This window comes from Oncorhynchus nerka, linkage group LG12 (assembly GCF_034236695.1).
Source record: "Oncorhynchus nerka isolate Pitt River linkage group LG12, Oner_Uvic_2.0, whole genome shotgun sequence".
In the NCBI taxonomy this organism is placed as follows: Eukaryota; Metazoa; Chordata; class Actinopteri; order Salmoniformes; family Salmonidae; genus Oncorhynchus; species Oncorhynchus nerka.
This window is the reverse complement of record NC_088407.1, coordinates 48,954,709-49,243,066: the sequence shown is the minus strand read 5'-3', so window position 1 is coordinate 49,243,066 and position 288,358 is coordinate 48,954,709. Positions and strand designations below refer to the sequence as shown.

At 42.0% G+C, this 288,358-nt stretch overlaps 5 protein-coding genes and 1 long non-coding RNA gene across 11 annotated transcripts; 2 read left to right on the top strand and 4 right to left on the bottom strand.

The window, feature by feature from the left end:
• Positions 1–89,339: 89,339 nt before the first annotated feature.
• On the bottom strand, positions 89,340–93,680 carry colec11 (collectin sub-family member 11). Of its 2 annotated transcripts, XM_065025629.1 has the most exons (7): positions 93,415–93,680; positions 92,120–92,250; positions 91,886–91,957; positions 90,732–90,803; positions 90,584–90,637; positions 90,407–90,502; positions 89,340–90,203 (listed from the first exon to the last, which is right to left on the bottom strand). In XM_065025629.1, the coding sequence occupies exons 2-7, from the start codon at positions 92,247–92,249 to the stop codon at positions 89,794–89,796; spliced, it is 834 nt and encodes a 277-aa protein (XP_064881701.1). In that variant the 5' UTR covers position 92,250; positions 93,415–93,680; the 3' UTR covers positions 89,340–89,793. The 2 variants fall into 2 exon arrangements, with proteins under 2 accessions (XP_064881701.1, XP_029531978.1); XM_029676118.2 differs by lacking the exons at positions 92,120–92,250; positions 93,415–93,680 and having other exon boundaries at positions 89,340–90,185; positions 91,886–92,043.
• A 4,387-nt stretch (positions 93,681–98,067) lies between these two features.
• LOC115138934 (sentrin-specific protease 6-like) lies at positions 98,068–104,615 on the top strand. Of its 2 annotated transcripts, none has more exons than XM_029676115.2 (19): positions 98,068–98,434; positions 98,603–98,719; positions 98,837–98,989; positions 99,063–99,133; positions 99,239–99,417; positions 99,647–99,820; positions 99,951–99,984; positions 100,338–100,499; positions 100,664–100,851; positions 101,027–101,469; positions 101,562–101,678; positions 101,823–101,945; positions 102,040–102,132; positions 102,322–102,674; positions 102,787–102,854; positions 103,027–103,094; positions 103,353–103,421; positions 103,520–103,670; positions 103,896–104,615. In XM_029676115.2, exons 2-19 carry the CDS (start codon positions 98,628–98,630, stop codon positions 104,031–104,033), a joined length of 2,676 nt encoding a protein of 891 aa, XP_029531975.2. In that variant the 5' UTR covers positions 98,068–98,434; positions 98,603–98,627; the 3' UTR covers positions 104,034–104,615. The 2 variants fall into 2 exon arrangements, with proteins under 2 accessions (XP_029531975.2, XP_029531974.2); XM_029676114.2 differs by having other exon boundaries at positions 98,068–98,440.
• Positions 104,616–106,461: 1,846 nt separating this feature from the next.
• On the top strand, positions 106,462–200,670 carry myo6b (myosin VIb). Of its 4 annotated transcripts, XM_029675038.2 has the most exons (35): positions 106,462–106,630; positions 117,126–117,268; positions 130,547–130,616; positions 132,443–132,516; positions 132,896–133,025; positions 133,228–133,333; positions 135,304–135,359; positions 135,461–135,558; positions 135,706–135,870; positions 145,554–145,634; positions 150,429–150,609; positions 151,963–152,107; positions 153,357–153,514; positions 153,806–153,897; positions 158,984–159,056; positions 161,739–161,866; positions 165,557–165,652; positions 171,475–171,639; positions 172,909–172,947; positions 173,064–173,157; positions 173,469–173,599; positions 173,703–173,780; positions 174,071–174,200; positions 174,793–174,883; positions 175,662–175,812; positions 177,919–178,127; positions 178,556–178,634; positions 180,770–180,930; positions 181,269–181,313; positions 181,754–181,789; positions 182,419–182,457; positions 183,638–183,738; positions 197,101–197,232; positions 198,927–199,145; positions 199,368–200,670. In XM_029675038.2, exons 2-35 carry the CDS (start codon positions 117,152–117,154, stop codon positions 199,565–199,567), a joined length of 3,870 nt encoding a protein of 1,289 aa, XP_029530898.1. In that variant the 5' UTR covers positions 106,462–106,630; positions 117,126–117,151; the 3' UTR covers positions 199,568–200,670. The 4 variants fall into 4 exon arrangements, with proteins under 4 accessions (XP_029530898.1, XP_064881700.1, XP_029530900.1 ...); XM_065025628.1 differs by lacking the exon at positions 181,754–181,789; XM_029675040.2 differs by lacking the exons at positions 181,754–181,789; positions 182,419–182,457.
• Positions 110,036–112,624, bottom strand: LOC135574342 (uncharacterized). Its single transcript, XR_010465369.1, has 2 exons — positions 112,481–112,624; positions 110,036–111,760 (listed from the first exon to the last, which is right to left on the bottom strand). It is a non-coding gene; the product is annotated as an uncharacterized LOC135574342 (long non-coding RNA).
• Positions 200,671–200,992: 322 nt separating the features above from the next.
• impg1b (interphotoreceptor matrix proteoglycan 1b) lies at positions 200,993–237,127 on the bottom strand. The gene is made up of 16 exons (XM_029675036.2): positions 236,745–237,127; positions 230,009–230,230; positions 226,558–226,724; positions 226,382–226,416; positions 224,872–224,912; positions 224,738–224,787; positions 224,468–224,626; positions 217,371–217,444; positions 216,903–217,111; positions 216,096–216,824; positions 215,411–215,970; positions 206,030–206,249; positions 205,410–205,620; positions 204,825–205,010; positions 203,071–203,154; positions 200,993–201,715 (listed from the first exon to the last, which is right to left on the bottom strand). Exons 1-15 carry the CDS (start codon positions 236,809–236,811, stop codon positions 203,115–203,117), a joined length of 2,970 nt encoding a protein of 989 aa, XP_029530896.2. The 5' UTR covers positions 236,812–237,127; the 3' UTR covers positions 200,993–201,715; positions 203,071–203,114.
• Positions 237,128–277,666: 40,539 nt separating this feature from the next.
• Positions 277,667–282,552, bottom strand: LOC115138933 (5-hydroxytryptamine receptor 1B-like; the record flags this gene model as incomplete). The annotated part of the gene is made up of 2 exons (XM_029676113.2): positions 277,667–278,658; positions 282,519–282,552. Coding segments are annotated over 2 exons (1,026 nt in total), but the record flags the coding sequence as incomplete, so codon positions are not given.
• Positions 282,553–288,358: the final 5,806 nt, after the last annotated feature.

The window sequence follows — 288,358 nt, the reverse complement described above, 5'->3', positions numbered from 1 at the left end:
ATTGCCTTTTTCCACCATCTATATTAGACATGATAGACACCTTAAAGGAGATGCAAAAAATCGTAATCATAAAGGGAACTGAAATGAATGATAATGTGTTATAGCTCTTCGTAATTCTTCCTCCTATCCCAGCTGTCTGTAACCCCTTGGTGGGCTGTTTTGTCTGGCCTTGGTCCGTCCTCTGTGCAGCTACTCCCCTCTTGTGGCCACTCTCCAAACCATACTGTGGTGGGTTCCACATTTTCTGCTTAGGTCAACATGTTAAATGTTGGTCATGCACTTTGTAAAGCATTCAGAATGAAGTCTTAACGTTTATATTGCATAAGCTCTGCAACTCACAAGAGACACAGAGACCTCTAACCCGGTCTCTGGTCTTCCTCTTCCCCTCTTTCTATATAATGCAGAGCACCAGGGAGCTCTAACCCTCCTCACCATTAACATATAGAGTCTTTATTTAAATTCTGTTTCCCGTCCATTCAGAGGAGTGATGGCGGCAGGCTGCAGAGATGGCGTGGCGCTTGAGCCTCTGATTGAGATTCAATTTGATTGTTAGATCTGATTGTAAACAATGGCGTGATGGATAAGATCTCATTGCATTAGAAAAGTGAGGGTTTCATTGCCTGTACATGTTCCATCTTTGTTAACGTCAGGGACAGCAGGTCGCCAATTGCATTAAGGGCCTTCGACTCCCTGGCGATGCATTTGGTGACATAAACAAAGGCTTTGGCTCACTGGGCGAACGGGATTAGGCTTGGCACAATTCTGGAGCCAGTTTGGGGGCATTAATAGAGTAAGTGGGCCTCGCCATTGTAAATGTAAAATGACTTAAAGGGATGTCATGTAGATTGGAATGGGGCAGGGGTTCCGACGCATCTAGCTAACTATTAACATGATTCACTTATTTTCTCACATCGTTATCGAAATAAATGATCCCACTAGGAAAACTCGTCAAATGATTCACAGAATAGCACTGCAGATGTTTTGCGCTGTGTGTCAGTAAGCATCAGGCATGAAACATGTCAAAACACTGAGGCTTCAATGTTCTGACGACATATCCATCCGTTCTAAAGAACCGAAAAATAATTAAATTAAAATGTAAAAAACTGTTTACACACACACACACACACACACACACACACACACTGAGTGATAGTCATCACCCCAGTCCCTCTCCTCAGAGACCGCATCTCATCTATCTGTCACTCACACACACACACACAACCCTCGATGCGTTCACTCTGTTTGTCTCATTTACATCCTTAACACACTCTAATGTCCCCCTGCTGCCTTCCCTAGGTCTAAGGAGGAACACGCACTCACAGGCACTTCCACTTACAAACTATGCTCTCTAAACAGCCTCTTTTGACTGTGTGTATCCTTGTCGTAATCCTCAGTAGAGGCCCATAGTGTTCCCTCTGAGCCTGTGGGGAGCGTGTAGTTTACTATCGCAGCAGCAGGAGGGGAAGAGGCAGGGCACTGGAGAGTTATACCTCCATTGCACGATCATTACCATGCTACATTTATATTGATTGCTGTAGTTTAATAGCTAAACGTCAGTTATTCCCCTGGCGCAATGGCTGTGTATGTATGATACCGTGGTGGAGCTGTTAATCCAGCTTCAACATGTGCACTGTGTTTGGTGTAGAAATGGTCGTATTATACAGTACCGGTATATGAACATATTAATGACTTAATATATGAATGGACAAAGCCATCGATCACGTGACCGCATTCATTCCTATGTGAAGACTCAATAACGCATTGTCGCCAAAATAAGTCAGTTACGATGGCGTCTCATGGAGACATAACATGCCATGTTTGAGGCTAGCTCAGTGCTGCCCCCTCTCATTGAGTGCTCAAGTTGAAGTTCGCCCGGGATAATGCAGGCTGCCATGAGAAACTAAATTATCCTTATAACTTATTCTGTGTGCGATTTTTAAATAATCGGTTCAAGGACATACATCTGATGTATTAGAAGCAATTATTGGTACCATGATTGTCTTTTAATTTACACAAAGATTGACATTTTCCCATTCATTATAATGGGGGATCCTGTTTTCTGCTAACAATGCCTGCAGTACCACAGTTGGCCTTGGACTTCAATGGCTTTAAAAAAATATATATTTAACTAGAGAAGTCAGTTAAGAACAAATTCTTACAATGACGGCCTACACCGGCCAAACCTGGGCCAATTGTGCGCTGCCCTATGGGACTCCCAATCACGGCCGGTTGTGATACAGCCTGGAGTTGAACCAGGGTGTCTGTAGTGACACCTCAAGTGCTGCGGTGCAGCGCCTTAGACTGCTATGCCACTCGGGAGCCCTCAATGAGAGGGGGCAGTAGTTCTCCCCTGGAACCTGTTCCCCTCACCCATCCCCCACTTTGGCCTTTCAGCAGTGATTGTAAGTGGATGATTTGTAGAGCTCGAGGATGTCGTAGTACATCATCCTCGCACGTGAGAGTGGAGGAAGAATTCGATTTGATTTGATTTTGAGTGGAAAAGGGGTGGAGAAGGTAGAAGTGGAAGTCGTGGAGCTAGTACAAGATGTTTCCAAGCTTTTTCCTGCATGTGCTCGCCGGGCTAGCTAAAGTTGCCTCCTCTACACTCCCGCAGGCAACTCTCATCCCATTTATGCATATGTGCTTGCCCTTGACATTATCATCAGCAGATGTGCTGAGGCCCCGAGGTAAGGTTGAAATACTGCTGAGGCTTTCGAGAACGAGTGACCTGCTTCAGAGTGTCCGAGGGCTAAATACGCGCCGAGAGACTGAGGAGATGAGGAGAGGGAAGAGAGGAAGAAGGAAAAGCTCAGTAACCGAACCCAGCAGAACGACCCCTCCGGGGACGGCAGTAATTAAACAGTGATTAAATTAAGGGGCGATGCAGGCAAAACGCTGGCTGATTGACAGGCAGCCTGTATGGCTGTTCCTCTACTCTACTCTCTGTAGGGTTAGGTTCTGTAGAGGTGGCGGAGCAACTTACCAATGACTATTTAAGCATTTGTTTCCATTGACCTCCAATTACTATTTCAAAAATCTTTTCTCAAACAGTTTCTTTAACTGTGTCGGGTCAACAGATTAGTGTATGTATATCTGCTGAGACTGCTGTGTTGTAGAGAACTGAGAGTACATTGAAAACAAAATATTCACTCAAATAGACTGTATACAGGCGTTACGTCTGCAATGCGATCAGTGCTCTTTCAGATAAACTCACAAACTACATAGAACAATCACTTGGAAGAATGCCTTTATAGACTTTGCCCAGAGAATACAATTAGTGTTTACTTCAGATAAACTCACAAAGTACAATCCCAAGCCACCAGTGCACTCACTCCACCAGTCTACTTGCTTTCTCTGCAGTCTGGAGTAGGTCAGCTTTAGAAACACCTTATAAACACTCTCCTCCAAGGAGTAAATGCCATAAATTACCTTTGTCAACCGAAAGCAAATACATACAGGAGCTGGAGAAAAACACTAATAAAAAACAATTTTACAAAACAATCAGAAAAATCTAAACACTGAAATTGCCTTTGGGTGGGAGAACTAGATGGGAAAACTAGGATTCTCCACACGTCCTCTTTCACCTGTTACCAGGCCGCCTCAGGACCTCAGGCTGTATTGTATAGATTTTAATAAAGCAGGTCTTGTGCTTATGAAACTGCGTACTGAAGGTCCTTAAAACAATCCTTTAAGTCACCTTACGGTAAAAGAAGATCCTCTTAGCGTCTAATGCAAATCCAAATAACCCTATGGTGATGGATTATGGGGCAGACTCAGAATGGTGGGCTACTTTGGAGGATGACTTGGGAGATGACGGCTATTGATGAAGTGCTCAATGAGATGTGCGCGTGCGAGAGGCCAGCCAGCACACAGCTCATGAAAGAATCATACACACACAAGGCTCAGCAAACAGACAGAGAGCCTGGCTGTAGCAGCTCCCTTATGTAATGTTGCGAAGGCATGTTTACTGTCTTGTATGTGCCATAGTGAGGTCAAACACGTCTTGTTCTTATTTTCCTGTGTCCTTTCTTTGAAGTAACTTGTCCTTTTATGCTTGCTTGACCGCACAAGTTGAAGTTGCACAATATTGTAGGCTACTCTAGGCCCTTTAGTGAATTTTTAGAAGACAATACCATACTGCCATACAAAGAACGTGTTTTCTGAATGTGTTTTGTCGACTTAGTTTCAGAAGTACTCATCTAACCACAAAGTAAAAAGTTTTCAACAACATTCCAAATCCTAAGTCCTTTGCTCATTGATTTAACAACAGCACAGTGGGGCACCTGGCCCTTACCTACTCCCGACGCTGGCAGCAGGGCGATGAAGGAGGATGTTCTCAAAGATAACATGTGTATCTAATTTCCCGGTGAAACACAGCGGGGTTCGGAGGAGCAAGTCTCTAAAGCATGCGTTACTGGGTCTTACTGCGTTTTGTCAGAGTTTGTGATGATGCCATGCGAAGACGACTGCTGCCGTAATGGCAACAGCGCTGCCAGCCTGACCGACCTCATCATCCTTGACATTTACCACAGCGCTGAGCTGCACTCCCTCAGTCTCTCTCTGTCTCTCCCTCTCTGTCTCGCTCTCTTTTTTTCTCAGTAAACAAACGCTGATTTACCACAGCGGTGAGCTGCACGCTCTCTCTGTCTCTCGCTGTCTCTCCTCGCTCATCACAGTAAACAAACGCTTTTACCCTGATTCGTATCAGTTGTGTAACAGGGCCCCAGAAGTAGAACCTAAGAGCCGAGGAGGACTTTCTTTCAGGGAGGAGGGGAAACAGCGGGAAAACTGATCTGTGCAGACTGCCATCTAACAAGGGTATCGGAGACTAATCTCAAAGGAAAGCTGTCTGATGAAACCAAGCTGTAAATGCTTGATAAAGCTTTCATAAATGTGCAATTGCTGGGGCTAATAGCCATTGCTAAAACCTGGCTCAGCCCTCATTATCCGTAGGCTCCGCTGAGAGGCTGTTGCTGCAAAGGGTGAAGGGGAATAAGTAAAATCCCTACAATAGCTTTCGAAGACTACAGCCCTCTTTGATCAGGTGCTCGTGAATCAGTCAGATTTTCAAAACAAAACATGGGTTGAGCTACTGTGTTGTGCTGAGTAAATCTTTAAGTAAAGAGATGTTCATCTCATTTCATCTAAAATGTTCATCTCGTGTTTAGCTCAAGCATAATGATCTACACAGACTAGCTATGACGATAACGGATAGTGAAGATGTAGGATTATTTGCATAGCAAAGTTGAGCAAAACTTGCAAGGATCTGGAACATTTGTCCAAAGTGGGAAAGAAGGGGAAAATGCTTTCAATATGCAATTTCTCGTACAGGAATAGCATTGATAAAGGCGCTATGTGACTTGATTACCTCTTGACATTTCTATTCATGAGTAAAGGCGGTGCTAGATAAGGCAATCATCACGTTGACACAATGTAAATATATAAATATGTATAAATATGCTTATTTATCCCTGGGCTCCAGATAAAAGCAAGGGAAATGCCTGAATGGACAATGTCTCCACATCTCTGCACAGGGGTTTGCCTGCTGGTAAGAACCTGACAGCAACATCAACGTAACCTTCATTATCACCGAGTAATGTTCATTGCAACGGCTGTATTTATCCATAAACCCAAAGTCTCACACACAATGAAGAAATGGGGGAGATAAGGTGCGGGAGACCATTTCTCTTGACATTCACGACAGAAAACTCATCAGTCATGTTGTCAGAGGCAGTGGTCTGGACTAGTTTGGGATTTATGAGGAATAATGAGGGGTAGGAAATAGCTGTAAGGCTGTGCCTTTACTTTGGTACAGAGCTGTTGGGAGTGTTGTGTATTGAAGCACACGCTCTGCATAAAAACCTATTTCTTTTGTCAGTGACCCTTGCACTGATTTCTCATCCAATCTTTCTCCATGTTTTGGGGTTTGGGTGTTCTCTGTTGGAGTTGTGGCTGTAAAAAAAAAAGAAGAAATTTCCGCCTCACATGATAAAGTAGTTGAGTGCTTCTGATATTTATATTTCAAATAGAAGGGGGAGAAAATTGCATACTTTATGCTTTCCTTTGATGTATTTTGTGTATTTTTATCTTCCATTTATTGTCTATCAAATAGATGCTTGATGTTGGTAACCATTGACACATTTTCCATTTTTGTGACAGAAACACCGACAGGATCTCACGCATTCTGATAACAGCTTTTGTCAAGTTGTCAAATTCTTCCTTCAAGAACGTGAACGTCAATGACAGACGGCCCCAGTGAAATTGTAAACGTTGGACAAACTAAAACTACCGTCTATGTAACAATTAGCCATTGTGATAATATGAATATGGTCCAAATACAATATTTACTGCAATGACATTTGAAAGTGGATTTCAGTATTGTTGTGAGAGGGATAATATGGCCAAACTGTACAAATGGCACAACTATAGAAACGTAAAATATTTTATTGAAGAGGCCCTTAATGGGGTCCCTATGGAACCCTACAGCGGGGATGTCCTCCAGCACCACATTATTAGTCCATTTCAAGATACTCTGAATTATCAGGTTTGTTAATTACTATTCTTAATATATCTTCCAAGTGTGCCAGAAGATATAGCCCAACTACCTATTACATCCTAATGAAGTGTTCGACATACATTTGTATCCTATATATAACTGGTTTACTGGATTGCCTGAAAGCAGGTCTGAGGTTTTTATGTGGTATTTTACAGTGGCTACATTAGTGGGCAGAGAGGTTGGGGCCATTTCAAATTGAGTGCATTAGTGAGGCCCCTTGAAGCTCTGCGGCGCTTTGATTAGAGGGGAAATTAAGCCAAATGTTTTGTCACAGAGGAGAAGAGATGGTGGATAGACGGTGACATTATTACCTTACAACGCAGGTGAACACTTGATCACTTCTCGTGCAGCTCTGGGAGATAGAAAGGCAGTAATAGCAAGTAACGCATTAAGGATCAGAGGGAAAGGCAGAGTAATTGTCAAGCATGGGCTACTATATGAAGATACTTTTGAGATAGGGTTTAGTCAAATAGAAATAAGTGCTTCTGTAGGGTTTTGGTTCATGGAGAGCTATTCAAACCAAAGTCACATTTAAGACGCTGAGCATATTAATATTTGTTTGAAGCCTTATTTTTCCATGTCAATTATAATCTTTTTTCAAAGACTGCCTCATTGTTATGTTTTGTCTGCATTTACCCTCATACTTTGACTAACTCATATATGCATATTACTCTCTGTGCTGTACATGTAAATGTTTGAGCAATTTTTATACAATAACAGGCATGGCATTTTCCTTCAATTCATTGTTGACGATACACCGGTAAAATGTACCTGAATGCACTGCTGTAAGAACCCTCTAAAAGCCCATATGTTTTGTTTTTCCTGTTGCTTTCCTACAGTTGTTTAGCGCCCGGGTTCAGCGACACCATATTGCTTTGTCACAGTGCTAACATTAATGTAGACAAAGCCACGTCGGACAAATCTCAGCGCTGCGAGCGCACACACACAACCAACCCGTTGCTTTTTTCAGCAGGAAGTACACAGGAGAGCAAGGCATTTTTCCAATGCATTTAGATGAGACCTTTTAACAAAGGTCTCTAATGCAGATATCAATGATCCTGGAGAGAAGCTATCGGAGCGAAATTGGCTGTCGGGTAGACGTCACCCTGTGCATGAAAAATGACGGATCCCATTTGTAAAGCCGTGCTCTTCCAGCCCCCATCGTTGGGCTTTCAACAGAGGTCTGCCAGTGGTCATTAAAACAGGAAGTGGCCCAATGACTTTGCCGGAAAAATAAGAAGTGAACCGGTTAAATTGGCACTTTAGCCCTGCCATTCCATCTGGTTGTCAGGGAATTCACAGAGGACTTGGAGAATTCAATGATGAATTCAACACAGATTAATATCATGCCCTTTGTTTTTCATCTACCATTCATTTGTTGTATTCCCCAAAGGAGAAAAAAAAACAATATGCATCAGCACCAAAGGCAGACAAGACTGCAGCCTTTCAAGGATCCTTGACAAGATGGTGTGTTTAGATTTTGACGGTTTAGGGGTGCCATTGACACTACTGTAGTGTTTGTCCTTTGTTATGATGACTGTAATAGAGCAAACATCCTAAACCAACACACTACATAAATACAATACTACACGATCCATAGGGCCAGAAGACATTTGTATTACAGTACAGAACATACTGTCCTTCAGAATATCAAACTAGCCAAAGCTCCAACTAGTAGTGCAGTTATTTTATGTTTGTTATTGGTTATTTGGTTGACATAACACATTTATCATAGAGTTAAGCCATTGGGAATTGAGAGTCAAACTCATTAGTGCTACTGTAGCCACACGTCCAAAACAATATTGCTGAGACCTTGGAAATGTTCCTCAAACTTCAGTTCCAATGTCCAACGGCAGCTCTTCTACACATGCTGACACTGTGGTTTGTATGATGGAGACTTTGGGAAGCCTCTTGGTCTGCTACTGTTAAACGCTGTGCCCTTGAGGGGAAGAGGTACATTTGCTAAGTTAATCACATAATGAGGCCAATTAAACATTGGAGAACTCAGGTGAAATGAGAGCCACCTCAGAGCCTGCAGCTAAATGAGCCTGATTTCCCCCCTCTGGCCAGGGGGTGGAGTAGACTGCCCAATCTCAGCTGCTACAACCTCCACTAATCACAGCTAAACTAAAACGATCGAATATGCCGACACGGATACTGACATACTGTTGATCTTAATAATAACGCATGTATCCTGGATTATATTTGCTGTTGCCATGGTTTACAGGCATAAATGTAAACATTATTATTGTGGCTGATACAGATTATCGGCCCCCAATATTTAAGAGCTGTCATACAAAACCTTGACCCCTTCTTGACCTTTGTCAGAACAAACGCTTAAATCCATAATCGTTATCGGCACTTTATCGAGACGTGTCATAAACAACCACTTGGTTAAATCCTTATCCAGAGAGACACTATTTACTCCTTCTAATGTATACCCTCCCTAATATAATTTGGGGTGTGTGCTGACAAGAGTGTCTCTCTGCTGGAGTGCACTTGGATAGCCTACAGGTGCATAAATCTTTTCAGCTTCATTTATGGTCTTAAGTGGTCTCATACCTGCAGGTACAGTGAGTGATCTCAGCACATACCTTTGACGAGAAGGAGTCTGGAATAGCCGATGGGAGAGATGGTCAGGGTTATAAACTGAAGGAGATATATATCCCATATATCACCTATTTATATTCTCCTGCTGACAGCCACTCCTCTTGGATAGAGGAGCACTAAAACAAACTGGAAACTGGAGTGGATGAAGAGGGAGACAGCCATTTTGAATCCACTTCTGCCCTGTCCCTATCATTTTGACAACACCTCCATAAGAGGCAATTAAGGAAGTGAGGACAGCATTACATTAAAATATGAATACACCAAAGAGATATAGGGCTATAATGAAAGGATATTTCATCACCATTATCAGAGCTTTATAAAATACCTACTGCCCAGTCTGTCTACCAGTAATCTGGATAGTAGAGTAAGATGGACAAGGAAAATGACACCGGATACATTTTACCAGATCATATTGCAATGATTTGTTAATCAAATGCACAATGACAACGGGAAATGTAATGCAGGGACTAAACCATTGCCTTGATTTAAACTTAATCCGTCATTATCCCGCCTTTGAAGTAACCTCGCCGGGCATGTTCCCATGGTGACCCAGAAGCACTCTCACCGTTTGCTCATTAACCAGGATGAAATAGTGCCGGTGCGTGGCGTGCTGCACAACTTTGATGCCTACACACGTCCAGCATTCAGCCCAGGCGAAAAACATGATGGTTTTTAATCAATTATGGCACTCACCTTTGTGGCAGTACCTTTATTAGATCTGATAGGAAGAGCTAAGGAACGACATTCCGATCGCGTGCTGATATTGAAATGAAGGTTGTGGTGGTTGGGGTTAAGCATTCTAGACAAAGATGTCAATATCACAGAGCATAGCATATTGTAAAAATCCTGACTTTAAGAGCCAGGTATTAATTCCCACCAAGTGGATTAACCCTATTGGCGCGATGCGTAGGATGTTCGCCTTTCACCCCGGAGACCCGTGTTGGCTTCCCTGCTCCGCCTTTCACAATAATATGGCCGCCTGGGCCTGACTGAATTTACAGTTGAAGTCGAAAGTTTACATACACTTAGGTTGGAGTCAATAACATTTGTTTTTGATCAATTTCTTGATAACAAACTATAGTTTTGGCAAGTCGGTTAGGACATTACTTTGTGCATGACATAAGTAATTTTTCCAACACACTTAATTCATTGTATCACAATTCCAGTGGGTCAGAAGTTTACATACACTAAGGTGACTGTGCCTTTAAACAGCCTGGACAATTCCAGAAAATTATATAATAGCTTTAGATGCTTCTGATAGGCTAATTGACATCATTTGAGTCAATTGGGTGTGTACCTGTGGATGAATTTCAAGGCCTAGCTTCAAACTAAGTGCCTCTTTAGTTGACATCATGGGAAAATCTAAAGACATCAGCCAAGACCTCAGAAAACAAATTGTAAACCTCCACAAGTCTGGTTCATCATTGGGAGAAATTGCCAAACGCCTGAAGGTACCATGTTCATCTGTACAAACAATAGTACGCTAGTATAAACACCATGGGACCACGCAGCCATCATACCGCTCAGGAAGGAGACGTGTTCTGTCTCCTAGAGATGAACGTACTTTGGTGCGAAAAGTGCAAATCAAACCCAGAACAACAGCAAAGGACCTTGTGAAGATGCTGGAGGAAACAGGTAGAAAAGTATCTATATCCACAGGAAAACGAGTCCTATATCGACATAACCTGAAAGGCCGCTCAGCAAGGAAGAAGTCACTGCTCCAAAACCGCCATAAAAAAGGCAGACTATGGTTTGCAACTGCACATGGAGACAAAGATCGTACTTTTTGGAGAAATGTCCTCTGGTCTGATGAAACAAAAATAGAACTGTTTGGCCATAATGATCATCGTTACGTTTGGAGGAAAAAGGGGGAGGCTTGCAAGCCGAAGAACACCATCCCAACCGTGAAGCACTGGGGTGGCAGCATCATGTTATGGGGTGCTTTGCTGCAGGAGGGACTGGTGCACTTCACAAAAAAGATGCCATCATGAGGTTGGAAAATTATGTGGATATATTGAAGCAAAATCTCAAGTTGGGTGAGTCAGGAAGTTAAAGCCTGGTTGCAAATGGGTCTTCCAAATGGACAATGACCCCAAGCATACCTCCAAAGTTGTGGAAAAATGGCTTAAGGACAACATAGTCAAGGTATTGGAGTGGCCATCACAAAGCCCTGAACTGACAGAACTGAAAAAGCGTGCGTGAGCAAGGAGGCCTACAAACCTGACTCAGGTACACCAGCTCTGTCAGGAGGAATGGGCCAAAATTCACCAACTTATTCTGGGAAGTTTGTGGAAGGCTACCCAAAACGTTTGACTAAATTTAAGCAATTTAAAGACAATGCTACCAAATACTAATTGAGTGTATGTAAACTTCTGACCCACTGGGAATAAAAGCTTTGATTTATTTAATACTATTCCATTTACTCCACTCCAGCTATTATTATGAGCCATCCTCAGCAGCCTCCATTGGAACACACATAACGCATGACAAAATGTGTAGAATTGCATGTAATTAGCTTAAAACTGCAACAGTGTCTCTCCACCCCATGTGAAAATGTGTAGAGTTGTAGGAAAAGATCCTAGTTAACGGCAACATTTTCTTTACGCCAACAAGAGGGGTGTGAACAGTTTGGGGTCGCATGTGACGGTTTGTTACTATGCCGATCAATGAAAAATATCCATCCGGACCTTTCCCACCTCGGAAATCCTTCTCAAATAGTAGAGTCCCTGCTGTACAGTACCAACTCTACTATCTTGCCATATCACTTACTGAACCACTAGGAGTTTGAGAACAGGATTACCCCCCAAAAGGAGTGATCACTCTTGCAGTTAGTAACAATACACAGATGCAATGATGTGGTAGACTAAGGTTACTGTACTCTCCCCAGGCTCAGCAATGTAATCAGCTCTGAGAAGCAGGCATAATTTGAATATGGTTGCGTTTACACAGGTAGCCCAATTCAGATTGTTTTCTTCACTAATTGGCCTTTTGACCAATCACATCAGCTCTTTTCACATCAGATCTTTTTCAGAGCTGATCTGAAGATCAGAATTGGGCTACCTGTGTAAATGCAGCCTATGAGTTTTTTCCCCCATTTTTGATGGTATGGCAGTATTTGACGGTATTTTACATGTTTGCCCTCAGAAAATCCTCAATTCGTCGGGGCATGGACTGTACAAGGTGTTGAGTGTTCCAAAGTGATGTTGACTCCAATGCTTCACACAGTTGTGTCCAGTTGGCTAGATGACGTTACACCAATAAACACTTTACCTTGATGAAAGCCCCCAACCTAAAGATGTTAGAAGTGTATTTCTTCTGGAACCAAGTTACATATTCCTCAGTATACAAACACGCACACAACAAAAACAAGCCATACGGACGGTGCTGGGCCCAGTCAGGTCTTTGACACATTCACCCATTCCCCCACTGAAAGATTAGCCACAAAATATTGGCACCATTGTAACAGGTTGTAATCAAGCCCTGGTCTCCAGCATGGGAACAAAAGAGGAATACCTGGTACTCCAAATCATCTTGGCTCTGACAGACACACAAGCTTCACAGGTACATAAACCCATTTAAATACCTCTCACACCCTACAGTGGATCATGAGAGAACCTTCATAAATCAGCAGAACATTAATAACCTATTTATTGACATTTTATGTAGTGTCCTGTAATAGATTGTTTGAAGTAAGACACCTTCGGCCATTCATAACACAGCGATAAAGACTCTATATTGCATGACGCATTACTTAATTTTTAAGTCAGATACCGTTGGTCAATCATAACACATGCATAAATGCCTTATATAATATGACGCTGTACTTACTATAAAGTAAGTCACCTTTAGTCATTCATAACACATACACTACTGTTCAAAAGTTTGGGGTCACTTAGAAATGTCCTTGTTTTGAAAGAAAAGCACATTTTTTTGTCCATTAAAATAACATCATATTGATGGGAAATACAGTGTAGACACTGTTAATGTTGTAAATGACTATTGTAGCTGGAAACGGCAGATTTTTTATGGAATATCAACATAGGCGTACAGAGGCCCATTATCAGCAACCGTCACTCCTGTGTTCCAATGGCACATTGTGTTAGCTAATCCAAGGTTATAATTTTAAAAGGCAAATTGATCATTAAAAAACTCTTTTGCAATTATGTTTGCACAGCTGAAAACTGTTTTACTGATTAAAGAAGCAATAAAACTGTCCTTTAGAATAGTTGAGTATCAGCATTTGTGAGTACTTCTGGGTCATGGAATTTCGAAACTTTTCAAAATAAAAGTCCCCCACGTAATAGTATAAAAGTATCAACAACCTGTATTTATTAATTATATATGAAAAATAATTGTCTAAACATTAACATTCATTCCATATTTTGTTGTGACATTTGCGTTAACTGTGGGTTGTAAAACAAATCCAAGGTCATATAAATGGCCCCATTGCTAATCACTGCTACCAATGCCATATATTGGCTTATAGAGCAAAAACTATTCTGGGTGCCCCAGTAAAATTATTGAAGGAGTACTCCATAGGGTCTGTAGAAGGTATATATGGTGTCACTTCATGGGGCTCTGAATAATACGGAGTGGCTTTTTACTCCACCCAATCCATTGGCTGCCACAATGTGAATCACTGTATGGAACACATAATCATCAAATGTGCAATTACTGCGCTACAGAAAACCCTCTAACCAAACAACAGTGCAGGGCATGCTTACTGAATTAAAGGGCAACTACACTCAAAAATATATATATATATTTAGAATATATAGAAAAACATTCACAGACCTCGAAAGTCATCCCCTGATGTGGTTTAAGCATGATTGTGAACACAGAAAATCTATCTAAATCTATTTTCTATCAGAAAAAGTGTGAGACAAAAAATACAATTATCCGCCATGTTGGAGTCAACAGAAATCAGAAATAAAATTATAAATATTCCCTTACCTTTGATGATCTTCATCAGAATGCACTCCCAGGAATCCTAGTTCCACAATAAATGTTTGATTTGTTTGATAATGTCCACTATTTATGTCCAAGTAGCTACTTTTGTTAGGGCGTTTGGTACACAAATCCAAACACCCGTGCAGGTCCAGCCGAACGTCGGACGAAAAGATAAAAAAGTTATATTACAGGTTGTAGAAACATTTCAAACTAAGTATAGAATCAATCTTTAGGATGTTTTTATCATAAATCTTCATTAACGTTCCAACTGGAAAATTCCATTGTCTGTAGAAAAGCCATGGAGCTCAGGTCGCTCTCATGTGAAATGCGCGTGACCAGGACCTGACTCTCTGCCAGACCACTGCCTCAAAGAGCTCTCATCTGGCCCCACATCACAGTAGAAGCCTCATTCAATTTTCTAAAGACGGTTGACATCTAGTGGAAGCCCTAGGAAGTGTAACTTGAACCATATCCCACTGTGTATTTGATAGGGCTAAGTTCAAAAACTACAAACCTCAGATTTCCCACTTCCTGTTTGGATTTTTTCTCCGGTTTTTGCCTGCCATATGAGTTCTGTTATACTCACAGACATCATTCAACCAGTTCTAGAAACTTCAGAGTGTTTTCTATCCAAATGTACTTATAATATGCATATATTAGCAACTGAGGAGCAGGCCATTTACTCTGGGCACCTCTGGGCACCTTATTCATCCAAGCTACTCAATACTGCCCCTGCAGCCATAAGAAGTGTTAAACAAAACTATAAACACCTATACAGTACAACAATTACATATTACATTAAAAACATGAAAGTCTTAACTAAAAACAGCTGTCCTAAAGATAATTACACTCTTCTATGATATATATACATCGATCAATTGTTTAAACTCCACCAACGAAACTAGATCATCAAATTTGTAAATGTTCAGGAGAGAATTCCAGGACCACGGAGCTAAGTAACTAAAACTATTTCTACCATGACCTGTTCTAATTTTTGGTACTGTTAGAACATCTGAGAATGGGACCGTAATTGATATTTATTTACCGACATGACTAAAAAAAGAACAGAGAAAATTGAATTTTACCCAATATGGCCTTGTAAATCAGTGTAGGTCAATGACGCAAGGTCAATGACGACCAGCCAACAGCGCTGTAATGTAACGTACACCGTACCAGCTTTTTGCTGGCCTCCAAAGAAAACCAATCCTTATGCCGGTAATAAAAACCTATTCTCAGCTTGAGCTTCCTTATCAAGTTCTCTACATGCACAGTGAAGCTCAGCTTATCATCAGCCCACACACCCAAATATTTGTACACTTTAACTTGCTCTATAGTACGTCCAGTCAATGTAGCAATGACATGATTAGTAACATGCCTACCATTTGAAAATACCATGCATTTTGTTTTACCCCGAATTTAGAACCAGCTTTAAATCATACAGATTCTGTTGTATGACGTTAAATGCTCTTTGGGCATTTTCAAAAGCTAAAGATAAACTACTACCACTTGAATAAAGAACAGTATAATCTGCATAAAAATGAACATTCACACAAAATGAACAACAGTGGGCCCAAAACAGAACCTTGTGGAACACCCGCCATTACACATTGTGTATGATTTGATAGGTAATTTATAAACCAATCTAAAGCATGACCAGTAATTCCACAACATGTTAGACATTGCACTAACACAGCATGGTCCACAGCCTTTGACAAATCAATAAAGACAGACACACAAGGAGACTTCTTATCAAGAGCATAGTGGATCACAATCATGGTTTCATCAGACCAGAGAATCCAAGATTCTCATGGCCTGAGAGTCTTTAGGAGCCTTTTGGCAAACTCGAAGCAAGCTGTCATGTGCCTTTTATTGAGGAGTGGCTTCCGTCTGGCCAATCTACCTGATTGATGGAGTGCTGCAGAGATGGTTGTCCTTCTGAAAGGTTCACCAATCTCCACAGAGGAACTCTAGAGCTCTGTCAGAGTGACCATCGAGTTATTGGTCATGTCTGACCAAGGCCCTTCTCCCCCAATTGCTCAGTTTGGCTGGGTGGCCAGCTCTAGGAAGAGTCTTTGTGGTTCCTAACTTCTTCCATTTTAGAATGATGGCCACTGTGTTCTTTAGGATGTTCAATAATGCAGAAATGTTTTGGTACCCTTCCCCAGATCTGTGCCTCGACACAATCCTATCTCAGAGCTCTACGGACAATTCCTTCAACTTCATGGATTGGTTTTTACTCTTACATGCATTGTCAACTTTGAGACCTTATATAGACGTGTGTGTGCCTTTCCAAATCATGTTGAATCTATTGAATTTACCACAGGTGGACTTCAATCAAGTTGTAGAAACATCTCAAGGATAATCAACCTAAACAAGATGCACCTGAGCTCAAATTCGAGTCTCATAGCAAAGGGTCTGAATACGTAGGTAAATAACATATTTATTATTTGCACACATTTCTAAAAAATGGTTTTCGCTTTGTCATTATGGGGTATTGTGTGTATATTGCTGAGGATAGTTTTTTTTAAATCCATTTTAGGTTAAGGCTGTAATGTAACAAAATGTGGAAAAAGTCAAGGGGTCTGAATACTTTCCGAATACACTGTATATCTTGATTTGTCTCTATTGTTGCTATTGTCCTGGCTGGAAGAAGGTTCAGTGAATGGGGAGGTGCAGCGTGAGGTCACATAGTAGGGGGAGAGCTTCTCTAATGTAATGTTTTATGCATTGTCTACACTCTCGGCCTCGCAAAAATGTACTCAAAAGAATGTCCTCTGAGCATGAGAGTGTGAAGCACGGTAGTATGGATTAGAGGTCGACCAATTAATCGGAATGGCCGATTAATTAGAGCACTTTCGTGCGTTTTGCCAGCAGCTCTTCGTTGTGCGTCACGCATTGCGTTGTTTATGACTTCAAGCCTATCAACTCCCTAGATGAGGCTGGTGTAACCGAAGTGAAATGGCTAGCTAGTTAGCGCACGCTAATAGCGTTTCAAACGTCAGTTGCTCCCCTTGCTCTGCATGGGTAACGCTGCTTTTATGGTGGCTGTTATTGTTGGGTAGCATTCCAGAGGGACATCAGAGATTGTAACGTTCTTTGCTTCACGGAAACATGGCTCACTCGAGAGACGCTAACGGAATCGGTGCAGCCAGCTGGTTTCTTCACGCATCGCGCCGACAGAAACAAACATCTTTCTGGTAAGAAGAGGGGCGGGGGCGTATGCCTGCATTAACGAGACATGGTGTGACCACAACAACATACAGGAACTCAAGTCCTTCTGTTCACCTGACTTAGAATTCCTCACAATAAAATGTCGTCCGCATTATCTACCAAGGGAATTCTCTTCAATTATAATCACAGCCGTATATATTCCCCCCCAAGCAGACACATCGATGGCCCTGAACAAACTTTATTTGACTCTTTGCAAACTGGAAACCACATATCCTGAGGCTGCATTCATTGTAGCTGGGGATTTTAACAAGGCTAATCTGAAAACAAGACTCCCTAAATTGTATAAGCGTATCGATTGCGCAACCAGGGCTGGTAAAACCTTGGATCATTGCTATTCTAACTTCCGCGATGCATACAAGGCCCCCACCCTCCTTTCAGAAAAGCTGACCACGACTCAATTTTGTTGCTTCCTGCCTACAGACAGAAACTAAAACAAGAAGCTCCAGGTCTGTTCAACGCTGGTCCGACCAATCTGATTCCAAGCTTCAAGACTGCTTCAATCACGCGGACTGGGATATGTTCCACATTGCGTCCAACAACAACATTGACGAATACGCTGATTCGGTGAGCGAGTTCATTAGAAAGTGCATTGATGATGTCGTTCCCATAGCAACGATTAAAACATTCCCAAACCAGAAACCATGGATTGATGGCAGCATTCGAGTGAAACTGAAAGCTCGAACCACTGCTTTTAACCAGGGAAAGGTGACCGGAAACATGACCGAATACAAACAGTGTAGCTATTCCCTCCTCAAGGCAATCAAACAAGCTAAGCGTCAGTATAGAGACAAAGTAGAGTCACAATTCAACGGCTCAGACACAAGAGGTATGTGGCAGGGTCTACAGTCAATCACGGATTACAAAAAGAAAACCAGCCCCGTCACGGACCAGGATGTCTTGCTCCAAGGCAGACTAAATCAATTTTTTGCCCGCTTTGAGGACAATACAGTGCCACTGACACGGCCCACAACCAAAACCTGCGGACTCTCCTTCACTGCAGCCAAAGTGAGGAAAACATTTAAACGTGTTAACCCTCGCAAGGCTGCAGGCCCAGACGGCATCCCCAGCCGTGTCCTCAGAGCATGCGCAGACCAGCTGGCTGGTGTGTTTACGGACATATTCAATCAATCCTTATCCCAGTCTGCTGTTCCCACATGCTTCAAGAGGGCCACCATTGTCCCTGTTCCCAAGAAAGCTAAGGTAACTGAGCTAAACGAATACCGCCCCGTAGCACTCACTTCCGTCATCATGAAGTGATTGGAGAGACTAGTCAAGGACCATATCACCTCCACCCTACCTGACACCCTAGACCCACTCCAATTTGCTTATCGCCCAAATAGGTCCTCAGACGATGCAATCTCAACCACACTTCATACTGCCCTAACCCATCTGGACAAGAGGAATACCTATGTGAGAATGTGGTTCATCGACTACAGCTCAGCATTTAACACCATAGTACCCTCCAAACTCGTCATCAAGCTCGAGACCCTGGGTCTCGACCCCGCCCTGTGCAACTGGGTAATGGACTTCCTGACGGGCCGCCCCCAGGTGGTGAGGGTAGGTAACAACATCTCCACCCCGCTGATCCTCAACACTTGGGCCCTACAATGGTGCGTTCTGAGCCCTCTCCTGTACTCCCTGTTCACCCATGACTGCGTGGCCATGCACGCCTCTAACTCAATCATCAAGTTTGCGGACGACACTACAGTGGTAGGCTTGATTACCAACAACGACGAGACGGCCTACAGGGAGGAGGTGAGGGCCCTCGGAGTGTGGTGTCAGGAAAATAACCTCACACTCAACGTCAACAAAACAAAGGAGATGATTGTGGACTTCAGGAAACAGCAGAGGGAGCACCCCCCTATCCACATTGATGGGACAGTAGTGGAGAGGGTAGTAAGTTTTAAGTTCCTCGGCGTACACATCACGGACAAACTGAATTGGTCCACCCACACAGACAGCGTCGTGAAGAAGGCGCAGCAGCGCAGGAGGCAGGAGGCTGAAGAAGGCTGAAGAAATTTGGCTTGTCACCAAAAGCACTCACAAACTTCTACAGATGCACAATCGAGAGCATCCTGTCGGGCTGTATCACCGTCTAGTACGGCAACTGCTCCGCCCACAACCGTAAGGCTCTCCAGAGGGTAGTGAGGTCTGCACCAACGCATCACTGGGGGCAAACTACCTGCCCTCCAGGACACCTACACCACCCGATGTCACAGGAAGGCCATAAAGATCATCAAGGACAACAACCACCCGAGCCACTGCCTGTTCACCCCGCTATCATCCAGAAGGCAAGGTCAGTACAGGTGCATCAAAGCAGGGACCGAGAGACTGAAAAACAGCTTCTATCTCAAGGCTATCCGACTGTTAAACAGCCACCACTAACATTGAGTGGCTGCTGCCAACACACTGACTCAACTCCAGCCACTTTAATAATGGGAATTGATGGGAAATGATGTAAAATATATCACTAGCCACATTAAACAATGCTACATAATATAATGTTTACATACCCTACATTACTCATCTCATGTGTATATATATATACTGTACCCTATATCATCTACTGCATCTTTATGTAATACATGTATCACTAGCCACTTTAAACTATGCCACTTTGTTTACATACCCTAAATTACTCATCTCATATGTACGTTTATACTGTACTCGATACCATCTACTGCATCTTGCCTATGCCGTTCTGTACCATCACTCATTCATATATCTTTATGTACATATTCTTTATCCCTTTACACTTGTGTGTATAAGGTAGTAGTTTTGGAATTGTTAGGTTAGATTACTCGTTGGTTATTACTGCATTGTCGGAACTAGAAGGACAAGCATTTCGCTACACTCACATTAACATCTGCTAACCATGTGTATGTGACAAAAGAGCGAGGAGAGGGACGGAAGCTATACTGTTACACTGGCAATACTAAAGTGCCTATAAGAACATCCAATAGTCAAAGGTTAATGAAATATAAATGGTATAGAGGGAAATAGTCCTATAATTCCTATAATAACTACAACCTAAAACTTCTTACCTGCGTATATTGAAGACTCATGTTAAAAGGAACCACCAGCTTTCATATGTTCTCATGTTCTGAGCAAGGAACTGAAATGTTAGCTTTCTGACATAGCACATATTGCACTTTTACTTTCTTCTCCAACACTTTGTTTTTGCATTATTTAAACCAAATTGAACATGTTTCATTATTTACTTGAGGCTAAATTGATTTTATTGATGTATTATATTAAGTTAAAATATGTGTTCATTCAGTATTGTTGTAATTGTCATTATTACAAATAAATAAATAAAAAACGTCCGATTAATCGGTATCGTTTTTTTTGGTCCTCCAATAATCGGTATCGGCGTTGAAAAATCATAATCGGACGACCTCTAGTATGGATATTGAGAAACACCCTGTGTGTATATGGTGAGTATATGTTCTCTAGTGAGTGTGCATAGGGTCAGTGCAAGATAGTCAGGTAAGCTAGTTTGGGACCCATTAATTGACTATTTAGCAGTCTGGCTATTTAACAGTCTTATGGCTTGGGGGTGGAAGCTGTCTCGGAAGCCTGTTGGTCCGAGAGCCGATGCTCCAGTACCGTTTTCTGGATGATAGCAGCAGGGATGCAACTTTCATGTCCCCCCCCCCCCCCCCCACATTCTGAAATTGCATTTTTGTCCCCCCCAGTTTTATCATTGGAATGTGATACAAAATGAAGCAACGGTGTGCTTTAGGACCATGCGGACGCCTCTGAGCGGTCGGGTAGGCTGTTTGGAGAGTTTATCCGACTGGACGAAATAAATATTATATTTCTGCCTCTTCCCCCCCACTTCTAAAACCAAAGTTGCGCCCCTGGGTATCAGAGTGAACAGTCTATGTTTTGGGTGGCTGGAGTCTACGGCAAAGTTTGGGAACCGTCCTCTGACACCGCCTGAAATAGAGGTCCTGGATGGCAGGGAGCTCAGCCGGGCGATTTTTAAACAATAGTTGTGGCTGGTGCTTTAAAAGTTGGTTATATTATATATAATTTGAAAGATAATATCATGACCTTTCATAACCACTTGTCAAACAAAGTTTAAAATGTATCAGGGTTTCCTTTAAAGCAATGTATACATTTAATTGTGGTATATACCCTATAGGTCGATGTTCTGCTGACCTGAACATCCCCAAAATGTGTCTGACGGATAGCTGTGAATCTAAGCTTTCCAATTATGTATGATTTAAAGGGTATGGAAAAATGTATAGGATGTAGGGAGATTCATATTTTCCCAAAAATCTACCGTTTCAATACAGGGAATAATTCATATCTCCAGAGTCCCTGGGAATACTGCAGAAATCAGAAGCTAAGATTTGATAGCAAATTAAACGTATATTTAGTAATGATAGAGTGACTGTTTTTGTTCACCAAAGACATTGCTGTGAATTGTGAAACAGGCCGTTCATAAATTCTGAGCCTTATCATGTTCCTTAATTAATTCAGTGCATTTCAACCACGGGCATAGGCATGGGTGGGCCTGAGTGGACACAGGCCCACCCACTTGTGGGCCAGGCAGGCCCTGCCAGGCCCACCCAATCGGATTGAGCAAAAATAACACAATTCTACATTATTATTTTAAAAATGACTCGTCAAACACCCCCTCATTGGCCCATCCAAATTGCTGCTGGCTAACCCACCTACGAATTTCTGGCTACACAGTAGTCTCCCACTGGGCACACCACATAATTTCAACACGGAGATGTGGGTCATATTTGGTTGAGACCTTGACCAATGACATTTCAACCTTTATTCAGCCACTCAAAAAGACAGCCAAAAGTGTGTTGAATTTCCAATGTGTTATCACTATGCTTTCGACCATCTAAAAGCACAACCAAATTCCAATGGGAAAACAATGTCAGGAAACATATTGTATCACTGTGCTTCAACTAATAGCACAACCAAAGGACCTGGATTGCAGTTGAGATTACATTAAAAGTGCATAGTGTAAGTGATCAATGCTGTTCGAGATTCTGCACAGATTATTATAGCAATTGTGAAGATCTCCACAGACCTTTGTCTGTGACCTTAGCATGCTATCATGATTACATAAGAAGAAATGTATAGTTACAGTAACCTCAAAATGTGGCCATGGATGTGTTACTCAATTTAAGGTTGAATGTTACATTGGTTTGTAAAATAGCTTTAACTTTAGGCTATTTACTGTATTACAAAATTCATATTGATTTGTGTTTAGTTTACCAAGCAATCAAATATCAAGATTCAACACTCAGTGGAGATGTACACCGTTCACAAAACAATGGTTCACTCCTACAGACAGTGAGACACATGGCTTTGTATATAAAGCAGGCAGACAGGCATAAAGGTGTTCAGTTACTGTTTGATTAAACATTCGAATGGGCAAAACAAGTGACTTAAGTAACTTTGAACGTAATATGTTCGTCGGTGCCAGGCACACTGGTTCCAGTATCAAAGAAATGGCCGGCCTCCTGGGCTTTTCACGCACGACATTGTCTAAGGTTTGCAGAGAATGACACACGTTAGGTCCCTTGATACCAATTGAGCAACATTTGAACACCACACCTTGTAGAATCCATGCCCCGAATAATTCAGGTTGTTCTGGAGGCAAAGGGGATGTCTGACCCAGTACTACTGTAGATGGATGTACCTAATACATTCTGTTTATCTACTGCTTGAATAGGTCCATCTGAGCCACTGGTTGAATCCCATTTAACTTTTATTTTTTGTTGAGTGGAAGAATCGAACATAAAAACCTGTGCCTTAGTCTTGCTTTAATTCCAGTTTGTCTACCTACAAATTAATAATTGGTAGGTTGGATTCACGTCAACATCTCAACCAAAAATGTAAGTTAAAGAATATTGTGTCAGTCCTGCACACTATCTGTGGATGGGTGGCCTCTCCTCATGCTATTAACTAGCCTTACTAGCACCAGTTTAATCTTCTACCATATTTCTCTAAGGTCAAGTCATTTAAAGAGGCAGAGAAGTTGCCATCCCCCACACTCTCCTCCCTCCAATTGCTCTACAGTCGCCATTGTCAGCAATCTGGGGATGATATCATCTAGCCTTTTCCAGTTCCTCATCACAGAGTAATCAGTACATAAGGGCTTGTAAGTAAGCATTTCACGGTAAGGGGAATACCTGTTGTATTCGGCGCATGTGACAAATACATTTGTTGATTTCTTGATTTGATTTGACATACAGTTAAAGTCAGAAGTTTAGCCAAATACATTTAAACTAAATTCCTGACATTTAATCCCAGTACAAAATCCCTGTTTTAGGTCAGTTAGGATCTCCACTTTATTTTAAGAATGTGAAATGTAATAGTAGAGAATAATAGTAGAGAGAATGATTTATTTCAGCTTTAATTTCTTTCATCACATTCCCAGTGGGTCAGAAGTTTACATACACTCAATTAGTATTTGGGAGCATTGCCGTTAAATTGTTTAACTTGGGTCAAATGTTTCGGGTAGCGTTCCACAAGCTTCCCATAATAACTTGGGTGAATATTGGCCCATTCCTCCTGACAGAGCTGGTGTAACTAAGTCAGGTTTGTAGGCCTCCTTGCTCGCACACGCCTTTTCAGTTCTGCCCACAAATGTTCTATGGGATTGAGGTCAGGGCATTGTGATTGCCGCTCCAATACCTTGACTTTGTTGTCCTTAAGCCATTTTGCCACAACTTTGGAAGTATGCTTGGGGTCATTGTCCATTTGGAAGACCCTTTTGTGACCAATCTTTAACGTCCTGACGGATGTCTTGAGATTTTGCTTCAATATATCCACATAATTTTCCTACATCATGATGGCATCTATTTTGTGATTTGCACCAGTCCCTCCTGCAACAAATCACCCCCACAACATGATGCTCCCACCCCGTGCTTCACATTTGGTCATTATGGCCAAACAGTTCTATTTTTGTTTCATCAGACCAGAGGACATTTCTCCAAAAAGTACGATCTTTGTCCCCATGTGCAGTTGCAGACCATAGTCTGGCATTTTTATAATTTTTGGAACAGTGGCTTCTTCCTTGCTGAGCGGTCAGGTTATGTCGATATAGGACTCGTTTTATTGTGGATATAGATACTTTTGTACCTGTTTCCTCCAGCATCTTCACAAGGTCCTTTGCTGTTGTTCTGGGATTGATTTGCACTTTTCGCACCAAAGTAGGTTCATCTCTAGGACACAGACGCTTCTCCTTCCTGAGCGGTGTGACGGCTGCGTGGTCCCATGGTGTTTATTCTTGCGTTCTGTTGTTTGTACAGATGAAAGTGGTACCTTCAGGCATTTGGAAATTGCTCCCATGGATGAACCAGTGGTGGTTCATCCTGTGGAGGTGTACAATTTATTTTCTGAGGCCTTGGCTGATTTCTTTTGATTTTCCCATGATGTCAAGCAAAGAGGCACTGAGCTTGAAGGTAGACCTTGAAATACATCCACAGGTACACATCCAATCGACTCAAAAAATGTCAATTAGCCCATCAGAAGCTTCTCAAGCCTTGACATCATCAAGTGAAATATTCTGTCTGAAAACAATTGTTGGAAAAATTACTTAGTAGATGTCCTAACCGACTTGCCAAAACTATAGTTTGTTAACAAGAAATGTGTGGAGTGTATGTAAACTTCCGACTTCAACTGTATCTGGCCCAATGATACAGTCTCCCTCTCGCTCTGTCTTTGACTCACATCTATTCACACTGGGGGCTTTTAGCTGAGCCTCCAGCCATTAGCAGTAGCTCGCCGACCGGAAGAGAGCGAGGGGGAAAAAATAAGTGGCTCCTGGTGGCTCTGGATGATGTCAGTGTTGACCGGGATTGTAAGACTGCCTGCTAGGAGGACCACTTTAGGCCTTTCAGAGAGCTGCTGGTACATAGGCAGCATACCGGTTCACATACACTCTCTCACAAATACACACACACACACACACACACACACACACACACACACACTACAACTATATCTTGATCCATCATTTATGAAAATCTTGATGCTGGTTGCTTTCTAAAATGTCGCCGCGGCTAGTGGACCTAAGCATTGACTGAAGCCAGAGAAAGTAAGATATTGAGGAGGACATTTAGTCAATCAGTCACCCAGTGGTCTGTTTAAGTAAAAGCCTTGGTTATGTGTTGACTTTTACCAATTTGTGATCCTTTGCTTTCTTTCACTATTGTATTTATTTTTAACCTGTTCCAGAATCTCTTTCAATGTTCGACAATATTCTGTCAGGATATCTTCAAACTTTCAAAGCGTAGCTGGTTGTTCAAAAACACACAAACGAAGTGGATAGCTAGGTGATATCTTGCATGTCTAAATGTCTTGCATGTCTGTAGGCTATAAGACCACTGACACATCATTGACAGACTGGGTATAGGAGAGTAAGCCAGACCAAACACTGCTGGACACACTCAAGTCCCATTGATCCTGATCAATTATTCAGCTATTTGTGCTGGTCTTGCAAAAAGCAGCTGGACTGGATTTCGTAAGTGCGAGACTGCAATGCATTTTGCAGGAGCCATTTGATCCATTACTCTGAGTTTGAACCTATTGTCGTGCCAAGCTACTGTTCACACTGCAATATCTTGTCTTGGGTAGACTGCATGGCACTGAGTATTACAGGTCAGCTGTCAACATGATTATTGTTGTAGTTATAGAAGATAGCCTTTAAAGTTGCACTTATGTCGCAACATGAGCTAACTGTGGAAAGGGGCTCCAAAAACAGCTATTGACCTCCATTATAGGCCAAAGTGGCTTCCATTTTTTTTCACACAATGACATGCTAATGGGTGTTAAAGGAGACGTTGGGTGGCCTCTCCCATGCAGTTCACCAAAAAATAGAAAAATAGCTAATGTCTTACAACCATTGTGGAACAGTGGAAGTAGGTAATGGAGCAACCACTGTACAGTAGATAGGCCATTATTCATTTGTGGGGAGGAAATCGTTTTTGGGTAAAACAATCACTGTCAATGAGTCAATTTAGCAATCAGAGAGCCTCCACTGGAGGCTTCATTTCACAGATATATAGATATAATCTACAGCTTTCGCCGCATTCGTGTTGGAGGAAAAAGTGAATAGTTGGTTTCCTTTCTCTCTCCTTGATTGCTAAGTATCTCCCAGGATTGTGTCAGGAAATATATGGTATTTACAACTAAGAGCAACTGCTTTTCTAGGGAGTTTTTCCTAGCCACCATGCTTCTACACGTGCATTGCTTGCTGTTTGGGGTTTTAGGCTGGGTTTCTGTACAGCACTTTGTGACATCAGCTGATGTAAGAAGGGCTTTATAAATACATTTGATTGATTGATTGGTTCTGAACCTTTTTTGGTTACTGTGCAACCAACTGAATTTTTCTCTACCCAGAGAGTACCCTGAAGTACCCCCTCGTGTGCATTTTACCAGTAGGCCAATGGTCTCATGAGTCTTCTCAAGTACCCCTTGTGAATTTTTATTTTATTTTTTTATTTAACCAGGTAGGCAAGTTGAGAACAAGTTCTCATTTACAATTGCGACCTGGCAATAGGAATAGGCCAAGTACCCCCAGGGGTCCTAGTACCCCTGGTTGGGAACCACTGACATAGAGTCCTCTGCGCTCAGGCAAACAACAGAAGGTCAATGCCAACAGATCTTATTCTTCCCATCACAGCGCCTCTGTGTTTTAATAGCATTGACTGTGAGAGGAGTGAATAATTTGTTTGATCCACTCCAATATCATTTTGTTATTTGTTGATTCCACCGAATTTGAATCAGCATAGTAATTCCTCTTCCCGGGAGGATAAGTCTCTCTCAGCAGTGGTTACACTGTCCACTATGCCCGCTGATGAGGTACCAGCCCCAAAATAATTCATCAGGAAAACCTCCAAATATAATTTATCAAAAGTGCTTCTGTGAAACCCACCCAGGAACTTTGCTTCTTAATAATTAAACTCTGCAATTAGGCATCTTACCATGCGCTCAGTGTGAGGCACCATGCAATATTCATAGCCATACATAATTATGCAATATAGTCCCTGGAATAAGAGGCCATATATCTTCGGTGGGGCTGCCAAGACGAAGACATTTTTATTTGGTTTATAACACGTTTAATCCCGTACATGGGGGTCTCACAAAGGAGAAGGGTGCATTGTCCTCAACTGTTTATGCTACTATAGGACTCCCTGGCTCTGGTTCTTTCTGTGTAGAGAAAGAGAGAACAGAGATGCTAATGCATTCGGAACCACAGGGTCCACCCATGTCAAAGTGCATCCAACAACACAACAACGCCATACCTCGTTGCAATAGGTTGAGCACACAGTCTGTCAATGGGAGAAATAAAAAATGGCATTCAATTAAAATGAAGGAACAGAGATGTCACTGCTGTCATAGATGCATGGTATGATAAATTATACATAATGCTCATCGCAGCATGCCCTTGATGGTGCAAAGAGCAAACAAAGAACTGGAGGAGTATTCACAACGGATGGACACACTGGACAAGGACGGCTTTCATCTCGAGATGCAGTCCAAAGCGGACCGCGGCCAGTGCGACTGGCAATCAAAGCTAATGTGCAACTGGCCAGTGGTGCACTTCACAGGGGCCCGTCATCACAATGGCAGCTGAGATCACACGCAGTACAACCCCTCTCTTCTCCTCACATCACAATGGCAAATTATTTTGGAACTTATTATTTTTCCATGGCGAAAACATATTGCTAGTGGAGTTGCTTTGAAAGGCTCTTTCATGCCATGTAACTGATGAATGAGAAGAATACATGTTCACCCATAGTTAATCAAATGGGTTTTTTTCCCCCTCAAGTGTTCAATTCCATAGGGGTATTATTTGCTCTGAGCATAAACCAGTACTCAACTTGAGTATGAAAAGGCGTATCATGAAATGAACTGTGTGCTCAAATATCCATGGAACATGCAATTACCAATGTGAAAAATATCATGACATTCCCCTTTTATAAATATCAAGAGTGGGAGATTATGTTAAACCATGGGTGCATTTCAAATTAGGGAGGTGTTAAGCAATGGAAGTGTTCATGAATTTACCTGAAAAAAAGCAGAGAACCATTAACACAGACCCAATACCTGTATTTTGGTTACAGGGTCTGTGAAAATGCAGGAATCATAATTAGATCTTTAGGTGGCTTTTAATTTGCAATGTTTTTTTACCCTCTACCCCGCACAACCTACCTCTGACTGAATAAATGGTATATTGGTCTAGAAGCTGGTCACTTTTAGCTTTTCTCTGTAAAAAAAAATTAATAAAAAAGACTCGGTTACAAACATTGGAGCATTGCAACGCCAGGGTTGGGGGACCAGTATGGGGGGGGGGGGGGGTATGAAAATGTATGCACTTAAGTCCCTCTGGACAAAAGCGTCTGATAAATTACTTCTTCTTTTTTTACTGTAAATAATTTAACAGAAGACTTATGGTAAAATGAAAAACAAAATGTTTTTGACTTAAACAGTACCATCATGACCTTTGATAAATATGACAACCTGTACATCAGAACAATCAGTCATGATGCTTTACAACTTCTGTCAGCAGCCCTATCATTCACTGTAAATTACCAGACCATTGTTCATGTTGCCAATAACTTTTGATGGAGAATCTCCAGCAAACAAACTGAACACTATATTGTCTACTGTTATACAAGGAAATCCAGGACAGAATGCCCTAGTATAGAGGCCATACCTAATCCAACCTGAACGCAAATATGAAGAAATAGCTCTTTGAAGGTAGATTTACATTTGCTGGCATATACACCAAGTCATTAAGTCTCGTTGACAAATAATGACAATTAACAGCAATGTGCATACAAATAGAAAGGACAAGTCTAGAGTTCACAATGCCAATGATGAGAAGTCAGGATTCCCTAATGGGAATATCTTTATTCCACACAAAGAGAAGGACTTAACAGACAATATTTCTATCCATTCGCTAAAATTCCCATCTCTGTCATCATGCCAGAGCTCCAGTCCAGTCAATATAAAGCAAATGTGAATATAAAGAAAATATGGGTGAGACATGGAGATGAGACGGCTTCTGTAAATTGCCTACTGTTAGCAACACAGGATGTAGTTATTATGCTGCGCCACCTCAGATCAGGGACAGTAAATAACCACATGGAAGGCCCCGGCCTGTCATTATTCACTAATGGAATTCTCACGGGACAATGGGAAATGCTGGAACACCTCAGGATCACTGAATGGCCTTGCTCCTACAGACTATGATTTGTGGCCAATTAGAGAAAATTGTTTGAGCTTAGGTGTGAGGCACATCCTCCGACATAGAAGAGTCTCTTTCTGTCATGGTATATCATTCTAATCATTGTGCTCATCTACACATGATTTGAAGTCATATTCAAGAATCTGCCATTTACATTTTTGATAGTCATACATACTATTCAACCCATTTTAAAATACTGTATCCAAAATGAAATACTTTAGAAGATACAGGCAATCTAAACTAAGACCATATACAATATCCAAGGTTCTCCCCAAATAATCTAAGAGATGTGTTATCATATGAACACATTTTTTGCTCTAGATTGAAGGAAATTGCAGATACAGGTGTTCGAAAATCTCTGAGTCCTAAGGGGGGGCAATGCCCCCCTCCGGGACTCTCCCCTAGCCATACTCAGCAGCACCACCATGATTACATGGGGAAAATAAAGGTGAATAACCCACAGTACAGGACATACTGTATGGGGCATTTTGTGAAGTGCAGGTGTGTTTAATACTAAATAATAAGTCATTTGAGATCAGGGAATGTGACTTCAACCTCTCGACCAGATGGTAAACATAAAGTACATTAGCTCTCCCAGATGTGTGGAGCTGCGGTTGGGGATCCGGTGACATGCGAAGGGGGAAACCGGGTAACGCTGAGTGTATTAGCGGTCTCTTTATGGTCTGTTATGGGCGCATTATGTTCAATTGTGTTGTGGAGGAAACGCGGGGCTACTAGCTTGCGGTGCTACTATGCTTTGATGAAACTAGCCTTGAAGAACTTGGAGATCCGTGACCTTTATTCCGCACAGCTTTGAGGACGACACCGCCTCCACCTCCTCTTTAGTCTCCTGGAACGAAGGCACATAAATCATATCTCATATCATCATCCAGCCAGATTCAATGCATATGGGCCCGATTCACAAAATCTGTCTCCTCCAAATGATCTATTTGATTCCTAATACTGCGGTGCATATGCGATAAATCTCTAGCTCGCTCTGTTTCTTAATCTGGCATTCCAAGACTTGTGGAGGAGACGTAAAAAACAGAGACATATCAGTGGGAATCCCAGAGTGTCTTCTTTGTACTCCTACAGTATCTCAAAACAGGAAACCAGGATAAACAGCATGTGTTTTTCCTCCCTGGTCCAATGGCCCTTTGAGGAATAGCAGAACATCTCAGTCTGATGAATGGCTGTACACTGTCTAATGAACAGTAATTGAATGGTACAATGCAGTAGGCCCTCCAAGCCCCAGAGGAATCGCCTGGTTGCTGCAGAAGCCAGTGACATTGTCTGGGGTTGATTATAGTTGACCTTGCACGAGAGGAGAAGCTTTAGAAACAGCGAACCTAAGCTAGGGAATAGTAGCCAGGAAAACAGGACAAGACAAATGAAAAGGAATTGCATTGGCAAAGAATAGGGGAGGTCGATGGCACAAACGATAACTCTTTGATTTCTTATCACAAAATTCTGAGGAAGAAGATTGATAAAACGCCTAGTCCTTATTGGCATTTCTAGTGATATTAATGAAGATAAATGACAAATCATCTGATATCATTAACACAACAAACGATTGTTAAAAACAGAAAATTACAACTCTACCCTTGTTTAACATCCAGGAACATTCAGCTAACCGTTGCCATTTCTACATTGTTTCTAGGCTAAAGGAAAACAGTATATTGCTGAGTTAGGGGGAACGTAACTAAAGGTGTGACGTTCCAAAAGACCCATCTGGAAACAACTACTGTCAATTCAACTCAATGGTCATGTTTGAGACCGGCTGCATTGCAGTCGGCATCTGCACAATGACTGATCGACTAATCACCTTGCATTCTAAATTACTACTCACTATTATTTGTAGGTCAGTCTGTGATCAGGTCGAACTCTCAAACAAGGCTAAAATGGACCAACTCTTTAGATGATTGCCCTGTACCAGCCACCTTTGCATCAGTCTATTGCAGTCATATGCTGTCATACCTATGAAGGATACCCACCAGACATTGTGTGTCCCCATTTGGCAGACATACATGCTGAATGTAATAACTCTTTATGTTGTTTAGTGGAACTATTCACTATTTGAATTCACTGCAATGTATCATTTAAGCTGAAGGGAAGAGGGTTTGGCTGAGAATGCAATCATGTAATTGAATTTGGTCATCAATATTTACGGCATGAGGGGTATTTCACAAGCGTGGCCAGACTGGGATGCAATCTATTTCGAACTCAGCTCACCTAGGGGTAATAGACATAGTCTCGTATTATCATTTACACTAGATGATGAAGATGGAAATATTTTGCTCATCTTCATATACTGTAGGAGACTGGGAAAGAGTTGGTGAGAGAATTGACTAATTGTAATAGATTGTTTAGCCAGAATATTAGCTTCAAGTTTTACCTGCCATCAAAGCTACAATAAATAATATTAATATTATCATCTCCAATAAAAATGTCAGCTCATAAAATGTAGCAAAACAAAACACATTAAATATATTCACTTGGGATGACTTTAATATGCTTCAGGTATTCTCTAATTACGACAATAAACTTCAGGAAGTCAAACTTTGCTGTTAAAGCAGCAATTCCCTGTTCTAACACTAATAAATAGTCATTTTTGTACACATAAAGTTAATTTCATCAACCCTATTTCACCAACCGTACTTCAAACCACTTAAATGTAGATACAGTGGGGCAAAAAAGTATTTAGTCAGCCACCAATTGTGCAAGTTCTCCCACTTTAAAAGATGAGAGAGGCCTGTAATTTTCATCATAGGAACACTTCTATGACAGACAAAATTAGAAGAAAAAAAATCCAGAAAATCACATTGTAGGATTTTTAATGAATTTATTTGCAAATTATGGTGGAAAATAAGTATTTGGTCACCTACAAACAAGCAAGATTTCTGTCTCTCACAGACCTGTAACTTCTTCTTTAAGAGGCTCCTCTGTCCTCCACTCGTTACCTGTATTAATGGCACCTGTTTGAACTTGTTATCAGTATAAAAGACACCTGTCCACAACCTCAAACAGTCACACTCCAAACTCCACTATGGCCAAGACCAAAGAGCTGTCAAAGGACACCAGAAACAAAATTGTACACCTGTACCAGGCTGGGAAGACTGAATCTGCAATAGGTAAGCAGCTTGGTTTGAAGAAATCAACTGTGGGAGCAATTATTTGGAAATGGAAGACATACAAAGACCACTGATAATCTCCCTCGATCTGGGGCTCCACGCAAAATCTACCCCGTGGGGTCAAACTGATCACAAGTACGGTGAGCAGAAATCCCAGATCCACACGGGAGGACTTAGTGAATGACCTGCAGAGAGCTGGGACCAAAGTAACAAAGCCTACCATCAGTAACACACTACGCCGCCAGGGACTCAAATCCTGCAGTGCCAGACGTGTCCCCCTGCTTAAGTCAGTACATGTCCAGGCCCGTCTGAAGTTTGCTAGAGAGCATTTGGATGATCCAGAAGAAGTTTGGGAGAATGTCATATGGTCAGATGAAACCAAAATATAACTTTTTGGTAAAAACTCAACTCGTCGTGTTTGAAGGACAAAGAATGCTGAGTTGTATCCAAAGAACACCATACCTACTGTGAAGCATGGGGGTGGAAACATCATGCTTTGGGGCTGTTTTTCTGCAAAGGGACCAGGACGACTGATTGGTGTAAAGGAAAGAATGAATGGGGCCATGTATCATGAGATTTTGAGTGAAAACCTCCTTCCATCACCAAGGGCATTGAAGATGAAACGTGGCTGTGTCTTTCAGCATGACAATGATCCCAAACACACCGCCCGGGCAACGAAGGAGTGGCTTCGGAAGAAGCATTTCAAGGTCCTGGAGTGACCTAGCCAGTCTCCAGATCTCAACCCCATAGAAAATCTTTGGAGGGAGTTGAAAGTCCGTATTGCCCAGCAACAGTCCCAAAACATCACTGCTCTAGAGGAGATCTGCATGGAGGAATGGGCCAAAATACCAGCAAAAGTGTGTGAAAACCTTGTGAAGACTTACAGAAAACGTTTGACCTCTGTCATTGCCAACAAAGGGTCTATAACAAAGTATTGAGATAATCTTTTGTTATTGACCAAATACCTATTTTCCACCATCATTTGCAAATAAATTCATTAAAAATCCTACAATGTGATTTTCGGGATTTTTTTTTTCATTTTATCTGTCATAGTTGAAGTGTACCTATGATGAAAATGACAGGCCTCTCTCATCTTTTTAAGTGGGAGAACTTGCACAATTGGTGGCTGACTAAATACTTTTTTGCCCCACTGTATCTGTATATGTTATGACTTCCGCCGAAGTCGGTCCCTCTCCTTGTTTGGGCGGCGTTCGGCGGTCGACGTCACCGGTCTTCTAGCCATCGTCAATCCACCTTTCGTTTTCCATTTGTTTTGTCTGGTTTTCCCACACACCTGGTATTCATTCCTTCATTACATGCAGTGTATTTAACCCCCATGTCTGTGTAATTGTTTATTGTTGAGGTGGGCACACTCCCGGCTGGTTTGCGCCGGGTTTATTTCATTACCGTGCTTTGTGGCAGCCTGTACTTTGTACTTGTGTGTTTTGTACTTTGTGCTGCCTTACTGGTTCGTTGGGCATTTGTTTTGTGACGTAGTTGCGTTCTGTGCAAATGATTGCCATAGTAAAGTGCTTTGTCCACTCATCTCTGCTCTCCTGCGCCTGACTTCGATGCACCAGCTACACTCACCTCTTGACAGTACAGGACAGAAGTGTGAATAACACAATTACAATTGCACTACTTCTTGTTAGCTGCTGCAAATCAAACATTGTTTGGTGCATTGGTGGTGAGATGATTCCACAAATTAGCTGAGTCAGGATTGTGGAATATCATTATTCCCAATTATCTCCTGGTCATTGACGGAATCTATAGCCATTCTGACTCAGCAATATTAATTTCTGAGTAAATGCGATAAGTAATAAATAAAGCTATTGATGAGGTCCTTAGCAGGGTCATAACTACCCCCTGAAGTCAATAATGATTTAGATAAGAAAATAAGAACATCTTTATTACAAAAGTGCATACCACACCAAAACATCTCCCTATGCCATAATTGCCATTGGCTGAAATTATAGTTTTCATTAAACAAAATGTTCACTTGTTATTGATTGCTTAAATAAGACTATATCTTCTAATTTGCAAAGCTGGCTTCAATTACATGGAATAGTAATATCGCCCAACTATTGTGTACGTTCATCACTGTTATGAAGCTCCCCATCTAACTCCTTTGAGAATTATTATACCAGAATAAGTGTATTTAAATGAGTGCAATTTCTAGAAACCACACATCCATGCAGAAACATCTGTATACACAGCGCTCTAACCATTCTTCATGACATACATAATAACTAGAATAAGGGAGAGATGGGGATCTAGCACAAGTAAATGTGGTGGTTACGGTATTCTACACTAATAAGATGGGTCCATGGTGTATTTCCCCAGTCTAGTAGCCATCACTCTGTTCATTCTGCTAGCTGGAGATAAACTGTGTGTGTGTGTGTGTGTGTGTGTGTGTGTGTGTGTGTGTGTGTGTGTGTGTGTGTGTGTGTGTGTGTGTGTGTGTGTGTGTGTGTGTGTGTGTGTGTGTGTGTGTGTGTGTGTGTGTGTGGTGTGTGTGGCTCAGGTTCCAAAGGTGCCTGTAGTCCTCCGTCTCTGGGGCTGGTCAGACCAGTGCCTCTACCTGACTCTCCGAAACCTGACAAGGGGGCCGAGGACAGGAACACGCACACAGGCACACATACCAGGGGTTGGAACTGAAATTACTGTATTTTCCAACCATTTAATTCTGAAACAAAAACAAAAAAAATTTGTTCTGTTCCGACCAGCTTTTGGAAACCAAACAAAGTATTGGTTTATATCGTTCCTTTCTGTTCCTTTTCAAACCTCTGAAACATATATTTTTTTACATTTAGCAACATTAAATTACTTCACAAATCAGTGCAGATAGAGCAGATTGCGATTCAATCATTTAATCTGTATAGGAATGTCGTTAAGAGCAAATTGTATTTTGCCATAACAGCATGGTTTAATCATAATGAAAGACAAACACACACACACTGTGCTGCCAGTACAGTGTAGGGAGCGAGATGCAACATAAATGTTGAGGGTGAGGAGAGAGCGAGAGAGGATGGAGGCAATGTGTGGCCATTATACATTTCAGAGGAGCCAGCAAGAATAGTGCACTCTATATGTGCTTTGGGTCATTAGACACCATTAGACATGCACGTGTCTGGGGAGTGGACATGACTGTTTATTTCTGTAACAGTGCTATGGCCTAATATTTACTGTTGCTATGGTTACGCCAATTGAGAATATTCCAGAACATGTGTGTTCATTTCAGAGGAGTTAGCAGGATGACATGTCTGTTTATTTTTGAACTATTGGTATGGCTCTCATGTTTCCATGCCCTAATATGAAGCCAAACTAAAATTAGTGCAAGGCAAAAAGATAACGGTAGCTAAATGTCAGAGGGGATGAATTATTAACATAAAAAGGAGTTACTATGTGTGTGATGTAAGGAGGAAAAATGTATTAGAAGTGTGTGCCAAGGTTGAAAAGGCAGTTTTCATGAACCAGCTCGGCTTTTATTATAGTGTAATAAAAGTCTTTTTGAACTCACAGGCTCCGGTATTTGAGAAATATTATTGACTGAATATTTCCACGACACCGAACTTCAAGCACAATTTCCCCTCTAACGGATCAATGCAGTATCATTCAATTAAATGTATCCATCCATTCATTCATTCATTCACAAATGCACTGCACTGTCCACATGGCAGTCCAGCCTAATGACTTTCCTGAAGCCTGCAGACACAGGTCTCTGGACAACATTAGATGCATCAGAAAGCTTTGTAAGGACTGCTCGGCCAAGAATACCCCTGGTCATACTGCTCCTCCTCATCTACTACATTTACATTTAAGTCATTTAGCAGACGCTCTTATCCAGAGCAACTTACAAATTGGTGCGTTCACCTTAAGACATCCAGTGGAACAGCCACTTTACAATAGTGCATCTAAATCTTTTAAGGGGGTTGAGAAGGATTACTTTATCCTATCCTAGGTATTCCTGAAAGAGGTGGGGTTTCAGGTGTCTCCGGAAGGTGGTGATTGACTCCGCTGTCCTGGCGTCGTGAGGGAGTTTGTTCCACCATTGGGGGGCCAGAGCAGCGAACAGTTTTGACTGGGCTGTGCGGGAACTGTACTTCCTCAGTGGTAGGGAGGCGAGCAGGCCAGAGGTGGATGAACGCAGTGCCCTTGTTTGGGTGTAGGGCCTGATCAGAGCCTGGAGGTACTGAGGTGCCGTTCCCCTCACAGCTCCGTAGGCAAGCACCATGGTCTTGTAGCGGATGCGAGCTTCAACTGGAAGCCAGTGGAGAGAGCGGAGGAGCGGGGTGACGTGAGAGAACTTGGGAAGGTTGAACACCAGACGGGCTGCGGCGTTCTGGATGAGTTGTAGGGGTTTAATGGCACAGGCAGGGAGCCCAGCCAACAGCGAGTTGCAGTAATCCAGACGGGAGATGACAAGTGCCTGGATTAGGACCTGCGCCGCTTCCTGTGTGAGGCAGGGTCATACTCTGCGGATGTTGTAGAGCATGAACCTACAAGAACGGGCCACCGCCTTGATGTTAGTTGAGAACGACAGGGTGTTGTCCAGGATCACGCCAAGGTTCTTAGCGCTCTGGGAGGAGGACACAATGGAGTTGTCAACCGTGATGGCGAGATCATGGAACGGGCAGTCCTTCCCCGGGAGGAAGAGCAGCTCCGTCTTACCATGGTCTCAACCTGGGGAGAAAGAAAGGGAAACCCTCTGAGTTTATTACCGGTCAGCATACAGTAGCCCTGCATAATTTGTCTTGTACACATGTTTGTTGATGGTCAGTTACAGCTAGCCTGGTTCCAGATGTCTGTTTGACCATAGAAGTTGGCAAGACAGCATCAACAGATCTGGGACAAGGCTACAGCACAACCACTTTGGGTAGTCCTTTCATATGTTTTATGACCATGTAGTGGAGATCATCAAGGCCTAACAGAGTTGATTTTTATCTTGTCAATTGGCAAGTTCACCTCACTCTGCAATCCTCTTGGACCTCATTCGCTCCCACTGTTTCCCTTTTGTCTTCGGCTCAGAACACACTGCCTTCTGTTAAAGTGATTGATCACAATTCTCGCTACTCTCTCTCCCGCTCTTTCTTTCTTGCTCTCTCTTTTTCCTCCTTAACTTCAGAAGTGATCAATGTTCATGTCAAACTATTCATTTATTTAGAGTGCACACAAAGACCTAAAGGTTACTGTAAGCCAAGACTTCTCTGCCACCCTGCGTGAGGATATGTTCCGATGTTAGTTTCTGACAGTGACAGTTTACTCTTGATGCATTTCAGAAATGCACATCACTCTGTTCTTTGACAAAAATCCTCAAAATCTAATCAAAGTTTATTGATTGCGTACACAGTTTAACAGATGTTAGGGTGAGTACCGCGAAATGCTTATGTTACTAATGAAGATGGCGCCGTACTGGATGGCTGGCATTTTGGAAGCTCTGACACTACTTTGCTATTTTGTGATTTATTTTGTATTTATTTAGTTTATTTTCACAAAATGTATCCTCTAACATTTCTTAAAACCAACAAGAATTTTGAACATCAGATCGGCAGTTACTTACTTCAATTCCAGATTCAACTTCGACTTCGTGTCATGTGATTTGGGTGGGCATTCTATGTCCTTTATTTCTATGATTTGTGTTTCTATGTGTTGGCCGGGTATGTTTCTCAATCAGGGACAACTGTCTATCGTTGTCTCTGATTGGGAATCATACTTAGGTAGCCCTTTTTCCCTCCTTCAGTGTGGGTAGTTAATTTTGTTTGTGGCACTTAGTCCTGTAAGCTTCACGGTCGTTTTGTATTGTTTATTGTTTTAGTGACATTTATCTAATAAAAAGAAAATGTACGCTCACCACGCTGCACTTTGGTCTACTTCCAACGACACCCGTGACACTTCGACATCTTTCCTGGGCTCTTTCTGTAATTCGTACCCAATTTTTGGGCTACCCAAGAGGAAACGACAACGAGAGGGGGGAATCTTGGCGAGATTAAGGAGAAGGGCAAACCGGCCACCTCTGCCCTCCATTCTACAGGCCAATCACTTGATAATAAAATTGATTATCTCTGTTCGCAGATTTGTTACCAATGGGACTCTTGAAACTGCATTCTCTGCTTTTCTGAGACTAGATACCGACCATGGCTGTCTAACTCAATGTATTCTCCATTCACCGTGCATACAGGACAGTGGAGTCGGGGAAATCGAGAGGGGGAGGGGTTTGCCGCCTCATCAACAACAACTGGTGTGCTGGCTCGAGTGTGTATGGAAGTGTCGAGCCAATGTTCCCCCGTCTTTGAATACCTGATGGGAAAATGCTGACCTTTCTTCCTCCCGAGGGAGTTTCCAGCTGCTATCGTGACTGTTGTGTACATTCCCCCTCAGGACAAGAAAAATAAGCTGGCACTTAACGAACTGTACGAGGCTAAAAACAAGCAGGAACACTTACATCCATATGCGATTTGAATTCTGCTTCATTAAGACATTTGATGTCCAGCTTCCATCAACATGTCTTTGTCACGGACGTCCTCCTCTTCATCTGAAGAGGAGAGGCGAGAAGGATCGGAGGACCAAAATGCAACGTGGTATGTGTTCATCTTGAATTTTAATAAAGAAAACACTGAACACTGAAACACACTATACAAAAACAATAAACAAAATAACGACTGTGAAGCTAATGAAAACTGGGCTGACACAAGCAATCAACATAGACACGGAAACAAACACCCACAAACAAACAGTGAAACCCAGGCTACCTAAGTATGATTCTCAATCAGAGACAACTAATGACACCTGCCTCTGATTGAGAACCATACTAGGCCGAAACATACAAATCCCCAAATCATAGAAAAACAAACAGACTGCCCACCCCAACTCACGCCCTGACCATACTACATAAATACAAAACAAAGGAAATAAAGGTCAGAACGTGACAGTACCCCCTCCCCCCCCAAAGGTGCAGACTCCGGCCGCTAAACCTTAACCTATAGGGGAGGGTCTGGGTGGGCGTCTGTCCGCGGTAGCGGCTCTGGCGCGGGACGTGACAGTCTTCCTCGCCACGAGGGGCGATAAAGTCCTAGACCACTGTAATTCTCCCCACAAGCAAGCATACAAGGGCCTATAAGTGCCACAAACAAAGTTAACTACCCACACTGAAGGAGGGAAAAAGGGCTACCATAGAATGCCCACCCATCCCCCATTCGGCAAATCAGAACAGGAATCCGTACTCCTGTTTACAAGCAGAAGTACCCGTGGAGAGATGTTCACCAGAATCAGAGATTATGCCACAGGACTGCTTTGCTAGTGCTGATTTTAATATGTTTTGGGACTCCACCGATAACATCGACGAGCTAATCACCTCCGTCACTTGCTTCGTTAGGAATATGCATAGGCGACATTGTCCCCACAGTGAAGGATCACTGCTTCCCCAATCAAAAACCCTGAATTAACACTGAGGTTTGTGCTAAACTAAAGCATTGGGCTACCGCACACAGGGCTGTTGCAGACAGCCCATTATGGAATACAAAGGAAGACCCAGCTGTGATCTGCCCAATGATGCCTCTATACCAGACGAATGCAATGCATTTTATGCACACTTTGACAATAACAATATTGTACCAGGTGTGAGGGCCGCCACTGACCCAGACGATTAGGTAATCTCGTTCTTCGAGGCCGAAGTGAGTAAAGTCTTTAATCAGGTGAACACCCGCAAGGCCGCGGAGCCCGATGGTATTCCAGGGCGCGTTCTCAGAGCATGCTAAGAACAGCTGGCAGGCATATTCATGGTAACTTTCTACCTCGTTTTGTCCCAGTCTGTTATCCCCACATGTATTATTATTTTGTATTTATTTTACCCCCGTTTTCTCCCCAATTTCAATCTTGTCTCGTCACTGCAACTCCCCAACGGGATCGGGAGAGGCGAAGGTCGAGTCATGCATCCTCTGAAATATGACCCGCCAAGCTGTGCTTCTTAACACCCACTCGCTTAACCCGGAAGCCAGCAGCACCAATGTGTCGGTGCTGCTCCCATAACCCAGACGATGCTGGGCCAATTGTAACACACTCTGGAATCAAACACCAGGCTGTAGTTACGCCACAACACTGCGATGCAGTGCCTTAGACTGCTGTGCCACTCGGGAGACCCATCCACACATGTTTTAAGATGACCACCATCATTCCTGTTGCCAACTCGAAAGCTTCATGCCACAATGACTACTGCCCTGTAGCACTCACATATGTAATCATGAAGTGCTTTGAGAGGCTGGTTATGGCATCAACTCCATCAACTCCATCATCCCAGACACCCTAGATCCACTCCAATTTGCATACCGCCCCAACAGATCCATAGACGACACAATCTCAATTGCACTCCACACTGCCCTCACCCACCTAGATAAGAGGAATACCTATGTGAGAATGCTGTTCATTGGCTACAGCTCAGCGTTCAACACCAATTTCACCTCCAAGCTCATCACCAAGCTTAGGACCCTGGGACTGAACACCTCCCTTTGCAACTGGATCCTGGACTTCCTGATGGGCCGACCCCAGGTGGTGAGGGTAGACAGCATCACCTCAACCACACTGACCCTCAACATGGGGGCACCACAGGGGTGTGTGCTTAGTACCCTTCTGTACTCCCTGTTCATCCATGACTGTGTGGCCAAACACGACTCCAACCCCATCATCAACTTTGCTGACGACACGACGGTGGTAGGCCTCATCCCTGGCAAAGATAAGACTGCCTACAGGGGTGAGGTCGGTGACCTGGCGTGCGTTGCCAGAACAACAACCTCTACCTCAAAGTCAGTAAGATCAAGGAGCTGATCGTGGACCACAGGAAACAAGGTGCTGCAGTGGAGTTGGTTGAGGGCTTCAAGTTCCTCGTGTCCAAATCACTAAGGACTTAACATGGTCCACACACACGCAGTCGTGAAGAAACCCCTCAGGAGGTTGAAAAGGTTTGGTATGGGCCCTCCAATCCTCAAAACGTTATACAGCTGTACCATTGAGAGCATCTTGACTGGCTGCATCACTGCTTAGTATGGCAATAGCACCGCCCTCAATCGCATGGCGCTACAGAGGGTAGTGTGGACAGCCCAGCGAAGCTCCCTGCCACCCAGGACGTCTATATTAGGCGGTGTGAAAGGAAGGCCAAGAAAATTGTTAAAGGCTCCAACCACTTATGACATAGACTGTTCTCTCTGCCTCCGCATGGCAAGCGGTACTGGTGCATCAAGTCTGGCACCAACAGGCTTCTGAACAGTTTCTATCCCCAATGCCATAAGACAGCTAAATAGCTAACATTGACTATCTGAGTTGTCTCTATGCACACTCACAGGGCCCTACACACGCATGCTGACACTCCAACACACACTAGCACTCACTTCATAATTTGCTCACACAGACATAATATGTACATACATTTATGCTGACTCTACACATGCACACCCACTTACTTAGAATCATCATATATGCTGCTACTTTGTTATTTATATCCTGATGCCTTACCCCTATACATACACTATCTACCTCTATCTGTCCTGTAAATATGGTACTGGAAATGACCCTGTATATAGCATGCTTACTTACTTTATTGTGTTCTTATTTGTTTTTTTGTGCTTTTTTTCTCATGATAGGGCTGTGAAGACCGGATGAAGTAGATAGGGCTGTGAAGACCAGATGAAGTAAATAGGGCTGTGAAGACCGGATGAAGTAGATAGGGATGTGAAGACCGGATGAAGTAGATAGGGCTGTGAAGACCAGATGAAGTAGATAGGGATGTGAAGACCAGATGAAGTAGATAGGGCTGTGAAGACCAGATGAAGGAGATAGGGCTGTGAAGACCAGATGAAGTAGATAGGGCTGTGAAGACCAGATGAAGTAGATAGGGCTGTGAAGACCGGATGATGAAGAAGACCAGATGAAGTAGATAGGGATGTGAAGACCAGATGAAGTAGATAGGGATGTGAAGACCAGATGAAGTAGATAGGGATGTGAAGACCGGATGAAGTAGATAGGGCTGTGAAGACCGGATGAAGTAGATAGGGCTGTGAAGACCAGATGAAGTAGATAGGGATGTGAAGACCAGATGAAGTAGATAGGGCTGTGAAGACCAGATGAAGTAGATAGGGATGTGAAGACCAGATGAAGTAGATAGGGCTGTGAAGACCAGATGAAGTAGATAGGGATGTGAAGACCAGATGAAGTAGATAGGGCTATGAAGACCGGATGAAGTAGATAGGGATGTGAAGACCAGATGAAGTAGATAGGGCTGTGAAGACCGGATGAAGTAGATAGGGATGTGAAGACCGGATGAAGTAGATAGGGATGTGAAGACCGGATGAAGTAGATAGGGACCGGATGAAGTAGATAAGAAGACCGGATGAATAGATAGGGCTGTGAAGAGGGTAGATAGGGCTATGAAGACCGGATGAAGTAGATAGGGCTGTGAAGACCAGATGAAGTAGATAGGGCTGTGAAGACCAGATGAAGTAGATAGGGCTGTGAAGACCAGATGAAGTAGATAGGGCTGTGAAGACCAGATGAAGTAGATAGGGATGTGAAGACCAGATGAAGTAGATAGGGCTGTGAAGACCAGATGAAGTAGATAGGGCTGTGAAGACCAGATGAAGTAGATAGGGATGTGAAGACCAGATGAAGTAGATAGGGCTGTGAAGACCAGATGAAGTAGATAGGGATGTGAAGACCAGATGAAGTAGATAGGGCTGTGAAGACCAGATGAAGTAGATAGGGCTGTGAGTAGATAGGGATGTGAAGACCAGATGAAGTAGATAGGGCTGTGAAGACCAGATGAAGTAGATAGGGCTATGAAGACCAGATTAAGTAGATAGGGCTATGAAGACCGGATGAAGTAGATAGGGCTGTGAAGACCAGATGAAGTAGATAGGGCTGTGAAGACCAGATGAAGTAGATAGGGCTGTGAAGACCAGATTAAGTAGATAGGGCTGTGAAGACCAGATGAAGTAGATAGGGCTGTGAAGACCAGATGAAGTAGATAGGGCTGTGAAGACCAGATGAAGTAGATAGGGCTATGAAGACCAGATGAAGTAGATAGGGCTGTGAAGACCAGATGAAGTAGATAGGGCTGTGAAGACCAGATGAAGTAGATAGGGATGTGAAGACCAGATGAAGTAGATAGGGCTATGAAGACCAGATGAAGTAGATAGGGCTGTGAAGACCAGATGAAGTAGATAGGGCTGTGAAGACCAGATGAAGTAGATAGGGCTGTGAAGACCAGATGAAGTAGATAGGGCTGTGAAGACCAGATGAAGTAGATAGGGCTGTGAAGACCGGACGAAGACAGCCATGAAAATAAAATAACTGTCAAAGCCGTTGAAATAGTCCTACATTCATTTTGATTCATTCTTTATTTTTATTAACTTCATTTTCATGTCGATAAACTATACCAAATAGCAGGAGTGTTTATTAATGATTATAAGCAATTGTTTTGCTAACAGTCTGTCTACATCTCCTCCTCTTTCCGACTGTCATTTGATACTCGAGCAGCTAACGTTAATCTGCTAGCCTATAGGCCTATAGGTTATGGCACTTCAGTAAAAACATTGATGCGTGGACTTTCTTTTATATAAATCGGTCTTCTTTTAAAACAGGTTGGATGTGTCTGACGATTCATTAATTATTCAAAAGCAGTTGACAAGGTTGTTCTGGCTCTAATATTGAGTCAAATGGACGCTATCCAGCCTGGCATGGTATAATTTGATATGGAATCTTTTCTTAATTTAAAGACTACCAATAAACACTGATAAATAGGCTATGGACATGTTGCGTGTATTTGTTTCTATTTGAATGATTGTCAGTTTCATCATCATGCTATAGCATAGCTGTCTCTCTCCCATTCATAATTGTCTTGTCAATTCATTGTCTTATAGCCTACTTTCGGAAAGGTGAGCCTAGATTTTTAAATACATTTTAAGGAAAGGATAAATATTTGCTTGTGTCTGACATACGCTGGCGGCTTTGATTCACGTGTCTTTTTATGCTGTGTGTGTGAGTTCGCTGATTATCTCAATGGGCCTATGTCCAGTTTCCTAAAGTATCCTATCTGGAATTTTATTTCAATAATAAGTATCAAAAGCCCTTGTCAAGATTTAATCTTGTTAAAGGCCTATTTTCAGTAAAGGCCCTTTCTCACCAAGTCAGTTATTTTCATCGGCATAATATGACTACGTCTTGTTTATGACTCCATTCACACCAGTTGTGAAATATAGTACTGCCACAATCCGTCAATGATTTATTCAGAACCGATTCGATTCGTTCATCTTCTCGCATGCAATGGCTGACATTTTACATGCGTCTAACCAACTGAGCTATTTAAAAATATATATATTGATGACCTGCAATCAAGATTATCCTACCAACGAGACATTAAAAACTGTAATATCTTATGTTTCACCGAGTCGTGGCTGAAAAACGACATGGATAATATAGAGCTGGCAGGATTTTCCATGCACCGGCAGAACAGAGAAGCTACGTCTGTCTATTTGTCAATAACAGCTGTCTAATGTTAACACTAATAGATGTCTAATATTAAAGAAGTCTCGAGCTATTGCTCGCCTGAGGTAGAGTACCTTATGATAAGCTGTAGACCACACTACAGTATCTACCAAGAGAGTTCTCATCTATCTTATTTGTAGCCGTCTATTTACCACCACAGACCAATGCTGGCATTAAGATCGCACTCAACCAATTCTATAAGGCCATAAGCAAACTAGAAAATGCTCATCCAGAAGCGGCGCTCCTAATGGCCGGGAACTTTAATGCAGGCAAACTTAAATCCGTTTTACCTCATTTCTACCAGCATGTCACATGTGCAACCAGGTGGGAAAAAACTCTAGACCACCTTTACTCCACACACAGAGATGCATGCAAAGCTCTCCCTCTCCCTCCATTTGGCAAATCTGACCATAATTCTATGCTCCTGATTCCTGCTTACAAGCAAAAACTAAAGCAGGAAGTACCAGTGACTCGTTCAATACGGAAGTGGTCAGAAGACGCGGATGCTACGCTACAGGACTGTGATGCGGATGCTACGCTACAGGACTGTTTTGCTAGCACAGACTGGAATATGTTCTGAGATTCATCCAATGTCAATGAGGAGTATACCACCTCAGTCATCAGCTTCATCAATAAGTGCATCGACGGCATCGTCCTCTCAGTGACCGTACGTACATATCCCAACCAAAGCCATGGATTACATGCACCATCCGCATCGAGCTAAAGGCTAGAGCTGCCGCTTTCAAGGAGCAGGACACTAATCTGGACGCTTATAATAAATCCCGCTATGCCATCAGACGACCCATCAAACAAGCAAGTGTCAATACAAGATTAAGATCGAATCCTAATACACCGGCTCTGCTTGCTGGATGTGGCAGGGCTTGAAAACTATTACGGACTACAAAGGGAAACCCAGACGAGAGCTGCCCAGTGACGCGAGCCTACCAGATGAGCGAAATGCCTTTCATGATCGCTTCGAGGCAAGCAACACTGAAGCATACATGAGAGCACCAGCTGTTCTTCACGACTGTATGATAACGCTCTCGGTAGCCGATGTGAGCAAGACCTTTAAACAGGTCAACATTTACAAAGCCGCGGGGCCATACGAATTAACAGGACATGTACACAAAGCATGCGCGGACCAACTGGCAAGTGTCTTCACTGACATTTTCAACCTCTCCCTGACCGAGTCTGTAATACCTACATGTTTCAAGCAGACCACCATAGTCCCTGTGCCCAAGGAAGCGAAGGTAACCTGCCTAAATGATTACCACCCCGTAGCACTCACATCAGCAGCCATGAAGTGCTTTGAAAGGCTGGTCATGGCTCACATCAACAGCATCCTCCCGGATACCCTAGACCAGGTATTCCCAAACTGGGTTACGGGGGTACGCCAAATACAAATGTGATTCATATTTTCAAAAACAGTACATTTATATTTTTCAAAGGAGCTACACATTTGGGTGAGGTTTCTTTCGCGCCTGAGTAGCCTCGTTTCACTGCCAAAAATAAAATGAAACCATCTAGTGTTCAGCGAAATAACAACACAATGTCAAATACAGGAAGCCTAGTCAAATAATTAACATCCAAACACATTAATTAACAGTTACTCTCTCGCGGGAAACCTTCACAAATTTTGCTCTGTTTCGGAAATGGCAAATAAAACGTCTAAACTGCTTGACACATTAATGTTACTTACCTTACAGATCAAAAGGTCAACTAATTTCCACGCCATTCATATGCAAATGAATTTGATTGATGCACTAGCTTGTCTGGCTGGCATGTTATTTCAGTAGTACTCTAAAATGACTGTTTGTTTTCTATCTCGCATAGCTCATGAGTACACCCATGTGGTTGAATATACACTACTGGTCAAAAGTTTGGGGTCACTTAGAAATGTCCTCTGTCCATTACAAATGTCCTTTGTCCATTAAAATAACATCAAATTGATCAGAAAAACAGTGTAGACATTGTTAATGTTGTAAATGACTATTGGAGCTGGAAATGGCTGATTTGTAATGGAATACAGATGCCTATTTTCAGCAACCATCATTCCTGTGTTCCAATGGCATACTCTAATGTACTTGTCCTCTTGCTCAGTTGTGCACCGGGGCCTTACGCTCCTCTTTCTATTCTGGTTAGGGCCAGTTTGCTCTGTTCTGTGACGGGAGTAGTACACAGCGTTGTACGAGATCTTCAGTTTCTTGACAATTTCTCACATGGAATAGCCTTCATTTCTCAGAACAAGAATAGACTGACGAGTTTCAGAAGAAAGTGATTTGTTTCTGGCCATTTTGAGCCTGTAATGCTCCAGATACTCAACGTGTCTAAAGAATGCCAATTTCATTGCTTCTTTAATCAGAACAACAGTTTTCAGCTGTGCTAACATAATTGCAAAAGGGTTTTCGAATGATCAATTAGCCTTTTAAAATGATAAACTTGGAATAGCTATCACAATGTGCCATTGGAACACAGGAGTGATGGTTGCTAATAATGGGCATCTGTACGCCTATGTAGATATTTCATTAAATAATGTGTGGAACTAACAAATACCATCAAGGGATACCTTACAATGAACACCTTGTGAAACAGCTGTGAAACCCAACCTGGCGATATTTAAGATTGAAATATATAAACTTTGATTTGGTACAGTTTTATCATTCATTTATTTTCACCGTTTTTTGTACACTCACTTGGCAATCATATACTGAATTTTGGTGTGTGGAATAGTGAGTAGGTGGTTGCTGTGTAGGTGGGAGGTTCTGCCTGTCACTTGTTCTCAACAGGCAGCCAGTCTCAGAAGGGGGACTTGAAGAGGGAGACTACAAAGTCCAGGCACTGCTGCTCTCTTTGTTCTGAGTGTTTGCAGAGCTAGTGTTTTTAGTTCATCTGTGTATATCACATATTATGTGCCCAGTATGATAGGGCAAGAAAACTTTCTTAGCAGATAATGACAACATGACATTAACAGTAGCTGTAGATGATGTAATGAAAAGTTGGAGGGTGGTTGGTAATGGAGGACATCAGGTGGATCCACATCTGCGTCTTTGTATTTATTATGGATCCCCAATAGCCAAGGCAGCAGCTAATCTTCCTGGGGTCCAGCTAAATTAAGGCAGTTATACAATTGTAAAAACATTACAATACATTCACAACAGATTTCACAACACATTCATGTGAACCCCTAGGTACTGGAGAACAGGAGCAGAGTTAAAGTGAGCAGGGTGTGGGGATAGAGACGTAAACAAGCAAACGCACAGGTTACACTTTACTGTGAGAAAATCGGACGGATTATTGCAATGTTATAAATGGAAGATATGTACTTTTCCACAGTTTTTGAAGGTATAGCTTACCTCAAGCTGGTCCCCCTTCAACTTCACTTCACTGGCTCTAGTGAATAGGATACCTCCTGGATGACTCAGACAGTCAATGGTCCTAAAGTCATCTGGAGAGGTCAATTGAAGAAGTACATTTTTATTAACTCAGCATAACTACCATTTTTTACTTTCTCAAATGTCAACCAAAGCTTAACATACTTTGTCTATTGTGCTTCACTGAAGTGTAAGGGCCTCGGGGCTTTCAGTGGTCGACCGTATAACTGCTCCAACTGGAGAAGTTTCTTGTTTTCTCCGAAGTAACCATAGACAAAGATTTCTTTTTTTAACTAAAACTAGCTTCAGGTTATTTTGTGTGCAAATGCAAGTAGTTATTATCTGAGATTTTTGGGGGGGTTCTGCTCTAGACAACTTCCACCTCATCAGGTGGGACTTCAGTGATCTGAAAGTATGTAATACAAAAATAGCAATAGACAAACAACAACACAAAGTCAATCACAAATGTTAAAGACTACATTATATGCAATAATTGTATATACAATTGCATTGTTTACCTCAGTCAACAGCTGCGGCTGCCGTCCTTGCAGCAGGTGATAGGGCGAGAGAATGCCACCGTTCCTGGTACCCATCAAGGGACTTTCCCAAGTCAGTCTTGAGGGTCTGGTTGGTCCGTTCATCCAAACCTGGAGGAGGGGGTAGGAAAGGGATATCTATTGACAATGTAAGATATTGAAATATGTCTGATTATGTACTATGGAACAGTAAAAAAAAAAGAAGAAAGAAATACATTGGTGACAGAATATAACCTATAACATCCGTACCTTGTTCCAGAGTTCATGACCTCAGGAGAACCGTGGGTGTTGAAGATGTCCATCATCGCCTTGGAGGTGGCCTCGCCAGTCTCATCTCTAATGGGTATCGCCAGTTTCATCCTTGATTGGTTTCATACAACACAAGTATAAATGTTTGGTTCCAAGCACACTTTTTAATGAGTTACAGAAGGGAATTTAGAGTTAAGCACTTTCTCTTTCTTTACTGACCTTAATGGGTATTGATTGCCTCCAGCCACTTGGTAAAGTAATCGTTCGCTGTCAGACACCAGCTGTTGCCATTCCTGGATTTCGTGAAGGGTCTGAGGTTATAATATTGAACACTACTGTAGTCAAATAAAGCAACCATTACAAAACAAGTTATCAGTGCAACATTTTTATTGTGACACTTAGCAATCATGTGAAACAACTGATGGGCTTCAACTCCGGTGACAGTCTTCACACTCTCAAACTTCTGGCAGGCTAGACAGGTACTGACCTTTAAGTACAAAGTTACACATTGAAACATTGTGTGCTCTCTGAAATGACATTCATTGAAATCATAATCATTTCAGATATAATAGAATGTGATTGATTAACAAAAGGTTATTCCACTTTCCCAGCTGCCCACATCCTTGACAATCCCACGGCAGAAGAAGCTTAGGTTGATGTTGGCAATCATGTGCTTCACTCCGAAATGGCCAGCGTGCATCTCGGTCAGCACGGCATCCTTCTCCTCAGTGAAAATCACCCTCCTATGTGGCTTCCACCGTAGGTACATGTGATTGCCTAACAATTTGGAGGAGAAGAGTTGTTGAAATACTCAAGTCTAAGTGCATTTGCACGGCTCTCTGGCTCTCTCTCTCTCTCTCTCTCTCTCTCTCTCTCTCCTCTCTCTCTCTCTCTCTCTCTCTCTCGAAGACACCTAGTTAAGTGCAGTTGTAATTACCATAATTGCTTACACCTTTCCATTTGATTGATCATGTTTAACTTATAGCTATATACCTCATTATGACAGACATATATGTATATGTATAGCTATCAACATGTAGATGACAAACTAGCTAGATGGAAAATAGTTGTTGAAAAATGGTTGTACATAGCTAAATCCTTCCAGTTATCTAATATAAGTTAACTGCTTAACGTTACACTGATTTGGGAAAACCTCTGCCCCATACAAATGTTGTGCCTCTTGTCAAGATCAGTGGTGCCTTCATAGTACTTCGTCTGGTTGGAAAAAGAAGAAAATGTCCTCGAAGGATGCCATTGAAGTGCAAGCTACATACAAATAGAAAGACACAAAACAGTTAGCCAGCTAGCTAACATTAGCTAAATAAAGCTATGGCTGGCTATCTAGCTAACTAGGCAGGCTGAGGTAAATAAGTACAGTAGCTAGCAATGTCTATCTAAAAACAGCTGCAATTATTTATTCCTATTTAACAACATTTTCTTATATAATGACAAATACAATATAGGGTAAAGAAAGAGCATTCTCGTTACAGTCTTTTCGGTCCTCTGAAGCAGTAAGTAGTCAGTAGGGTCAAAAAAATCATCCTTGGAGAGCAATTCTGAGGTAATAATTTCGCACGGACTGAGCGTACACTTATGAGGTGAAATAGAACTAAAACTGCCCACATCCTCCGTCCTCCGCGAAAGCTACAGGTAAAATAGAGCCAAGCAACCAGCATAGCAATAAACACTTTGGTTCATTAGGTAGGGCGGTCAGAATTTTGGAAGTTTTAGCAACAGCCCTAGCAACAGAAGCCAGAACTCATTGAATCCTATTGTGACGCAGGGGGGACACTTTTTGGCATGACAGGCCCATCCTGGTTGCCATTGCAGAGTCGTACTCTCCTCCCAGTGGGGATCCCCTACTAGTTGTGCCCGGGGTTCGACTGTCTGCTGCCCTGGAACATTCAACCACGAAGTCTCCACCTGCCTCGCCTGCTCCTGGCCCGGAGCCAAAGCCGGCGGGGGATTCTTCATCTGCTCCTAGGATGGAGCCTGCAGCTACTGCAAATGTCAAGTGCAGCCAGGACGTTGGAGCCTCTCCAGTCCCACCTGCCAGTACCGTGCTAGTTCCAGCCCCGAGGGTCCTGATACCTCTAGACCTTCCAGACATTGCCTTAGGGGACCCGCCAGACATCACCCTGTGTGACCCACCAGAAGTCACCTCTGATGTCCCCCTTGGCATAGATGTTGAGTTCCCTTCCTTCTCGGTAGGGTCAGAGTTTCAGTTTCAAGTTGGTAGGCAGTTGCCTAGACCGCCAGGCTGAGAGCATCCTGCCCTGCTAGTCCACAAGTTGCCTCTGCTAGGTTCTGCCATCAGTCCCTATCAATAGGTCCTCAGTCTCCAGCTGTAATAGGTAGCCTAGCGGTTAGAGCATTGGGCCAGTAACCGAAAAGGTGAAAAATATGTCGATGTGCCCTTGAGCAAGGTACTTAAACCCTAATTTGCTGCAGGGGTGCCAAACTTCTATGGTTGACTATGTAAAACAACACATTTTACTGCACCTATCTGGTGTATGTGACAATAAAACATCATTATAAATAGTTTTACTAGGTCTGCAGCACTAGTCAGACCTCAGTCCCTAACCCAGGTAGGATATTTTTAGAAACGCAATCCTTTACCGTTGCTAGTTAGTTATCTGTCCAAAATTGTAATCAGTAACGTAACTTTTGGATTACCAACTAATCTGATTAATTTCAATTACTTTTAGATTACTTTCCCTTTAAGAGGTGCAGGTTAATAGCTGGCGAAGCGACAAAGTCATAAAATCTGATTTTAAACCTAACCTTAACTGTAACCTTAACCACACTGATAACCCTAATCCCTAACTTTAAATAACCCTAACCTTAATCATACTTCTAACCCTAATGCCTAAGACCAACATTTTTGTTCTCATTTATTTTTTACAATATAGCACATTTTGAGTTTGCATCTGGCCTATTTAGAGGAAATCATTCACTTCTACCTCAAGAACAATACTCATCCCAATAAACGTCAACCTGGTTAAGAGGCATTAGAAGAGGACAAAAATGGATATTACCAAATGAACATCCATTGCACGATAAATCAATGTCAGAGTTTACATAGCTGGCCATAAATGGATGTTGTATTTTCCAATTGGCTAATTTAAGACAACTAAGTCCCCCGTCCTCTCTCCTGTAACTATTCCCCAGGTCGTTGCTGTAAATGAGAAGGAGTTCTCAGTCAACTTACCTGGTAAAATAAAATACAAATACAATAAAAATGTACTTTACGGGTTGGTTATGAAGACTTCTTTTAACCCATTGCTTTCTACTACAGGTAATAGGGTACTAGGAGTAACTAACCCCTCCTAAGAACAATGTCTAATTGCTGAGACAAAAAAGCAACATTTAGGAAAAAAAATAGTATGTGGATGAAGGTCATGCTTAGGCGAATATACTATCAAGGGAAATAAATGGCTACAGTTTACACTTTTTTAGTTATTTCATGGAAAGTTGTTTTTAGAAAAGTTTTTTTTTTAAGTCCCAGGGTAACTGTCCCCCTCATGGCCCCTGTGAAGATTTTGGCATAGGGTTTCAGTGTGTTAAAATTAATTTAATCAGTTTTATTTAGTAAGTAATACTTTAAAGCTAAGTCTTAGTTGTCTTATTTGAATTATTTAAATAAATATGGGGGGGAAATGGTGTTGCACATGTCGCCATTAATATCCACACTATGAGGAGACTTGATGTAAAGTCCCTCACCTGCACATTACTTTTCTTTGTTCTTTCTTTGTTGTTCCTTTTCCATTATGTACAATTGCAATAAATATGATTTAAATAATGCAAGAGTTTAATTCCCGGCAGTCTTTAAAATTACATTCAGGAGGAAAAGGTTTTCAATAGTTTAAATTCATTAAAACATTATTCATTGGTAAATAATATTGGAATGGAATATGAATATAACATTTAATAACAATAACTTAACTAATTAACTCAGTGTAACATTGATGTGGCAACTCTCTTATGCTCTGCTATTGAACGATCTAATTTGTACCTGTAGGTCACAGTAAAATTGGAGCCCACATCCTGCTCACACCTAATCCAGTCCGCACCTGTGGCTGAAAACAGGGGGAAAGATGCCAATTGAAAGCACTCTCTTAAAAACGTAGATAACTATCTAGCTATATGACATAAAATGCTGTGTAAAATAGCTAAAAGTCAGTTGCACTCACTAGTGATTAAAACTGAAATTAGGTTACATTACTTTTTTAAATGTATTTTACCTCAGACGATCTGCTAGTAAGGTTGCTAGCTAGTACTCCTTTTTTATTTATTACCTTTATTTAACTAGGCAAGTCAGTTAAGAATAAATTCTTATTTTCAATGACAGCCTAGAAACAGTGGGTTAACTGCACTGTTCAGGGGCAGAACAGATTTTTACCTTAGCAGCTCAGGGATTTGATCTTGCAACCTTTTGGTTACAAGTCTGACACTCTAACCACTAGGTTACCTGCCACCCACAGAGGTAGCCTAGTGGTTAGAATGTTGGACTTGTAACCAAAAGGTTGCCAGATCGAATCCCTGAGTTGACAAGGTAAAAATCTGTGGTTAGGCTACCTGCTGCCCCCCTGCCACAGCCCATGCCAACCAGCTAGCATAAACTAGTGCTAACTGGGATAGTCTTTGTATAAATAGGTAGAAAAATATTCATAAATTACCCTCTAGTGGGGGGAGGGGTAACTTTACACAAAAAATCTAACATTTTCTCTCAAAACAAGTGGATTATTTCATAATTTGGTGACATCTTGTGGTCTTTATGTTAATTAAGGGGGGGGGTAGTTACCCCAGGGGGATAGTTACCCCCTACTACCCTAAAATCAAGATATATCCTTCCATTTAAAAAAATCTGAGCCTGTCAGATTTTCAGTAATTCCAATTTATTTATACCTCTTGATCTATAAAAATAGGATTTTGAGATATGGAAGTATAGATTAGCCAAATTGTTTGACCTGAGCATAACCCAAAAACAAAGGATTTATTAGCTTACTCTGTTGTTTAGAATTTTGTTGTCATTGAAGATTGATTGGGCTCACTGCTTCAAATTGAAAATTAAATGCTGCTCCTGGAATGGCATGCTTTGAGACAAACCGAAAAGTACTATTTGCATGTGAAAAATGTATGCCATACGCTGCATTTGCTATAGGCCTATTGTTTATGTTTTTGTTGGTGACACTTTAATATCGCGATAATTTGCAGCTGTTTAAGTTTATCAAAAGTGTACGAGTTCGATCATTGGTCCGTTAGGCCTATGGACATTGTTTTGGATCAGCACCAATTAGATTGAGCAATAAAAACCCCACTCGTCTTCTTAAATTGAACTCGGTTTTCAGACTATGGAGCAAAATACTATGGGGGAGTTTAGAAAAGAGGAACTCAAACTTTCATTCCAAAGGCTGGGATCCGCACTATCACTTTTTTCACTGGCTGTCCACTGAGGCGTATTCATTATGCAGATTCTGTAGCAAAACGGCTGTAAAATGGAAGCAAGTGAAAAAAAACAGGGAGAGACCTACCTGAATTTGTCCAATAGAAACTGTCATTTTGCTCTATTTGCTTCTGTTTGGTTCTTAAATGGTAAATGGTTTCCGTAATGAATACACCCCTGGTCGCAAAAACAATGATTGATAGGCACCTTAAACTTCTTCAATTCAACCATTATTGGGTTAATATACACATATACATGTGTGAACAGCCATCCACCTCAACCACAATCTGTAAGCTGCAAATAGCAGCCACTGCCAGCTAGCCTACTTCAGCAGTACTGTATCATTTTAATCATTTTAGTCAATAAGATTCTTGCTACGTAAGCTTAACTTTCTGAACATTCGAGACGTGTAGTCCACTTGTCATTCCAATCTCCTTTGCATTAGCGTAGCCTCTTCTGTAGCCTGTCAACTATGTGTCTGTCTATCCCTGTTCTCTCCTCTCTGCACAGACCATACAAACGCTCCACACCGCGTGGCCGCGGCCACCCTAATCTGGTGGTCCCAGCGCGCACGACCCACGTGGAGTTCCAGGTCTCCGGTAGCCTCTGGAACTGCCGATCTGCGGCCAACAAGGCAGAGTTCATCTCAGCCTATGCCTCCCTCCAGTCCCTCGACTTCTTGGCACTGACGGAAACATGGATCACCACAGATAACACTGCTACTCCTACTGCTCTCTCTTCGTCCGCCCACGTGTTCTCGCACACCCCGAGAGCTTCTGGTCAGCGGGGTGGTGGCACCGGGATCCTCATCTCTCCCAAGTGGTCATTCTCTCTTTCTCCCCTTACCCATCTGTCTATCGCCTCCTTTGAATTCCATGCTGTCACAGTTACCAGCCCTTTCAAGCTTAACATCCTTATCATTTATCGCCCTCCAGGTTCCCTCGGAGAGTTCATCAATGAGCTTGATGCCTTGATAAGCTCCTTTCCTGAGGACGGCTCACCTCTCACAGTTCTGGGCGACTTTAACCTCCCCACGTCTACCTTTGACTCATTCCTCTCTGCCTCCTTCTTTCCACTCCTCTCCTCTTTTGACCTCACCCTCTCACCTTCCCCCTACTCACAAGGCAGGCAATACGCTCGACCTCATCTTTACTAGATGCTGTTCTTCCACTAACCTCACTGCAACTCCCCTCCAAGTCTCCGACCACTACCTTGTATCCTTTTCCCTCTCGCTCTCATCCAACACTTCCCACACTGCCCCTACTCGGATGGTATCGCGCCGTCCCAACCTTCGCTCTCTCTCCCCGCTACTCTCTCCTCTTCCATCCTATCATATCTTCCCTCTGCTCAAACCTTCTCCAACCTATCTCCTGATTCTGCCTCCTCAACCCTCCTCTCCTCCCTTTCTGCATCCTTTGACTCTCTATGTCCCCTATCCTCCAGGCCGGCTCGGTCCTCCCCTCCCGCTCCGTGGCTCGACGACTCATTGCGAGCTCACAGAACATGGCTCCGGGCAGCCGAGCGGAAATGGAGGAAAACTCGCCTCCCTGCGGACCTGGCATCCTTTCACTCCCTCCTCTCTACATTTTCCTCTTCTGTCTCTGCTGCTAAAGCCACTTTCTACCACTCTAAATTCCAAGCATCTGCCTCTAACCCTAGGAAGCTCTTTGCCACCTTCTCCTCCCTCCTGAATCCTCCTCCCCTCCCCCTCCTCCCTCTCTGCAGATGACTTCATCAACCACTTTGAAAAGAAGGTCGACGACATCCGATCCTCGTTTGCTAAGTCAAACGACACCGCTGGTTCTGCTCACACTGCCCTACCCTGTGCTCTGACCTCTTTCTCCCCTCTCTCTCCAGATGAAATCTCGCGTCTTGTGACGGCCGGCCGCCCAACAACCTGCCCGCTTGACCCTATCCCCTCCTCTCTTCTCCAGACCATTTCCGGAGACCTTCTCCCTTACCTCACCTCGCTCATCAACTCATCCCTGACCGCTGGCTACGTCCCTTCCGTCTTCAAGAGAGCGAGAGTTGCACCCTTCTGAAAAAACCTACACTCGATCCCTCCGATGTCAACAACTACAGACCAGTATCCCTTCTTTCTTTTCTCTCCAAAACTCTTGAACGTGCCGTCCTTGGCCAGCTCTCCCGCTATCTCTCTCAGAATGACCTTCTTGATCCAAATCAGTCAGGTTTCAAGACTAGTCATTCAACTGAGACTGCTCTTCTCTGTATCACGGAGGCGCTCCGCACTGCTAAAGCTAACTCTCTCTCCTCTGCTCTCATCCTTCTAGACCTATCGGCTGCCTTCGATACTGTGAACCATCAGATCCTCCTCTCCACCCTCTCCGAGTTGGGCATCTCCGGCGCGGCCCACGCTTGGATTGCGTCCTACCTGACAGGTCGCTCCTACCAGGTGGCGTGGCGAGAATCTGTCTCCTCACCACGCGCTCTCACCACTGGCGTCCCCCAGGGCTCTGTTCTAGGCCCTCTCCTATTCTCGCTATACACCAAGTCACTTGGTGTAACCTCACATGGTCTCTCCTATCATTGCTATGCAGACGACACACAATTAATCTTCTCCTTTCCCCCTTCTGATGACCAGGTGGCGAATCGCATCTCTGCATGTCTGGCAGACATATCAGTGTGGATGACGGATCACCACCTCAAGCTGAACCTCGGCAAGACGGAGCTGCTCTTCCTCCCGGGGAAGGACTGCCCGTTCCATGATCTCGCCATCACGGTTGACAACTCCATTGTGTCCTCCTCCCAGAGCGCTAAGAACCTTGACGTGATCCTGGACAACACCCTGTCGTTCTCAACTAACATCAAGGCGGTGGCCCGTTCCTGTAGGTTCATGCTCTACAACATCCGCAGAGTACGACCCTGCCTCACACAGGAAGCGGCGCAGGTCCTAATCCAGGCACTTGTCATCTCCCGTCTGGATTACTGCAACTCGCTGTTGGCTGGGCTCCCTGCCTGTGCCATTAAACCCCTACAACTCATCCAGAACGCCACAGCCCATCTGGTGTTCAACCTTCCCAAGTTCTCTCACGTCACCCCGCTCCTCCGCTCTCTCCACTGGCTTCCAGTTGAAGCTCGCATCCGCTACAAGACCATGGTGCTTGCCTACGGAGCTGTGAGGGGAACGGCACCTCAGTACCTCCAGGCTCTGATCAGGCCCTACACCCAAACAAGGGCACTGCGTTCATCCACCTCTGGCCTGCTCGCCTCCCTACCACTGAGGAAGTACAGTTCCCACGCAGCCCAGTCAAAACTGTCCAATGGTGGAACAAACTCCCTCACGACGCCAGGACAGCGGAGTCAATCACCACCTTCCGGAGACACCTGAAACCCCACCTCTTTCAGGAATACCTAGGATAGGATAAAGTAATCCTTCTCACCCCCCCTTAAAAGATTTAGATGCACTATTGTAAAGTGGCTGTTCCACTGGATGTCTTAAGGTGAACGCACCAATTTGTAAGTCGCTCTGGATAAGAGCGTCTGCTAAATGACTTAAATGTAAATGTTAAATGAGAGAGCAGCAGTGTGCTATGTAGCAAATAATAGGCCTAAGTGATATCTGCATTGCCTGTAGGCTACACCACTGCTGTCATCCTTAACTCCAAGCATTTATTCAAGTTAGATCATCTTTGGATGCCGACAGCAGTCGCACCATTGGAAGACATAGCTTGGACTGTATCCTACAAAAGCCTATTCCTGTTCTTTTGGTGTATCATCATAGTGACTCTCTGACTAACAAACTTAAACTTGCACCTTTTTACAATATTTTTAGCTGGTAACTTAACATATTTTTTAAACATTTAACAAAAAGATCTGTTACATGTAATCCGTTACTACTCAGCCCTGCCCAGGTGGGTCATCAGGCTCCTTTCCGGCTCAGAGTTATCAGTTCCTTCGGTATGCCCAGAGGTTCAGAGTTGTTCTCCCTGTCAAGTCCGGAGTCAGAGCCCATGTCAGGCTAAGAATCCGTTTTCTTGTCAAGTCCAGAGTCAGTCTCCCTGTCAGGTGCAGAGTCAGTTTCCCTGTCAGGTCCTGAGTCGTTCTCCCTCTTAGGTCTAGAGTGACTTTCCCTGTCAGACCCAACGTTATCAGCACTAGGCTCCCAGCCCTCAGCTGTTCTAGTTTCTCTGTCTCCAGCTCTAGTTGGCCCTCAGTCCACTGCTCCGCCAGGCTATAGGTTATCTCTAGATGTGCAGTCCCTGCCGCTAGCCAGTTCGCAGCCTGCGCCCAGTTGCCTATACTAGTGTTAGGCTACGAGCCTGCTGTCTCCAGTTCTACAGGGCTGCACACCTTCTAAACTGAACGACCCTCTGTCCCTCGTACCTGGGAGACCACCCGACTTCGTCTTCAGGGCCCAGCCTGCCTCAGCCTCCGGATCACTGATGGGAACCATCGCCTCCAGCAGGTGAGTGAGCTGCCAAAGACAGTTGCGGCCGGCGTACCACATTCCTCCACCGTAGTAGGCGAGCCACCCCCTCCAGCCGTGGCCAGTCTCCGGCACAATACATAGCATCCAAGGATGGGCCCCAGCTGCCCTGTACCAGCTGAGTCAAAGGATCCTCCGCCCACCCATGGCCCAGGACTGTCCCTGCGTCTCCGTGCATCTCCCTCATGGGGCGGCCCCTCAGCCCCTTGCGTGCACCGGAGCTGGCACCCTACTGGCCCCCATGGTTCTCTAAAGTTTTCAGTAATCAGCTGCCCCTCTAGTTCAGCCAGATGGACACTAGGACTGGACCCCACCTTGTTTGGTCCCTTCTCTGCTCTGCCCGTCCTGCCGAATAGGACTAGGCCCTTTCAGGACTTCCAATTGAGGTCTTTTAAGATGTGTGGATTTCGAACAGAAATCCAGGGGCGGCTGTAGAAAAGGTTGGCCCTCTTAATCTGATTGGCCTTCAGATCTGTGAATCACCCACCTATTCCAACCAATAGGATGCTTGGATGCACTCCAGGGCCCTGCCCCTGACATCTCACATTAGTGCATGTGTGCGTTCATTGAACTAAGATTGGGTATAATAATACTGAGTGATGGTTAGCTTACCGTGTAATGTAACTTTGTAGAGTAATACGTTGCTAGCTCTGAGCTAATGCTAGCACTGCCTGGTTCTATGTACCCTGAGCATGTTACCTCGTCCAGTTTATATTGTTTATTCATTGCTACAAGCATGTTAATTGAGTACAACTAGCCTATTCATGATTAAGTGTATTAGCAATGGTTATATGCTACCGCTGAATAGTATAGCCTCTCTCGTGTGCCCACTCAGGCACAGTTACTAATTGCTTCTGTTGCCAGGCTAGAGGGCCATGAATCTTAAAGGAATGCCCTTTATCTACTTCCCCAACGTCAGATGAACTTATGGATACCATTTCTGTCTCTGTGTCCAGTATGAAGGAAGTTAAGAGGTAGTTTTGCGAGCCAATGCTAACTAGCATTAGCGCAATGACTGGAAGCAAGCTAGTAGATACCAATAGACTTCCATTCATTGCATTAATGCTAGTTGGCATTGGCTCCCTCTCAATATGTTTACATGACTGATGTATGAATGTATATCCCTGTGTTAGCCTGTATTATTATTGCAATCGTTAATGTGCTTCTATCAGGGCATGTGTTTACACATCCTGGTGTCCATTTATAGTTTGCATGTCTATTTTTCTTAGTATCTTGTAAATTGATCCTAATGGTTATATTTTTCCCCCTTTTAGAACCACAACAATATAAATAACTTCTAATGGAATCAGCTGCACCATAATGGGCAGATCTTAGTGAATCAGTTCAAGTTTACTAGCGGGTGAAGGCATTCACAGCCGAACACTCAGACGAGCTCCAGCTAGACGTTTTTTCCTGGTCCTAGTTCTCGCCGGATTTAGCAACCCCATAAGATTCCTTCAATGACCACTGATCTAATATCCCAAAGTTATTTTCATCTGTAGATAATTATACTAGAGAAGTTCTGAGCAAATAGTGTAAGAAATAACACAAATACTGCAAAGTTGGCTAGGAGCTAGAAAGAGGGTGACCGTTTCTGTCGGCGCCATCTTGAATTGTTGGTAGTAAATAAATATAATTGGTCTGTGGTTAAAGTAACATATGGACCTAGAACCATTTAAACTGTGTTCAGTTACTGTGTGTTTGTAATAGACAATCACACTGTATGTGAGCAATCTCAGTTAACCCAGAACTAAAGTCTTGCGTACTTGGTCAGATGCTTGTTAAGTTCAGGTCCATATATGTTAAGAGAAGACATAGAATGAGGATCGGAACCAGAACGAAGAGCTTCACCCTCTCTCTTTGTAAGTTACGGGCAAGTCTATGGGCCAAATGTCCCCTCACCTTCCGAAATTTAAAAGATGCTAACAACTGCGAAGTTGTGATTTATCCAAATAACCAGTGACGAAAAACCCAAGCACCGGAACTAATGCTTCTCGTTATCTCACGCATCCCATTGTATCATGACAGATCTATAGTACCATTTATGTTCAAGTAGTCTGTCCACGAGAGATTAATGTGTGAGCAAGTAGTGAAACGAAAGGTCAGACATTGCCACCAAATTTAAGTATGTCACATGGTTTGCAGTGCGGATCAATCCTTCGATATCAAGTTCTGAAGAAAAATCTGTGATGAAAATCTGCTGCCAAAACCTTTGCCTCCTCTCCTGCGATAGATAGCGGATGCTTGCCAACAGCACTGCGAGTCACTACATGCCTGATAGGACCTGATTGTCCCTACGCGGCTAGAGTGATGTGTGTGTGTGCGCAGTCAGATTGATGTAGTTCAGAGAAAGCCTAGGTATTTTTCCTGTTTTTCTCCTAAACCATTAGTAATGACTTTATGAGGAGTGGGGTTCTTGCCACCAGTGTCATCACCAGATGATCAAGTGGCCAAAAAGTGGCCAGAGACTTGGGAGAGAAGCACTCTCATAACCGGGACCGCAGGGGCTGTAGACAGCCAGTTTGGCGCTACTGCACTGTCCCAATGTGAGTGGATGAAAGGATTCAACTCCATGACATAGGATGCTGCTGGGTCAGCTGCAATGGGTGATGTGAAATTATGGAAGGGTGCTCAAACGGTGTCATGGTATATCTCAGGTCCGGAAGCATTTAAGTAATCATTTTTCAGGTCCAGAAGCATTTAAGTAATAATTTCGCAGGTCCAGAAGCATTTAAGTAATAATTTCTCAGGTCCGGAATCATGTAAGTAATAATTTCTCAGGTCCGGAATCATTTAAGTAATAATTTCTCAGGTCCGGAATCATTTAAGTAATAATTTCTCAGGTCCGGAATCATGTAAGTAATCACTTCACTGTTTGTCTACATACAAAGCATGTGATGAATAAAAAAACTTGACCCGGAGGTCAATTTGTTTGGGGAGCGGCATTATGTTTGTCTGTGTGTATGCGTACACACTAAAGAGACACAGGCGTAATAACTATTGGATGGTTGAGCATCTACGGCCATCGTTGCAGTTACTATGTATTGTATAGGATATATATACCACGATCAAAATGTGTAATTGCTGCAATGCTAAATACCATTAATCTAACAGACGATTGTGTCAGCATTATGATCTCTCCCCTACATTATTGTGATGAATAACTCATGATCATTTTGAGTCCCCCATTAGGAGAAAATTAGCATTTTGTTTTCCTGACACAGTTATCCAGGCTTTTCTGGATACATATGAAACAAAATGGCCTGATTGAATTCATCTATGATTTAGAGCGCTGGATGGTGTTTGAAGTATTGTACTGTATATATTCACGGTGTAAAGAGATAATTCTTTCTGAGGCTGCAAACCTATTCTGTTCCCCTGACATATGAAAGTCGAGTGGAGAGCAGGGTGAGAATTCAAAGGAAGCGCTTCAGACTTCGACATGCCTCTGCTGTCTCCATACACACATGCACAAACCGAGTGCTAAGAGAACCTTCCCTTTAACAAAAGCAAAAGGGCCAATTCATTTTGCAGAGAGCGGGGAAAAGAGAGGGGGGTGTAGCAAAACAGTGAAACGCATGAAACATCGGAAGACATTTCAATAGGAATTACTCCACTTACTGCCTGTTGTGTAAAGAAGTGGGATTCTGGACACCTGCTTCTGTTGATGGGCTTTATCTTTCCCTCTCACTAGCTTGGCGGAGAAGAAAAACTCTGTGGACTTCTTGGGATGGCCCCTGGCTGTGTGCTCAAGGTCCTCTCCAAAGCCTGTGTGCGCAAGCTAAACAAAATGAAGACCATGGATCGAATCTGAACTGAAGTGTTTTTTTAAATTGAGAAGTATCTATTTCTTGTTGTTTTCAAAGACTCAAAGATGTTGGATTATATCTAATATGCTTTAAAAACGTGTTCCTCCTTTCTTTCTTCCCCTTGTTTTTTTTTTTTAAACATTTTCCATTGACCTACATTTTTTCATCAGTTGATATGCTTTGTGGCTCCCCAGTGACTCCCACTGTATTGAATTCATCTGGTTCCAATACATCCTGTGCAGAACCTATCAATCACTGGGGAGCACAGAAAACTAATAATTTATTGATGAAACGAGGCAGCCATGAATTTCTAACTGCTTTCCTCATATTTATCAAGCCAGATCAAACAATGAAACAAGCCAAACAAGCTTAAAGGGAAAGGGAGTTGCAGGGAATAACTTATTCTTAGAGCAGTCGGAAGAAGGGGCTGGGGAGCTGGGATGGGGGAGAGAGAGAGACAGAGCAGTGGGAAGATGAGTTCAGAGTGATGCTTGAGACAGCACGGTACACATCTGAATGAATGCTTCCACAAAAGGCAATTTTATCCTCGCAGGCTGCTCAGGCTCACTGTATGTAGCAAGGTGAGCTCTGTCTCCCTCTGAGGAGAAGGAAGAGCACTTAAATGTTGTTTTTCTCTTCAGCCTGGATCCCAAGGCTGACTAGAGGGCCAGTATACTGATCTCAAGCTTCCACACAAGAACACACTCCGGGCAATGGTGTTTGCGAGCCCGCTAACATGGGGTCTGGGGAATAGTGTGTCTGTGTTTCTTCTACTTGTTTGCTTTCTTTAATGCAAAGGCAGAGTTTGTGTTGATGTTCTTTTGAATTTATACAGCCGTTGGAGGACTGGAGAGGAAAATAAAACAACAAGAAAAGACTGAAGTTTGCCTTGGATATTCAGTTAGGGAAAGTTCAATTTGAGTTCACATGCTGGTATCCACATAACAAGATCAAAGATAAAAGTACTGTACACACTGTAACAACACTTTGTTGTTATCATATAATTGTGTGATTTAATGTATAATGTTTTGATATAATTTGGTGTGATTTAATGTATAATGTTTTGAAATGAAATCGTACAACCCATCTGAAATATCAAAAGAGTAAACGCATCTTTAAAGTCTTGTGGCGAAACTGCTCATTCTTAAAATCAACAGAAAAACGTCCCTTCTCAGAGAGCGAGAGAAAGAGGAGAGACAGTTAGAGCTCTGGGAGCGCAGTACAGTACAACTGCAAAATACAGCAATGGAAAAAGATGAAGTCATTGCTGCTGCTTCTCGTTCTGCTGGCATTACACATCTGCTATGTCCTGTGGGGCGGCAGTGTCTACCGGCCCCGCCGAGACCAGAGTCGTCTGGAATCAGTGTGAGAAGGAGCGGCTCGTAATCTCTTGCCCTCTCAAGTGGCAGAGTGGAGGAGTCAACCAGAGGACTGTGCGATATAATAGCTGGACCGGCTGAGAAAGAGCCAGCAGCAGCCAACCTCCAACCACTGTGCAATATCACAGAGACACTCCCAGTGCCTGGTCCTCAGTGGGCAGACAGATAGATGGCGACTAGGGTGTAGTGCTTTCCACTGGGCATCAACACTTCCTATGAATGAGGTCACATGGTATGGGAACAGTCTAGTCGGAAAGGGGTGATGTCAAGATGATGGAAGCATTCTGGTTCCTTGCTCCCCGAGTCGTTCGTTGAGTTCTTCTCATATGACCAGGTGACTGCGCCTACTGGTGCCTGTGTGGTGCCACATGCTACCGTGCTCAATGGAGCTCAAATGCAGGAGATGAATCACTCTGACCAATCCCCTCATTCACACATAGACACATAGCTAAGCATCTAGACTGCCAACAGCAATGTACTGTACTCTCAATACCACATGCTGCAAGCAAAGCCTTCTGTGCAGACTTCGGTGACTACTCAGTGCTCCAGCTGCCCCTATACAGTACTAAGTGATCGATACGCTTTGTTGGGGAATACAGACACCATGCTCCATGCTCACACAGCAAGGTTGCAGAGCCCAAAGAAGGTTACATTTTACACCAGCCCACAAAAGGGATGTTACAGAGATTTTACAGGCATTTTACATCAGATCGTTTTTCGCTTTGTGAGGTCAAACCAAAATTAATGAGGGATACGGCCCTATAAACATTTGTGTAATTAGTAAGCTAAACAGCTGACAGATCTAACTACAATGGACAATTTCCCTGCCTTGTTTATGAAATGTCCTCAATAGCTGGTCAAATCGTATTTAGGAATTCATGATCGGTAAGGCGAGGAGAAAGCCTGAAAGTATGGCAGCGTTTCCAGTCAATGAGTAATAGTGGATCAGTTTACCGAGGGAGAGTACATAACACTGTCTCTGTCTCCCCCTTCTGGCGACAAATAAAATGACACTCCCTCTGTGCAGGTCAATGTAATGTGTTCAGTAGAAACACATACTAAAAAACAATAATACACACAGTAAGAGCGCTTGTTGGTGGAATTACGACTACATAAACCATGCAAACTGCTCTTTGTGGATTTGATCCTGCATTGTAAAACTTGCATAATCAAGCATGAGCAATTCTGCTATTTCAAAAACAAAAATGCACAAAAGTGCTTTTGTAACTGAATTCACATATCTGCTGATACTGTACGTTTTTTTTCTTGCCATTTCCATCATGTTGATAAAGCATAATCAAATAGTTTGAAGACAAGACAGCACTTCAAGTGTTAAAGAAAGAAGAGCTTGTTCTTTATCAGAAAAAAACGGACAAGTCATGATGTGACTGTCGTCTTTCATGGTTAGAAAAAAAAGCGTCTGTCAGATATCTCACAATACGTCCGCTGAGTGTGCGTGTTCATTCTTCTTCACTTGTTTGTATGTACGTGGTGCTCATCTTGGGCCCTGTGCAATTATCATACGACTGCAATGCATTTCACTGTCTACTTAATCACAATACAAATTGCCCCGGTTCTGGAGGAATGAGAGTTTTTTTTTTTCATTCAGCACGGCCCCCTGGTGAATCTGCTCACTCTATGAGACTCGCTGCTACTTGATCAAGCGGGCCAGGCTCGTTCCATTGGGATTACCTATCAAAGTGGAAGGCAATGGTAACTCAATGCCTCACCCAGACAGTGATTGATGATAGGACTGTCTCGTAACAAATCGCAGACGGAAAGGCTCACGCACAACACGTGCTGGAAATGTTAATTGAAATGCAGTAAGCAAAGGCATACTTTTACAGTGTTCACTGTTCTAGGTGTGAAGACAATGTACATTACAAACTGTAAAGTATCTCCTTGAAAGAAAATGATTGAAGGATCAAACTCTGATCACAGCTGTTTCCTACTACGGGGTTGTAAAACATTATCTTATATAAATGGGAAGCTTTAAAAAGGTCTTTGTTTCTTGCTTTTCCTGGAACGAGAATAATGCTTTCATGGGGGGGAAATCACCACGCACCAGGCTTCCTGTGCGCCTCCAGAGCCCAGTACGCCCTGCTCCTCCTCCCCGCACTCGCCCTGAGGTGTGTGTCCCCAGCGGCCTCCAGTGCGCCTCCACAGTCCAGTACGCCCTGTTCCTCTTCCCCGCACTCACCCTGAGGTGCGTGTCCCCAGCCCGTTACCACCAGTACCGGCACCACTCATCAGGCCTCCATTGCGCCTCCAGGGTCCAGTACGCCCTGTTCCTGCTCCTCGCACTTGCCCTGATGTGCGTGTCCCCAGCCCGGTACCACCAGTGCCCGCACCAGGCCTACAATGCACCTCCAGGGTCCAGTACGCCCTGTTCCTGCTCCTCACACTCGCCATGAGGTGCGTGTCCCCAGCCCGGTACCACCAGTGCCAGCACCACGCACCAGGCCTACTGTGCGTGCGTATGTCAGGTTCGTCATAACGAGGAGACCAAGGCGCAGCGTGAGATGAATACATTCTTCTTTATTTAAACGAAGAACACATAGACAATAACCCACAAAAGGCTCTGGACTGCGGATCCTCGCCGTAGGCCCCGGGCTGGGAACCCTCGCTGCGTGGATCATCGCTGGATGTTCTGGACTGTGGCCCGTCGCTGGATGCCCCGGACTGTGGCCCGTCGCTGTGGCCCGTCGCTGGATGCCCCGGGCTGTGGCCCGTTGCTGGATGCCCCGGGCTGTGGCCCGTTGCTGGATGCCCCGGGCTGTGGCCCGTCGCTGGAGGCCCCGGACTGTGAACCGTCGCCGGTCGTTCCGGACTGTGAACTGTCGCCGGTCGCTCCGGACTGGGTACTGTCGCCGGACGTTCCGGACTGCGTACTGTCGCCGGACGCTCTGGACTGCCGAGGTGCACAGTAGGCCTGGTGCGTGGTGCTGGCACTGGTGGTACCGGGCTGGGGACACGCACCTCAGTGCGAGTGTGAGGAGCAGGAACAGGGCGTACTGGACCATGGAGGCGCACTGTAGGCCTGGTGCGGGCACTGGTGGTACCGGGCTGGGGACACGCACATCAGGGCGAGTGCGAGGAGCAGGAACAGGGCGTACTGGACCCTGGAGGCGCAATGGAGGCCTGATGCGTGGTGCCGGTACTGGTGGTAACGGGCTGGGGACACGCACCTCAGGGTGAGTGCGGGGAAGAGGAACAGGGCGTACTGGACCGTGGAGGCGCACTGGAGGCCTGGTGCGTGGTGCCGGAACTGGTGGTACCGGGCTGTGGCCCGTCGCTGGAGGCCCCGGACTGTGAACTGTCGCCGGTCGTTCCGGACTGTGAACTGTCGCCGGTCGCTCCGGACTGGGTACTGTCGCCGGACGATCCGGACTGGTACTGTCACCGGACGCTCCGGACTGGGTACTGTCGCCGGACGATCCGGACTGGGTACTGTCGCCGGACGTTCCGGACTGCGTACTGTCGCCGGACGCTCTGGACTGCCGAGGTGCACAGTAGGCCTGGTGCGTGGTGCTGGCACTGGTGGTACCGGGCTGGGGACACGCACCTCAGTGCGAGTGTGAGGAGCAGGAACAGGGCGTACTGGACCATGGAGGCGCACTGTAGGCCTGGTGCGGGCACTGGTGGTACCGGGCTGGGGACACGCACATCAGGGCGAGTGCGAGGAGCAGGAACAGGGCGTACTGGACCGTGGAGGCGCACTGGAGGCCTGGTGCGTGGTGCCGGAACTGGTGGTACCGGGCTGGGGACACACACCTCAGGGCGAGTGCGGGGAGGAGGAGCAGGGCGTACTGGGCTCTGGAGGCGCACAGGAAGCCTGGTGCGTGGTGTTGGCACTGGTGGTGCTGGGCTGGTGACACACACCTCAGGGTGAGTGCGGGGAGGAGGCACAGGATACACTGAACCGTGGTGACGCATTGGAGATCCAGAACATAGAGCTCGCTCAATACGTCCTGGCTGGATGCCCATTCTAGCCCGGCAAATGCCAGGAGCTGGAGACACCGTGCACATCTCTGCATAACATGGTGCCTGACCAGTTACATGCTCCCAACGGTAAGCACGAGGAGTTGGCTCTGGTCTCCTACCTGACTCATGCAATCTTCTCGTGTGCCCCCCCAAAGAAAATGTCTTGGGGCTGCCTCTCGAACTTCCGTGCTAGCCGTGTCCCTTCATTTCGTCGCTGTTCCTCTATTCTCCGGTATTTATCCTCGTAGTATCGCCGTTCCGCTTTCGCTGCCTCCAACTCCTCCTTAGGACGGCGATACTCCCCTGGCTGTGTCCAGGGTCCTGCTCTATCTAATATCTCCTCCCAGGTCCATTTCCCCATTAAGTGCTGTTCCTTCTTTTCACGCTGCTTGGTCCTGGTTTGGTGGGTTATTCTGTCACGTTCGTCATAACGAGGAGACCAAGGTGCAGCGTGAGATGAATACATGGTTCTTTATTTAAACAAAGAACACTAAACAAAATAACAACACGAATGTGAAGCTATAAATACAAGTGCTGACATGCAACTAGACAATAACCCACAAAACCAAAATGGAAAATGGCAACCTAAATAGGATCCCCAATCAGAGACAACGATAAACAGCTGTCTCTGATTGGGAACCAATTCAGGCCACCATAGACCTACATTTACCTAGATAATCCCAAACCCCATAGATATACAAAAAAAACCTAGACAAGACCAAAACACACATACCACCCTCGTCACACCCTGACCTAACCAAAATCATAAAGATAACTAAGGTCAGGGCGTAACAAAGTAGCAGAGGCCGATTTCTTAAGTCTTTCCACAGATTTTTTATGGGATTCAAGTCTGGGCTTTGTCTGAGCCACTCAATGACTTTCACGTTATTGTTCTAAAGCCATTCCAGCATTACTTTGACTATATGGTTGGGGTCATTGTGCTAGAACGTACATTTTTGTCCCAGTCTAAACTTTTAGAAAAAAAAGGGTTTTTTGGCTGTCTCCATAGGAGAACCCTTTTTGGCATGTGTCTTTTTCTCAGGAATGGCTTCAGTCTGGAGTCTCTCCCATAAAACCCAGATTGATGAAGTGCTGTAGAGAATGTTTTCCTTCTAGCAGGTTCTTCCATCTCAGCCAAGGAACTCTATAGTTTTGTCAGAGTGGTCATTGGGTTCTTGGTCACCTACCTGACCAAGGTCCTTCCAGCCTGGTTGCTCAGTTTGGTCGGACGACCAGCACCAGGCACCAGAGTCTGGGTAGTTCCATATTTTTTCATTTCCCAATGATGGAGACCACTATGTTCTAGGAAACGTTCAACACTAGAAATTATTTTATACCCTTCCTCAGATATATGCCTCATCACAATTCCATCTCGGAAATCTACTGACAGTTCCTTGGATTTCATGGTATGGTGATGCCGAAACGTTGGTAAATACACATTCAATTTCTGGAAGATTATACATGGGGTGTGCGACTTTCTTTATTTTGATAGTTTATAGTTTATTCGCCGTTGGACAGCACCCACCTCCACACAAACTATTCTGGGTGTGCGCCAGCTCATGTTTTTTTTATGGTTTCTGCCCTGACATGCATTGTCAACTGTGGAACCTTATATAGAAAGGTGTCTTTCTTTGTAAATCATGTCCAAATAATTGAATTGGCCACAGGTGGACTCCAATCAAGTTGTAGTCACATCTTAAGGATGATTACATTTACATTTACATTTAAGTCATTTAGCAGACGCTCTTATCCAGAGCGACTTACAAATTGGTGCTTTCACCTTATGACATCCAGTGGAACAGCCACTTTACAATAGTGCATCTAGGTCTTTTAAGGGGGGGAGAAGGATTACTTTATCCTATCCTAGGTATTCCTTAAAGAGGTGGGGTTTCAGGTGTCTCCGGAAGGTGGTGATTGACTCCGCTGTCCTGGCGTCGTGAGGGAGTTTGTTCCACCATTGGGGGGCCAGAGCAGCGAACAGTTTTGACTGGGCTGAGCGGGAACTGTACTTCCTCAGTGGTAGGGAGGCGAGCAGGCCAGAGGTGGATGAACGCAGTGCCCTTGTTTGGGTGTAGGGCCTGATCAGAGCCTGGAGGTAGTGAGGTGCCGTTCCCCTCACAGCTCCGTAGGCAAGCACCATGATCAAAGGAAATTTGGTGCAACTGAACTCAATTTGAAGTGGGGATGTGAATACTTGCAGTTGAAGTCAGAAGTTTACATACACTAAGGTTGGAGTCATTAAAACCTTTCAACCACTCCACAAATTTCTTGTTTAACAAACTATCGTTTTGGCAAGTCGGTTAGGATATCTACTTTGTGCATGACAAGTCATTTTCCCCACAATTGTTTACTATCTCACTGTATCACAATTCCAGTGGGTCAGATGTTTACATACACTAAGTTGACTGTGCCTTTAAACAGCTTTGAAAATTCCAGAAAATTATGTCATGGCTTTAGAAGCTTCTGATAGGCTAATTGACATCATTTGAGTCAATTGGAGGTGTACCTGTGGATGTATTTCAAGGCCTACCTTCAAACTCAATGCCTCTTTGCTTGACATCATGGGAAAAGACCTCAGAAAAAAGAATTGTAGATCTCCACAAGTCTGGTTCATCCTTGGGAGCAATTTCCAAACACCTGAAGATTCCACGTTCATCTGTACAAACAATAGTACACAAGTATAAACACCATGGAATAACGCAGTCGTCATACCGCTCAGGAAGGAGACACATTCTGTCTCCTAGAGGTAAATGTACTTTGGTGCGAAAAGTGCAAATCAATCCCAGAACAACAGCAAAGGACCTTGTGAAGATGCTGGAGGAAACGGGTACAAAATTATCTAAATCCACAGGAAAACGAGTCCTATATCAACATAACCTGAAAGGCCGCTCAGCAAGGAAGAAGCCACTGCTCCAAAACCGCTATAAAAAATCCAGACTACGGTATGCAACTGCACATGGGGACAAAGATCGTACTTTTTGGAGAAATGTCTTCTGGTCTGATGAAACAAAAATAGAACTGTTTGGCCATAATTACCATTGTTATGTTTGGAGGAAAAAAGGGGAGGCTTGCAAGCTGAAGAACACCATCTCAACCATGAAGCACGGGGTGGCCGCTTCATGATGTCTGCTTTGCTGCAGGAGGGACTGGTGCACTTCACAACATAGATGGCATCATGAGGTAGGAAAATTATATGGATATATTGAACCAACATCTCAAGACATCAGTCAGGAAGTTAAAGCTTGGTCGCAAATGAGTCTTCCAAATGGACAATGACCCCAAAAACACTTCCAAAGTTGTGGCAAAATGGCTTAAGGACAACAAAGTCAAGGTATTGGAGTGGCCATCACAAAGCCCTGACCTCAATCCTATAGAAAATCTGTGGGCAGAACTGAAAAAGCGTGTGCGAGCAAGGAGGCCTACAAACCTGACTCAGTCACATCAGCTCTGTCAGGAGGAATGGGCCAAAATTCACCCAACTTATTGTGGGAAGGTTGTGGAAGGCTACCCGAAACATTTGACCGGAGTTAAACAATTTAAAGGCAATGCTACCAAATACTAATTGAGTGTATGTAAACTTCTGACCCACTGGGAATGTGATGAAAGAAATAAAAGCTGAAATAAATCATTCTCTCTACTGTTATTCTGACAGTTCACATTCTTAAAATAAAGTGGTGATCCTAACTGACCTAATAGAGGGAATTTTTACTAGGATTAAATGTCAGGAATTGTGAAAAACTGAGTTTAAATGTATTTGGCTAAGGTGTATGTAAACCTCCGAATTCAACTGCATGTAAATTAGATATTTCTGTATTTCATTTTCAATACATTTGCAAAAATGTTTAAAAACATGTTTTCACTTTGTCATTATGGAGTATTGTGTGTGGATGGGTGAAAAATAATAATATTTAATACATTTTGAATTCAGGCAGTAGCAACAAAATGTGGATTAATGTTGGGGCAAGGCATTCCCCTCAGGGAACTCCACGCAGCCATTTTTTCCAGCCAAAGATAAAATCACAAAAGCAGGATTAGAAATCAAATCTATCACTAACCTCTTGAAAATCTTCATCAGGTGACATGTTACACAGTACATTTATGTTTTGTTCGATAATATGCATTTTTATATCCAGAAATTCCTCCAAAATATCCGGAGGAATTATAGAAAGCTACGCCAGATAACAGAAATACTCATCATAAACTTTGACTAAATATACATGTTCTACATATAATTAAAGATACACTGGTTCTTAATGCAACCGCTATGTCAGATTTTTTTTAAACGTTACGGAAAAAGCCTAATATTGCAATAATCTGAGACGGCGCTCAGACTTAACAATATTTCTCCGCCATGTTGGAGTCAACAGAAATACGAAATTACAACATAAATATTCCCTTTCCTTTGATGATCTTTCATCAGAATGTAGTGCAAGGAGTCCTAGTTCCACAATACATCGTTGTTTTGTTCCATAATGTCCAATACTGGTGTCCAAGTAACTGCATTTGCTATCACTTTCAGCTCACGTGCCCAAAAACTGACTGCTGGTCCAAGATAACTTGCATGAAAACTTCCAAAAGATATATTCCAGGTCGAATAAACTGGTCAAACTAAGTACAGAATCAATCTTCAGGATATTATAATCATATATATCCAATAACGTTCTAACCGGATCATTCGTTTTCATCTGGGGCTGATTGGAACAGCCGTAGCACTCACAGAGAAATGCGCCACAGCAAAATGGCATTCTGTTGCGACACCGACTATTTTCCCTCCCATTAGGTCAAAGTTCACAGCAAATGCTCCATTACACTTTCTACTGAATGAGGACATCTAGTGGAAGGCGTAGGAAGTGCTTCCAGATCCAGATCTTGTTGCGAAAGGAGGGGGCGATGACGTCAAAGTTGCCCCAAATTTCAGAATTTCAAAACTTGTTTGGAAGATTGCCTGCCATATGAGTTCTGTTATATTCAAAGACATAATTCAAACAGTTTTCTGTCCAATAGTAATAATAATATGCATATATTAGCAATCTAGGACAGAGTTTGATGCAGTTCACTATGGGCACGCAATTCATAGTGAAAATACTGCCCCCTATCCCCAACAAGTTTTAAGTCAAAGGGTATGAATACTTTCTGAAGGCACTGTACTGTATGTTGTACATACTGGTAGGCTTTTGCCGCACAGTAGGTCTACTTACCGTATCCTTAACATATTTGCCAGTTTGTGAGAGTGTACTTCGGTATCAGTATGCGAGCTGGAAGAACGAACACATCTCCATTGGTAAAAATGCTACAAAATACAACTCATGAAACTCCGTACCTTTTTAAGGGCTTGCAGTTTCAACATGGTTATGATCATTGACATTTTCAACATCAGAAATTTAGTAGGCTTGGCCTAGCCTAGCTAAATCGATCAAATCGAACAAACTATTCTGCTGTGAACTACAGGTGGGATCTGTGATTTAAAACAACATAAATAAAAATGATTACAGTATGGTTATTACCAAGAACCTTACAATCTTGGAAGATTATTGTGTAAATGTAACATTGATAGCCTAGGCCAAGGGTTGTCATCCAGGGGTCCGTGATACTGCAGGGGGTCCATGGAAATATTTGTAAAAAATGATTATAAAAAATAATACGTTTTTTATTTCAAAGTTTTTAGGAATATTACTTAAAACAAATGTTTAAAAAATGTTTAATTACATACCGCCAGTAGAAAAGAGGAGAATAAATTATTTGTAATGATGTCACCTTTATTTCCCAACTCCTAATATTGAAGAAATTACACTCACTGGAGTACCTAGCATAGGCTTTGAAAAAGCACCCGCAAATAGGCTACCAGCGCAGTAAGTGGCTGTTGCTGCTAGTAAGCTTTCTTGACTTGGACATATATTTTTGCCAACACATGGCTAACCTTTGTTTTACCAGCTAAATAGCTGCTCTTAGCGAAAATGTGTTTGAAGTTAACTTTCTAGCTAATAGTGTCACGCCTTGGTCATAGTGTTTTTGTGCTTTCGTTATATATTTGGTCAGGCCAGGGTGTGACATGGGTTTATGTGTTGTGTTTCGTATTGGGGTTTTATAGGATTTGGGATTGCGGCTGATTAGGGGTGTAGCATAGGTTTGGCTGCCTGAGGCGGTTCTCAATCAGAGTCAGGTGATTCGCGTTGTCTCTGATTGGGAACCGTATTTAGGTAGCCGGGGTTTCACTGTGTATTTCGTGGGTGATTGTTCCTGTCTCTGTGTTTGTTTGCACCAGATTAGGCTCAGTCACTTTGGTTTTTTTCTTTTCACTTGTTTTGGAAGAGAAGAGAACGAGCGCCATTCTCCTTGCGGAGATGGTGCTAAATACATCAACACGGTCGGTCCCTGGGATTGGGCTGGCCAACACGATTCGGTTTGCGTGGAAGGAAAAGGAGTTTGAGCCTTTAGGACGGGAATCCTTTGGAAGGATAATATTGATGGGGATTCTAAAGCTGACGGTGAAGGACGTGTTTTGTTTCCAAGGCAACTCGTTGGAGGGAGCATACGACGTTGCACTATATACAGAGGAAAAACACGATGATATCCTGAGAAGGGCAAGAGCAGTGGGAGGTGAGAGGCCGATGTGCCACTACGAAATAACAAGCCTGGCGAAGAATAACTTTAGGGTTGTAACTGTAAACATTTACAACCCTTACGTTAAGGACGAAGAGGTGAGGGCTTTTCTGGGGAGATACATGGATAACGTCTCCTCAGCAAGGCACCTCAAAGACTCCCTTGGGTTTTGGAATGGGAGGAGAGGCTTCCAGGCCCTCCTCAGAGAGGACCCAAGGGGACATGGTTACCTCCATCCTCCTGCTATGTTCTCCTAGGGGCTGACAGGGGACGTTGTATTATGCACGTCAGCCCCCATTTTGCAGACGCTGTATGGCCTATGGTCAATATTCGCCTCATGCAGTGCAAGAAAATGCAGATTTTGTGCATCTGAGGATCACGAGGCGAGGGATTGTGACAAGCCTAACATGGGTGTGGCTTCCAGCACACCTGTGGAGCAGAGGTCATATGCGTCTGCTGCTGGGGGGCAGGAGCGGGGGATGGGGAAGAAGAGGAGGGGAAGGAAGCACGCCTCATGACCAGAGATCAGGTCCAGAGGGGAAGGCCACAAGGAAGGAGGAGGAGCCAGAAGCGGCGGATGGAAGAGAGAAGGAAACGGAAGGCACGGGAGTCCGAGTGGAGGAGCATGAGAGAGAAGAAAGCGAGGGAGGAGTGGTGGAGAAGGAGACGGTGGAAGAGAAAGTGGACTGGGGGAAAGTGCCATGGTGGAAGAGATGAGGGGTTGGTGGAGGAGCTGGCAGGGGGAGGGTGGTATCTCTTCACTGCCGCCATCACCAAAGAAGAGTATGAAGAGGAGGGGCGATTGGCCGACAGTGAGGGGGAAGGGATGGCCAAGAGAGTGATGGGGGCGGGAGAAACCTCTGGGTTGCTGCTGGTTTCCCCAGGCCCTCAACTTCTGTTGGGTGGGGACACACATAACAAGACTCAGGACTGGGTACAAGAGGAGGTGGGGAGTTTTTTTGTTTGGGGACTCAGCCTCCCCAATTTTTTTTCCAAACCAGCTGCAACACTGGGGAGGGGAGGATTGTGGGGGTAGACCCAGGGTGCAGGGCACTCCGGAGCCAAACACTATTCCTGCATCCTGGGAGGGTGTGATGGAGGAAGAGGGGGGGATGTCGGGATTACGGATGGTGTTCTCACCGGTAGATATGGAGCAGGGAGCATCGGGTGAGTCTCCTGTTTTATGTTTTTTTCTGTCTGGGTTTAGAATTTGAGTGTATTACATGTATTTATTTTTCATGGAGTCTAATTTTACTTTTGTTAGTTTAAATGTAAGGGTTTAAGGGATTTTGTTAAGAGGAGGGCGGTTTTAGTTATTTGGAGGGTGTGGGGTTTGATTTTGTTTTTACAGGAGGTTCACCTGAGGGATGGAGGGGATGTTATTAGGTTTAAGAGGGAGTGGGACAAGGGGAGTCGGTTTGGGGTGTTGGGGGTGCACTCATCGGGGTAGGGATTTTGTGTGGGCACAGGGAGGTAAAAGTGGAGGATTCTTTCGTGGTAATGCAGGGGAGGGTTATAGGGGTGGATGTCACGATAAGGGATTGTAAATTTAGATTAGTGGTGGTGTATGGGCCACAGGTGGTGGCAGACAGAAGGGAGATGGTGGACTGTCTGACGCCCCTGTGTGTCACAAATAGGAAATTAGTGATAGGGGGGATTTTAATACAGATTTAGGAAGAGGGGGATAGCAGTGCGGGCGCCATTGCCAGGCTAATGGCTTGCCATGGTCTGGTAGATGGTGGTCTGCACACTACTCCGAAAATGGACGGTCCTACATGGCGTAACTCCAGGGGGTTGAGCGGAGGCTCGACTATATTTTTGTACCCAGGTCTTTGGGTAAGTTGTCTGGGCGGCTGTTGCCTGTTTTCTTTTCGGATCACGACGGGGTGCTCCTGCAGGTGGGGTCGCCAGTCTGCCTCTTTGGTAGAGGGTACTGGAAGCTAGATCGGGATGTGCTGGAGGAGCAGGCTTTTGTTGACGGGTTTTATGGTTTCTTTTGAGGCTTGAGGGCCTCCGGTCCATGTGCGAGGGGTGTTAGAGTGGTGGGAATTAGTTAAGGTGAGGATTAGGGCTTTTATAATAGGGTATTGCAAGAGGAAAAAAAGGGAGGAGAGGAGGGAGGTTCCAGAGGTTAATTGAACTCGAATACGAGGCAGGCAACCTCGGCGGGTCGTTTGACTGGGAGAGATCCGCAACCCTAAAGGCGCAGCTCAGGGAGTTGCAGGAGCGGAAGGCTCAGCTTTCCTTGAGCTATAGTGGCTTTCTAGAACATAATGAGACTTGTTCTGCTATGTTCTTTAAGTTGGTTAGGGCAAGACAGAGTAGGAAGGTAATGCATGGTGTTAGGGAAGAAAATGGTAGTATAGTTAGAGAACCAGAGGATATGGTCAGGGTGACAACTGATCATTTCCAAGGTTTATTTAAGGAAAGGGAAATAGATGTAGAGCAGGGAAATGTGTTTTTAGAACACTTGTCCAGGCGGTTGCCGGAGGACATTAGAGAAGTGATGGAGGCCCAGATCTCACTAGAAGAGGTTGAGAGAGCTCTTAGGAGGATGGGAAAAGGGAAGGTGCCTGGGATAGATGGGCTGCCGGCTGAGTTTTATCTCAAGTTTTGGGGTATACTTGGACCAGTGGTCCTCGAAGTCTTGAAGGCCATCCTTGAGACGGGGGGTCCCGGGGGATCAATGGCTGTTGGTGTGCTGTCACTTTTATATAAGAAGGGGAAGTAACAGACCTTGGCAACTGGCGGCCGTTGACCATGCTGTGTGTAGATTACAAGCTACTTGCAAAGGTTTTAGCAGACCGGTTGCGCACAGCCCTTCCCTACGTCGTTCATGAGGATCAGACGTGCGGGGTAGAGGGCCGCTCTATTCGATGGAACCTACAGTTAATCAGGGACTCCATCGCTTGGGTTGAAGATAGAGGTCTGCCTTTAATGGTAGCAGCGCTAGATCAGGCGAAAGCCTTCGATCGCGTGAATAGATCCTTTTATTCAGAGTGTTAGGTCGATTAGGATTTGGGGAGAAGTTTATAGGATGGATTCGTACATTATATGTCGGAGCGGGGGTGCCGAGTTAGTGTAAATAGTCACTTGGGTGATGTTTTTGACCTCTCGTCTGGGGTCAGGCAGGGGTGCCCACTCTCGGCTCTCCTCTTCGTTCTGTACATGGAGCCTCTGGGGGCTGCCATTAGGCAGACACAGGGGTGGAAGGTTTGCTGATCCCTGGAAGTGGTGGGCTGCGTGTTAAGATGACGCAGTACGCCGACGACACTTCCTTGCTGTTGTGCAAGGACTCGTGCCTGACAAGGTCCCTTGCCATCTTTGGGGATTTCACCCGAGCGTCGGGAGCAGTTCTGAACCATGCAAAGTCTTCTGTCAAGTTTTTCGGAAGATGGCGCGGTAGAACGGATGTGCCTGGGGGGTTATCTCTCTGTGAGGGGGCCCTGAGGATTCTCGGGTCCATTTTGAGACCTCCGGCTCAGCGACGCTAAACTGGAACATGCGTATCGCAGTGGTACAGAGGAAGCTAGCAATGTGGAAAGCTAGGTATTTGTCTTTTATGGGCAAAGTCCTGGTCCTAAAGGTGGATGTGTTGCCGTCTCTTTTGTATTTGGCATACATCTACCCATTGCCGGCTTGTCTGAGGAGGCCTCTAGTGAGGCTTGTGTTTCAGTTTATGTGGAGTGGCAGGTGCGAGTGGGTCGCCAGGGCACATGATCTGTCCCATCGGGAGGGAGGTAGGGGGTACCACATTTCCCCTCAAGCTGGACTCAATTTTTGTTTCCTTCTTGTTAACGGAGCTTGCTCAGCCAGTGATACACCCGTCCGGTTACCTCCTGCGGGTGTTTTTCTCGTATCAGGCGAGAAGCGTAATGGTGTGGTCTAACACGGGTCCTCGGGCGGAACAGCTGCCGTGGCACTTTGGTCATGCGGCCAAGTGGCTGCGTGCGCACCCTGAGGTTGAAGTTGCCCGAGTAGGTTTAGATCACAGGCACATGTACGAGGAGGTCAGAAAGGCAGGGAGTCTGGCGCCTGTAGTGGGCATCTCGGAAGTGGTCTGGGAGGGAGTGCAGGCGCTGGGTCTGGATAACAGGCTCAAGGACCTGAATTGGTTGAGCCTTCATTACGTTCCATCTTGTACCGGTATAATTTGTGCAATCCCCACCTGTCTAAGATCCTCTTGTGGCAGGGAGGAGACTGTGCGCCATGTCTTTTGGGACTGTGCCTTTAAGTAGTATGGGCTAGGGCACGGGTGTTGTTAGGTTTGGTAAAGGGGGATTTTGTATTGACGTGGGCCAGGTTAGAGAGGGTGTAGGGAGAGCGAGAGGGACGGATAGGGACAGGTTTCTGCTCTGGCTTCTCATGAGTCTCTTTAAACGGGGCTGTGGGAAGCAAGGCAGAACATGGTGAAGACAGGGAAAGATTGGGGGTGGAAGGGATAGTGAGGAGGGTGGAAGGAGATTTGAGGGGGGAGGATGAAGAGGGAGGAGAGGAAGTGGGGGGCAGCATGCTGCTCGGGAGAGGTGGAAGGGGGTTTAGGGCTGGGTGTCATTTAGATTTGTAAGAGGATAGATTAGGGACGGGGAGATAGGGAGAGGTATTTTGTAGGGTAACGGGGAGGGAAGATGCTCCCCTGAGGTTTTGTTTGTGGTTTATGTTTTAGTTTAATTAGTTTATTTAAAATACCATTATTTGTGTATGTATGTAAATTATGAGTTGTAAAGAATGAATGGTATTGAAGATAATAAATTATTTTTATTAAAAAAAAAAAAAAAGATAGGCTGTAATTAGATTTCACGTTCCGTTTGTTGTTTTGTATTTTGTATAGTTATTTCATGTGTCACTTTTCCATTAAAGTCATGAGAACCACCACGCTGCATTTCGGTCCTCTCTTTCTACAAACGAAGAACGCCGTTACAAATAGGCTGTTAGAGTTTACACTTCCTCTTCCAATTATAATGTGGGGAGGTCAAAAAAATGAAAAACGATATCTCCCAAAGCTAATCATTTTAAAAGGTTGATTACTTCTCCTTACCATCATCCTTCACCTGATGATAAGACAGTGGCATGTGTTCATGAACCAAGGGAAGCCAGGCTCCCCCAAAAAATTACTAAGAAAAGAAAAAACGTGATTTTGGTTCTCAGTGTTTCATAAATGTCCTTCAATTCGCAAGAGGCTGAAAGTATCTCACCGGAGAAAGCATCCAAGCGAATGAAACAGCACCCCCTCTGTCTCAGTACATGTAGCCCATCTACAGTGCATTCGGAAAGTATTCAGACCCCTTGACTTATTTAGCATTTTGTTACATTACAGCCTTATTCTAAAATGTATAAAATATACTTTTTTCTCATTCATCTACACACAATTCCCCAAAATAACAAAGCAAAAACTGTTTCTTACAATTATTTGCAAATGTATTCAAAATAAAAAACATATCTTATTTACATAAGTATTCAGAACCGTTGCTATGAGCTCAGGTGCATCCTGTTGTAACGGTTTTCTATGTGTGGTGAAGGAGAGTCGGACCAAAACGCAGCGTGTAGATTGCGATCCATGTTTAATCAAACAAACGTAACACGAATCAATACAATACACTACAAAACAACAAACGTAACGAAAACCGAAACAGCCTATACTTGTCAACTAACACAGCGACAGGAACAAAGACACTAAGGACAGGAACAATCACCCACAAAATACACAGTGAAACCCAGGCTACCTAAATATGGTTCCCAATCAGAGACAACGAGAATCACCTGACTCTGATTGAGAACCGCCTCAGGCAGCCAAGCCTACTCTAGACACCCCTACTCAGCCGCAATCCCAATACCTACTAAACCCCAATACAAAAACACACCACAACACAATAAACCCATGTCACACCCTGGCCTGAACAAATAATTAAAGAAAACACAAAATACTAAGACCAAGGCGTGACACCTGTTCACATCGATCATCCTTTAGATGTTTCTACAACAAGATTGGAGTCCACCTGTGGTAAATTCAATTGATTGGACATTACTTGGAATGGCACACACCTGTCTACATAAGGTCCCACAGTTGACAGTGCTTGTCAGAGCAAAAAACTAGGCATGAGGTTGAGTGAATTGTCCGTAGAGCTCTGAGACGGGAGTGTGTCGATGCACAGATCTGGGGAAGGGTACCAAAAAATATCTGCAGCATTGAAGGTCCCTAAGAACACAGTGGCCTCCATCATTCTTAAATGGAAGACGTTAGGAACCACCAAGATTCAGGGGAGAAGGTCCTTGGTCAGGGAGGTGACCAAGAACCTGATGCTCAATCTGACAGAGCTCCAGAGTACCTCTGTGGAGAACCTTCCAGAAGGACAACCATCTCTGCAGCACTCCACCAATCAGGCCTTTAAGGAAGCCACTCCTCCGTTAAAGGCACATGACAGCCTGCTTGGATTCTCAGACCATGAGAAACAATATTCTCTGGTCTGATGAAACCAAGATTGGATTATTTTGCCTGAATGCCAAGCGTCACGTCTGGAGGAAACCTAGTTAGGCACGAGGGAGACTAGTTAGGCATGAGGGAAGATGAACGAAGCACAGTACAGAGAGATCCTTGATGAAAACCTGCCCCAGAGCGCTCAGGACCTCAGGCTGGGGAAAAAGTTAACCTTCCAACAGGACCCTAAGCACACAGCCAAGACAATGCAGGAGTGGCTTCGAGACAAGTCTGAATGTCCTTGAGTGGCCCATGTAAAGCCTGATCTAACATCTCTGGAGAGACCTGAAAATAGTCATGCAGCAATGCTCTCCATCCAACCTGACAGAGCTTGAGAGGATCTGCAGAGAAGAATGTGAGAAACTCCCCAAATATAGATGTGCCAAGCTTGTAGAGGGATACCCAAGAAGACTCAATCTGAATGCTTATGTAAATTGGATATTTCCGTTTTTTTTATTTGTATAAATATGCTAAAATCGATCACAACCTGTTTTTGCTTTGTCATTATGGGGTATAATGTGTAGATTTATTTAATTAATTTTAGAATAAGGCTGTAACATAACAAAATGTAGAAAGAGTGAAGGTTGTCTGAATACTTTCCTTATGCATTGTATCTGATGCTGTCTGGTCAAAAAGAGTATGACACTGTTGTCGCCTGTAGCATTGAATGCAAGGGAAGCCAGTGAGCATTTGACCTCCCTTGATTAAAAAAAGTATAAAATAATAGCCAATCAGCGTTGAGCTAAACTGAATGAGCTCAGATATGAATGGTCCTGGAGCACTAAAAAAAATGTCAAGGGAAGCCAGTTTGAAATTGGCTTCACACCAATCACATCAGAAGGCAAACGTCATTGACAGAAAAAAACTTGAATTGTTGTATCTGGTTGTGTAGTTGTCCTCCGGTGGCTAGATAGCTAGTTAAAATCCCCAGTTTCCTAAATCAAATCATATTTTATTTGTCACATGAGCTGAAGACAACAGTGACCTTACAGTGAAATGCTTTCTTACAAGGCCTTATCCAACAATGTAGTTTTAAGAAAATATCTATAAATAAAAGTAAGAGATAAGAATAACAAATGATTAAAGAGCAGCAGTAAATAACAATAGCGGGGCTATATACAGGGGGTACCGGTACAGAGTCAATGTGCGGAGGCACGGTGTCGGTGTTGAGGTAATATGTATATGGTACATGTAGGTTGAGTTATTAAAGTGCCTATGCATAGATAATAACAGAGAGTAGCAGCAACAAAAACAAAAAGTGTGTACTGTGTGACAGAGTCATAGACCGTTTAGGTAACATGAAAGAGGATGGCAATGGTGTTGCTCTGCAAGTAAGGATGTTTTTCCTCAGTTCCATAGATGGCACACACACAAAAATCAGTGACATGGACAGCCACATCATATTTAGCTAACGTTGATTGGACCAAATCATTTTTAGTATGTTTTAGTCACTTGTGAATTTTTGCACCCAAATAACCCCCCCTCAAAAAGTAAAAGTAACATTCATTCAATAATGATCCTTCTCTCCCAGCATACTACCAGAGAGACACAGGACCACAAAATTAAGGTATGAACCCAGCATTTATTTTCCACAGGTTGGAACTCAACAATTAATCAGGTGCTGAGTGGCAGAACTCCAAAACCCGTTACTGTCAAAAAGGAATAGAAATGACAAACATACTAATCTACTAAATACCAACATCTCACCCCTCCTATTCCTCAATCAGATTCAAATCCACATAAGGCCTTGAAAAGAACCATAGAGGAACATTCCCCAGTGCCACAGATGGTCCTATAACCAGATCCCTGCGACCCTACTTAGCTATCCTTTTTCCAATCACCCAGTCAAAACCCCTCTGAAACACTATCACGTTTAAGGCCTCAACAGGTGCAGTCTTAAAGGCACTATTACACATCCCAAGTGCACTCTATTAGAGCCTATCAAGTTGCTACCGCACGGGCATTTCCACAAAGCATCCTTAATCATCAATTGATGACCTGCACAGAGTTGGCAAGGAATCTCCCTTTAAATAAACAGACCTATTTGATTCCGATTGAGCGCCGGTGTAATCATTCACCAAAATAATTAATAATTATTCACCGAAATGTCCATATACGGTCTTCCTGTTAGGCCAATAACCTATGGAGTTCATGCAAGGAAACCATTCCAACATTAATTCTAGATTATGCAGCTATGCCCATATATGGAGTTCCTGTCGGGGGAACCATTCCAACATGAATTTCCCCCAATTTTGACTCAGCTCCTGACGAGAGTATAGTACTTATGCTATAGTACCTACCTGGCCTATGATTATAACGGTGATTCTGATCCAACCTTAGTGTCATACATTGTTCCCCTGGCCTGAGTGGATGGAAGTTCAACATATAGTAGGGTAATGTTAACTAGCTGACCTAGCATATTGTTGCTCATGAAAGGATCATGGCATCTTTTCAAATGTTTTCACCAGATGTAATGGAAAAGTTGTTATATGTGCAGACAGTCATCCAAAACGTTTGCTTCTGTCTCTGGTCGGATTAGAAGTAGGCCTATATATTTGTACTTATTTTACAGACATTGGTATGTGAGGAAAAGGTAATTGTAAGGACTTCACTAAATGATTTTAATTTAAGAAATAGTATTCCCATGCATAATAGAGAGACACGTAATCGTATACAAATGTAAGCAAGGTTTGAAATTATTATGTTTTAGTCAAACATATCTGTTTGGGCTTCTTCCGGTCAATTTTCAGTCTACAAATTATTTGTGATTTTGTTTCCGGCCCCCGATCATCCACTCAACATAAAATCGGCCCACAATTGAATCTAGTTGATGATCTCTGTTGTAGATGGTGCACAAGTATCATAAACCTATTTGCTCACATGCAAGGTATGCTGGTTGAAATTGAACGTGTTTTGATTTCCTAGAAATAGCTACATCTGGTTTACTTCTTCTCTTTACCTTATACATGTTGAACATCATTTTAATTTGGTAGCATCTTGGAAAAACATTCTAAGTAGCTTTTAACTGTGAACAGTGGTAGCAGGGTTTTACTATTAGCCACTAGGTGGCAGTAGCCTACACAATACACCAGTAGGACACTTATACGTTTAAATCAACAAAATAATGACAATTGTAGACTACCAGTATTATTTTTTTAAATTTAATTTAATTTTGAACAATACAGGCAAATTATCAACCGCAAACCACATATTGCGCCCTGCATCTCCAGAGACTTACTTCAAACATCAGCTAACCGATCGCTGCAGCTGTACACAGCCCATCCAATCTACCTACCTCATCCCCATATTGTTTTTATTTACTTTTTTGCTCTTTTGCATACCAGTATTTCTACTTGCACATCTATCACTCCAGTGTTAATTTGCTGAATTGTAATTACTTTGCTACTACGGCCTATTTATTGCTTTACCTCACGCCATTTGCACACACTGTATATATACTTTTTTTCTATTGTGTTATTGACTGTACGTTTGTTTATTCCATGTGTAACTCTGTGTTGCTGTTTGTGTAGCACTGCTTTGCTTTATCTTGGCCAGGTCGCAGTTGGAAATGAGAACTGGCCTACCTGGTTAAATAAATGTGAAATACATGTTTTTATAAATTAAATAAAAATCTCTGAAGACAGTACAGCGGCTGCCAAAGGTTCCAACTTTCAGAATAGAGAAATTTAGTATGAGTTCATAAAGCCTATTAGCAAAACATTATCTCCATGTTTTATTCTGAACATACCTGAAAACATTACTTTTTCTAACCAAGTCGTGCCACACAACCTCTTAACCACTATTCATTCAGCCATTGTTATGTCAGATGACCTCTCGTGCACTTTCAACCCATTCCAACCTACACACTGCACATAGCTTAGCTTACATAGTTCCTGTAAGTGTGCATTCCAATAAATGAATGTCGTTAAAAGACCAACATAGAAGACATAATCTTGTTTTTACCAACATGGATTAGGCCTAGGTAAATCGTAATACAAATTTGAATCACTTCAATAACTCACTACTTTGATGAGTTTGCATGGTAAGGAAATATAACAAAAAGTTCAATATTCAGTATAGCAAAAAACAAATATGGTGAATACAATGACTGTGTAACGCTTGAAGAGTGATGGGTGTGGAGTCAGGCGCAGAGAGCAGACGATACGAGGGAAAAACGCTTTAATGTCCAAAAAAACAGGAACACGTACAACTGGGTGAAGCCAAAACACAGGCGCAAACACAACCCAAGGACCACTGGTAATAACCCGGACAGCGAAACCCCTAACAATAAACCTCTTACGTACATAGCAACAAGCCCGCACAAACACAAGCTGTAACGGATCTCATCCTCCTCTTCTGAGGAGGAGTAGCGAGAAGGATCGGAGGACCAATGCGCAGCGTCGTAAGTGTCCATAATGTTTAATCAAAACACAACAGAACACTGGAACAAATCAATAAACGTGAATAAACGAAACAGTCCCGCGTGGCAACAAGCACTGACACGGAAGACAAAACACCCACAACTCAAAAGTGAAACCAGGCTACCTAAGTATGATTCTCAATCAGGGACAACGATTGACAGCTGCCTCTGATTGAGAACCATACTAGGCCGAACACAAAAATCCCAAATTATAGAAAAACGAACATAGACAACCCATCCAACTCACGCCCTGACCATACTAAAACATAGACCTAAATAAAAGAACTAAGGTCAGAATGTGACACAAGTAGACTAATCGAACTTAAATAACCCCCCCCCCCCTCCCCCCAAAAAAGGAACAGGTGAAAACAATTAGACAAAACCAAACGAAAGGCAAAATGGATCGGTGGCAGCTAGTAGACCGGCGACGACGACCGCCGAGCGTCACGCGAACAGGAAGGGGAGCCACCTTCGGTGATATTCATGACAGACTGGAAAGAATATATTTCTTAAAAATTATGCAGTAAATTTAAGCCATGTTAAAAATGCTAAATATATTACTTCAGATTATTTACACAAATTAATTTTAACTTTAACCAAGGAGAAGTGGCTGATAAACTAAAGTAATACATTTGTTAAGGGTCATTTTGACCCAAAAGGTGCTTTTTCATGACTTCGCCAATCAACTTGTTCTTAATAAATCTAAATAATTGTTTAGTGTTTCTGTATAAATATGGACTTTGAACAAATTGAATTCCGGGTATTTTTGACCCCAGACAAAAAAAAATGTATTCCCCCTATAGAAATTTGATAGAGTACCTTTATTTGAATCTAGGTTTCTCTGAATACATAAGTAATCCAGACCCTCAGAGGCTAGAGGGTTACCTGTTGGAGTGATTGTGATCTGATAGAAAGATTACCTGCAGAGATGTAGCACCTTATGCACTCGCCCATGGTAATAACTAGTTATAACTAGGTATGAACGTGTACAAAATCTAAATGACCTTAGACATATGCTTAGTTGCAGTCAAAACAGTCTGTCAGTGGTATGAATACTTGACAGAACTGTAATACAGAAACCAGCTACTCTCTGAATGTACACACTGTGCTGTATTGGTGTGTAATCTAAAAAATATATTTCTTGGTGTGTAATCTAAAATGTTAGAAAATAGCATAATTCCTATAATATCCTCCAATATGCTATATGTGCAATTTGTTATGGTATTTTGGTTGCTATTTTGGTTGCTATAACATTTTGGTTTAAAGTGAGTGAGGATTTGGGTATGCATCCTGCCATAGGCCCTACAACTCCCATTGTTTTACCTTTAGTGATGCTAATACTGGCTGTGGGGGTAAGTAAATAAAGTAAACTAAGCCATATTTTTGGTCATTGTTTCTCAGGATCAATGGATGAATAACTTTTTGCCCCCAAAAATGTATATTTAAATGTTGATGTACTGCCCCTTTAAATGGATGTAGTTTTTACGACATAAATTTGACAAAATGAATGTTTACTTCAAAATTCTAAAAACTGAATGATACTACAAAAAATGATGGTAACTGAGATTTTTAGTACTGATTTGGATTGTATGCCTACTTTGGCAAAAGACTGAACATTATAAGGGAAAAATATATATTTTAGTTTACAAAATATGCAAATTAACTCTAGATTTTATACAATAACAGCCTGTTTTGGTCATTTTCTTTATTTCAGATAACATTATTTACATGTCTAAGGATGTTTTGAAAATAATGTCTAAGTTGATATTTTGCAATGACTGTTGCTTTTTCCAATAGTCCATGTAAGGTGGCTTGCGAAAGTGTTGGCATTTTTTCTATTTTGTTATGTTACAACATGGCATTACAATTAATTTCTTCGGGGTTTGTATCATTTGATTTACACAACATGCCTACCACTTTGAAGATGCAAAATATGTATATGTTTTTTGTGAAACAAACAAGAAATAACACACAAACATGACTGTCCATAACTATTCACCCCCCTAAAGTCAACACTTTGTAGAGCTACATTTTGCAGCAATTACAGTTGCTAGTCTCTTGGGGTATGTCTCTTTCAACTTGGCACATCTAGCCACTGGGATTTTTGCCCATTCTTCAAGGCAAAACTCCTCCAGCTCTTTCAAGTTGCATAGGTTCTGCTGGTGTACAGCGATCTTTAAGTCATACCACAGATTCTCAATTGGATTGAGGCCTGGGTTTTGACTAGGCTATTCCAAGACATTTAAATGTTTCCCCTTAAACCACTCAAGTGTTGCTTTAGCAGTATTATTAGGGTCATTGTCCTGCTGGAAAGTGAATCTCCATCCCAGTCTCAAATCTCTGGAAGACAAACAGGTTCCCCTCAAGTATTTCCCTGTATTTAGCACCAGCCATCATTCCTTCAATTCTGACCAGTTTCCCAGTCCCTGCCAATGATAAACATCCCCACAGCATGATGCTGCCACCACCATGCTTCACTGTTGGGATGGTGTTCTCGGGGTGATGTGAGGTGTTGGGTTTACACCAGACATAGTGTTTTCCTTTATGGCCAAAAAGCTCAATTTTAGTCTCATCTGACCAGAGTACCTTCTTCCATGTTTGGGGAGTCTCCCACATGCCTTTTGGCAAACACCAATTTGTTTCCTTATTTTTTTCTTTAAGCAATTGCTTTTTTTCTGGCCACCCTTCCATAAAGACCAGCTCTGTAGAGTGTGCGACTTAAAGTGGTCCTATGGACAGATACTCCAATCTCCTCTGTGGAGCTTTGCAGCTCATTCAGGGTTATCTTTGGTCTCTTTGTTGCCTCTCTGATTAATGCCCTCCTTGCCTGATCCATGAGTTTTGGTGGGTGGCCCTCTCTTGGCAGGTCTGTTGTGGTGCCATATTCTTTCCATTTTTTTATAATGGATATAATGGTGCTCTGTGGAATGTTCAAAATTCTGATATTTTATAACCCAACCCTGATCTGTACTTCTCCACAACTTTGTCCCTGACCTGTTTGGAGAGCTCCTTGGTCTTCATTGTGCCGCTTGTTTTGTGGTGCCCCTTGCTTAGTGGTGTTGCAGACTCTGGGGCCTTTCGGAACAGGTGTACATATACTGAGATCATGTGACACTTAGATTGCACACAGGTGGACTTTATTTAACTAATTATGTGACTTCTGAAGGTAATTGATTGCACCATATCTTTAGGGGCTTCATAACAAAGGAGGTGAATACATATGCACACGCCACTTTTCCGTTTTTGTTTTTTGAAACAAGTAATTTTTTTCACTTCACCAATTTGGACTATTTTGTGTATGTCCAGTACATGAAATCCAAATAAATGTAAATTAATTACAGGTTGTAATGCAACAAAAAAGGAAAAACACCAAGGGGATGAATACTTTTGCCTAGGCACTATATGTAACTATGTTAGTGGTTTGAGGGTTAAAAATCAGTTCACTTCAAGATACAATATATACCTCACATAAACATGATGAGAAAGACAAAAAAAAGTTATCTTCAAAAAGCAGATTCCAAGTAGATTAAGAGATCAGGGTAGAAATAGCTGTATCCATTAAATGCAATGGTTTAGAAAAACAGCATCCATTCAAGTCAAACATTCAAGTCAAAAAGGAAGAAAACTGGAACAACTGAGAAGAAACACCATGTCTTTACACAACTGTTGTTGCATGTCAGTACTCAATCTTTTATACTGTACAATGAGATTTAGCACTGCTGGGTGATTACATTTAAATGCAGCGGTGTCAAAATAATTCTACATACTGAACAACATCTGTAGAACTCTATAAAAGGCTTCTCTATAATTCACTACCACTTTCAAACAAATGCTCCTCAGCCACTGTCCTTGTCAAACTCACAGACAAAGTACATGGTGGAGTGGCAGGCCACATCGGTCCAGTCCCCCACCGCCACCATTTCAGCACAGTCCTCGTCATCGTAGGCATTGTTGGGTTCCCCTTCCCTCCACTTGCTGAAGGTGCTCATTGGGGAGTTATCCACGTAGGTGAAATGGCCCTCGCGGTCTATGTCGTTGATACCAATGTACACCCGGCTCAGGCCCGCCTCTGTGATGTACCCAGCGATGGCCGCATTGGCCCCCTCGTCCTTGGGCATGGCCAGGTGTCCACCCCTCCCCTGACAATAGACCTCTGCATCGGTGTAGTGTTTCTCCTCCTTGACCAGCAGATAGACCTTGCTGTCGGTCTCTTTGATGCCGGCAACAGCTGCAGGGGAGGGCAGTGCTGAAAAATGAGCACTTGTATTTCTATAATCACACCGACATATAAACCAAGCATTTACTTTGTGAATGGAAGAAAACAAAGCAAAATGGTCTAAGATACAAGCATTTAAACCAATACTGAAAGGAAACTGATAGCTCTATGTCTTTACATTATTCATTGGAAATTCCTAATTTAACATTCAACCAGACATCCTGAAAGCGTACCATTTTTTATGAACTTCAGCTCATTGGATAACTGTGTCACTAGGATGTCCATCTCACCAATAATTTTCCTCAGGGGTGTGCATTCACATGGAACACCTGGTGAGACAAAACAAAACATGGCTTGGGCTTATTGTTAACTAGACCTAGAATGTTTCTCCAAACAAATACATGTTGTACCTGGATCACCATTCGGGCCCCTTGATCCAGCATCACCCATATCTCCCTTTGCACCTGAGAGTAGAAACATTGTTAAAGTACATGGAAAATATAGCAATGCATCCCTAAACAGAAGTGTAAATGCAAGTTGTTCTGGTTTTTTTCCTACCTTTGACTCCACTGGGGCCAATCTTCCCATAATGTCCCATTATTCCCTTCTGCCCTTTAACTCCCAGATGTCCTGTAGAGAAACATGTTTTACAGTTACTAGAAGTGTGTTGTTACTGATTTCAGAATCAAAGGAATAAGTGGGTTAAATAACAAAGCCTCTGCATCTCATGTACATGAGAATGTGTTCTCAGTCAACTTACCTGGTTAAATAAAAAATAAATAAAAAAATATGTCTTTTAGATAGACATTGTCTGAGAGCCATCTCCATTTTGAAGTAGTGAATTTTATTCTTCTACTAGTTCTATGACAAAAACTGAAAGGGTGCATACTGCAATTTACTGCCAATTGCAGTTATGGAATGTTTATTCACGGGTAAACCCATTGGCTGCTCCCACCTGGTGACCTGGATGGAATTATGTGATCCTTCCTTAACCCATAGGAAGTCCCACCCAGTTGACTACTTCAAAATGGTGAATGTCCTCAATGGCGCTGCCCATGCTAAAATCGGCTTTTGGACACTAGGGTACTCCATCTAGCTCTATGACCAGTCCTCATTAACAGCTGCTGTAAACAATTGTCAGTGATTCAGGGGATTCTGGGTAAGGTTTCTCACACAACCTCTGACCTAAAGTAAACATTCTGTTGCTCTGGACTGCCTAGCAGTGATGTAACCAGCGCACATCATCCTCTAGGAGAAATGATTGTCAGTACATGCTGTGATCTTTACTCTAGTTCCTGCAATAACAGTCCAATTAAATAAATACCCCATAGAATCATGTTAAAGGAAATATGATTTTAAACCATTCTGGAAAAATATCTGTATGGTTCTAGTCTATTGTAAAATAAATAAGTCCAAAAATGTAGTGAGACACCCTAGTGATAGGCCAAAGGGTTATCCAAAGACCTTTTCTGACGGGGAATTAGTAGGCGTGTTCAAAAAGCTTTATGACAACCAAATTCTCTAGCAGATAATACTCCCAACATCCTACAATGCTGAAAAACATACCACACCCAAGTTTCCCAAGTCCAGCCTCCATAGTCAAAACTTTGTGATATTGTGAGGGATATCATCATCATCATCAAAGCATAGCACCTGTACAGAGAGAATGCTGAACGTTGTTTTTGCTTCTGTTTTTAAAGATAGAGGCTTACCTATCTCCCCTGGTGGACCCATTCTTCCTGGTCTCCCAGGTGCTCCTTTCACTCCCTTTTCTCCTTCCTCTCCTGTCAAATGGAGAGAAAGCTTCATGAATCAAAACACAAACTGCACAACTCTGAAATGTTATTACTGTTGATAAATAGTGCACACTGCAATCCTATGAGTCCTATATTATTTCTGAGCGTGTTTTAGACTCTTTAATTTTTGATGAAAGCGTGAGTGTATGCCTTTGAGTCCTGGGACGAGAATTTGGACAGAGCAGGGTTCGTCTGACATGTGCTGTCCATGAGCTGACTCCATCAGGGTCAGCCCCAGTAGAGTGATAAGTACACAAGGCATCAGCTTTTCTCCTCTCATCCTGCAACATGAATGGGTTGATGGACTGGAAGAAATTGTATGAGATATACACTGACACAAACACAGATACAAGTAACTGCCAAAATAAAAAAAACACCAACATAAAGTATCTTAATAGGGCCTATGGGCCACCAACGAGCCGCCAGAACAACTTCAATGCAACTTAGCATAGATTCTGCAAGTGTCTGGAAATCTATTGGAGGGATGCGACACCATTCTTCAACGAGAAATTCCATAATTTGGTGTTTTGTTGATGGTGGAAAATGCTGTCTCGTGCGTTGCTCCAGAATCTCCAATAATGTTAAATTAGGTTGATATCTGGTAGCTGAGACGGCCATGGTATATGGTTTACATCATTTTCATGATCATTACACCACTCAGTGACTACCCGTGCCCTGTGGATGGGGGCATTTCCACTGCACACAGATGTCAATTCAATGTCTATTCCACATTGGTTCAATGTAATTTAATTGAAATGACATGGGAACAACATTGATTCAACCAGTGTGTGCCCAGTGGGTTGTCATCCTATGGGGGCATAGACATGGTAATAATGGCCTGCCCAGCATTTTTATACATGACCCTAAGCATGATGGGATGTTATTTGCTCAATTAAATTCAGGAACCACACCTGTGTGGAAGCACCTGCTTTAAAAATACTTTGTATCCCCCGCATTTAATGTTTCCAATATTTTGGCAGTTACATGTACATCTGAAGAGCAGAGTTAAGACTGTTTTGCAGTAAATTGAGAAAAGAAAACATCACGGTACAATTAATCGTGGTACAATTAAGTCTGATATGAGTAATGATTACCCAGGTCTATGTGATAGTGTGCTTTTACACAGTCCATCACAACAACTGATTGGAGACCTCAAACCAACCCTTTCACGTCACTCAATATAACAACAACAACAAATTGGTGAAACTTGCAGTAGCCTAGGCCAGAATGTATCTGACCTAAGAGCAAAATTCCTTATCTGGCTTTGAGGTAAATTCCCTTGAAAAGTGCCTTGGTACATGCCAGATGAAAAAGAGTGCTGTGACAAATCACATACAGCCAAACAACATCCAAAGATAAACCAACCAAGGTTGCTTCATCATGACATACACAGGATACTGTTATATGGGTCTCAGGTCACATCAATATTTCTAAATGTAACCTACCTTTTGTGGAGTTTTCCAGACCCACAAAGCAGCAAGTAGCTTCAGCTTGGGATTTTTTTCCCAAATGATCCACATGAGTTAACATGGGGTTGCACACTGGTGGTTTTTCCAGGGATTTCATGTTTCCTGCTCAGGACCCTAGAATGTGTGTGATAGGTCGTTTCACAGATAAAGGCAAAGGCAGCTGGGGCTTCAAAGATAATTGGATGGGAAAGCATGGGGGTCATTGACAGCATCCACTTCTGATAACACACAAACTAAATTAAAGGGGATTAAAAACTATAAGGTCCATTCTTGATTTTCACACGAATACTGAAAAATATGTTCTGTGAATAGGTTATGATGTAGCTAGTACAAAACAACAACCTAATAGAGTTGCAATGTCAGTTCTCAGTTTACACAAAAACATTTAAGTACAAAATCTATAAGGTGCTTTTCTGTTAGCCTGAGTACCAGTCGCTTTAGCTAACGTTCTACTCGTCATTGCCAAACTGGTCTTTCAGCAATCTTCAAATATGAACATTCTATCATTAATGAGCTCGAGGTTATCCTGATTCCATAACCAATCACAATGTATACGCAAATTAGACTGATAGGAAGACGTTTCCTTAATTCAATCATTTTATTGGGTTGACCATATTCCTACTATATTGCTACTTCTGGGACACGCATTGGCCTAGGCTACAAGAGGAATACAGAGGATGGAAGCGAGAGAGGCCAGGGAAATAAAATCAACAAATACCCTACCATCTAACCCTACACTCGTTAAAACCCACCACCCTACTCCACTATTTAAACCTATCTAGTCCTACCTCAGGCCTGAAAGGATAGGACACAACCACTCAACAAACCCTGTAACTCTTCTGACGTCAAATCTCGCACACCCAAATACTTCTCTGCAGCTGCCACCACAACCTCTATTTTCTGTGATTGACGTTCCATCCTTGCAGTACAGTTTAGAACCATTGCTATGAATGCTAAAAAGCCAATCTTACTGAAGCATATATTACTCGTTGGCCGATCCCTCTGTATTGATACAGATCGACACTACTCACACGAATCCTCCTTGACCAATCTTCCTCAACTTCCGCTGCCTCAACGTACGGCACAATTATGCTCGACTCTAAGCAACCTCAACCTGCCTCTCTTGCACCAGACATTTCTGATTCCCACCCAGCCCCATGGGCCCCCATACAATTAACACACACCGCTCCTTACCCCAATGCTACACACTCCTTTGTCTCGTGCCCGTCTGCACACTTCTCACACCTAGGAACCTCCCTTCTATAGACTGCTGCCACATGCCCATAAACTTGACACCTGTAACGTCTTAAATTTATTTGGCATATAAACTTGTACGGGATAAATTGAATATCCTAACATCAATCACTTTGTCAGGCAGAGACTCAATATCAAAAGCTATGCAAGCCAGAGACATTTTTTTTGTCTGACGCAAGTTTTGTGCCAATGAATTGAAGTTGAAAATGCGTTAATTTAATTAAATGTGCAAAAAAAAGCATAGTGCCTAAGTCTATTTAATGAATCCCAACAGATCGCAAAGCTGGGAATCCCCATTCCCCACTGAGTTAATTTTTGGAAGTGTCAAATTCACGTTCTCATCCATAAATGCATATCAAGTACAAGCGTGCTGCCCAGCAGCTCACATCAGCAGGATGGATGGGCGTCTAACGTGGATCGCTAGAAAAATGATTATGATCACATATCCTCAATTTAAATATTAGGCCTATGGGGACACCTATACATTTGGAAGCCAAGCACGAGTGATCACTGTAGCCTTAATATCGTCTAGGCATGATGTTAAAATATCATTACGCCTAGAATAAAAAAAACACCATGCTTCTGCCAGACTTAATTTAATGAAAAATGTAAAGAATTACAGGGGGTAGTTTAGAAAAATGAATCCCGTGCAAATCTTTCTCAAGGAATAAGGCACATTTATTTATTTATTATTATTTTATTTTTTTCACCTTTATTTAACCAGGTAAGCAAGTTGAGAACAAAGTTCTCATTTACAATTGCGACCTGGCCAAGATAAAGCAAAGCAGTTCGACACATACAACGACACAGAGTTACACATGGAGTAAAACAAACATACAGTCAATAATACAGTAAAAAAAACAAGTCTATATACAATGTGAGCAAATTAGGTGAGAAGGGAGGTAAAGGCAAAAAAGGCCATGGTGGCAAAGTAAATACAATATAGCAAGTAAAACACTGGAATGGTAGTTTTGCAATGGAAGAATGTGCAAAGTAGAAATAAAAATAATGGGGTGCAAAGGAGCAAAATAAATAAATAAATTAAATACAGTTGGGAAAGAGGTAGTTGTTTGGGCTAAATTATAGGTGGGCTATGTACAGGTGCAGTAATCTGTAAGATGCTCTGACAGTTGGTGCTTAAAGCTAGTGAGGGAGATAAGTGTTTCCAATTTAAGAGATTTTTGTAGTTCGTTCCAGTCATTGGCAGCAGAGAACTGGAAGGAGAGGCGGCCAAAGAAAGAATTGGTTTTGGGGGTGACCAGAGAGATATACCTGCTGGAGCGTGTGCTACAGGTGGGAGATGCTATGGTGACCAGCGAGCTGAGATAAGGGGGGACTTTACCTAGCAGGGTCTTGTAGATGACATGGAGCCAGTGGGTTTGGCGACGAGTATGAAGCGAGGGCCAGCCAACGAGAGCGTACAGGTCGCAATGGTGGGTAGTATATGGGGCTTTGGTGACAAAACGGATTGCACTGTGATAGACTGCATCCAATTGGTTGAGTAGGGTATTGGAGGCTATTTTGTAAATGACATCGCCAAAGTCGAGGATTGGTAGGATGGTCAATTTTACAAGGGTATGTTTGGCAGCATGAGTGAAGGATGCTTTGTTGCGAAATAGGAAGCCAATTCTAGATTTAACTTTGGATTGGAGATGTTTGATATGGGTCTGGAAGGAGAGTTTACAGTCTAACCAGACACCTAAGTATTTGTAGTTGTCCACGTATTCTAAGTCAGAGCCGTCCAGAGTAGTGATGTTGGACAGGCGGGTAGGTGCAGGTAGCGATCGGTTGAAGAGCATGCATTTAGTTTTACTTGTATTTAAGAGCAATTGGAGGCCACGGAAGGAGAGTTGTATGGCATTGAAGCTTGCCTGGAGGGTTGTTAACACAGTGTCCAAAGAAGGGCCGGAAGTATACAGAATGGTGTCTTCTGCGTAGGGGTGGATCAGAGACTCACCAGCAGCAAGAGCGACCTCATTGATGTATACAGAGAAGAGAGTCGGTCCAAGAATTGAACCCTGTGGCACCCCCATAGAGACTGCCAGAGGTCCGGACAGCAGACCCTCCGATTTGACACACTGAACTCTATCAGAGAAGTAGTTGGTGAACCAGGCGAGGCAATCATTTGAGAAACCAAGGCTGTCGAGTCTGCCGATGAGGATGTGGTGGTTGACAGAGTCGAAAGCCTTGGCCAGATCAATGAATACGGCTGCACAGTAATGTTTCTTATCGATGGCGGTTAAGATATCGTTTAGGACCTTGAGCGTGGCTGAGGTGCACCCATGACCAGCTCTGAAACCAGATTGCATAGCAGAGAAGGTATGGTGAGATTCGAAATGGTCGGATAATAATTACATAACCAACATCTCTAGTACAGTGGTGGAAAAACTACCCAATTGTCATACTTGAGTAAAAGTAAAGATACTTTAATATAAAATGACTCAGTAAAAGTCACCCAGTAAAATAATACTTGAGTAAAAGTTTTAAAGTATTAGATTTTTTTTAAACACGTAAGTATAAGTAAATGTAATTGCTCAAATATACTTAAGTATCAAAAGTAAAAATAAAAGTATAAATAATTTTAAAAATCTTATATTAAGCAAATCAGACGGCATAATGTTCTTGTTTTTTAAAATTTATGGATAGCCAGGGGTACACGCCAACACTGACATAATTTACAAACAAAGCATGTGTGTTTAAATAGTCCACCAGATCAGAGGCAGTAGGGATGACCAGGGATGTTCTCTTGCTTCAGGGAAAATGTATTTAGTAAAAAGCACATTATTTTCTTGAGGAATGTAGTGAAGTAAAAGTAAAAGTTGTCAAAAATATAAATAGTAAAGTAAACTACTTAAGTACTAAAAATACTTGAATGTACTGTTTAAGTCGTTTTTGGGTGTATCTGTACTTTACGATTGATATTTTTGACATTCCTAAAGAAAATAATATAATTATTACTCCATAAACCTTCCCTGACACCCAAATGTCCTCGTTACATTTTGAACGCTTAGCAGGACAGGAAATGGTACCAAGATAACATCCCTGGTCCTCCCTACTGCCTCTGTGCTGGCGGACTCACTAAACACAAAATGCTTCGTTTGTAAATAACCTCTGAGTGTTGTAGTGTCCCTGGCTATCTGTAAATAAATACACACAAAAAAGACAATTGTGCAGTATGGTTTGCTTAATATAATGACGTTTACATTATTTATACTTTTACTTTTAATACTTAACTATATTTGGGCGCTCATTGTTACAATGTGATGAACAGGCATCTGGGGCGCTGATTGGCTCAGCCTCCAATCAATGTTGAACGTTCACATTTTGATGACACCACGGATAGGTGGCTATAGGTGGGCGTGCGAATAATTTCGGTCATCTTCAGAATTGCAGACATGTTCTGGGAAAAACAAGCCTAGTATTTTGCTAGATTAATGAAAAGTTACATTAACCAACCATAATAGCTGTGTATGCAATCCGTTCAAATCAAGCTAGCGAGCGAACTGATTAGCTGGCTAAATTAGCTACGACATTTACGTTAGCTAACTATCTTGGTTTGTTTATCCAGTTCAGAAGAATGTTTTGCGTTTCAATTCACATAACATTCGTCTACTCTCCACCATTTTAGTTAATATTGCTAAGAGAGTGTTTTTTTGTGTGTGAAAATAACTAACTAACGTTAACATAGTACCGAATGAAAGAAGAAAGCTAGCTAAAGATAACCCTTGCAAGTTGGACCTCGGTGACAGTGAAAAATATTAATGTTTTTCCAATGAATATATGTTTATCTTACTTTGGTAGCAACCCAGCAATGCAGTTCTCATGCTTAGTGTTGTGGGTAGGCTAAATAATGGATGGGTGACTAATGGATTTGCATTTCCTCAATTTGATATGTTTTATTTTCCAACAGTTTTACCTGCACTGCTGACTGACAAATGAAAAAACGTTGTGCAAATCAACCTTTGAAAAGATCTCTCAAAGGAAATGCCATTGGACTCCATATGTTGGGAATTGGCAAGATGCCTAGGTATGTGTTTATATGAAGTTTAGTTTGCTTAGCTACAAACTCATTCATGTTTAACAATTATCTTTTGCTTTTGAAAATCCACATATTTTAAAACTCACTTTGTTTTTGTCACCACAGCTCTCAAACTGAAGCAGTGCATTTCAGCACAGTCCTCAACAGCAGTGACTACTTCTTTCTGAGCCAGGTACCATCTCCAGGAGTGGTTGTCCAAGGCAGCATCTTCCAACATGCGTTTACTCCTGCTTTTGTGCTTCAGAATAATGCCCAAAGGTGAGGTATCCCTTATTTAAAAGGTCATGAAGGATTTTAAACATTTGTCACTCATGTCTGGAATGCATTATAGGATTGACGGCACAGTATGTCTTCAAGCAGAAGAATCGCCCAAGAAAATTCCTTCTCTCCTACAACCTGCAGGTAAATTGTTATTCACTTGACTGCCATTTCATAAGAAGCCTACTGTACAGAGTAAATCCAATCCTTGACATAATGCTTATTGTTTTTATGTAATTCTGTTGTCAGGTGATGACAAGGAAGAAACCTCCGTCTGTTCTGGTATGCCAACATCAGGGACTAGTCACTCCTCACCAACGCCCTCTGGTGGCAGTTTGGAGACAGTCGCTGATGACGATGACTTCACAAGCAATTACTTTACCAACTCCAAAACCAGACGACCAAGGAAGAAGCGAATGAAAGACCCGGTATCAGAAACACTCAATGCTGTGTAGCCGTAGTCTCAGTCATCAAAGGTCAATTGGATTCTTGATAAGAATCTTGACTGGTAAAATGACTTAGTCAAGGGACATGTCACATTTGAGTGACCTATCTGTACACACCAAATACAACCCTAATGTATGTGATTTTGTTTATACCTATTAACACCATCTGTTATGTCACATTTTTTACCATTTTTAATGCTTCCCTTCAAAGTTTGGAAAGTTGGTCCCAGACAAACCCACCACAAAACGGCGAAGAGTCAAACAGAATCATCCCATATCACCTCCTCCTAAAAAGACATCTGCTGACATTTCTGAGGGGATTGATGTGTTCTGCAGATGTGTGAGAGTGGGGACAATGCGCAGGACACCTTCCAAGCATGTCACCGTAAGCTTATTATCATTTCAGTATAATATTGAAAACAGTACAGTATTTAGAAATTAACTCTTTACCAATTGAGAACACAACACTGATATTCCAGTATTCCTCTGACTCAGGTTATTTGACTCTGTTTCAGTTTACAGCAGAGTACATCCAGATCGATGAACAAGGTAAGAAAGAAAGCCCTTCAGTCTGAATTTGTGCCTTATTGGGATAAACCACAGAAGGTTGGTGGCACCGTAATTGGGGAGGACCGGCTCGCTGGTATTGGCTGTAGCGGAATAGGTGGAATGCTATCAAATACATCAAACACATGGTTTCCATGTGTTTGATGCCATTCCATTTACTCCATTCCAGCAATTATTATGAGCCGACCTCCCCTCAGCAGCCTCCACTGGGATGAACATATGAACAGCAAAGAGCTGAAGCTGTTAAAAGTGAGTCATAAAACTGAGGTATGTAGCACACAGACGGTATGTAAAGGCCTTAATACATTTTTCCATCCCTAATCTGTTAATGTTAGTGCGACTGTGGTCGTATAGTCTGGCCAGCTGTGCGTGGTGCCATGCCCGAAACTTGCCTGCCCTTTTCCTCAAGACCACCTCAGGGGAGTCCCAGCGCCTCCGCCTTCTCCTCAAGATGTCCCGAGCCAACGGGGGTGCCTGGTATGACAGTAAGGGCCAACGTGAGTATTACAGAACACTTCTCATAGAACTGATCAAGGGAACTCTTAATACTGTAGATGTTCATCTGTAGACTCCCCTGTTTCCCCAATGTAAATTCAGTTTGCTGACTTCATCAAACTTAATCCCTCGGTCTATATATCTGAAGTTTGTCGTCTTTCGGCAGATCTCGGCGAGAACTACATAATCTTAGTGTTTGAGAATATGCTGTCTGACCTGGAGAAAGTTGAACTGGAGAAAATCTTAAGAGAAATTGGCAGAGCAAATAAAGCTCCTGAGGATTTCACATTACAGTTGCCATTTGTGGAGGCCAACAGAATACTGATGCATTCCTCCCATCCAACCCCAGAGAAGGTAAGCATGCTGAACATGTAATGTTACTGATGGGGCATGGTGGAAAGTTTAATCAATGAAAATCCATTTACTTATGCACTCTTAGTTGTAGGCATTTAATGGAGCATCATCCACAATTACATAACTTGATGACGCATCTATAGATTTTATGTGTCCTCTGTTTTCCTCTCTGCAGCAAGTTTCAGAGCCCTTTGCATGCCCACCAAAATCTCCTCCTCGCCTAGCTTCATCATTTCTGCACAAGGTATCCCAGGCCATTTCAGGTCCATCTAAACCTCCGACCTCTGATGCGTTTCATCATCAGTTTTTGGATTCCATTTGTGGCTCCAGTAAACAGACACCATCTTCCAAGCTTCTTGCCCCAAGATGGATTCCACCTGCCCCACAACTGATCTCTCTTGCTCCGCCACTGATCTCTCTTGCCCCACCACAAATCTATTTTGCCCTACCACGGATCTCTCCTCCCCCAGCATGCCTGTCTCCTCCCCCAGCATGCCTGTCTCCTCCCCCAGCATGCCTGTCTCCTCCCCCAGCATGCCTGTCTCCTCCCCCAATACAAGTCTTGGATGATGATGAAATAATGGAGATTGAATCCACCTTCAAAGGGCCAGTCAAAAGGTGAATGACAATTCCCTTTGTGCTCTTGTTATAGTGAAAAATTGACTACTTCTGCTAACCCCATTGTGATGTTTGGGTTGTCGTCTTGCTAGGATTATACTGTACCCCCCTCATCCAGCCAGAGGGGGGATCTCTGTCACCAATGAAGACCTGCACTGTCTCAACGAGGGAGAGTTCTTGAATGATGTCATCATTGACTTTTACCTGAAGTGAGTGAAGTCTGTAAGATCTGCTTTTACATTGCTCACAGTGGGTATTGTAGTGGGTTAATATAGGTATATGTTCAGTATCCGCATTCCTATGGAATTAAGTTGCTTAATTTTGCTTTACGTTATACTTCATTGTTTGTCAAGGTACTTGGTCTCTGCAATGCTGAAAGAGGAGGATGCCAACAGGAGTCACATGTTCAGCTCCTTCTTTTACAAGCGCCTCACTCAGACAGAGCTGAGAAAAACCCCATGCTCTGAGGACCTACCGTAAGTACTGTAGTATACCGACTGTACTTAACCAGTGCCCAATAGGTTCCAGCTCTGTGGGACAATTAAACTAAACCTCCACCGTTCATTCCAGTGTGAAGAAAAGGAGACACAACCGAGTGAGAACATGGACCAGGAATGTTGACCTCTTCCAGAAGGACTTCATCTTTGTCCCCATAAATGAATCGTGAGTCCATCCTCTCGTGCATACTATTACAGTATATACTCGGTCATAAATTGTCATGATATTGCTTTGCATCTTATTTAAGGTATGCTTTCCTCCAAAATGTCAAAGTTCCCATATATGGTTTAGTTTACCTGAGTCACCTTCTCAACTCTTCTTTCCATCTATGTCAAAACACCCTCTTCTCCCCAGGGCACACTGGTTCCTGGCAGTCATCTGCTTCCCTGGCCTAGAGGACCTCCAGCAGGAGCCCCTGTCTCCAGACTCCCCATTCCCAGCCTGGCTGGAGGAAGCAGAGAGCAGCTTGGACAAGTGCTTCCTGATGGACAACACCTCCCCCAACCCCATGTCCCTGTTCTTCAGCCCCCCGGGCAGCAGCACCAAGGGTCAGCCAGGCCCAGAAGCCCCAGACTGTGACCTCACCATAGGGGTGAGGCTGTGTGTGTGCTCAAACGGTGGGGGCGGAGAGGAGCTGGAATCGGTCATGAAGGAGCTCAGTGTCAGCCCTACCACCACAGGTCTGATAAAGAAGCAGCTCCTCTCAGGTGAGTGAGAAGAGAATACAGTCTAGTTGATCGTTAACTGCATTATAAATGGAATTGCATTTAGTCATGACCGCTCAACTGCTGAATTGGGAGCATGTGAACTATGTTTTAGATGATTGCAACGGATATGAAATAGAAAAGGATATCTTTGCCTTTTCTCCTGTTCAGGATTCAAATCAGGTAATGGATCTGTATATATATTTTGTGTGACACCATATTCTATGTTTTTGACATTAGTTTTTTTGACAGTATACTACTATCAAAAGGGGTGATTAGAGAAAGTGTCTTTCAGGCCATTCTATCAAGTATGTTACGTCAGAATTTGACACTAAAAATCTTTCTCGATATCAAGGACCAGTGCAATGAGAGTGAACAGCAGGACGGTGTCGATGTCTCCTCCCAACCCACTACCTGTAAACAGTAAGTTCCATGGGCTGGGGTTTTAACCTGCTCCTTTACCTTACAGCTGCCTTGTAGACTATTGTAGTTCTCACACTAGTTGAACATTTATTATTCCTGCAAGAAAATGTTATTCACTCATGTCACTAGATGGCACCAGAATCATTCTTTGTATGTACCATAAACTGATAAGATTTACAATGTCCTCATGGTGAGCAATACCTTGAATTATCACAGACTGTCTGATCATATCAAATATTTTGCTTTTTCCTCAAACAGACCTTGTATCCTTATCATGGATTCCCTAGGAGGCCATGTGAGATCGGGGGTCGTGAAGATCCTGCAAGAGTAAGATTTGATCTATTTATCCACCTATCAGGTTAGCAACTCCTTTGCGACTGTAGTACGGACTGATTTTGGAAATGTGTGTGTGTGTGTGAATGCAGATACTTGGAGGTGGAGTGGGAGGTGAGGAAAGGCAGTCTGAGGAGTTTCTCTAAAGATTCGATGAGGGGCTCAAACCCCCAGGTCCCTCAGCAGGACAACTACAGCGACTGTGGTGTTTACCTGCTTCAATATGTGGAGAGCTTTTTCCAGGTGAGGACATAAATTGTTGAGTTCAGTACATAAAAATCAATTGGTTACTATAGGATGAATCGGGTAAAAAAAACTTTTTTTTTTTTCTTTTTCTTTTTTTTTTTTGGACCATGATATGATCAGGAAATAAATACTGGTTAGATAACTCCTGGCCCCACGAATGAGACTTGTACCATGCTAATATTTCAGAGATTTCTAAAGAAGTCTTTATTTTTTGGGATTTAGAATCCCCCAAAAGATTTTGAGCTGCCCATGGACCTGAAGGAATGGTTTCCACTGATGCTGGTGAAGCGCAAGCGAGCAGATATCAGGAAACTCGTCCTCAAAATTCAACATCAACAAGAGGACACACATGACTCATAACCTCCATTTTAAATGGATATAGTATTCAATACGATGAAATTCACCATTTGATTTGGTGGGGTTATTTAGTCTCCCTTGGTCCAATGGACCTGGCTCAGTGACTGTACATTTAGTTCCTTTACCTTACTCTGTATCACATTGTTACTGTGTATGTATATATACATACCTCACCTTTTTAATTTTAAGGCATAATCTTTTTTCATGGCTTCACTTGTGACTAAGTATCTGTGTTTTGCAATGTTTATTGGTTGATAGGATGGTGATATGATTCTTCCCTTAGTTGTCGCATCACAGATTAAAATAGCATAAATTGAGAATTTCTGTGAAAATGTAGCTTTGTTCTATAAAGGGTTCCGGTTTATTCTTAATGTCCTGTTATGCTTGAAAATGTAATGTCAGAGTCATGAGATTGTTGTAATATGTTGTTTTGTACATTTTTGAATGTCTCTTTTAAGTTCTCATAGCACTTGCATTATTTGTGAGGGGCACTTTGTTGGATTGCCCATCTGTTAAGCGAGCAGCCTAGCATTGTTCAATTTCATTTGAAGTAGAAGAAAGTGAAAAATAAAGTAAATGTTTAAGTACCAATTCTTGTTTGGTGGTCCTTTTTATAAAGCAGTCATTTTAAGTCCCGGGTAGTTGCCTATGCAAAAACGAGACAAAGAAATGATTAACAGCCCTATCGACCAACCCACTTTAGGAGAGATGTTGATTTAACTGCAGTTTCATAATGTGCTCTGCCTTGTTCCTTGTTTACGCCCATCTCCGGATGTGGGATTCCCCTTGCATGGTGGTCTGTTGGCTCAACAGAGGTGACGGGAGCTCAGCCTCAGATGTACTGCTCTATTAATCTGATTTAAATTGTCCTCTTCCATTGGCTCAGCCTCAGCTCTCCAGTTGTCATAGTTCCTCCCTGAAAGACAAAGCTTTCCTATCCTTCTATCCTCACTCTCAAATTGGCTCATTTGACTCATCCACTCTTCCTCGGGTTGTCAATGAGATGTTCTCACTGATCCCAATCAATTATATGGTTGGATAAAGGTGAATCCCTCCAATGGTTCACCCTTGTGGTCAGTTACCCAGAAAACTACTGTTTGACTGGCATTGTGTGCAGTTGTGGTCTTTGACATGTGAACTGGACATGGAGGACAGGATTATAACATGAACAAAGAAAGTAAAAATGTAATGTCACGTTTACATGCGTTCTCCCTGTGGGAAATGTGATGCAATGGGTATCATATGTCCTAATTAGATCTACAAACCCATTATAGGCTTCAATGAGGAATATGTTGTCTTCAGGTGATGTTTTAAAAAGTGTTAGGGTAGTGAGGTCTGCACAATGCATCACCGGGGGCAAACTACCTGCCCTCCAGGACACCTACACCACCCGATGTCACAGGAAGGCCATAAAGATCATCAAGGACAACAACCACCCGAGCCACTGCCTGTTCACCCTGATATCATCCAGAAAGCGAGGTCAGAACAGGTGCATCAAAGCTGGGAGCAAGAGACAGAAGCTGTTTTTCAATCTCAAGGCCATCAGACTGTTAAACAGCCACCACTAACATTGAGTGGCTGCTGCCAACACACTGACTCAACTCCAGCCACTTTAATAATGGGAATTGATGTAAAATATATCACTAGCCACTTAAAACAATGCTACTTAAATGTTTACATACCCTACATTATTCATCTCATATGTATACGTATATACTGTGCTCTATATCATCTACTGCATCTTTATGTAATACATGTATCACTAGCCACTTTAAACTATGCCACTTTGTTTACATACTCATCTCATATGTATATACTGTACTCGATACCATCTACTGCATCTTGCCTATGCTGCTCTGTACCATCACTCATTCATATCTTTATGTACATATTCTTTATCCCTTTACACTTGTATAAGGTAGTAGTTCTGGAATTGTTAGATTACTCGTTGGTTATTACTGCATTGTCGGAACTAGAAGCACAAGCATTTCGCTACACTCGCATTAACATCTGCTAACCATGTGTATGTGACAAATACATTTGATTTTAATTTGATTTGATTACCAGCCTCTCAAATATTTATGAGCCTGAAGTAGCATTTTACACACCTTTTATTGAAACCATTGTGATGTATGTTCATTTGCTGTACTTTTCCCCATGATCATCTGGGGGAAAGGGGGAAACAATATTATAATTTAAAAGCAATCCTATAGCTATAAAACATTAAACGAGGACAAATGCATTACTTTTATCTGTATCAAGTGAGAATCAATATCCTTCGACAATATAGTACATACGAATGCAGATGATCAAGTTACGCTGCAACTAATACAACTTCTCGACCTTTATGCTACAGGTATCATTATGATTACATTTACTGTTCCTTGGAAAGAAACTCATTCCCAGTGACGTCATCTCTGCCTCCCAGGTGGACTTCAGTCCGCTCAGCTGTGGGTAGGCTGCTGTTGAATTACCGGTCGACAGAGTACCAAAATAAGAGTTCGGATATTGTCAATTATATTTTGTATGCGGGAATTTTAACCGGTTTTTCGTTGAGCCACATCAAGAATACAGACGTATCGTTTAAGGGACACATTGATGTAAGTTCCTCTTTTAGTATTCTTGCAAACCATTTAGCGAGGTAGCTAGATATAACCTATAGGCTACACTTGTTAGCTTGTGGCTAGTTAACTGGGAGTGGTTAGCTAGCTATGTGATGGTGGAGCGAGCGCAGTTTGCAAATACCAACGAGATAGACTATTTGTCAAAATACTGATATAGCTAGGTAGCTAAAATTATCCGCATTCATTTGAATTTTGCGTTGTATTATGTCTCTAAAATGTCTAAGTGGAATTGTCTCACAATGCTGTAGCTACAGAAGCTGCCTAAGCATGCCATTTGCAAATGTATTATGCGGTTCTAGTTTGCTCATAACGGTATTACTATCTATCTCGAGCCTGCCTGCTTTTGTTCGGTAAATGTAGCCATTGTCTTGATTGATACTCCATATTTAGCTAGGTAAATATGTCGACATGTGACTTAAGCTGTCAGGTTAGAATGTAAGTATATGCATGTGACATTTTTATTAGACAATATCTAGTTAATACTTTTATCCAATGATTGTTTGACAAAGCTATGAAGTAGCTCTTACTGTAACTGTTTATTGAAGTGATGTGCATGCCATGATTCTTCAATTGCCATGAAATCAGCATCACAAAAATATTAGTGGCGTAATTCTGGCTTGTTATCAACAGCGGAGTTTAACCATCAAAGTAGCTATGTTCTGAAGGTACATCCAATGCACTAAGCCAGGAATCATCAACTAGATTCAGCCGCAGGGTTATTTTGTTCCTGAACGGATCCTCATGGTGCCGGAACATAATTACAAATAATTTGTAGACTACAAATTGTTCATAAGAAGCCCAAACATATATAATACTTGACTAATCATTTCAAACCCACTGTCTGCTAGTTGGGTCATCCTGCATTAGGCTTATTGATAATGTGCTTAATCAATACTGTCTGTTCTGGATAATAATAATAGATTTTGCTAGAATACCCGCTAAGAAAAAATACCAAGTTACTCTCTGACAAGCCCCGAATGGCCTCCTTTAGGTTGGAGGCTAATGTTGCATTGATCACTGACTCACCAGCACCACTGCACTCTTCCCTGCATCCTGTCAGGCTACAGCAGATATCCCAAGGTATTTTCCATATCCTCTCTTCCATAGAGGGAACAGGAAGCTTGAGGCAGGCAGGAGGTTCGGTGTGTATGTGTGTTCCAGGAAACCCTCCTTAACCTATGAACCTTGGTCTCCCCATTACTGCACTGGTGTCTGCATCACCCCACATACCTTTTTAAAATTGTATTTATGGGCTGACTGGGAACCACACCGTACGTACTTCAACAGGCCTGATAAATATCTCACTTCCATTCAGTCTTAGGAGCCATAAGAGGATTTACATGTAGACTCAAAGCTACCTATGGGACCTGTATTAGGTGGATGGTTTATTAATGTTATGTAGTCAACTATCAAGATGTAATATGCAATGTTATAATGCTGTAGCATAGCATTTCTGATGTTGAACATTGTGCCCATTTTGTGTTTTAAAAAATGCATACATTATGCTCCCTCTGCTACTTTGGTATTGACAAAATTCTTGCAGACTTCAATCTTTAAACATCAGAAAGGATGTTAGTTATGTGATGTCTTTGTAGTTATTGGTTATATTTCCAGTTGAGGCCATCAAACATGGAAGCAGTGGACTGTGGAAAATTATTGTGCTAAGGACAGATTAAGATGTGTGGGAATTTATTGGAGCTTGTTTGCTGGTGTTTTATGCCCCACCCAAAAAAAAAATAATAATATAATATATATGCTCCGATAACCGCCTAATTAAACCACCCTGGGAACCCTGTCTTACATATGCCATTTTGCAGCTGCTTTAATCCAAAGCGACTTAGTCATGTGTGCATACATCTTTTATGTATGGGTGGTCCCGGGAATCGAGCCCACCATCTTGTCATTGCAAGAACCATGCTCTACCAAATCTGAGACAGGAGAGGGGATGAGATTGCACCGTTTCGATAGAATAAGCCGATGCCAATACTACGGGCAGATTATCAGCACAAAATGTCATTGCTAAGAGAGCAGACATACATCTCAAGCAAAAAACATCAGCAACGCACTCACCAGCTTTTGTTTGTGACATGGACATGCTCCAACCTATTCCATTGAGTAAAGACAAACACCATGTAAGCACAGACAATAATTGAATGTCCTATTGACACTTATATTCATTATGATTATGTTTTTGTTCTGATTTTCACTTTATCAAGCACATTTGGTGCTTATGTGTCCATAATTTCACCACGAGTCTTGCTGACCATGCGTCTTGGTGGTTGGGGTATTTTTATTTTGACATAAAAAATAAGCTGTTACCCCATTCCAACAGACTTGCTTTCTGTTTCATAATTGTAACAAAAGCAGTCCACAATAAAAAAAAATGAATGGAACACTTTTTTTTGTTTTTACATATAGCCTACAGTAACAAACTAATGAAAATGCACCACATTCTGTTATTTTACAGGCTCATTCAAAAAAAGAAAAAGGATACCTTATTTACCTTATTTATTCAGAAACTTTGCTATGAGATATGAAATTGAGCTGAAGTTCATCCTGCTGTTTCCGTTGATCATCCTTGAGATGTTTCCACAACATGATTGTGGTAAATTCGATTGGACATGATTTGGAAAGGCACACATCTGTCTATATAAGGTCCCACAGTTGGTGAAGCATGGTGGTGGCAGCATCATGCTGTGGGGATGTTTTTTGGCGGCAGGGACTGGGAGACTAGTCAGGATCGAGGGAAAGATGAACGGAGCAAAGTACAAAGTGATCCTTGATGAAAACCTGCTCCAGAGCACTCAGGACCACAGACTGGGGAGAAGGTTCACCTTCCAACCGGACAACGACCGGCCAAGACCACGCACACAGCCAAGACAACGCAGGAGTGGCTTCGGGACAAGTTTCAATGTACTTGAGTGGCCCATCCAGAGCCCGGACTTGAACCCGATCAAATATCTCTGGAAAGACCTGAAAATAGCTGTGCAGCCTGACAGAGCTTGAAAGCATCTGCAGAGAAGAATGGGAGAAACTCCCCAAATACAGGCGTGCCTAGCTTGTAGAGTCATACCCAAGAACACTCGAGGCTGTAATTGCTGCCGAAGGTGCTTCAACAAATTACTGAGTAAAGGGTCTGAATACTTACGTAAATGTGATATTTCAGTTTTTTTACAATTATAAATTTTTGCTTTTTGCTTTGTCATTATGGGCTATTATATGTAGATTGATGGGAAAACAATTTTATTCCATTTAAGAAAAAGGCTGTAACATAACAAATTGTGCAAAAAATAAAGCGGTCTGAATAGTTTCCGAATGTACTGTATGACATGTAGAAATTACACTGTTAGTGTGTTGTAGTCAGAATGACTGCTCATTAGCTTGAATCAAATCAAATCAAATTTATTTATATAGCCCTTCGTACATCAGCTAATATCTCAAAGTGCTGTACAGAAACAGCCTAAAACCCCAAACAGCAAGCAATGCAGGTGTAGAAGCACGGTGGCTAGGAAAAACTCCCTAGAAAGGCCAAAACCTAGGAAGAAACCTAGAGAGGAACCAGGCTATGTGGGGTGGCCAGTCCTCTTCTGGCTGTGCCGGGTGGAGATTATAACAGAACATGGCCAAAATGTTCATAAATGACCAGCATGGTCGAATAATAATAAGGCAGAACAGTTGAAACTGGAGCAGCAGCATAGTCAGGTGGACTGGGGACAGCAAGGAGTCATCATGTCAGGTAGTCCTGGGGCACGGTCCTAGGGCTCAGGTCCTCCGAGAGAGAGAAAGAAAGAGAGAATTAGAGAGAGCATATGTGGGGTGGCCAGTCCTCTTCTGGCTGTGCCGGGTGGAGATTATAACAGAACATGGCCAAGATGTTCAAATGGGGGGTCCCTAGAGGCTCAGCGGTTCTAGTGTTAAATCCACCAACTAATTCCTTTTTAATTTAGTGTTAAATGACAATTTTTTTGTGAACAAATGTTTCATTTTGGCATTATAATAAGATTGGTAGCTAGCAGACGTACCTTGACACAATAATACCAAAGACAAATATCAGCGTGGAAAGTAGCTAGTTAGCTGTAAAATCACCTAAACAAACTGCACTATCAATTTAGGAGTCTACAATCTCAGCATGTTCAACCTGCTGATTGATGTGCCTCAAGAGTAGTGTCTGACATTTGCAACGGCAGATATCATTTTGAGGAGATGGGGAAGTGTTGCCCATGCTACGTCCATGGGCCGTGCGGTGCATTCTGGGCAATTCTGGGACAAGGAGCTCTACTTCAAAGAGTGAATGGGAGTCTATTGGGCCCTTGTGCAAAACCCAACATTAGCAAGAATTTTGTCAACAAGAAGTACAATGTTACAAATCTTTTCAGAGATGTGAGAAACTTGCTGTCTGTAATATTGTATAGCTTTGGAATCATGACATTACGAGGAAAATAGGCACATTTCTCGACATTGAGACAGGACAGCTGTAGCCAGCTTAGCAACCGTGTGACGCAGCATGACACTGTGAATGCGATTGGTCGACAGTCTGCTGGGTGGGGCATTATATGTTCCTTCATTCATTGGATTCCAATCCCCTTTCTCAAATATCTGGCTACAGCACCATGCAATGCACTCTGGACTATATTATTCATTTTTATTTAACCCTTATTTAACCAGGTAAGTTGACTGAGAACACATTCTCATTTACAGCAACGACCTGGGAATAGTTATGGGGAGAGGAGATGAATGAGCCAATTGTATGGTGTGGATGATTAGGTGGCTATGATGGCCAGATTGGGAATTTAGCCTGGACACCGGGGGGTTAACACCTCTAGTCTTACGATAAGTGCCATGGGATCTTTAGTGACCACAGAGAGTTAGGACACCCATTTAACGTCCCATCCAAAAGACGGCACCCTAAACAGGGCAACGTCCCCAATCACTGCCCTGGGGCATTGGGATATTTTTTTAAGATAATGGGCATAATGCCAACCCAGAGTTGGCGCAAGTGGGCCTCCAGCGCCACTTCCAGCAGCATCTGGTCTCCCATCCAAGGACTGGCCCTGCTTAGCTTCAGAAGCAAGCCAGCAGTGGGATGCAGGGTGGTATGCTGCTCGCCTAAAGAGGCAGACAAATAGGAAAAATGTGATAGAACCTCCATTTAAAATACACATTTCTTGAGGTAGGAATATCGCAAAAAATATGATCAATGGCTCATTCGAGAGAAGACATCCTCCCAAGTTATGATATATGCCATGTATGATGGACGTTTTTACGATCTAGAAGTCGTATTACTATTAACTTGGAGTGTAATGAGAGCGACTTTATCACAGTGCTGCGTCATACCAGCCAAATTTCTTCCTGTTTGAACGCCAATAACTCGCATAAACATGAAATGACCTAGGGAATCAATAGAACATCACTCAGAGATGCACAAAAACAATGTAACATTCAAAATGGGTCAACCTTTTCTTTAACAATAACTCCATTGTGAAGATGGGATCAGTGCAATATAAAGCAGGGCAATATAACAATACCTGAAGTGAGCAGGGGACACTTCACATTTGGTTCTCCTTGTGGTACAGTCATCAAATCAAATGTATTTATATAGCCCTTCGTACATCAGCTGATATCTCAAAGTGCTGTACAGAAACCCAGCCTAAAACCCCAAACAGCAAGCAATGCAGGTGTAAAAGCACGGTGGCTAGGAAAAACTCCATAGAAAGGCCAAAATCTAGGAAGAAACCTAGGTACAGTGGACTTTTTAAGTATACTGTATGTATGTATGTTTTGCATATTATAAAATATTTAAGGGATATCTATGTTCAGCATACAAACCTTGTCTGCTACGTAGTTCCAAGATCCCAGTTATGGCTGATTTTTATCTCATGGCTTGCTAACCCAACCCAACCTTACCTAGACACCGACCCAGCCTTCCCAAGCGCACTTTCTATAACAGATGTAGGGCAGTGGCCACACCTGTAGTCTTGTCTATTACCCTGTCTTTATTGGTGGGACTTTGACATGAAGGCAGTTTTGAAGTGTAGCCTTTGTTTCCCTTTTTAGGATAATGTTCTCCCCATTGATGGTTCTCATCAATGATAGTGTGTGTTGCAATAAAATGGGGCGTATCTAGTTTGCTGGAAATAAATCAAATCAAAGTTTATTTGTCACGTGTGTCGAATACAACAGGTGTAGACCTTAAAGTGAATTGCTTACTTACAGGCTCCAACCAACAGAGAGTAGCAGTAGCTTAAAAGAGGGGTTGGCGGGTGGCGGGACACAATACAGATAGCCCGGCTAGCTAATATGCGGGAGCACTGGTTGGTCGGCCCAATCGAGGTAGTATGTACATGAACGTATAGTTAAAGTGACTATGCATATATGAGAAACAGAGAGTAGCAGCAGCGTAAAAAGAGAGGTTGGTTGGGGGGGGCACACAATGCAAATAGTCCGGGTAGCCTGTTCAGGAGTCATATGGCTTGGGGGTAAAACTGTTGAGAAGCCTTTTTTGTCCTCGACTTGGCACTCCGGTACCACTTGCCATGCGGTAGTAGAGAGAACAGTCTATGACTGGGGTCTTTGACAATTTTTAGGGCCTTCCTCTGATATTGCCTGTTGTAGAGATCCTGGATGGCAGGCAGCTTAGCCCCAGTGATGTACTGGGCCATACGCACTACCCTCTGTAGTGCCTTGTGGTCAGTGGCTGAGCAATTGCCCTACCAGGCAGTGATGCTCTTGATGTTGCAGCTGTAGAACATTTTGAGGATCTCAGGAGCCATGCCAAATCTTTTTAGTTTCCTGAGGGGGAATAGGCTTTGTCGTGCCCTCTTCACAACTGTCTTGGTGTGTTTGGACCATTCTAGTTTGTTGTTGATGTGGACACCAAGGAACTTGAAGCTCTCAACCTGCTCCGCTACAGCCCCGTCGATGAGATTGGGGGCGTGCTCGGTCCTACTTTTCCTGTAGTCCACAATCATCTCCTTAGTCTTGGTTACATTGAGGGATAGGTTGTTATTCTGGCACCACCTGGCCAGGTCTCTGACCTCCTCCCTATAGTCTGTCTCGTCGTTGTCGTGATCAGGCCTACCACTGTTGTCATCGTCAAACTTGATGGTGTTGGAGTCGTGCCTGGCCATGCAGTCGTGGGTGAACAGGGAGTACAGGAGGGGACTGAGCACGCATCCCTGGGGAGCTCCAGTGTTGAGGATCAGTGTGGCAGATGTGTAGCTACCTACCCTCACCACCTGGGGTGGCCCGTCAGGAAGTTCAGGATCCAGTTGCAGAGGGAGGTGTTTAGTCCCAGGATCCTTAGCTTAGTGATGAGCTTTGAGGGTACTATGGTGTTGAACGCTGAGCTGTAGTCAATGAATAGCGTTCACACATAAGTGTTCCTTTTGTCCAGGTGGGAAAGGGCAGTGTGGAGTGCAATAGAGATTGCATCATCTGTGGATCTGTTAGGGCGGTATGCAAATTGGAGTGGGTCTAGGGTTTCTGGGATAATGGTGTTGATGTGAGCCATTACCAACCTTTCAAAGCACTTCATGGCTACGGACGTGAGTGCTACGGGTCGGTAGTCATTTAGGCAAGTTGCCTTTGTGTTCTTGGGCACAGGGACTATGGTGGTCTGCTTGAAACATGTTGGTATTACAGACTCAATCAGGGACATGTTGAAAATGTCAGTGAAGACACCTGCCAGTTGGTCAGCACATGCCCGGAGCACACGTCCTGGTAAACCGTCTGGCTGTTTAAAGGTCTTACTCACGTCGGCTATGGAGAGCATGATCACACAGTTGTCCGGAACAGCTGATGCTCTCATGCATGCCTCAGTGTTGCTTGCCTCGAAGCGGGCATACAAGTGATTTAGCTCGTCTGGTAGGCTCGTATCGCTGGGCAGCTCGCGGCGGTGCTTCCCTTTGTAGTCTAATAGTTTGCAAGCCCTGCCACATAAGACGAGCGTCGGAGCCGGTGTACTATGATTCAATCTTAGCCCTGTATTGATGCTTTGCCTGCTTGATGGTCATTCGCAGGGCATAGCAGGATTTCTTATAAATAATGAATTGGTTGCGCCAATGTCCTCCATGTTTTCAGGGGCGGGTGGTTATTGTTTTGGGTTCAAAAACACTCCAGGCCACTCTTGAACATCTCAAACTATACTAAACAAAAATATAAACCCAACATGTAAAGTGTTGGTCCCATCTTCCATGAGCAGAAAGAAAATATCCCAGAAATGTTCCATACGCACGAAAAGCATATTTATCTTGAATTTTGTGCACAAATTTGTTTACATCCCTGTTAACTAGCATTTCTCCTTTGCCAAGATAATCAGCATGAGAATTACACAGGTGCACCTTGTGCTAGGGACAAAAGGCCACTGTAAAATGTGCAGTATTTTCACACGACACAATGCCACTGATGTCTCAAGTTTTGAGGGAGCATGCAATTGACATGCTGACTGCAGGAAGGTCCGCCAGAGCTGTTGCCAGAGAATTTAATATTAATTTCATAAGATACCTTTAACGTCATTTTAGAGAATTTGGCGGTACGTTCATTCAGCCTCACAACTGCAGATCATACGTATATAACCACACCAGCCCAGGAACTTCACATCTGGCTTCTTCACCTGCGGGATCGTCTGAGACCAGCCACCCAGACAGTTGAAGAAACTGTGGGTTTGCACCTGTACCCGCCTTCAAATCAAATTGTATTTGCCACATACGCCGAATACAACAGGTGTAGACTAGAGGTTGACCAATTATGATTTTTCAATGCCGGTACCGATTATTGGAGGACCAAAAAAAAAAGCCGATACCGATTAATCGACAATTACAACAATACTGAATGAACACTTATTTTAACTTAATAGAATACATCAATAAAAATCCATTTAGCCTCAAATAAATAAAGAAACATGTTCAATTCGGTTTAAATAATGCAAAAAAAAAAGTGTTGGTGAAGAAAGTAAAAGTGCAATATGTGCCTTGTTAGAAAGCTAACGTTTAAGTTCCTTGCTCAGAACATGAGAATATATGAAAGCTGGTGCTTCCTTTTAACATGAGTCTTCAATATTCCCAGGTAAGAAGTTTTAGGTTGTAATTATTATAGGAATTATAGGACTATTTCTCTTTGCAATCTCTTCCCTCTGACATTTTACCTCAATCTCACAAACTAATTGGATAGCTGAGCCAAGGGTTAGTTCTGTATGGGAACCCTACACCATAGGATTACTAATTAATGGTTGGTAAAGTGTACGGTACAGCTATCAGCGCTATCGTATGTGTTGGGTGTGCTTGTTGATGATTTGCATGAAGTATGAATGTCGAAGTCAATCCATGTTTGGATGTTTTATGAGTACGTGACCTAATACGGTCCACGTACTCATAGGACTTACATTCGTAGATTTACTGTAGGCCTAAACTTAGTCTGCTTTTGAGTTCATCTCCATGCCCAAGCTAACAGGCATTGTTGATCTAATCACTAAGTGATTGGCCAAGCGTAAGCTGAATAATTAACAAGTGCACTGGAAGAATCTCCCAGGCCTCCATGCTGTATCTGGGTCACCGCCAAACACCCAGCAAGCCCTCTGTGTCCTGAGAAAACACACGCACACACACACACTGTCTGGTCTGGGAAGCTTCTAGCTAGGAGAACAATCACTGAGTGATGCTGTACAATGGAACTCTCCAGTCACCCCTCACACAGTGACAGATCAAACCTCTAGGGGCTGGTGTGACGGGGTGTATTTCACGCTCCCGTTCTGACTACTGCTGTTGGGAGTCATTGTTACGCCACCATCAACAGCTGGTACATGCTTGGCTCCTTCAGTTCACCCACTAAAATCATTTTTGAAATATAATTGGTCTCAAAATAGGCCAAATAGTAACTATACGTAACTAACTTTAGGTGACCAGAAATGGCTAGCTAAGTGTTTAGCGTTAGTCCTTGATATACAGTGTAATTGCACCATTGTTAGCAGCACTCAATAACTATTTTGCCAAGCAAAAACTGCACTTCATTCTTGATTGTACACTTTCAGTTTGTGAGAGCCCAAGTTTTACTGAAGTCCCCACCATTGACTCCCTTCTGGTGTCAAAATGACTCAAGCTCTGCTCTCAAGTGGAGAGTATCTCTGGAGATATACCTAGGTCCTGTTCCCTCTATATGGTAAATCCACTTTTACAATCAAGGGAATAACAAGATAATGGAATGGAAAACAAGCACAAGCTAGGGTTGCACACACTTACATGGTTGGATGAATGTTGGCATACAATTTTGTATATGTCTATACTTGTTTATCCAAATGAAGTATGGAGCATGGCATGTTTATTCAATCAGGGATGTACAGAAGGTAGACTTGTAGATAGATGAATAGCTTCATACTTTATTAAACTACCCCACAAGGGGAAATTCAGTAGTATTTTGTTGGCATGCATATCATCAGGCTTCTACCTCCTGACTCTTCTCCTCTCTCCATGTTGTGCAGAGCCCACAGGGTAGCTGTAGTTAGCCATGGAGGATGGGAAACCAGTGTGGGCGCCCCACCCCACCGATGGGTTTCAACTGGGCATGATCGTGGACATTGGAGCTGGCGCCCTCACCATCGAACCATTCAACCGGAAGGGCAAGGTCAGTCAGACTCGGCACAGTTTAGAACACGTGTAAAACCCATTCCATGGAGGGCCGAGTGTATGCAGGTTTTAGCTTCTCCCTTGTACGTATTGATCAATTAAGGTTATTGATTATTTAGGAACTCCCCTCACCTGGTTGTCTAGGTCTTAATTGGACACAAATTGAAAGTAAATAACAAAAAACAGCATATACTCGGACTCAGCCCTCCATGGAATGAGTTTTACACCTGTGATTTAGAATGCGTCTGCTTATGTTCTGTATTACATACGCGTCACACAATCACTCCAACCTGTATTTTATATATTCATATTTTTTTGTATTACTTTTTTACCCCTTTTTCTCCCCAATTTCGTGATATCCAATTGGTAGTTACAGTCTTCTCCCATCGCTTCTCCTATCGCCCAATCATTGTTATTGGCTTACTAGGTGAATAACGTAATGTCGTAATTAGGGCTGTGACGATACCAGTATCGCAATATTTTTTACAAGGCAAAAATTAAAACACGAAGCAGACCAAACTCTTTGGTCCTTTAAAAACCTGCTGTATGTCAAATATTGTGTGCTAAAGCTTGGAAAATAAACTAAATGTGACTGGATTTCAACATGTTTGTTTTCAACATTAAGGCTGTTTTCCAAAGAAGTTATATCCACTTTATTTCTTGTTTCCTTGCCACGATATTAACGAGTATCATGATGCTGGTATCGTTCCGGCCCTAATCGAAAACCTAAATTCTGTTGACCCTAGGTTCATTTCAAGAGCTGAATTTGCTACCACATGATGGTATCAGTGTGGGTTAGATTCTTGGCTGGTACACTGCAGCATGTTCCCCTTTCAGAAAGCACTTGACCTGAATTACAGAGATGTTTGAACAGATAATATGATAAATGTAAGAGTATGTAAAACAGTCCTGCGCTATATCAGTGTCACTAACAGAGGCAATCAATAAGTAATGGGAGCAACAGCAGCAGAAGGTGTGGTGATTGCGTTACCTGGCGGGAAAGGTCATTAGAGGAAAAAGAGCCACCTCATGCACTATACCTTATGTCACTCCCCAGTGCATTGCTTTCACTGAATTAATTCATCAAAGCCTGAGTGTATATACAGTTGAAGGCAGAAGTTAACATACACTTTAGCCAAATTGCCTTTAAATTGTTTAATTTGGGTCAAAAGTTTCGGGTAGCCTTCTACAAGCTTCCGATAATAAGTTGGATGAATTTTGGCCCATTCCTCCTGACAGAGCTAGTGTAACTGAGTCAGGTTTGCAGGCCTCCTTGCTCACACACGCTTTTTCAGTTCTGCCCACAAATTTTCTATAGGGTGGAGGTTAGTGTTTGTGATGACCATGCCAACACCTTGACTTTGTTGTCCTTAAGCCATTTTGCCACAACTTTGGAAGAATGCTTGGGGTCATTGTGCATTTGGAAGACCCATTTGCGACCGAGCTTTAACTTCCTGACTGATGTCTTGAAATGTTGCTTCAATATATGCACATAATGTTCCTACCTCATGATGCCATCTATTTTGTAAAGTGCACCAGTCTCTCCTGCAGCAAAGCACCCCCACAACATGATGCTGCCACCCCCGTGCTTCACGGTTGGGATGGTGTTCTTCAGCTTGCAAGCCTCCCCCTTTTTCCTCCAAACATAATGATGGTCATTATGGACAAACAGTTCTATTTTTGTTTCATCAGACCAGAGGACATTTCTCCCAAAATTACGATCTTTGTCCCCATGTGCAGTTGCAAATGGTAGTCTGGCTTTTTTATGGCGGTTTTGGAGCAGTTGCTTCTTTCTTGCTGAGAGGCCTTTCAGATTATTTAAACATTTTTTTATTTTATTTTTTACTAGAAAAGTCAGTGAAGAACAAATTCTTATTTTCCATGACGGCCTAGGAAGAGTGGGTTAACTGCCTTGTTCAGGGGCAGAACGACAGATATTTTACCTTGTCAGCTTGGGGATTTGATCTTGCAACCTTTTGGTTACTATTCCAATGCTCTAACCGCTAGGCTACCTGCCGCCCTATTATGTCGATATAGGACTTGTTTTACTGTGTATATAGATACTTTTGTACCTGTTTCCTCCAGCATCTTCACAAGATCCTTTGCTGTTGTTCTGGGATTGATTTGCACTTTTCGCACCACAGTATGTTCATCTCTCGGAGACAGAACGTGTCTCCTTCCTGAGCGGTATGACGGCTGCGTGGTCCCATGGTATTTACGCATGCGTACTATTGTTTGTACCGATGAATGTGGTACCTTCAGGCGTTTGGAAATATCTCCCAAGGATGAACCAGACTTGTGAAGGTCTACAGTTGTTTTTCCGAGGTCTTGGCTGATTTCTTTTGATTTTCCCATGATGTCAATCAAAGAGGCACTGAGTTTGAAGGTAAGCCTTGAAATACATCCACAGGTACACCTCCAATTGACTCAAATGATGTAAATTAGCATATCAGAAGCTTCTAAAGCCATGACATCATTTTCTGGAATTTTCCAAGCTGTTTAAAAACACAGTTAATTTAGTGTATGTAAACTTCTGACCTACTGGAATTGTGATACCGTGAATTATAAGTGAAATAATCTGTTTTTAAACAATTGTTGGAAAAATTAATGGTGTCAAGCACAAAGTAGATGTCCCAACCGAATTGCCAAAACGATAGTTTGTTAGCAAGAAATTTGTGGAGTGGTTGAGAAACGGGTTTTAATGACTCCAACCTAAGGTTATGTATACTTCTGAAACTGTAGCTAGCTGACAGCGTGGTTAGTTAGCTAACTCTTGTTCATATTGGCAGTTTGAAGTGACTCAAATATAATTGTTTTGCATATCTGATTTAAATCTTCTTCTTTTTTGTCCTGCAGTCTGAACAGCCAAAAAGCAAATGGAATCAGATATTTCAAGCCGACCTTTGTAGGTGGTTTGAAATAAGATACAAATCTGAATCCTGGTCATGTAAATTGTCTGAAAGGTCCAATCTGATTTATTTTCCCTCAAGTGGTTTTTAGACTAATATTTGGCATATCTTGTTGCTTGCTAGTGACTCTGTTGACAGTTTTGAGAAGAACATGTGGTAGCCAACTAGCTTGTTAATTGTGTACAAATAAATGACTGAATGTGCAAGCTAAACATTTGACTGCTGTGGCTAGAAAAAAATTACTTCTTTATAATGTTGGATCTTCTTATGCTTTGAGTCTTTAAAAGTGTTCTTACACTATGATTTTGAACATTCAAAGCTTGGAAACGGCCATGGAAGGCATTGTTGTCACCTTAGCTTGCTACATAACTTCGGAGTGATAGGATGCACGAGCACCACCACCAATCAGGCTAAACCACTGTACACACACGTTGTTACTATGACAACTAGCATAGCCATGTCAGCAAATGAGTGCTGTTTGAACACACACACACACACACATCTGATTTGATCACTTCTAACATACTGTTTGGACAGTCATTATTCCTGTATTTTCAACGGTAAAGGAAAGGTTCACCCATTCTTAATATTACATCTGAAAGATGATCTATCGATTCCCTGGGTAAATTCATGTTATGTGTATCTGATAGTCCCAAAATAATATCAAAGGAAGTTTGTTCTGAAGTGTCTCTCCTATATCTGAGAGATATAAGAAAGATCAGGAAACATTTTTTTTATTATTTTTTTTTACAGGTATTTAACCCTATATGTTTGGCAACAGGCTCCATATACAGTGCATTCTGAAAGTATTCAGACCCCTTCACGTTTTGTTACGTTACAGCTTTATTCTAAAATTTATGAAATTGTTTTTCTACACACAATACCCCATAAGGAGAAAGCAAAAACGGTTGTTTTTTAAAAAGATTTTTGCAAATGTATTTAAAATGTCAAACTAAAATATCACATTTACACAAGTATTCAGACCCTTTACTCAGAACTTTGATGAAGCAGCTTTTGGCAGCGATTACAGCCTTGTCTTCTTGGGTATGACGCTACAAGCTTGGTACACCTGTATTTGGGGAGTTTCTCCCATTCTTCTCTGCAGATTTTCTCAAGCTCTGTCAGGTTGGATGGGGAGCGTCACTGCACAGCTATTTTCAGGTCTCTCCAGAGATGTTAGATCAGGTTCAAGTCCGGGCTCTGGCTGGGCCACTCAAGGACATTCAGACTTGTCGCAAAGCCACTCCTGCATTGTCTTGGCTGTGTGCTTAGGGTCGTTGTCCTGTTGGAAGGTGAACCTTTGCCCCAGTCTGAGGTCCTGATTGCTCTGGAGCAGGTTTTCTTCAAGGATCTCTATACTTTGCTCCATTCATCTTTCCCTCGATCCTGACTAGTCTCCCAGTCCCTGCTGCTGAAAAATGTCCCAACAGCATGATGCTGCGACCACCATGCTTCGGTACAGACGCTACAGACAGACGATGGCAGATCGTCTGTACAGACTTCAGACGAGTCTCCTGACACTTATGGAGGTCATAGAGCAAAAAAAACACCATTGTTTTTGTGACAGTAATAGAGGGGTTTGTAGGCCATAGTTTGTAGCTAAACCGTTTGGACGCTACAGACAGTTTTGTGAGAACAGCGATTTTCGGGATGTCTCATGGTTTGACAAACACCGCTCTACCCCTGTCACATTTCACTGCAGATCCGGAAGTGCGACATAGGCGGAGCGGGGATTGAGACGCATCCAATGCAAAAATAACATCTCTATTTTAAACTAACGGATTTTTATGGGTTTTTTTTTATTAGCAAATTAGAATTCCACGGGGTTGGGATTTAAGGGCTGCATTATGAACAAGGCTTTATATTACCCTCCCTGTTTACTTTTTATCCTTAACCAGAAACCATTATGAACTGTTTAACAGCAAAACAGGCCCAGAACCAGTCATTAAGGGATACAGGGCCTAATTGAACAACTTTCACTGCTCACTTCTGCTCATTAAATCACAGCTCTGCCTATGACCCTCTGTCAGCCCGGGGCTAGAGCATCCTGGCTATGTCTTGTTAGCGGGGAGTAATGCTCCCATTGTTGTTGGGGTTGGCAGCTCTTTATTAGCCGCTGCACACAAAGATTATTCTGTTTTTGCTTACATCCTGTTTGTGCCAGTGGGGTAAGCAGCTTAGACATACATATACACACACAGACGCGCACATACCTATACATGCGTAGAGCTCATAAAATTATCTGGGCAGGAGTGGGTTTAGGCCTGTCACAGTGTGTATAAGGTGTCGTAAATATGTAAATACACGGCTGTGTTCCCACAGTAACAGTACAGAATCAAGTCTGAGCTCATATCGCTAGCCAGGACACACACAGCTCATATCCTGTTTCCCTCCCACTAAATTATTCATCAGCCTGCCATGTCCCTGGCCTTGTTTCTCGCACAAGCAGCTTGTTCCTTTCAATTTACAGTGCCTTCAGAAAGTGTTCATATCCCTTGACTTATTCCACATTTTGTTGTTACAGTCTTGAGTTCAAAATGGATTAAATGGGATGTATTTTCTTACCCATCTACACACAATGCCCAATAATGACAAAGTGAAAACATGTTTTACATTTTTTTGCACATTTATTGAACATGTAAATACAGATCTCATTTACATAAGTATTCACACCCCTGAGTCAATACTTTGTGGAAGCACCTTTGGCGACAGTTACAACTATGAGTTTTTTTGGTTAAGTGTCTAAGAGCTTTGCAGACCTGGATTTTACAATATTTGCCCATTCATTCTTAACCTCTTCAGTCGACCCTCTACTTTTTTGAACATTCTGTTAAAAATTGTGCAACATTTCAGCGCCCTGCTACTCATGCCAGGAATATAGTATATGCATTTGCTTAGTCTGTGTGGATAGAAAACACTCAGACGTTTAAAAAACTGGTTAAATCACTGCTGTGGCTTTACCAGAACGGCATTTACATCGAAAAGCACAGGAAAAACTGATCACTGAAAATGGGGAAAATATATCCATGCGCTACTTGAACCCATTGATAAACGTGAACCACAATTAATTGACTGAGGTTGCAGTACCTACAGCTTCCACAGGGTGTCTAGAGTCTTGTCATTTCCCTTCAAGTTTTTTCTTGGTCAAACACATACAGGACATCGTATCTAATCCGGTCTAGGACCGGATATTTTCAATTGAGTTTCTAGCCGGACATTTTTCCAGACGGACAGCTAATGATCTTTACATCGCCTCCTGATGAATTTTATCGCTTATTAACGTTTACTAATACCTAAAGTTGCATTACAAACGTATTTCGAAGTGTTTTGTGAAAGTTTATCGTCGACTTTTTGAATTTTAAAAATGACGTTACGTTTGAAACTATGTTTTTTTCGTTTATCACACAGTCTACATATAACGATATCTAGGCTTTATATGGACCGATTTAATCGAAATAAAGACCCAAATAGTGTTTATGGGACATCTAGGAGTGCCAACAAAGAAGATGGTGAAAGGTAATGAATGTTTTCTATTTTATTGTGCGGTTTGTGTAACGCCGAAACGCTAATTATTTTGTTTACGTCCCCTGTGGGTCTTTTGGGGTGTTGCATGCTATCAGATAATAGCTTCTCATGCTTTCGCCGAAAAGCATTTTAAAAATCTGACTTGTTGCCTGGATTCACAACGAGTGTAGCTTTAATTCGATACCCTGCATGTGTATTTTAATGAACTTTTGAGTTTTAACTAATACTATTAGCATTTAGCGTATCGCATTTGCATTTCCAGAGCTCTAGTTGGGACGCAAGCGTCCCGGGTAGAAGCAACAGGTTAAAAGGATTCTTCAAGATGTTTAAGCCGATTTTAAGTCAAAACCGTAACTGTGCTTATATAGTGGGGCAAAAAGGTATTTAGTCAGCCACCAATTGTGCAAGTTCTCCCACTTAAAAAGATGAGAGGCCTGTAATTCTAATCATAGGTACACTTCAACTATGACAGACAAAATGAGAAAAAAAATCCAGAAAATATTGTAGGATTTTTTTATTAATTTATTTGCAAATTATGGTGGAAAATAAGTAAAAAATGAAAAAATACTGCCCCCTAGTCACAACAGATTACAGACGGTAGGCAATTAAGGTAACAGTTATGTCAACTTAGGACACTAAAGAGGCCTTTCTACTGACTCTGAAAAACACCAAAAGTGCAATGCTTGAAGCACAGCGAAGAGCTGCTGGCAAAACGCACGAAAGTGCTGTTTGAATGAATGCTTATGAGCCTGCTGCTGCCTACCACCGCTCAGTCAGACTGCTCTATCAAATATCAAATCATAGACATAATTATAACATAATAACACACAGAAATATGAGCCTTAGGTCATTAATCTGGTCGAATCCGGAAACTATCATTTCGAAAACAAAACGTTAATTATTTCAGTGAAATACAGAACTGTTCTGTATATTATCTAACGGGTAGCATCCCTAAGTCTAAATATTGCTGTTACATTGCACAACCTTCAATGTTATGTCATAATTACGTAAAATTCTGGCAAATTAGTTCGCAATGAGCCAGGCGGCCCAAACTGTTGCATATACCCTGATTCTGCGTGCAATGAACGCAAGAGAAGTGACACAAATTCACCTGGTTAATTAATATTACCTACTAACCTGGATTTCTTTTAGCTAAATATGCAGGTTTAAAAATATGTACTTCTGTGTATTGATTTTAAGAAGGGCATTGATGTTTATGGTTAGGTACACGTTGGAGCAACGACAGTCCTTTTTCGCGAATGCGCACCGCTCGATTATATGCATCGCAGGATACGCTAGATAAACTAGTAATATCATCAACCATGTGTAGTTATAACTAGTGATTGATTGTTTTTTATAAGTTAAGTTTAATTCTCGCCAGCAACTTACCTTGGCTTCTTACTGCATTCGCGTAACAGGCAGGCTCCTCGTGAGGCAGGTGGTTAGAGCGTTGGACTAGTTAACCGTATGGTTGCAAGATTGAATCCCTGAGCTGACAAGGTAAAAATCTGTCGTTTTGCCCCTGAACAAGGCAGTTAGCCCACCGTCCCTAGACCATCATTGAAAGTAAGAATGTGCGGCAGGGTAGCCTAGTGGTTAGAGCGTTGGACTAGTAGCTGGAAGGTTGCAAGTTCAAACCCCGAGCTGACAAGGTACAAATCTGTCGTTCTGCCGCTGAACAGGCAGTTAACCCACTGTTCCTAGGCCGTCATTGAAAATAAGAATTTGTTCTTAACTGACTTGCCTAGTTAAATAAAGGTGTAAAAAAAGAAATTACAGATTTCCGATTGTTATGAAAACTTGAAATTGGCCCTAATTAATCGCCCCATTCCGATTAATTGGTTGACCTCTAACTTGTATTTTAAATGGATTTTTATTTGGATTTCATGTAATGGACATACACAAAATAGTCCAAATTGGTGAAGTGAAATTAAAAAATGACTTATTCAAATAAATAAATAACTCAAAAGTGCACCATGATGACCAAGGAGCTCTCTAAACAGGGCTGGGACAAAGTTGTGGAGAAGTACGGATCAGGGTTGGGTTCTAAAAAAATATCAGAAACTTTGAACATCCCACGGAGCACCATTAACCTCTCTAGGGTATATGGGACTCTAGCGGCAACAAAATAGGAAAAATTGCCAAGGAGGGTGAATACTTTCGCAAGCCACTGTGTTTTATAAACTGTCAGCAGAGTATCTAGCAAGCAACAAGTTATACCAAATAAATCCGATTTGTCCCATGGCCAGGAATCAGATTTGTATCTGATTCTATTTGCTTTTTGACCGTTCAGACTGGAAAAAATAAAGAAAAAATATTTGAATCAGATGTGCACTTCAAAACAAGAAATTTAACAAACTATAGTTTTGGCAAGTCGGTTAGGATATCTACTTTGTGCATGACACAAGTAATTTTTCCAACAATTGTTTACAGACAGATTATTTCACTTAATCACAATTCCAGTGGGTCAGAAGTTTACATACACTAAGTTGACTGCCTTTAAACAGCTTGTAAAATTCACAAAAATTATGTCATGGCTTTAGAAGCTTTTCATTTGAGTCAATTGGAAGTGTACCTGTGGATGTATTTCAAGGCCTACCTTCAAACTCAGTGCCTATTTGCTTGACATCATGGGAAAATCAAAAGAGATCAGCCAAGACCTCAGAAATCAAATTGTAGACCTCCACAAGTCTGGTTCATCCTTGGGAGCAATTTCCAAATGCCTGAAGGTACCATGTTCATCTATACAAATAATAGTGCAAGTAAAAACACCATGGGACCACGAAGCCGACGGGTTCTCTCTCCTAGAGATGAACGTACTTTGGTGCGAAAAGTGCAAATCAATCCCAGAACAACAGCAAAGGACCTTGTGAAGATTGTGGAGGAAACAGGTACAAAAGTATCAATATCCACAGTGAAACGAGTACTATATCGACATAACCTGAAATGCCAATCAGCAAGGAAGAAGCCACTGCTCCAAAACTGCCATAAAAAAGCGGCACATCGGGACAAAGATGGTTATTTTTGGATGAAAAGGGGGAGGCTTGCAAGCCGAAGCACACCATCCCAACCGTGAAGCACAGGGGTGGCAGCATCATGTTGTGGTCGGCTTTGCTGTAGGAGGGACTGGTGCACTTCACAAAATAGATGCACATCATTTTCCTTCCTTATGATGCCATATATTGAGGCAACATCTCAAGACATCAGTCAGGAAGTTAAAGCTTGGTTGCAAATGGGTCTTCCAAATGGACAATGACCCCAAGCATACTTCCAAAGTTGTGGCAAAATGGTATTGGAGTGGCCATCACAAAGCCCTGACCTCAATGCTATAGACAATTTGTGGCAGAACTGGAAAAGTTTGTGTGAGCAAGGAGGTCTACAAACCTGACTCAGTTACACCAGCTCTGTCAGGAGGAATGGGCAAAAATTCACTCAACTTATTGTGGGAAGCTTGTGGAAGGCTACCCAAAACGTTTGACACAAGTTAAACAATTTAAAGGCAATGCTACCAAATACTAATTGAGTGTGTGTAATCTTCTGTCTCACTGGGAATGTGATGAAAGAAAGAAATAAAAGCTGAAATAAATCACTCTACAATTATATTGAAATTTCATGTTCTTAAAATAAAGTGGTGATCCTAATTGACCTTATTTGGAATTGAATTTTTACTATGATTAAATGTCAGGAATTGTTTGAAAATTAGTTTAAATGTAATTGGCTAAGGTGTATGTAAACTTCTGACTTCAACTGTATATATATGTATATGTGTGTGATATATATGTGTGTGTGTATTTATATATATGTGTATATTCACTACCTGTCAAAAGTTTCTTTATTTTTACTATTTTCTACATTGTTGAATAATAGTGAAGACAAACTATGAAATAACACATATGGAATCATGTAGTAGCTATAAAAGTGTTGTGCAAATTCTCTCAACCAGCTTCAACTGGAATGATTTTCCAACAGTCTTGAAGGAATTCCCACATATGCTGAACACTTGTTTGCTGCTTTTCCTTCACTCTGCGGTTCAACTCATCCCAAACCATCTGATTTTGGTTGAGGTCGAGGGATTGTGGAGGCCAGGTCATCTGATGCAGCACTCCATCACTCTCCTTCTTGTTCAAATAGCCCTTTCACAGCTTAGAGGTGTGTTGAGTTATTGTCCTGTTGAAAAACAAATTATATTCTGACTAAGCCCAAACCAGATGGGATGGCGTATCGCTGCAGAATGCTGTGGTAGCCAGTGTCACCAGCAAAGCACCGTTACACCATAACACCTCCTCCATGCTTTACGGTGGGAAATACACATACGGAGATCATCCGTTCACCCTCACCGCATCTCACAAAGACATGGTGGTAGGAATCAAAAATCTCCGGTCTAAAGTCCATTGCTCGTGTTTCTTGGTCCAAGCAAGTCTCTTATTCTTATTGGTGTTCTTTAGTAGTGGTTTCTTTGCAGTAATTTGACCATGAAGGCCTGATTCACACAGTCTCCTCTGAACAGTTGATGTTAAGATATCTGTTACTTGAACTCTGTGATGCATTTTTTGGGTCTGCGATTTCTGAGGCTGGTAACTCTAATTAAAGTATTCTCTGCAGCAGTGGTACCTCGGGGTCTTCCATTCCTGTTGCGGTCCTCATTGGAGCTAGTTTCATCAAAGCGCTTGATGGTTTTTGCGACTGCACTTGAAGAACCTTTCAAAGTTCTTCAAATGTTCCATTTTGACTGATCTTCATGTCTTAAAGTAATGGACTGTTGTTTCTCTTTGCTTATTTGAGCTGTTCTTGCCATAATATGGACTTGGTATTTTACCAAATAAGGCTATCTTCTGTATACCCCCCTACCTTGTCACAACACAACTGATTGGCTCAAACGCATTAAGAAGGAAAGAAATTCCACATTCACTTTTAAGAAGGCATACCTGTTAATTGAAATGCATTCCAGGTGACTACCTCATGAAGCAGGTTTAGAGAATTCCAAGAGTGTGTGAAGCTGTCATTAAGACAAAGGATGGCTATTTGAAGAATCTCAATATAAAGTATATATTGATTTAACACTTATTTGGTTACTACATGATTCCATATGTTATTTCATTTTTTTGATGTCTTCACTATTATTCTACAATGTAGAAAATGGTAAAAAATACAGAAAAACCCTTGAATGAGTAGTGTATATCTATACACACTGCTCAAAAAAATAAAGGGAACACTTAAACAACGCAATGTAACTCCAAGTCAATCACACTTCTGTGAAATCAAACTGTCCACTTAGGAAGCAACACTGATTGACAATAAATGTCACATGCTGTTGTGCAAATGGAATAGACAACAGGTGGAAATTATAGGCAATTAGCAAGACACCCCCAATAAAGGAGTGGTTCTGCAGGTGGTGACCACAGACCACTTCTCAGTTCCTATGCTTTCTGGCTGATGTTTTGGTCAATTTTGAATGCTGGCGGTGGTTCACACTAGTGGTAGCATGAGACTGAGTCTACAACCCACACATGTGGCTCAGGTAGTGCAGCTCATCCAGGATGGCACATCAATACGAGCTGTGGCAAGAAGGTTTGCTGTGTCTGTCAGCGTAGTGTCCAGAGCATGGAGGCGCTACCAGGAGACAGGCCAGTACATCAGGAGACGTGGAGGAGGCCGTAGGAGGGCAACAACCCAGCAGCAGGACCGCTACCTCCGCCTTTCTGCAAGGAGGAGCAGGAGGAGCACTGCCAGAGCCCTGCAAAATGACCTCCAGCAGGCCACAAATGTGCATGTGTCTGCTCAAACGGTCAGAAACAGACTCCATGAGGGTGGTATGAGGGCCCGACGTCCACAGGTGGGGGTTGTGCTTACAGCCCAACACCGTGCAGGACGTTTGGCATTTGCCAGAGAACACCAAGATTGGCAAATTCGCCACTGGCGCCCTGTGCTCTTCACAGATGAAAGCAGGTTCACACTGAGCACAAGTGACAGACGTGACAGAGTCTGGAGACACCGTGGAGAACGTTCTGCTGCCTGCAACATCCTCCAGCATGACCGGTTTGGCGGTGGGTCAGTCATGGTGTGGGGTGGCATTTCTTTGGGGGGCCGCACAGCCCCCCATGTGCTCGCCAGAGGTAGCCTGACTGCCATTAGGTACCGAGATGAGATCCTCAGACCCCTTGTGAGACCATATGCTGGTGGGGTTGGCCCTGGGTTCCTCCTAATGCAAGACAATGCTAGACCTCATGTGGCTGGAGTGTGTCAGCAGTTCCTGCAAGAGGAAGGCATTGATGCTATGGACTGGCCCGCTCGTTCCCCAGACCTGAATCCAATTGAGCACATCTGGGACATCATGTCTCGCTCCATCCACCAACGCCACGTTGCACCACAGACTGTGCAGGAGAATGCCCAGGTGTTGTAGGGAGGTCATACAGGCACGTGGAGGCCACACACACTACTGAGCCTCATTTTGACTTGTTTTAAGGACATTACATCAAAGTTGGATCAGCCTGTAGTGTGGTTTTCCACTTTAATTTTGAGTGTGACTCCAAATCCAGACCTCCATGGGTTGATACATTTGATTTCCATTGATAATTTTTGTGTGATTTTGTTGTCAGCACATTCAACTATGTAAAGAAAAAAGTATTTAATAAGAATATTTCATTCATTCAGATCTAGGATGTGTTATTTTAGTGTTCCCTTTATTTTTTTGAGCAGTGTATATCTCCTAAATTGAACTAGAACATGTTATGAGACATAAATAAATGGTCTGGCTCTTAGTATACCGCTACTGGTGGAGGACTTCTCATTAAAATGTTTAGATGGTGTAAATGTTTATAACAGAAGTGCTTTTGATGTTGCAGACCTTTCTGGCTTCTATGAACCAAGTGTTCCCTGCTGAGGAGGATGTCAACAAACATATGGAGGACAACTGTAAGTTCACACATTACTTTTGTCTATCCTCAAGTTGGCTTGACTGGTATGGACTTTATGTTGGTGTATGTAACTTAATGTGCAGATGTTTTTAAAGACATGCTCCGGTACTTGGGTGACTAAGATTATTATTTTTTTAAACCTCCCGCTTTGGGCTAGAGGTGTCAATGTGTAGTTCATACAGTGGTTGCTCCACTAAAAGTTTTTGCGATTATGCTGCAGGACTTAGAGGTCATTTGTGGTTTAGTACGGTACTCTGCGTCACCACTTCATTGCTTCATACCAGCACAATGGGGAGTTAGAGCACTGATTATGCTTTCGGGCCTACTGTGTCTCTGACAATGAATGGGTGACATAAACCTAAATAGAAACTGATACTTGTGCATGACTTCAGTATTACTTACCTAAAACTGTTGTTACACTAAGGTTTTTATTCTTATATTTTGTGAAGATTATTTTGTTCTTACTGTAGCCAACTCCTGGCCGGTCGTGTTATTTATTTTGAAAACAGTTTTTCAAACACTTGTGGCCCGATTAGCAGGACAATAGACTCTTAATAGCCTGGCTACTGTAGGTGTGAACTTCCACCTGCCTGCAATGTATTCAATTATTAAGTACTCTGAAGTGTTACATTTCTAACTCAAAACAGCAGTACAGTATTTCTTCATCAATATCTTTATGCTTTTGTTAATATAATTATGATAAAAATACTCTTTCAAAATGCAGATGTTTATTTAGTTATGGTTCCATAACAAATTACTATGGGAATAAATATCACTGAATTACAGAAATATTGGAACAAAGTTATCTAAGGAAAGGTAAACAAATTGTTGCTTACTGGAAAATACTCTTTCAAACACACAGTCACATTGTACAGCGCCATATATCTATTAGCAGGTAGCTGGAGAATAGACTTGCCTAGAAGGAGGGTAGGGGAGAATATATACTTATAATACTTATTTTCCACCATAATTTGCAAATAAATTCATTAAAAATCCTACAATATGATTTTCTGGATTTTGTTTCTCATTTTGTCTGTCATAGTTGAAGTGTACCTATGATGAAAATTACAGGCCTCTCTCATCTTTTTAAGTGGGAGAACTTGCACAATTGGTGGCTGACTAAATAATTTTTTGTCCCACTGTATACAATTAGGGTGTAGAAATGTTATGCTCTTAGTGTAACCTTTATTTAACTGGGCAAGTCAGTTAAGAACAAATTCTTATTTACAAGGACACCCTACCCCTTCCTCCCAGTTGGGGAATTTAACCCCTGTCCTGTCACAACACGGGGATTCTTTAGCTAAATAGCCAAGTACTGTAGCCTACTCCCAACTGTCACGTTGTACAGCACCATATTTTCCTTTCCATCCTAACAGAAACCCAGAGGGTTTTTAGTTTTTCTTGGATTAGAAACCCCGTAATATTAAGCAAATTAATGAAGCAAAATTTCTTAAAATCAGTCCCATATACTATGTTCTTACAAAAAAGGTTTTAAATGTTCTAGTACAGCTGCTATTGATGGCTATCAAATGCTTCTCAAAGGTGCCCTCTGTTGGTCAAACTAGCACTAACTAGCATTAATGGTACCAGTGGTTGGCACTTAAATAACGTTCCATAGAATTCTGCGGCACCATGCAAGCTGTGCCGCCATGCAAGCTGCACATACAGTATCTGCACATATGTGACATAGTAAGCAGTTTTTGGGGACCACTTCTGGCTCGTGAGTGCTACTTTCATAACTACTGGCTAAAAAGTATTCAAACGTACCAGATAATCTCTTTTAAAGGATGCTTTCTCATGAGTGGCTGTTTTTCTCTCTTTCAGGTTCTCTTATGTACCTGAATGAAGGCACACTCTTAAACAACGTCCGAGTGCGGTATAGTAAAGACAAGATTTATGTAAGATGTCCTCATCTCATTACAAATCAATTGTAGAATCATCCTAGGCCTTTAAGATAGACCATTCTCTTCCTGTAAGAGACATCTGTTGGTCATAGGCCTTGTTGTGAAATTCAGATGCTCTAGCTCTCGGGTGTCAAACTCATTCCACGGAGGGCCGAGTGTCTGTGGATGTTTGTTTTTTTCTTTTCAATTAAGCCCTAGACAACCAGGTGAGGGGAGTTCTTTACTAATTTACTAACCTTTACTAACCTTCATTTCTCAATCAAGTACAAGGGACGAGTGAAAACCCGCAGACACTCGGCCCTCCATGAAACGAGTTTGGCCACGTGTGCTCTAGCTCATGTGATGATTAAAAATGTGACTTTTTGCTACACAGACTTATGTGGCCAACATCTTGATTGCGGTGAACCCTTACTATGACATACCCAAACTGTACGCTCCAGAGACCATCAAGTCTTATCAGGGCCGGTCCCTGGGCACTCTACCACCTCACGTCTACGCTATCGGTGAGGACAGACATCTCTATTACATCAGTGGCTGCTATACTGCCTGGTTACTGGTCATAAATGTAGTGTGTTTAAATGTAAAGCAATGGCTACATTTGACATACATTTGAATAAAGCCTAGGACTATGTCATGTAAAAGTGTTGCCAAAGCATTAGATCATTACTTGATTGATTGTGTTTTCTTTGGCTTTCTGTCTTTCAGCGGACAAGGCTTACCGGGACATGAGGGTGCTGAAGATGAGCCAGTCTATCATAGTGTCTGGAGAATCTGGGGCCGGGAAGACAGAAAACACAAAGTTTGTCCTCAGGTCTGGCCTAATACTACTGACTACTATGATCCTGTTAGTTACTACAGACAACCTTTTAAAATATTAAAGATAGACTGAGCGAGATAACATTTCACGGCGTAAACAATGGGTCAATTTCCGCAACAATTAAGAGTGTTGTAGCGCGAGACTAAACTTACATTTACATTTACATTACATTACATTTAAGTCATTTAGCAGACGCTCTTATCCAGAGCGACTTACAAATTGGTGCTTTCACCTTATGACATCCAGTGGAACAGCCACTTTACAATAGTGCATCTAGGTCTTTTAAGGGGGGGGGAGAGAAGGATTACTTTATCCTATCCTAGGTATTCCTTAAAGAGGTGGGGTTTCAGGTGTCTCCGGAAGGTGGTGATTGACTCCGCTGTCCTGGCGTCGTGAGGGAGTTTGTTCCACCATTGGGGGGCCAGAGCAGCGAACAGTTTTGACTGGGCTGAGCGGGAACTGTACTTCCTCAGTGGTAGGGAGGCGAGCAGGCCAGAGGTGGATGAACGCAGTGCCCTTGTTTGGGTGTAGGGCCTGATCAGAGCCTGGAGGTACTGAGGTGCCGTTCCCCTCACAGCTCCGTAGGCAAGCACCATGGTCTTGTAGCGGATGCGAGCTTCAACTGGAAGCCAGTGGAGAGAGCGGAGGAGCGGGGTGACGTGAGAGAACTTGGGAAGGTTGAACACCAGACGGGCTGCGGCGTTCTGGATGAGTTGTAGGGGTTTAATGGCACAGGCAGGGAGCCCAGCCAACAGCGAGTTGCAGTAATCCAGACGGGAGATGACAAGTGCCTGGATTAGGACCTGCGCCGCTTCCTGTGTGAGGCAGGGTCGTACTCTGCGGATGTTGTAGAGCATGAACCTACAGGAACGGGCCACCGCCTTGATGTTATTTGAGAACGACAGGGTGTTGTCCAGGATCACGCCAAGGTTCTTAGCTGTTTTGGTCCTGTAGCTATCACGTTGAAGCAGAATGAAGCTCACCCTTGCATGTGTAACTCTGTGTGACTCTGGGTCTCAAAAGGCTTTTGTTAGTAATTTTGAACAGTCAGCATGCTATTAAATTCCGTTTTCCTGGTTTTGTTTTTCCAGGATGTAGGTTTTTTTTCAGGTTTTCGCAAGTCCACATCAATGCTTAAACTACATTAGGAGGCCATTTTTTACTGGTAGATATGTTAAGAAGTATTTCCTAGTACCTACCATACCACTGTTATGCTGTGAGCTGTTCCACATGACAACCAGTTGAGAGCTGTGCACTCTTGCCCAACAGATTTTCCGCTCAAAATAGGCAATGTGTACTGTGCGTTCGTGATAAATAATCTACAGACCTAATAGCTTTAGGAATTTCTTTATTTGTTTTATCAATTATTATATAGCCTAAATTGAAAATAGCATTATTACAATATTTGTATCACTGGCACAAGTGGGCCACTGACGTGGATGATTGACAGACCCAGAGGGTTACTTCAACCCCCCTGGGCCAGCGGGCAGCCCTGTATGTCGAGCCCTGATGTTGTGTAATGACGTTGGTCGTCAGTGTATAAGCCATGTTTTCTGTAATTTCACTGATCTACAAGTAGGGCTGTCAAACAATATATATATATTTTTTATGGAGTTAATCGCAGGATTTGCTTACTAATCACGATTCAACGCAAATTATGGATTTGCTCAAATTGAGCTGTAATTTAAGTATTACAAGAATGTTGACGTTAGCAAAATCAGGTAAATTGATTAACGCACACTTTAACCTCGATGTCAACTTGTTTTGACATCGCATTGTTTTTAGCTGTATAGATGATGTATTTTGGATGTTTTCAGTGTATTTTGAACGTTTTCAGACAATGCGATAAATCATGATGAAAAAATGTGTCCACTCAAATTACAAAAAGTTAACTTGAGTTGATAGCCCTAGTCCAAAGATTAACGTCATATACTGTAGCATCATTGCTATTCTTCATCCTATAGATATTTAACAACATCATACGGAACGGGTCAAGATATTGATGAGAGAATTGTTCAAGGTAGGATTTAACAAATAACTTCACCAATAACTTCCAAATCGTACTTTGGCCATCCAAAGTAGAAGAGATCACAATACTTATTTTGTGCCTGTACATTTCAGCAAACCCCCTGCTTGAGGCGTTTGGAAACGCCAAGACAGTCAGAAATAACAACAGCAGTCGTTTTGGGAAATTTGTGGAAATCCACTTCAATGAAAAGGTTAGCCATCATTTTCTGTGGCTAATGCATTTTCAGCCTAAAAAGGAATTTCTGTATTTTGGTCAATTTCATTGTTGCTTCATTGGCCCACATGTGTGTGTGTGTGTGTGTGTGTGTGTGTGTGTGTGTGTGTGTGTGTGTGTACAGAATAAAGTGGTGGGTGGCTTCGTGTCCCACTACCTGCTGGAGAAGTCAAGGATTTGCATGCAGAGTAAAGAGGAGAGGAACTACCACATCTTCTACAGGCTATGTGCCGGAGCCTCTGAGGACATCAGACAGAGGCTGCACCTTGACTCCCCTGACAGCTTCAGGGTCAGTGGTACACGCACACTATGCATACACAAGCGGGCATATGGAACAATCTAGAGGGTGACCTGTGTATTACTGTGGAGTGTAACTAGAGAGCATCTTTGGGAGGATGGAAGGATGAGTCCTTTCAAAGAATGCTGCAAATAGCACTCGCGTGTGAACTCCCTGTTCCCCATGCCTGACTGGGTTCTTTGCGAGAGAGATATTCTGTGTTCCTCTCCCTACCTAATGAAGCAACACACATCTTCCTGGCAAATTCTTCCACCATGATGCAAATTGTGTCAATTGGAAAATTCTATTGTATCGTTGGTGAAAATGTTCCAGTGTGTTGTTTTAGTCTGACATTTTCCACCAACATTTTTCCCTTTTGACATAATCTTGCTGCCAAGTGGTGTGAAAGTAGTCATAGACAACGATGAGGCTTTCGATTATGTCCACAACTGAACCAGATATAGGCACACCTCAGTTCATAAATGTAAATCTATTCTCTAAATGACCACTAGATGTCATGTGTGTTATATATAATATACAAAAGCCTCTCATTTATATTGTGGAGAGATTCTGCACACCTACTTACCATTTGTTTTTCATTTCTCACTTTCAGCTGTGCCCCCAGTAAAACTAAGCTCACCTTTGTGAACTTGGGATTTGTAATGTAATTATAACTACGATCAGTGTTCTAGAACCAACACCCACACTAAAGGTGTTAGGGGATTGCCTAAATTAGTTGGTTAATTTCACCTGCGCTCTAAACAACTCTATAACAACACTAATATAATAATATACCATTTAGCTGACTCTTTTATCCAAATCGACTTAGTCATGAGTACATACATTTTATTTAAATATATTTAACCCTTTACACTCATACCCGTATACGGATTGAAAATGGCAGATTTGATAAGCGCCTAAATTGGAACACAGTGGCTGTAAAGTAATGTGCTATACAGGATGTCAGAGGTCAGGGTCTCCGTTTGACAGCTCTGTATGGGTTTTGACTGACAGACGTTCTGAACTTGAGCACCGTGTGTGACAAGAAGTTGCCCCCATCCCTCCCGCTAATTGGGAAAATTTTGCAAATATTTTGTTGTCTGAGTGAGGGAAATACTGTAAGTTACGAGGACTCTATGTATTTTGAAAGACGACGTGATGATTATAATAATTAGAACTTTGATGTTATACAAGCAAGCCAAGCACCTGTGAGTCCAAATGTGCACTTCCATATCGTAAAACTCACATAGTATACAGTGTCAACATTTATGATCGATATGTTTGATGTACAGTTACAAGATGACATGGCATAATACCCTGGGTTGTCCTAAACAGAATGAGCCTTGGTTTGTTGTATTGTGAAGAAAATTGGCAACGGACCACACATCTGAATGCACTCCATTCTATGCGCACAAAAGTTACAATCTGTTTCCCGGAATTACCTTTTGAAAGCCTTGTATTTTATCAGTCGTGTTGGCAACAGAACAAGCTTTCAAATTATGTCCACCTGACCCAGATTATGATTAATAATGGACTGTTTTTGGATCGCGTAAACAGCCAGAATAATTGTGTAAAGGAAGGGATGCAGGGCTGTGGTCCAAACAAAACATCTACAAGTGTGCTCGCTCTAGTTCGTCAACGGCACAGTTCGGGGAGCTGAAAAAAAGCACCTTATAGTTTAAGACTCTTCTTTGAGTCAGAAAAGGGCATTATAATTACTTAGGAACTGGCACACTTTGGAGACAGTGTGTGGCCACTTTTAAACACTAGTTAGACCTCAATACAAACCTTGTAATATTTTTGTATAATGTTGCACCTACCCAAAATTTCCCAAGAACATTCTTATCATGTTACTGAATGTATCCAGGTTATTTTCAGATTTTGTTATCAACAAATGTGGCTTAAAGTGTAGACAATTTCGACTGCACATAAAATCAAGAGTGTAATGTTTGGATTCAGTCTTGTTTCAGATGAACTGTTGTCCTCACCTTTAGTCAAATAATTTCTCCAAAATCTCCAAACTGTTCCCTTTTAATTACCACGATGGTTATGCATATTCTTTCGATATTTCTTCTGTAAGAAATATTTCAATTTAGCCCTATCCATATAGGCCAAGGGGGTTAAACGGAATGTTATTGAAACCAAGGCCTGATTTTCAAGGGAGCAGTGCACACAGTCATACAAATTCACAATATTTACAATTCTAATGCAATCAAAACATAGTATGTATAAGCAATTTAAAAGAAGTAACTTACAAAACACGATCATGAAATACAAACACATTCCTCAGTAAAAAAGCTAACTATCTGAACTGTCCTAGCGGCACCAAAACATCCAACCTTAGAGCTCTGGAGGTCATTCCACAAGGAAGGTGCAAAAAAAACTAAACACACATTTACCTAGCCCAGTGGAGACTGAAGGGATCTCCAGAGTTAGCCATCCCTGTGATCGGGTTTGGTGACTTGTATGTCTGTAATTTAACAATGAAGTAAAGTATGGCGGAAGTTTGCACACAAGGACATTATAAACAACAAGAGAGCAGTGCCTTTATCTACGAGATTTAAGAGAGGGCCAGACCACTTTCTGATACAGAATGCAGTGTGATGTGTACTGAGCCTATCGCCCATAATAAAGTGGAGTGCCCGATGATGAACTGCGTCCAATGGCTTCAATACAGTGGCAGCTGCATTCATATGGACGATATCGCCACAGTCTAAAGCCGGAATGAATGTCGACAGAATTTTTTGTTTTCTGCTATTTAACAAAAGGAATTCCTTTAATTTATCCTTTAAAGGAAGCACATTTGAATTATTCTTAACTAACTCATCAATATCCTTTTTGAAAGATAGCTTTTCGTCAATCCAGATACCCAGATATTTATAAGTGGGGACACGATCAATGTGGGCACCATCCAATGTAAATATGCATAGATCATACAATACATTTTTAAGCTTTTTGGAAAATAACATACAGTTGAAGTCAGAAGTTTACATACACCTTTGCCAAGTACATTTAAACTCAGTTTTTCACAATTCCTGACATTTAATCATAGTAAAAATTCCCTGCCTTAGGTCAGTTAGGATCACCAATTTATTTTAAGAATGTGAAATGTCAGAATAATATAATTATTTCTTTCAGCTTTTATTTCTTTCATCACATTCCCAGTGGGTCAGAAGTTTACATACACTCAATTAGCATTTGGTAGCATTGCCTTAAACAATTTAAACTTGGGTCAAACATTTCGGGAAGCCTTGCACAAGTTTCCCACAATATGTTTGGTGAATTCTGGCCCATTCTTCCTGATGTAACTGAATCAGGCTGTAGGCCTCCTTGCTCGCACACACTTTTTCAGTTCTGCCACAAATTTTCTATAGAATTGAGGTCAGGGCTTTGTGATGGCCACTCCAAAACCTTGACTTTGTTGTCCTTAAGCCATTTTGCCACAACTTTGGAAGTATGCTTGGGATCATTGTCCATTAGGAAGACCCTTTTGCGAACAAGCTTTAACTTTCCTGACTGATGTCTTGAGATGTTGCTTCAATATATCCACATAATTTTCCTACCTCATGATGCCATCTATTTTGTGAAGTGCACCAGTCCCTCCTGCAGCAAAGCACCCCCACAACATGATGCTCCCACCCATGTGCTTCACAGTTGGGATGGTGTTCTTCGGCTTGCAAGCCTCCCCCTTTTTCCTCCAAACATAACAATGGTCTTTATGGCCAAACAGTTCTATTTTTCTTTCATCGGACCAGAGGACATTTCTCCACAAAGTACAATCTTTGTCACCATGTGCAGTTGCAAACCGTAGTCTGGCTTTTTTATGGCGGTTTTGGAGCAGTGGCATCTTCCTTGCTGAGCGGCCTTTCAGGTTAAGACGATATAGGACTTGTTTTACTGTTGTTATAGATACTTTTGTACTTGTTTTCTTCAGCATCTTCACAAGGCCCTTTGCTGTTGTTCTGCGATTGATTTGCACTTTTCGCACCAAAGTACGTTCATCTCTAAGAGACAGAACGCATCTCCTTCCTGAGCGGTATGACGTCTGCGTGGTCCTATGGTGTTTGTACTTGCGTTCTATTGTTTGTACAGATGAACGCAGTACCTGGTTTCCTTTGATTGTCCCATGATTTCAAACAAATAGGCACTTAGTTTGAAGGTAGGCCTTGAAATACATCTCAGGTACACCTCCAATTGACTCAATTGTCAATTAGCCTATCAAAAGCTTCTAAAGCCATGACATTTTATGGAATTTTCCAAGCTGTTTAAAGGCACAGTCAACTTAGTGTTTGTAAACTTCTGACCCACTGGAATTGTGATACAGTGAATTATAAGTGAAATTATCTGTCTGTAAACAATTGTTGGAAAAAAATACTTGTGTCATGCACAAAGTAGATGTCCTAACCGACTTGCCAAAACTATAGTTTGTTAACAAGACATTTTTGGAGTGGTTGAAAAACGAGTTTTAATGACTCCAACCTAAGGTTATGTAAACTTCCGACTTCAACTGTATACTTAGTTTTACCTACATTAAGTACCAATTTCAGTTTAACAAAGGCTTTCTGCATAGCAAAAGAGGTAGATTGTAGTTCTGAAAGAGCCTTGTGAACAGAAGGGTCAACAGAATACACAATAGTATCATCTGCATGCAAGTGGAGGATACAATTTCTTAATGAGAAACCAATATTGTGTATATACACTGAACAAAAATATAAGATTGTACTGAGTTTCAGTTCAAATAAGGAAGTCTGTCAATTGAAATAAATGAATTAGGCCGTAATCTATGGATTTCAAATGACTGGGAATACAGATATGCATCTGTTGGACACAGACACCTTTTAAAAAAGTAGCGGTGTAGATCAGAAAACCAGTCAGTATCTGGTGTGACAACCATTTGCCTCATGCAGTGCGACACGTCTCCTTCGCATAGAGTTGATAAGGCTGTTGATTGCGGCCTGTGGAATGTTGTCCCACTCCTCTTCAACTGCTGTGCGAAGTTGCTGGATATTGGTGGGAACTTGAACACGCTGTTGTACATGTCGATCCAGAGCATCCCAAACATGCTCAGTGGGTGACATGTCTAGGTGAGTATGCAGGCCATGGAAGAACTTGGCCATTTTCAGCTTCCAGGAATTGTGTACAGATCCTTGCGACATGACCATGCATTTTCATGCTGAAACCTGATGGCGGCGGATGAATGGCACAACAATGGGCCTCAGGATCTCATCACGGTAGCTCTGTGCATTCAAATTGCCATCTGTAGCTTATGCCTGCCCATACCATAACCCCACTGCCACCATAGGGCACAATGTTGACATCAGCAAACCGCTGGCCCACAGGACGCCATACATGCTGTCTGCCATCTGCCCAGTACAAACCAGGATTCATCCATGAAGAGCACACTTCTCCAGTGTGCCAGTGACTATTAAAGGTGAGCATTTGCCCACTGATGTCGGTTACGACGCCAAACTGCAGTCCGGTCATGCTCCCTCAACTTAAGACATCTGTGGTATTGTGTTGAGACAACTCCTTTACAGTGGTGCCTAGTGACTTGGATCTACAGTTGCGCTCAGCTCAACACTGGGATAGCTTTTGAGTAAGTTTGAGGGGTCATTGTAACACATGGTAATGTGTGAAACTTACTCCTCAGCCTGAAGTGCCCCCCACTTGCACCAGCAAATAACAAACTTTTCATGTTGCGGTGACTAGTAAGACCTAGACACCTAATAGTCACAATGAACAGAGTAGGAAGTCACCTGTCAAAAGAATTATCTGAAACAGTGTTCCATCATGGCAGCAGAGCCATAGTAGTTGAGGAAAATAATGTGACACAAAATGTAATATTTACCATTGACAACAAGTTAAATGCAACCCTCAATGGAGGCATCTGAACAGCAGACAGGCTGGCCACTGGTAGATACCTCGTTAAAATATAGGGAGGGGGGGAATACAGAGACAACACTAGAGTATGAAATCTCATTTCAATAAATCAGAGAAGAGAGTACATGTTGTTTTAGCCTGTAAGCTTTTTTAATTTGACCTCCTGGGGAGAAATCCACAGACACTTCTCTGAAGCCCCCCGAGCAAAGCTGTCTACGGACCTGCATTGGACAATTCTCTCACTGTAATGGTACATACGGAAGCTTGTTTTAGGAAGTCCCCTGCTGGTGACTTTCCATCTCAAAGTACTCTCAAACAGCTCAGCCAAAACCTGTAGTCAAGGGTTGATGAACCCTGGCTCTCTGGAACTTTCCTCAACCTGTTATGATTGGTTGACAAGGTCACAACTTGGGACTTTGACACTGTGTACAGTCTCTGTTACACTATGCCATGACAATTTTAATTGCCAAATGTTTTAATAAAGTTACTGTTCATTAGTAGTAAAGGCTTACATTTAATGACCGGCATTTTTAGTAACACAGTATGTTTTCTACATGAACACAAAGTTCAAATGTCATATGTCTTTGCGTGTTTTGCCATTATCTGTTGTCATAATACATACCTTCTGAAAGAGGTCATGCCATCTCTTCTGCCTCGGAGCTGGCCTGTTGCCCGATCGGCAGGCCAAACCCCTGTGGTGGCAAATGTTCCCAAGCGGGACATCAACTCCTTTATGGGGCTTTTTAAACGTCTGAAACCAACATGAGTGTCACACTACTGCAAGAACCATTAGCAATACATAGTAAACCTAATGTAAACAAGGCTAATACTACAGTCAGCCCACAAGAATACATGGTGGTGTTGCGAAATTTGTCAGTATTCAAGCAAGTAGGCCAATCAAGCATCATGGCAAATTAGTCAACTTAGGCTATATCAGGGAGGCTATATCATGGACTGACTGATTTTACATAGGTAATGTTAGCTATGGCTAGAGACATTTATAACCATAGTTTGTCCCCTGGATATCAAAGCATTGACATCAAAGCATTATCTAACTTAGCTGGCATAATAATATAGCTACCTAGCTAGCTAGTCAAAAGAAAATGAGGTGACGCTAACTATGAAAGCTCCCCCCATTTGAAAAATAATGCTACTGTAACATTACCAAATGATAAACATGACCATACTGTAAGCTGTTTTCTAGATAGCTAATGAACTTAGCGAGCTGAATAGCACTTACTAAAACGGACTAACTTAACCTTGGTAACATTAGCAGATTGCATTATATTTGAGATATAACCAACTTTGATAGTTCTCACTAACCTATGAAAATGAATGCGAGAGCTACTTTACTGTACTTTACTGCTACTTTAACTTTACTGTACCATTACCATGCTAGCTAGCTAGCTTGCCACGCAGCTAAGTTAAGCAACAACTATTGATAGCTACAAGTTGGCTCTGGTTAATATTTATGGGGCGGCAGGTAGCCTAGTAGTTAGTGCCTTGGGCCAGTAACCGAAAGATTGCCGGATGGACTCTCCGACCTGACAAGGTAAACGTCGGTCGTTCTGCCCCTGAACAAGGCAGTTAACTCACTGTTCCCTGGTAGGCCGACATTGTAAATAAGAATTTGTTCTTTAACTGACTTGCCTAATTGAATGAAGGTTCAATTAAAAAAATTATAATAGGAAATATCACCATTGCAGTAGCTTTCATGTTTTTAATCTTACCTTGTTGTATGAAAAGCTGATAGTTCAGGAGAAGGTTAGTTGGCTGGCTGGCTAGCTAGCTACAGTTCTGTCTCGATTGTGTAGTGTCTGGACGTCTCTATTTTATTTCCAGGTGGTTGCCTGAGTCAACCAATAGTGTCGCACCCCTCCATCTTTCGAAAGATGGAAAGATGGAGGTGTGCGACGCTAGAGGCTGTGTCCTTCTTCCAAATAATGAGAAGTTATACATGACTGGCTATTGAAACATGCACAGGGAGATGATTGGACATGGTTGACAGCCTAATGTGAGTAAAATAGCACCATGTTCTACCAAGTGAGCTACAGGGGTACAACAATTATAGTTGTTCTTTTGGGTATTTTTCACGGTATGATTATAGCAGGTCTACACAGTGACAGTCACATCAACAGAAGCAATAAACTAAACTCAGCAAAAAAAGAAACGTCCTCTCACGGTCAACTGTGTTTATTTTCAGCAAACTAACGTGTAAATATTTGTATGAACATAACAAGATTGAACAACTGAGACATATACTGAACAAGTTCCACAGACATGTGACTAACATAAATGAAATAATGAATCCCTGAACAAAGGGGGGTCAAAATCAAAAGTAACAGTCAGTATCTGGTGTGGCCACCAGCTGCATTAAGTACTGCAGTGCATTTCCTCCTCATGGACTGCACCAGAGTTGCCCGTTTTTGCTGTGAGACGTTACTCCACTCTTCCACCAAGGCACCTGCAAGTTCACTGATATTTCTGGGGGGAATGGCCCTAGCCCTCACCCTCTGATCCAACAGATCCCAGACGTGCTCAATGGGATTGAGCTGGCCATGGCAGAACACTGACATTCCTGTCTTGCAGGAAATCACGCACAGAACAAGCAGTATGGCTGGTGGCATTGTCATGCTGGAGGGTCATGTCAGGATGAGCCTGCAGGAAGGGTACCACATGAGGGAGGAGGATGTCTTCCCTGTAACGCACAGCGTTGAGATTGCCTGCAATGACAAGAAGCTCAGTCCGATGATGCTGTGACACACCGCCCCAGACCATAACAGACCCTCCAACTCCAAATCGATCCCGCTCGAGGGTACAGGCCTCGGTGTAATGCTCATTCCTTCGACGATAAACGTGAATCCGACCATCACCCCTGGTGAGAAAAAACTTTAACTCGTTAGTGAAGACACCTTTTTTCCAGCCCTGTTTGGTCCTGCGACGGTGGGTTTGTGCCCATAGGCGACGTTGTTGCCGGTGATGCCTTACAACAGGCCTACAGGCCCTCAGTCCAGCCTCTCTCAGCCTATTGCGGACACTGATGGAGGGATTGTGCATTCCTGATGTAACCTGGGCAGTTGTTGTTGCCATCCTGTACCTGTCCCGCAGGTGTGATGTTCGGATGTACCGATCTTGTGCAGGTGTTGTTACACGTGGTCTGCCACTGCGAGGACGATCAGCTGTCCGTCCTGTCTCCCTGTAGCGCTGTCTTAGGCGTCTCACAGTTCGGACATTGCAATTTATTGCCCTGGCCACATCTGCAGTCCTCATGCCTCCTTGCAGCATGCCTAAGGCACGTTCATGCAGATGAGCAGGGTCCCTGGGCATCCTTCTTTTGGTATTTTCCAGAGTCAGTAGAAAGGCCTCTTTAGTGTCCTAAGTTTTCATAACTGTGACCTTAATTGCCTACCGTCTGTAAGCTGTTAGTGTCGACCGTTCCACAGGTGCATGTTCATTAATTGTTTATGGTTAATTGAACACGCTTGGGAAACAGTGTTTAAACCCTTTACAATGAAGATCTATCAAGCTATTTGTATTTTTATGAATTATCTTTGAAAGACCGGGTCCTACAAAAGGGCCGTTACTTTTTTTTACTGAGTTTACAATGAAATTAAAGCCAAGTGAACTGTGAAGCCACGTTTGGATATTACATAGTTCATCTTTGAACATGACAAAAACAATGCCACCGTTCTTGCATGCATTGTTACCCTACAACATTTATTAATAACAAATATACGGGCTTATAGGTTGTGTCTACAGATGTGTCATTTCTGGAATGCTAATTGTTTGTGTATGCTCTCCTTTGTCCCTCATAGTATTTGAATCGAGGATGCACGAGATACTTTGCCAGCAAGGACACAGACAAACAGATCATGCAGAATCGCAAGAGTCCTGAGGTACTGTACCTTTCAGCTTATTGTCTTCCACCTCTCTTCAATGTAGAAAATAAATAAATAACCCTGGAACTTTGACTGGTACTAATATGTGTATATATATATATATTTTTTTTTACCTTTATTTAACTAGGCAAGTCAGTTAAGGACAAATTCTTATTTTCAATGACGGCCTAGGAACAGTGGGTTAACTGCCTGTTCAGGGGCAGAACGACAGACTTGCCAGCTCAGGCGTCTTGAACTTGCAACCTTCCGGTTGCTAGTCCAACACTCTAACCACTAGGCTACCCTGCTTTTACTCCTTTTTTGTGATATCCAATTGGTAGTTGCAGTCTTGTCCCATCGCTGCAACTCCCGTACGGACTTGGGAGAGGCGAAGGTCGAGAGCTATGCATCCTCTGAAACATGGCCCTGCCAAGCCGCACTGTTTATTGACACACTGCTCGCTTTACCCGGAAGCCAGCCGCACCAATGTGCCAGAGGAAACACCGTACAACTGGCGACCGAAGTCAGCATGCATGTGCCCGGCCCGCCACAGGAGTTGCTAGTGCGCGATGGGACAAGGACATCCCGGCCGGCCAAACCCTCCCCTAACCCGGACAACGCTGGTCCAATTGTCCGCCGCCTCATGGGTCTCCCTGTTGCGGCCAGCTGTAACAGCTTGGGATAGCTGTAACAGCTTGGGATAGTACCCAGGTCTGTAGTGACGCCTCTAGCACTGAGATGCAGTGCATTAGACCGATGCACCACTCGCGTGGCTCTAAGACAATATTTTTTTTATGGAAAAACTGTGTTACTCTAGTAAAAGGAGGATAAACTGCACTGATTCCAGCAACAAAAAATGTGCCTAGGCTCTGAAGACTGAGCTGCCTCATGCTAGCCAGCTGGAAAACAACAACATACTTAAATACCAATACATTGAAAATGTGTCCTATGTTTTTGTCGATTGTAGGACTGTAGCCACAGAATTCTACATTCGTAAAAGGCTAATATCGGCCGATAACATCGGTCACCCAATAAATCGGTCGGAATCTAGTAATAGTATCGATATTAGTATTTTTGAGGCATCATTTCCAAATCAACCCGAATGTAGTGTTGTCTGTACGATACCAAATTTTATCTTGAAGCAGACTAAACTCTATGGTCCTTTTTAAAACCTACTTTTGTAAAATATTATGTTCTATAGCTTGCAAAATAAACAAATGTGACTCTGGGTGACAAGGCTGTTTTTCCAACAAGAAGGTTGTATGTATATGTATTTTTTTGGCTTCCTTGCGAAAGTATCTAAAATGTATTGTGTCACTTATAGATGATTAGAACATACCAGTGTCTACATATATGAAAATGGAGCGTGGTTAACAAGATAAGAAGAAAGTTCCTGAAATATGCTTCTCTGTGTGATCACAGGGTAGGATTAAAGGAAGAAAAACACAGATTTTCAAAACTTGCAATGAGTTTCTAGCCAGAGGGAGGTCACCGCTAATCCCCACGTCACCGCTCATCTCATAGTATTTCAAAGTCACTGTTTTAAAATGTTTTTATTTTTTTATATTAATCGGATATAACTTTCTTTGTAAAAATGCGCCGTTTTCACATACAGTGCATTTGGAAAGTATTCAGACCCCTTGACTTTTTCCACATTTTGTTACATTACAGCCTTCTAAAATGTATTTAAATTGGGGTTTTTCACCCTCAAATCTACTCACAATGCTCCATAATGACAAAGCAAAAACAGGTTTTTAGAAATCATATTTACATAAGTATTCAGACCCTTTACTTAGTATTTTGTTGAAGCACCCTTGGCAGCGATTACAGCCTTGAGTCTTTTTGGGTATGACGCTACAAGCTTTGCACCCTGTATTTGGGGAGTTTCTCCCATTCTTCTCTGCAGATCTTCTTAAGATCTGTAAGGTTGAATGGGGAGTGTCGCTGCCCAGCTATTTCCAGGTTTCTCCAGAGATGTTAGATCGGGTTCAAGTCCAGGCTCTGGCTGCGCCACTCCTGCGTTGTCTTGGCTGTGTGCTTAGAGTCGTTGTCCTGTTGGAAGGTGAACCTTCACCCCAGTCTGAGGTACTGAGAGCTCTGAAACAGGTTTTCTTTCAAGGATCTCTTTGGACTTCCACCAATTGGAGTAAACTAATAAACAATAACACTTAGGCTTCTACCTTCAGTTTATACATCTTATACACATTTTACAGACACAATCTATTTTACAATAGTTATATTTTGTTTATTTTTAGACCTTCCTCTATATATTTTTTAACTGAGCTGTGATGCTTCACAAAAGTACTGAATCTTTCTATTCTCATAGCTTTGTAATTTCAGATTGTAATTTAAAGATAAACATTTTTGCAAAAATAATTATTATATTATTGATTGATTGACTATGGCTTTTCAAATCACCCAGTATTGCTATCTGCAGCGTTAGTTCTAGGCAAATGTTGCAATTCTTCAGCTATTCCTGGACCGGTCACCAAAAACGAGCTACATATGCTACATTTGCTCCATTCATCTTTCCCTCGATCCTGACTAGTCTCACCATCCCTGTCGCTCAAAAACATCCCCACAGCATCACCGTAGGGATGGTGGCAGGTTTCCTCCAGACTTAATGCTTGGCATTCAGGGAGTCATCAGACCAGAGAATCTTGTTTCTCATGGTCTGAGAGTCCTTTAGGTGCATTTTGGCAAACACCAAGTGGGCTATCATGTGCCTTTTACCGAGGAGTGGCTTTCATCTGGCCACTCTACCATAAATGCCTGATTGTTGGAGTCCCTCTGGAAGGTTCTCCCATCTCCACAGAGGAACTATGGAGCTCTTTCTTTTAGATCGCTCTTTTAGAGTTACCATCGGGTTTTTGGTCACCTCTCTGACCAAGGCCCTTCTCCCCCGATTGCTCAGAAAGAGTCTTGGTGATGATGGAGGATACTGTGTTCTTGGGAACCTTCAATGCTGCTGAAATGTTTTTGTACCGTTCCCCAGATCTGTGCCTCAACACAATCCTGTCTCGGAGCTCTACAAACAATTCCTTCAACCTCATGGCTTGGTTTATCCTCTGACATGCACTGTCAACTGTGTGACCTTATATAGACAGGTGTGTGCCTTTCCAAATCATGTCCAATCAATTGAATTTACCACAGGTGGACTCCAATCAAGTTGTAGAAACATCTCAAGGATGATCAATGGAAACAGGATGCACCTGAGCTCAATTTCGAGTCTCATAGCAAAGGGTCTGAAGGCTTATGTAAATAATGTATTTCAGTTTTTCAATATTTTATACATTTGCTTAAAATTCAAAAAAACGGTTTTCGCTTAGTCGTTATGGGGAATTGTGTTTAGATTGATGAGGATTTTTTAATTTTTTTTAATCAATTTTTGAATCATGTGGAAAAAGTCAAGGGGTCTGAATACTTTCTGAATGTACTGTATGTAGACACTGGTATTGTACTGGATATGATGAAAATAGGGTTAAAAAGTGGTGCAATTGCCCTTAAAGACTTGTTAAAGTTATGTACTGGATATTCATAACAGTATATTTCCCAAATATTCAAATATCCTATGAAGTTGTTGGCACTTTCAAAAAGAACAAGAATGAAAGTCTTAGTCTATAGGCATATTCTCAATCATAGCTTTATGAGAGATTGAACAAACAATATTAAGATAGGAGGAGATGCAAATAAAGCATTTATTATCTAGTTCTGAAGACGGTCTAGACTTTTCTTCTATCTAGCCCTTGATTTATAGCCTAACTTTCTGCGGCAAGACAGCCCGTTCATCAGTTGACTGTCACTTTGCGCCGTCATGTGTGTGCCACATTGACACAGACAGACACACACAAACCTCTTCCATGCTGAAGCTTCACAAGAAAGGAATGAACCGAATGTACCTTTTCACAGCTTCCATGCAGTGTATTGAGAGAGCAATGATCTCATGACAGTTGCGGTGTAACTAATAACGCTTGCACGTCTCTTTGCCCTGCCTCGGGTCTATGTAATGCAGGATGATGAGGTGATGATGCTTTCCTTAGAAGACCCTCTTTTGTTTTGCTCACTATGTAAACTCCATGCTTGAGATTGTAGTGCAAACAGGAGCTATGCAGAGCATGCTTCTTTATCATTGTGTGTGGGATTTGTCTTTATCCAGCTTCTGTCAGGCTCAGAATGTCATAGTGTGGTGAATTATCCATCTAAGGAGATACTGTTACAGACACACACTTATGACTGGTCAGGGGGAAATCCAACAATCAAAATCTCACGGAAGTGAAGTAGTGTTGGAACAACATCACACTGTGACATTCGCTTTAGTGTGCCTCTGCTTTGAAGTCTGCCAATCTTCATTCAAACCAGAAACCACAAATCCACTGTACTTATCTATGCTTCTGCTTTTATCTGTCAGTGGTGGATTTCTAATTTCTGATATTAGGGGTGAGACGTAGCATTTGACGCTAGGTCAGCCAAGGCTACTGTAGCACGACAGTCTTGTTCATACTGTAGGAAGGTGTGATGTGTGTGTGTGTGTGTGTGATGGCTCTCACATGAAAAATGACAGCCTACAAGGGAGGCCAGGAGTCTTTCCTAGTCGGGTCACACGATGGCACTGGAAAGACTCTTGACTTTAGCTAGCACAGGGCCTGTATTCACAAAGATTGCTGATCTAGGATCAGGTCACCCTGTCCGTAATCATATTCAGTATAATCTAAAAGGCGAAACTGATCCTAGTTCAGCACTCTTACTTTGAGACTCTCTGTGAATACGGGCCTAGGTGTAGTATCCTGACTCTCCTGTCTCTCCGTCCTCCAGCATGTGAAGCTGGGCGCCCTGAAGGACCCTCTGTTGGACGACCAGGGAGACTTCAACAGGATGTGCGGGGCCATGAAGAAGATTGGCCTGGACGACACGGAGAAGCTGGACCTGTTCAGGGTGGTGGCCGGGGTGCTGCACCTGGGTAACATTGACTTTGAGGAAACCGGGAGTACATCGGGTAAATCAAGTTACATACCTAACGTATCTCTCTTAGTGTAGCTCTCTGGAGTATTAGAATGTACACATCGTTACTCATGCAGGTGTGTGTGTGTTTGTGTGTGTGTGTGTGAGTGTGTGTTTGTGTGTGTGAGTGTGTGTGTGTGTGTTTGTGTGTGTGTGAAAGCACTCATCTGCACACGCTCAATGGGGCTTATTGGTCCTTTTATTGTTCTGACAGCATTGAATCCCTTCTATAACGTGGCAGGAGGTCTACTCCCCACCCCTGGCTGACACATTATTCTCTGTAGGGTCTCACTGTCCCACTTTTGAAGTACACCCATTGAAAAGGACATGCTCTGAATCCACTCTCCTACCAGCTGCACAAGAGTGATGCAATACATCTGTCGTATAAGAAAATTGATGATTCAAGCTTATCTTGAGATGGATGATGTAATCACCCCAAAACCAATTCTTCCTTTGGCCGCCTCTCCTTCCAGTTGCCAATGACTGGAACGAACTACAAAAATCTCTGAAACTGGAAACACTCCCTCACAAGCTTTAAGCACCAGCTGTCAGAGCAGCTCACAGATTACTGCACCTGTACATAGCCCATCTATAATTTAGCCCAAACAACTACCTCTCCCCCTACCCTATTTATTTATTTATCTCCTTTGCACCCCATTATTTCTATCTCTACTTTGCATATTCTTCCACTGCAAATCTACCATTCCAGTGTTTTACTTGCTATATTGTATTTATTTAGCCACCATGGCCTTTTTTTTTTGCCTTTACCTCCCTTATCTCACCTCATTTGCTCACATTGTATATAGACTTACTTTTCTACTGTATTATTGTGACTGTATGTTTGTTTTACTCCATGTGTAACTCTGTGTTGTTGTATATGTCGAACTACTTTGCTTTATCTTGGCCAGGTCGCAATTGTAAATGAGAACGTGTTCTCAACTTGCTTACCTGGTTAAATAAAGGTGAAATAAATAAATAAATCGATTGCTGCCTCGAGAGCAGATATTACCTGGAACGTCGCACGGTGCTCACTCTCTGTTGAAATGGTTACATGTTGACAGTTAATTTCCCTCTCTCAGACCATCTGTCTGTCTCTGCCCTTCAAAAGTATGTTACTACTTCACTGCCTGCGACAAAGACGGTACTTCTTCTGCAGAATGTGTGGCGTGGATTCCCAGTGTGGATGTATTGAAGCATTTGGCAGAAGAAAGAAAGTACTAAAATCCATCCAAAATCCAATTGAGGAGGCATAATGGACGCTGCTCCATTTTATTTTTGTGCGCACCAATAATTTGTTTGGGTGTGCGCGTGGTGCGTGCGCATGGTGTGTGTGTGTGTGTGTTTCCAGGCGGCTGCATCCTGATGAACCAGTCTAGTCAGAAGCTGGCCTACTGTGCTGACTTGCTGGGCCTAGACCAGGAGGACCTGAGAGTCAGCCTCACCACCAGGGTCATGCTCACCACAGCAGGGGGCGCCAAAGGAACAGTTATCAAGTAAGACTACCTCTAATGCTGCGTTTAGATGGTATGAGGTAGACGGTGAGAGCACGACGGTAAATGACGTTGAGGCTGGCGGTGAATGCCATCAGCCGCCACAATAGATGGAACTTGCCACCGGAGTTCAAATATTTTTACTTTTGCCGTCTGCCGTAGCGTTGTTTTCAACCGGATGTTGATTTGCACCGTTTTCTTTTTTACTGAAATCACTATAGCAATGCATACCGTCGTGCTGGCTTACTTTTGCCATCACCATCTTTCTTGTTTTCTTGTCCCGCTATGCCGACTGATATGACGGTTTTTGCTTCCCTCGTCTGAATGCAGCATTAACCTACCTGCTGCTGCACTTTTATACTTTTAAAGTCTAATGCCCCATTTACATTGTGGCTTATTTAATTATGCCGTACGTCATCTTCACGGAGTCTTGCCCCGCTACTGAACAATCAAGTGTAGTATTTGTAATGCAAGATGGAGGAGAGCCTGTCTCTCGTCAGAGATCGCATAAATACATTGTTTCAGGTGATAGTAAAACATGAGACTGAACATGAATAGATTATAGATGAGAATATGGGGTGGGGAAAGTGGGCAGTAATGGCACCTACAGTAACTTCAAAGGGTAAAAGGTTTGCTCTGAACCTGCTGCTTCAGCTCGATGCCTGTCCAGAAAAAAACGGAGAGCAGAATACTTTTGGAATGTTTGAATTTTGACGAGTATTCCAGTCCACTCCGTCCTGCACAAAAATGTATATTTGAAACTAAAATCAACCTTAACCCTACACAACGAAATAGATTTAGGCAAAACTAACAGTTAAAAATAAGTAAATAAATGTACATATCTAGTAATGGCACAGTGAAGTCACTGTGGACTGGAATACTGAGACTGAGTGCAGGACAGAGTGCTACACCATAGCTGAACTTGCTCACTTCAGAAGAACTCCACTCATAATCATCAACCCCTTTGAATAATTGAAGCCAAATAGTGTTGGAGAGTGCTAGAAGAATTAGTCAGCCAGGGTTCAGGGAGTACAGTCACTTCTAATTGCTTGTCTTTCGACCTCCTTACCTACTTGTTTTAGCAAAACAATACCATCCTGTAAAAACGTACTCTTTAAGAAACAACTCAAACTTCCTTTGCACATAAACCTGAAATGAGAAATGACTGTATTGATTCAAAAGTGTATTTTAAATTTTTTTTAAATTAAAGAGTAGCCCAGTTTCGGCTTCTCACTTAGTTCTTTCCCCCCAGGGTGCCTTTGAGGGTGGAACAGGCGAACAACGCCCGGGACGCCCTGGCCAAGGCCGTGTACAGCTGCCTCTTCGATCACGTGGTCAGGAGGGTCAACCAGTGTTTCCCCTTCAAAACCTCCTCCAACTTCATCGGGGTGCTGGATATCGCCGGCTTCGGTAAGTTGGCCTAGAGCAGTGAGTTTGTCTCACAGTTTATCTGTTTCTCTGTAAGTTTGTTTCTCTGTCTGCCTGTCAGTCTATCTAGCCATATTTCCGTTAATTTATCTTGTGGGTGTTCGTTTCCTTCATGTCCTCACATAAACTCTTTTCCTCGTCACGTTCTAAAAACTTTACTAACATAATTTGATATATTCAGCACCAGTAACTGCCTGAAGATGAGCATTATTCATTCCCACTTCAGACGTGGCAGATAATTTTCACGTTCATATTGCTTCTCACACCCCTCAGAGTATTTTGAACACAACAGCTTTGAGCAGTTCTGCATCAACTACTGCAACGAGAAGCTGCAGCAGTTCTTCAACGAGCGCATCCTGAAAGAGGTGAGTGAGCGTGAAGTCTGGGGGTGTAGAGGTGGCTCGCTAGTGTTGTCACGACTCCAGAATTTTGACTTTGATACCAGGTTTATTTTTTTAATTTTTAGGAAGCCATGTATGCATTAATGAAGCAATTATATAATCATACAATCAATTTGACTTTGTTTTTACCAATCTAACTACAAAACAACAATGGTAATAATTTATTTGAAAGATAAATCTCTATTGATTAACTGGGTAAATCAAGATGTAGCCTAGGTCTATTCACAATACAGGTGAATGCATATTATTCAATAGGAGTGTTAGAATAGGACCCAAAAGCGGTTTAACAAAAACAGAGTCCTTTAATGAAAACACAGGGAAGACATAGATCCTCTTCAGATGTAGATAATGGAAAAATAGACAACCCGCAGAGAGGGCGACAAATGAAACAAAAAGTCCTTCTGATAATTACAAAAGAGCCCCCTTCTGGCGACAGGCTGCAGGTCTCTCTGGGTAGGCGCGGGTCGTAGAGGAACAGTGGTACCTGATCTCACGTAGCATCAGATGAACTGGACACAGTACCAACGATAAGACAGTTAGCTGAGTACAGGATGCACTTGCCAGGCAGATTCCGACAGGACGGGACAAGGGTGAAGCAAACGAGACGATAGTTTGGTTCTGGCATGAGAAACTCAAACGAGAATCTGACAAAGAAAGAAGCAGGAACAGAGAGAGAAATAGAGACCTAATCAGAGGGAAAAAGGGAACAGGTGGGAAAAGGGTGAACGAGGTAGTAAGAGGAGATGAGGAACAGCTGGAGGAGGAGAGAAAGGGAAGCTAACCTAATACGACCAGCAGAGGGAGACAGAGTGAAGAGAAAGAACAGGAAAAGACATAATATGACAATACATGACAAGGAGTGTGTGCATTCATTGAGTTATTGAGCTTGTTTAGCTGATTTCACGGGCTACAGGTGACAAACAATCCCTACCATTTAGGACTTATTTTATTGGCGACTGCTAGGAGAACAGATCATTTTATTGTACTGATTAACAACACTGTCATCTCAGATTTAAAAAAAAAAATGCTTTTCAACCATAGCTACACAAGCATTTGTGTAAGAGTATTGATAGCTAGCATAGCATTAAGCCTAGCATTCAGCAGGCAACATTTTCACAAAAACCAGAAAAGCATTCAAATAAAATCATTTACCTTTGAAGGACTTCTGATGTTTTCAATGAGGAGACTCTCAGTTAGATAGCAAATGTTCAGTTTTTCCAAAGATATTATTTGTGTAGGAGAAATCGCTCCGTTTTGTTCATCACGTTTGGCTAAGAAAAAAACCCGTATCCGGGAGCGTAATTATAGCCTCAAGCTCATTACCATAACGCAACGTTAACTATTCATGAAAATCGCAAATGAAATGAAATAAATATATTGGCTCACAAGCTTAGCCTTTTGTTAACAACACCGTCATCTCAGATTTTCAAAAAATGCTTTTCAACCATAGCTACACAAGCATTTGTGTAAGAGTATTGATAGCTAGCATAGCATTAAGCCTAGCATTCAGCAGGCAACATTTTCACAAAAACCAGAAAAGCATTCAAATAAAATCATTTACCTTTGAGGGACTTCGGATGTTTTCAATGAGGAGACTCTCAGTTAGATAGCAAATGTTCAGTTTTTCCAAAAATATTATTTGTGTAGGAGAAATCGCTCCGTTTTGTTCATCACGTTTGGCTGAGAAAAAACCCTGAAAATTCAGTCATTACAACGCAAACTTTTTTCCAAATTAACTGCATAATATCGACAGAAACATGGCAAACGTTGTTTAGAATCAATCCTCAAGGTGTTTTTCACATATCTATTCGATGATAAGTCACTCGTGGCAGTTTGGTTTCTCCTCTGTTCAAAATGGAAACATGCACGCACCTGGAGATTACGCAATAGTTTCGACGGAGGACACCGAGCGGACACCTGGTAAATGTAGTCTCTTATGGTCAATTTTCCAATGATATGCCTACAAATACGTCACAATGCTGCAAACACCTTGGGGAAACGACAGAAAGTGTAGGCTCTCTCCTTGCGCATTCACAGCCATATAAGGAGACATTGGAACACAGCGCCTCAAAAATCTGTCTCACTTCCTGTATGAAATTTCATCTTGGTTTCGCCTGTAGCATTAGTTCTGTGGCACTCACAGACAATATCTTTGCGGTTTTGGAAACGTCAGAGTGTTTTCTTTCCAAAGCTGTCAATTATATGCATAGTCGAGCATCTTTTCGTGACAAAATATCTTGTTTAAAACGGGAACGTTTTTCATTCAAAAATGAAATACTGCCCCCAGAGGTTCAAGAGGTTAAATGTGATATTTCAGTTATATTTGATAAATTAGCAACAAAAAAACTATTTTTGCTTTGTCATTATGGGGTATTGTGTGTAGATTGAGGGGGGAAATGATTTATTCAATTTTAGAATAAGGCTGTAATGTAACAAAATGTGGAAAAAGGTCAAGGGGTCTGAATACTTTCCGAATGCACTGCATTTACCTGTTGTATGCCAGATAAATATTCCTCTCGAGGCGCATTCAAGTCCTGAGAGCCATCGGACAAGCAGTCAATGCACAACTATTCTTCGTGGGAGAACACTTTTGATAGCAGTTTTGGCCTTTGTTTAAAAAAAGAGTGTGATCCCAGTTTTACATTGCTACCACATTTATTTCTCTACTCCTTCAATTGCGAGTGTGTCAAATTTTACAAATGCAGTAAACGGTAATTGAATAACCATGTAACTGATGGATGAAAGCCGTCATGAAAATATAATAACTGTCAAAACCGTTTAGGCCTACATTCATTTTAGGTTTTATTTGTATTAACTTTACTTTTGATGTAGATAAACTTTACCTAATAATGGGGGTGTTTACTAATGATTGTAAGAAATTGTTTTGCTAACTTAGTCTATTAAACTTTCTACATCTCCACTTTCCAACTGATGATGTGAGGTGTAGAGCACTATAGGCTATGGCACTTAGTTATTTATTTTTTATAGTTTGATGTGTGAACTTTATTTTAATAAATAAATCTGTCTTTTAAAAAAGGTTGGATGCGTCTGACTATTGATTAATTATTCAACAGCAGTCGACAAGGTTGTTCTGACTCTGAGGCCTATAATGTGTCGAATGGAAAATGCACCAATCCTTTTCTTAATTTATAGACTAATCAATGCTGATCATACCCCCGGTCCTGACCAATATGTCACCCTAGGCGAGACAAAAAAAATGCCACCCTCCTATCCCTACAAAGTAGAATAGTAGCCTGGGCTATACTGTATCAGCCCGCGATGCAGTTTTGTGAATGCCTATGTGGTAACCTACCTTTTGTAAAACAGGCAATTTACCGTTAATCCATGTCATTTGGTTACATTCATTTTTGTTAATGCGTGTATTAATTACAGTCATTTACTGTTCTTATTCTCGGAGTGTAAATGTTATCTGCTACACTTGTGAGAAACAAGTTTTGATTTATTTCATACCGTCATATGTGTGTGAACGATGAGTGTGTGGCTGGTTTCTTTGTCCGCTTTGTTGACAGAGCGCTTGCACCTGAGCATGCAATGAGGAACCTGCCCAGCTGGGCTTTTAAGTAATTTCTTATTCACCTCACACAGTAAGTCAAGTCTTTAAACAAAATATACAGTATATACATTCAAATTATAATAGTTCCTCACAGTATTTGAAAAATCTTTCCAACAGTCTCCCCCTCGATAATCAGCGTCGCTGATAAATAGGCTGTGGACATGTTTGAATTATTGTCAGTTTCATCTTCATACTATAGCATAGCTCTCCCCTTCATACATTCCTTGCCAATTAATTATCTTATAGCCTACTTTCGGAAAGCCTAAGGTAAGGCTATGTTTTTTAATATGTTTTAAGGAAAGGAGAAATATTTGCTCTTGTGTCTAATATTCGCTGGTGGCTTTGATTGACGGGCACTTTTACTGAGGTGTGCTGTGTGTTTGTTCGCTGATTCTTTCTACAGGCCTATATGTCGAGCCAGAAAGTTTCCTAAAGTAGTCTGTCTGGACTCCATCTCTTTAATAAGAATCAAACACTCCTGTCATGATTTAATCTGGTAAATGGCCTATTATCAGTAGCTTAGGCTACATTAGCTCTCTCATTACAGCATCTTCCCTTTGAAGAACAGTCGAATGACCTCAGCAGCAGGGTTTGTGATATGTTAATATTTTGGGGAAAATGTGAGAACCCATCAGACTTCGTTTTAATGGTTTTGTGCATTGATATATATATATATATATATATATATATATATATATATATATATATATATGCAGAAAAGACAACGAACAAGGTAGGCATATCTTTAATTGGACTCTCTTAATGTTGTCAATACAAAAATGCGACAGATCTTCTTCAACCTGGCATTTCTTCATTTGTTGATGAATATTTAATCATTTAAAATACCATGATAATAATGAAGTGTAATGGCTTGTTTCAAATAGGTTTTTATTAAGAAGCATATCCATTTAAACAGGTTGTGACCTCTCCTTTTTATTTATTTTTTGGGGGGCTATATGCATGGTCCTTTTTTGGAGGGGGTATCAAAAAAGTACTGAAGTTTCGGTATACCGTGCAACACTAAAGAGGACTCACACACACCGAACACACTCTTCTCCCTGCAAGAGTCAGTCCACACGTTACACTCATTAGAATGGTAATCTTTCTCTCTGTGGAGATGACAGCGTTTCTCTTCTGGGAGCTCTTGTTTTATTCATAGATTTTTAAGGTCTCCAATTAATGATCAAATTTTTAAAAAATTAAGGGATTTCATGGCGTTTGAATCACATTGGAGTGCAGAGATATTTGTGTTGGCCTGAAATTACCCAGAGAAGCATGTTTACATATTTTTTTTAAATATCAATTTTGAAAAGGAGTTTGTGTACTTGATTCAGTAAGTCATGATTGTTGACAAATCTAGGATCAGATTACACACTAACCATTAGGAGGATGAAAAAAGATCTGACCTGGTAAAAGTGGTTCAAATTATGAGCAACATCTTTGTACTTTAGTGTTGACTTACCATTCTTTCTGCAGGAGCAAGAGCTATATCAGAGGGAAGGACTGGGAGTCAATGAAGTTCATTATGTCGACAACCAGGACTGCATAGGTGGGTGCCACCGTCAAACCTTTGTCACCTTACTCCACACTATGATTATTAGACATGTCTTGTGTATTTCTTCTGCAGTAGACTGTGCCCATAGATATTGCTATGTTATATTTCATTCTATGTTGGAGCTCTTTCATACATCCAAAATATATCTTGATATTGCACCATATTTAGATGCCAGACCAGTGAAACAGGATATTTCTCCCAGCCTCTTTCACACATTCAGTTTATCAACTTTTCATGGTGCAAAGTCAAATTCCCCAAGAGCAGCTCCTAAACTATTTTACTTGTTTAATATGTGGGACAGCACTCTGTAAGTCTCTATGCGATGCATATTGTACCTGTACTGTAAGCTTCAATGTCAAACATAATGCACAGACTGGCTTTAGAAGGAAAAGATGCAATCTCTTTCTGTGTCTGACTGCTGACTAGGAGTTGCCACTAGGAACCAAACGGAGATGCAAGGAGAGGTGTGTGAGCAGAGATTGGAGTGGAAATCTCCAGCTTCTGGGTGCCTTAGAGTGACATACAGAGACATGATTAACTTGAAGCCCTGTCTTTTTAAGGTTCATACAAGTCATGATGAGAGATACAGCCCTCGACAGAGCACTCTCACTTTTCAGAAAATGTGATTGTATGAAACCAGCCCCACGACATGAGTTTGAACTGACTTCCTTCGACTGCACATTTAGGGCCCTTTCAAATCTGCAGAGAACGCTGACTGTATCACGTAATCCAGACATTACATCGGAAGTCAACAAAATAATACATTTTTATTGAACTTAGTAGGAAATCAACTAAATGTATTGAATAGATTAGAAAATGTATTAATTGGCCTCCCGGGTGGCACAGTGGTTAAGGGCGCTGTACTGCAGCGCCAGCTGTGCCATCAGAGACTCTGGGTTCGAGCCCAGGCTCTGTCGTAACCGGCCGCGACCGGGAGGTCCGTGGGGCGACGCACAATTGGCGTAGCATCGTCCGGGTTATGGAGGGCTTGGCCGGTAGGGATGTCCTTGTCTCATCGTGCACCAGCGACTCCTGTGGATGGCCGGGCGCAGTGCGCGCTAACCAAGGTTGTCAGGTGCACAGTGTTTCCTCCGACACATTGGTGCAGCTGGCTTCCGGGTTGGATGCGCACTGTGTTAAGAAGCAGTGCGGCTTGGTTGGGTTGTGTATCGGAGGACGCAACCTTCGTTTCTCCTGAGCCCGTACGGGAGTTGTAGCGATGAGACAAGATAGTAGCTACTAAAACAATTGGATACCACGAACGTGGGGAGAAAAAGGGGTCAAATTTAAATTTAAAAAAAAGAAAATGTATTAATTTGATTATCGTAAGACATTAACAAAATGCATCAGGGATTCGCATTTTCCTTAAACTTTCTGAAGAGGCAATGCAGGTATGCCCCTGTCTGTGTGTCCACGTTTGTCTACCAGTTTATGTAGCCGTTAGCAATGAAGTCAAAAACCTTCTCAATGTTAACTACAAAGTTAACATTGCCTACCTGGCAGAATGATATTGTGATTATTTGCATCAATCGAGTGGTGATTTGTTAAGCAAACTCTGAAATCACTTGTGCTACAGAAACACCACTAACCGAACAAGTCTCTTGCTGGTGTGCACTTGAATGAAAGAGGTATCTACACCCAAAAATGAACATTTCTTAGATTTTTCCCAGACCTTAAGTGTTTTCCTGATGCGGTTTAGGCATTGTTTTGGACTTAGAACATTCCATTTAGTTGTTTTTCTATAAACAGTTTGAGACCGAAAACCTGTAAAAAAAAAAGAAAAACGGGGAAATCATAAACTTGGAAAAACAATACATAGAAAACAGAATTAGGCAAAAAATAATACTGATTTTATAGGGCCCTATACAATATAACTTCTCTGGAGTTAGTGGCGAAGAGGGACCACAACATGTGGCTCCTCATTAAACCAGGAAGTTGCCATTGTGTAATGAGCATTTGTGATTGTCAGTGCTCTTTTGTTCCCCTCTGCCTATGTTTTCACAACCCAAACCTCCATTGAATAGGATCAAATGTCCTGTAGGTGGCAACGTGATCTATTTCGATGTGTATATCAAACAGGGTTTTGATTAGTCAGGTGCCAGGTTAACTGGCAGCCATGAATAATGTTCGTAAGACTTGCAAATTACTCGCTGGCTGTCCATTAATTCGCTCATCAATCTCCCCCCCAATTTATGCCCAGGTGCCTATTCATGCAAATGTATTGGTGTGCCTCCGTCAGATGTTATTCCAAACAGAATGTCCTGTATGAATAATTCACTAGGAGAGATTATGATGAGCATCCGGATATACAAGGCATTGTGCCTCCAATTTGAACACCCAAAGCCTCAGACACAGCGCACAGTAGAAATACACAAAGGTTGTCAATGTTCCAGGAAAGGGAACATTGAGACACCCATTGCATCTTTCCAGACATTCCGACAGTTGACCGCTCCTCTCTGGAATATGTTAGAATTTAACTTTATTTTCCTTATGACTTCACACAGTGACATTGAGAAATGTTCAAAACACAGACCGCATTACAACATTAGTAGCATGAGACAAATTTCCCCCTTGCACATCAATAAAGTACTTATCTTATTCGTATCTTAATAATTTGACTTGAATTGACTATGCTGCTGACTACATCTGTAATAATGCATTCATTTATCCCCATAGACCTGGTGGAAGCAAAACTAGTGGGCATCCTGGACATTCTGGATGAAGAGAACCGTCTACCACAGCCCAGCGACCATCACTTTGCCAACACCATCCACAGCCAGCACAAAGACCACTTTAGACTGACGGTGAGAGCTGTGGGTGGAAGTTGCCTGCAGGCACATCTGGGATCAGCTTACCCACCCTGGATCCTAGCTTGAACCATCTATGTTGAAAAATGCTAAACTTACCTTAGATCAACATTTAGTGAACTGATACTCTTATACTGTTACTGCCCTCTCACCACACTTTCATGCCAAGGGGTCACAATGGTATTGTAATGGACATTCTGGTACTTGGTCTATGTGAAACATTAGAGCTATTGTGAACCAGCAGCCCCAGTCCCTTTTCTTAGGGAACTTTTGTCCCGCTTTCTGTAAGCTTGACAGGCGTAAAATCCTGTTTGAAATGCAGCATTGATATAAATTCAGACCAACAGATTAGACTGGGCTGGCGACAGCTGGTTTTTAGACAATATTAATTGTCATTTTCATATGGAAATGTGGAATATTCTCTCAGATGTGTATGGTCATATAATATTAATCATGACTGCCTTACAGTATGATACTACCACAGATAGGTGAGTATCCTAATAGTGGCCACAGATCATACACAATGATGAGGGTCTTAATAAAGGACTTTTGCCATCACCTCTTCAGCCCGGTCTATCTTACACCATGCAGAAATAAAGACAGACAGACACACATACACACGTTACGTACAGTTAAAGTCGGAAGTTTACATACACTAAGGTTGTAGTCATTAAAACTCGTTTTTCTACCACTCCACAAGTTTCTTGTTAAACTATAGTTTTGGCAAGTCGGTTAGGACATCTACTTTATGCATGAATTAAGTAATTTTTCCCAACAATTGTTTACAGACATATTATTTCGCATATAATTCACTGTATTACAATTCCAGTGAGTCAGAAGTTTACATACACTAAGTTGACTGTGCCTTTAACTTCTTGCGTCGAGCCATCCCGGATCCGGGATCGTGAATACAGCCTCAAGCTCATTACCATAACGCAACGTTAACTATTCATGAAAATCGCAAATGAAATGAAATGAATCTATTTGCTCTCAAGCTTAGCCTTTTGTTAACAACACTGTCATCTCAGATTTTCAAAATATGCTTCTCAACCATTGCAAAACAAGCATTTGTGTAACAGTATTGATGGCTAACGTAGCATTTAGCGTTAGCATTCAGCAGGCAACATTTTCACAAAAACCAGAAAAGCATTCAAATAAAATCATTTACCTTTGAAGAACTTCAGATGTTTTCAATGAGGAGACTCTCAGATAGCAAATGTTCAGTTTTTCCTGAAAGATTATTTGTTTAGGACAAATCGCCCCGTTTTCTGCGTCACGTTTAGCTACGAAAAAAAACCTGTATCCAGGATTGTGTAAATCTATCCGCAAGCTCATTAGCATAACACAACGTTAACTATTCATGAAAATCGCAAATGAAATGAAATGAATCTATTTGCTCTCAAGCTTATTAGTCTTTTGTTAACAACACTGTCATCTCAGATTTTCAAAATATGCTTTTGAACCATAGCTAAACAAGCATTTGTGTAACAGTATTGATAGCCTAGCATCGTATTATGCCTCTCTTTCACCATGCAACATTTTCCACAAAAACCAGAAAAGAATTCAAATAAAATCATTTACCTTTGAAGAACTTCAGATGTTTTCAATGAGGAGACTCTGTTAGATAGCAAATGTGCCGACTAATCGCTCCGTTTTGTTCATCACATTTGGGGAGGGAAAAAATATATATATATATTAAGTCATTGAAACGCTAACTTTTTTCCAAATTAACTCCATAATATCGACAAACATGGTAAACCGATGTTTAGAATCAATCCTCAAGGTGTTTTACACATATCTATCGACGATAAAATCCATCGTGGCAGTTTACTTTCTCTTCTGAAGAAATGGAACGCGCATGGACCTACAGATTACGCACACAGGACACCGGGCGGGACACCAGGTAAATGTAGTCTCTTATGGTCAATCTTCCAATGATATGCCTACAAACACGTCACAATGCTGCAGACACCTCGGGGAATAGACAGAAAGCGCAGGCTCATTCCTGACGCATTCACAGCCATATAAGGAGACATTGGAACACAGCGCCTTCAGAATCTGGGGCATTTCCTGTATGAAACTTCATCTTGGTTTTGCCTGTTGCATTAGTTCTGGGGCACTCACAGATAATATCTTTGCAGTTTTGGAGACGTCAGAGTTTTGTCTTTCCAAGGCTGTCAATTCCATGCATAGTCGAGCATCTTTTCGTGACAAAATATTGCGCTTAAAACGGGCACGTCTTTTTATCCAATAATGACATAGCGCCCCCATAGGTTGAACAGGTTAAACAGCTTGGAAAATTACAGAAAATGATGTCATGGCTTTAGAAGCTTCTGATAGGCCAATTGACATCATTTGAGTAAATTGGAGGTGTACCTGTGGATGTATTTCAAGGCCTACCTTCAAACTCATTACCTCTTTGGTTGACATAATGGGAAAATCAAAAGAAATCAGCCAAGACCTCAAAAAAATTGTAGACCTCCACAAGTCTGGTTCATCCTTGGGAGCAATTGCCAAACACCTGAAGGTACCACATTCATCAACACAAACAATAGTATGCAAGTATGAACACCATGGGACCACACAGCCGTCATACCGCTCAGGAAGGAGATGTGTTCTGTCTCCTAGAGATTAACGTACTTTGGTGCGAAAAGTGCAAATCAATCCCAGAACAACAGCAAAGGGCCTTGTGAAGATGCTGGAGGAAACAGGTCCTATATCGACATAACCTGAAAGGCCGCTCAGCAAGGAAGACGCCACTGCTCCAAAACCGCCATAGAAAAGCCAGACTACGGTTTGCAACTGCACATGGGGACAAAGATTATACTTTTTGGAGAAATGTCCTCTGGTCTGATGAAACAAAAATATAATTGTTTGGCCATATTGACCATTGTTATGTTTGGAGGAAAAAGGGGGAGGCTTGCAAGCCGAAGAATACCATCCCAACCGTGAAGTACGGGGGTGGCAGCATCATGTTGTGGGGGTGCTTTGCTGCAGGAGGGACTGGTGCACTTCACAAAATAGATGGCATCATGAGGTAGGAAAATTATATGGATATATTTTAGAAACATCGCAAGACATCAGTCAGGAAGTTAAAGCTTGGTCGCAAATGGGTCTTCCAAATGGACAATGACCCCAAGCATACTTCCAAAGTTGTGGCAAAATGGCTTAAGGACAACAAAGTCAAGATATTGGAGTGGCCATCACAAAGCCTGGACCTCAATCCTATAGAGAATGTGTGGGCAGAACTGAAAAAGTGTGTGCGAGCAAGGAGGCCTACAAACCTGACTCAGTTACACCAGCTCTGTCAGGAGGAATGGGCCCAAATTCACCCAACTTATTGTGGGAAGCTTGTGGAAGACTACCTGAAACATTTGACCCAAGTTAAACAATTTAAAGGCAATGCTACCAAATACTAATTGAGTGTATGTAAACTTCTGACCCACTGGGAATATGATGAAAGAAATAAAAGCTGAAATAAATCATTCTCTCCACTATTGTTCTGACGTTTCACATTCTTAAAATAAAGTGGTGATCCTAACTGACCTAAAACGGAATTTTTACTAGGATTAAATGTCAGAAATTGTGAAAAACTAAGTTCAAATGTACTTGGCTAAAGTGTATGTAAACTTCTGACTTCAACTGTATATCAATCTCAATCAATCTAATGTCGCTGCCATCTCTCAGGTCCCTAGGAAGTCGAAGCTGGCTGTTCACAGGAACGTCAGAGATGATGAAGGCTTCATCGTCAGACACTTTGCCGGAGCTGTGTGCTACGAAACGGTAACCATCACGCACATCGATTATATTTTGATTTGTTCTTGTGATTGCTTGTTGTTTAAGCATGTATTATTGTATGATGTAACTTTGTCAGACTATATGCAGTTATATCCCAGTAACTATGCAGCCATTTTAAATATTTCTGCTGGTAATAGTCTTCTCAGCTTGTTAGTAGGGCTGGGAATTGCCAGGGACCTCACTATACAATATTGTCACAATACTTAGTTGCCGATATGATTTGAATGGTCTACATTTTTAAGCATGTATTTTTCCATTAATAGACACCATGGCTGTTCCTGAATAATAAATAAAATCAGCAAAAAAATAAACGTTCTCTCACTTTTCAGAAAACTTAACATGTATGAACATAGCAAGATTCAACAACTGAGACATATAGTGCCTTGCGAAAGTATTCGGCCCCCTTGAACTTTGCGACCTTTTGCCACATTTCAGGCTTCAAACATAAAGATATAAAACTGTATTATTTTGTAAAGAATCAACAACAAGTGGGACACAATCATGAAGTGGAACGACATTTATTGGATATTTCAAACTTTTTTAACATATCAAAAACTGAAAAATTGGGCGTGCAAAATTATTCAGCCCCTTTACTTTCAGTGCAGCAAACTCTCCAGAAGTTCAGTGAGGATCTCTGATTGATCCAATGTTGACCTAAATGACTAATGATGATAAATACAATCCGCCTGTGTGTAATCAAGTCTCCGTATAAATGCACCTGCACTGTGATAGTCTCAGAGGTCCGTTAAAAGCTCAGAGAGCATCATGAAGAACAAGGAACACACCAGGCAGGTCCGAGATACTGTTGTGAAGAAGTTTAAAGCCGGATTTGGATACAAAAAGATTTCCCAAGCTTTAAACATCCCAAGGAGCACTGTGCAAGCGATAATATTGAAATGGAAGGAGTATCAGACCACTGCAAATCTACCAACACCTGGCCGTCCCTCTAAACTTTCAGCTCATACAAGGAGAAGACTGATCAGAGATGCAACCAAGAGGCCCATGATCACTCTGGATGAACTGCAGAGATCTACAGCTGAGGTGGGACACTCTGTCCATAGGACAACAATCAGTCGTATATTGCACAAATCTGGCCTTTATGGAAGAGTGGCAAGAAGAAAGCCATTTCTTAAAGATATCCATAAAAAGTGTTGTTTAAAGTTTGCCACAAGCCACCTGGGAGACACACCAAACATGTGGAAGAAGGGGCTCTGGTCAGATGAATCCAAAATTTAACTTTTTGGCAACACGTTATGTTTGGCGTAAAAGCAACACAGCTCATCACCCTGAACACACACCATCCCCACTGTCAAACATGGTGGTGGCAGCATCATGGTTTGGGCCTGCTTTTCTTCAGCAGGGACAGGGAAGATGGTTAAAATTGATGGGAAGATGGATGGAGCCAAATACAGGACCATTCTGGAAGAAAACCTGATGGAGTCTGCAAAAGACCTGAGACTGGGACGGAGATTTGTCTTCCAACAAGACAATGATCCAAAACATAAAGCAAAATCTACAATGGAATGGTTCAAAAATAAACATATCCAGGTGTTAGAATGGCCAAGTCAAAGTCCAGACCTGAATCCAATCGAGAATCTGTGGAAAGAACTGAAAACTGCTGTTCACAAATGCTCTCCATCCAACCTCACTGAGCTCGAGCTGTTTTGCAAGGAGGAATGGGAAAAAATGTCAGTCTCTCGATGTGCAAAACTGATAGAGACATACCCCAAGCGACTTACAGCTGTAATCGCAGCAAAAGGTGGCGCTACAAAGTATTAACTTAAGGGGGCTGAATAATTTTGCACGCCCAATTTTTCAGTTTTTGATTTTTAAAAAAAGTTTGAAATATCCAATAAATGTCGTTCCACTTCATGATTGTGTCCCACTTGTTGATTCTTCACAAAAAAATACAGTTTTATATCTTTATGTTTGAAGCCTGAAATGTGGCAAAAGGTCGCAAAGTTCAAGGGGGCCGAATACTTTCGCAAGGCACTGTACACTGAACAAGTTCCACTAACATAAATGGAATAATGTGTCCCTGAACAAAGGGGGGTCAAAATCAAAAGTAACAGTCAGTATCTGGTGTGGCCACCAGCTGCATTAAGTACTGCAGTGCATCTCCTCCTCATGGACTGCACCAGATTTGCCAGTTCTTGCTGTGAGATGTTACCCCACTCTTCCACCAAGACACCTGCAAGTTCCCAGACATTTCTGGGGGGAATGGCCCTCACCCTCCAATCCAACAGGTCCCAGACGTGCTCAATGGGATTGAGATCCGTGCTTTTCGCTGGCCATGGCAGAACACTGACAATGGGACCATCCACCTCCAAATCGATCCCGCTCCAGGGTACAGGCCTCGGTGTGACGCTCATTCCTTCAACGATAAACACGAATCTGACCATCACCCCATGTGAGACAAAACAGCGACTCGTCAGTGAAGAGCACTTTTTGCCAGTCCTGTCTGGTCCAGCGACGGTGGGTTTGTGCCCATAGGCGACGTTGTTGCCGGTGATGTCTGGTGAGGACCTTTCTTACAACAGGCCTACAAGCCCTCAGTCCAGCCTCTCTTCGCCTATTGCAGACAGCCTGAGCACTCTTGGAGGGATTTTGCGTTCCTGATGTAACTCGGGCAGTTGTTGTTGCCATCCTGTACCTGTCCCGCAGGTGTGATGTTTGGATGTACCGATCCTGTGCAGGTGTTGTTACACGAGGTCTGCCACTGCGAGGACGATCAGCTGTCTGTCCTGTCTCCCTGTAGCGCTGTCTTAGGCGTCTCACAGTTCGGACATTGCAATTTATTGCCCTGGCCACATCTGCAGTCCTCATGCCTCCTTGCAGCATGCCTAAAGCACGTTCACACAGATGAGCAAGGACCCTGGGCATCTTTCTTTTGGTGTTTTTCAGAGTCAGTAGAAAGGCCTCTTTTTAGTGTCCTAAGTTGACATAACTGTGACCTTAATTGCCTACCGTCTGAATTCTGTTAGAGTCTTAACGACCGTTCCACATGAGAATGTTCATTAATTGTTTATGGTTCATTGAACAAGCATGGGAAACAGTGTTTAAACCCTTTACAATGAAGATCTATGAAGTTATTTGGATTTTTACGAATTATCTTTGAAAGGCAGGGTCCTGAAAAAGCAACGTTTCTTTTTTTGCAGAGTTTACATTTTTATATTGGTTGACCGAGAGTCATCTGTATTTTCGGCTAGTCGATTGGTCCAAATTTTGAAACATGTATTTTTCCATGCAGTGCCTTCAGAAAGTATTCACACCCATTTACTTTTTCCACATTTTGTTGTGTTACAACCTGTGTTTAAAGGGGATTGAATGTATATTTGTTTGTCACTGGCCTACACACTATACCCCATAATGTCAAAGTGGAATGATGTTTTTTCGTGGGGCGAGTTTGAGAGAGAAACGGAATAGAGCTAAGCACAGGCAAAATCCTAGTGAAAACCTGGTTCTGTCTGCTTTCCACCAGAAACTGGGAGACAAATTCATCTTTCAGCAGGACAATAACCTAAAACACAAGGCCAAATATACCTGGAGTTGCTTACCAAGATGACATTGATTGATTTGTTCCTGAGTGGCCTAGTTACAGTTTTGAATTAAATTGGCTTGGAAATCTATGGCAAGACTTGAAAATGGCTGTCTAGCAATGATCAACAACCAACTTGACAGAGCTTAAAGAATTTAAAAATAATGTACAAATATTGTACAATCCAGGAAAGCTCTTATCGACTTAGCAGAAAGACTCACAGCTGTAATCACTGCCAAAGGTGATACTAACATGTATTGACTAGGGGTTGAATATTTATCTAGTGAAGATATATTAGTGTTTTATTTTTCATAATTCTTTAGAAATATTAGACTTTTTCTTCCATTTTGACAGAGTATTTTGTCTAGATCGTTGACAAAATAATTACAATTAAGTCCATTTTAATCCCACTTTGTAACGCAACAAAATGTGGATAAAGTGAAGGGGGTATAAAGGGGTGTGAATACTTTCTGAAGACACACTTTGTGTTCTAATAAAAACAACTGTGTTAACAACACACTAACGCAACATGCAACAATGTCAAATAATTACTGAGTTACAGTTCATATACAGTTCCTAATCTATGGATTTCACATGACTGGGAATACAGATATGCATCTGTTGGTTACAGATACCTTAACAACATGTATGGGTGTAGATCAGAAAACCAGTCAGTATCTGGTGTGACTGCCATTTGCCTCATGCAGCGCGACACATCTCCTTCACATAGAGTTGATCAGGCTGTTGATTGGCCTGTGGAATGTTGTCCCACTCCTCTTCAATGGCTGTGCGAAGTTGCTGGATATTGGCAGGAACTGGAACACGCTGTCGTACATGTCGATCCAAAGCATCCCAAACATGCTCAATGGGAATGGGTCACATTTCTGGTGAGTATGCAGGCCATGGAAGAACTGGGACATTTTCAGATTTCAGGAGTTGTGTACAGATCCTTGCGACATGGGGCTGTGCATTATATTTCTTAAACATGAGGTGATGGCGGCGTGTAGATGGCACAACAATGGGCCTCAGAATCTCATCACGGTATCTCTGTGCATTCAAATTGCCATCGATACAATGCAACTACTGTTGTTGTCCGTAGCTTATGCCTGCCCATACCATAACCCCACCGCCACCATGGGGCACTCTGTTCACAAGGTTGACATCACCAAACCACTTGTCTACACGACGCCATCTGCCCGATACAGTTGAAACCAGGATTAATCCGTGAAGTGCACACTTCTCCAGCATGCTAGTACCATCATAGGTGAACATTTGCCCACTGAAGTCTGTTATGAGCGTGAACTACAGTGAGGTCAAGACCCTGGTGAAGATGACGAGCACACAGATGAGCTTCCCTGAGAAGGTTTCTGACAGTTTTTGCAGAAATTCTTTGGTTGTGCAAACCCACAGTTTCATCAGCTGTCAGGGTGGCTGGTCTCAGACCATCCTGCAGGTGAAGAAGACTTAGTGGAGGACCTGGACTGCCTTGGTTACACGTGGTCTGTGGTTGTGAGGCCGGTTGGTTGTGGTCAGTAGTTGTGTGGTTGTTGTCAGAAGTTGTGTGGTTGTGGTCAATAGTTGTGTGGTTGTGGTCACTAATTGTGGTCAGAAGTTGTGTGGTAGTGGTCAGAAGTTGTGTGGTTGTGGTCAGCAGTTGAATGGTCAGTAGTTGTGTGGTCAGCAGTTTGGTTGTGGTCAGTAGTTGTGTAGTTGTGGTCAGCAGTTGAGTGGTCAGTAGTTGTGTGGTCAGCAGTTGTGTGGTTGTGGTTAATAGTTGTGTGGTTGTGGTAAATAGTTGTGTGGTTGTGGTCACTAATTGTGGTAAGCAGTTGTGTGGTTGTTGTCAGTACTTGTGGTCAGTAGTTGTGTGGTCAGCAGTTGTGTGGTTGTAGTCAGTAGTTGTGTGGTTGTGGTCACTAACTGTGGTCAGTAGTTGTGAGGTTGTGTGGTCAGTAGATGAGTGTTCAGTAGCTGTGTGTTTGTGGTCAGTAGTTTTGTTGTTACTGTCAGAAGTTGTGTGATTGTGGTCAGTGGTTGTGTTCAGTAGATGAGTGGTCAGAAGTTGTGTGGTTGTGGACAAAAGTTGTGGTAAGCAGTTGTCACTAACTAACACTACCAAAAAGAAAGTACTGTGTCTTTATAACATCATTCAAAATAATATTGCAATATGTAACTGTATTGATGTTTTCCCCTATCACTACTTGTTAGCACACATGGCAAAGTATGTTTATGTATTTGTCATGTTTTTTCTGTGTGCGTGCGTTTGCAGATCCAGTTTGTAGAGAAGAATAATGATGCCCTCCACATGTCTTTGGAGAGCCTTGTGTGTGAGTCCAAGGACAAGTTTGTGCGAGAGCTTTTTGAGAACAACAGCAAGGACTCCAAGCAGAAGGCTGGCAAACTCAGTTTCATCAGTGTGGGCAATAAATTCAAGGTGAGGAAGGAGACTGTAGCAGCACCTGGCTCTGAGATGACACTTTTAAAGGAAAAACACACCACAAGTTCTTATTAGTTTGTGTAAATCTAAAATTCTTACAGCGTTTGACATTGTTTCACATTCTGCTTTCGCTATTGAAGTGAATAGTGTGTTTAGTTTGTAGTCGAATGCTTTTCCTATTGCTTATTTCAGATTGTTGTTTCAGAAGTTATCTGACACATTAGAGAAAACGCTGTGCACTATTTTCCAACTTTTACCTTTGAACTTCTAACGCCTCTCCACTCCTTCCCGCTTTTCTTCCATCCCTCCTTTCCTCTGTAGACCTCCAGTCTCCTACCTCTTTTCCCAAGAAATCCTTGTCAGCTAGAGAGGGGGGCGAAAGAAAAAGTGTGGAAAAAGTCAAGAGATAGAAAGTAGCAGCCAGGCTAAAGTCGGTCACAAAGAAGTATAGTCAGCCAGGGACAGAAGGTAACTTGTCTCACTGTAGATTGTTTCAACAACACCATACTGTATCAGCAGATGCACACAGAGCACCCATCACTGACTTCCTGTCATATTTCCCCTCCACCTGTCTTGGTCTATGGTCTTTGTGTGCCGTGATGCTTGAGTTGACGCTTTTAGCACTAACTCATAAGATAATATGGACACAATGACCTGAGGGTAGCGTTGCAGAGAAAAGAGCAAGACCGGATCTTTTCAGCTTAATGACACAAATGTGCTTTAATAAAACATAAAATAATGATCAAGGTTAGGCATTGTGAGGCAATATATTGCAATGCTGTGAGGAAGGGAACACAGTCCAGTTTTATTTCTGTTTAAAAGATTCCCTACTATGAGCAGTGAAAGATGTGTGTATTCAGGACACTCATTCATTCATCAGTTATCGTTCACTTTTTCTGGAAAACATCCCAAAAAGTATCTGCTTGGCACAGTTGCAGTCCATTTTTTATATATCTCGAGAAATCATCCAGATTCATTTAGGACTGATAAAAGCAAATCCCATTGAGAACAGTGCAAGTGGCTTTTGCAGAATTGTCATGAGTCATGCATGGTTTTCCTTTGTCTTTCCGTGTGCTGTTAACCCTCACCTATTCACATGTTTTACTTTCTTGTCAGCATTATAATTATTGCTTTTCTTCAGTTGTAAATGTGCAATGTCAAATATAATCCCAATTTGTTTGTAAGTGCTCCTTACCCCCTTTTTGTGCAGTGCGATGGGACTTAGACTAAGTATTAAGGAAGCTTTTTCTCTGCCTGCCTTCACAGACCCAGTTGAACCTACTGCTGGAGAAGCTTCGCAGCACTGTGAGTATCTGTGCCGTACCTGATGTCTTCTCTCACACACTGGTAGTCAGGAACTGGCCTCAGATTGGAAGTGAACGATGGATATGTAATGGATATGATTTACCTGTCTTTCAAAGGGCTCCAGCTTCATTCGCTGTGTAAAACCCAACTTAAAGATGGTGAGCCACCAATTTGAAGGAGCCCAGATTCTGTCTCAGCTGCAGTGTTCAGGTATGGGCTTGGAGAGGAAGAACATTGTTTTGAGAGTATCATTAACACAATCACATTGTAAAAAAACAATGTGGTTAGAGTGTTGGACTAGTAAACAAAAGGTTGCAAGTTCAAATCCCCGAGCTGACAAGGTACAAATCTGTCGTTCTGCCCCTGAACAGGCAGTTAACCCACTGTTCCTAGGCCGTCATTGAAAATAAGAATTTGTTCTTAACTGACTTGCCTAGTTAAATAAAGGTAAAGTTATAAAGATTAGTAAAGACACACGAACACACACCTCTTTAAGACATTCTCTTCCCTTTCCTCACCAGGCATGGTGTCAGTGCTGGACCTAATGCAGGGTGGCTTCCCCTCACGAGCTCCCTTCCATGAGCTCTACAACATGTACAAGCAATACATGCCTGACAAGCTCACACGACTGGACCCCAGGCTCTTCTGCAAGGTGGATGGCTCCCCCAAACACAGTATTACATTTCAAAGGTAACTTTGCTCACATGTTTTTACATTTTAAGAGACTGATGGTTTTGGTTCTTGCTCCTCTGCAGGCTTTGTTCAAAGCACTAGGGCTGAATGAGAATGACTACAAGTTTGGGTTGACCAGAGTATTCTTCCGTCCTGGGAAGGTAAGCAGTGCTTTCTGCTCTCTTTTTAATACTCTGCAGCAGTGTTTCCTAAACTCGATCCGGGGGATCCTAATAGGTACACGTTTTTGGTTTTGCCCCAGCACTACACTGCTGATTCAAATTATCAACTCATCAAGCTTTGATTATTCAAATCAGCTGTGTGTCGTTCTGGGGCAAAAAACAAAATGTGCACCCATTAGGGTCCCCAGGACAAGCTAGAGAAAAGCTGCTGATTTACATAGGCCCAAATGACCTTGAGTGATTCTGTTGATGTCCTGTTTCTGGGTCAGTTTGCAGAGTTTGACCAAATCATGAAGTCGGACCCGGACCACCTGGCAGAGCTGGTGAAGAAGGTCAACCAGTGGCTGATCATCAGCCGCTGGAAGAAGGTCCAGTGGTGCACCCTCTCCGTCATCAAACGTATGCTTACTCATACTCGCACTGAGCTGGACGACATACCGTAGAACAGTAGCACTCCTGCTAGTTAAAAATAATAATGTATTTAGTTGTTAAGGACAGATACAGTTAAAACATTGACGCATTGAATCATCATTAAGAGTCAGTTGCGTTGCACCATCATGCTTTAGCATTAGTCACTAGACAGGTTTAAAAATGGCAAAAAAAGAAAACAAAGGAATATAACTTTTAAAACAACCCCCGTAACAAAAAAGGTTCAAAACGATTTCTGCTGAATCAGAGTTGCTAAACTTCCCCTTCAGGATATCTCATAGCTGAGGCTATATGCACTGGTACGGCTGGATGCACTTCCATTTATTTTCCTTCAAAAAACTCCAACTTAATATCCCTACAAGCTCATAGGGAGTGTGTGTAGCTTCATCTCTGTTTGTGTGAATAAGCCCAATACTATGCTGATGATTGGATCTCCCTCTTACTCACTTTCTCTTTTGTCACTTTCTCTCACTCTTTCGCTTTCTGTCTTACTCACTCACTTTCTCTCTCATGCTCTCTATCTCTACCCCCCCCTCCCCCCCACACACACACACACACACAGTGAAGGAGAAGATGAAATATCGTGCCTCTGCCCTTATTAAGATTCAGAAGACCGTCCGCATGTGGCTCTGTAAGAGGAAACATAAGCCACGGTGGGTGTACTCACACACACACACACACAGACACAGACACACACACACACAGACACATTCCCTTTGTTTGAAAGTGCTAAACACTGTGCCTTTTGATAGCTTCTACACATTGTGCAGTTAGAAGTTCAAATCAATCTTGAGAGCTCAGCCGTGACTCCTGGCACACTCTTGTAACCATATTACATTAAGAAATGTTAGTCTTACTGTATTGCTTTTGAAGATACAGTATGTCGTTGTCGTATTGCCTTTGGAAAATATATACTGCTTTTGTGAATGGGACCATCCGTGTGATGAGTTTTTTTTAATTGACTGCTCAGGACCCAAGAATGTGTGTAATAGGTTGTTTGACAGATAAAGCCAAAGGCAGCTGAGATTTCTGTACTTCATTTGAAATACATTTGCAAAACAAAATGTAAAAGCATGTTTTCACTTTCTCATTATGTGGTATGTGTAGATTGGTGAGTAAAACAAATTTGATTAAAACATTTTGAATTCAGGCTGTAACACAACAAAATGTGGAATAAATCTAGGGGTATGAATACTTTCACTGTATATGATCTGTGAATAAGTTATTATGTAGCTAGCACAAAATGTCAGTTTCACACGAACCATTTTCAAGCATAAAAACTAAAATAGGCTTTTATTCATCTCAACCAATACGATGTGTGTGTGTGTTGGCACGAGCGAGCTTTAGTGCTCACTTATGTGGGTGCACGTATACTTGCATATGCTCCTATATGTGTTTGTGTTCATATGTATGTGTGTGTTGCGGCCACAGCATCGATGGCATGGTGAAGGTGCGTAACCTGAAAACGCGGATGGAGCGCTTCAACGAGGTGGTGGGCGCACTGAAGGAGGGCAAGCAGGAGATGGCCAAGCAGATCCAGGAGCTGGGGGCCTCCATCGACACCCTTATGGCCAAGATAAAGGTGAAGGGCAGCTCCGTTGGTGAAATTGCTCCACAGATCTAGGATCAGCTTCCCCTCCCCCTATCCTAATCTGGGAATTTTAAAACTGACCCAAAATCAGCATCCAGGGGCAACTTCACCCTAAACCGAAAAGGACAGGGTGACTCACCCTCTTACTTTTCTGATCTAATCCCGCAGATCTCGTCTCTCTGTCATCTCATCAGGAAGCCATTTCCTTTGGTTGTTTTTGATGTTCCCTCAAAACAATGACAGCACTGAGCAAATGTTGTATCTGCTGAGCGCAAAGTAGGGAAAATTCTGAGGCTTTAAAATTACAGTTTTAACAGTGGCCAATAGGCTACTGTGGCTTTTTGATCATAATGTAGTCCTACCAGAGTGGCCTACCATCCAAAACAATGGAGAAAATGCGTCCCATAACATTTTAACATAGCGATTGAAGTAGCTATTGAAACAGCTGTTCTATGATACAGCCTACAGTAGCAGCCAATGTGTGGTGTTCAATGTAGGCCTACTTTCCATGAGACTTTTGAAAAAATTCAGGGCATGGCAGTATCCTGTTGAGCCACTTAAACAAGGACGTGACTGAAATGTTTTGTGTGTTTGATGCAAGAAGCCACAACACAAAATAAAATATTATTCCCTTACAATTATTATTATTACAGAGAATCAGACAAAAAGTATATGCTACACACTGCCTATTGGCTTCTTGGCTTATTCAAACCTGTCTCAAAATACAACACTGCCCCTTTAAGGCATAACAAAGCTCTTTACTTGACTCGTTTTACACGTTGTGTGCTCTTCTAGGAAGCAATCACCAGAAATGAGTTGTAACTGGGCTAGTAACTCACTAACTAGCAATGAATTTGAACACTTGCACACTCGGCTATGCACTTTGATCTCAAAACAAGCGCATCTACTCGTGACCACCCGTGCCCATCAATTCAATAGAATTTACCGACAATGCGCTTTACCTAAAACAAAATCACAGACTGTCTTGTAAAGGTAGATTTGTTTCTGTATGTTGCATTAAAAGGGGCTAATACTATCTTGATTCGATCACCATTCCCAAAGTAGAGGGAAATGTTGATAGTTTACACTAACGGGGCCAACTGTAGTAAAGTTGAGTGAAGTTCAATCTCGTGCATCTCTTTTCGCGGGCTGTAATTTCTTCTGCGCTGCAGTCCTGGTGGAGCTTTGCGCGTGCACATAGCTTAGAGGGAACATTGGTTGATTTGATGTGTAATCCTCTAATATGGATAAATATGGTTAGGGAACTCACCTGTCTCCCTCTGCTAGAAACACCAGTGTTATTTGGGGCCTCTAGATGTATGGCATACACATGCTATCCAGACTCTGAAATTGATTCCCTAATTGTTTTCGTGTTGTCTGTAAACTTTGTCTTTGTAACCCGGATATGTGTTATTGGCAGAGGTAGCTAGCTAGAGCGCTGGTAGGGCTAGACTAGATGACTGGAATCCATGCAGAACCTTTTCCATGTGAGCAACTGTCTCATTCTCCCCTTCTCTCCTTCCCTACTTCCCTCCCTTACTCCCTAGTTCAGTCACCTCTGCGTCTGCCCAACCCTGCGCTCCTCTGTTAGCATCCGCTCTGTGTTCACTAGCGCCTGGTGATGTTCTCTAGCGCCTGATGAGGTTCTCAGCCCTATATGAAGCCTGTAGCTTTAGCATCGCTCGCTGAATTGAGTCATAAACAATGGCTGTCATTTAGTCAATGGCGTCAGACCCCGTTCCCGCAGGGAAAACCCTCAAACCCATGGACAGTTTTAATTAAACATTTGTATGTGCAGAGGAAATTAGGAAAGTTGAATTAAACGAGATTCTGGGATATTGGGAATGTAATGTTACTTTTAACGTTTACCCCACAGGCTTTTTATTGTATCTCATTTGTTTAAGTCATTATGAAAAACATCAGTCCTATTAAACCTACTGTATATGCTGTATGCATTTATAATAATGACCATGACACACTTTGACAACACAAGTCCAAATAATTTTGCCTATACAAAATTGTGTAATAAGCCTATGTGATTATGCCAAAGACGTTGACCTATGACACAACTCCTTTGACCTATGCCCCCTCCTATAGGCAACAGTAATGACCCGGAAGGAGATTGACCAGGAGTACCAGGGTCTGGTGAAGCGCTCGGAGCAACTGCTCTCCTCTATGCAGAAGAAGAAGCAGGAGGAGGAGGAGATGGAGAGGCTGCGGCGCATCGAGGAGGAGATGGCGCAGGAGAGGAGGCGAAGGGAGGAGGAGGACCAGCGACGCCAGAAGGAGGAAGACGATAGGAGGATGTAAGTGGAGGAGAGGGAAGGGTGAATGATGGTGGTACCAGGGGTACAAATGAGAACATAAATGGGCTGGTAGTACTGGGGTACGCAATTTAAGTAGTGGATGGCTTCACTGTGTGCAGGCTTTTGGTTCTAGTGTATTAGTGCTGGGCTGGAACAAAAGCCTGCACAGTGCACCAACAGCAGCCCTTCGTGATTGGAGTTGTCCACGCTTGCACTGTTTTAGTTGAAGTCATTGAAATGAATATCAATTTTAAAGAAAACCCCCAACAGGATATGTCCGGAGTTGAAGTTCAGAGATTGAGTTTATACATTATTCATGGTTTGATCATGTCATTGAGTACATCTGTGATTTTGAAGTGACATGGCGTTTTGCCATTTAAAGGCATTAACCACCTCTGTCCTCTGTCATCCCTGTCCCCTCTCATTAGGAAATCGGAGATGGAGCATAAGAGGAAGCAGGAAGAAGAGGAAAGGAAGAGGAGAGAGGAAGAGGAGAGGATAATGCAGGTTTGTGACCCCACTGAAGTGCAAAAGGAGAGCTTTGTTTGTTTTTAAAAAATTATTATGTAACCTTTATTTAACTAGGCAAGTCAGTTAAGAACAAATTCTTATTTACAATGATGGCCTACACCGACCAAACCCGGATGGCCAATTGTGCTCCGCCCTATGGGAATACCAATCACGGCTGGTTGTGAGACAGTCTGGATTTGAACCCGGGTGTCTGTAGTGACGCCTCTAGCACTGAGATGCAGTGCCTGCCACACTCGGGAGTTACTGACCCTTCCTTTCCCACTAGAGAGACCCTAACACTGGTCCACTTCCTCAGACATTGACCTTAATTCCTGATAGTCTCCAATGACTTTCTATGGAGCAGTAATGGATTGATTTCTTACCTGTCGTGTTTGTTGTACTAAGACCGAGGTCGTGGCATTGGTCAGATTTCCCAGTGGGCCGTCCCTTTCTTGTGATGGATCACTCCTGCTGAGTTTCTCCTTCCCCTTGCCTTCCCAGAACCACACTCCTCCCTCCCGCTGTGCCTGTCCTCCGCTTCCCTTAATGATCATGCCCTCAATTACCGTTTGCAGTTACCTCCTTTTTTTCCTGTACCATTTCTTCCCATCCCCCTTCTGTCCTCTTCTGCCCTGTAATCCCATATGCATTTTCCTAATTTTCTCTTCCTCTGCCCTCTCTTCCCACCCTCATCCCCCTTTTCTTCTGTCCCTTATTACCATATGCTGTTCTCTCTTTCTCTCCTCCTCTGCCCTCTATTCCCAGCCTCAGGCCCCCCTTTCCCGCTCTCTTTTTTTTCTCTATCCCCTCATTCCCACAACCTTCTCCAGTCCTCAACCCTCCATCAAACCTCTTCCTTCCTCATCCATCACTTATTTTCATCTGTCTCTCTTCTTTTTCTTCACTACTGCTCTCCTTTATCCTGCCCTCTTATTTTGGTAGTCTTTCATCTCCAATCCCCTACTTCCTGTGTGTGTTCTCCTCTTCTCTTCTCTCTGTAATCCCTACTTCCCTCTCCCCCCGCCATCCCATTCTCTTCCTCTCAACACACCAGTCCTCCTCTTTTCCATGCCCTCCTGTTCCACCGTTCACTGTCTCTAATCTACCCGGGCTGGAAGCCCAGGCCTGTCAAAGCACTCCTGCTACTGTAGGAGTACTAGAAGTACTGATGCTAGTTCATTTCATGGGACGCAAGCAGAGGCACCCATGTCTGCCCTCCCAAACTCACCCCAGCACAGCATTGACATTCATAGATCTTCCCCCCCGTTGCTTTTAAGTAGCCTGATTCACATGCACAAAGCTGAGTTTCCGATGCATCTTTAGCCTTGGCTCATCCTACTTCAAAGCCTTGGAATAGTGGAAATTGGCTTTTTTGGGGGGGGCTGTGCTTTTCTTTCCCTCAGAGATTTGCTACTTTCACCTTGCCCTCAGTTTCCTCCTCTCCAACTTTCTTTGCTACCTTGTTTATCGCCCTCCAACTTCCTCACAAGGCCTAAAGTTCCCTCTGACCTTCAGAGTGTCAGAGTTCCCTCTGACCTTCAGAGTTCCCTCTGACCTTCCTCTCTGATTAGGCTGCCGTGTTGTTGTTGCAGTTGTCTGCTGGGTGCATGTCTGCATCGTCTAGGTGAGCAGTCACAGGGACAGACTCGATACCAGCTGCTTGAACCAGGTTGTATGTCTAATCAGGCCACACAGCAGGCCCTGTAATTGCCTAAGTTCTCCTGGCATTCAGGGCCAGTCGAGGTTCCATCGCTCCCCAGGACTAAGACAGTCTGACACAACCCATGGTCCTGCTCTAATCTCTGACTCCAGGGGTGGCTGGCTTTCCCCCAAAAAAAGTGTGAGAAGAAGAACTTCCGACTTGTGTTTACAGATTAAAAGTGGCGTGTAATGTCAATCATCATGAAAATGTCAATCTATGGCGTGTAAAATGTTTTAATCTTGCCAAGTTTCTGCTATTGACTGTCTGAACGTAACTGCCTAGTGATAAAGATCATCTATTCTTTCTCTGCTGTAGTGATGTTTCACATCGATAACAGCTTCCTTACATGAAGCGCATATAAATGAACCACTCATGATGCAATGGCGGTGTTGAGAATAATGATGATGGTGCCGACAATGTGTGCATTCAGGCGGAGATGGACATCCAGATAGCGTTGGAGCGAGAGGAGGACGCCCAGCGGTCAGCCATGTTGGAGCAGGAGAAGAGGGACAGAGAGCTTGCCATGAGGATCGCCCAGAGTGAAGCCGAACTCATCACCGACGAGGCCCTGATGGACCTCAGCCTGCGCAGGTACACACGGATACAAACAAACACACACAGAAGTGGACACACAAACACACACACTGTGCTGTATATTGTTATTCATATATTGTCGTGTCTCAATACACGAGCCCTAGATTAGGTTTTTGCAGGACGTACCCAAGGTTAGGTACGTGGAAAAGGTTGTTGTTTAACCCAGAAAATGGTGTAATAAGAGCTCAAGGGAGCTTCTGCAGCAGGATTTGGTAAGGATTCAACAAGTCAAATAAAAATAGGTGTTGTGTTTCATCTAGGTCCGAAAGGAGACCACTACCTGTCCACTGCATGCATAACCTATTTTTTTCTCCTTTTGTTCTCCCCTCTTTCAGAAATGGGTCTTTCTCAGGTCTCTATCCAGACACAATGAGATCCATGTAAGACATTAGCCATTAGTTTAGCCTCCTGCTTCCAGTAACCTAACACAACCCATTAATCACACTCCCCCGCATGCTTTAATCTCAACCTCAAATCTAATCTTTCATCAATTTATATCCAGGATTATACCAGCCCATGCAAAGCCATCATAAACAATACGCAAATTCTCTAACTCTTCACGTTGGATCGAACCAAATAACACCACATTCCAGTCACGAATCAATCCGCCGTTGTGGTCCCGGCCCGGGGCAGGAATCAACAGTGCCATGGGATAAGCACGTCTGTTACTAGCCCAATGTAAACAGGCAACCGTTGCGTGACAAATCTAAACAGGAACAGGAACATGCCGATCTGCTTTTGATCGGTTTCTGCTGATTCTTCTAAGTTGCAACAATCATATGCTCACATATATCCTAATCATCATATCCTCTGTTTGCAGTGCTGGTGGACTTCTAAACCTCAAGGCAATCACAATGTATGTTCTCTGGGACTTTTTTATACATTGCATTTGTTCTTATAAAGCATATGGATATGGCAAACATTGATATTCCATTCCTATTGTATTAGATCTGATAGCTTTGCACAACTATTTGATAACACACACAAAGCCCCCTCCCCCTAACTCCTAACCAATGTTCGTGGTAGGACTAATTAGCTAACTACTTAGGACTCACACTTAACCACTCCAGTAAGGATATCAGTAGCTACCACCGTCAAAACAAATGGATGAGTTTAGCCATGGTTAGTTACAGTTGGAATAGAGTAGTACTGTATTTGGTGTACTGACACTTGGGCTACCTGTTCACTCATCAGATGCGATTATTTCTTCATGACTTGTCACTGAGGGATACATTTAAGCAGCTTCCAATTTTCACAGCTGTCAACACGCCACAAGTGTCACAACAGTGTGTGACTGTCACAACGCACGCTGACATCAACGTATCAGATGGCTGCACACACAGTTCATAGTGGAAGCCACCCTGATCTCTGTGAACAATGGGAAATACTATTTATACTACTGATATATGGATGTGTATGAATCAGAGACATTGTTGTATTATTCTGTTATAGTAATTTATGTGTGCTGGTATTATGTGTTTATAGGGAGGAAATGGCGCTGGAAATGTCACAACTTCTGGCTTGGTGGGTAATGGAGAGAGAGTTTTTTCTCGGATCAATGATCACCTGAATCACCCAAATCGATTAATCAAATGAATCATTTCCGAAGAATTCAAATGTATTATTAAAATTGTTTCAAATCCTAGTGCGCAAAGGGAAATGAAGAGATTTTACCAAGGATGTTATCTTGTTGATCAGTTTATGGAATCTTGAAATTAGACGTGTCTGCATGCGTGTGTGTATTTTGGGATGAAATCTGATTGTGTACCAGCTGTGGCATTGACCACAACTATTGCACTTTGAACACAACTAACTTCCTTAAAACTGGTTTAAGTTACTACTGCAGAAGTTACTGCAAACAACAAACACAGTTTTTTCCCCTCGGACATCAATGAACGCTGATTCCCCTTACTATGGATTCCATAGTAAGGGGAATTGCATGCTATCTATAATAAGCGCTCTTTGTTAGAGCTAGTTGGCCAGCGCACTTTCAAGTCACCGTGTCTAAACTCAATCCCTGTTACCCCTGGAGCACTTTGAGGGGGTGACATGACACGACTATCCAGCGCTCAGCCCCAAAGGTCAGGTGAGCTGTCACCACCACACACAGTCTCTCCCTGACATTCTTCTGTCACTCCGGTATCTGCCCAGGCTGGCCCTCCTCTTACAGGGAGGCTTAACGTCCGAAGATTGGATTAGCACCAGAAGACCCAAGGATTCCTCTACAGCGGCCCAAAGCCTTGACCCTGCCACACAGACAGACCTGGAGGGCCACCCGTAAATAGGGGCCAAATCCTGCCTGTCGGGTTGTTAATTAGAGATCTCAGAAGCATGCTGCGGGAGGCAGGTAAAGGGCTGCAGACTGTGCTTACCGAAGCCCAGGAACACACTGACTAAGTTTAGGTGGGGTGGGGAAAAGGTTATAGGGTGAAATGGTCACACTAAATGGCCACACATCTGCAGTGGGAGTGTAATTGCCTGTGGGATGTCAGAGAGCAGTGACGAAGTCAGACACAGATTTTCCCCTTTTTGCCCCACTTAGCACTTGATTATTTTTCTGATTGTTTCCAGTATTTTAGTCTTTGAAAATGACCACCGCATCACTATGGCGGCGCCGATTCTAGCGGGGATTCCGAGACGTCTCACTGCTCTGACTTTTGAAAATTGATTCCTCTCTTCTCTCCCTTCCTTGCGGGGAATGCAGGGGTCCACAGGTGCAGGCACTCAAAGCCGCCGGCGTGAGGAAGTACGACCTGAGCAAGTGGAAGTACGCTGAGCTGCGGGATGTCATCAACACCTCGTGCGGTAAGACTTTTCCCCAAGGTGGTGAGCTCTCAGGGAGATTCATGATCCATCTCTGTGCACCTCCATCACTCACACCATCATTAATTCAGCCCCAATGTTAATAATTGAAAATCTGTCCAGTAACGCAACCTCTTCAAATGGGTTTTCGCCCCGCTCTAGACTTTCCTGCCTAGGCATGATTTCCCCTGTAATTTTCGCAGATAGCTAAAGTGGGAGGTAATTTCCAGGAAATTGCAACCAGGCCGAAATTGATAGAGGAATTCTATTTGGGTGAGGGTGTAAGATTAGGAGCCGACAGGAGAGTGTACATGCAGCTGCTACGTTGATGAGGGTACAGCATTGTGGCAGAGTGGGAAATTATTACCATTTAAGGTGAATTAGTGTTTTTCCCTCTGTACCCGTTTCAATATAAAAACATGGAGGAAAGTCTTACCGCCTCAGTCTGATTCGACATGTGTGAATAGGCGAGATGAATAGGCGAGCTGTCAGTTGGGGAGCGCTTCGTACCAACACTTCCCCTAAGAGCATGCTGTGCATCAACCAATGGCAAGCATAGCACAAACACCTCAGACGATGGAAAATAGGGTCTAAGCTACAATATATGTGAGAAATTGACATTAATGGGAAAAAAGTGACAATGTGTATTTGAAAGAACTTGACAATGTTTATTCAAATAAATGATAAAATTGTTTGACAGCCCTGTTTTTAGGCTTTAAAACCTGTTAGGGCTAGCCCTGAATACTGCCCCTTCTGGAGGAATTCGGCACCCATATAAACCATGATAAATTTTTGTCAAAAGTTGCTAATATATGCAATTAAAAATTGTTATCGAATAGGAAACACTCTAAAGCTTATAAAACCGTTTAAATTTTGTCTCTAGCTAAAGCAGAACTCTCAGGGCATGCATTCTCCCAAAGTCTCTCTTGTAATGGGAAAAGTTGCCCTCACTTTGACGTCATTGTTTACACACTTCCCAAAGAGCTATAACCATGGAAACACGTTCTATGTCTTCAGCGTGAAGCCTGCTTTCGATGAGGGAATCACGTGCTCACGAGACGTTCAGCGTGACAAACGTCCCGGTGACGCACAAAAAAATTCACCAATGGGAGACTGAAGATTCTCCCAGGACAGACTGAACAACGTGTGCTAATCTGTTCGCCCTCACATTGCTGTAGACCTTTATAACATGCTAAGGCTTAATTATAAACATAGTTTGATAAGTTTACTGAAATATAATGTATACTTTGACGTTTTGGTGCGCAGCCACTTGAAATTTGCATAAAAAAAGTGTCTAGTTTGAGAACGGAAAGACACAGACTTGCAAACTGAACGCTAACTTGGTGAGTATTAACCCTTCCACGTCTTCTGAAGCAAGAACAGCCATGGTAAGGGAATATTTACGTCTTCATTTTGGGTTTCTGCCGACTCCATGATAGAGGAGTCAGCATGCTAACTGAGAGCGCCGACTCTCTATTATAGCCTAGTAAACGCCAAATGTAACGTTAAAAATAATTGTAACATAGCAATTGCATTTAGAAGAAGTTTATCTTGCCATACATATGTAAAACATGCATATTTAGTCAAAGTTTATGATGTGTATTCCTTGTTTGCTGACGTTATCTGCCGGAGCTATTTATTTCTCCTGACATTGGAGTAGCATTTTTGAACGATGCATAATTGTAAACAGATATTTATGGATATATATTGCATATTATTGAAAAAATGAATGTACTGTGTAACATGTTATATTACTGTCATCTGATGAAGATTTCAAAAGGTTAGTGAAATTATTTTTCTTTTAATCCTGCGTTTGTTGATTGCATATTTTTTCCTACTTGGCTAAGCTAATGAAGTATGTATGCAGTGGTGGTTGGACATAAATATGTGCTATGTTTTCGCCGTAAAACATTTTAGAAATCTGACTTGCTGGGTAGATAAATAACTTCTTTATCTTTCATTTGAGCCATTTTTCAAGCGATTCTGTGGAGGTTAAATATTTTTAGGATTATTTCTTGCGTTCCCTGCGCCACATTACAGCTCAGGGGGGGTGGGGTGAGTTCCCAAAGGGGAACTAGTAGCCCTAACAGGTTTTAAATGATATCAAATTCAACTGTGTATTTTTTCCAGTGATGAAGACATGGTTGTCTCATGGTAGGGTGGGGAATGCAAAATGGGTCAACTTTGAGCACCTCTATCTCCTAAATGTTTTGTCATTCAGTTCCAAAAAGTTACTTTCTGACCACTTCTGCTATTGGCAAATACACTACATGACCAAAGGTATGTGGACACCTGCTCGTCAAACATCTCAGTCCAAAATCATGGGCATTAGTATGGAGTTGGTCCCCCCCTTTGCTGCTATATTTGCCTCCACTCTTCTGGAATGGCTTTCCACTTGATGTCGGAACATTGCTGCTGGGATTTGCTTCCATTCAGCCACAAGCATTAGTGAGGTTGGGCACTGATGTTAGGCGATTAGGCCTGGCTCGCGGTTGGTGTTTTCATCCCAAAGGTGTTTGATGGGGTTAAGGTCAGGGCTCTGTGCAGGCCAGTCAAGTTCTTCCACACCTATTTAAACAAACCATTTCTGTATGGACCTCGCTTTGTGCACGGGGGCATTGTCATGCTGAAACAGGAGAGGGGCATCCCCAAACTGTTGCCACAAAGTTGGAAGCACAGAATCGTTTAGAATGTAGCGTTAAGAATTCTCTTAACTGGAACTAAGAATTCTCTTAACTGAAACTGCCTAGCCCGAACCATGAAAAACAGCCCCAGACCACCCCCACCAAACTTTACAATTGGTACTATGCATTCAGGCAGGTAGTGTTGTACTGGCATCCATGTTCCGATAATTAATTAGCTCAGGTTCCCAGAACATTCCCTTTAATCTAAAGAATTCACGTGTTTAATTCAAACTCACAAAATAAAACTTGTAATATTCCATATGCGTATGTACCCTTTTAAGATATTGTCTCTAGGAAACATGGACATCTCCTCAAACCCAAAGGCTAAAATCAAATAAAACATTTCCAGGCCTTTTCAATTTGGTAGAAACATGCCTCTATCTCACTCACTCCCTTCAAGATTACAGCCCCCAGAAAACATTCCCAAGAGAGACAATGAAGCCCCCCCCCACACACACACACACACACACACACAAAAAACACTTGGTCAGCATTCATTATACTACCCCGATTCAGAAACTCAAACGTTGACTACAAACACAACCCAATAATAATGATAATTCCATTGTACTCCCTCTAATCATTAATTTTACACTTCCTCAATGGTTATATGTACTTAATTGAACATGTGCTACCCTTGGATACAATACTGTACTTTAAATCTATGAATTTCCCCTACTACTTGACTAGTTTAGCCCAAGCTTGCTTTACAACATCAATACCCATTCAGTCTGTATGTAAACAGTCTCTTAAAATGCTTGATAGGAATACCCTGCCATTAGACACACACAAATGTGATTAATGTGCACTGTCCTGTAAAATAAAATGAACTCAACCTGCTATCCGCTTTACTGACCTGACATTGTTCCACGTAATGGAAACAGATTATAATGTTAGAATACCTTAACTTCCTGTTCCAATTCACTGGTGTTACCTAAACAATCTACAACTTTCCCTTCTCTTTCGGCTTCACCCTTATGAATTGTCCCAGATTGAAAAGTAATATGTAAATCGCCAAAATGTATAACCTACATCAATCAATCCATAAGAATAAAAACACAATTCGATGGGCATAACTCTATCGCAATTATCTCTCCGCTATTATTTAGAATTCATTAGATTTAGGTAACTGTCTCTTCTATGATTCAGTCATTTAAATACAACTCCATTCTCAATACGTTATTCCAGCAGATCATTTTGGCAACAGACACCGTCGTGCATCGAAATTTGCTTCGCTATTATTTTGAATGACTTAGTCTCTCAATTTAACCTAAACAAGCTATTAAAACCGTATCTTTCCAGGCAAAACATATCAATAGTTGAATTACAATCAGAATGAATTTTAGTCTATTGGTGCATAGACTGAGATACGAACCCAAGTCTACCGAGTTGTAGGCAAGAGTTCTACCCCTGGACCACCAACACTATTGAAATGATGGAGACGCAAATAACCCTATTATTATAATTGTCTGTTGTCGTAAACTCCAGCACGTACTACCGAGACAATTCCCAGCCTAGTTTAAAGGTCCAAGCGTTTCCCCAGCGAGGATTCTCCTTACTATCTCTCTCTCGTTATCTCTGCCTCTCTCTTTTTCCCTGTATGTCCCCTTATCTTCTCTTTTCCTTTCCTCTCTTGACCCTTGTCACGCTCGCTATCTCCTACTCAGAACTCAGAATTTAGAAATAATTACCATTATGACTTTTGATACGTTATTAGGTCTCACACGCACATAATTTTTTCCCCTGCTGATATCCTTCTTGTAACTTTCTCTCACCCTTTCTCTACGCTTGCCTTCTTACCTTCTTTTCCCGGGATTCAGACAGCCAGGTATTTAACCCTCGACCTGCTGTTCCCTTGACTATCTACTACTTTATCATTAATTCAAATTTTTCTACATCTAGACGTCTCTAAAAATTCGTACTTCTTTCTCCATTTTGGGCATTAGATTTACCTCTCATCCCCGGTTAATTCCGGGACCTCCTTTGAGGATTTACTACTCACGTTTAGTAAAACCTTGTAGTTACTATGCTTATTCTCACAATCTATGTGTATGTATTTCTATGATCTATGTATGTGCTCTTTTTCCCGTTATCCAATTACTATAGTTGGGAACTATACATGATACAGACAACATCTTGGTGTCATTATACTCCTTATAGTTTGCTTTAATATATGGAGTCCCTAGATTCTAAAATAAAATATTTCGCATTCATTTATTCATAATTACAAATATTAATGTGAATATCTCAAAACGACCCTTTTTTTTTAATGTTGCTTATTTTTATGGAACAATATACTCTTCAAACACATAACATTTCCAGAGTGGGCTCTCTGGTACTTTTAATGATATTACCCATTTTATACATAGATATTGACATTATAGGTCAATTAACCAATCACAGCCCTCCTTTAGGATTGCACATTCAGCAAGTCACCGGCAGAGGGAGTTCCGTTTGAATCCATTTACCGTTCACTGTGTTGGTGGTGTTCATAAAATGTATCATAACTTCATAATTAGCAGGGAGCTCACTCTGGAAATGTTATGTACTTGTAGAGTACTGTACATTGTTCCAAAAAATGTCTTACATTTACATTTACATTTAAGTCATTTAGCAGACGCTCTTATCCAGAGCGACTTACAAATTGGTGCATTCACCTTATGACATCCAGTGGAACAGCCACTTTACAATAGTGCATCTAAATCTTTTAAGGGGGGGGGGGGTGAGAAGGATTACTTTATCCTATCCTAGGTATTCCTTAAAGAGGTGGGGTTTCAGGTGTCTCCGGAAGGTGGTGATTGACTCCGCTGTCCTGGCGTCGTGAGGGGTGAGGGAGTTTGTTCCACCATTGGGGGGCCAGAGCAGCGAACAGTTTTGACTGGGCTGAGCGGGAACTGTACTTCCTCAGTGGTAGGGAGGCGAGCAGGCCAGAGGTGGTCTTAAAATCAGTGTTAGAAAAAGTACTGAATTGTCATACTTGAGAAAAAGTAAAGATACCTTAATAGTCATTCTGCTACTGAGCAAGGCAGTTAACCCACTGATAGGTGTGTGAATTGGACCATATTGTTGTCTTGCCAGAGCATTCGACATGAAATTACTTTTTGTTGTCAGGGAAAATGTATGCAAGGATATTTTCTTTAGGAATGTAGTAAACCCCAGAAACTACTTAGGTACTACTTAAGTATTAAGTACTATACACAATGCTTAAAATAAAAATATATTCAAAAAGGGTTGTTTATTTCAGAATCTAAACATACTCCATATATTAAAGCACACTATAAGGATTATAATGACAATAAGATGTTGTCTGTATCATGTACGGTTCACTGATCAGTCTTACAGGAGGCATGTATAGGTCTAAAAAGGGCATAAAATGGCCAATTTCATGATTTTCTCAAAAATGGTTTGTGATACAAATGTAAGAATTTCCAGAATAATTTGAGATACTAATAATATTTTTGGCTCGCTCTCGCCTGGAATCGCCCGAATATTATCTGTACAAAAGTTTTTTTTAACAGAAATTACATTAATGGAGGCCAGTGGAGGCTGGTGACTTGAATGAAGCAGGATGGGAGACCCACGGTACAGGTGCGGAACACACGGAGGCGACAAAGTGTGTTTTAAAAAATCGTCAAAGACTAATTATTTTAACCGAACACCATGCCCAAACCAGACACGCGCGTGCGCCATCGTGCACAAATTGATTTTGTCCCCCCCACACTAAGCGCAATCACGACACTCATGATTGAAATATCAAAACAAACTCTGAACCAATTATAATAATTTGGGGACAGGTCGAAAAGCATGAAACATTTATGGCAATTTAGCTAGCAACTGCAAGCTAGCTAGCTAAATTGCCATAAATGTTTAATACTTGCTGTTGCTAGCTAATTTGTCCTGGGATATGAACGTCAACCACATCATTTCTAGTCATCTCTCCTCCTTCCAGGCTTTTTCTTCTTTGGACTTTATATGGCGATTGGCATCTAACTTTCATAATAAGGTGTATTACCATGACCCGACCTCGGTTCATCTTTCAATCACCCACGTGGGTATAACCAATGAGGAGATGGCATGTGGGTATATGCTTCTATAAACCAATTAGGAGATGGGAGAGGCAGGACTTGGCACCGCATTCAGCGTCACAAATAGACCTGACTTCTATTTTAGCTCTTGGCAACGCAGACGCTCATTGGCGCACGCGAGCAGTGTGGGTGCAATGACTGAATAACATGTACATTTATTTTGCAACGCAAGGGGTGTGGTCAGCATGTAAAGCATTTAATAAAGTTGTTTATAGTACAATATTATGAGGAATGGGAATGAGAGGGCTACTTACACAGTGTTGGAAAGGGATCACGGCAGTGATTGAATGAGGGTATGAGGCATGAGTTGGTGTTCAGAGACTTGACCAGTGCAGGACAGGATTTGACTGGGAAGACAAAAAACAATAACACAACACATTACACTTAGACAAAAGAGCTAAGAATGAGTTGGTCCAAGCAAGGAGTAAAATCATTGATGTAATAATGTGATTGACTCGACATACAGTAATGAGATACATTTTATATATGTCCTCACAGTACTTGGAGGGGAAACATTCAATGTGCCAATGGATGAGCAGGCACATGAAACGTGGCTTCAGTTCATGTAAGGAGAACGTTGACAATGGTAGTGGAGTGGAGTAGTCATCACCTCTTAATCAGGGAACAGGAGGGGATTTAGCTGTAAATATAAATAGCAGATACATTCCATTATAACTGCGCCATCCTAGGTTTGGACAACGGGTTTCTCTATGAAGTTAAACTCAGACATCTCAAAATTCATAAAGTCAAACACAGATTGCACATCTAGCCCACTTGACACATCAAAGTAGCCCAAGAAACGTTCCTGAATAAAGCCCTGATCATCCACATACCTGACGATAACTGACAACTGCAAGCAGACTGGTTGCAGCATAGGTCCCAGAGTGCGGGAGCAATTTTAACCCCATGGGGCCTGGAAAACTAGGAAAACTCTGGACCCTATAAGGTATGACAGGGATTAATCAGTTGTAAAAAGGTTTTATATGGGCTATGTGGGACCAGTTTTTACTAACCAGGTCACATGGGGAGGATTAAAACCCTGTCAAAACTGCATCTACCTTATACAGTATTTGTTTATATAAATGATATTTAGACTAGATTAGGTGGGGGATTTCCTCTACCCAGACACATAGACAACAACTGATAGACAATATAACTCACAGAGCTTGCTTTATGCATGTTTGCATCATGCAGGCCTATGCAACTGTAGGCCTTATAAAACATTTTAGTAGTTTTTTAAAAACTATTATGTTGATTGATTTGTTCCAGTTAATAATTTGGGACAAAAAATGTATAGGCAGCCTAGCCACCCCAATTTTGAAAATAAACTAAATTTGATCACATTCACATTTCAGCATAGGCTGTATGCAAGCTGCTCTTATTAGTAGCCTATAGTTCAGCAAGTAAAGCATCATAACGTGCAATTACCTCTGCAAGCTCCTTGTAGTTTCCCTTGTTGGTAGAACTTTCCCTCTCATCGTGTCCTCTAAAAGCAAAAGCTTGCATGCCCAACAGTGGTGTTGATAAGCCGCTTGAAAAACATCCCTGTATCTTCTTACTTTATCGTAGTGTTGCGCAGTTTGAATACACAGACCTTTGTCTTAATTGATGCAGCTTTTTCCAGGCAGAGTTCAACCCTCAGTTTTAATTCACACCTTTTCCGTGTACCCCAGAGAATGAAAGTGGTTCTTCAACAAAAAGTCCACAACATTTTCGGCAGCGTTGGCCATTCTACCATTCTGGCAGAGAAAACTACACACTAGTGCTGGTAGCTAGCTAGCTACTGAAGTTAGCAAGGCACATTTTATTAAATTGCAATAACTGGACACAAAAATAAAGTTCTAAACCAAGAAAACAATTTATAATATACCTCCTCCATCTCCTATAATTTGAATTGAATAATGTCAAATGCTCTTCACTCTTAATCTCGATCCAATAATGTCACCAAGCTTCTCAACACATAGAACCCCCATAATGCTCTGTGGCACAATCCCAATACAACACACTAGGTTCATTCTCTGATCCTAATTCTATGATTGGATAGACAACATGTCACTTCATACTGCAAAAGCTTTGATTGGTTGGAGGACGTCCTCGGAAGTGGTCATAATTACTATATATGTCTATGGAGGGGGGTGAGGCCTACAAGCCTCCTAAGTTTTGTATTGAAGTCAATGTAGCCAGAGGAGGACAGTGCTGTTGAAGTTACTGTAGACCTTCATTGCAAAAGAGTGTATTTTAATCAATTATTTGGTGACATAATAATATATTTAGTATAGTTTTATCTAAAAATTATTACTTTTGTAATGTTTCACAATATTTTTTTAATGAAATTTCACTTGAGGATGGTCCTCCCTTTCCTCCTCTGAAGAGCCTCCACTGATGGAGGCATCAAAGATAATAAAGACTTACTCCCATAACCTTAAAGGATGAGTAAGTTACAGTATTTCAGAAGCTAGCAGATTCATTACTTAACAGCAACAGCTGCAAATCCCAATAAAACTACATGATGTTTTGAAGTTCACTTTCCTTGCTTTGTCAAACAAAACTATCATGAATCTAGCAAAGAAGGTTTGTGGGTGCAGTATTCATTTAGTTTCATAGCACTAATGTTTGCTATCAAGTCTCTCACACTGGCTTTAGCTGGGGCTGCCCAGGCAAGTCTGGGGGTTGCCTAGCAACACGTGCCTCGCAGGTAGGCAATGTCTAGATCAGTGGTTCTTAACCTTGTTGGAGGTACTGAACCCCACCAGTTTCATATGCGCATTCACCGAACCCTTCTTAATTTGAATAATAAAATATGATTTTTTCAAATTCAAAACATAGGTATATACACTGCTCAAAAAAATAAAGGGAACACTAAAATAACACTGAATGAATGAAATATTCATATTAAATACTTTTTTCTTTACATAGTTGAATGTGCTGACAACAAAATCACACAAAATTATCAATGGAAATCAAATGTATCAACCCATGGAGGTCTGGATTTGGAGTCACACTCAAAATTAAAGTGGAAAACCACACTACAGGCTGATCCAACTTTGATGTAATGTCCTTAAAACAAGTCCAAATGAGGCTCGGTAGTGTGTGTGGCCTCCACGTGCCTGTATGACCTCCCTACAACGCCTGGGCATTCTCCTGATGAGGTGGCGGATGGTCTCCTGAGGGATCTCCTCCCAGACCTGGACTAAAGCATCCGCAAACTCCTGGAAAGTCTGTGGTGCAATGTGGCGTTGGTGGATGGAGCGAGACATGATGTCCCAGATGTGCTCAATTGGATTCAGGTCTGGGGAACGGGCGGGCCAGTCCATAGCATCAATGCCTTCCTCTTGCAGGAACTGCTGACACACTCCAGCCACATGAGGTCCAGCATTGTCTTGCATTAGGAGGAACCCAGGGCCAACCGCACCAGCATATGGTCTCACAAGGGGTCTGAGGATCTCATCTCGGTACCTAATGGCAGTCAGGCTACCTCTGGCGAGCACATGGAGGGCTGTGCGGCCCCCCCAAAAAATGCCACCCCACACCATGATTGACCCACCGCCAAACCGGTCATGCTGGAGGATGTTGCAGGCAGCAGAACGTTCTCCACGGCGTCTCCAGACTGTCACGTCTGTCACATGTGCTCAGTGTGAACCTGCTTTCATCTGTGAAGAGCACAGTGGTGAATTTGCCAATCTTGGTGTTCTCTGGCAAATGCCAAACGTCCTGCACGGTGTTGGGCTGTAAGCACAACTCTAGCAGTGCTCCTCCTTGCACAAAGGCGGAGGTAGCGGTCCTGCTGCTGGGTTGTTGCCTCCTCCACGTCTCCTGATGTACTGGCCTGTCTCCTGGTAGCGCCTCCATGCTCTGGACACTACGCTGACAGACACAGCAAACCTTCTTGCCACAGCTCGCATTGATGTGTCATCCTGGATGAGCTGCACTACCTGAGCCACTTGTGTGGGTTGTAGACTCCGTCTCATGCTACCACTAGAGTGAAAGCACCGCCAGCATTCAAAAGTGACCAAAACATCAGCCAGGAAGCATAGGAACTAAGAAGTGGTCTGTGGTTGTCACCTGCAGAACCACTCCTTTATTGGGGGTGTCTTGCTAATTGCCTATAATTTCCACCTGTTGTCTATTCCATTTACACAACAGCATGTGAAATGTATTGTCAATCAGTGTTGCTTCCTAAGTGGACAGTTTGATTTCACAGAAGTGTGATTGACTTGGAGTTACATTGCGTTGTTTAAGTGTTCCCTTAATTTTTTTGAGCAGTGTATTTTACTGGTGCACAAAATGAACCGTGCATCAACATCACTGTGTTCAAAGAACAAAATCATCAAAACATGATTTTCACACAAAAACATAATAATGAATATTTACTGCAAATCAGTGTGACTTCTGCTGTTGCCTTTCAGAGACCAGTTCAGAAATGTGTGGCAAGTGCCACTCATGTCATTTTCGCAACAAAGTCTGTTCTTTTTCTTAGTTTTTTATGTCCAGCATCCTCGAAAAGGATTGCTCGCAAAGATATGTTGTAACAAACGGTATGAAAATCTCCAGAGCTTTCTTAGCAATAACAGGGTACGTTACCATTTGTTGACACCAAAACGTTGAAAGCATTGTTGTGCTGAAGAGTTGCTGTTGAACCTGGCTCTGCTGAATTTCAATGATTTCACCGAGGTATTCATCATTGACATCTGTTATCTCAACACTAAACGTGAACGGCTGTCTCACCCATGCTGGATATGACTCTCTTGTAGGGAAGTATCCGTTGAGAGACTTTGCAAGCTCATCTAAGTGCCTGGCAATTGCTTGCTTCAGTTCCGCTGGTACAGAAATGTCTCCGATTCCAGATACATCTTCGATATTACTTACACAGTCGTCCAGCAGGGGAAAGTTTGCAAAGTTATCGTTCTCTGTTCGTCGTTTCCATAACGGTAGCTTTTTTTGAAAAGCCTTCAGGTTTTCCTCCGCTTCGATGATGTTGACTCCACCGCCCTGCATCTTTTGATTGAGATGATTGAGAGCTGCGAAGATATCAGCCATGTACGCTAAAATGAGAATGAACTCTGAATTTTTGAAGCAATCTGCATGACAATGTTGGTGCTCTTGCAAAAACAGGGCTAATTCCACACGCACGGCAAAAACACGATTCAGCACCTGTCCCCGGGATAACCACCGAACGTTAGAATGGTACAGAAGTACCTCTAATTCAGAGCCCATTTCTTTACACAGCTCACTGAAGATGCAGTGCCTCAGAGCACTAGTTCACGCACAGTTCACGCATTCCACTACAATTTTTAATACTTCTGCCAGTTTTGGAGGCAAGGTTTTTGTTGCCAATGCATGCCTGTGCAGAATACAATGCGTAACAATGATGTGTGGTCATCGGCTTTCACTAGCGTACCAAAACCAGACTTTCTTCCCAGCATGACTGGAGCTCCGTCCGAACAAACTGCAGAAACCATATCCCACGAAAGATTGTTGTCTTTGAAGAAGTCATTTCTTCACATCGGCTGCCTTAGTTGTTGTTGTAAGAGGCTTACAAAATAAAAAATCTTCCTTTATCATGTCGTCTTTCACATAGCGCACGAATAGATGGGAAACGTCTGTGGTCTCGTCGAGTTGAAGGCTGAATTTTGCCGGGCTTGAAATCAGATCTGCAACTACTTTGCTCATGTCCTCTATTCTGTCGCTGATGGTGTCATTTGAAAGAGGAGTTTGGGATAACTTAACTTCAGCCTCTTTTCCCAGCATGATATTCGCCATCTTCAACACAGCTGGTTTTATGAGTGTTTCAACCATGGTGTGTGGTTTAACCTGCTTTGCGATCAGGTAAGAAACTTCGTACGATGCTGTGAGGATCGGTTTGTTGATGGGTACAAAGCCGAGAACAGGCAGAGTAGCCTTTTCATCGAATTCAGCGAGCGTTGTGTTCTTGTATTTTCCATCTCCATGCAGCTTAAGGAAGTGTTCTCTTAGTTTTGCCCGGTGCTAGACTAGAATTGCTCAACTTGGCATTGCAAATCATGCAGTTAGGACGCTGACTCCCATCACGTTCCGTTATACATGTGAATCTATATTGTACATATTTTTTTGCTCGACATAGTAAGTATGAAGGGATTAAAATATTAAGAAAGAAATCACAAGACGTACCATCACGACAGTCACAAGTCGACTACTGAGCGCACCAAATTCCCTGGAGCACAGATAGGCCAAGCGGTGTAGCGTGATCACCTGCAGCCAATGATGGCCAAGCGGGGCGTGTCATCACGAATCATATTAGTCGAATGTGTGTCTTGACCTCCGCCGAACCCCTGGGGTTCGATCGAACCCAGGTTAAGAACCACTGGTCTAGATGGCACGTGAAATTCCCATGATTTGTGAAAATGTATGGCCCAACCAGCTAGCGCAACAGCTAAAATGAATTTTAAAAATATATATATTTCAGCTAATAGGGAGTATTAACTAACAATACTACATTATGGCATTCATTAATCATAAAACTATTTACATATAATAGAAATTTGGCTACATATTTGGGGAAAAAAATGTTTTATGCTCATTCACTCTGGTTAAGTTCTGTTGATGTCATCCCTGTGTAGATATTGAGCTGCTGGCGGCATGCAGGGAGGAGTTCCATCGCCGTCTAAAGGTCTACCACGCCTGGAAGTCCAAGAACAAGAAACGTGACACAGCCACGGAGCAGAGGGCCCCCAAATCTATCACGGACTACGGTGAGATACCCCATCCTGGGCTATTATGCTACTGTAGGCTACCCTCCTCAAGCCAGGATTGTGTTCAGACATTAACACGTTAACATTAACACGCTATTACCATTTCCTGTGTCCATTGCAGACATGTTTTCAACAGTAACATCCTTTTTTCATCTGTTTTCTTTCTGTGACCATATTTGACCTTGAAAGTTGTGTTACAGGTAACTGACAAAATAAAGGAAACACCAACATAAAGTGTCTTAATAGGGCGTTGGGCCACCACAAGCCAGAAAAGCTTCAATGCACTTTAACATTGAAGTGTCTGGAACTCTAATGGACGGATGCGACACCACTCTTCCACGAGAAATTCCTTAATATGGAGTTTTGTTGATTGTGGTGGAAAACGTTGTCTCCGGCACCGCTCCAGAAACTCCCATAAGTGTTCAGCTGGGTTTGTGATCTGGTGACCGAGACGGCCATGGCATATGGTTTACATCGTTTTCATGCCCATCAACCGATTCAGCGACCATTCGTGCTCTACGGATGGGGGCATTGTCATCCTATGTGGGTATATCCATGATAGCCAAAATAATGGCCTGCCCATCATTTTTATACATGACCCTAAGCATGATGGGATGTTAATTGCTTAATTTACTCAGGAACCACACCTGTGTGGAAGCACCTTCTTTCAATATACTTTGCATTCCTCATTTACTCAAGTCTTTACATTATTTTGGCAGTTACTTGTACGTCCACGCAGAGTACCTCATTTGCTAGCACGGTACTCATTTGCCCACTCGTCAATGTACTTTCCCAGAGGGAAAAAGTCTCACAATTGCATTCATGTCGGATTAACACGGAGGGCAAAAACCCAAGAAGAAGCAGCAATGCTTCAGTGAGCCCTCGGTAGGTTACATGAGGTAAAAACAGTGGGGTTTGTCTTCACAGCTTCACCGTCTCTTTTCCTGATAATGATGGAGGATTAATGTCCACTTTATAAATTGCCTTCCTGTTATTCTTGACATTCAATTAGTGTTCTTAAAAGCCTTGCCCCAAAACCTAGTTCCCATCTGCGTCAAAAGTATTTGTTCCAATTAGACTCAGCTGCCACAACGCATCATCGGGTTTAGCTGTGTGCTACCATGACCGCTTGCTCTATCCAGTCAAGCATGATGTATTCAACTCAGACAACAGGGGAGGTTGGAAATCATGTTTCAAGAAAGTATTATTTAGTTACATGAAAGCTACCCAGAACAGATGTTGCTTTCACTGCATTTTCATTTCTTGATGTGAAAGCTTCTGAAAGCAATGTTGAACCCATTTTATATGCCTTTTGTTTGGCTGCAGTTCTCTCTTCTCTCGCTAATGGAAGCATGTCTTGGCAAGTCTGCCATGTAAGAGGGGAGAAAGCAGCTTACCTGGCTTTTCAACCATAGCATTGTTTGTGTATTTTATGCCATCTTTGATGTCCCATATTTTCAGAGTTTCGTGTTTTTGCTTCCTTCCACCACCCTATGATTTAATCATTCAACTCAGTCATGTTCTAGCATTTAGCAAATGAATTGCTTCAAACACTGCTGTGTAAATACAGTATTGTTCCTCTTACAAAAAATAATAATAAAAGAATTCCACATTTATTTGCCTCGGTAATCACACAATGTCATAATAAAGCAGTATTGTGGCAGTAACAAGAACATCAAACCCGCCACACACAGCCCAACAGAACCCGGCTCCAGCCGTGGCCGCCCAGCAGCAGGAGATAGCCATGAACCGCCAGCAGCGCTACTTCCGCATCCCCTTCATCCATCCCGGTGACCAGTACAGGGACCCCCAGAACAAGAAGAAGGGCTGGTGGTACGCCCACTTTGACGGGCCCTGGATCGCAAGGCAGATGGAGCTACACCCAGACAAGCAGCCCATCCTACTGGTGGCAGGTGGGTCCCTCGGGATAGATCAGCTTCATATGTTCTTTATATGTACATTGATGTGTTTGTAATATGAAACTCTGCTCTATGTCATAGTGCATGTTGTGAATGTGGTTATCCCATCCTAAAAAAATAATCTCTTCAGTCATGTTATCCTTTCCTGTGTGTGTATTAAATCCTGTTTTTGACTGTCTGTGTCCCTCCTCTCTCACTCCCCCCACACATCCTTAGGAAAAGATGACATGGAGATGTGTGAGCTAAGCCTGGAGGAGACGGGCCTGACCACGAAGAGGGGGGCTGAGATCCTCCCTCGGCAATTTGAGGATGTCTGGGAACGCTGCAACGGGATCATGTACCTTCGAAACGCCATCGAAAGCAGACAGGCCAGGCCCACATACGCCACAGCTATGCTGCAGAACCTCCTCCAGTGAACCAGAGGAGCACCCATGTCCATGGGCTCAAAAAGAATGCAGTAAATAAAAGCAGAAGCATTCCCTATTATAGCAGTCTGAGGCTAACGGTTATCTCACTGAGGTCATTTAAACATTTAACTTAGATATGTTGGTTTTGTTTCTTTGTTGGGAATATACATACCAATTTACATCTCGTCCTCAAGCAATGACCTACGATTGAATGAAATGTTTACTACGAGGCCTCAACTATTTTATTGGTATTGATAAGTTTCAAATATTTGGCTTTATGACTGGAGAGCTCTAGGAATAATTGATTTTGTCGACACATTTTCAGGATAATGCAGCTGCAATGTTCCTCTGTCTGTAGGGCTGGTATTTCCATAATGCTGGGGGCAGGTTGTATCCTTGATGTTAAATTTGTTGCTGTTAATTTTTTTTAAGAAAGCTTATTTTACATTTTGTATTTTCATGACAATGAAAACACACCAGCTCACATCTTTTAAAAACAACATCGCAGGACTTTTGCAATGATAGATGATTCATAGGAAGGCAGATGACATATTTCTCAAAAATATCTTGTTTACGACATGTCGAAGACTGTATTTTGAATGTCATCGTTAACCATACAGGAGGTTAATTAGAGCACAAACCTCTTTGGGACATAGTGAAAATATACACTTTCCGAATATGGCATAGTGAAAGAAATCAGTCACCATTTGTATTCCATAGTGACAGATTGTATTTTCATCGAATAACTCCTTTTTAAAAGAAATTGTAAACGTCTTTTCATAGAGGGAACTCCCAAGTGCTTTCTGTTCACCACTAATATAAAACACTAAAAACCGAATTGTCCAACTATTTTAATAACATTGAAGGTTTAATGTTGCTAGGTGTGATTTGTATTGGTCTTTCAATCTAGATTGCTTGACTTTTGCCTATCCTTGACGTTCTGACATGAGTAAATCATCTCATTGTGAACCCCCAATTAGAATTTGATAATGAGTGATCTAATTGTTGGTATTATTTTCTGTATATTAAAATGGTTTTGCAATTTCAGATTCAACTTCAATTGTATGCTTAGTATTGCACTGCAATATAGGAAATAAATGCATTCAACCTTTTATCATTGTGTAGACTAGTTAATAGCAAGACTTGCCCATTAAGTCAGGTCTTCTGTTAGTACCTCACTAAACGGCTTAGACTAGCTAATTGATTACAGTATCTAACAAGATGACTGATTAAGAATGAATGATGGAAAAAATGGTGGTCCTCATGTTGTATTACTGATCCAAATGAAGCCATGAAGGGCAGTAAAAATACAAACTTGACTTTGAATGGATCTTCTAATAAATCATGAGAATCCAGAATCAGATGATGGAAAAACAATTGAAATGCATTGTGAGTGTTAGCAATTCAATGAAATAACCAATTGATCCCCCAAAAAACTGTAGGAAAATACTTTATTTTTTACTATCAAATGTAAGAGTGTAAAAAAAATATTTACACATCCTCCAAGTGTGTTTTCATCCTGTACTCAAAACACAAGTAATTGGTGGAAATGTAGTATAGGACTGACTTTCTTCACACAGATGTATTGCTACATTTTTTCACCTACACAACACTAGGCTATAATCATATTCAAGAGTATTGTTTCAAAACAAGACTGGAGTCAAAGTTCACATTCATTTTCTTTTTGGGACACTGAACACAAGTTAGAATAACATTGAAACAACCATCTCATCTATGGTCATGATACCACCATGTGTATCAATGTGTAAATATATTCCTCATTGTGAGGAAAGAAAACAACCTTTGTGAAGGATATACAGTATTGGAAAAACATTCCTAGCCTTCAATATATAACCTAGCCATTAATTTGTACAGTTTAACAACCCTCTAGTCCAGCATTTAATATCCACACAGCTGTCTGAAATTATGTGTCCTATCCTAGGTACATTTCACCATGTAATTCCAGTAATAGAGGAGTCCACTGCCATGACATGAATATACAGCTCAAGTTCAAAGCAACCAAGACTTATGTTGCTTTTAAAGTCTGTGTGTAGACTGGCAAGAGATGAGCCATCAAAGAACAATTACCTCAGAGCATTCGTTATCTGAAGCCCTTAACAGGCAACAAGTTCAGTATTCATTTGGTGGTCACCACAACTGAAAAGAGGACAAGTGAAAAAGGGTATACCAAATGTTATTCCATGTCACAAATTGCATATAACATTTGTAATCATATTGAAACGTGAAATAATATATCCAAAATAGTGGTAAATTACATAAATATACCCCAATTAAAATAGTTAAATGATGCATGCTTAACGGTATGTCATTATTAAACACCCACTTAAAATAAATTAATATGTGCTAAATGTCAAGGAGAAATTATCCCTTAATGACTAAAACAGCTGATTATAGCATGCCAGACTAAATTACATACACTAACGTTCAAAAGTTTGGGGTCACTTAGAAATGTCCTTGTTTTTAAAAGAAAAGCACATTTTTTCTCCATTAAAATAAAATAAAATTGATCAGAAACACAGTGTAGACATTGTTAATGTTGTAAATGACTATTGGAGCTGGAAACTGCTCATTTTTAATGGGATATCTACATAGGCGTACAGAGGCCCATTATCAGCAACCATCACACTCCTGTGTTCCAATGGCACATTGTGTTCGCTAATCCAAGTTTATCATTTTAAAAGGCTACTTGATCATTGGAAAACCCTTTTGCAATTATGTTAGCACAGTTGAAAACTGTTTTGCTGATTAAAGAAACAATACAACTGTCCTTCTTTAGACTAGTTGAGTATCTGGAGCATCAGCATTTGCGGTTTCGATTACAGGCTCAAAATGGCCAGAAACAAAGACTTTCTCCTCAACTTCGTCAGTCTCTTCTTGTTCTGAGGAATGAAGGCTACAATAGTCATTTACAACATTAACAATGTCTACACTGTGTTTCTGATCAATTTGATGTTATTTTAATGGAGGAAAAAAAAGAGCTTTTCTTTAAAAAACAAGGAAATTTCTAAGTGAGCCCAAACTTTTGAACGGCAGTGTATATTACAAACAATATACATTATGATTGTTTTTAGGTTATTGTTTTTAGGTTATTGTTTTTAGGTTATTGTTTTTAGGTTATTGTTTTTAGGTTATTTTGCAGACAATCATTTGGTGAATAATTTGTAGTAATATTGCAATTATCATTCACATCCATTTTAAAATAATTGCTACTCGTAAGTAATTATGCTCATGTTAGATGGAAAATGTCACAACCACTAATTTACTTGTACATTTTCTGAATCATACTTTTTGATTTGAAGAAATACAATGGAAAGCTCAAAAATATGATTTGGTTAAGAAATAAATCTGAATCAACCTTATCAATTCATGTCTTACCTTAATGATTTTAAATGCTTTTCCAAGGAAGTATTTAAAGTCATATATAAACATATTTGCACATGGTACAATATGACTCATTCAAACTGAGCCCAAGATCAGATTTTTGGCCTTACCTTGTTGTGTGGTATACGGTGATGTAAATCTACCATTTCAGAGACTAGCTTGTCGTGTCTGGTTGTGTCGCGCTGTCTGGGGATCTGTGTCAAAGCATAAGAAAAACACAGCTTTACACTGTTCATAGTTCAAAAGGAACTCACTAGAAGCGTTTTAAAAGGCTGAGCAAAAGGGTAAGCAGGCAAGCGTTTGGCACTAAATATAATTTCAAGGGGAGACATAATTGAGGGTGGGGGTTGGGTAATATTGTTCTGCAATGATAAATGAGTATTACACCGGACATCTACAAGTGCATGGCTCTATTACTACAGGTAATCTAGCCTTTAAGAGGTTTGGGCAGGTAAATGAAAGGTTGCTGGTTCGAACCCCCAACAACTGCCCCCCATTGCGCCAATGACATGGACGTCAATTAAGGCAGCCCCCCGCACCTCTCTGATTCAGAGGGGTTGGGTTAAATGCAGAAGACACATTTAGGTTGAATGCATTCAATTGTGCCACTGACTAGGTATCCCTTCCTTTGCCTTCCCAGCATGGTTCGGCATAGAGTATTTTCTTGAAACTGCACCACATCTACCGTAGTAGTCTAAAATGTCTGACCTCAAATCAACCAGGGCTTGGATGTTTTTGGGTACACTGACCATGACCACAAATGATCTCAAGTAAAAATCCCTGCAATACAATAGATATATAATCTGGCCAATAAGTGCAGGGGAATTGAAATGCGAGCACATGATTTAGATATTTTACAAATTGATATATAGACAGACATTTAATCTCTAGATGGTATCATTGAGGGTTCAACCAATTTCATGGACACACTATCATGAGGATATTTTTTGCATGGGTTTAGTGTATGAAAGTATATCTCACTGTACAATGAAGCAGTAAAGTGTTCCTTCAGAGTTTGTTGAAGGAACTAACCACCCCAAATGTTTGTTGAAGTCATAAGAGAGTGGAAAGAAAAGGAGGGCAAAAGAGCAGATCATGCAAAATACGAGGAAAGAGAGCTCCTTTGAAAAAAGAGATTTAATGAAGGAAAGTACTCAGTGCTTTATCTTCAAAAAATAAAACGTATCACATAACAAAACACTCGGAGAGCACGCACCGCGTCTCAACCTATTGGTCTTCCTCAGGCAATGCGTTGCGTGCTCACTGAGTGTTTTCTTAAGCCTTTATGTAATCCGTTCTGAATATTTTAAAGATATACCACAGAACATTTTTGTTGTGAGTACTTCACTTCCTTAAAGCTTTACTTTAAATCTCAAAGATTTAAGCTCTTCTTTTTTCTTATTTTGTCAACCCTATTCTTACTATAGAAAGGATACTAAGTTGTTTCCTGGGGCTCGTAATGATAATTTGTCATAAAGCAGAGTCAGTAGATATTAGGTGATTAAGGTTTGAATTAGTAGTATTTGTTTATTTAGAACATGGGGCCAATTGAGCTATATAGATTAGCTCAATACTTAGATGTATATTTTCAATTGAGCGAAAAGCTTCTTGCTCTGTTTGGGAAGAACCAGCACCACTACTCCATGTTGATGGGGTACTTATGCTGGATACTTGAGTCAAGACACCATTGTCATTTTCAAAAAAAGGATTCACTCTCAATGTGTTCTCAAAGGCATAGGGAGCAAGAGTGTGCCTATAATATGAAGGAGAAAGGGCTGTAATAACAAAGCTGTAAAACAACAACTGGTAGAGCTATCGGAGCAAAACTCCCTAAAACAAATAAAGGTTCAAAAGGCCTGCTTACACCAAAGTCACGGTCTTTGGGGTCCCGATACATTTCTTGTTTATGAATACCAAGATGCCTATGATGACACAAACCAAGGTAAGGCTTCCCACCAGGAAGGCTATGGAAATGGTTGGGTCTACAGGCAGCAACACGAGCTCATTGCAGCGCACTCCGTGATAGTGCCAGTATTTCCCGACAGGACATCTAAATGTTAAAGAGAAAACAGGATTAGAGTCAACCCTATCAGCTGTTGGTCTTCTACTATGGTGACAATGCATCAAAAAGCCTTTCTGATTGAACAATGCCTCTAGGCACTTTTTTTTTTTTTACTGCTAGACAACATCAAGAAGAGCTGTTGTCAGTGTTTCAATTTGTAAATGGTGAGTACCACAGGAGGTTGGTGGCATCTTAATTGGGGAGGACAGGTTCATGGTAATGGCTGGAGCGGTATGAGTGGAGTGGTATCAAACACATCAAACATGGTTTGATGCCACTCCATTCGCTCCAGTCCAGCCATTATTATGAGCCGTCCTCCCCTCGGCAGCATCCACTGGTTAGGACCATAGCCATCTCTGTTTGCGTGATCCTTTAGCTCGGTGGTACCTGCAGGTGGCTCCATGGCCCTGGATGATGTCACAAAGGCCCCCGTTGAAGCAGTAGTGTGGCTCCAGGTTACAAATACTCTGGCAGGGCAGGCCATCCGTAGTGCTGTACCCAGGGTCACACAAACACTCAGCCTCCTGGGTCCAACGGTTTACCACACATTGGGAAAACTCATTGCAGGCCAAGAACTTGCAGGGAGTTGCTTGGTCAGCTGAAATGAGTAAGACGATAAATCATTTGCATTAATTAAATGCTGTCCGCCTGTCTCTCCCTGTTTTGTTCCTTCATTGTCCTCACATGCAAAGGTCAAACTAGAGGACACATTGATTGATATGTATAAAGGCGTCTGCTTTAAATAAGGTGCAGGTGATTCGGTTTCAGCCAGAGAAGTGCTTGTGAGGCTTTCTTGGAGAATAATTTTTGACATGATTCGCAGAGGACAAAGCTGTGGCATGCATTCTTTTGACCTTTCTAGATTGAGCGTTCTAGAAGTACAGTATAATTAAGACATGGGACCTCTGGTACGCCATAACTTAGATAGGAGCTGATTCTGTCTATGATATCCCCCATCACATAGGAGAGAGGACTTTCTGAGGCCAATATAGAGAGAGATATCTTACCAGGTTCTATGTCCAGGTAGCGACTGTCAATCTCAATGTCTAGTCGTTTAGACGCAGTGTTGCAAAAGTCTTCGAGCACACAGTGCACGGCCTGTGTCACGTTATGTGGCACATCTTTGTCTAATTTCATCTTGCTGTTCACCACAACACTACCATTCCTGAAGTTGAGGATTTCCAATTGCTTAAATCCTGTCAAATTAGATTGCAGATATGGGAGAATCTGGAAAAGAGGGGAAATAACAAATGTAGTATGTATAGAGCACACATTTAATGCTTCGTCAATTTTCTTTTAGTCACATTTGTCTTTCCACTCTCATGGTAATTTGACTACTATTTCTGTTGACATTCAAAATTATCTGATTTGATTCGCTTTTAGTTTCAATAAACTGATGGCAAACATACCATTTCGATCCGAAATTATTATGATATTTTGGGACACGGTATGACAATTTGACATACAGTATTTTACATGAAGGTCATCACCAATGCCATCTCCACAAAGGACTAGTGAATTAAATCTGGCTCCTGGGAGCATAAAAGTTCAATTTAATGTTTTATTAAAAAGTTCCACTTTTGTCTCTCATTTGACCTTTTCATTTCAAACAAAACTGCACATCTGTTTCCTCCCAGGACCAAGATTTGGAGAACATTATCTGGAACACGTCAAAAGCTGTAGAGGACCACACAGTCTGCCAGTTCTACATCTATACAGGTTGTAACTGAGCAGTTGTATTCAGGTCAGGGTTTTTTTTAACTGATAAAATGCATGTATACATAATCTCATTCATCACAATAATTAAATCCTGCAAATTACAAGGAAATTATCAACATTACCAAATGTAGCACAAAACCCAGAATTAGTTAGCAACTATTATGTAAGGTGTTATGGACAGTCAAGCAGTGTTCGTTCCACGTTAAAAGAGAAAAAAGGTTCAAATATAAGAAACAGAGAATGTATAAGAAACAGAGCTCTGTATTTTAGCCAAATCTATGGAATCTCCATTTATCATGTCCATTTCTAAAACGTGATTGGCAATTTTTTTAAATGTCCCTGACTGCCAGGGAGAATAAGACTGAGCATTGCTATTATAGCTGCGAACTCAGTCTTCAAGAGTAAGGCACCTGCGTTTAGACAAGTAACTGCAGGGAAAACCAATTACTTTGAGGAGAGACCACGGTGCCTTAACTCAACTGTTCCATGCCTGTATACAAAGAGATACGAGGCATTAGGGAGTTCTAACTGATCTGGTTACTCCACTTATCACTGGCAGGCAGAGGCCAGGTCACCATGGGCCTGATACAACCTAATTTACCACACAAACAGAGCACCATGCTCCATACTATAGTAAGGCCTCCAGCAAATGGACTGCTAGACAGGTGCACTTCTCAGACACTGTACATCCATTTGTCTTAACATTTCAAATCAACAAGTTAGCCATCCTCGCTGTGCTTTCGTCTTAACATCCTGCTTTGCTCAAGCTAGGTCCGTACAGCAATAACCTTGTTTGTTTGAGAAATTAACTGAAAACTGTAGAGTACAATATGTCACTAAAATAATGTTTTTCTAAATATCAAATTATGTACACAAACCTACAGAATATAATCGCATGCAGTCTATGACAAACCCGCCCTTACTTGTTCAAATGTTACACTTGTATCTACTGGTTCTTCTTTGATGTCCTGGTGAACCATTTTATTAATTCAGACAATTGAGACAAGGATTGTGTATGAGTGCCATTCAGAGGGTGAATGGGTAAGGCATATTTTTTTTGTCCCTTTCAACGGGGTATGGTAGTAGGTGCCAGGCGCACTGGTTTGTGTGAAGAACTGCAAATCTGCTGGGGTTTTGACGTCAAACAGTTTCCCGTGTGTATCCAGAACGGTCCAGCACCCAAAGGGCATCCAGCCAACTTGACACAACTGTGGGAAGCATTGGAGTCAACATGGGCCATCATCCCTGTGGAACGCTTTAAACACCTTGTTGAGTCCATGCCCAAACGAATTGAGGCTGTTCTTGAGGGCAATATCAGGAAGGTGCTCCTATTGTTTGGTACACTCAGTGTACATCCCAAGTTCAAGGCTGCTGACGTTACATAACACGAAGTTAAGGCACTTCTGCAGAATACAAGTATATTTCCCAGTGTCAAACTAAATACAAAACAGCAACAGATATTACTTCCACTGGTGTATATCGATGAGTGCAAGTTGGAAGAATCCAAAGAATCAATTGCAATTGGTATGAATTCACATCTCTAAAAGAGAGCAGAGTTTGTCTTTCATGGGTTTAAGTGATTATAGTTTGTACTAGGCATGGCTGTCAAACATAGCAATGGTAGAGCTGACTAGGCAGACGTATACAGTGTGACGACGTACCAATTCATTACAACCTACTTGTATTGGGAGAAAAGCTCACTCCCTAAGCACTTGTTCGCTCTTGTGCACTTGAACCAATTGAGTTACCCATGCCATTAGCTGTAACCCTGCCTAGATCCTCAAAATATGTACCTAAAATCTCATGCATGCATGTTCGTGCACACTAAAAACACACACAATTGACTGATCTTGAACTAAGCGGATTGAGACCACTAAAAAAGAGAACTCATGTAGAACATGTGTTGTGCTTGTGCTAACCAGCATTACCTAAAGCCTCTTACTCAGTCAGAAACCCCCTTAGGCAAACATTGCCTATAGTACTGGGACCCCTCATTCAGACCACCCAGGGCTGTCCACATACAGTTAGCTATAAGGGAGATTAATAAAGCTCACTCCCATCATGGAACAAAAGATGGAGAATTTCCTGCAAGATAAATAATTATTCCCAGCAAAATTCTAAGCTGTCAACAATAGTTGGATGTACCTAAAAATAAAAATAAATCCAGCAAATATTTGGTTCGGACACTGTTTTTAAACTTTTTAAAGCTGAAATCCACAGCGATGAAACTGCCACGTCCGTTTGGGATATTACAACAAAGACGTTACTGTAAACAACGAACACAGTTTTTTCCCTCGGTCATCACTGCACATCACTGCATGCGAGATAGAAGTGTTTAAAAAAAATTTACCACGATGCTGGATGCTAATTTCCTCAAAACAAAAACAATAACAAATGGACCTGCGACGGCCAGTGGCACAAGGTCCTTTGCTGTTGTTCTGGGATTGATCTGCACTTTTCGCACCAAAGTACGTTCATCTCTAGGAGACAGAACGCATCTCCTTCCTGAGCGGTATGACAGCTGCGTTGTCCCATGGTGTTTATACTTGCGTACTATTGGTTTGTACAGATGAATGTGGTACCTTCAGGCGTTTGGCAATTGCTTCCAAGGGTGAACCAGACTTGTGGAAGTCTCCAATTTTTCTCTGAGGGCTTGGCTGATTTCTTTTGATTGTCCCATGATGTCAGCTTGTCAAGCAAAGAGGCACTGAGTTTGAAGGTAGGCCTTGAAAAACATCCACAGGTACACCTCCAATGGACTCAAATGATGTCAGTTAGCCTATCAGAAGCTTCTAAAGTCATGACATAATTTTCTGGAATTTTCCAAGCTGTTCAAAGGCACAGTCAACTTAGTGTATGTAAACTTCTGACCCACTGGAATTGTGATACAGTGAAATAAGTGAAATAATGTGTCTCTAAACAATTGTTGGAAAAATTAAAGTAGATGTCCTAACCGACTTGCCAAAACTATAGTTTGTTAACAAGAAATATGTGGAGTGTTGAAAAATGAGTTTTAATGACTCCAACCTAAGTGTATGTAAACTTCCGACTTCAACTGTATGTACAGAAAATATAGAAAATAGATAGGTCATGCTCTCTCTGAGGCTTGGAAGATGTAGTTCCAATATGGAAATACTGATATTGAAGCTAACGTTCTCTGTCTTCCAGTCCCCGATTATTGGCTCCAGGATTTGGTGAGTGTCTGTGCTCAGAGAAATGGTTCTAAGTAAAATCAAATGTAGCCAGATTTTATATGGACAGGACTTCTGATGAACTGTGAGAACTTCCACCAATGCATTAAGATATAGCACCAGTGAGGATAAAGCTAACCGTGTGCGTCCCAGTCTAAACAGTTTGGACATATATTATGACAGCGTTTTGGTGTTTGGCAGGCTTTTTGGGGGCTGTTTGAGCACACCCTATCTTTTCTTGAGACATGCCGAAGTTTGGTAGCTGAAGTCTACACCCATTCATCGTGATTGGTCAACAGTAGACAATCTTCAATTAAGTGTTTGTTGTCATTCAACGAGAGACGATAAGTTTTGGTTCCGGTCCGGTCCAGGTTCCGGTCCAGGAAAAAGATGGCAGAATTGGATGCTGAGTTTGAATCAAGCAGCGGGTCAAGCAAAATTGGTGAAGACGTATGTTCTCAATGGACAACAGTAGTTGCAAAAACTGGAACAAAAAGGAAATTGTTACACATATCCTCTACTCTAAAATGGGAGTGGAGGATATGTGTATGATTCATAATGAATCGCTTCTTGTTGGGATGTGTTTGTCGAGTAAAGATGGATATGTGGGAAACCCATTTCAGGTGTCGAAAATGCTGAAGTATGCGCTGGGAAAAGTGGAGTCTGTCAGAGTGACCAGTCTTATTTTGATGAAGAAAACTTCCTGGTGTGGTTGGTGCCCGGCGTCTGACCCGCTGGGTGAATGGAGAAAAATAATCAAGTCTGTCAGTCCTGTTGTTTTTTGATAAAGAGCAAATACCTACGCATGTGAAGCATGGTTTCGTCGTATACGCTGTAAGAGCTTTCATTCCCAAACCATTGTAGTGTAAGAATTGTGAAAGATTTGGCCACGTTCCTAGTGTGTGCAGACAGACAGAGTATATTGAAGAACGGTGTGTAAAAGCAATTGTGGTGGGGATCATGATTCCGAGTTCCTGGAGTGCCCTGTAGGAGATGAAGGAGATTGAGGTGGAAAAAGTTAGAGCGGTCAATTGAATCTCCTTTTCAATTGAACCTTTATTTAACTATGCAAGTAAGTTAAGAGCAAATTCTTATTTTACAGTGACGGCCTACACCGGCCAAACCCTCCCATAGCGACGCTGGGCCAATTGTGTGCCGCCCTATGGGACTACCGATCACGGAAGGTTGTGATACAGCCCAGGATCGAACCAGGGTCTGTAGTAACGCCTCGCGCACTCAGGAGGCCATCTATGTGGAGGCGATTAAAATAATTGAAAAAACAAGTGATGCTAGTGAAGATATGGTAGTGGATGCATCACAGCCTGTATTAAATGTTTGCTGCCAGTCAAAAGATATCCTGTGTGATAAAAAGGTGGATTTTGTGGCATTCATTGCCACAGTTATAAACTGTACGGCACAAGTCTCAAAGAGGTCTAAGAAACTGGACATTATTGTGGCAGAAAAGTTGTTGGGACTTAAGGATTTTACATCTGAAGACTTGTAAGGGGTACTGTCGCTGGAAGACCCGCCCTCCCAGGTTCCCCTTGAACCTGTGTCGGGATCAGATCTGGTTCAGAAATGTTGTTTTATTTAGTTTATTTATTTATTTTTTGGTAGTTTGGAAGTTTTTGGGGAGATTTTTGTTACATTTTTTGGGAATCCTGTTTCCGTCCCGCACAGTATGTAGAAGATATATACCATAGAGGAAGAGTTTTCATGCAATTTGTTTCACTTGAGAAGTACTGCACCAAACATCTTAGTTAGATGTTAAACTGTGCAACTAACTTCAACATTAATTACAGATTTCTTGATTTTTAAATTTTTTATAGTTCAGGCTATTTTGAGGAACTGTTATGGCTATGTTGTTGTACGGCTTCTCATGAGGGACAAACAGCAATTTGTATTTTTAAGGGAGTATGCAAGGCATAGACGTTCGCTTCGCCTAGCCGAGTTCTGCTAGGAGCAAACCGAACCTAGTATGCAGACTAGAGGTCGACCGATTACAGACATGGACTATTTAATTAGGGCAGATTTAAAGTTTTCATAACAATCGGTAATCAGACTTTTAGGACACCAATTATGGCCGATTACATTGCAATCCATGAGGAAACTGCGTGGCAGGCTGACCACCTGTTACGCAAGTGCAGCGTCAAAAGGACCTTGTGGCTGCAATGAGCCAAGTTAAGTTGCTGGCTACATTAAACTTATCTTATAAAAAAACCATCAATCTTCACATAACCACTAGTTAACTACACATGGTTGATGATATTACTATGTTAACTAGCTTGTCCTGCGTTGCATACAATCAATGCAGTGCCTGTTAATTTATCATCGAATCACAGCCTAATTCAACTTCGCAAAACGGGTGATGATTTAACAAAAGCGCATTCGCTGCACAAATGTACCTAACCATAAGCATCAATGCCTTTCTTAAATCAATACACAGAAGTATATTTTTTAAAACCTGCATATTTAGTTAAAATAAATGCATGTTAGCAGGCAATATTAACTAGGGAAATTGTGTCACTTCTCTTGCATTCAGTGCAAGCAGAGTCAGGGTGTATGCAACAGTTTGGGCCGTCTGGATCATTGCGAACTGTGTTTCTTCCTAACAAAGACCGTAATTAGTTTGCCAGAATTTTACATAATTATGACATAACATTGAAGGTTGTGCAATGTAACAGCACGTAGGGTTGCCACCCGTTCGACAAAATACGGAGTGGATTCATATTTCCCTGAAAGAATAAACGTCTTGTTTTCTAAATGATAGTTTCCGGATTTGACCATATTATTGACCAAAGGCTCGTATTTCTGTGTGTTTATTATAATTAAGTCTATGATTTGATATTTGATAGAGCAGTTTGACTGAGCGATGGTAGGCAGCAGCAGGCTCGTAAGCATTCATTCAAACAGCACTTTACTGCGTTTGCAAGCAGCTCTTAGTAATGCTTGAGGCACAGCGCTGATTATGACTTGAAGCCTATCAACTCCCGAGATTAGGCTGGCAATACTATAGTGCCTATAAGAACATCCAATAGTCAAAGGTATATGAAATAGAAATGCTATAGAGAGAAATAGTCGAAGCTTCACAATTCCTATAATAACTACAACCTAAAACTTCTTAACTGGGAATATTGAAGAACTGGGAATATTGAACCACCATCTTTCATATGTTCTCATGTTCTGAGCGAGAAACTTAAACGTTAGCTTTTTTACATGGCACATATTGCACTTTTACTTTCTTCTCCAACACTGTGTTTTTGCATCATTTAAACCAAATTGAACATGTTTCATTATTTATTTGAGACTAATTAGATTTTATTTATGTATTATATTGAGGTAAAATAAAAGGGTTAATTCAGTATTTTACTAGGTAAGTCAGTTAAGAACAAATTCTTATTTTCAATGACAGCCTTGCAACCTTTCGGTTACTAGTCCAATGCTCTAACCACTAGGCTATGCTGCCGCCACATTGCTATATGGCAGGGTAGCCTAGTGGTTAGAGCGTTGGACTAGTAACCGGAAGGTTGCAAGTTCAAATCCCCGAGCTGATAAGGTACAAATCTGTCGTTCTGCCCCTGAACAGGCATTTAACCCACTGTTGCTAGGCCCTCATTGAAAATAAGGATTTGTTCTTAACTGACTTGCCTGGTTAACTAAACGTTAAAAAAATAATAGTAATACTTGTCATGATAACAAATATACACTGCTCAAAAAAATAAAGGGGACACTTAAACAACACAATGTAACTCCAAGTCAATCACACTTCTGTGAAATTAAACTGTCCACTTAGGAAGCAACACTGATTGACAATAAATTTCACATGCTGTTGTGTAAATGGAATAGACAACAGGTGGAAATTATAGGCAATTTGCAAGACACCCCCAATAAAGGAGTGGTGACCACAGACCACTTCTCAGTTCCTATGTTTCCTGGCTGATGTTTTGGTCACTTTTGAATGCTGGCGGTGCTTTCACTCTAGTGGTAGCATGAGACAGAGTCTACAACCCACACACGTGGCTCAGGTAGTGCAGCTCATCCAGGATGGCACATCAATGCGAGCTATGGCAAGAAGGTTTGCTGTGTCTGTCAGCGTAGTGTCCAGAGCATGGAGACGCTACCAAGAGACAGGCCAGTACATCAGGAGACATGGATGAGGCCGTAGGAGGGCAACAACCCAGCAGCAGGACCGCTACCTCCGCCTTTCTGCAAGGAGGAGCAGGAGGAGCACTGCCAGATCCCTGCAAAATGACCTCCAGCAGGCCACAAATGTACATGTGTCTGCTCTAATGGTCAGAAACAGACTCCATGAGGGTGGTATGAGGGCCCGACGTCCACAGGTGGGGGTTGTGCTTACAGCCCAACACCGTGCAGGACATTTGGCATTTGCTAGAGAACACCAAGATTAGCAAATTCGCCACTGGCGCCCTGTGCTCTTCACAGATGAAAGCAGGTTCACACTGAGCACATGTGACCGACGTGACAGTCTGGAGACGCCGTGGAGAACGTTCTGCTGCCTGCAACATCCTCCAGCATGACCGGTTTAGCGGTGGGTCAGTCATGGTGTGGGGTGGCATTTCTTTGGGGGGCCGCACAGCCCCCCATGTGCTCGACAGAGGTAGCCTGACTGCCATTAGGTACCGAGATGAGATCCTCAGACCCCTTGTGAGACCATATGCTGGTGGGGTTGGCCCTGGGTTCCTCCTAATGCAAGACAATGCTAGACCTCATGTGGCTGGAGTGTGTCAGCAGTTCCTGCAAGAGGAAGGCATTGATGCTATGGACTGGCCCGCCCGTTCCCCAGACCTGAATCCAATTGAGCACATCTGGGACATCATGTCTCGCTCCATCCACCAACGCCACGTTGCACCACAGACTGTGCAGGAGAATGCCCAGGTGTTGTAGGGAGGTCATACAGGCACGTGGAGGCCACACACACGACTGAGCCTCATTTTGACTTGTTTTAAGGACATTACATCAAAGTTGGATCAGCCTGTAGTGTGGTTTTCCACTTTAATTTTGAGTGTGACTCCAAATCCAGACCTCCATGGGTTGATAAATTAATTTAATTTTTGTGTGATTTTGTTGTCAGCACATTCAACTATGTAAAGAAAAAAGTATTTAATAAGAATATTTCATTCATTCAGATCTAGGATGTGTTATTTTAGTGTTCCCTTTATTTTTTTGAGCAGTGTATATAAAAATCGGCTATTTTTGGTATCGGCATTGAAAAATGATAATCGGTTGACCTCTAATGCAGACGCCTTAAGGCTTACATCACTTGTCTATGTTACAAAATAGCCTCTTGTCACTTGGGGCTACTCAAATCTTTAGTTCTTACTGAGGTGTCACTTCAAACCACATCCAATCATTACTTACTGCACAATTAGATTATCAAACAGTTTGGAGCTAAAAATACAGGTATGACAACAAGGCATGCAGAAACATAATATCGAGCACAAAATTGTATCTACCTACCAGCTCAAGAAAAGTATTCTCCAATGACCTGTACTCAGGAGAGCTCTTGTTGGACAGGTCCTCGGAAAACATCATGTTAGTGACTCGCAAACTAAAGAAAACCACCATCTCTTTGTCCTTTTCAGTAGTGGCCATTAAAGGGGTGCTCATGTGTCTGAGTCCAGGGGCTGCAGTGGACTCAAATGGACCTTCCAATCCACTGCCAAACTCATCCAGCGTATTGGCTGCTTCTGTACCGTCCGTTTCTACCTTTTCTATGTCTTCTTGCATGTCAGAGTCATCAGTAGACATATCCACGTCCGTCTTAAGTGGTTCCTGTTCTCGGGTGGTGTCCCCTCCTTCTGAAGGTCCATGGGCTATAGGGGGAAAAGATGCAGAGGGAATTTCCTCAGGCTCTGCTTGGATGATGTCATCCTCCGATGAAGGCATGGTTTGTGATTTTGTAGCAGTGGTGAATGTTCCGATGGATGCAGGTTCTACGTCTAGAGATGCTGTAGTGGTGATAATTAGATTTTCTCTGTCCAGTTGCTCCTCTAAAGCCGCCTCAGTAGTTGTGGGTCCTTTTAAAGAAAATCAAAAAATATCAGAAAATGACATTCAAATCCATTTCAATCAAAAAGATTGAAATTAAAATCAAAAAATGCTCCCATAAATGTTGTCACTCGCGTTATAAGAGGAATGTTACCTTCATCTTCCTCAGGTTCAACAGTTGGGAGGGTTTCCTCATCTACAACATCTTTCTCAGGAGGAAAGGGAGTAATCCATTTTGTGGTAGGCTGTTTCATAACAGACGTTCTTGTAACTGGTGGCCAAACCCAAAGGTAGTCTTCTGTCGCAGCCACAGTTTCCTCTACATCAAGTGTCTCCTCAGTGGCAGGCTGTTCCGTAATGGCCGCCATTGTTGCTACTGGTGGCCAAACCCAAAGGTAGTCTTCTTCTGTCGCATCCACAGTCTCGTCTATATCAAGTGTCTCCTCTGTGGCATCCTCTGCAGGCTTCATGTTAATTGTCTCCTCAGTGGCATCCACAGTTTCCTCTACCTCAATCTTCTCCCCTGTAACATCCACTGGAGGCTCCTCTATGCCAAGTGTCTCATCTGTAGCCTCTTCATCAACTGTCTCATCTCTAGCATCCACTACAGTCTCCTCTACTGCTTCTACTGAGGGAGGACCCTCACTAATATCCGCGGGGGGTGTATCTGGGGCTGAGGCAGTGGTAGCCTCAGCAGGAAGAACAATAACTGAGTTACTGAAAGGGACAATTACGTATTCCTCAGGCATGTCTGTAAAAGCCTCAAGATAGTCCTCTCCGACAGCAACAGTTGGGAAAAAACCTTCAGTGTTCACGACACCCTCCTCTGGCAAGGTTACCAAGGTTGTCGCTTCCAACTCCTCTCTTAGAGAAACAGTGGGATCTGAAGGGGGAAAATGAAAAGTTAGCATTCTCCTCAATGATTATATCCCAATTGACCTGAGCTTTAAATGAAGCTTACCAGGTTCAAAACTGAGTGTATGTATTTCCACAGGCAGGGACGTCTCCACGCTTAAGGCCTTGGAAACCATATCTTTCAGTTTGTGTCCATTTGTGTAAACAACTGTCCTTGTTCTTGTGCCTGGTTCTATAGTGGAAACAGATTCTTCTTCACGGTCTTCTCCATTCGTCTCAAACACCACAGCATAGCGGACTGACACATCATCAGATCTGTCAACAAAGCAGAGCTTATATTGGAGAAATAGTATGACTTTCTCACAGTATTTCCTATCTTAGTATTTTAGCAAATATAGCAAAGACCAAAGTTTGAAATAACTCTGGCTAATATATCACTGCTTTGTTTTTCCTTTGCTAATGACATATACAGTACACTCTCTGAGCAGTGATGCTATGACTAATGGAGCCTGTTCAATTAAATGAAAGATTTGGCTCACTTCCTAGTACTTTCACATTTCCCTGAACAACCTACCGAAATTCAACCAACCGAAATCCCAAAACACGAAGATTTTTGAAACCAGGAAGTTTGTCAAAAACGTGAACCATCTGTGGAAAAGAGAGACATCTGATGGTTATGTTTAGCATTCTCACTGGGGCAGTAATCACTCTAAACAAAATAACATCACGCAATTGGAAACGATGTAGCCAACACAGAGAAAAAGCAAACACAAATCAGTGGCCTGCAGTATAATGTACACTGAGTGTACAAAACATTAAGAACACCTTCCTAATATTGAGTTGCACCCCCCCTTTTTTTGCTCTCAGAACAGCCTCAATTTGTAGGGGCATGGTCGACAAGGTGTCAAAAGCGTTCCACAAGGATGCTGGCCCATGTTGTCTCCAATGCTTCCCACAGTTGTGTCAAGTAGGCTGGATGTCCTTTGGGTGGACCATTCTTCACAAACAAGGGAAATTGTTGAGTGTGAAAAACTCAGCAGCATTGCAGATCTTGACGCACTCAAACTGTTGTGCCTGGCACCTACTAACATACCCCCTACAAATGCAATTAAATATTTTCACTTGCCCATTCATTCTCTGAATGGCACACATACACAATCCTTGTCTCAATTGTCTCAAGGTTTAAAAATCCTTCTTTAACCTGTCTCCTCCCCTTCATCTACACTGATTGAAGTTGATTTAACAAGTGACATCAATAAGGGATCATAGCTTTAACCTGGATTCACCTGGTCAGTCTATGTCATGGAAAGAGCAGGTGTTCCTAATGTTTTGTGCACTCAGTATAGATTTGTCACTGTAGAATCCTCTATGCGCTGTCAGGCTTTTGTGAATTTCTTCTTTATCCGGAAGGGGTGCATTTTCTCTAGGAATCATTCATGAGGTTTACACACTTTATCTTTCTGGGGTTACAAATCTAATGCAGTCTTTTGATGTTGCCCAATACATTGCTGGCTTTACCCTTTGTCTACCTTTTATCCTAAGCTCCTTTAAAGCACAAGCTCATTTGGGATGTCACTGCACATTTCCACTGAGAATTTACCTCAGCGTTTTACCCTAAAGGCTCAGACTTTTCTATTTCCATCAAACCCGGCCTGGACCCGTGTCTCACTGGGCCATGGCTCCGACGGATCTGCTCTGACTTGGAGCCAAACACTGGCAAGTCTAGATGGAAAATCACCATTAGTATTGCTACACTAGCAAAAGGCAGTCATTCAACCTGGACTCAAGGGTAGACGTAACATAGTAAACGGAAATCCATGACACTCCAATTAGTATAGGTTATGTTTCGTATGGCATGTATTCATTTGTGGATATCCATTATCCATTTTGTATGATATGTTAGCTAGGTAGCTAATTCTAACATTAGCTAGCCTAGGTGGTTAACGTTACCTGGTTAACGTTGGTTAAATGCTAAAGTTGTCCATAATGAGATTTAAACACGCAACCTTTGGGTTGCTAGACGTTCGCAGTTACAGTTGAAGTCGGAAGTTTACATACACTTAGGTTGGAGTCATTAAAACTCATTTTTCAACCACTCCACAAATTTCTTGTTAACAAGCTGTAGGTTTGGCAAGTCAGTTAGGACATCTACTTTGTGCATGACACAAGTAATTTTTCCAACTATTGTTTACAGACAGATTATTTCACTTATTACTCACTGTATCACAATTCCAGTGGGTCAGAAGTTTACATACACTAAGTTGACTGCACCTTTAAAAAGCTTGGAAAATTCCAGAAAACTATGTCATGGCTTTAGAAGCTTCTGATAGGCTAACTGACATCATTTGAGTCAATTGGAGGTGTACCTGTGGATGTTTTTCAAGGACTACCTTCCAACTCTTTGTCTCTTTGCTTGACATCATGGGACAATCTAAAGAAATCAGCCAAAATAAATTGTAGACCTCCACAAGTCTGGTCCATGCTTGGGAGCAATTTCCAAACGCCTGAAGGTACCACGTTCATCTGTACAAACAATAGTATGCAAGTATAAACACCATGGGACAACGCAGCCGTCATACCACTCAGGGAGGAGACGAGTTCTGTCTCCTAGAGATGAACGTACTTTGGTGTGAAAAGTGCAGATCAATCCCAGAACAGAGCAAAGGACCTTGTGAAGATGCTGGAGGAAATTATATCTATATCCACAGGAAAACGATCAACACAACCTGAAAGGCCACTCTGCAAGGAAGAAGCCACAGCTCCAAAACCGCCAGGAAGAAAACAGACTATGGTTTGGAACTGCACATGAGGAAAAAGATCGTACCTTTTGGAGAAATGTCCTCTGGTCTGATGAAACAAAATAGTACTGTTTGGCCATAATGACCATCGTTATGTTTGGAGGAAAAAGGGGGAGGCTTGCAAGCTGAAGAACACCATCCCAAACGTGAAGCACGGGGGTGTCAGCATCATGTTGTGGGGGTGCTTTGCTGCAGGAGGGACTGGTGCACTTCACAAAATAGATGGCATCATAAAGTAGGGAAGATTATGTGGATATATTGAAGCAACATCTCACGACATCAGTCAGGATGTTAAAACTTGGTCGCAAACGGGTCTTCCAATTGGACAAAGACCCCAAGCATACTTCCAAAGTTCTGGCAAAAATGGCTTAAGGACAACAAAGTCAAGGTATTGGAGTAGCCATCACAAAGCCCTGACCTCAATCCTATAGAAGATTTGTGGGCAGAACTGAAAAAGCGTGTGCGAGCAAGGAGGCCTTCAAACCTGACTCAGTTACACCAGCTCTGTCAGGAGGAATGGGCCAAAATTCACCCAATTTATTGTGGGAAGCTTGCGGAAGGCTACCTGAAATGTTTGACCGAAGTTAAACAATTTAAAGGCGATGCTGCCAAATACTAACTGAGTGTATGTAAACCTCTGACCCACTGGGAATGTGATGAAATAAATAAAAGCTGAAATAAATCATTATCTCTACAGTTATTCTGACATTTCACATTCTTAAATAAAGTGGTGATCCTGACTGAGCTAAGAAAGGGACTTTTTACTAGCTTAAATGTCAGGAATTGTGAAAAACTGAGTTTAAATGTAATTGGCTAAGGTGTATGTAGACTTCTGACTTCAATTGTATATATTTTGTTTTATTTATTTAACTAGGCAAGTCAGTTAAAAACTTTTAAGGCTAGGGGGCAGTATTTTGACGTCCGGATGAAAAGCATGCCCAAAGTAAACTGCCTATTACTCAGGCCCAGAAGCTAGGATGTGCATATAACTGGTAGATTTGGATAGAAAAGTTTCTAAAACTGATATAATAATGTCTGTGAGTATAGCAGAACTGATATGGCAGGCGAATCCCCGATGGGAAACCCGATTTATTAGGACCCAAATTGCAGTTACATTTTACATTTACATTTAAGTCATTTAGCAGACGCTCTTATCCAGAGCGACTTACAAATTGGTGCATTCACCTTATGACATCCAGTGGAACAGTGGTGCATCTAAATCTTTTAAGGGGGGTGAGAGGGATTACTTCATCCTATCCTAGGTATTCCTTAAAGAGGTGGGGTTTCAGGTGTCTCCGGAAGGTGGTGATTGACTCCGCTGTCCTGGCGTCGTGAGGGAGTTTGTTCCACCATTGGGGGGCCAGAGCAGCGAACAGTTTTGACTGGGCTGAGCGGGAACCGTACTTCCTCAGTGGTAGGGAGGCGAGCAGGCCAGAGGTGGATGAACGCAGTGCCCTTGTTTGGGTGTAGGGCCTGATCAGAGCCTGGAGGTACTGAGGTGCCGTTCCCCTCACAGCTCCGTAGGCAAGCACCATGGTCTTGTAGCGGATGCGAGCTTCAACTGGAAGCCAGTGGAGAGAGCGGAGGAGCGGGGTGACGTGAGAGAACTTGGGAAGGTTGAACACCAGACGGGCTGCGGCGTTCTGGATGAGTTGTAGGGGTTTAATGGCACAGGCAGGGAGCCCAGCCAACAGCGAGTTGCAGTAATCCAGACGGGAGATGACAAGTGCCTGGATTAGGACCTGCGCCGCTTCCTGTGTGAGGCAGGGTCGTACTCTGCGGATGTTGTAGAGCATGAACCTACAGGAACGGGCCACCGCCTTGATGTTATTTGAGAACGACAGGGTGTTGTCCAGGATCACGCCAAGGTTCTTAGCGCTCTGGGAGGAGGACACAATGGAGTTGTCAACCGTGATGGCGAGATCATGGAACGGGCAGTCCTTCCCCGAGAGGAAGAGCAGCTCCGTCTTGCCGAGGTTCAGCTTGAGGTGGTGATCCGTCATCCACACTGATATGTCTGCCAGACATGCAGAGATGCGATTCGCCACCTGGTCATCAGAAGGGGGAAAGGAGAAGATTAATTGTGTGTCGTCTGCATAGCAATGATAGGAGAGACCATGTGAGGTTATGACAGAGCCAAGTGACTTGGTGTATAGCGAGAATAGGAGAGGGCCTAGAACAGAGCCCTGGGGGACACCAGTGGTGAGAGCACGTGGTGAGGAGACAGATTCTCGCCACGCCACCTGGTAGGAGCGACCTGTCAGGTAGGACGCAATCCAAGCGTGGGCCGCGCCGGAGATGCCCAACTCGGAGAGGGTGGAGAGGAGGATCTCGGAGAGGGTGGAGAGCAGTTCCTATGGCTTCCACTAGATGTCAACAGTCTTTAGAAATTGTTCTATGTTTTTCTTTTGAGAAATTAAGAAGTAGTCCTATTCTTTCCATGTGTCACTCAGAAGGACTCTAGTCTTTTGGTGCCCGTGAACAGGAGCACCCTCCATGTTGTTCTTCTCCGGTATTGGAAACAGATTATTCTGTCTTAAATTTTATCGATTATTTTACATTTTTGGGTACCTGAGGTTGGATTAGAAACGTTTTTTGAAATGTTTGGACCAAGTTTACAGGTAACTTATTAGATACTTTGTAGTAATATTGGACGAGTTGGAACCGGTGTATTTCTGAATCAAATGCTCCAAATAAATTGACATTTTTGGGACATAAAGAAGGACTTTATCGAACAAAACAACCATTCATTGTGTAACTGAGACATTTGGGATTGCAAAAAGATGAAGATCTTCAAAGGTAAGCGATTTATTTTATTGCTATTTCTGACTTTCGTTATGCATCTGTTTGGTTGGCAAATGTTTTTCATGGTTTTGTATGCGGGGCGCTGTCCTCAGATAATCGTATGGTATGCTTTCGCCATAAAACCTTTTTTAAATCTGACAAAGCGGCTGGATTAACAAGAAGTTTATCTTTTAAATGGTGTAAGTCACTTGTATCGTCATGAATGTTTAATATTACTTAGTTAGTATTTTTGAATTTCCAGCTTTGCAATTTACCGGATGTTGTCAGATCTATCCCGTTAATGGGATTTGAGCGTTAAGGGGTCCATAAGAGGTTTTAAGATCAATTTCTTATTTTACAATGACAGCCAGCCCGGCCAAACCCTCCGCGGACGACGCTGGGCCAAATGTTCGCCGCCCTATGGGACTCCCAATCACGGCCGGTTGTGATACAGTGCCTTAGACTGCTGCGCCACTCGGGAGCATACAGTGAGGGATTGTAAGGATTGTCCCACACAACGCCCAACTAATTTCCGGCCAACAGTTCTTTCAATGAAAGTATTATCTTAAGAGTGTGATATTTTAAAAAGTACGGGTGCGGCGGGACATGCCCTGGTTTGCGTACCTTTGAAGTTCAGATGGGCAAATGGAATAGTAACTGAAATCTGGACACTGATTGTACTGTATGCCTATAACATATAACATGTAGCCAATTATAATATTAACTAAAATGGTACACCAAATGTTCATTTAGTCTCGGGAACAGGAGTGGAGAAATATGATTTCTTTCTTTCAACATTTCTTGAGAGAATGCGAATGCGCAAGTAGGGACCTCAAACTTTTTCATAGACTGACACTGTTACATAAAAGCTGACAGTATTTCAACCATATAAATGCATCCAAGAGCGACTGAAATCTTATCAGAAACATGTTTGATTGTTTTCACAGCTTTTAATTTCCTTAAAACTGGTCAAACTGATGTCATTTCGACATTTTGTATGGGAAGAATGTTGCGTTTTCTCCCCGGGCCCCTAAAAGTCCTCGTTCAGTGAGAGAAGCAGAAATAAATGTCCCTGTCTTCAGAGTCAAATTCTTACACGTGAATGGAATGTCTTCATAATCTAACACATCAGGCACAAAACACAATTCATCTCTGAGACACAAGATCTACGTTTGCCCATTGAGCTAAAGCCTAGGCATTATGAGTTGACAGGTCTCAGTCGAGTCAAGGTTATTAATCGTGCGAATGTAGTTCACTAAACCCATCTCTGAAATAAAAGCTCATTTACTTCAACATTCTCAAAAGGTCCAATACAGTTGTTTTTATCTCAATATAAAATCATGTCTGGGTAACAATTAAGTACCTTACTGTGATTGTTTTCAATTAAAAAGGTAAAAAAATAAAAATAGCTTCTTAGCAAAAAGCAATTTCTCAAGCAAGAATTTAGCTGGGGCAGCTTGGGAGTGGTCTTAAAACTGAAAACGGGCTGTTATAGGTAGATAGGTTTGGAACTGTTTCTTATTTGTCTAAATACTAATTTACCACCTAGTGATTTCACTGGGCAGGCCTAAACTCCATCCCACCAAAAACAGGCAGAAATTCCATGCCGTCTTTTCAAACAGCTCTTACACTGTCCCATTTATACCCGCTCGCCCTCTCCGGCACTCGACATCGCCAGTTGTCTCATCATTACGCACACCTGCCACCATCGTTATGTGCACCTGTGCCTCATGACACTCACCTGGACTCCTTCACCTTCCCTATTACCTCCCCTATATCTGTCACTCCCCTTGGTTCTTTCCTCAGGCGTTATTGATTCTGTTTCTGTTTCATGTCTGTACACTTTTTGTGTTTCTTGTTTTGTACTATGTTCTATTTATTATTACATTTGCACTCCCTGTACTTGCTTCCCGACTCCCTGTGTTCACGTTACATACACTGAAACTACATACACTGAAGCATTATCATAATTTTCACAATTTCATAGTATTTATCCAACCTTGTTGTATGGAAATATGTATAAAACACATGAAAATCAAGTCTTTGACTGCACTGGGCCTTTAAGACTTTTCCTCTATGTTCTCCTCACCGTATCATGGAGATCTTGTGTGATGTCATGGTACTGGGGAGCTGCAGGGTCACTCAGAACAAGTTCACTGTAGCCAGAGTCTGCTATGGTGACACTGAACTCCACTATCTGCTCCTCAATAATCGCCTCCTCTGGTACAATATTAGGAATGTCTGTTATCTGTGGAAAGCAAAAGCAGCAATGTCATTTTCAATGGCCATCAATGTCAATGTTCAGTCAAGATTATAAAGCCAAGGCAAGGTAGACCTCAGAAAATATGATTAAACTTACCTCCTTTGCTTCAGTCGGAATGATAAACTGTTCTGATGGAGTTTTCGAGCCTACAAAGTGAGCATTGTGCATTCATTCAGGAATTTTGTATTATTACTTTGAGCATACTGCCTTGATGAATGTGGAGTACTTACATTTCTCAATCTCAGTTCCTCCAGCTGTTGATACCTCAACCCTGGAAAACAAAAATACATGTTTTGCAACAATTCAAATGTCAAGTCTCACACACAAGTTCAGTGAAATGCCTTTCTTGCTAGCTCTAAACCCAACAATGCAGAAATCAATAACAGTGTAATACAAAAAAATAACATAAAGGTAGAACAAAAACATGTTCGTAACACTTAAATAAGAAATAAGAAGAACACCAGAAAGTAAGTACAGGGTCAGTCAGTTCCAGTACCATATTTACAATGTGCAGGGATACTGGAGTGATAGAGGTAGGTAGATGCAGTGCCTTCAGAAAGTATTTATACCCCATTACTTATTCCAAATTTTGTTGTGTTACAGACTGAATTTGGTATTTGGTAAGGGTAGGATTAAACAATACTGGATTAAACAATACCCCATAATGACAAAGTGAAAAAACAAACTCAAAAGGGTTGAGTACTTTTTGACTCAAGACATTTCAGATTTAAATTTAAAATTTTGTTTTAACATTTTGAAAAACATAATTCCACTTTGACATTATGGGGTATTGTGTGTAGGCCTATGACGAAATGTAATACATTTTAAATTCAGGCTGCAACACAACAAAATGTGGAAAAAGTCAAGGGGTGTTTATACTTTCTGAAGGCACTGTATGGAAAGAGTAATTTGTTACAAAACACCAAAAAGTGTAATGACATTCAGCGATTGTCATTAGGTCTACACTTGATCAATGCGTATCGCTGATAAAATTGATTTTTTATGTAGAAAAAAAAGAAGTTGCGAGAAGGGGCTGAAATACGGGATTGTACAGGGATGACAAGCACAGTCACATTATTATATATATATTTTTAAACCATGACACAGAGGTGAGGGTGTTCGTTTAATTTAGAATAAGCTTTTATTTTCATATTTACCACTGTAGCAGTACAAATTGCACTCTAAACAAATAGGAGAGTGGTTAAATTAGCATTATTTAGAGAGCACTCCCTCCCTCACTACCCCCCTCCTTCCAATATGGTTGTATGTTAAATCAGGCCACCAGATGTACAGACTCCATCAGTTTAGGGAGATGAGGAGGGTCATTTGAGTGTATCTGTTCTTGCCCTCTACCAATTGTGCTTTGCTGAAACAGCAAGTGAGAGTGTTGTTGGTCTTGATGACATTTTACCATTAGAATTTAAACCTTTATGAACAGCTCTTTTGGAAAGGCTTGTCTAGTCTCTGGAGTTGTAGATGGTCGCCAGCCATTTTAGAATTTTGTAGTCAAACCAAAAATATCTGTGGGGTATGAAACATTTATTTGAGATTTTTTTTGTGCCGTCTATTTTGTTTTCAAACACCATATTAAATTAGAATTCAAGTGATAGAAAGAGGTCGTTGGTTGAACATTTATGAGGGAAGGGGGTTGAACACCCGTTTCAATGAAACGTTGCAGACCTACTTCTTGTAATCTCTATAAACAATATTGAACATTTCTCCAACCTTTTATCTACCTACCTTTGTTGCTGGATCTTCTCCTGTTCAGCAACTCTCTGAAAACCAAACAAACATACAAATTCAAAAAATATCATAAAATGTTATTACATCTTTAAGACTTATCACAGCCAATCTTTGTGCTATTACCCCTCAATGTTGCCCTTATTACTATGGTGCATGCAGGTTTTAATACTCACTGTGGCCACCATGTCAATGTGTTCCTGAGTACTGCTGAAGTTTCTTGCCACCTCATCCAGACAGAGAGAGTCATGCTGGCAGGCATAAGTCCAATGCTTGTACTCATCTGAGTTAGGAACCCTATCCAGGAAGATACGGAAGGCTTCCCATATCGCCTCCTGGCAAACTAAATAAATATATTAAAACATGTCAGAATTGCTGAATAAAGATGTGTGTGTCTGTGTGGGAACAACTCTAAGCTTATAGAGTAAATGGCAATTCAATGTAATGTATTCACAATCTTGTTACTTTATGCATGTAAGACAATACACAGAAATTTATTCTTTATGGTCGAGGTTTGAACAAACATTTTTTTTCAAATCAAATCAAATTGTATTTGTCACATGCGCCGATAACAACAGATGTAGTAGACCTTACAGTGAAATGCTTACTTACAAGCCCTTAACCAACCAATGCATTTTAAGAAAATACCTAAAAAAAAGTACATGTTGTTGGGGTGGAGTCAATGCAAATAGTCTGGGTAGCCATTTGATTAGATGTTCAGGAGTCTTATGGCTTGGGGGTAGAAGCTGTTTAGAAGCATCTTGGACCCAGACTTGGTGCTCCGGTCCCGCTTGCTGTGCGGTAGCAGAGAGAACAGTCTATGACTAGGGTGGCTGGAGTTTTTGACAGTTTTTGGGCCATTCCTCTGACACCACCTGGTGTAGAAGTCCTGGATGGCAGAAAGCTTGGGCCCAGTGATGTACTGGGATGTACGCACTACCCTCTGTAGTACCTTGCGGTCGGAGGCGCGAGCAGTTGCCATACCAGACAGTGATGCAACCCGTCAGGATGCTCTCGATGGTGCAGCTGTAGAACCTTTTGAGGATCTGAGGACCCATGCCAAATTTTTTCAGTCTCCTGAGGGGGAATAGGTTTTATTGAGCCCTCTTCACAACTGTCTTGGTGTGCTTGGACCGTTTGTTGGTGATGTGGATGTACAGCCACGTCGATGAGAATGGGGTGTGCTCGGTCCTCCTTTTCCTGTAGTCCACAATCATCTCCTTTGTCTTGACCGCGTTGAGGGAGAGGTTGTTGTCCTTGCACCACACGGTCAGGTCTCACACCTCCTCCCTATAGGCTGTCTCTTTGTTGGAGTCGTGCCTAGCCATGCAGTCATGTGTGAACAGGGAGTACAGGAGGGGACTGAGCATGCACCACTGAGGGGCCCCCGTGTTGAGGATCAGCGTGGCGGCTGTGTTGTTACCTACCCTTACCACCTGGGGGCGGCCCGTCAGGAAGTCCAGGATCTATTTGCAGATGGAGGTGTTTAGTCCCAGGGTTCTTAGCTTAGTGATGAGCTTTGAGGGCACTATGGGGTTGAATGCTGAGCTGTAGCCAATGAATAGCATTCTCACATAGGTGTTCCTTTTGTCCAGGTGGGAAAGGGCAGTGTGGAGTGCAATAGAGATTGCATCATCTGTGGATCTGTTGGGCTGTATGCAAATTGGAAAGGGTCTAGGGTTTCTGGGATGATGGTGTTGATGTGAGCCATGATCAGCCTTTCAAAGCACTTCATGGCTACAGATGTGAGTGCTACAGGTCGGTAGTCATTTAGGCAGGTTACCTTAGTGTTCTTGGGCACAGGGACTACAATGGTCTGCTTGAAACATGTTGGTATTACAGACTCAGACAGGGAGATGTTGAAAATGTCAGTGAAGATACTTGCCAGTTGGTCAGCACATGCTCGGAGTACACGTCCTGGTAATCCGTCTGGCACTGCGTCCATGTGAATTTGGACCTGTTTAAAGGTCTTACTCACATAGGTTGTGGAGAGCTTGATCACACAGTCATCCGGAACAGCTCTCATGCATGTTTCAATGTTACTTGCCTCGAAGCGAGCATAGATGTTATTTAGCTCGCCTGGTAGGCTCGTGTCATTGGGCAGCTCTCGGCTGTGCTTCCCTTTGTAGTCTGTAATAGTTTGCAAGCCCTGCCACATCGATGCACTTATTGATGAAGACAGTGACTGATGTGGTGTACTTCTCAATGCCATCAGAAGAATCCCGGAACATATTCCATTCTGTGCTAGTCACTTTAGATATTGAAACCCAATTCTGGTATGTAATGTACTCGTCCCTGATATTTGGGAATGTTAGAAACATGAATAAAAAAAGCCCTGACACTTTTTATGATTTATTTATCTCTGTTATGAGGAGCACTGTTGAATTATCTAATATGTTTACGCCTGGGGAAGTTCTCTTACATTTTCATTTCATAGAGTGAAGTTATTATTTCCACGGCATATTCACTGTTTGAATACCCTCCACCTTAATGTAACTCGGGCCCTGAATATAAGTGAACACCTACAGTATTTTATGCTTTTCAAGTTGAACTTCTCTCAGTTTGTGAAGTCTCAACCATGACAACTTCCAAGCCAGCAATTATTTATTAAATTGTGACAAAGATTTTCTGTTTGATGAACTGCTTTCTCTCTCTCCTGAAGGAAACAGTTCAGAGCCACTGTTTTTGGAATAGCTTAATCACCCCACTGTCTAAAGGTGTCCCATGACTATGAATACTGTAAGGATTTACGAGCTCACAGAAAAGTGTGGCACAATAGGGTATGTTTATATCGTAGAATTGGGAATTAGAATACTCAAATGGACATGAACCTTCTTCTGACGGTATTAAGGTCAGCCATTGTGTTTTTAAGGGAGTTGGTGCTCAGCCAGTGCTGTGTTTTAACCAACCAGTAGAGGCATATGTGATGCATTTCCTGCTTTTACTTACGCAGGGAAACAAAAGTAAGGCATGTGATATATCAGAAATTGTGTAATGGAATTATTGCCAACCTTAAATATTGTCATATATTTATAAATATAGTTTACACCGGTTTTATACCAATTGTTTGTGTAAATAGCCTCTAAAATACTGTATATGTAAACAGACCATACATGTCAAAATGTTTGTTTTCTTGGAAAGCTGTGTGTTATTACTTGATACAATATCAGTTCTTGTTGCCTATCATCAACTGACTGCATTGTTTGTATGGAATGTTGGGATATTGACTGTTAATAATAATACAAAAATTGCAAACAAACATGCGCTGCAGATAATCTCCAAATTCCTTGTTTTACACAATATCTTAAGGGCTTGTAAGTAAGCTTTTCACTGTAAGGTCTGCACCTGTTGTATTCGGTGCGTGTGACAAATACAATTTGATTTGATTTGATATGCCTCTGGATCTTTGAGGGTTTATAACATCGCCCCTCTAGTAATTTAATAGGATCTCTAAGGTTTATATGTTCCTGTTCCCAGTCGATCTTCGCCCTCAATATATGCCATTTAGCAGACACTTTAACCCAAGCAACTTACAGTGAGTGAATACATGAGAGAATACATTTTTAGTATGTGACTCCAGTGGGAATGGAAGTATTGACGTTGGCATTGCTAGGACCATGTCCTTACCTCTGAGTTTGTAGTAGGCCCGATGGCTTGAGATGACCGCCTTTACGTTCTCTTGAGGACATACTTTCACCCCACTGGTGAAGAACGTAGACCTCTTTGTCAGGTGTCTGTCCTGGTCCTGTCTCGTTTTAACATGTGCGGTGTGTTTGATTGGTCTTACACTATCCAGGAAATGTCTGTGTTTGACATCTCGGATTCCAGACAAATCTTGCACCTGTAGGTCTGCAACAAAAAGACAGATATAAGAAATGGTTATCTTACCATATCTTTTTGTCCAAATATACCTAAATAGAGTATTACATTATTGGTCATTTTATAATATAAATGTAGAAGATGTATACTGCTTACTTTCCCAAATCGTATGTAAGGTCTAACCATAGAGAATGATAGAGATATCATCTTTATATACGTTGCCTTCAGAAAGTTTTCATACCCCTTGACTCATTTTGTTGTGTTACAACCTGAAATCAAAATGTGTTAAATATATATATTTTTTAAACCCATATACTCACAATACCCCAGAATGACAAAGTGAAAACGAAATACAGAAATATCCAATTTACTTAAGTATTCACATGCCTGGGTCAGTACATGTTAACAATCACCTTTGGCAGTGATTACAGCTGTGATTACAGTAGGTGTGTTATGGTGACTGTATTACCACCACACCAGTGGTCACGAGTCATGATGCCAGTCAAATCCTCGTGACTTTTTAGTCACGGTAATTAGGCTTCTCCAAGCTCTGGAGCTGCTGATGGTCATTAGTAGCCTACCAAAATATACCAGCTGCCTGATAGTCAGCACTCTGTTGTCCCTCTAATCACTCTGACACCAATGCAAATGTAATTTGAAAATCGAATCAAATGCTTCATGAGAGTCCATGAGCTCATGTTGAGCAAGATTTCTATGGACTATACAATTGTGTGAGAAAACAGAGTTTTGATGGCCTCTATTAAAAAGAGGAGGCCTACTATATTCATTTCTCAACTTTCCTAATATTAATATTCTTGCTGGCAAGAAAATGAACCACAAGAAAAGCATCCTCCATTTGCTTTTTAAGTGCATAGATGACATGTATTTTTTCCCCTGCCCCATTCTAAATATTTTTTAAAATCACACATGTATATACGTATACTAAGTAGTATAAGATTAGATCAAGAATAGTCTGGGTGATAATGGATGCTAATATTCGCCTATCACTTGAGAATTATATATTATCACTTGTGAATGATGCCCAGTTTGTGGGTCAACTTCTGATCTGTTGTGTCAGCCTCATTGCTTTTAAAAGGGATTCTAGTGGTTTGTATTAATTTGGGATCTATCGCATCCCATAACTGTCCCAGACTATGATTGGAATATTTATTTCTCGCACAGAATAGGTCAACTTTTGTACTATGGGGGATAGTAGATTGACATAGGCTAGTGCTTTTGCTGTTCATTAGGCCTACTAATCTTGTTGGCTGATGAAAAGTAAATGTGGGCAGTTCTTCCAACAACTTCAATATGCACCTTGGAATTCAACAAGGACAAAACACATAGCCCAATATTGGTATCACAACTAAAGTTGCATAAATAACTCTAAATTAAGAAAATAGAAGGACATGTTTCTTTGTTAACCACTCAATACAGAATAGCCGCATGTACAAACTCTCTCAAATATTTTGGAGAAAATATGCTTTCCATTGTATTCAGCTATGTTCAATTGTATTCTTCATAATATAAAATAATGCCACTGAATTCTAAGCAAACCTTGCTTGCTAAATTAACTAGTGTAGCCCACAGCCAAATGGCATAGCCAGATCAGGGCCTAACATCAGGGCCTAAGGACAACTCAGAGTATGCTATTCTGCTCTTCTGAAATAAACAACATTTTCTTCATACCATGTTTCTTTAGACCTGTCTAAAATGAATAAATGGATTTAATGTGATAGTGTAGGCTATATTACATGGATTTACTAGACTTTTTAAAATGTAAATTTTCCAAAGGTCTGCATCAGTGGCTTGTAGGCTATGCATGGAAGCCAGGAAATGTGTTTATGTTAATTCACGGTTAATTACCGTGAGACCGGAAGTTATTTGCTTGACTGACAAAATGTCACGACCGCCAAAGCAGTCATCAAGGCAAAGGGTGGCTATTTGAAGAATCTCAGATATTAAATATATTTTGATTTGTTTTACACTTTTTTGGTTACTACATGATTCCATATGTGTTATTTCATAGTTTTGATGCCTTCACTATTTTTCTAAAATGTAGAAAATAGTAAAAAAAATTAAGAAAAACTCTTGAATGAGTAGGTGTTCTAGAACTTTTGACCGGTAGTGTATATATAACTGTGGTAAGCATTCGAGCCAATAAGGGCCGGGGGGATACGGGGATGCAATTCAAACAGTATGTAAACATGAATAAAGTCACCAGTGTTTAATGTCCTTCAGACCAGTCCCGTATTAGAGTGATCCCCAGCTGAGGCAGATGAAAAAGCTCTCTATGATCTAGCTGTTCAGAAAACACAAGACATTGACTTCCTCCATTTTCACAGCCTCGGCCATCACAACAAGGTAGTGCCATGGTGTTATGAAAGACAATTAAGCCAGTGAATACAGTCAGTCGTTCAAAGTGAGCTAATTGTTTAAGGCGTGCCTTGCAACAACCAGGTGGTAAACTTCAAAAGCTTTCTTAAGACATTAAGCCCCCACGCCTATCAGAGGCAAGGGGCTTCCTCAGACCTATCTTGGCAGTAGAGGACCCACAAAGAAATCAGCTTAATGAATAAACACGAGAGGTTGAGTTTCTGGCCAGAAAGTACATTTTTTGAGAGTTTCAACTTCAAAGTTAAAATGTTAAGTTCGTGTAATACGGTGAATGGGAATCACAGACTCGCAATCTGATTATTCTCCTATTAGAGAGCATATTGACAAACAAACTAGATAACATTATGATGTGCTCAGTGAGGACCGAGGAGGTCCCCATGCACATGGGCCAGCATGAGGGCCTGCAGGGGAAATGGCCGCAAATGCAATGCACAACAGTGAGGGCCTCATAAAGCAGAGCTACATGCCAGAAAAGATTAGTGTCCAGAGCCACTGAAAGCAGAAAGCCTTTGTTTATTTTGGGATAATGAACAGACCGAAGACACAATCCGTCCAAAATCAGGACCCAACATTCAGAAGTAGTCTCATGCAAAAGTTGAAAATGCTTCTTAACAATTCTGACATGGTCATAACCATGTCATATATGTCACGACAACTGACATAACTTGTCGTAACCTGTTATAATATGTCCATAACACTGTCATGACACAGATATTATGACCTGTTGTGACATATATTGTGTTTGTTTATGGCTGGTTATGACCCCTACATAAATTGACCATGTTAAATTATCATTGTAATTGTGCACACACTGATGTCAGACAAGCACCTAATCAAATCAAATCAAATGTATTTGTCACATACACATGGTTAGCAGATGTTATTGCGAGTGTAGCGAAATGCTTGTGCTTCTAGTTCCGACAATGCAGTAATAACCAACGAGTAATCTAACCTAACAGTTCCAAAACTACTACCTTATACACACAAGTGTAAAGGGATAAAGAATATGTACATAAAGATATATGAATGAGTGATGGTACAGAACGGCATAGGCAAGATGCAGTAGATGGTATCGAGTACAGTATATACATATGAGATGAGTATGTAAACAAAGTGGCATAGTTTAAAGTGGCTAGTGATACATGTATTACATAAAGATGCAGTAGATGATATAGAGTACGTAATAGAGTATGTAATGCTTTGTCGCTGATGACTGGAATGAACGCAGGAGCATCTAGACATTATCTTACATTTCTTTTAGACTAACTTTTCGTTTTCAACAGCGGAGATTTGTATAAACCTTTCTGTCTGTCTCTCCCACATTTGCAACATCGTTTCAATATTCAAATTTGATCTCCAGCTATCCCATAGTAATGAAGGTGTCGGGACGAGACAGACAGGCAGGCAGGCAGCGTTTCTCAACCAGTCGAAATCATGAATCAGCTTTTTATGGATATATACACTAACGATCAAAAGTTTTAGAAAACCTACTGTACTCATTCAAGGATTTGTCTTTATTTTTACTATTTTCTACATTGTAAAATAGTAGTGAAGACATCAAAACTATGAAATAATACATATGGAATCATGCAGTAAGCAAAAAAGTGTTAAAACGAATTCAAATATATTTTATATTTGAGATTCTTCAAATAGCCACCCTTTGTCTTGATGACAGCTTTGCCCACTCTTGGGATTCTCTCAACCAGCTTCACCTGGAATACTTTTCCAACAGTCTTGAAGGAATTCCCACATACGCTGAGCACTTGTTGGCTGCTCTTCCTTCACTCTGCGATCCGACTCATCCCAAACCATCTCAATTTGGTTGAGGTCGGAGGATTGTGGATTGTGGAGGCCAGGTCATCTGATGCAGCACTCCATCACTCTCCTTATTGGTAAAATAGCCCTTATGCAGCCTGGAGGTGTGGTGGGTCATTGTCCTGTTGAAAAACAAATGATAGTCCCACTAAGCCCAAACCAGATGGGATGGCGTATCGCGGCAGAATGCTGTGGTAGCCATGCTGGTTAAGTGTGCCTTGAATTAAAAAAAAAAATCACAGACATTGTCACCAGCAAAGCACCCCCACAACATCACACCTCATCCTCCATGCTTTACGGTGGGAAATACACATGCAGAGATTATCCGTTCACCCTCACCGAGTCTTACAAAGACACGGCGGTTGGAACCAAAAATGTCCGATTTGGAGGACATATTTCCACTCGTCTTTTGTCCATTGCTTGTGTTTCTTGGCCCAAGCAAGTCTCTTCTTATTATTGGTGTCCTTTAGTAGTGGTTTCTTTGCAACAATTTGACCATGAAGGCCTGATTCACACAGTCTCCACTGAACAGTTGATGTTGAGATGTGTCTGTTACTTGAACTCTGTAAAGCATTTATTTGGGCTGCAATTTCTGAGGCTGGTAACTCTAAAGAACGTATCATCTGCAGCAGAGGTAACTCTGGGTCTTCCATTCCTGTGGCGGTCCTCATGAGAGCCCGTTTCATCATAGTGCTTGATGGTTTTTGCAACTGCACTTGAAGAAACTTTCAAAGTTTTTGAAATGTCCGTATTGACTGACCTTCATGTCTTAAAGTAATGATGGACTGTCGTTTCTCTTTGCTTATTTGACCTGCTCTTGCCATAATATAAGAAATTCCACAAATGAACTTTTAAGAAGGCACACCTGTTAATTAAAATGCATTCCAGGTTACTACCTCATGAAGCTGGTTGAGAGAATGCCAAGTGTGCAAAACTGTCATCAAGGCTAAATGTAGCTATTTGAAGAATGTCAAATATAACATATATTTCGACTTGTTTAACACTTTCTTTGTTGCTAAATTATTCAATATGTGTTATTTCATAGTTGTGATGTCTTCACTATTATTCTACAATGTAGAAAATAGTAAAAAATAAAGAAAAACCCATGAATGAGAAGGTGTTCTAAAACGTTTGACCGGTAGTGTACAAGAAATGTTCATTGAAAAAAGGTCAAACGAAACAAAGTGCAGATAGTTTGCAGCCTTTCCAGTTTTAGTTTGAATTGATTGTGTGAGCTGTGTTGTTGGCTTGCTCCTCTGAACAACAGTGTCCTGACGATTGAGCAAATGTTCTATGACAGGTGAAGACGTGCCTCATTAGCTCATTGTTATGGATCCATCCAAATAAATGTCACTAGAAAACAGCTTAAACAAATGTAAATGCAGCTACTTTGCTGTTAGGCTGTCTGCACGTGACTAAGTTAGCCGTAGTTGGCTAGCAAGCAAGGGATAAGAACGTTGCCAGCCAGTATGGCAATGGAACATTTAGATAGAGAAGATAGAGAACAAAAATACTACTAAACCACTGGGAACCGATAGAACAGACAACCAGCCGGCTTGGGTAGCAACCCTAGATTTGTGCCGGGACTATATCTTGTGGAAGGATGAAATAATATGAATAAATTCCTCAAAATAATTGTATGAAAATATGTCAATCATTATTTGAATATCTTGGTAACCCATTGTATGAAATAATGCCCTTGAAGCCTTGAAGCCGGGTGTTTGGAGGATATATTGGCACGGTATGACCGTGTTATGACACAGGATGTGAAGTTAAGTGTTACCAAATGCTTTCATGGGGGATCTACTACCTCAATAGTGGCTTTTGTAATGTGACCTAACAGTTTATTACATTTTATATGCATGTATATTCAAATCAACGCTGTAACACGTGTATTCAAGTGCATCGGGTAGGACGAGCTGATACTGTATTTAACGTCTAAAGCAGCTGTAAATACAGTTGCCCTTGATGGAGTAAGGGATAAAAGTCAAGTGTATCACACCACTCTCCCAGTCCTCTTACATAATGCACCAAGCATGCCCCAACTTTTGTCAACTTTTTTTCAACATGGTTCCGTTCAGTTCTGCAGTATGAAGAAACTTTGAACCAGGGGGATTTGCGAATCAATTTGACACAATTGCCAAACTGTCACAATGTTCTGCCTTCTAATCTGACCCATCATGAATGCGTTGTACTCAGCCATGCACACCATATCTCTCTCATTGTGAAAGAACAAAGCATAATCTCACTTCAATTAGACTGAGACAAAAAACAAACAACCAACCAGACGAGCAGCAAATGCTATTACAGGTTCCCTGGAGTGAGAGCTTACCTTTGATTCGAGTGGCTGCAACGTTAAACAGAAATAGGGCGAGGAATAGTCCCGTTCTCAAATGCATGATGGACTAGTTCAAGTCCTTTCGGGGCCCAATTTTTTTCATTTGGAAACAAAAGGAATGTTCCTTTTATCTCAAGTCCATGAGGAAAAAAGTATTGTCAATGGTGACAAAGTGTCAACGAGCTAAAAGAGGGGTTGTTCACTCCTTTCTCGTCTCCAGTGAGGTACTAGCAGATGGTGGTACAGTCCAGGCTGAAGTTTGAGCTCTGAGTCAATCAATGATCCCTGCAGACCTGAACGAAAGATGGAAAAAGGTGTCAAGGTGGGGAGCATGTAGAATAACTCCAAGTTACTCAACTGTAAGTGTAGGTGTGACAACTGTGATGAGATTCAAAAAGCAGGTCCAGTGAATAATCTGTTTACCTTCTGCTTGCTCGTCGTAATCCCTCCCTGGCCACGTGGTGGCCTAGCCTCATCCTGTTAGGGCCCTTCTGGAGCCTCATCTGTCAGTCAATCAGCGGGGCCCACTGCCCTATGGTGTCCATTCAGTGTACCTGATCCTCAGTCTCTTAGCTCCCAGACCAGGCTAGATTCTCAGCGCACTCTCTTCAGGCTAGCTCACACCAGATGCTCCTCGAGGCGCCAAACTCACAGGCTGCCAACCAAGGTTGCTGGGCTGTAAGGACTGTACTGGATGTCCAACTCACAGACTCCCAGACCGACAAAATGTGCTTTATCTCTGCTCTGGGTGCGTGGCAGAGCTGCTCTGTTGTTATTTTTGTTGTTTCCTCCTCCCTTTTGTTAAATGGCTGTGGTGGTTTCTACTCAGCTCCCCAAACTGACAAGAGGATTACCAGCTCTAGCCTGTTATTAAAGGGAAAGGGGGATATCTAGTCAGTTATACAACTGAATGCGTTCAACTGAAATGTGTCTTCCACATTTCACCCAACCTCTCTGAATCAGAGAGGTGCGAGGGGCTGCCATAATCAACATCCACGTCTTTGGCGCCTGGGGAACAGTGGGGTAACTGCCTTGCTCAGGGGCAGAATGACAGATTTGTTTTACCTAGTCAGCTCAGGGATTCAATCCAGCAACCTTTCAGTTACTGCCCCAACGCTCTAACCACTAGGCTAATCCTGCCGTTGTAAACTGGCCCAACAGACAACTTCACTTTCATCAACACTAAATGCAAAAGGTTTTGTCTACTCAGGAATGAATCCTCTCTCTGTGTTGCTCTCCACGTGTCACGATCGTCTGAATGAATGGACCAAGGCGCAGCGTACTTAGAGTTCCACATGTTTGATAAGTATGAAACTCACCAAAAACAATACAGAAGAAAACGAAACGTGACGTTCTGGGCTGCTCACAGGCAGCTACACAAAAACAAGATCCCACAAAAACCCAGTGGGAAAAGGCTGCCTTTTGGAGTCAGATATTCTGTGTTTATAGACTTTGTTAACATACAAACTACATAGTCTTATCACGGGTCGCATATAAAATATAGCCTACTTACTGTATCAAATATTACCCCACTATACGTTAAATAAGACAAATCCATTAAGGGTTTTCCCCAAACAAAAGGTTTGACCTTGCGGTGCTTAATAAGTCAAAATAGGTGTAATGTCATGCTGCGTCATTTCTGATAACACACCTCAAGTACACTGTATTGAAAAGACATTAGATAGGCCTAGAGATAACTGTATCAAAATGTAATACAATTATTTTTCGGAATGTATAGAGAATGTATATACTGTATTTTTGGCCTCCCGAGCGGCACAGGTCTAAGGCACTTGATCGCAGTGCTGGCTGTGCCACTAGAGTTTCTGGGTTTGAGTCCTGGCTCTGTCGCAGCCAGCCGTGACCGGGAGACTCATAGGGTGGTGCACAATTGACCCAGCGTCTGTACAGTGTTTCCTCTCGACACATTGGTGCAGCCGGCTTCCCGGTTAAGTGGGCAGTGTGGCTTGGTAGTGTTTCAGAGGACGCACGGCTCTCAACCTTCGCCTCTCCTGAGTCTGTATGTGAATTGCAGCAATGGGACAAGACTGTAACTACCAATTGGATATCATGAAATTGGGGAGGAAAGGGCAAAAAAAAATCATATGTATATATTTTGGAAGCAAACCGAAATCATTCATAACCAATATTACAGTTACACTTCCTCTTAGTGCTCTTTGTTCACATGTTGAGTTGTTTTGATTTTCACATGGTTTTTAACCTCTTCAACCTATGGGGGCGCTATGTCATTATTGGATAAAAAAACGTGCCCATTTTAAGCGCAATATTTTGTCACGAAAAGATGCTCGACTATGCATATAATTGGCAGCTTTGGAAAGAAAACACTCTGACGTATTATCTGTGAGTGCCACAGAACTCATGCTACAGGCGAAACCAAGATGAAACCTCAAACAGGAAATGAGCAGAATTTTTGAGGCTCTGTTTCCCATCGCCTCCTTATATGGCTATGAATGTGTGATGAATGGACCTAAGCTCTCTGCCGTTCGTCCAAGATGTCTGCAGCATTGTGACGTATTTGTAGGCATATCATTGGAAGATTGGCCATAAGAGACTACATTTGCCAGGGGTCCGCCCGGTGTCCTTTGTCTAAATTATTTGAATGTTTTTGCTGGTTTTTGTGAAAATGTTTCCTGCTGATGCTAACGCTAAATGCTACGCTAGCTATCAGTACTGTTACACAAATGCTAGTTTTCTATGCTTGAGAAGCATGTTTTTGAAAATCTGAGATGACAGTGTTGTTAACAAAAGGCTAAGCTTGAGAGCTAGCTTATTAATTTCATTTCATTTGCGATTTTCATGAATAGTTAACGTTGCGTTATGGTAATGAGCTTGAGGCTGTATTCACGATCCCGGATCCGGGATGGCTAGTATCAAGAGTTAACATGCCAAAAGTGTATGTTGCTTTGATGATCTTGGTGTTGCCATCTTTTTCTGGATCTCCATCATCAGTGACCTTGCTGCCTAGGTAGAGGAATTCTTGAATTTCCTCCACTGCTTCTCCATATATGTTAATGTTTGTGTCTGTCTTTTGTTTTTTCTTCACGAGCTTGGTTTTCTTTTCATTGATTTTCAAACCAATTTGGAGGCATGTGTTTGTCAGCTTGCTAACATTTGCATAATCAAGGTCTTCCAGAGTTGAGGTGAGTGTCCATCTCATGCCACTCTTTCAGTTTTTCAGGGTCATAAGCCAGTCAATGGCTATTATGAACTGGGTGGGAGAAAGAATGCCTCTTTGTTTAACACCAGCGTTGACTCTGTTGTTTACGTGTCCATTACAGACAACCTGACAGCAGAAATCACAAGGTATTGATTACGTTGACTGGCCATTTTGGGAGGGATTCCATAGTGGCAAAGTATTTTCCATAGGGATATTCGGTGGAGACTGTCGAAAGCCTTTTTAGTAGGGATGCTAAGCATTCAAAATGTAACGAGTACTTTTGTGCATCAGGGAAAATGTATGGAGTAAAAAGTATTTTTTTTCATTAGGAATGTAGTGAAGTAAAATCTAAAGTACAGATACCCCCAAAAATGATACAAGTATTTTTACTTAAGTACTTAACACCACTGTGTAAATTATAGCTCATTTGTTATTCTGTAAAAGGATTTCAAGCCTTGTTTCTTGGCTGCCTCTTCTGCTTCTGTAGACACATTTTCAGTGAACATTTCTATCACGTTTCTTTACCTCTATGTCTAACTGAGGCTATTCTTTGGAGAGTTTTTCCTTTAGTCTTGTAGATTTTGTACACATGATGTGTTTCTTGATAACTTTCCTTTGTTCTATTGTCTTCCATTCCTTTTTTTGTTTTTCATCTATAGCCCAGAACCGTCTAAACATTTAGGTACATATAAGTGTCTTATCTCGGCTGAAAGCTTACATTCTTGTTAATCTAACTGCACTGTCCGATTTACAGTAGCTATTACAGCGAAAACATGCGGTGCAATTGTTTGACGATGTTGCCCCACATCAAAATATTTTTCCACCAGCACAGGTTTCATACATTCACAAGTAACAATTAAATATTCACTTACTTTTTGAAATTATTCCTCTGATTTGTCATCCAAAGGCTCCCAGCTATAACATGTAGTGTCGTTTTGTTAAATAAAATCCTTCTTTATATGCCATAAAGTCTGTTTAGTTGGCGCCATCGATTTGAGTAAACCACTCGTTCAACATGCAGAGAAAGGAATCCGAAAATCTACCCCTAAACTTTCAAAAAGTTAAAATATGTTTCTATTTACTCCTGAGATACCCTAAAATGTAATCAAACTATACTATTTCTTACGGAAATAAGTATGTTCAATAGGAAACCGATTTTAGCAGGTGCGTACTGTCTTCATGGCACGCGCAAACACGAATTTCCAAGACTGTGTCCCTGTACTAAAACTGATATTTCGTTTTCGTTTTTGAAGTTACAAGCCTGAAACCTTGAACATACCCTTCTGACACCCTGTGGAAGCCATAGGAATTGCAACCAGGAAGCTAATTTTCAATATGACCTTTACTTGCCTTTCTAAGAGGATGGTCTCTCTATCAAAACAATTCTGGTTGGTTTTTCTTTGGATTTTGTCCTACCATATCTTATATTGTGTTATATTCTCCTACATTATTTTAACATTTCTACAAACTTCAAAGTGTTTTATTTCTAATCGTACCAATTATATGAATATCTTGGCTTCGGGGCCTGAGCTACAGGCAGTTTACTTTGGGCACGTCATTCAGGCGGAAATTGAGAAAAAAGGGGCCTAGCCCTAATTAAAAGAGTAAATGGTCATCGGCACTTTCTTTTGGAGGATGTTGAATCTATTCTTTAGGGCAATGTTGAACTGATGCCTGACCTGTATTTCAACTTGGCAGAGTCAAACTGGTTGTTATTTTTCTCACCCAGTTTAGCTTTCCTCAACTTCAGAGACAAATTCCTGATCAGCAGGCTGTGGTCGCTGCCTATATCTGCCACTATTTTGGTCCTTACATCTTTAAGGAAGCGTATTCATTTTCCATTGATGAAGATGTGGTACATTTCGTTCTCAGTTCTTCCGTCAGGTGATTTCCAGGTCACTTTGTGTATGGTTTTATGTAGGAAGATCGTCCCTCCTATTACCAGGTTGTATTGAAATCACCAAGAATCAGGAGTAGGTCGTGTTTTGGAACTTGCTCTAGGGATGATTGTAGGCTTTCATAGAAAATGTCTTTGTGCTCTTTGTCTGTGTCATTTCTAGGGGAGTAGCAGATTATTACTGACAGTTCAATTTTGAGTTGAACCTTGCATCGAGCAGTCGTTCTTTGATTGGTTTCCACTTTTTTGTGCTTCTTTTGGATGATGAGAGCTCTTTGTCGTGGTCATTCCTTCCTGACCAAAGAATGGTGTCTCCTGTGGTCAAGTTGCTCCTCCCATTTCCAGTCCTGCATGCCTCACTGATGCCCAGAATGCCTAGGCCATATGTGTGCATCTCTTGGACGACATGTGCAAGTCTTCCAGTTTGATGCAGGGTCCTTACATTCCAGCTTCCAACGTCGATATTCATTTTGGGTGTTAGGAGATCAATTTTCAGGGTGAGGGCTTCCTTGCAGGTTAGCCCACATCTGTCATTAATCCAGGTCCATTAGTCCATTAGAAAACCACAACAACGTTTTCTCTATTCGGTTTTCCAGAGTAAGGACGCTAGCCCTAAATCCAACCCTTTTCTTTTGTCCCGGGCTTGAGACCGGCAGGACTCCATCTCTAAAGATGAGATCGTGCTTCGTCTGGAACCTCCCCCTGGACCTTTACGTCATGGGTGACCTCACTAGGACGAGGTGGGTGCAAGAGTCAGGAGCAGGAGAGCACTGACGTCCAAATAGAAAATATTTATTTGGGAAGTCCCAAAACACAACAAAACTGGTCAGGAAACAAACCCAACGAAGGCGCCAAACAAAACAGGAATTCGAAGTGACAACAGGAGGAAAAACAATCTACTCCTAAATAAATCACAACGGCACAAACGACCGTGAGAATAGCCTGTGGCGCAATCTAGCACATGCACCAAACAAACACAGAGATAATCCCGCGCAAAATACCAGCAGGCAACGAGGTTAATAAACCCACAGAAATGAACTCAATAGAACACAGGTGTAAGAAACAGACAGAACCATACGAAAAAGAAAAATGGATCGGTGGTAGCTAGTAGGCCGGCGACGACGACCGCCGAGCACCTCCCGAACAGGGAGAGGAACCACCCTCGGTGGAAGTCGTGACACTCAGGTATCTCCAACATGGCAAGGTGGTGACCCACAGAGAAGGTTACGAGTTACCAGCTATTTAATACAGTTACAAGCCATTTATAGAATATTCACATAATAATGAAAAAAAATGTAAATCAGGATATGCTACCAAAAAAAAAAATCACAGATTTGACACATTTATTTACATATAATAATTCATTGTACATGCTTTATTACATATCTTGCAACCATCCAATTGACATTTCTGTACACTGAACATCATTTGAATATTCACAGGTACCATAGTTGGGTCCTTGGAAGTTGTGGGAATGTATATTTTTGGTTTTACATTAGTTGTGGGAACGAAACCATACGTTTCGAGACCAGTAAAACTTAACTTTTTTTTAAAACGTTCTGAGAATAGAAGTGAAAAGGTTGCCTGTTCTGGGAAAGTTTATTTTTGGGTTGCAAATGAGGTTCTGAGAATGTTTTACTCTGGCTCCTTGAAAGTTATTTGGAGCTTTTCCTTAAAACTTTAACTGAATGTTTCAATAAGACTTCTAATAACACTGGACATTAAAACAATAGTTTCCTTGGTCATTAATCATGCAAACACACTTGTTTCATTATGACACAGCATCAAGTGAGATTTGAAACCAAAATCTTCTGTTCTCTATCTATAGATATAGTCTACTGCACCACCAAGATGGAGCTAGGATGTCATATTTTTTCATTTTAGTCTATTCTAACAGACCCCATTTCAAGGGCGACAAATTAAGATCAGGTGTTGCCAATTAGTGAGCGAGACCAACACAACTCAACACACTTAACAAGATAGATAGAGTTTTGTTGATGCTGAGAACGGAATATATGTTTTTAAATAACATTCTAAGAACGTTCTCTGAACATTACTACATTTTTCAAAGTGTTTTTTATGGAAAGTTCAGTTTCTGAGAAGGGAATGTATGTTTTTAAATAACATTCTTAGAACATTCTCTGAATGTTACTAAAGATTTGTGGTTTTTAATGTGGGGAAAAAATGTGAGGCGGAGCACAATTGGCCCAGCGTCGTCCGGATTAGGGGAGGGTTTGGCCGGCCTGGATGTCCTTATCCCATCGCCCTCTAGTGACTCCTGTGGCAGGCCGGGCACATGCATGCTGATGCAGTCGCCATTTGTACGGTGTTTCCTCCGATGTATTGGTGTGGCTGGCTTCCTCCGATGCATTGGTGCGGCTTGTTTGCGGGTTAAGCGAGCAGTGTGTCAATAAGCAGGTTCGTGCAGGTTCGTGTTTCGGAGGATGCATGGCTCTCAACCTTCGCCTCTCCCGAGTCCATACGGGAGTTGCAGCGATCAGACAAGACTGTAAATACCCATTGCATATCACAAAATAGGGGTAAAGAAATACAGTACCAGTCAAAAGTTTGGACACACCTACTCATTCAAGGGTTTTTCTTTATTTTGATTATTTTCTTCATTGTAGAATAATAGTGAAGACATCAAAACTATGAATTAACACATGGAATCATGTAGTAACCAAAAACTGTTCAATAAATCAAAATATATTTTAGATTTTAGATTCTTCAAAGTAGCCACCCTTTGCCTTGATTACCAAGAAAATCACATGTTTTTTTTGTCAAGTTTCTTAAATGTGCTGAGAATGTTTCAAAGCCAAGCATCTACACCTCACCATTCCCAGAAGTTGTTTTGAAGGTTGTATGCAAAATAACCATAGGACAACCACACTCTTTATAACGCTCATCGGAAGAAGTGGACCAAGGTGCAGCGTGGTAGGTGTTCATACTTTATTTCAACTGAACACTAAACAAAACAACAAAAAATAACAACCACTGTCACGTTCTGAAGGCTACACAGAGCTAACAAGAAACAACATCCCACAACCTCAGGTGGCAAAACAGGCTGCCTAAGTATGATTCCCAATCAGAGACAACGATAGACATATCTGGCTAAAACATAGAAACACAAAACCTAGAAATAAAGAACATAGAATGCCCACCTAAATCACACCCTGACCAAACCAAAATAGAGACATAAAAAGCTCTAAGGTCAGGGCGTGACACTCTTACCAAGCTCTAAGAAAGATATTGTTCTCAGAACGTTATGTACTAGCTGGGTTCATTTAAATTAATTTGGAAATTGTTTCATGCTACACATTTAATGTTCTGAAATAAATTGCTACAAAGTATATTGACTTTCTATCTTGATCGAAAATTACTTGAGAGTTTGGTATTCAGGCTTAGGCAGGGACCTACAATATACTGAACATTTTCCTATCTTTTTCTTTGCTTGGACTTGAATTCAAATTGTAATGATTGCTAATAAGCAATTTGGAGTATAATGTTCACATGAAAAAAAAAAAAAAATTTTTGGCATTGTTGCACTTGTGTGAACATAGCATGCCAAGTCATATAGTTAAGATCAGGTTGAAAATTAGGTTTAGGGTTTGGTTTAAGGTAAAGGTTAGGTTTGTTGGGTTAGGGTCCATGTTTATTTGTGCCTAGCCCAAAACCCTATCCGGAGGAACAGACATGTTGGAATATGTATGAAGACATGAAATGTCATAACGCCCATGAACTTTCAGCTCTATCTGTAATATATCATAAAATGGGGGCAAAACAGGCACAAAACATGCCTGGTTGACTGAGCTGTAATGCTGCACAGTGACTTTGAGATGTTAAGACTGTAGAGCAATGAATCCTTCTATGTCCTGCTGCTCCACACACAGTCATTTGACCGCCTAACGGGACGATGACTTAAATTACGGCAGGGACGAAGCAAGTGGTTGCTTCACCAGACACAATTACTTTTTGTGAGGCCGCTGGCACTACAATAAGGGAATGGCTGACCAACTATACCGCACATTAATCCTGTCTGTGTCCTGCTATGTTTGTGTGTGCATGCGTGTATTTGTGTGCACACGTGCATGCACGCATTCGTTTATTTCTCGTGCTTGTGTGTGTTTGTGTGTCGACAGAGAAATGAACTGGACCAGATAGGAACTCTACAGTGGACTCAAACTAAAGGAACGCTCTCTCACACTGATGCTCTGAAGCAGTTCCTTTCAAGAACGTAGATGATCAGCTAAGCATTAGCAGCTAAACATTTGAATGGATCACAGGGAGAGAGTGAGGAGTGAAAATGAATCATACCAACATGGCACCCATTCATACTTAATCTTGTTTGTTGAAGTAAAGGCTATTTCTCTACCATAAACCTTCTTGCCAATGGGTTTGTTTATCTCATTTATCTTGTTAATTTCTATTAAAGAACACAATTTTATTTGAAGCCTTGTCAATATGTCTATCATGGTGAGAAATTATTTGAATGTTGTTTATGTTATAATCTAGGCCTATAGTTGCAACTGCCCTTTATTCTTCAATGCCTTCAGTAGGCCAAGTTCTGCAGTCATTACAGTGATTCCTTCCACCACAAATTCCAGAGGAGATAAAGAATGTATTACGGCTAGAGCGAAGGTGTGCACCAGAGGGCGTAGTGTCCGTTTGTACACTAGTGATGGGTGGGGTTGACTCATAACCTGCGGAGAGGGTGGGTTTAGAGTAATTAAATATTGTGTGGATGAAGGGCGGGTGGGTGGCAGGCAGGTTGGATAAAGAGAAAACAATACCTTAGAAAATCCATAAATGTGTAATTTATTCAATTTATTGAGGTTTTTCTTTCATTATTTTAGGCGATCTGGCATTAATTAGTGCTTAAATGTAAGCTTTAGGGCCTAAACTGTACATGCACCAAGTGTGCCAAATAGCCTACAGTACATTATCCACTTTGACAAACGTGTTCAGTCAGCACAGAAGAAGCATGCTACACCCGAGGAAAGCTCAATTAATCCAACTGGCATTTGAGAGGGATTTTACAAGAAGATTTCCGGGAGAATGGAATAATCGAATAATCGAACTCAGGAAGTTCCACAAAGCATCAAGGAGGCTGCAACTCTTTTGAAAAGGTAATATTGAAACAATCTAGCTGGTTGTTTTTTTTAATCAAAGTCTTACTTTAGTGTGTAGGGTGCTGTCCAAGGTTCTGATAAAGCGCAGCTGAGATCTTGTGTGATTGAACCTGTTAGTTCGTAGCCAAAAGCATTTTAACATGTATGTTTATTGTGGTTTAGCATGAAATAATTCCAATGCAAGAACCCAAATGACGCCGGATAGTTAAATTAAGCGTATTGTCAGATTAATTGATAACTGACACAGACATAGTGGTGAAGTAGGAAGATCGGAATGCCGTGAACCAAGAAGTTGTGAGCTCAAATCTCAGGTGAGGACATGATGAATAATAACAATAACTGTTTAAATGAACATGTAATCATGTATGTTAAGTTAAAGGGGAGTTAAAAACATTGTATGATAAAAGAAAGGGTTGCCTCCCGAGTGGTGCAGCTGTCTAAGGCACTGCATCGCACAGCTGAGGTGCCACGACAGCCTGGGGTTTGATCCTAGGCTGTGTCACAGCCTGCCGTGACCTGGAGCCCCATAGGGCGGTGCAAAATTGGCCCAGCACCGTCCGGGTTAGGGAACGGTTTGGCCGGGGAGCATTCCTTGGCTCATCACGCTCTAGTGACTCCTTGTGGCAGGCTGGGTGCCTACAAGCTGACTTCAGTTGTCAGTCGAACGGTGTTTCCTCTGACACATTGGTGCGGCTGGCATCCGGGTAAAGCGAACAATGTGAAGCAGTGTTTTTGGAGGGATTGCATGTTCCGACCTTCACCTTGCCTGAGCTCTTTGGGGAAAAATGGGGTTAAAAAATGTATAATAATACAAATTAAAGTGTTGGAACTGAAATTATTTTCCAATCATTTCGTTCTGAACACAACCATTGTTTTTCGTCATTCCGTTCCACTGCTGTTATGAACAGGTCGAAACCCCCAAAATTACCGTTTATACTGATCCTTTCTCTTCCTTTTTAAACCTCTAAAATATAATTTATTTTACATTTAGGGCGACTTTAAATTTCTTCACCTGCAGTAGTGGAAAAAGTACCCAATTCTCATACTTGTGTAAAAGTAAATATACCTTAAAACCTCTTTGGGCTGAGATCCCGCTAATGAGAACAGTCAGGGAAAGTGCAGGGCGTCAAATTCAAACAACAGAAATCTCATAATTAAAATTCCTCAAACATACAAGTATTTCACACCATTTTAAAGATACACTTCTTGTTAATCCCACCACAGTATCCGATTTCAAATAGGCTTTACAGCGAAAGCACCACAAACGATTAGGTTAGGTGAGTGCCTATTCACAGAAAAACACAATTTTTCCAGCCAAAAAGAGGAGTCACAAAAAGCAGAAATATAGATAAAATGAATCACTAACCTTTGATGATCTTCATCAGATGACACTCATAGGACTTCATGTTACACAATACATGTATGTTTTGTTCGATAAAGTTCATATTTATATAAAGAAATCTCAGTTTACATTGGCGCTTTACGTTCAGTAGTTCCAAAACATCCAGTGATTTTGCAGAGAGCCACATCAATTTACAGAAATAGTCATAATAAACATTGATAAAAGATACAACTATTATGCACGGAATTATAGATACACTTCTCCTTAATGCAACCGCTGTGTCAGATTTAAAAAATTACGGAAAAAGCACACCATGCAATAATCTGAGTACGGCCCTCAGACAACAAATTAAGCAAAACAGATATCCGCCATGTTGTGTAGTCAACAGAAGTCAGAAATAGCATTATAAATATTCACTTACCTTTGATGATCTTCATCCGAATGCACTCCCAGGAATCCCAGTTCCACAATAAATGTTTGTTTGGTTCGATAATGTCCATCATTTATGTCCAAATACCTCCTTTTGTTAGCGCGTTTGGTAAACAAATCCAAACTCATGACGCGCGTGCAAGTCCAGCGGAAAGTACGGACAAAAAGTCCAAAAAGTTATATTACAGGTCGTAGAAACATGTCAAACGAAATATAGAATCAATCCTTAGGATATTCTTAACATAAATCTTCAATAATGTTCCAACCAGAGAATTCCTATGTCTGTAGAAATGCAATAGAACAGAGCTCGCTCTCACGTGAACGAGCGTGGTCAGCTCTGGCTCTCTGCCAGAGCCCTGACTCATTCCCCTCTCATTCGCCCCCACTTCACAGTAGAAGCATCAAACAAGGTTCTAAAGACTATTTACAACTAGTGGAATCCTTAGGAAGTGCAACATGACCAATATCCCACTGTATCTTCAATAGGAAATGAGTTGAAAAACTACAAACCTCAGATATCCCACTTCCTGGTTGGATTTTTTCTCAGGTTTTTGCCTGCCATATGAGTTCTGTTATACTCACAGACATCATTCAAGCAGTTTTAGAAACTTCAGAGTGTTTTCTATCTGAAACTGATAATATGCATATCTTAGCTTCTGGGACTGAGTAGCACGCAGTTTACTCTGGGCACCTTATTCATCCAAGCTACTCTATACTGCCCCCAGCCATAGAAGTTAATAGAAAATACTACTTCAGTAAAAGTTGAAAAGTAGTTGATTTTAAATATACTTAAGTATCAAAAGTAAATGTAGTTGCTAAAATATACTTAAGTATGAAAAGTAAAAGTAAATTCCTTATATTAAGCAAACCAGATGGCACAATTGTCTTGTTGTATTTATTTACGGATAGGCAGTGTCACACTCCAACACTCAGACATAATTTACAAACAAAGCATTTGTGTTTAGTGAGTCCGCCAGATCAGTGGCAGTAAGGATGACCAGGGATGTTCTCTTGATAAGTGTGCGAATTTCATAATTTAATGTAACGAGTACTTTTGGGTGTCAGGGAAAATGTATGGAGTAAAAAGTATATAATTATCTTTAGGAAGGTAGTGAAGTAAAAGTAAAGGTTGTCAAAAAAAAATTAATAGTAAAGTAAAGACACCCCGAAAAACTACTTAAGTAGTACTTTAAAGTATTTTTACTTAAGTACTTTACACCACTGTTCACCAGTCAGTGTGGATAGAGATGGTTGCTGTGGAGTGGGTAAGCGATTTAATCAGTATAGGAAAGTCGTTCAGAGCAAATCGTTTTTTGCCATAACAGCATGGTTTAAACATAATGAAAGACAAACACACACATTGTGCTGCCAGTCAAAGTGTAAGGCGCGAGATGCAACTGAAAGTTTGAGGAGGAGAGAGCGAGCGAGGATGGAGGAAGCTTGCCTTGAAGTGCTGTTCATCTTGTTATGACATGCATTATCTGAATAAGGCCCACAGAATTATATCTACGGAGGAGTGGCTTCTATGGAGCAACTTTGAATGTCTTTGAACTTCTTAAAACCTGTTCGGCTAACCCTGCAAACAAAAGTTTGTCTTTAGGGTGTCCCTGGAAAGTCACGAAATGTTCACCTCAAGTTGTAAGGTAATTGTGTAATGGTCCTTTGGAGGTTTTGTCTAGTTCCTGGTTAGTTCCCGGGACGTCCCCCAAGGATGATTTTAGGATGTTCTTGGGATGGTGAATCTTGATCCTGTGGAGGATTTGTCTAGTAGTAGGGGAGAGTGGGTAAATTAAGCCAAACGGTTAGTTTTGCCACCCCTTGTTTCTAGGAAACCATACACATAATTAATAATGTGACCAGATTTTTAGGAAGAGGACATCCTTTCATGGAGTCTGTGAAGGAAGAAACCAGATGGAAAAAGTGGTAAGCAAGTTGCGTCCCAAAAATAATATGTATTGTGTTATAGGTTTCATGATGCTTGCATCTAAACCAAAGTAGATTATTTTAAGATTGTTTTAAACATCAGTTGGGGTCTCTATAAGATACAATATGAGGTCCTAAACCTAGCATGAAAGTCCATCCTTGTAGCTTTGTGGACTAATATATGGTCAAACTGTTTGCCTTGGGGTAAGTTGAGCCAATGGCCACCAGACCCCATACAAATTAGGATTACATTTTGTCCATTTTATGCACAATATGCATAGTGTCTTTCCAATGTGTCATGCATATGAACTCAATATGCATTTGTATTATTACAGGGCAGACATCATCATGCCCTGTGTATACAAATGTAAAACAAGCAGGGGTTTAGCTCCCTTTGAGGTTCTTGAGAGAGCAGCCAAGGAAGTGAGAGAATGGAATCCATTCGAGCAGCAGAAAGGGATGAAAAATGTACTGAATGACACTGAAGAGCAGGGTTGGGGAGTAACATGTAATCTGATTTAACTGTAATCACTTACATTACCAGAATAAATATTGTAATCAGTTTGCAGATACTTTTGAAAAACTAGAATACTTATTGTTTACTTTTTTAATTCAAAAAGGATGTTTGTGAGAAAAAAATACATTGACACCTTTCTGTTTTCTCGTGACGTTCAATTCAGCATTGAAAAAAGGGTGTTTTGATGGATACATTTTGTCTTCTAATGCCTCTTAAGGGGAAAGTAATCAGATTATGTTACTGAGTTTGGAAAATCCAAGTTTGGACAAGTAACTAGTAACTGTAACAGATTACATTTAGAATGTAACCTACCCAAACCTGTGAACAAAGTAGCCTATACCTGGAATATGGAGGATAAATAACTAAACCTAGTTTCTGATCCCCTACTTTTGACATCATGACCCACAACAGATCCTCAAAAAGTTCTACAGCTGCACCATTGAGAGCAATCTTGACTGGCTGCATGACTGCTTGGTATGGCAACTGCTTGACATCCAACTGCAAGGCGCTACAGAGGGTAATGCGTACAGTCCAGTACATCACTGGGGCCAAGCTCCCTGCCATCCAGGACCTCTATACCAGGCAGTGTCAGACGAAGGCCCTAAATATTGTCAAGGACTCCAGCCACCCAAGTCATAGACTGTCATAGACTCTCTGCTATCGCACTGCAAGTGGCTCCCGGAGCACCAAGTCTGGGACCAAAAGGCTCCTGAACAGCTTCTACCCTCAAGCCATAAGACTGCTGAACAGTTAATCAAATGTCTACTGGGACCATTTGCATTGACCTCCTATTTTTTCCAGTTTTTTCTCTTGCTTTGGCTCCATGCACACTCATTAGATTCTACCCACACATTCACACATACTACACTGACAGTCCAACACACACTCTTCACTCTTCACATACGCTGCTGCTTTCCTGTTCCTTTTGACTTTTTTTCTTGGTGTTTAACTGTGTATAGTTGGGGAAGGGCTCGTAAGTAAAGCATTTCACGGTAAAGTCTACACCTGTTGTATTCGGCGCATGTGAAAAATATAAATGTATTTGACTACCATTCTCTGAGTGTAATGCACATGTAAAGCTTCTTTGTATCAGGCTGCAGGTACAAAATACAATTGATTCCTTCCATTGACCTACTGAGCGCCTCTCAGACTCAGTATATCAATCCTTTGAAGTCGATGAAGTCTTTGATCACATCAACACTAATAAAACAAGAGAATCCACCATTATGTTCTTAAGTACTCTCTCTGAGCCTTCAGTCTCGGTATAGATAATTAATTCATTTGATGTCTCTTTTGTAGAGGCCTATATTGCGCCAAAATATACTAATTTATGTCAATGTATTATGTGTGTCTATCAATACTAAAAACTTTAACAAGAGCAAGGTATTGTGTTTAGTTTGAAAACAGCATAACATTTTATAAAAGTATAATACTTCAGGTCATCCCTGAGTGTACAAAACATTATGAACACCTGCTCTTTCCATGACATAGACTGACCAGGTGAATCCAGGTGAAAGTTATGATCCCTTATTGATGTCACTTGTTAATTCCACTTCAATCAGGATACAGGTTAAATAAGGATTTTTAGGCCTTGAGACAAATGAAACATGGATTGTGTATGTGTGCCAATCAGAAGGTAAAAATGATTTAAGTGTCTTAAATTAGAACGGGGAATGGTAGTAGATGCCGGGTGCCCCAGTTTGTGTCAATACTGCAAAGCTGCTGGGGTTTTTCATGCTCAGAGGAGGCTGATGGGAGGAGCTATAGGAGGACTGGCTTATTATCATGGCTGGAATGGAATTAATGGAATGGTACCAAACACATGGAAAAAATGTGTTTGGCTCACATCCATTGATTCCATTCCTGCCATTACAATGAGCCCGTCCTCCTATAGCTCCTCCCACCAGCCTCCTCTGGTGTGTATCAAGAATGGTCCACCACCCAAAGGACATCCAGCCAACTTGACTCAACTGTGGGAAGCATTGGAGTCAACCTGGGCCAGAATCCGTGTGGAACGCTTTCGACACCTTGTGGATTCCATGCCCTGACGAATTGAAAAGGGGGGAGGAAGGTGTTCTTAATGTTTTGTACACTGTGCATCAGGTAACCTTGAGATGTCTCAAAGGTTGTCTCAAAAGTCTCAAAACTCAGGTCCTCATAGGGAGGGAACATGTCTGTTTTATGCAGTGGAGAAACAATTACATTTGATTACTGCACTAAACATCCATCTGTCCAGAGAATGTACGGTATGACAACTGTAAGCATTGTAAATTGCTTTGGATAAGGGCAGCTGCTCTGTAAATGAGCAACATAATGTATTCTGTCAGGCACAGAGCTCTAGTTGACGCTGTGACATGGAAATGAAGCATGAGAGTGCTGTGGGTGTGAAATTCCCCTCCTTGCCATTGCTGTCTGGGCCACCTGCATACACCTCCACGAATGCTGATGTCCATTGGGTCATTTAAAGTGAAAATGTACCAAGGCCCGGCCACTGTCTATGGGATGAAGAGAGGAGGACTTTAGGACGGTACTCTCAATCTGATTAGCAGCTGTTACATGTCTGCCATTGTTTGGTTTAGTAAACAAAACCAGTCCCATGGGTACATCTCAGTAATTGGTCTAGAATCATTTTCTGTGTCCATCAGGTCTGTCATGACATTTTTTATTCATTTGTTTGTTTACCCCTTTTTCCTCCCCAATTTCATGGTATCCAATTGTTAGTTACAGTGTTGTCCCATTGCTGCAACTCCCGTACGGACTCAGGAGAGGCGAAGGTCGAGAGCGGTGCGTCCTCTGAAACACAACCAAGCCACACTGCCCACTTAACCGGGAAGCCAGCTGCACCTTCGCCTCTGTACGCCTGGCAGACACGCGATGGGACAAGGACATCCCTTGTCACCATGCACACCTGGAAGCCAGCCGCACCAATGTGTCATAAGAAACACCATACACCTGGCGACCTGGTTAGCGTGCACTGCGCCCAGCCGGGACACAGAAGTCACTAGTGCCTATTGAGACAAGGATATCCCTGCCAGCCAAACCCTCCCTAACAACGCTGGGCCAATTGTGCGCCACCCCATGGGCCTCCCGGTCGCGACAGGGCCTGGGCTCGAACCCAGAATTGCTGGTGGCACAGCTAGCACTGCAATGCAGTACCTTAGACCACCGCGCCACCCGGGAGGCCCTTGTTTACATCCATGTTACTGAGCATTTCTCATTTCCAAGATAATCCATCCACATGACTTGTGTGGCATATCAAGAAGCTGATTAAACAGCATGATCAATACACAGGTGCACCTTGTGCTGGGAAAATAAAAGGCCACTCTAAAATGTGCCGTTTTGTTACACAATGCAATGCCACAGACGTCTCAAGTTTTGAGGGAGAATGCAATTGGCATGTTGACTGCAGGAATGTACACCAGAGCTGTTGCCAGATAATTTCATGTTAATTTCTCTACCATAAGCCGCCTCTAACATCGTTTTAGAGAATTTGGCAGTATGTCCAATTGGCCTCACAACCGCAGACCATGCCAGCCCAGGACCTCCACATCCGGCTTCTTTACCTGCGGGAGGGACAGTTGATGAAACTGTGGGTTTGGCCAACTGAAGAATATCTGCACAAACTGTCAGAAACCGTCTCTGGGAAGCTCATCTGTGTGCTCGTCGTCCTCCCCAGGGTCTTGACCTGACTACAGTTTGGCATCGTAACCGACTTCAATGGGAAAATGTACACCTTCAATGGCCACTGGGAGAGTGTGGCGCTGGTAACCCAGCAAAACGGAGCCTATTTATCATGTTCCCCACAGGCAGGACTAATTTTCCCAGCAGGTAGGGTGAGACAGGCGCCAGGCGGCTGACAGCCCATTCCGTGTCTCTCCCAGTGGACAGAGCTGCTTCTGGGCACTGGGGCTCAACAGCTTCAGACCAGCTTCAACCCACAGGAGAGTGCAAAATCAGAGAGGCACAACTGCTTTACTGTATATCTGCAGCCTAAAGTATCTCTTGGCTACTTGGCTGCTTCAGAATAGAGAACACTCAGACATGCTCTTAGGGGCATGGAACTTTATTCCAGGCTTTTGCACTTTTCTCTCTTCATATTCTGACCCTGAACTTACGGAATGGGGAAAAGTCCGTTTTTCCAAGGTATGCATTTTGGGTGGAGATAAAAGAAACGGAGGTGTGGCGGAGGTGTCTTCAGATAAGCCATATTCTGACCTTGACTTAATTCCCGAATAATTCCACCACTTTTACGTTGGAGGAAACCATGAATAATGTCGAGCACCTGTCGGTTCCGATATTTCTATGATAGAAATAACACCATTCTCCATGCACTGTAACTTGTACATTGAGAGCTATTGATAAGAGCTAGGTAAATGAGTAATCCTTCTGTTTGGAGAAGGGGATTGTAAATACTAATCGCAATTGTTTACGATGACCAGTCATATGGAAGCAAACTGAAAATCATATCAACATGACATGTATTGCGACCCCTTTTCCACAGTGAAGTAGGCTATAAATAGCTGTGCCTTTATTCTGAATTTTTATTGTGTGTCATCATTTGCGGGGATGACATTTGGCTTCTATAGGCTTCTGTAGCGCCCAACATACCAAGTTGATTTATGCACTATAGAATATTTTAATTATATGCCCCGGCTTTTCTCCATTTTATTTTTTATTTTACAATTTGTATCGTGTTAAATTAGCTACTATTGGGAGCCACTGTGAGTAATACCCATTCATTTATAACTGTCACTTTAATGTTAGTTTCGTTCAATTTGTAGCCTACATTTTGCATCACTCCATTCCATTCCATTTACCTTTCTTTCCTCTGTCACCTTCCGTGTAGTTGTTACTGAGGGTCGCGAGCAATAGTGGATCGTATTAGGCTAACGTTGTGCAATAATATGGGACGTGTAGCCTATTTGAATCATTATGGTACTCTGACCATATGTAGCGGTTTATACCTGGAGCCTGGTGTGAGGTTCACCACGACTGGACCGTTGTCATACAGTTCCATGATTAGTGAGGAATAGGATATTTTACAGGACTATTGTTCAACACCTATTGTACACTTTTCTCACTTTCCAATTTTTCAGCGATTAACCATGAATATGGCAATCACTGCATTTTGTATTAAACAATATATTTATTGTGGAAAGGCTCTCCAAACCTGTTTTTTTAATCATTTATAAACACTTCACTAACCCTAAATAACCTACAAGATCTGAATAGTTTTAAATCTCCCAATTGGTGCTGAAACGGAGATGAATATGCATATATCTAGATCAATCAAATCAAATCAAATGTTATTTGTCACATACACATGGTTAGCAGATGTTAATGCGAGTGTAGCGAAATGCTTGTGCTTCTAGTTCCGACAATGCAGTAATAACCAACAAGTAATCTAACTAACAATTCCAAAACTACTGTCTTATACACAGTGTAAGGGGATAAAGAATATGTACATAAGGATATATGAATGAGTGATGGTACAGAGCAGCATAGGCAAGATACAGTAGATGGTATCGAGTACAGTATATACATATGGGATGAGTATGTAAACAAAGTGGCATAGTTAAAGTGGCTAGTGATACATGTATTACATAAGGATGCAGTCGATGATAGAGTACAGTATATACGTATGCATATGAGATTAATAATGTAGGGTAAGTAACATTATATAAGGTAGCATTGTTTAAAGTGGCTAGTGATATATTTACATCATTTCCCATCAATTCCCATTATTAAAGTGGCTGGAGTTGAGTCAGTGTCAGTGTGTTGGCAGCAGCCACTCAATGTTAGTGGTGGCTGTTTAACAGTCTGATGGCCTTGAGATAGAAGCTGTTTTTCAGTCTCTCGGTCCCAGCTTTGATGCACCTGTACTGACCTCGCCTTCTGGATGATAGCGGGGTGAACAGGCAGTGGCTCGGGTGGTTGATGTCCTTGATGATCTTTATGGCCTTCCTGTAACATCGGGTGGTGTAGGTGTCCTGGAGGGCAGGTAGTTTGCTCCCGGTGATGCGTTGTGCAGACCTCACTACCCTCTGGAGAGCCTTACGGTTGAGGGCGGAGCAGTTGCCGTACCAGGCGGTGATACAGCCCGCCAGGATGCTCTCGATTGTGCATCTGTAGAAGTTTGTGAGTGCTTTTGGTGACAAGCCAAATTTCTTTAGCCTCCTGAGGTTGAAGAGGCGCTGCTGCGCCTTCTTCACGATGCTGTCTGTGTGAGTGGACCAATTCAGTTTGTCTGTGATGTGTATGCCGAGGAACTTAAAACTTGCTACTCTCTCCACTACTGTTCCATCGATGTGGATAGGGGGGTGTTCCCTCTGCTGTTTCCTGAAGTCCACAATCATCTCCTTAGTTTTGTTGACGTTGAGTGTGAGGTTATTTTCCTGACACCACACTCCGAGGGCCCTCACCTCCTCCCAGTAGGCCGTCTCGTCGTTGTTGGTAATCAAGCCTACCACTGTTGTGTCGTCCGCAAACCTGGCTTTCTTTTATTGATCCCTAATAATGGATGACCCATTCTCTCAATATATTCTAGTCAGTTTGTTGACAAAATTCAAACTTAAAAGGTACACAGTATTTAAAGGGATGGCTTAAAATAAATGTACTCAAAACCCTATTGATGGAAAACTCCATGAGAAAATCTGTTGGCCAGCAAGTGAGAGAGTTTTCAGCAGTTGAATAACATATTCAGTGTGTGCATGGTAGCCACACCCATAGGGTGCATTACGTGACTGTAAAAGGTAAGTCTGAATACCAACAACTGGGAAGTGTGTAGGAAAGATGTTTCTGAAGTCTGAATCGGCCCCTTATACAGGTGTGAGACTTTCCTTCTCGTTTAGCCTTCATACCTCACTAGGTGCTGATGAAGTTACATGCGATTATTCAATGGGGTTCACTCGAGGTAGGAGAGATGTTCAGTGTTGCTTGGGAAACATTCAGGGACTTGTTTGCTAGCTTCCTGAAGCATGATCTTGAATGGGAGACAATCGACAGAAATGGCATAGCTTCTTAACCCTGAATTGAGCTAGGTAGTGGAAGTACTCTAGCCAATTGACGCTTAACATTGTGTGTTTGTGTGCGTGCGTGCGTGTATGCATGGATATGGGGAGGAATGGGGGCTCTGACTGATTAAAGTAATGATGACCAGACTTTGATCAATATGAACATTTATTAACAGATCAAGTAGTGACAAAAGGTGATCAACTTTGGGACTGGCATATTAAGAGTTTTCCTGATGGAATGGGGAAAGGATAGTGGCTTTGGGACTGGCATATTAAGAGTTTTCCTGATGGAATGGGGAAAGGATAGTGGCTTTGGGACTGGCATATTAAGGATAGTGGCAGTGTGACAGCAGCTCAACCAAGCCCTCATATGTTGAGCACACATCGTGACAGACATTTTTCTCATCATGTTCATATTGTGCCCAACGCCTGCAATCATTTCTGTTATTTGTCTAAACTGTCATATCTTGATAATCCCAGTTACTCGTGTTGTGTTAAGTCAGTAGTGAACACATTTTAGTTGGAAATCTGGCTGATTAGTTAAGACTAGCCTTTTGATTAACTGTCACACAGCATAACTGTACACATCCATTATGGAAGCTGGAGTTGCCAGGGATTAGTTTATGTTTACAATTGTAGCAATAACAAAGCAGACACCACACCTATGTTTTGGTAAAAAGCTGAGGGATGGGCCTAGAGAAATTGAACCTCTGTAAACTTCATAGACAGAGATATGGATACACGGACTGACCATCCATGACATCAAAGTGATCGTTTTAACCATGTTTTGAGGCTTTACAGTGTTTGTTTGAGTTTAAGTTAAACACGCTTATATTTTGAGTTCTGCTGGGGTCTCGAGACCACATATTGAGTGACTCGGTTTTGTCTCGGTGTCGGACATTTGTACTTAGTCCAGTGGTGAACCTATAGGTCTTCCGTGTGTGACAGGTTAGTACAGTGGTGAACCTATAGGCCTTCAGTGTGACAGGTTAGTACAGTGGTGAACCTATAGGTCTTCAGTGTGACAGGTTAGTACAGTGGTGAACCTATAGGTCTTCAGTGTGACAGGTTAGTACAGTGGTGAACCTATAGGTCTTCAGTGTGACAGGTTAGTACAGTGGTGAACCTATAGACCTTCAGTGTGTGACAGGTTAGTACAGTGGTGAACCTACAGGTCTTCAGTGTGTGACAGGTTTGTCACGCCCTGGTCTAAGTATTTTGTGTTTTTCTTCATGTATTGGGTCAGGCCAGGGTGTGGCATGGAGTTTTTGTATTGTGGTGTGTTTTGTCTTGGGGTTTTGGTGTGTATGTATTTGGGATTGTAGCTAGTGGGGTTATCTAGCAAAGTCTATGGCTGTCTGGAGTGGTTCTCAATCAGAGGCAGGTGCTTATCGTTGTCTCTGATTGGGAACCATATTTAGGCAGCCATATTCTTTGAGTTTGTCGTGGGTGATTCTGTAACGGTTTTCTAGGTGTGGTGAAGGAGAGTCGGACCAAAACGCAGCGTGTAGATTGCGATCCATGTTTGCGATCCACGAATCAATACAATACACTACAAAACAACAAACATAACGAAAACCGAAACAGCCTATACTTGTCAACTAACACAGCGACAGGAACAAAGACACTAAGGACAATCACCCACGACAAACTCAAAGAATATGGCTGCCTAAATATGGTTCCCAATCAGAGACAACGATAAGCACCTGCCTCTGATTGAGAACCACTCCAGACAGCCATAGACTTTGCTAGATAACCCCACTAGCTACAATCCCAAATACATACACACCAAAACCCCAAGACAAAACACACCACAATACAAAAACTCCATGCCACACCCTGGCCTGACCCAATACATGAAGAAAAACACAAAATACTTAGACCAGGGCGTGACAAGGTTTGTACAGTGGTGAACCTATAGGTCTTCAGTGTGTGACAGGTTAGTACAGTGGTGAACCTATAGGTCTTCCGTGTGTTACAGGTTAGTACAGTGGTGAACCTATAGACCTTCAGTGTGTGACAAGTTAGTACAGTGGTGAACCTATAGGTCTTCAGTGTGTGACAGGTTAGTACAGTGGTGAACCTATAGACCTTCAGTGTGTGACAAGTTAGTACAGTGGTGAACCTATAGGTCTTCAGTGTGTGACAGGTTAGTACAGTGGTGAACCTATAGGTCTTCAGTGTGTGACAGGTTAGTACAGTGGTGAACCTAGTCTTCAGTGTGTGATAGGTCTTCAGTGTGTGACAGGTTAGTACAGTGGTGAAGGTCTTCAGTGTGTGACTAGACCTTCAGTGTGTGACAGGTTAGTACAGTGGTGAACCTATAGGTCTTCAGTGTGTGACAGGTTAGTACAGTGGTGAACCTATAGGTCTTCAGTGTGTGACAGGTTAGTACAGTGGTGAACCTATAGGTCTTCAGTGTGTCTAGGTCTTCAGTGTGTGACAGGTTAGTACAGTGGTGAACCTATAGGTCTTCAGTGTGTGACAGGTTAGTACAGTGGTGAAGCTATAGGTCTTCAGTGTGTGACAGGTTAGTACAGTGGTGAACCTATAGGTCTTAAATGTATATCAGTAAATGCTAACCAAGGCAACAATGGGTATGTAAACCAGGTATTGTAAAAGTTTAGACCAAAGTGTTGGTTAGTCATGTCATCATGTTCTGTTTGCATCAGGGGTGTCGACATTGATGGGCCTGGCTGGACAGAGGCCAACCCACTGGGGAGCCAGGCTCTGACAGGCCACCCAATCAGATTGATGTGGTTTAAGTACTGTTGTGGACGGAGACCATCAAATATTAGCATTATTTGTTTTACTGTCATTTTGAGAGTGAAAATCTGAAAAATCGATAGGAAAACTAATTTAAAAAGCATAGGAAATCGTAGGATTTTCAACACAGGATCCCTTTCCTTTGCTGGGTGGGCCGCTTGGGAACTTCTGGGCAAAATGTGGATATATCCACTTCTCCAGGCACCACTACACCACTGCATAGGGCCGATGGAAAGACAGCAGTCACACACAGCATGATGTTAAAGGATAAGCAGTCCATAAACTCTGACACAATAAGCCAGTAGGTCTCAATCATAAGAATACAAAAACACAACCATTAAGCATTTCCCAATCGAAATGTACAGTTATACTGCACTCTGACTGCAATCTTTTTTTCTTAGTGTGCCAGAGCGCAGAACAACTGATGAATTTACGAACGCGCCATGCCTGATGAATATGACCGATGTCAGTAAACTAGACAAAAAAAGTAACAGTTAGTCAAGAATGCTCTACAAAAAAAATGTAAACAGCTCTGCTACGAGTAAAATGGTCAGTGAGGTGTTCTCTCGTTTGTGTCTGGAAATAGCTAGCAAGCTAGCCAACTTTAGCCAGCTAACTTGGGTGCTTGGTTGGGATAAGCATGCATTGGCAGGCAAGCTGTAGAAGTACGAGGAGGCTACAATTCCCAATCGTTTATCAGTGCAATTGTGACGGCCAACTAGCTGGGAAAACTTTGAGAGGGTTTATCTAATGTTCCTTCGTTAGATTTTATCTCATCTTGCTCTGGCTAGCATTAGTTGTTGATCTTGTTGTTGTTGATGTGCAAAACTGAGGGAGAAAGATCTTACCTTTTCATGGTTGTTTGATCAATAGAACTGTAAAGTTCCCAAACGTAAGAGGACTGCCGTTTCGTTTACATAAGTGCAGAAATCCATTCAGGTGTATTTTGTGGCTTTTGGCGAATGCGTTCTAATGATCTAAAGTCGCTCTGTTGCAACTGCCTGTAAACACACAGTCCAGTTCAAAGTGAATGATGGCAGGCCAGTGTGTCAAATGGCTTGTTTGAAAAAAGACCTGCTGTAGCTCTGATTAGCTATAAATCAAATCAAATTTATTTATATAGCCCTTCGTACATCAGCTGATATCTCAAAGTGCTGTACAGAAACCCAGCCTAAAACCCCAAACAGCAAGCAATGCAGGTGTAGAAGCACGGTGGCTAGGAAAAACTTCCTAGAAAGGCCAAAACCTAGGAAGAAACCTACATTTACATTTACATTTAAGTCATTTAGCAGACGCTCTTATCCAGAGCGACTTACAAATTGGTGCTTTCACCTTATGACATCCAGTGGAACAGCCACTTTACAAACCTAGAGAGGAACCAGGCTATGTGGGGTGGCCAGTCCTCTTCTGGCTGTGCCGGGTGGAGATTATAACAGAACATGGCCAAGATGTTCAAATGTTCATAAATGACCAGCCTGGTCGAATAATAATAAGGCAGAACAGTTGAAACTGGAGCAGCAGCACGGTCAGGTGGACTGGGGACAGCAAGGAGTCATCATGTCAGGTAGTCCTGGGGCATGGTCCTAGGGCTCAGGTCCTCTGAGAGAGAGAAAGAAAGAGAGAAGGAGAGAATTAGAGAACGTACACTTAGATTCACACAGGACACCGAATAGGACAGGAGAAGTACTCCAGATATAACAAACTGACCCTAGCCCCCCGACACATAAACTACTGCAGCATAAATACTGGAGGCTGAGACAGGAGGGGTCGGGAGACACTGTGGCCCCATCCGAGGACACCCCCGGACAGGGCCAAACAGGAAGGATATAACCCCACCCACTTTGCCAAATCACATAGCGCACCGGTGTCACGCCCTGACCTTAATATTCTTTGTTTTCTCTATTTTTTGGTTAGGTCAGGGTGTGACAAGGGTGATATGTGTTTTTGGACTGCCTAGGGGTTTTGTATGTTTATGGGGTTGTTTACTATCTAGGTGTTTTGTATGTCTATGGTTGCCTAGATTGGTTCTCAATCAGAGGCAGCTGTTTATCGTTGTCTCTGATTGGGAACCATATTTAGGCAGCCATATTCTTTGGGTAATTCGTGGGTTATTGTCTATGTGTTAGTTGCCTGTGTCGGCACTTATCATATATAGCTTCACGTTCATTTTGTATAGTTTGTTTAGTGTCCGTCTTCATTAAAAGTAACATGTATTCACATCACGCTGCGCCTTGGTCTCCTCCATTCAACGAACGTGACAACCGGTCTGTGTAGACAAGACAGTTTTTATTTTGTTTTATTTACTGCAGTGTGTATTAATTGTCCAAACGCACGGCCGCTTTCCCACTCTATATTGCTATAACAATTTCGCAAATGCCTTAGTATACGTAACTCCCAAACATTCTATGAATTTATGAAAATGTGAAAATGACCATATCTAAGTGGTCGCTTGTCAGAAAATGTTAAACAATTATTCCTGGGGGTGTATATGAACAGATTTGAATAAGATGTCATGTTGCTAAAATGCTGTCAATTCCAATTTAAATGCAACAATGTTTCACACACATGTTATTTTCAAAGAAATGCAATATAAAATACAGTTCCACTCACCAGATGATGCTTAACTTCTTGTTGAAAGTTATTCTTGAAAAGGGGGAAGCTAACAAATTAGCAACAACGTCCTCTTTGATAAACACCTGCTGCTACCCCTGCAAACTAGCCGACATCAAAAGCTAGCTAGCTAGACCGTGTGAAAACTATTGCTCGCTATTGCGCAGTGACCTGTTGACCTTCAAAAGGCAGAACTTTCCATTTGTTTTTGTAAAAACGTTCCCACCCATTAAGTCAAAATATGATTGGTTGATTCCACTGTCACTCCAAAATGTTGTCTTAAATGTTGAATGGCAGATGCCTTTATCTAGCTTCTGATGGTCTAGGCAATGGCTGACTTAGCTAGCTAGATTTATATCCCCAGAGACCAGCAAAGAAAATCCTGATTGGATCTATTTTCTCTTCAGTGTTAAACCTTTCCTTTCAAACAAAAACTGAGGAGAATATCGGAACATCAAATATGAACACATAAATACTGAACATTTTGAACTCTTATTATGGTGGTGATTTGTCGAAATTACAATCATGGTCTTGAATTGGACTCTTTTCTGCCTTGTCCCCCTCCCGGTCTCGGTGTTGACTTGGTCTCTATTTGCTCCGGTCCTGGTCTTGAATCAGTCACGCTTTAGGTGGTCTCAAACACAACACTGGCACAGTTGAACTAAGCTCATGAGGCATTACTAAGTTATATTCTCCAGGAATCAATGGGTATATATCATTAATTTCTGCATGCAAAAATGGATGTAGCAACTAAGGATTCCAGCTTTAATCAACAATGCATCTCCAATGAAGTATGTATGTAATTCCACATATCTTCATATAAAGTATGACAATTTTTCACACACACTATGGTAATGATGGTAATGAATGAAAGCAGCACTATCAATATGCTATTTGGAAGATAGCAAATAGAGTATAACCTTGTTTAATTCAAATGAGTCCCCTCTCCACCTAAAGAGGGTCAACTTAAGTTTTCTCTGTGTCTAAGTCTGCTCTAATAGCTTCTGTGACATTTGTGTTATTACAGGTGGATGCCAAGGGAAGCCAGGCTTCCCCAAAAAATGTACCAACGTCTCTCTGTGCATTTTAACCTAGGACAACAAAAAATACAAGTGTGTACTGTATGAGTCATAGACAGTTTCATCAACATGAAAGAGAGGAGGATGGCATTGGCATTTCTCTATAAGTAGAAAGTGGTGGAAAAAGTACCCAATTGTCATACTTGAGTAAATGTAAAGATACCCTTAATAGAAAATGGCTCATGTAAAAGTGAAAGTCATCCACTAAAATACTACTTGAGTAAAAGTCTAACAGTATTTGGTTTTAAATATACTTAAGTACCAACACAGACATTACTTACAAACTAAAATAAACATTTGTGTTTTGTAAGGGATGTTCTCTTGATTAGTGTGTGAAATTGACCATTTTCCTGTCCTGCTAAACATTCGAAATGTAAAAAGTACATTATTTTCTTAAAGAACGTTGTGGAGTAAAAGTAAAAAGTTGCCCAAAATATAAATAGTAAAGTAAAGTACAGAGACTCCAAAAAGTAGTACTTTAAAGTATTTTAACTTAAGTACTTTACACCACTGCAAGTAAGGTGAGTCAACATGTTGTTTAAACTACACACACACAAATCAGAACCATGGGCAGCCACATCATATTTAGCTTATGTTGATTGGACTAAATAGTTTTTGGTATCTCTTCGATGTCACTGTAAGATTAGGTGATTTGATGAAGTTGAAATGTTGAAGTTGAAATGGTGCTGGAATAGTGGAGGAAGCTCCCGTTTTCTTTGCGACTTGTGGCAACTCTCTGTGGTTCTAAATCAACATTTCGGAAACATTAACTTGCTTGATCATGCTGTAGGTCTTGTAACTGTTTGTTACATGCTTTGTGGTCTTCCTCGGACAGAGGTTGCTTTCCGGTTTTGTGATGAAACTAATGTGTGGTTGAATGTATTCTGCCAATGTCTTCTCATTGTCTCTGCCTTAGGCCTATGTATCACAGTCACAAGGCAAATGAACTAACATTAAAGAGCAAACAACACAATTATCACAACACACAGGTTGTAATATGGCTTTTTAGCACCGCTATTGTTTAATGCCACCGCTTGAAATGAGAGCATTACAACCGTGCAAGACAGGCTCCTGGGTTAAGACGGTTCGTCAGGTTTGATGTCAAAAGGTTAATGGACATATGTAAATCATCACCGATGTGGAGAAAATGCTCGTTTAAATTCCTCATGGTTCTCAATAGCTAGGTTTCCATGTAATTGGTGACAGATTATCATGCGAATATTCTGAAATCCGCATAAAAACAATATGAGAACTTTCCCACCGGAGATGGGTTTCCATCAAATTGACTTGTTGCAGATAAAAGACTGTCCGTGATGACGTAGCGCACATAAGAATACATTAAATTACATTAAATTCCCATGTACCGAATAAAAAATGCAAGTTAAATGAGTTTTCATGCATTTTTAACTCTAATTATGTTTTTCTCACAAAATGTTTTGCATTCTATAGCTAGTGTGCCCACTCGGGTATTGGCACGTGCGGTGTAGACATCAGCGCGTACATACAAGCGTGCGCTGTTTAGCTAGAGTCCACATAAACCTACATGATGAGATTATTATGGACTAAAGAGCGAGATTGTTTTAATTGTTAAACGGCAGCCAAGGATCGATGATCATGTCAGCAGAATTATTGGAAAGGAGCATCAAGCTGTCACCTCCTTGTGAAGTTCATCATCATTTATTGAATCTGTCGCCTAACATACTGCGTGCTTTCCTTATGTGTTGTAGTGGGAGGACCACAAAACATGTCATTGTGTGACTCCAAATTTGCTTTGATATGATGGTTATTATATAAAAATGTGCAAATAGTAGTATTTCCATGACATTTCTCCAGTAATTAACCCAGGGACAAACCCCCCCTTATCCCGGACGACGCTGGGCCTATTGTGCGCCACCCTATGGGATGACCGGGCACGAACCCGGATAGCACCGCAATGCAGTGCCTTAGACCACTGCGCCACTCGGGAGGCCCTGTCTTGACATTTTTTTTATCTGATGTATGAATAGGTTGGCTGGAAAGCTGGTGAGTGATCCAAAATATCATCATGGTCTAATTGTGTTTGGGGTTTCTTCAATGTTGTGCTGTGTGTGATGAGGCTGGATCCAAACTGCTGAGCTGTGCAGTGTCAGTGTGTGAACCAGCATTGAACATGGAAGGGCACTCAATATGTCGACCAGCTGCATTTCAAATCTAAACCACAGCCCCACCGACTGCCTCATATCACATTTATCAGAATTAAAGTGAGACATTCATGCCGGAGAGTGTAGGCTATACATGATGTCAGCTACCTAAAAATGGGCAATTTTCTGACATTTTCAGTTGAAAAATAAACTGTAGAATAATCTGATTGAGGAGTGAGGAGAAAAGTCTGCTTCACTTCCTCAATGTGAACATTGAGAGCTTGGGGAGGTTTGTGGGCTCAACCATCCATGATTCTTTTCGTATTTCATTGGTCAGGCTATAATACTGTATAATACCACATAATTGAAACATTGTTAACAAGGTGATTCAAAATACAAAAGATTATTGAAGATTTCTTATATGCTATATTAAGATACCAACAGAGCACAGAGATAATAATCATCCTAAAGATGTAGCTGTGCACGGCCTACAATATATGCATGTCATCTTTTCAAGGGAATGAAAGGGTCGGGTTTCACAGTTCTCGTAGGCTTTGATTCATGTCTAAGCACCCTATCCATATTTATCACCATCAGGAGCTTATGAAAGGGTCATTTGAATTAATTAGGGTCATTTTCCATCTGCTTGTAGTTGACTGAGGGGGCACAAAGTACGTGAGGATGCTTGACTGGGTATTTAGCATTTTTTCAACACCTGGAATAGCCTTTTCTTGCAAACAAGAGCCATAATCATTATTCTTAATTCTATGTCAAAAATATGTTTATTTTTCCTCCTGACTTGTGTGTTTGTTTTTTTTAAGACACTAAATATGCTTCTCTGCATCTCTCCTAAAAATCTTATTCAGTACATTTAGTAATTGCATGCTTTTCTAAAGTCTCCCAACCTTGCCAGCAGGCATGCCAGCTAAGATAGTTAGACTAGCTAGCTACTCTAACTCAATTGATAGACTGAAATGGCGTCTTGGTAGATAGTTATGAGGTTGTTGAGAGTAGGAACCTATCTGGGCTAAAGCCAAGTTCATAAAATTGCTAAGTGACTAGTAGTATTACAGAGAAACAACAACAAAAAATGTCAAATTCTAATAGTTATTATTATTATTATTAAACAGGACAAATCTGAGGTGGCATGACACCTCTGAATGAGAAAGAAAGTCTGAAAGGACACCAGGAGTCCATTTGTCACTATTTGGTTGAGAAAGAAACACAATTTGCCATAATATGAGTTTTTTTGCGTGCGTTTTCTGGTTTCTCCTGGGTAGAAAATGGGAAAGGAATAAGCCCATTATTGGAGTCTCACGAGCATCAAGCCCTGCTATTGATGCTGTGTAATAGATGTGCTATTCCCTTGCGAGATCAAAGCAATTGATTACTCATGCGGTTTATGTGACTGAACGGGGTCCCGAACAAGTCACACATATTTTGATGTCCTACGAATCACTCCATAGAACATTATGTCTAGAACATTGTTTTGTTGTAATGCCTTTCATGTGATATACTTTATGTTGTCATGCTTTTGTTATTGCCATTTAGAGATTGCATGACAAGTATAATTTTTTAGAGAGAGAAACCACATTATTAACCCCGTATTCCCTGCATTAATGTCATGCCTAAATGATTTGCTAGTTTTAGTCACGGTCAATCATGGTTATTAGAGGCACAAGTTAATTTGGTGACAACAATCAGGAGCTTCGCAAGGCCATTGTGGGCTGATGATTGCCTAAGCCTCAGAGGACAAAGAGGGTGAATTGATAAACTGTTGCTAAAGCTGCATACAAGATGATAATATTTTATGGCTTAATTTCAACCTCGTCTTCATTGATCATTCTACTGTAACCTTCATGCAAGTTACTAGTTTTCTATTGAAGCGCTGAAGCAGAACACTGAGCTATAGAACATAAATGATAACATATAATTAGCTGTATTGCATTAGTTCCCAATAACAAGGTGATGTATGTGTTGCTTTGTAAAATACATTTGCATGTGTAAGTATAACATACCGTATCTTTATACCTTCCATCTTACTCACTTGACAACAAGAATATTGCATCAGCGCTTCAGCCAATGCTTTCTAGGTCAACCATGTCCTTCAGGTTTCATTATCCCTAGTCGGTATTATGAGCCTTGTGCCAAGCAATGTTATAATTTGGTTGAATTAATATTCACTCTGAATATATTCTTAGGGTGTAAAATGGATTAACATGGGTTTCCATACACAAGTTTGCTGGTTCGAATCCCTCCCCAAACTTAAACAGTATATTTTCTTGCCTGAACTTAACTAATCAAATTTGTTTCTGTCCTCGAGTCAGAGCTGCCCTTAAGAGGAATGAGGGAAACTCCTTTCTGTAGTGTTTCAGGGGATTGAGTTGAAACATGAATGAAGACTCGACTGCAGAAGAGAACATTTGTCTTTCTGGCTTGAAAAACCTTGGCCTCAGGCCTTGTAAGTCATCCTATTCATGGCACCTTGGCAGTACATAGATGATCCTGGTTTTACTGCCCAGAGACTCCTCGATTTGAACAGTTGTGACCCACTCCTGTTGATGTCACTGCCAACTCAGCAGAAACATTTGATATTTCTCAAGGGCACACTACATATTGAATGGCACATCATTATAATGTTAGCCCACAGTTAGCCCAAACCAACATTGTATTGGCAGACAACATGCCCATTTGGTCAACCTGAAATCATTACAACCCACATAATGTAGATCCATATTGAATTTCCCATTGACAGCGTGAACCCTATAGGAAAACATTTGCATTGAACCATAAGGGGACATATTTGCAATCAGAGCTTATCATTGCAGGACACATTCATCAGTCATGCATGATGAATCCGGTGAAAATCCATGAGTGCTGTGCTGTGTTGCTCTGCTGTTTTTGGCTATTGGTGCATGACAGATGAAGGACCAGTGGTGCACATCCTCTGACAGTGGTGCAGGTCTGCGCTGTGGCAGCTCAGGTGTTTGGTAGACGCGTGAGGTCAGAGGTCAAAGTGTGTGTGCGTGCGTGTATGTGCATGTATTCACACCTCGATCACAGCTGATCTCATTATGCATGTGCTGTAATAAAACCTGCAAAGAGGTGGGGTAGCTTGTGATGGATAACTAATGTCAAGCAATTATATGTTTAGGGCTCTATTAAATCAGCGTTACAGATTCTGCGATATTAATGTAAAGGCAGTTTCAGAGTGAGCCAATATATGCAGCGTTTATCATGAATGTAGTCTCCCCTAAAGTTGGAACATTACCTTTAAATTTCCATCACGCTGTAAAGCTGAACCTCTGCAATGCAGATTGAATAGAGCCCTTGGTCTTCAGAACAGGTTACTATATTTCCAAATAAAGATTTCAACTTCTTCCACCAGTCCTACAGCAATTTTTATATAATGGATTGAAATCATACATGGAGTTAGTTGATTAATACTGGTAGTTGCTTCTCTTGGTCTTTTCTTGAGTACATTTCTTTGTACCATTTTCCATTATTTTAGCATCATGCTTTATTCATGCTTGTGGGCTCCGTGATGCCACAAGGGGGTGTGCAACCTACTTTGTCCCACACATTGACATAATAGTAACTGACATACAGTATTATGGGTCCCTCATCACCAATGACAGTGATCAACACATCAAATGATGGACTCTACACTGTAACACCATATGACACTTCATATTTGTAGATTCCATTTAACAATACATTTTACTCTCATGGAGCAGTATTTCATTGCAGAAGTTTTTATTTTACAGCATTTCCTATTGTAAAAAATGATGTCCACAAATTCACATGTATGGCAAGCCCTCGGACATGTTGTAGAACACAATGTTTCACATATCAATGCCGAGAGATGAGTTTGATATACATTGTCTGTATCTTGATAGGCTAACTTATTGTGTAATTCTCTGTATCTTGATAGGCTAACTTATTGTGTAATTCTCTGTATCTTGATAGGCTAACGTATTATGTCATTCAGGGCAGTAAATGAATTTGAAGCAGATGCTAGCCGGAACATACAGAGACATGAATACACTTAAATGTATGAACATACAGTTCAAACACCCACTCATACACTGTTAAATACTGCATGTTTGTTCAGTAAAAGTGAAGGTATTCATCAGCTGTTATGTCTATTGGATAAATATCACCCACAATAAAAACCAGTCTGGGTCTGTGTTTGACATTCAGGTTGTATGAATCCTGGCCTTCTCTCTTGAAACCCCGATAAAAGGTTTCCACACCCAGTTAAGAATTTAACTTTGTGACTATCCCAGGGATTCTGCTTTTACAGGCACATTTAACATTTCTAGAGAAAATTGGTCATTGTGTAGCTCAAAGACTTGTTCATGATCCAGGTGGTTGAGAAATGTTTAATCGGTTTTCTATAACAGGCTAATAGTGAACCAAAACAGTTTGACCATAATTTAATTCTGCACTGTAAAAAAAAATGTAGTTGTTTAAACTAAATATTGTTAAGTAAACTGATTCCACAGCCTTTTTAAGTTTACTCAACTTTTCGATTAAAAAAGCTACCAGCACTTAACATTTTTATTTGGCCCAAACTTAGCAACAACTGGCGAAAACTTTAAGTTTTAATTAAGTCAACTTACAATTACGTGCTTGCTCAACTTGTCTCAAATGTTCATTCAACTAGAAATTATTATTTGGGCATAATCACAAAAAAAGTCTGTGGAACAAGTTACACACATAATGCTTTTGGCATAAATGTTTTCAACGTGCATACAGTGTTATTCGGAAAGTATTCACACCCCTTCTCTTTTTCCACATTTTGTTACGTTACAGCCTTATTCTAAAATGGATTAAATTGTTATTGTTTTTTTATCATCAATCTACACACAATACCCCATAATGACGAAGCAAAAACAGGTTTAGTCAATTTGACAAATTTATAAAAATTAAACAACACAAATACCACATTTACATAAGTATTCAGACCCTTTACTCAGTACTTTGTTGAAGCAGCTTTGGCAGCGATTACAGCCTTGAGTCTTCTTGGATATGATGTTACAAGCTTGGCACACCTGTATTTGGGATGTTATTCCCATTCTTCTCTGCAGATCCTCTCAAGCTCTGTCAGGTTGGATGGGGAGCGTCCCTGCACAGTTATTTGCAGGTCTCTCCAGAGATGTTTGATCGGGTTCAAGTCCGGGCTCTGGCTGGGCCACTCAACGACATTCAGAGACTTGTCCCAAAGCCACTCCTTCATTGTCTTGACTGTGTGCTTTGGGTCGTTGTCCTGTTGGAAGGTGAACCTTCTCCCCAGTCTGAGGTCCTGAGCGCTCTGGAGCAGGTTTTCATCAAGGATCTCTCTGTACTTTGCTCCGTTCATCTTTCCCTCGATCCTGACTAGTCACTGCCACATGCTTCACCATAGGGATGGTGACAGATTTCCTCCAGATGTGACACTTGGCATTCAGGCCAAAAAGTTCAATCTTGGTTTCATCCGACCAGGGAATCTTGTTTCTTATGGTCTGAGAGTCTTTAGGAAAAATCCAAGCGGGCTGTCATGTGCCTTTTACTGAGAAGTGGCTTTCGTCTAGCCGCTCTACCATAAAGGCCTGATTGGTGGAGTGCTGCATAGATGGTTGTCCTTCTGGAAGGTTCTCTCATCTCCACAGAGGAACTCTGGAGCTCTGTCAGAGTGACCATCGGGCTGTTGGTCACATCCCTGACCAATGCCCTTCTCTCCCGATTGCTCAGTTTGGCCAGGCAGCCAGCTCTAGGAAGAGTCTTGTTGGTTCCAAACTCCTCCCATTTAAGAATGATGGAGGCCACTGTGTTCTTGGGGACCTTCAATGCTGCAGACATTTTTTGGTAACTTTCCCCAGATCTGTGCCTCGACACAATCTTGTCTCGAGCTCTACGGACAATTCCCAGCAACCTCATGGCTTGGATTTTGCTCTGACATGCACTGTCAACTATGGGACCATAAATAGAGAGGTGTGTGGCTTTCCAAACCATGTTCAATCAATTGAATTTACTACAGATGGACTCCAATCAAGTTGTAGAAACATTTCAAGGATGATCAATGGAAACAGGATGCACCTGAGCTCAATTTCGAGTCTCATAGCAAAGGGTCTGAATACTTATGCAAATAAGGTATTTTTGTTTTTTATTTGTAATAAATTTGCTACCATTTCTAAAAAAACTGTTTTCGGCTTGTCATTATCTGGTATTGTGTGTAGATTGATGAGGAAAAAACTATTTAATCCATTTTAGAATAAGGCTTGTAACGTAGCAAAATGTGGAAAAAGTGAAGGGGTCTGGATACTTTACAGTAATTATTTTTCAACATGTTCTCGCCTTGAATTTCAAGTCACAATCTCTTGGTTCATGGCATACCGCACTTCCTGCTACGCCACCATGTCTGTGTCAATGACTGATTTCACACATTGTACTTCAAAGTAAATCCCAGCTCTGTTGAAAGTACATTCCAGTAAAACTATTATATTTATCATAGTTATTAAAGAGTAACATTAAAACAGTAATATGCTCCACCAACATCAGGGAACAATACAGAAAACCCTACAATTGCTGAAATAAGTAAATCACATAAATGATAAGAGAACAGTCCGATTAACTGATGATTGACACAGATATGGTGATGTAGACGGGCGATTGGAATGCTTTGAACCCGAAAAGTTGTGAGTTCAAATCCCAGGTGAGGACATGTTCCAGTTAAATAATAACTACTGTAAAAATGAACATGCACAATGTCACCTGTGTTAAATATGAACACTATCGGTCAAAAGTTTTAGAACACCTACTCATTCAAGGGTTTTTCTTTATTCGTACTATTTTCTACATTGTAGAGTAATAGTGAAGACAGGAAAACTATGAAATAACACATATGGAATCATGTAGTAACCAAAAGGGTGTTAAAGAAAACTAAATATATTTGAGATTTGAGATTCTTCAAATAGCCACATTTTGCCTTGATGACAGCTTTGCACACTCTTGGCATTCTCTCAACCAGCTTCATGAGGTAGTCACCTGGGATGCATTTCAATTAACAGGTGTGCCTTTTTAAAAGTTCATTTGTGGAATTTCTTTCCTTCTTAATGCATAAGAGCCAATCAGTTGTGTTGTGACTAGGTAGGGGTGTTCAACAGAAGAGCCATGTTTGGTAAAAGACTAAGTCCATATTATGGCAAGAGCCGCTCAAATAAGCAAAGAGAAATGACAGTCCATCATTACTTTAAGACATGAAGGTCAGTCAATACGGAAATTTCTAAAGCTTTAAAAGTGTCTTCAAGAGCAGTTGCAAAAACCATCAATCTCTATGATAAAACTGGCTCCCATGAGGACCACCACGGGAATGGAAGACCGAGTTAGCTCTGCTGCATAGGATACAGTGACTTGCGAAAGTATTCACCCCCCTTGGCATTTTTCATATTTTGTTGCCTTACAACCTGGAATTAAAATTGATTATTTTGGGGGCTTTGTATTATTTGATTTACACAACATGCCTACCACTTTGAATATGCAGAATATGTTTTATTGTGAAACAAACAAGAAATAAGACCCAATTTTTTCAAACTTGAGCATGCATAACTATTCACCCCCCAAAGTGAATACGTTGTAGAGCCACGTTTTGCAGCAATTACGGCTGCAAGTCTCTTGGGGTATGTCTCTATAAGCTTGGCACATCACAGCAATCTTTAAGTCATACCACAGATTCTCAATTGGATTGAGGTCTGGGCATTGACTAGGACATTCCATGACATTTAAATGTTTCCCCTTAAACCACTCGAGTGTTGCTTTAGCAGTATGCTTAGGGTCATTGTCCTCCTGGAAGGTGAACCTCCGTCCCAGTCTCAAATCTCTGGAAAACTGAAACAGGTTTCCCTCAAGACTTTCCTTGTATTTAGTGCCATCCATCATTCCTTCAATTCTGACCAGTTTCAAAGTCCCTGCCGATGAAAAACATCCCCACAGATTGATGCTGCCACCACCATGCTTCACTGTGGGGATGGTGTTCTCGGGGTGATGAGAGGTGTTGGGTTTGCGCCAGGCATAGCGTTTTCCTTCCCACATGCCTTTTGGCAAACACCAAACGCGTTTGCCCAGCTCTGTGGAGTGTATGACTTAAAGTGGTCCTATGGACAGATACTCCAATCTCCGCTGTGGAGCTTTGCAGCTCCTTCAGGGTTATTTTTGGTCTCGTTGCTGCCTCTCTGAATAATGCCCTCCTTGTCTGGTCTGTAAGTTTTGGTGGGCGGCTCACTCTTGGCAGGTTTGTTGTGGTGCCATATTCTTTCTTTTTTTATATTGGATTTTAATGGTGCTCCGTGGGATGTTCAAAGTTTCTGATATTCTTTTATAACCCAACCCTGATCTGTACTTCTCCACAAATTTGTCCCTGACCTGTTTCGAGAGCTCCTTGGTCTTCATGGTGCCGCTTGCTTGGTGGTGCCCCTTGCTTAGTGGTGTTGCAGACTCTGGGGCCTTTCAGAACAGGTGTATATATACTGAGATCATGTGACAATTTGATTGCACACAGGTGGACTTTATTTAACTAATTATGTGACTTCTGAAGGTAAATGGTTGCACCAGATCTTATTTGGGGTCTTCATAGCAAAAGGTGTGAATACATATCCACGCACCACTTTTTTATTTTTTTATTTCACAGTTATTTTTTAAATTTCACTTCACTAATTTGGACAATTTTGTGTATGTCCATTACATGAAATACAAATACAAATAAATTTCAATGACAGGTTGTAATGCAACAAAATAGGAAAAACGCCAAGGGGGATGAATAGTTTTACAAGGCACTGTAAGTTCATTAGAGATACCAGCCTCAGAAATTGCAGCCCAAATCAATTCTTAAGAGAGTTCAACAGACACATCTCAACATCAACTGTTCAGAGGAGACTGTGAATCAGGCCTTCGTGGTGGAATTGCTGCAAATAAACCACTACTAAAGGACACCAATAATAAGAAGAGACTTGCTTGTGCCAAGAAGCACGAGCAATAGACATGAGACCAGTGGAAATGTGTCCTTTGGTCTGGAGTCCAAATTGGAGATTTTTGGTTCCAACCACTGTCTTTGTGAGACGCGGTGTGGGTGAACGGATGATCTCTGTATGTGTATTTCCCACCGTAAAGCATGGAGCAGGAGGTGTGATGGTATGGGGGTGCTTAGAATTTAAGGCACACTTATCCAGCATGGCTACCACAGCGTTCTGCAGCTATACGCCATCCCATTTGGTTGGCGCTTAGTAGGACTATCATTTGTTTTTCAACAGGACAATGACCCACCACACCTCAAGGCTGTGTAAGGGCTATTTGACCAAGAAGGAGAGTGATGGAGCGTTGACCTGGCCTCTACAATCTCCCGACCTCAACCTGAGATGTTTTGGGATGAGTCGGACCTCAGAGTGAAGGAAAAGCAGCCAACAAGTGCTCAGCATATGTGGAAACTCCTTCAAGACTGTTGTAAAAGCATTCCAGGTGAAGCTGGTTGAGAGAATGCCAAGTGTGCAAAGCTGTCATCAAGGCAAAGGGTGGCTATTTGCAGAATCTCAAATATAAAATATATTTTGATTTATTTAACACTTCTTTGGTTACTACATGATTCCATATTTGTTATTTCATAGTTTTGATTGCATTACTATTATTTTGCAATGTAGAAAATAGTAAAAATAAAGAAAAGCCCTTGAATGAGTCGGTGTTCTAAAACTTTTGACCAGTAGTGTATGTTGAAAATGTTGTATGTTAAAAGCAATGTTTGTGTCTTTAAACAGTTACACAGACTTTTTTAGTTAAGATGCCCAAGTAATAGTTGTTTGAACATATGAGACAAGTTGAACAAACACATCATTTGATGTTTACTGATTTTTTTTCTAAAGTTGGCGCTAGGTTTGGGCCAACTAAACATTTTAAGTTCAGTTAACACTTTAACCGAAAAGGCTAGTAAACTAAAATAGGCTGTGGAACCAGTTACTTAATAATAATTAGTTGAAACAACTGTATATATTTTTTACGGCGTGTCCATCAACTATAAATAGAATAGAGTAAGATCCTTATCTCCGTGTAACAGTTTCACAATGAAAAAGAAACGTACATTCTGTACACACTAGTGTATGCAAAACAAAAACATTTAAAAAACACATCATCATGTTAGGAAATAATCGCATCAAATAAATTAGATTATTGATATGATTGGGCAAAAACTGGTTGAATCAACTTTGTGTCAATGTCATTTCAACCCCCAAAAATATGTTAGATGGCGTCGAATCAACATGGAAAACTGATTGGATTTGCAAAAAGTCCTCAACGTAGGGGCATTATGCATTCCCCCCCCCCCCCAATTGTTAACCTAAATCCAATGTTTTGTTGATATCATGTTGAATTCACGGTAGTTGACAACTCAACCAATGTAAATCCAAACTAGACGCTTAACTGACGTCTGTGCACAGTGGATAATGTCATAGCCAGCCAATGTACAGAAGTAATGGTTTCAGTCGAGTCTGGTTTGGATAGCTCTTACTAATGATGCAGCGGATCTGAAATGCAACCGTCAGTCGCGAAGGGAATAACGCGCAATGCGCCGCGAGCCACCATAATCCCCAAATGGGAGCCCTTGCGAAACACAAATAACAAATCAGTTGTATTCATAATTTATTATAATCGTCTTAAGTATATATGACATATTAAACCTGAATTTGAGTATTGCGCAACGTTAGCTACTGTGTAAAAAGTGTGTGTCCTATACGGTGTCCCCATAATACCATCATTACATAAAGATTTATCGTGCCCTAAATTGCATCATATGAATGCATTTACACATATAACACCACACAGGGGTATCTGTATTGTATGCTGTATTGTATAGAGCAATAATGCAAACAAAATAGGACATGGAAGACATACGTTCAGGATATGCAAAATCTGAAGCGTAAGAGTTTATGGAAAGCTTTTTTAAAGTCATCATTGGACATGGTATATATAATTGGATTGATTAACGAGTTGAGATAACCAAGCCAGGTGAAAAAGTCAAACATCTCGGGGTAAAAACAAGTTTCACAGGCGGCCACCACCAGGGTGTATATGAAAAAGGGCAACCAGCATATAATGTATGCGCCTAATATTATTCCCAATGTTTTGGTCGCTTTCCTCTCTCTAGCAGCTGAGATCTTTTTCTTCTCCAAAAGTGCGTCGGACACGGTTACTTTCACATGGTTCTTACTTGCCAAGGACCCCGTGTCACTGAAGTGGGTATCGTGTATTTTACACTGAGAAGATGATGTCGATGCCACAGATCCAGGGGAGTTGGTGATCAGGTGCGCTGAAGTGAGTCTTTTCCCTACCTTTCTGGGTGACTGTTTCAAAATGATCTTACGTGCTTCTAAGTATATCCTTCCATAAAGCACAATAAGCAACAGAGTAGGGATGTAGAATGCTCCAAACGTGGAGTAAATAGTGTAGAAAATGTGATCCGTATTGACATTGCATTCAGTTAACTCCTCAGCTTTAACCTGGCGCCAGAAAAGCGGGGGCAGGGAGATGGAGATAGCGATGACCCAGGCGGTCACGATCATTCCCGCAGCGCGCGCTGGCGTGCGCTTTTTGGAGTACTCAACGGCGTCTGTTATTGCCCAGTATCGATCCAAAGCGATTACGCATAAGTGAAGGATAGAAGCAGTGCAACATGTTATATCTGAGGATAACCAAATGTCACATGTAACTTGTCCCAAAGTCCAGGTGTGACTCACCGTGTACAGGACGCATATTGGCATCACCAAAATGGACACCAAGAGGTCGGTGACAGCTAGAGACGCTATGAGAAAGTTTGCTGGAGTGTGCAGTTTCTTAGACTGATAAATCGTTGCAATGACAAATGCGTTGGATAAAGTAGTAGCGAGCGTGACAACGAAGAGAATCACTGCCAACCCGGTTTGATAAGCCAAACTCTCATCATTTTCATCAAGCTCTGGAGATTCTGTCCCATTGGTATCGTTTGTGATATTCATCATTTGTCCATATAATGCAGGCTGGAGTTGACTTGAGCGCTCCATCCCCTTAGTCGTTTTTCTCCATCACTGATTGATTCCTCATTTTGAAACAGTGTGGTCAGTCCAAAGAGAAGGGATATTCTTCTTATGTTGCCAAGTCTCTAACATCCATTTTTTCTTAATACATTTCAATCAATCTAGTAAAGTATTTTGGGACAGGAAAACATTGTTGTCCGTTTCTTCTTCATTTTTTTTTCATTGCAGAAGCGACCCTATTATAATTGTTGATGTAAAAAAAAAAAAAAAAAGGATTTTGAAGTAAAGATCCATTATGTTCTCTGGAAAATGTATACCAACGTCTGTCCTCAACTGTTTTAACAGTTTAGCTATCTAAACAAAATAAATAGTATGTATATAGAAAGTTTATCAAAATAAACATTGAGACTGATGAAAGACCAATGACTTGCAGCCATTTGACAAATGTTGCAACTGCAAGCTTACCATTTGCATTGTAATCCTTGTCTCCTGGAGTTGTCTTACAGGCTGCTTCAGTTGAATGGTGAGGAGACCTCCACTCTTAGTTTTATACAGCTGCTGCCGCCTGCCTCTGACAGCAAACATTAACATGCAGCATTGATCACAGGGATCCTTCTGGAGAGGTGAGCACATCTCCACTGGGTCATAGTGCCCTGCTATTTCTACCTGTCACCATGAGTCATGTATTTGCCCTTTATCATTAATACCCATGTTTACTAGACCTATATTGAACTTGAACAACACATAAACGATACACTACTAGAAATAAAACAATTTCAACATAGAATAGATCCATCGCTTCCTACATCTGTCAAATCATTGGCCACTCATGGTCTGAGTAAATACATTACCAGAGGCATTGTATACCTTTACTGCATTTAGACAATAGGCCTACATATCACATCAAATCGTTAATTTAATTTCCAACACATATAGTAGGCTACAATGTTCTTAAACATCATAAAAGTCAACTCCAGCCAACTTCTGCATTATATGGACAAATGATGAATATCACAAACGATACCAATGTGAAGATTGCTGGGAGGTAGTCTGCAGGGGGCTATGCACCCCATCAAGAAGTTGGAGAATTTAGCATTTTCCAAACACCTGAAACAGCTTTTCCTTCAATCTAGAGCCATAATCATTATGCTTAATTCTATGTTAAAAATATATATATATGTATTTTTCTGCATACAGTATCCAAGCATACCTTTTCAGCTGTCTGCATACTCCTGACTGGTGTTTTTTATTCTAAAGAAACTAAATATGCTTCTCTTCATCTCTGCTTAAATCTGGGTAAAATACCAACATGCACATGTTTGTGAGAGTATCATCTTTCCATAGAGTGGTCATACTTGTTTGTAGAACGTTCGGACGCTACAGACGTTTTGTGAGAAGACCGATTTTCGGGATTTTATCCTGGTCTGACAGACACCGCTGTAGATCGACCACCTTCCACTGAGATGCGAAAGGTCGACATTGGCGGATGCTGTGAATGAGGACAGTTATCTCTGGCTTAAACAGAAGGATTTTGATGAGGATTTCTTTATTATGCAAAGTACATTTCCGTGGGTCGCGGAAATCAACTTTAGGGCGTTTTAAAGAAACTAAATATGCTTCTCTGCATCTCTGCTCCAATCTGGATAAAATATTGAAAGGAATGTGAGTTTTATTCAGTACATTTGGTAAATGCTTGCTTTTCTAAAGTATTTTCTAGACAAGCTAGCTACTTTGACTTTATTGATAGTTAGTTATGAGGTTGGAAGATTAGGAACCTATCTTGGCTAGCTAAAGCCAACTTCATAAAATTGCTAGGTGGCTGGTAGTGTCTTGGTCAGTTTCTCCATAATTCAAAAGTTTCGGTGTAATAACAATGTTCATGCTGGTAATAATAAACATGCCCAAGGATCGCTGTGCCCTTTTGGTGTAGATACAATGGATTTATATGGCAATTTAGTTATTCGGTTTCATAATTTGCAGAGACTGAAAATGTCATGTCATGTAAAAAAAGGTCTGGAAGCAAACATTCCAGCATTATTATTTTTTATATTATATTTCTTCCAATACGATATGGACCATTGGGCCTGCAACAAATGTTTATAGTGACTTTTTTCAACTAACGTGAATTCAAAGTAAAAATCAACAACAAATGTCACTGGATTTAGGTTTAAAGTGGGGTGAATTTTTTAAAATTTTAAAATTTGTATTTTACCTTTATTTAACCAGGCAAGTCAGTTAATTAAGAACACATTCTTATTTTCAATGACAGCCTGGGAACAGTGGGTTAACTGCCTGTTAACTGCCTGTCAGATCAGGGGTTTGAACTCGCCATCTTCCGGTTACTAGTCCAACGCTCTAACCACTAAGCTACCTAGTGTTTTTGCAAATCCAAACAGTTTTCCACGTTCTTTCAACATCATCATACTGATTTTTGGGGGTTGAAATGACATGGAAAACATGTGGATTCAACAGGTTTTTGCCCAGTGGGTTATTAAGAGACATTATTGATATTTCTCACATCCCACTGCCAGTGCAGTAGACGAGGATCTGAAGATCAACTCCATCCAGCACATTTATGACCCATGAAGTATATGAACCAGTCATGAGATGAGTATGTAAACAAAGTGGCATAGTTAAAGTGGCTAGTGATACATGTATTACATAAGGATGCAGTAGATGATATAGAGTAAAGTATATACGTATACATATGAGATGAATAATGTAGGGTATGTAAACATTATATTAGGTAGCATTGTTTAAAGTGGCTAGTGATATATTTTACATCATTTCCCATCAATTCCCATTATTAAAGTGGCTGGAGTTGAGTCAGTGTGTTGGCAGCAGCCACTCAATGTTAGTGGTGGCTATTTAACAGTCTGATGGCCTTGAGATAGAAGCTGTTTTTCAGTCTCTCGGTCCCAGCTTTGATGCACCTGTACTGACCTCGCCTTCTGGATGATAGCGGGGTGAACAGGCAGTGGCTCGGGTGGTTGTTGTCCTTGATGATCTTTATGGCCTTCCTGTGACATCGGGTGGTGTAGGTGTCCTGGAGGGCAGGTAGTTTGCCCCCGGTGATGCGTTGTGCAGACCTCACTACCCTCTGGAGAGCCTTACGGTTGTGGGCGGAGCAGGTGCCGTACCAGGCGGTGATACAGCCCGACAGGATGCTCTTGATTGTGCATCTGTAGAAGTTTGTGAGTGCTTTTGGTGACAAGCCGAATTTCTTCAGCCTCCTGAGGTTGAAGAGGCACTGCTGCGTCTTCTTCACGATGATGTCTGTGTGGGTGGACCAATTCAGTTTGTCTGTGATGTGTACGCCGAGGAACTTAAAACTTACTACCCTCTCCACTACTGTTCCATCGATGTGGATAGGGGGGTGTTCCCTCTGCTGTTTCCTGAAGTCCACAATCAATCTCCTTAGTTTTGTTGACGTTGAGTGTGATGTTATTTTCCTGACACCACACTCCGAGGGCCCTCACCTCCTCCCTGTAGGCCGTCTCGTCGTTGTTGGTAATCAAGCCTACCACTGTTGTGTCGTCCGCAAACTTGATGATTGAGTTGGAGGCGTGCGTAGCCACACAGTCGTGGGTGAACAGGGAGTACAGGAGAGGGCTCAGAACGCACCCTTGTGGGGCCCCAGTGTTGAGGATCAGCGGGGTGGAGATGTTGTTGCCTACCATCACCACCTGGGGGCGGCCCGTCAGGAAGTCCAGTACCCAGTTGCACAGGGCGGGGTCGAGACCCAGGGTCTCGAGCTTGATGACGAGCTTGGAGGGCACTATGGTGTTAAATGCCGAGCTGTAGTCGATGAACAGCATTCTCACATAGGTATTCCTCTTGTCCAGATGGGTTAGGGCAGTGTGCAGTGTGGTTGAGATTGCATCGTCTGTGGACCTATTTGGGCGGTAAGCAAATTGGACTGGGTCTAGGGTGTCAGGTAGGGTGGAGGTGATATGGTCCTTGACTAGTCTCTCAAAGCACTTCATGATGACGGAAGTGAGTGCTACGGGGCGGTAGTCGTTTAGCTCAGTTACCTTAGCTTTCTTGGGAACAGGAACAATGGTGGCCCTCTTGAAGCATGTGGGAACAACAGACTGGGATAGGGATTGATTGAATATGTCCGTAAACACACCAGCCAGCTGGTCTGCGCATGCTCTGAGGGCGCGGCTGGGGATGCCGTCTGGGCCTGCAGCCTTGCGAGGGTTGACACGTTTAAATGTTTTCCTCACGTCGGCTGCAGTGAAGGAGAGTCCGCATGTTTTAGTTGCGGGCCATGTCAGTGGCACTGTATTGTCCTCAAAGCGGGCAAAAAAGTTATTTAGTCTGCCTGGGAGCAAGACATCCTGGTCCGTGACGGGGCTGGTTTTCTTTTTGTAATCCGTGATTGACTGTAGACCCTGCCACATACCTCTTGTGTCTGAGCCGTTGAATTGAGATTCTACTTTGTCTCTATACTGACGCTTAGCTTGTTTGATTGCCTTGCGGAGGGAATAGTTACACTGTTTGTATTCGGTCATGTTTCCAGTCACCTTGCCCTGATTAAAAGCAGTGGTTCGTGCTTTCAGTTTCACGCGAATGCTGCCATCAATCCACGGTTTATGGTTTGGGAATGTTTTAATGGTTGCTATGGGACCGACATCTTCAACGCACGTTCTAATGAACTCGCTCACCGAATCAGCGTATTCGTCAATGTTGTTGTCTGACGCAATACGGAACATATCCCAGTCCACGTGATGGAAGCAGTCTTGGAGTGTGGAATCAGATTGGTCGGATCAGCGTTGAACAGACCTCAGCGCGGTAGCTTCTTGTTTTAGTTTCTGTCTGTAGGCAGGGATCAACAAAATGGAGTCGTGTCAGCTTTTCCGAAAGGAGAGCGGGGCAGGGCCTTATATACGTCGCGGAAGTTGGAATAGCAATGATCCAAGGTTTTTCCAGCCCGGGTTGCGCAATCGATATGCTGATAAAATTTAGGGAGTCTTGTTTTCAGATTAGCCTTGTTAAAATCCCCAGCTACAATGAATGCAGCCTCCGGATATATGGATTCCAGTTTGTAAAGAGTCAAATAAAGTTTGTTCAGAGCCATCGATGTGTCTGCTTGGGGGGGAATATATACGGCTGTGATTATAATCGAAGAGAATTCCCATTTGATTGTGAGGAATTCTAAATCAGGTGAACAGAAGGACTTGAGTTCCTGTATGTTGTTGTGGCAACACCACGTCACGTTAACCATGAAGCATACGCCCCCGCCCCTCTTCTTACCAGAAAGATGTTTGTTTCTGTCAGCGCGATGCGTGGAGAAACCAGCTGGCTGCACCGACTCCGATAGCGTCTCTCCAGTGAGCCATGTTTCCGTGAAGCAAAGAACGTTACAGTCTCTGATGTCCCTCTGGAATGCTACCCTTGCTCGGATTTCATCAACCTTGTTGTCAAGAGACTGGACATTGGCGAGGAGAATGCTAGGGAGTGGTGCACGATGTGCCCATCTCCGGAGTCTGACCAGAAGACCGCTTCGTTTTCCCCTTTTACGAAGTCGTTTTTTGGGGTCGCCGGCTGGGATCCATTCCGTTGTCCTGGGTGAAAGGCAGAACACAGGATCCGCTTCGCGAAAGTCATATTCTTGGTCGTACTGATGGTGAGTTGACGCTGCTCTTATGTTCAGTAGTTATTCTCGACTGTATGTAATGAAACCTAAGATGACCTGGGGTACCAATGTAAGAAATAGCACGTAAAAAAACAAAAAACTGCATAGTTTCCTAGGAACGCGAAGCGAGGCGGCCATCTCTGTCGGCGCCTGTGTATATATAACATAAAAGTGTTCAAATAGTATGTATTTTCTTTCAAATACTTTAGCTGCGCTTTATTGAGCCTGACTTACGAAATGGAAGCAATGGAATAGTCCCAGAAGTGCAAACCTGTTACCCCAACTATCTGGCACTCCATGCAGGCTCAGTCAAACTTTGCTGATTGACATGTTGATTGTAGACCAAGTTTGAAGTGTACTGGGTAGCTCAAGTATTCAAATGACAATAGAATGGATTGAGCTGCTCTTTCAAGCAGTCTTATTTAACAAGGCCAATATCTCTGTTCTGAACTAATATATGTCAAGGGGGAAATTACTTTTACATTTCTTCACATTTGGTTCAAAGGTTCAGAGCTCCCTTTGATTTCCTTTAGTCATCTGTTCAAACTCTCGTTTGACCTCTAACAGAAGCATAAGATATTATGGTGGCAAACAAGCCAATGGGAACTTTTTCAAAATTGTTCAGGAATGACAAAGTCGTGCCAAATACATCATAGTTTGTCCACTGGGCACAGACGTCAATTCAACGTCTATTCCAAGTTGGTTCAGCGTAATTTCATTGAAATTATGTGGAATCCGTGCTGATTCAACCAGTGCGTGCAGAGCGGATAGTTATCTAATTTCAAGGAGGAACCATAAACGTCTTGACACTGGCTTAGTGCGGAGAATTTAACGTAAGATTCTCCAGACTTTGTGGGCTGTCTGCGGTGCATCATAACTGTGAGTACAATTGTAAACTGTACTACGTCTAAGCTACCTTTTTGTGACACTAGGGGCATGTTAATACAAATACAATTCATAAAACAGGTCGCCACAACTGGAACCGACTCACTGGCTGTAACTGTGGCTTAGACGTAGTACAGTGTGTGAGGGCACACACAATGAATTAGCAGCAGGGCAAGAAATAATAGCAAGTATTTGAGACTTAATCCTTACTCTTACAAAAAATATACATTATATGGGGGATTGGAAATGATGCAGACAATTACATTGATGCAAGCCACAATTTAAATGCAAAATTAAAGCTGATCTACCCCCTAAAAATACAGCTCATTTGCTAAGGTGAACTAGACAGAATACCAAAACCTACCTGCCTACCACAAGGCACACAAACAAATACTACAGTAAGAGCAGTGATAAGCCGCTTCTCCCCAAAACAGCGTTGAAGACGTTGCAAACGTTTGACGAACTGCCACAACCACAGCCCGCGGGTATGGACAAAGAGTGTGAGCCCTTCCTTATTCTTCTTCCTCTTCTTCTTCTTCAGGGCTTTATTGAGATGTATGGGGTATCACACTGTAGTAGGAGCACTGAGTAGCCTTTCAAAGTCATCAAAGGTATTACCAAGAGTGGTGTCTCCTTGAGTGGAAAACCAAAGACTTACCAGTATTGTTGTCCTCTAAGAGACATGGCTATTCCGGAAAACATATCTAAATGCTCTTGATTAATTATGGCTGTAAGAGTTTCACTGATGGGGCTTATGTCAGTAGCATTTAGAAGAAGTTGTGGCTTCAAGGAATTTATGGCCCCTTGTTCTGGGTGTTGTATTATTGTCTCTTTATGCTGTTACTGTAGTCTTTTACACTGTAGTTTTAACAACTGGTTGCAGCCAGGATCAAATTGTTTCCACCCATGAAGCCTACCATTATTATCATGGTTTCAATCCTCGTTCAAGTCAAATGTAGGGGGTCCAGCCAGTGACTGTACCTTGGACATGACTGAGAGCTCCTGCAGACAAATGTCAATTTGACATTGAGAGAGGGACCTTAACTCATCCCCATGGACGAAGCGAGATGGGTTTGTCATTACTATGCTCTCTGCTGGGTAGTCTATGGGGCAACGTCACAACTGTTACTCAGGTATCTCTTCCTACTCTGTGACAGAAAGGGATGATACAATCAAAATTCTCCCTTTGTTCCTCTTTGTCGTTTTTAATAAGCGTCTGAAAGATAGGATTTTCACCACTCGTCCATGACAGATGTGTCTCAATCTAAAGAGATTGCTGTGAAAGATAGGGACAGATCCCGAGTAGACAGCCATACCCTCTGCCCGAGATAATAATGGGAAGCCGGGGTCCGGTGGTGGTCTGCCTGTTGTCGATACCTGGGGGTGGTCTTAAGAAGAGCAGACCGGGCTCTCTTCCAGGTTTGGCGACAGTGGCGTACAAACATCTGGGCCGAAGGTATGCTGACCTCTTCCTCTTGCTCAGGGAAGAATGGGGACTGATAACCTATTGAACACTTGAATGGCGAGAGACCAGTGGCTAAGCAGGGAAGGGTGTTACAGTCATATTCCACCCACACAAGTTGCTGGCTCCAGGTGGTGGGGTTGGCGGAGATGAGGCAAACCTGGAGAAATGAGCCCATTCCAGAACCAGGGAATGGGCAGCGTCTGGGACAAACATCCGGTTAGCCGGGCCCACCCTAAGACCTGGTACTCTATACGTCACCGCAGAATCTACAGGGAGCACTAGGCAGTTCAAGCCCCCTTGGGTGCTGCCATAGATGTACAGTGCCTTTGGAAAGTATTCAAGAACCCTTGAATTTTTCCACATTCTGTGATTTCAGCCTTATTCTACAATTAATAAAAATTAATAAAAAATATTTTGGAATCTACACACAATACCAAAGTAAAAATAGGTTTGTAGAAATGTTTTCAAATGTATTAAACATAAATATTATTTCTACTTAAGTGTTCAGACCCTTTGCTATGAGACTCTAAATAAATTGAGCTCAGGTGCATCCTGTTTCCATTGATCATCCTTGATATTTTTCTACAACTTGATTTCCACCTGTGGTAAATTAAATTGATTGGACATGATTTGGAAATCCACACATCTGTCTGTATAAGGTCCCGCAGTTGACAGTGCATGTCAGAGCAAAAACCAAGCCTTGAGGTTGAAGGAATTGTCCGTAGAGCTCTGAGACAGGATTGTGTCATGGCGAAAAGTACCAAAACATTTCTGCAGCATTGATGGTCACCAAAAACAGTGGCCACAGTGGCCTCCATCATCCTTAAGTTGAAGACGTTTGAAACCACCAAGACTCTTCTGAGAGCTGGCTATTGTCCTGTAGCCCATCCCAGTCTTGTGCAGGTCAACAATTTTACCCCTGATGTCCTTACACCCTCTCTGGTCTTGGCCATTGTGGAGAGGTTGGAGTCTGTTTGATTGAGTGTGTGGACAGGTGTCTTTTATACAGGTACCAAGTTCAAACAAGTGCAGTTAATACAGGTAATGAGTGGAGAACAGGAGGGCTTCTTAAAGAAAAACTAACAGGTCTGTGAGAGCCGGAATTCTTACTGGTTGGTAGGTGATCAAATGCTTATGGCATGCAATATAATGCAAATTATTTACTTAAAAATCATACAATGTGATTTTCTGGATTTTTGTTTTAGATTCCATCTCTCACAGTTGAAGTGTACCTATGATAAAAATTACAGACCTCTACATGCTTTCTAAGTCGGAAAACCTGCAAAATCAGCAGTGTATCAAATACTTGTTCTCCCCAATGTATATATTTTTTATTTAACTCTTATTTAACCAGGCAAGTCAGTTAAGCACAAATTCTTATTTACATTGACGGCCTAGCCCGGACAACACTGGGCCAATTGGGATATAGGACTCCCAATCACGGCTGGTTGTGATACAGTTTGGAATCAAACCAGGGTATGTAGTGACGCCTCCAGCACTGAGATGCAGTGCCTTAGACCGCTGTGCCACTCAGGAGCCCTTTCCAAGCTTAAAAGGATAAACATTCACACACAACCCCATGGGC

Coding starts and splice junctions, on each gene's coding strand:
- colec11 (XM_065025629.1), bottom strand. CDS start 92,249: ATGAGAGGAGAAAAGCTGATGCCTTGTGTACTTATCACTCTACTGGGG. Junction 90,804..91,885: donor GGGTCCACCAGGGGAGATAG/GTAAGCCTCTAT, acceptor GTTTCTCTACAG/GACATCTGGGAGTTAAAGGG. Junction 90,204..90,406: donor GCTGAAGTTCATAAAAAATG/GTACGCTTTCAG, acceptor CTCATTTTTCAG/CACTGCCCTCCCCTGCAGCT.
- LOC115138934 (XM_029676115.2), top strand. CDS start 98,628: ATGAAAAAACGTTGTGCAAATCAACCTTTGAAAAGATCTCTCAAAGGA. Junction 102,855..103,026: donor CTGTTCAGGATTCAAATCAG/GTAATGGATCTG, acceptor CTCGATATCAAG/GACCAGTGCAATGAGAGTGA. Junction 103,422..103,519: donor GTCGTGAAGATCCTGCAAGA/GTAAGATTTGAT, acceptor GTGTGAATGCAG/ATACTTGGAGGTGGAGTGGG.
- myo6b (XM_029675038.2), top strand. CDS start 117,152: ATGGAGGATGGGAAACCAGTGTGGGCGCCCCACCCCACCGATGGGTTT. Junction 135,871..145,553: donor ACTCCCCTGACAGCTTCAGG/GTCAGTGGTACA, acceptor TGTCCCTCATAG/TATTTGAATCGAGGATGCAC. Junction 173,158..173,468: donor GTCTCAGCTGCAGTGTTCAG/GTATGGGCTTGG, acceptor TTTCCTCACCAG/GCATGGTGTCAGTGCTGGAC.
- impg1b (XM_029675036.2), bottom strand. CDS start 236,811: ATGCATTTGAGAACGGGACTATTCCTCGCCCTATTTCTGTTTAACGTT. Junction 230,231..236,744: donor TGCAGCCACTCGAATCAAAG/GTAAGCTCTCAC, acceptor TTTTTGTTGCAG/ACCTACAGGTGCAAGATTTG. Junction 224,788..224,871: donor AGGAACTGAGATTGAGAAAT/GTAAGTACTCCA, acceptor CTCACTTTGTAG/GCTCGAAAACTCCATCAGAA.